This window comes from Cnephaeus nilssonii (genome assembly GCF_951640355.1).
Source record: "Cnephaeus nilssonii genome assembly, chromosome: 18".
NCBI classification, from domain to species: domain Eukaryota; kingdom Metazoa; phylum Chordata; class Mammalia; order Chiroptera; family Vespertilionidae; genus Cnephaeus; species Cnephaeus nilssonii.
The window spans coordinates 5,170,027-5,450,534 of NC_137089.1; the positions used below are offsets into that span (position 1 = coordinate 5,170,027).

General features: G+C 47.0%; 3 protein-coding genes and 1 long non-coding RNA gene across 10 annotated transcripts; all 4 read left to right on the forward strand.

The window, feature by feature from the left end:
• The first annotated feature begins 333 nt into the window (after positions 1–333).
• CYRIB (CYFIP related Rac1 interactor B) lies at positions 334–113,090 on the forward strand. Of its 7 annotated transcripts, none has more exons than XM_079796221.1 (13): positions 334–663; positions 32,867–32,919; positions 69,407–69,445; positions 84,539–84,621; positions 91,663–91,784; positions 94,382–94,487; positions 100,710–100,846; positions 102,078–102,155; positions 104,455–104,571; positions 106,047–106,126; positions 107,254–107,380; positions 108,793–108,863; positions 110,411–113,090. In XM_079796221.1, exons 4-13 carry the CDS (start codon positions 84,549–84,551, stop codon positions 110,472–110,474), a joined length of 975 nt encoding a protein of 324 aa, XP_079652347.1. In that variant the 5' UTR covers positions 334–663; positions 32,867–32,919; positions 69,407–69,445; positions 84,539–84,548; the 3' UTR covers positions 110,475–113,090. The 7 variants fall into 7 exon arrangements, with proteins under 7 accessions (XP_079652347.1, XP_079652348.1, XP_079652345.1 ...); XM_079796219.1 differs by lacking the exon at positions 84,539–84,621 and adding an exon at positions 85,514–85,596 and having other exon boundaries at positions 337–663; XM_079796222.1 differs by lacking the exons at positions 69,407–69,445; positions 84,539–84,621 and adding an exon at positions 85,514–85,596 and having other exon boundaries at positions 336–663.
• Positions 113,091–122,615: 9,525 nt separating this feature from the next.
• Positions 122,616–140,461, forward strand: LOC307114096 (gasdermin-C-like). Its single transcript, XM_079796298.1, has 10 exons — positions 122,616–122,634; positions 125,135–125,352; positions 125,681–125,864; positions 128,015–128,183; positions 131,345–131,456; positions 133,550–133,594; positions 138,190–138,368; positions 138,691–138,820; positions 139,276–139,349; positions 140,009–140,461. The coding sequence occupies exons 2-10, from the start codon at positions 125,139–125,141 to the stop codon at positions 140,246–140,248; spliced, it is 1,347 nt and encodes a 448-aa protein (XP_079652424.1). The 5' UTR covers positions 122,616–122,634; positions 125,135–125,138; the 3' UTR covers positions 140,249–140,461.
• An 86,028-nt stretch (positions 140,462–226,489) lies between these two features.
• Positions 226,490–228,114, forward strand: LOC307113986 (gasdermin-C-like). The gene is made up of 3 exons (XM_079796076.1): positions 226,490–226,615; positions 227,072–227,145; positions 227,801–228,114. Exons 1-3 carry the CDS (start codon positions 226,612–226,614, stop codon positions 228,038–228,040), a joined length of 318 nt encoding a protein of 105 aa, XP_079652202.1. The 5' UTR covers positions 226,490–226,611; the 3' UTR covers positions 228,041–228,114.
• Positions 228,115–247,922: 19,808 nt separating this feature from the next.
• On the forward strand, positions 247,923–254,685 carry LOC307113987. The gene is made up of 3 exons (XR_013814924.1): positions 247,923–248,030; positions 250,622–250,669; positions 254,667–254,685. It is a non-coding gene; the product is annotated as an uncharacterized lncRNA (long non-coding RNA).
• The last annotated feature ends 25,823 nt before the right edge of the window (positions 254,686–280,508 follow it).

Below are 280,508 nucleotides of genomic sequence, written 5' to 3' on the forward strand. Positions count from 1 at the left end.
GCGGACTCTGGCACGGAACGTGCTGGCCCGAAGGTCAGGGGACTCGGGTTCGAGCTGGCGCCCTGCCCGGCACGCTGTGACCTTGGGCCCTCTCTGCGCCTCCCAGAGCTGGGGTGTCCTCCTCCGCGCCAGGAGGGCGGCGGGCCCCCCGCGAAGCCCACGCCGCCGCGGGCTCGCCGGCTGTGACTCGCCCAAGGTCACCCCAGCCCCAGGCCACAGCGCCCGTGCTCGGGGGGCGCCCGAGCCGATCGGAGCCGCATCACCCCCATCCCCGCCGCCGGGTTTTGGGGTGGGGGCCTGCGCGGGGCGGTCCCCGGGCGCCGCGCGCGCTGACGCGGGGCCCGATGCGCGGGGACCGGGCGCGGGGGGAGGCGCCTGGGCGGGCGTCCTCCTTTTGTGCGAGCGCCGGCGGCGGGGCTCCGCGAAGGTAAACAGCGTTTCCTCTTCCTCCTCGCCGCGTCGCTTCCTTTTATAGCGATTTCTCGCCTGGCACCCGCCCGGGCCGCTGCTGCTGCTGCTGCTGCCGCCGCGGCGGGGCCGCTCGCAAACCTGTGGCGGTGACGTGCGACCCGCCAACCCGGAAACGGCGGCGGCGGCACCGAGTCCGGAGGCTCCCGCGCCCCAGCGCCGCGCCGCGCTCCCCTCGCCGCCCGCCCGCACCAGGTACGTGGCCCCGGCCCCGCGGCGCCGCCGCCCGCGCCCTCCGCGCGCGCCCCTGGAGCCGCTGGGTACCGGCGAGGGCGCGGGGTGCAGGGCGCGCGCGCGCTGGGTGCGGGAAGAGGGGGCGGGGGTGCGAGCCGGGCCGCGCCGGGCGCCGCAGGGGTGAGGGCCCGCGGGGGGCACGGGGAGGATGCTCCTGGGCTGGGCAGGGGCGGGAGGACGCGAGGGGCGCACGCCGGGGCCGCCGCCGGATCCATCCAGCTGCGGGGAGCGCGCGGCGGAGTTCCGCGCGGGGATGGAGGGGGCTCCGGCTGGCTGTCCCCGCCCCCCACTCCCCCTTGCTAGCCAGGTGAGGGCGCAGGCTCTGACCCCGGGCGCAGGTCAGCACCCTAGTGAACTTCCATCGGGGGCTTGCAAGGCCAGTCACTTAGAATTGAGGAACTAGAGGGGCGAACAGAGTCTCCATTGGCCTCAAGACTTCCTCCTGGGGTGAACCCCCGCCTTGTTTAAGGAGCACTTCCTCTTTGCCCTTTATCTTGTCATTATCTTTATTTTTAAATGGAAGTTCACTGTCAGCCAACGGGGGCTGCCCTGGTAGCCTGCAGGGCTCTTCTGGGGCTTGAACACGCACCCTGGGTCTCGAACCTGTGTCCTGTGTTGGGGTGGGAGGGAAGAGGAACCGAGGACTTCCCTGGCGAGAGCCCTAGGGGGCGGTCTTGGATCCCCACCCGGTTGCAAGAAATGGAGCCCGCGGGGGAGGGATTGAGGGAAGGTGCTATGAGGAGTGTCAGGTGGACCTTGCACCTCTGGTTTAATTCCTGGTTCTGCCACTGAATAGCTGTGTGGCCTTGGGCAAGTCGCTTGCCCTCTCTGAGCCTCAGGCGCCCCATCTGTTGCCTGGAGTTAGCTCTAGAGAAAGTGAGCATGGACTTCCTGTCCAGGAGGGGCGCAGTCAGGGAAAGTATCCTCAGGCACTGTTCATTTCTGCCTCCCCACCGCCATGCAGGGGTGCCTGGGGCACATGGGAGGTTCCCCACAGATATTTGTGAGATGAATAAGTGGATGTGAATTTCGAGAGGTGAGTGGGTGTGGTTCCACATATTTTGTCTTCCTCGCTCTGTCATCTCCATCCCACAATCCCTGGAGAGCCACGTTTTGCCACCTGGAGTCTGTGTCCTGGCCCCTCCCTGCCCACGGAGGATTGCCTTGAGAAGATAGAGACTCCTTGCGAAAAGGAGCTTACACTGACTTCCAGCCTCCCCCCTCCTTGGGAGATGGCATTGGGTGGAAATGACAGGGAAGCATCGTTTTGATGGCCAGGGCCAGATGCCTGGCCCCGGCCGAGGCTGAGGCGGGCCGCCAGGGCTGACAGCCGGGCTCCGTTCCCAGGCCCAGGGGTTCCTGTAAATGTGGAGGAAGCTGGGCGAGGTGGGTTTTTTCCCTTGGTGGGGCATGCAGAAGTGGTCAGCTGGCCTGGGCTTTCTTCCTGCGAGGGGGGAGGGGGGAGGGGAGGGGGAAGGGGGCAAGGCACATTGTAATTTGCATTTTCTAGATCCTTGGGAGGGGCAGAGTGTATGGGCTGCGGGAGGTTAGGGTGCCTTCATGCACAGCGGCTCCTGGAATGGCCCTCAGATAAAGGCCCGGCATGCCTTTCTGCCTTCACTTGGGAAGGTCTTCAAGGAATTTCGCTTTTTCCGACAGCCGTCCTTTCTTTCTCGGCTCCCAGAGGCTTCTGTGTCCCTTTGGGGTCCCCAGCTGTGTGTTTGTCACCTCTGGAGGGCAGGAGCTGAGCCTGAGGGCCACTCGTGTTGAGAGGCAACGGCCGGCCCCTCTCCCCGGCCAGCTGCGGCTGGAGCAAGTGCAGAATCGTTTTTAAGCTGTGGCGTGGTGCCCGGCCGGTGTGGCTCCGTGGCTGAGCGTCGACTATGCATCAGGAGGTCACGGTTCGATTCCCGGTCAGGGCACATGCCCGGGTTGCGGGCTCCATCCCCAGTGTGGGGCGTGCAGGAGGCAGCTGATCCATAATTCTCTCATCATTGATGTTTCTTTCTCTCTCTCCTTCTCCCTTCCTCTCTGATACCAATAGTTTATATATATATGGCGTGGCCATGGTTACCTGCCTTATTCTCCTTTGCTGAGACAGAGAGAGGGCAGGGTTTGGCCCAGGACCCTCAGCCAGTAGGGGGCAGATTCCTATGGGCTTTGCCACCACCTGAATGGCCTCTGTGTTTCCTGGCGCCTGGCAGGCTGTCTGGCATAGGCTGGACACGCGGTACGTGGTTTCTGGCAGAACGAACAAAAGAGGGTTGGTTTCCCCATTGCTCTCCGTGGAGGTACATTCTGTCTCCACCCCAAGGTCAGCGCACTGGCCTGTAGGTGACCTTGACATTGTTCTCTGGCGGTTCCTCCCAAGTGCGTCTAGATTCCCCCTTGTGCAATCCCAGTCTCTGCCAGCTCTTACCTCAGGGTCCAGCGCTGTGACAGGAGGGACCCCTGGGGGATGCGGGAGCCAGGAGCTGCGGCCTCAGTTTCGGCATTTCCCCTGTCTCCTTGATTGCCTGTGGCTTCGCCGTCTGGGACTCGGCCATCTTCCGCGCAACCGTCTTCCTGCGAGCATCGTGGAGGCAGCGCTGTGTTGGACAGAAGTCAGATTTAAAACTGTTACACTTTAGATGGTAAGGCTGGCCAGGAAGCCTTAAGCAGGTCACCATCCCCTCATAGCCCCTGTCCCCTCCCCTGTACACAGGCAAAGTACTCCCCACCTCACCCCACTGCCTTCTCACTGGTTTCCTTGTAAGAGATGGGACGATGGATCCTGGGGTGGTTTTGCTCATTGGGATAGAGTGAGTGAGGCCCTCAGCACAGGCCCCCATAAATGGTTATCGTCATCATGACTATTATTATCATCAAGAGTAATTATTGCACCCTAGCCGATTTGACTCTTGGAGAGAGCATCGGCCCACAGACTGAAGGGTCCTGGGTTCGATTCCAGTCAAGAGCACTTACCTTGGTTGCAGGCTTGATCCCAGGCCCCCCCCCCCCCCCCATCCCGCCTTCCGGGGCCTCTGTGGGAGGCAACCAATCAATGTGTCTCTCTCACATTGATGCTTCTTTTTCTATCCCTCCCTCTCCCTTCCACTCTCTCTAAGGTGAGGATTAACAACAACAACAAAAAAGAGTAATTTTCGCCGTTTCCTCAACTAGAGCCCAAGCATTGCCAAGGCCAGAACCACCCCTCCCTCCGTAAACTTGAACTGGACCTTCTCCGGGGAAGTAAATGGAGTGGGGGTTGGGGGGCAATGTTATTCTTTTTCTTGTTCCTTTGGGGTGGGGACAGTGCTAAAGGCCTGATGAAGAAGAAGGAGTCATTGCGATCCTGTTCCTCATCCATTTCTGAGGGTAACGGGTCCCTTTTCCTCTCTTTCATAAAGTCAGCTCTTTATGTGTCTGACACTCGCGTCACATCTTCTCACATTCACAGCGACTCCTTCCAGCTGAGGCCTGACGCCCCCAGGTTCTCGCATGGACAAAGTTTCTGTCGCTTCCGTAGAGTTTTGGCAGTTGGCCCTGGCTGGGCTCAGCGGGTTCGATCCCCGGTTGGGGCACATACAGGAAACAAACCAGTGAATGCATAAATAAGTGCAACAACAAATCCATGTTTCTCTCTCCCCTCCCCCTTCCTCTCTTTCTCTCTCTAAATCAATAAATACAAATAAAAAAAGAAAAAGAACTTCGGCAGTGAAGTCTGACAGTCTTTTTTTAAAAATAATATATTTTTATTGATTTCGGAGAGGAAGGGAGAGGGAGATAGAAACATCAATGATGAGAGAAAAAAATCACTGATCGGCTGCCTTCTGCAGGCCCCACACTGGGGATCCAGCCCACAACCTGGGCATGTGCCCTGACTGGGAATTGAACTGTGACCTCCTGGTTCATAGGTCCTCAACCACTGAGCCACGCTGGCTTGGCAAGTCTGGCAGTCTTAAAAGGAAGGGGTGATTGGCCTCAGCAGGTTGGGAGGAAGACGATTTTTTAGCCAAGGACACATGAGGTTAAGGTCCATCTTATTTTCCTCTATCCGCTTCTACCTCTAGAGGCAGCATGCATGTGGACTTGGGGGCCAGACTGCCTGGGTTCCCCATCCTGGTTCTGCTACTTCCTTGCTCTGTGACCTTGGGCAAGATGCTCTCTCTCAGGGCCTCTCACCTCTCAGATGAGGACGAATAATCTCCACCTGCAAGGGTTCAGTGAAGAGCAACCCAGAGGTAGGATGGAGATCCGCCCAGCCCAGTGCATGGCACATAGTAGGTGTTCAGCAAATGTTGGTGACTTTTTAAAAATATATATTTTATTGATTTTTTTTTGTACAGAGAGGAAGGGAGAGGGATAGAGAGTTAGAAACATCCATCAGCTGCCTCCTGCACACCCCCCACTGGGGACGTGCCCGCAACCAAGGTACATGCCCTTGACCAGAATCGAACCCGGGACCCCTCAGTCCACAGGCCAATGCTCTATCCACTGAGCCAAACCAGTCAGGGCAAATGTTGGTGACTTTTCTCCTACCCTCTGGGCTCTTCTGGTCCCTACCCCAGTCCCATTGTCCTGTCCCTCCACCTTTAAAAAATGTTTTTATTCTTTTAAAAAAATTTTATATCTTTATTGATTTCAGAGAGGAAGGAAGAGGGAGAGAGAAACATCAATGATGAGAAGGAATCATTGATCAGCTGCCCCCTGCACGCCCCCTCCTGGGGATTGAATCTGCAACCTGGGCATATTCTCTGACTGGGAATCGAACCCGGATCTCCTGGTTCATAGGTGGATGCTCAACCACTGAGCAACGCCGGCCAGGCTGTCCTTCCACCTACAGGGCTCCAGTCCCCTCTGGGAGTCGAGCCCGTGGCTGTCAGCTTCGTCCCAGACTCCAGTTCCGGCCTCCGAGCTTTCCCAAACCTACTGCTGGCTGCTGGTCCCAGGGCAGCATTCCTGGGACGGAGAGATCCTGGCACAGAGCTCATCAGGTGGAGTCCCCGGGGCGCCCCGAGTCCACGCTCTCTCCCATTGATCTCTCTCCCCTCCTCTTCAAAGACTTCCTAGCTGCCATCTGCTGCAGGGGAGGAGCCGTGGCGCTCAGGAACACATAAATATCCAAGTCGGCGAGGACATTTGTTTAATGAAGCGTTGCTGAGAGTGATTTTTATAAATATTGAAGATCGTCTGAAACCATCAGAGGAATGGCAGGGTTTATTAAAAAGCCGAAACTGGGTTTTGGAAAGGTTCCTTTTCTTTCCCCGAGGAAGGGATGTGGAGGGTGGAGAGTGAGGGAGGGGCGGCTCTGAGCGCGGCCGCAGGCCCAGGGGTGCAGGTGGGGCGGGCTGTTCGTCTCTGCTGTCGGGGTTGGCCGCTGTGCAGTCCCTCGTGTGTGGGGGCTGGAGGGCGGGGAGGCGAGGGCAGCCAAACCCACAGAACCAAGGTGGAAACTGACGTTGGTTGCAAGGTGACATTTTTGAAAGCTGTCTGGGCCCCCTTGAGACTCAGAAGGCCAGGGGGTCACCCGTGCCAGGAATCACCCGGGGCCACACCTTTCAGATCCTGCTTGTGGGTCAGTGGCAGGCTTCTGGAAGGTTCCTGAGCCCTACGATGGCCCAGAAGTGGGGGGCTTTTTTTTTTAAGTTCTTACCCAAGGCCATGTTCTATTAATTTTTAGAGCGAGAGGAAGAGAGGAACATCAGTGTGAGAGAGAAACATCCATCTGTTGCCTCCTGCACCGGCTCTGACTGGGAATCGAACCTGCGACCTTTGGGCGTATGGGACGATGCTCTAACCATTTAGCAACCCGGCCAGGGCGCTGGAAGGCTTTTGGGTTACTCAGTGTGAGGGATGTGGGGGAGGGAGTTTGGAGCAGTGCTTCCCACACTGGAGTGTACCGTCCCCTAAATCTCGGGGATCCCCTTTCGGACTCTGAATCAGAGGCCCGGGGTGGGCCGAGTTCCTGCATTTCTAACCCTTTTCCACGTGATGGCGTTTGCGCTCTTCCCACGCTCTGGTGCGTGGACCACCCTCTGAGTAGGGGGAGCTGGGCGGTCCCCACTCCCGTCCTTCATTCGGGACCCGGACGGACACTGAGGATCCAGATCCGAATATGACACCGGAGGTTCCTGAGGTAGCTGGTGGCTCAGTTAGTGGAGGAGGCAGACATATCCAAGACACGCATGACGGGAAGATGGAGCCTCAGGCTGCGGGAGAACCCGGAGGGCGTAGAGAGGAGCGCCTCCCTGGTCTGCCAGCGCCGCTTCCTTAGCCCCGCAGGCCTCTCCCGGAGCTCGAGGTGGGGAGGAGCCGGCGGGCAAGAAAGGGGAGAGCGTGAGCCTGCCGGGCCTCCCACGTGATTGTGTCTGGACGGACTAAGTGGGACCTTGTGCTCACCATTTCAGGTTGTAGGCATCCAGTATTATTATTTTATTTTAGTTTTAAATACACTTTTATTGATTTCAGAGAGGAAGGGAGAGGAAGAGAGAGAGAGAAACATCAGTGATGAGAGAGCATCATTGATCGGTTGTCTTCTGCACGCCCCACACTGGGGATCGAGCCGGCAATCTAGGCATGTGCCCTGACCTGGAATTGAACCGTGACCTCCTGGTTCAGAGGTCGACGCTCAACCACTGAGCCACGCCGGCCGGGCAGGCATCCAGTGTTTTTAATTTACCCGATGAGAGAACTGGGACCCAGAGGGGGAAGCATCTTGCCCAAGAAGCTGAGTCAGGACTGGAACCCAGGTCTTCTGGCTCCAAGCCAGGCGTCCTCAGGGCTCCATGGTGTCTGCCCATGAGGCTCTGCGGCCGAGGGGATGCTGGGGCTGGACTTCCTTCCCCAGCACAAACGATCCCCCTGCCCCTGCCCTTCCTTTGGCAGGAGCCTAAGCCCTTAAAGCCACGGAGAAAAAAGAGGCCCAACGCGGGATAAGAGAGACACCATGTCAGAGACTAAGGGCCTCCTCTCCCCACCAGCGCCCTCGGACAAGAAGGGGCAGGGCAGCCCTGGCCGGTTTGCTCAGTGGATAGAACATCTGCCTGTGGACTAAAGAGTCCTGGGCTCCATTCCAGTCAAGGGCACATGCCCAGGTTGTAGGCCCGATCCCCAGTAGGCGGCGTGCAGGAGGCAGCTGATCAATGATTCTCTCATCGTTAATGTTTCTATCTCTCTCTCCCTCTCCTTTCCTCTCTGGAATCAATAAAAATATATTTAAAAGAAGAAGAAGAAGAAGAAGAAGAAGAAGAAGGGGGGAGGACAGTGAGGTGCAGTCCTGCCCAGGAGTTAAGGATGGGAAGAGGCAGGGCCGCCAGGGGAAGAACGCTCCACCCTTGACTCATCTGTTTCAGAGAGTCTCTGGCTGGCCAGGGGCTCTCTTCAGAATTTAAACTCAATGCTCGTCCAGCAGACACTGTTGCACTGAGGTGCTGAGGGACCCTAGCCCTGCCCCTCCGTGACTGTGTGACCTTGGACTCAAATCATGGCACCTGGATGAGCCAGAACTGTCACGGGTAAAACTGGGCTGATCTCACCTGCCTCTCGGAGGTTTGGAGGACTAGGTGAGGTAGTATGCGTGAAAGCTCCTAGCACAGCCCCTGGCAAAAACTCTCCAAAAATATATCCCCTCCCCCAAGGCATAGTCACAGGTGGGCGAGGACCGATTGTCCAGTGCTAATTTTGGGCCAGGGCTATCCTTCCGGCAGAGAAATGGGGTATGAACTTGATGGCAGGGTAGGTATTTCTTTAAGATAATTTCAAACTGTGTGGCTTTCTGCAAACCTGAACCCTGGGGCTGGCTCCTCTGGGGTTCTCCTCTGAAAGGGGACTGTGGTGGGGTGAAGAACCATGGGCCTTGGGGCCAGGTATGTCTCTGTTCACATCTGGCTCCCTAACTGGGGAGTCTTTTGCAAATGGCATCCGGGTACCTGTTTTGTGTCTTGTTGTGGCTCTTGACTTAGGAAATGTCTGAATGTGCCTGGCTTAGGGCTGGGATCTTCTAGGGGCCCAGTAACTGGAGTCCCCGGGTCCCTGCAGCCCCGGGGGCTGGGACTTAGGAGAGGAGCCTGAAGACAGGCAGCTCTGTGCACTGGCCCCAGCTTTGCTCAAAACCAGAGTTGAAGTAGAATTCAGAAGTCAATGTGGAAGTGAAACTCGGGCAATAACATCCTAAAATGTCTGCTCTGAACTCTGGTTTTGGGTACTGCTCTGAGCTCCCGGGGCCCCAGGGACCGTGAGGCACTTACAGATCAAAGAGTCCTGCGCGTGAGCACTTAGTGGTCTCTTCCAGTCATTTCTGAACATGCCTTCCTGGCTGTCGAGAGTTCAGTTCATTGTGGAGGAATCAGGCCCACCCTGCTTGTCAGCAACAGTAATTGAATCCCTATTATGTGCGAGGCCCTATTATTTGTACTACGATGTGGTGGGTCCAGGTGGGGAATGACTACTGAGTCCCACTGCTACCCAACACCAGTCCTTAAGGGCCTGAGCAGCTTAGGGGAGGAAGGACTTGGATTTGTTTCCCTGGGCTAAGTCAAGCCCAGCCCCGCCCAGCCCTTCCTCGTCACTCAGGAATGGGAGACACCCTCTGACGAGGACTGGAGATGGCAGGGAGCTTGCTGGACACCAGAGGACAGAGCAGCCGGTGGATGCAGGAGGAGCAGGAACTGTGAGTGAGGCTGCATGTCCGACCCTTTGCACAGGCATTTTCAGCCCAGACCGAAGCCTCCCTAATAACGCAGCTCCCATAAACATCATGTTGTGGGGTTTTGTGATTTGGGGTATTTTTGTTGGTCTTCCCTATAAAAATAACAAGTTTTCCTTATTGAGTATGGGCAATGTTTACTTTGTGTGTGTGTGTGTGTGTGTGTGTGTGTGTGTGTGTGTATATATATATATATATATTTTTTTTTTTTTAAGATTTTTAAATTGACTTTTGGAGAGAAAGGAAGGGAGAAGGAGAGAGAGAGGAATATCGATGTGAGAGCCAAACATTGATTGGCTGCCTCCTGCACGCCCCCTGCCTGGGATCGAGCCTGCAACCCCAGGCATGTGCCCTGACCCACCAGCCAGGACTGTATGTCTTAGTTCTTGCCTTCACAAGACGTCTGTGAGGCAGGTAACCCTATCCCCTTCTTACAGGTGAGGAAGCTGAGGAGGAAACTCAGAGCTGGGAAAATCGCCAGAGAGCATGTGCCACCGAAGAGCAGCTGGGGGTGCCCTGGCTGCAGCTGGAAGAGGGGCTGGCTTTCTGGGTGGGCGTCTGAGCCACCGGCATTGCCAGCCGCCTTCGCAAGCTGGTCAGCCAGGGAGGTTCAGGCTTTGTACGTTACTCTTGCAAGTCGCTTACTTGGGCTAGTTTGAGTGGAGCGTTTTTTGGTAAAGTCAGTGTGTGAAACTGACTCACGCTATGAATATACCTCGATGCATTTGGTGTTGGGACGGGTGGCACCCTGCGCGTTACTCTGTACCCTCACAAGGAAAGATATGGAGGAGAGAGGGGTGCCGTGGGTTCATGCTTTGGGGAGACTGATGTTGAAAGCAGCATCCCCGTGCGTGGATAAGGGTCCCTATAGACTTGAGAAAATAAGGTCGATGCAGGAGTGATAGCTCAGCTAGCAGCGTTCCTCCCATGTGCAGTATCTGAACTTGCCAGAATATTCTGTGCCCGTGTTCCCTCTTCCCGGTATTCCTGCTCAGCTTTCTGGGTGGGAGGGGCAAGAATCCGCCATGCTGGCCAGTGCCCTCACGTGATGCTGACGCAGGGGTACCTGTGCCTGGAACCCACCTAGAGAAGCCACCAGGACAGACGTCCTTGGCCTGTGGACCATCTCCTTCTGACTCTGGGCGGTGGGTCTAGGACGGGAGGGACATTGAGAATCGCCCAGTCCCACCTTCCCGCCTCTTTCTCCCGTGGGCCCGCACGGGAGAGGGAGTTTGGAGGGCGTGGGCTGGAGGATCAGTGGTAAAGGGGAAGCGTCTTCCAGCTGGAGGGGGCTGATCTGGGGGCCCCGCCCCCCGAGTGCTGAGGTGGTCAGTATCTCCACACAGTGTCACCCCTTCTAGGAATCCCACTTGGGGAGCTGATTCTCGTCCAAGGTGGGTACCTGTTGAGGCAGCCAGCAGAGGCCCAGAGGGGTGGTGTGCGTCGCCCAGAGTCACACAGGAGTTGGAAAGGTCGCCTGGGCCACTTGTTGGAAGACTGAGGGGCCAGGAGCGGGCGACGGCATTGCATTGTACGTGGCGGCACGTCGGGGATCTCTTCAGAGTGCGCAGTCGTCCCATCCCAGTGGCAGGTGACAAATAGGACACGTGTGCTGTAGTGATTTCTGGGGTCTCCCCTCCTGAGTGTGATTACTTTGGAGGGGGTTTTGCGGGGGGTTGGGGCGGGGGAGACCCAGCGGACAGGAAGGGCGCAGCCGCCCTTGGCCTAGCGAGGTCTGACTCACTGTTTTTGAGTAAAAGCAGTCTCTCTGGTCCCAAGAGCTTCTAGATTTATTTCGAACCTTTATGCCTGTCCTTGAGCCTCTGGGAGGTGCCCCTTTCTGGGGTTGATCTGAAAGGGGCTCCTGGGCCCACAGGGGGGTTAGGGGGGACCCAGCCTTTGGAGGTGACCCACCTCCCTGAGGCCCTGCCTCCAGGGGACCAGCTCTTTCCTAAGCGCGCGCTTTCTCAACGTCTAGTTTCGGTGGTGAAACTGGTGAAAGGCAGGGGAAGTGTAGAAAGACATTTGCATACTTCTGGCCTGACCTTCGCAGAAGCAAATGCGGAATCAACAAGGTCTGGCCTTCAGAGTGTCCCCCCCCCCCCCCCCCAGGCGCCTGTCCCTGTGATCGTGACTGGAGTGTGGTTGGAAAATGCTTCTCTCCACATAAACATCTTTGTCCCAAGACCTTGGACGCTTAGCCCTGAAAGAAAGGAAACCCGATCTTTTGTTCTGATCCTATTAACCGGCGGTGGGGGCAGGGGGCCGGGCATCTTCGCCCGCAGGGAGCTGGCCCCCTGTGCGTTATGGAGCGGCCCCTCCGTCAGGGAGACTGGGAAACGCTGATGTGCAGAGTCAGGAATGTTCCCTTAGCGCCGCCGGCGCCGGAGAAAACCCAGCGGGGGCTGCTGTGCTCACTGCCTGGCGCCTGGGAAAGGTGTCACCCCGCAGGCACCTGCAGCTCCTTGGGGTCCTCCAAAGAGCAGCCGTCCAATTCATGCCAAGAGCCCAGAGAGCCCGTTTCTGGGAACCTTCCCTGAGGAAGCGACAGACAATTTGGACACAGTGTGGCACCAAGATCTTCACAATATGCCCGGCTGGCGTGGCTCAGTGGTTGAGCATTGACCTATGAACCGGGAGGTCACGGTTCGATTCCCGGTCAGGGCACATGCCCGGGTTGCAGGCTTGATCTCCAGGGAGGGGCGTGCAGGAGGCAGCTCATCCATGATGCTCTCTCATCATTGATGTTTCTCTCTCTCTCTCCCTTCCCTCTCTGACATCAATAAAAATAGATTTTTTAAAAAGATCTTCACAGTAACAAAAGAAATCGGAAACCACCGAAGTGTCTGACAGTAACTGAATTCTTGCACCGGTTATACTGCAGTCACTCAGTGCGAGGGCCGAGGAGGCTGGGAGGGAGCCGAGAAAAGCAGTCATTTTTAGGGAAAAGCTTGGAAGGAAACACACATACACGAAAATGGTGTCGAGGTGGCGGCGGGGAGACGCGAGCGCCGCCGGCTCTCTCTTCCTTTCTCTCTCTGACACGTTTTCTATAATGCGGTTCTGACACTTCACTCCCGTCCCCTCTTCTCTGCTCGGCTCCCGTCTCCTCTGAGAAACCTAGAACTCCACTGTTCCCAGGGGAAGGAAGAAACCAGCGTTTAGATCCCTTCGTAAATGGCCTGCAAAGGAACAGACCAGACTTACCAACACATGCTACCAGGCCGGCCCCAAGGCCACAGGAGAGAGAGCTAGCTATTCTTATTTTTTATTTTTATTTTTGTTAGCAATTCTTAAATACAATAGCTGTCAGGGATCAGACCCTGCTGGGCCTATGAGAAGACATTATTACACACGCTGAGGTTGAGGGAGGTCACGTGCCTCTTCCAGAATCAAACACTCCCTCCTGGTTAGAAGCTGATGGGGCGAAGGGCATCCAGAGGGACCCCAATACCGGCAGCTCTCTTCAGGTCCTATGGACGTTATTCTGGGGGAAGGTAGGGTGAGTGACAGCTACGGACTGGTAGCCATGGCAAGCATAGTAGTTTTCTGTTTGGGTGGCGTTGTCTAGGTAAGGGTCCGAGCAGAGGGGGGCTTCCGGGTCAGTGGTGAGCTGCTGTCTTGTGTGTTCCCAGGGGAGACAGGTAACCTCATGTCCACAGCACTCGGGTCTCCCCGCTCCTACGCTTGACCTCCATGGAGCGGAGGCACAATCTCCCTCTGCCTGCGCTCTGTGCTGGGTCGCAAGGGGCAGAGAGAAATGGGTGCAGACGATTCTGCCTGGGTGGGTGGCTGAGCTCTGACCGTCAAGGGAGCACCAGGCTCCACACAGCCTGTATGGTATTGAAAATGTCGCTTTGGCCCTGCCGGTGTGGCTCAGTGGTTGAGCATCGACCTATGAACTAGGAGGTCAGGGCACATGCCTGGGTTGCGGGCTCGATCCCCAGTGTGGGGCGTGCAGGAGGCAGCCCTTCAGTGATTCTCTCTCATCACTGATGTTTCTCTCTCACTCCCTCTCCCTTCCTCTCTGACATCAATAAAAATGTATTTAAAAATAAAAATAAAAGGTCGCTTTCTGCGGAGGTCTTTGCTCACTCCTCCCCTTTGCCTACTGTTTGGAGAGGTTTGGGCTCAACACTCCTGAGCCACATGTTCAAGAGGCACAGAATCCTGAAAGGCCCCGGGGTGCGTGGGCGCCAAGCGTACCTTTGATGAATAAGGGTATGAATTCATTTTCTGCTTTGGGTGGAAAATGGAAATTGCCATATTTTAAGCTATTTCGGATGCCAAGATTCATAATTTGACTATGTGTATATGTGTGTCCCTATGATTAGATATGAAAGAGGAACCCATTTTTGGCATCTCAAACAGGCGTTCATTGCATGTCCAGAAAATCCCCCTCCTTCCCCATTCCCTCCCCATCTGCTCTCCTGTCCGGTGTCTGGGCGGTGTGCTCCTGAGCGCCCCCAGAGGAAGCGACGTGTACATCGGGCCGTCCTGTGGGTCTGGAGGGAGAAGGGAGGGACCCAGCCTCCCGCTGCTGGCCCAGCGGGTCCTGGGCCGACCCAACTGAGTCAGGCAGGGTCCCCGCCTCCCCCTCGCCGTTTCCGGGGTCAGAGGCGGAACAAGAAGCTGCTGGTGGGAGAGGTCCCCCACCGCGCACATCATCTCATTTAATCCTCCGCATCACCACCTCCCAGCGAGATTAGCTCAGCTCAGCAAATCCTTGCTGGCGGCCCAGCGGGTGTGAAGCAGGGCTGGGAAGAGGCAGCTCGGGGTTTTAATTACCTGCGGGCGTGGGTGTCAGCGGCTCCCGGGGCTGCGGGAACCCACGGGCCGCGCCCCTGCGGTGTGTAACCAGCCCTGCCATTTGCCTTCAGCAAGTCCCTTGGCTTCTCTGAGCCTCCCTTCTGGCAAAGCTGTGTGAACGGCGTGCCTATGTATTTCCGGTCTCCCCTTTCACTCCTCTTCTGTTAAGTAATAACCAGGTTCTTACAAGGCATCCCTTAGGCGTGGGGAGGATGCACTTGGGTGTGTGTGAGGCCCTGGGTAATAGGTCTCTCTCAAATATTTTTTTAAAATATATTTTCTATTGATTTTTTACAGAGAGGAAGGGAGAGGGATAGAGAATTAGAAACATCGATGAGAGAGAAACATCAATCAGCTGCCTCCTGCACACCCCCTACTGGGGATGTGCCCGCAACCAAGGTACATGCCCTTGACCGGAATCAGACCTGGGACCCTTCAGTTTGCAGGCCGACGCTCTATCCACTGAGTCAAACCAGTTAGGGCTCTCAAATATTTTTATTGATTTCAGAGAGGAAGGGAGAGAGAGAAAAATAGAAACATCAATGATGAGAGAGAATCATGGGTCGGCTGCCTCCTGCACGCCCCCCACAGGGGATTGAGCGTGCAACCTGGGCATGTGCCCTGACCAGGAATTGATTGAACCTTGACCTCCTGGTTCATAGGATGATGCTCAACCACTGAGCCACAGCAGCCGGGCTTGCCCTGCATTTCCTGCATGCGTGCATTAAGCATGAGCCGTGTGCCCAGGTCTGGGCTAGGTGCCCTTTGCAGGAAGCCGAGGGGCCTGCACTGTGGAGGAGATGGACATAAAAACAAGCCGTTGTATTAACACGCCAAGTGCTCAGGTGATGAAAATTTTAACATTCGCAAAACAATGATATGCATTCTTTATGGGGGCACAATCAGCTGTAGTAAAATATAAAGAAATGCATGGCACTGCTTACCCCTGGGGAACTGGGGCGAGAGGGGTGGGTGGGGGTGAGGTACCCAGGGGACTTGGGATTCCACTATACTTTATTCCTTAAGCTGGCTGGTGAGATAAGAGGCGGTTTGATGATTCTTTAGATACTTTCTATACATCTTAAATCTTGCACAGTAACGTTTTAAAAATAGTGTTGGGAGCAAGAGGTTATTGGAGACCCTAGCCTGGAGGGTGTCCAGCCAGATTAGGACGTTTCTCCTCAGCGCGTGTAGCCGAGCGCCGGGCTCGGCCAGGCTCATGCACTCAGGACATGTCGAGCTGGACTCTGGAGGGGCCGGTGAAGGCTTGATAGAGAAGGGGACCGTTTCAACTGAATTTGAAGGCCAATGCTGGGAACAGCATTTTAGAGAAAGGGAACAGCATATGCAAAAAAAAAAAAAATAGGTAGTCCAGCATTCAAGGAACTACAAGGAGTGAGGGGGATGGAGTCAGCTTCGGAGCAGGCCTTGGGTGTGTTTTGCTCTTGATCACTCATGCGTAGAACGGCTGCGAATCCAGGCCGGCTGGGAGTTGACCCAGGATGGACTCCACTCTGGTGTGAAAACCCAGTCTGTTTCCAGAGAGCTCTTTGATGTTCACTGGGCCTCAGCCTTGGGCGATGGGCCCCGGGCCGAGGAGACGGCTTTGGCCTCAGGGGCAGAAAGCGCTGGACCTGCCCAGTGTGGACCCGGGTGAGAAAGCCTCCGGGACAGAGAGCCCAGGCTGCCGCCTTGTCTGACATGAACGCGCTGCCTCTCCGAGGAGGGAGGGGGAGGAAGGAGGGCGGCCTCAGCGTGGGGGCTGGGGATCATGTCTATTCAGGATCATTTTCTTCGAAAATGGTGCAGAGCCAGTGAAGGTGCCGGGGGAGCCAGATGGAAGCCGTGATGGGGGTTTCATCAGCGCCTCATCAAAGGCACGGCTGCTCTCTGGGCTCACGGCTCACCCTCCCATTGCGTCCTCCGCTGTGGAAACTGTTCATTAGGGTTCCATTAAGGCTGGCCCGGGGCGTCACCCCTCATTTCCGCTTTGATCTCTGGGAAGTCATTCTTCTCCAGGGAACTCCTGGGGGTTCCTTGGGGCTCCTCGCCCCCGTCTTTGCCACTCATGTTCCAGTTCAGCCCAGACTCCCGCCCGCATTTCAGAAGAGAGGTACTTCTCTACACTCCGCCTTCCTGCCTGGACCGGGGAAGGGCGTGGTTTGAGGGAACAGCCATTGGAGGGGACCTTGGCCAGGATCTAGGGCAGTGGCCCGATGAGGAGACCGCCCTGCAAGGCGAGATGACAGTGAATGTTCTAGAAGTGTCCGTTTCTGACCCTTCGTTAGGGAGGCTCTTTTCATCCGAGCACACAGTCTTCTTGCTCCAAAGGCTGTCTGTCCCCAACTAACCCCCAAGTCCCCGGGACTTTGAAGTGCAGTCTTTCTTTGTTGTTGTTAATCCCCACCCGAGGATACTCTTCCCCACTGATTTTCAGAGAGAGAAAGAGAGAAGCATCTTTGTGAGAGAGACACATCGCTTGGTTGCCTCCCGCATGCTCCCTGACCAGGGCCGGGGGTCTCGAGCCTGCCACCAAGGTATGTGCCCTTGACCAGAATCGAACCCGGGACCCTTCAGTCCTCGGGACTGATGCTCTATCCACTGAGCCAAACCGGCTAGGGCTTCAGGCAGCCTTGAAGCTACGTGACGGCCTCATGGCAGGAGCCGGGAGGGAAGACCCCATGAGCTGCGTGGTCCAGAGGAACTCCGCGGACCTCTCACCGGGGACCAATTAATTCTGCAGGAAGTCCAGGCTTACGCTGTGCCCGGGAAACCCCGCGGCGGCACATTCCTGTGCCCTAGTTCTCTGCACGTTTGTTTAATCGGAGCTAAAATCTCCCAGCCTTTCCCCTGATTTTATGAGCTGGTCCTTACCCACATTTCATCTGCTTTCTCTTAAACACTTTTTTTGCTCCTGTGTTCATAGACGCTGAGTAAACACAAATCCTTGACTTTAATGAGGAAGCCAGCAGTGGCTGCAAAAGGGGGCTCATTCCGTCTGTTTCTCATGCCCCATGGGTGTCGAAAGGAGAATCAGTGAAGGCAGGGATTCCCCAATAGCTAGCAGTGACCTGGGGGTGAAGAGTGGTATGGCCACCCCTCCTCCCAACAGGCCATGTATCCTGTCCATCCATCCATCCATCCATCCACCAAAGGGGTACCATCTTTTCTACAGTTCATTCATCTATCCATCCATGTATTCATTCATTCATTCATTTATTCACCATAGGGACACCATCTTTTCTTTTCTTTTTAAAAAATATTTTTATTGATCTCAGAGAGGAAGGGAGAGGGAGAGAGAGACAGAAGCATCAATGATGAGAGAGAATCATTGATAGGCTGCCCTTTGCACGCCCCTGAGGATTGAGCCCGCAACCGGGGCGTGGGAATCAAACCATGACCTCCTGGTTCATAGGTCGGCGCTCAGCCACTGAGCCACAGCCACCTTTTCTGCACTCCATCCAGCCACCCACCACAAGGACACCGCCTTTTTGTAACACTGTTTCACGGTCAGACCTGAGAGGGCTGTGACTTGGCCTGTGTTCACGCCTGCGTTTCTGCCCTTACATGGAGCAGACCGCCGGTGCTCAGGAAATATTGGTTTAATGAATGAATGACTACCTGGCATTCCATTAGTAGGATTTGCTTAATGGATGAATATCTACCTGGCTTTCCATTATTAGGAACGCATCACAGGCTTAGATCTTCATCAGATCCTACAAATAGTCCCCAGGGGGAGGGGACAGATTACATGAGGTCCCCAACAGTGAGTTGATCACAGGGAGACAGATGGAACTCTGGTCCCTGGGGAGCCAGAAGCTGGCTGGGGTGTCGAGTCGGAATAGAAGTCGGTATGAAGAGAGTGGGAGTAGAGGCCCAGCTAGTCTGATCGGCAAGTCACCTAAGCTCTCTGAGAACTGAGCTGCTGAGGGGGAACGATACTGCTAAATTCTTACCCTAAGAGTCTTACCTGCTCCGTTCCCTTGGCTTTGGTTCCAGATGGGCCCCATCCTCCCAGATGTTTCCATTGGGATTCAAGACATTGGTTCTGCTCCCTCCGTGTGCCAGGCCCTGGGAAGGCGGTGGTGTAGGACAGTTTGCAAAATGAATGGATGCTTGATGGTTCAGTTATCCAGATCCCAGCTGAAGCCTAATGCCTGGACGTGACCTCTGGCTGCTGCTTTAGGTGTTTTGCAATCGCAGAGGCTTGAAATTCTGCTTGGCGCTTGCTCTCCATGGTGAGAGATGGAGAAACACTTCCTTTGTTCGCGCTTGGCTCTGGGGCGGTGCAGACACGCACAGGCCTCCTCATGTCCACCATGGGGAGCCTCTAAGTCCACGGCTTACATACATAGAACATGCCCGTACAGGCTATGCATATACCTGCTTGTGCATATGTTTCCTGGGCACCTACTTTGTGCCCTCACTGGGCGAGGCTCTTGGGAGAACACTGATCCGTAGAAGAGAAGGAGGAGGAGAAACTCCCCCTTCTCATGCTGGGAAGGGCCCTAACCCTGATGAGCGTTGGCACAGGAGTGATGGGTGACAGGGCAGCAGGAGTGAGTCCGAGGTGCTCTCCTCCATTACCTCGCCCAGGACAGTGGCCGTGGTCCTGCTGAGGGAGTGGCTCAGAGTGGCTCCTAACATAGCGATTTAGGTGCTTGCCCAAGTCAGAGATCGTCCGCAGACCATCTTAATTTGGGTTCTTTTAAAATAATCAGTGAGCCCGGCCAGCATGGCTCATTGGTTGACCGTTGACCTATGAACCCGGAGGTTACTGTTCGATTCCCTGGTTATGGACTCAATCCCCAGTAGGGGGTGTGCAGGAGGCAGCTGATCAGTGATTCTTTCTCATCATCAATATTTCTCTCTCTCCCTCTCCCTCCCTCTCTGAAATCAATAAAAATAAAAGAGTAAATTTAATAAAAAAATTAATGAGATGGAAATTTCAGAACATCAAGGGCCTTAGATGTGTGCAGGCAGGAAACTTTTCCCATGGAGTTGACATAGTCAGGGCAGTGAAATGAAAAGCACTTCTCCTCCCCTCCTCCTCCTCCCCCTCCCCTCCCCCTCCCCCTCCCCCTCTCTCATCTTGAACTGGAGTAATTATCCAAGTCTTCTTGCCAGGATCTGTCATTCTCTTACCTCATCCCCTCTTAGGTTTTGAAGCCAAAATGAAGACCCTTTCAGTTCATTGGTGCTGGGTGTGGGGCCCTGGGACGGGGCTCCTGAGGGCTGCTTGAGTGGTGGGGGTTCCAGACAGATCACCCTCATGAACCCTAGGTGCTGGCCACACCCCACACAGGCGATTTCCTGGGTTTGGTAATGGCTTATTGAGGTATCTGGTAGACAGAATAAGGGCCCTCCAAAAATGTCCTTGTCCTAACCTTGGAACCTGTGAATACACTACCTTCCGTGGCAGGAGGGACCTTGCCGACATGGCTTGGTTAAGGATGCTGAGCGGGAGAGAAGTTCCTGGATTATCCACGTGGCCCAATATAATCCCAAGGGTCTTTGTAAAAGGGGGTCGGGAGGGTCACAGTCAGGGAAGGGGGTGCGCTGAGGGACACAGGGGGTCAGAAGCAGAGACCTGAAGATGCTGGCTTTGAAGGTGGAGGAGGCCCGGCCGCCTGGGAATGCCGCAGCCACCAGGAGCTGGAAGAGGGATTCTCCCAGACTCCGCAGTATAAGCCCCGCAGCCAATGCATAAAGAGTCATGGGGGGCCAGAGGCTTGGGCCTCACTCCATCCTTCATTCTCATCACCTGGTGTGTGGGGGGCATTTGCAGGGTGAGACCCGGTGTTGGTACTTGGAATATAAACCACGAGGCAGGAAGCTGGAGCGCTGAGACACGTGGTGAGTCTCGGCTTCCTCCCAGGCCTGTCTTCCCCCAGCAGGTCCGCCACCTCCTTGGCCCAGCTTCTGCTTGGGACTTCCGCTTCCCCCTTGTCTGAGCGAGTCTAGACTCCCCACTGGGTGGGATGGGGGGGGGGGGGGGAGGCTGGAGCAGACACAGAAGGTTTGGTCTGTAGATGGATGCCTACCTGGGGGGCTGGGGAGGTCTCTTCTGACCCTGCCGTGGGGCGTCATTGGCGGGGACAGGGTCCAGATGGAGAGCCTAGTCCAGGGGTCCTCAAACTTTTTAAACAGGGGGCCAGTTAACGGTCCCTCAGACCGTTGGAGGGCCGGACTATAGTTTTAAAAAAACTATGAACAAATTCCTAGGCACACTGCACATATCTTATTTTGAAGTAAAATAACAAAACTGCAAAAACACCCGCATGTGGCCCGCGGGCCATAGTTTGAGGACGCCTGGTAGTCCTTCTACCTGGACAGCAGGCCACTCTGTCCCTCACTGACAACCGTCCATGGGACACAGCGTAATTTTGGACAGAGATCTGACAGTAAAGGAGTCTTGTGGGCCTTACATGATCAACATGAGGGACAGGGCCATAGGGACTTGAGTGCCTTAAAGTCCTGTTGGATCCCCTGAGGAACAGTGGGTCATTTCAAGGTGACTGTCAGAGGTCTGAGGCCTTTGAGGAGAACCTTGACCATGGGGCTCCCAGACCACACCTGATGCACAGGCTGCAGAGCAGGAGCCCGGGGCTGGCGGGGCCTGAGGGCATCTGCCCCAGGGGCTGTCCGTCACCTGGGCAGGCAGGCAGCCACCTAGGACCTGCCCTGCACCAGGGCGGGGGCGGGTGGGTGGGGTGGCGTTGGCGGGGCTGAGCCTGTCTCTGAGGAGCGTGGCTGCGAGTTGAGCCAGAAGGGAAAGGCTCGGTGACTCGGAGGCCATGACCATGGTCAGCAGAGTGGCCGAGCCCTACAGGTGAGCTCGAGGGACCCAGATGCTGATCAGCAGACGGTGTTACTGCCATTTGTGAAGATGAGAAAACGGAGGGTCAGAGAGGCTGAGGGGCTGGGCCAGGGCCACACTGTGAGTGAAAGCTGCAGCCAGAAATCCAGACTCCAGGCTGTTCCTGAAATCGTCCTCCCCTTGCAGGATGCTCTTTCCTTAGAAATGAATGAAATGTAGCCCTAACTGGTTTGGCTCAGTGGATAGAGCGTCGGCCTGCAGACTGAAGGGTCCCAGGTTCGATTCCGGTCAAGGGCATGTACCTTGGTTGCGGGCACATCCCCAGTAGGGGGTGTGCAGGAAGCAACTGATCGATGTTTCTCTCTCATCGATGTTTCTAACTCTTTATCCCTCTCCCTTCCTCTCTGTAAAAAATCAATAAATATGTTTTTTAAAAAAAGAAATGAATGAGATATAAACAAAACAACACGACGCTGCGTGTGAACGCACCTCGGGGCAGCTGGCTGGGCCCGGGGGAGAGCAGGCGTTTTTACACGGAGCCCCTCTGCCCGGGTCCGGGCCGGGAAGGAGGGATGGCCTCCCGTTGCACAAGCAGCAGCTGCCACTGTCTGTGTCGCCAGCCTCGGCCTTGTTGAGGGCGCTGGAGGGGGTGAGAAACCGCACCGCGTCTGAGGCCTGGAAGCTCCCTTCACTCTGCCAGGAAGCGATGCCCCGTTTCAGACACCCCGTGAGCTGCCGCACAGCATGCAGAAAGGACATGCAGAGCTGCTCTGTGGCTGACGGGGCTCAGTGTCTTTTTAAAAATATATTTTTTATTGATTTCAGAGAGGAAGGGAGAGTGGAGAGAGAGAGAAACATCAGTGATGAGAGAGAATCATTGGTTGGCTGCCTCCTGTACGCCCCCTACTGGGGATGGAGCCTGCAACCCAGGCATGTGCCCTGACCGGGAATGGAATGGAGACCTCCTGGTTCATAGGTTGACTCTCAACCACTGAGCCACACTGGCCGAGCCACATGCTCATTCTTGAATCTTAAGAGGACTCTTATTGGCCACCTAGAATCACATGACTGTTCTGGAAGCAACTATTGGTTCTGGAAGATTGGGTGCTGAGTGTCCTCCCCTAGGTAACATGCTGGCCCCTGGAGCACCTGCAGGGAGGGCTGAGGATGCCCCCTAGGAAAACGGGGTGCCTTACTAGAAGGGGCATGGAATCTGGGGGCATTGCAGGGAGCGCAGCCCCGAGTTCCTTTTGTTGCCCAGTTGGGGCTGGGGTGAGAGCTTAGCACTAACTTCCTTTCACCTGGTTGGGGAGGAGCCTGGGGCAGGGTGACCTGAGTGGCCCAGAGGGAGGGACATGCCCTTGGAGCCACTGCCACATGCCTCAGTGTGTCCCCTCCCCTCCCTCTCTCTCCTTCAGCGAACATTGGAGTCCTCGTCCCTCTTCTGAATCCCTCAGGGTTTTGTTTGCATTTTTCATGCCCCTTCCTTCCCCCTGCCCAGGGGTGACGGTCAGCAGGTTTAACCTTGGGCACCCATCAGGGTACTTTCTGGAAGCCTCCACGGTGCCCACGTTAACGCTTCCCTTGCTGGATCCTGGGGGGCGCCTGCCGGAGCTGCAGGAGGGCCGCTGGGGGAGAGGGCTCTGCACCGCAGCTGGTTCCCAATCTGCTTGAGGGTTTCAGGGTTTTACCCTCGGGTGCAGCCTGTCACTTCCTGCTGGCAGGGTGGAGCTGGGGTAGACTGTCACCTCCATCCTTCCCGCCCCGCCTCATACTCACACACACAGGGATGGGCCATTGACTCCCCCCTGCCCCCCCCCCCCCCCCCCCGCTCACCCCTGGTGCTGCGCAAGTTCAAGGTCCTTCCTCCTCCGGGATTTGACGGGGCCCCCTCTGCCCACACTCACTGTCTTTGCATCTAAGTGTGGGGGGTGGTTGTGTTTTGTTTTGTTTCCCCCCTCCCCCGTGAGTAATGCAGGTTTATAGGCCTTAGAGCGTGTGCAAATATTTGATTTTAATTAAGGAAGTCTGGGATGAGGAATAGGAAAGTTACTTCTTGTTAATTATTTCTGGGGGACCCTGGGATGGGTGGGGACTTCATATGGTGCCTCCAGCCGCATCGCAGGTCACCTGGGTGGTGGCCTGTGGGGACAGAAGGGGGCGAGGAAGGCAAGAGGGTGCGCACTTTGGAGGTTTTGGCGGGCCAGAATCTGGCGTGTGGAGTGGGTGATGAGGGCGGTGCCTGCCGCCTGAGTACTAGCTACCACCTGTGAGGACTCCCTGCTGGCTGGCCACGGTGGCCTTCTCAGTATTCCTCACCCTCTTCGTGGTGAACGCGATCATCCCCACTTTACAGCCAAGAAAACTGAGCCCAGACAGGCGTGAAATGTGTCCAAGATCACCCAGCTGTCAGGCGGCAACCTGTGTGCCCCAGACTCCAAAGTGTGCCGAACCCCTCACCCTGTAGGTCCCAGGTGTTCTTAGAAGACCCCCCCGCCCCCCGCCGGGTTGGTTTTGAGCCTCGGTGGGGCCTACAGATGACCGCCCTTAGACGCATTAGAGGAGATTTTCTCCTGACCGCAGAGCCTGCGTGGTGGCTGGAAGAGGAAGAGAAGGTGTGTGTGGGGACGAGGGAGGGGGCAGTGATGGGCAGCGTGGGGAGGAGAAAGGGCCCAGAGCCCCTGGCCCTGCCCTGCCCTGCCTGCAGCGTGGTGGGCCCTGGCTGAGTCATGCCACCGCTCGGAGCTGGTTTCCTGTTCAGAGACCCGGGGGTAACAACCACAACCAGAGGGGGTGGTGGGGGCTTCCTTGGTGCCGGCACCAGCCCGGGGTGACCGGACCCAAAGCGGCGTGGGGTCGGGCTCCTGCCCTCGGGCGCTCAGGGTTTCTGTGGGAGGAAGCCCTCCCCACAGTGTGCACGGAGGCGCTGGGCCGAAGTTGGGGAGCTGCAGGATGCTCTGCCTTTGGGGGCGCAGGGACGGGGGCAGCTGGTGTCCCAGCTGTGGCTGCGGGCCCTGCAGCCATCCGATGGCAGTCCCAGGCTCCAGAGGGAGGGGCGGTTAACCGGGGGACTCCTTCCTCCAGCTGTCCCCGCGCCTCTCTCAGCCGGTGCCCCCCCCCCCCCCCCGCCATTCCCCCCTCGGCTGCTGGTGGGAATCACCTTCCCCGCCGGCAGAGGAGAGAGCCGGCCCCCAGCCGTGCACAGGTCACCTGGGAGCGCTCAGCACACACGGTCGGGGGAAGCTGGTTTTACAAAGCTCCCAGGTGATTCTGAGCCGCAGCTCGCTGCTCCTGGGCCCCAAGGCCCGTTCCTGCCCGGAGATGGATTCATTAGGGCCGCAGAGGCTTGGAGAGGCTCCCCCCACCCCCCACCCCCCCCGCCGCCCCCTGCAGTGGCCGCGCAGCCGCTGCTCCCTCTCCAAGCATCCCTCCCCGGGAGGCAGCCAGGGGCGGAGTCCTGTGCAGATCCGCAGGGCGCGCTCCCGGGTCCCCAGTGCCTCGTGGGCCGCCCCTGGGTGCTGCTGGCCTTCTAGGAGCCCACGTGCACACAGAAGGACCCCACCCTTCCTCTGTGCGGCGCCCCCTCCCGGGATGTGGGGGGCCACGCCCACAGGAGCTGCTGCACTGTATCCCAGTGACCCAGTGCCCACCGCCCCCCAGCAGCTTCTGCTAGGACTCCGGGACAGCCAGTCGCAGGCCGGGGACAGAAACCAAGGCATGGCCAGCCCAGCAGGACGGCCAGGGCAGTTTAGAGTCAGAATTTAAACCTGCCGAGATTGGCGATCGGGTAGAAATGATGTCACGAGGGCACTCTTTTTGGTTCAGGATGAGATTTTGCTAGCATTTTTACAGATTTGGTTTAGCTGCTGCTTCTAAAGAAATTCGATTTCTTTTTTTATGTGTGTGTGTGTGTCTTGTTAATCCTCATCTGAGGATATTTTTCCATTGATTTTTAGAGAGTGTGGAAGGGAGGGGGGGAAGACAGAGAGAAACATCCATGTGAGAGAGACACATCAATTGGTTGCCTCCTGCATGTGCCCCATCAGGACTGGGGCTCGAGCCTGCAACCAAGTTATGTGTCCTTGATCAGAATCAAACCCAGGACCCGTGAGTCTGCAGGCCGATGCTCTAGCCACCGAGCCAAACCGGCTAGGGCAAGAAATCCTATTTCTTGAAGTTTTGCAATGGACCTGCCACTTTTCCGAACGGTCTCGTGGTAAATTGGTGAGGATCACAGCCAAAGTGGAGAGACACAGTAGCAAGCGACTGGGTCAGGACTGGACCAAGCTCTTGAGACGCCAGAGCTCATTCCTGTGCACAGGGATGGAGCCCAGTTCCATGTACGTAAAACCAGACCTGAGCTGTCCAGTACAGGGCCCCTCGCCACCGGGGGCTATTTCAGTCTAAATTTGAATAAAATAAACTCAGTCACACTAGCCGGAGTGGAGGTGCTCAGCAGCCACGTGGGCAGGTGCTACGTAGTGAGCAGTGCAGCTGTTATTTACTTATTTTATTTTTTAAAAAAATATATTATTGATTTCAGAAAGGAGGGGGAGAGAGAGAGATAGAAACATCAATGATGAGAGAGAATCATTGATCGGCTGTCTCCTGCATGCCCCACACTGGGGATTGAGCCTGTACCTGGGCATGTGCCCTGACCAGGAATCAAACTGTGACCTTCTGATTCATAGGTCGATGCTCAACCCCTGAGCCACGCCAGCTGGGTTTGAAATAGCCTATAACATAAAAGGCTAATATGCAAATTGTTCCCTCAACTGGGAGTTCAACCAGGGGGTGGGGCTAGCCAACCCCCCATATCTCCTCCCCCCAGCTGGCCCAGCCCGATTGGCCCTGGGGCAGGCTGGCCGGACCTCCACCCATGCATGAATTCGTGCACTGGGCCTCTAGATTTTAATAGATTTGATTAGCAATGTGGCAGGGTCTATGATGGGCCCCCTGCCCAGACACTCAACAGCACATTGGGGGTCACTATAAGGCACATCGGTTGTAATTAGGGTTATACAAAGTTTGACTAAGATAATTTTCACAAAATTACATTCACAATTTCATAATAATTTATAATACATTTTAATTCCAGAATGAAGTTCTTGTTTTAAAGATCTCCTTTCATAATAGATTAATAGTATGTAGCAGGCAAGCACTGTGACACAATTATTTTCAAGATACGGAAGAGAGAAACAGTGACCCCTCAATTGGTGTGCTTTACAGTCTACCACAAAGTAGGCCAAAGTTCAGTATTAAATAAATAGGAATTCTTTCCTAATAAAAAATTTTACAACAGTTTTCCTAAGGAAATACATTCATAAGGCATTGTTTACATTCTGTTTTACAGCGACAAGTACAGCTAGGAAGCTCATTTATGAAATGTATCCATAGAACTAGGGTTTTAACACTGGGTCCACAGGCAGAGTTGTCTCTCGATCACTGAGATGTGGAGTTTGGGGTTCTGTGAGGTTTCATGTCTGGAACTTCCGTTCCATTATGGCTGTGCTTAGACTGTGCAGCTCAGCAAACAGAACATCTGCCCACGCCCTGCTGGAACACAGGGCGGAAGGGTTCGTCCAGGAGGTGTTTGTCAAACGGATTCACCACCTGTCAGTTGAGTGGGTTGAGTAGGGTGTCCAGGAACTGCCCTGGAGCTGTTTACCCAACTCACCTCTGGGCGGTGCACCTGAATTGAGAGCCAACACCTGGGAAGCAGTGAACCAGGTGAAGGAGTTGGGACGTGGGAGGAAGCGAAATGATCATCCCTGGGTAATTTGGCATCTGGCAGCTTGGTAACTGGTCCTGATTCTGCTGATCTGACGGTCTGACCCCAGGCTGTTCCCTTCGTTCAGCGCTGCAGTTTCACTCACCTGTCAAGTCAGGCAGGTAGACCAGATACCCCGAAGTAATAGTCTATATATACCTCTGCCAATGGCACTTTTTCAAGTAAATGCTCACGTGGCTTTAAAGGCGATACATCCTTACTTGCAAAAAGTGTTTGTTGGATAATCACTTCTCCATTATTTCAGAAATACCATCTTTGCTGTGCTCACCTGTTAATGTGTTTCTCTCCATTTCTCTCTTGAAAAAGAAAGGTAATGGTACACAATGACAGTGCTATTATTTTACAGAGATGGTTGGTTAAAGCTTCAAAATATTTATTTTGAATATTTACCAATATGTTCAACACTCTCCCATGTAGCAATCTTCCTTTCCCCTCAAATCGCTGAGAATTCATAAGGGTAAAGGCAACTTTTTCACTTGGGCGTAGAGCTGCAAGTACTACGGCGTCATGAAAAAAACATTGTCTAAAATGTATAGGCAGCAGATCATGATACTGTGGAATAATGATTATAAATAGCTAACATTTATTGAGTATTTAGTTTATATTAGCCACTGTCCTGGGAGAAAATTGTATTAAAACAGTGATTAAGGATTGTGGGAAATGCTACTGAGTTCTTGTAATTGAATGGGGTTATGGGGATAAGTTTATAATTTTATAAACAGGGATAGAAGGAATTACGGCTAAGAAAACCCAGCAAATAATAAAGAAGCTAATAAAATTAGAAGATGAATTCACTGCGGAGGAGTAATTATTTGATTTGTAACTTTTTGTTTAATTAACACTTACTAAGTGCCTTCTGGGTGGCAGGCACTGTTAGGTAGTTTTGCATCTGCTGTTTTATTTAATTACAACGAGTCCTTCACTTCCAGATAGATTTCCCATGGGCTTCCTTTGACTAATGAGTTATCCCAGCCCAGTGCTCCCCAGTCGCATTTGCTGTTACAATTACCTGGGGAGCCTTGGAAACTGGTGCTGGGGTTCGGTCCTCGGAGAGTCTGTTTAATTGTGCAAGGTCGGGACCCAGCAGCAGTGTCTTTAAAACTCGCCCTCCCTCTAGGAACTGTGGTTAAGCCAGAGCTAGAAACACTCAGACCACGAGAGGGGCTATTTCATGTACAGAAGCATGTCCACCCGAGCTCTAGGACCATAAGCACCTGTTACAGCCCAGCCGGTGTGGCTTAGTGGTTGAGCGACTACCTATGAACCAGGAGGTCACAGTTCGATTCCTGGTCAGGGCACATGATTGTGCAGGAGGCAGCCAATCAATGATTCTCTCTCATCATTGATGTTTCTATCTCCCTCTCTACCTCCTCTCTGAAATCAATTAAAAAAAATATATATATATCCTATATAATAAAGAGATAGTATGCAAATTGACCCTCGCACCCTCACAAGATGGCTGCCTACAACCAGGCCGGCAGGGGGGTTAGTGAGGGACGGCCAAACGACTGAACAAGCAGGCTGCGTGGGGCGACCAGGCTGGCAGTGGGGGCAGTTGGGGCGACCAGGTTGGCGGGGAGGGGGTGCAGTTGGGGGCAACCAGGCCAGCAGGGGGGCAGTTGGGGGCGATTAGGCTGGCGGGCGGGGGGAAGTGAGGAGCAACTAGGCCAGCAGAGGGGGCAGTTGGGGGCGATTAGGCTGGCAGGGGGGGGGGGGCAGTGAGGGGCAACTAGGCCAGCAGAGGGGGCAGTTGGGGACGACCAGGCAAGCAGAGGGGGGCAGTTGGAGGTGACCAGGCTGGCGGGGGGGTGGGGGGAGGCAGTAAAGGGTGACCAGGCAGGCAGACAGTTGAGCGATTAGGAGCCAGTGATCCAGGATTGTGAGAGGGATGTCCCACTGCCGGTTTAGGCCTGATCCTGGGCCTAAACTGTCAGTCAGACATCCCTCAAGGGGTCCCGGATTGGAGAGGGTGCAGGCTGGGCTGAGGGCCCCCCCCCCCACCATGCACGAAATTTGTGCACCGGGCCTCTAGTGTGTGTGTGTGTGTGTGTGTGTGTGTGTGTGTGTGTGTGTGTGTAATGTGTGTGTGTGATTATATATATATATTAACACTGTTGCAGACTTCAGGAGGGCGTTTGCTGGGCCGGGTGGAATACGTAAAACACCTGCTTTCCTTGTCTGTGTCCTGTGAACAGGGATGCGGGAAGTGTAGAATTCTAGAACGAAGCGGGCTAGAAAAGGGTGTCCTACAGGTCTTAGGCCCCACATTTCCAGATGCTCTGAATTTGTCGCCTGGGTTTTGCTGTGATGTTTATCAGAAACATGTCAGTGACTTGCAATATAAGTGTGTGTTGTATTTTCCCAGAAAAAAGAACTCTGTCTGCACTAGAAGTCGTTCCTTTCAATGGAATACACATGCACAGGGTACAGATACCTGCCTGAGAGGGGTTCATATTTAATAGGACACAGGGATCGACGAGGAATTCTTCGGGGGCAGGGGTTACAGGTCGAAATGGCTTCTTTAAAAATCATCTTTGTCATAGTTAGTTGTTTCATATCAAACCATTAAAAAAACCATGAAGGAATTAAATGGTTTGGGGAGCTCAACTTTTCTTTGGAAAATGGTTAGAGCTTTAGATCCCATAGTAGAGAATTAACCTAAAAAAGGTTCCATCCTCAAAAACATACCCAGTCCCTAAAAACACTTCCTGGTCATCTTCCTGAACAGATATGCGTCCGTGGGAATGTTGGGTCCTGCCTGGTGTGGTTGGTGGTAGTGCTGCCTTACACCTGCCAGCACGAGGCATTTCCCCCTGAAAGAAGCAATGTTTCTGAGAGGGTGACTAGAGAGCCTTCCACGGAAGGACGTGACTTCTTAAAAACATTGTATCACATTTGCTGAGAGACCTTTGGCAAGTCATAGCATTCTTTTGGACTTGGGGTTCTTCTTTGGTGTAATGAGGGGGTTGTCTGTTTTCAGGGACACAGAGCCCCGGTGTCACCTGGAGAGCGGTGGGGAGGAGTGTTGGGTTGGCCGGTCTCTGGGTCTCCTGCCCTGGCCTCAGAGCTGCTGTTGGGGGCACGGGGCCGTGGGCCGTCTCTGGTTGGGTGTTCCTTTGCAGAGAGAAGAAATCAATTCAGTTCTGCATGTGTTTTTGAGGACCTACTATGCGTCAGGCATAGTACCAGGTCTGGGGGACACCAGGTTGACCAGAGCACGATGTCGGTCCTCAGGCAGCTTGGTGTCCTGGAGGAGACAGGGACACGGACAGTCCCAGCGTGTCCTCAGCGAGGTCAGGGGCTGGGTGGGAGAAGGGGACAGTCCCGGCAGAAGACCGATGGTGTGTGTGAGCCCTGGGGGTTATTTTTAGAAGCAGATGACCAGCAGGGATAGCTCTCTTGTTGAGTCACAGCCCAGTCCCTCTCGGGGGAAAAGGAAGGAGAAGGCGGAGGGCCCCCGTGGGATGGTTCCGACTTCCCTCCGGCCCTGGAGTGCCAGGGACGTGGGCGACCCGGTGAAAGGGTTGTCAGGGAAAGGGGAGGATCTGGGCTCCCAGAAGACCACAGAGGCAGCCCTTGGGGCGGGGAGGGCCCTTGGGATTCCTCTCATCCAGGCAGGTGACCCCTGCGTAGCCAGCTCTCCGTAGCCTCCATCTCTCCTCCCAGCTCTTGGGCCTGACCCTGGGAGCCAGCAAAGAGCTGTGGGCCTTTGCAGGTTCCCTTGGACCCCGCCTGCCTTGGCTGGCAGATTCGAGCTTGTCTTTGAGAGCTTGGCTGAGAGGTCACCTCCCTAGGGAAGTCTCTTACACCCAGCACTCTCCATTGCCAGCTGAGTGACTGAACACCCTTTCCTGTGACCGCCCAACACCTGTACTCCCCCCCGTTGTATCACTTTTTCATTCTCCGTTGTAATTGCTCGTCTGCCTGTAATTGCCCCACTGATGGGTGAGAGCTCCGGGGTGGCTGGGACGGTTTGATTCCTGGAATTCTCTCCAGGGCCACGCGCTTGGCGCATCACAGGTGCTCCTTGGCACAGGTGCAACTTGACTGTGACCTGGTGTCAGTCATTCTACCCCTGAGTCACTTTCTGCTCTGTAGGTCGTTCTCGAATGAATGAGTATCTTCACTTGCCAGCAGGGGCTGCAGGAGCGCAGAGGGGTGAACTGGCCAAGGTCACAGAGCTCTGAGAGACTGAGCAGGGGTTCAGAGGGGTGAACTGGCCAAGGTCACAGAGCTCTGAGAGACCGAGCAGGGGTGCAGAGGGGTGAACTCGCCCAGGTCACAGAGCTCTGAGAGACCGAGCAGGGGTGCAGAGGGGTGAAATCCCCAAGGTCACAGAGCTCTGAGAGACCGAGCAGGGGTGCAGAGGGGTGAACTGACTAAGGTCACAGAGCTCTGAGAGACCGAGCAGGGGTGCAGAGGGGAGAACTCGCCCAGGTCACAGAGCTCTGAGAGACCGAGCAGGGGTGCAGAGGGGTGAACTCGCCCAGGTCACAGAGCTCTGAGAGACGGAGCAGGGGTGCAGAGGGGTGAACTCGCCAAGGTCACAGAGCTCTGAGAGACCGAGCAGGGGCTGCAGCCCCTGGTGGGAGTGTGAGGAGGAGACCAGATCAGCTCCAGTCTCCGGAGCCGTAGTCCAGGTCTCGCTGCCCATATGGCAGAGTGAAAAAGCCTCGCTTGGTGGGGACGACCACTTTCCTTCTAGGGAGCTCCACGCCGTCTCCTGGGGCTACACCTCTGAGTGATGCCAGCTTCCTCTTCGTGCTCTTAAGAGTTTTGTGAGAGTGAACCGATGCACTTACTCTCATTTCTGGAACTTTGGCCCCAGGCCCTAAAGTTCTTCCTCAGGGAACAACTTTTCTCCGTTTTCAATTTTGTAAATGTGGTCAAAGAATCAGAAAGAAAGAAAGAAAAAAAATCCCTCATAGCAGGAGGAGTCAGGAGAACCGTAACCATGTTTCTGGGCATCTGTGTGTGTGCACATGTACGTGTGTGTGCGTGTACGTATGTGTGCGTGGTGTGCACACCCACATGCAGGGGGCGGGAGTATCGCACACATTGGCTTTGATGATGCTTAAATGAGGTCCCCACTTTCTCTGGCCCCTGAGCCGCGCTGTGATGATGATTTAAAAGGGAATTTTCAACCACAGAAAAGAAAACTGGAAAACAAAGTGTTGGGGCAGAAGCAGCAGAAGTGGCACACGGACAGACAGGGCCGAGGGCTTTTGTGAATAAAATGAGGCAGGTTAAGTGGCTTCCGGCCGTTTCAACACCTCGTGAAAAGCCACGAGAGCACACAGGCAGCTAAAGATCGCATCCGAGGGCAGGCCAGCAAGGTGTCCTGTTTCCCTTCGCTGCAGCAGGCAGCGTCTCTAGACACCGCCGACCTGCCCGTCTCACGCTAAATGCCGGAGCGTGGGTTCGAATGGGATGTTCACTGTGGTTTCCATCAAAGCGCCCTCTGATTCATAAGTTTCTCATCAAAATCTCCCTGTGAGACGGGAGAGTGACAAGGCTGGTGTCAGGTGCGGGTCTGTTTTCCTGCCTCTGCCGTGAAGAAACCCGAACAGGAAGTGATCGGGGGGAGAATGACTGACACCAGTTCACAGTCCAGTGGAGCTGAGCATGTTGCTGGGACCAAATGCTGCTGGAGCCCAGAGTCCCAGCATCCTTTAGCTCAGACTCCGGGCCCCTCCCTCTGTTCCTGGGATAAAGCAGTCCCCCCAAACTGTCCCTCAGGCATAGGAGTTTGGTTTGGGCCTTTACTCTTCACTTACTGTGCAACCTTCAGCCAGTTACTCACCTTCTCTGAGTCTCCAGTGTTTTCTTTGTATTCCATAAGACTGTTGTGCACCTGAAATGGGAAAAAAAAATGTTTGGGGAACATGCTCTGTGAACTCAGGGGTCTGAAGTCTTGGAATTCGGAGTCGGTATTTCTCATTTCCCGGCCGTGGCTTTGGTGTTGGGGAAAATAATGGTGGCTCGGATGGGCCGGGGCTTATAGTGTGCTGGGGTCTGTTGGGACTTCCTTAATCCTTGCTCTGCCTTTGTGTTGCAGGAGAAGAAACCGAAGCCTGGAGTTTGAGTAATTCGTTCAAGGTTACCGAGTTGGTAAGTAACGGAGCCTTCGCTGACCATGGCCGATGGGCTGCCGCCGGTGCCCTTGACCCCTTCCCTGTGAAGAAGAATGAAAGTGGGTGGTAATTTCAGCCAGGACATAGATTTCAGTTTCGTAGAAACGTAGAAACGAGAGCGGCCTCTGTTGAAATCTGAATCCACGTGCATTCTTTCGCCCACTCCATGAATATTTATCGAGACCCCACAAGGTTATCAGGTCCGATGATGAATTTCCATAAGAACTCTACCTCTGGAGGGAGGAAGACACGCCCCGGCTCCTGTCATCACTCATCCTAATAGCTAACATTTATTGAGTACTGTTGAAAGCACACCCCATGCTAAGAGCTTTGTCTGAATGGTCTTGTTTAAATTCACAGCGGCCCTAGGAAGCTGAAATAAGAGAAGGAATTTGCCCAAGTTCACTCTACCAGCAAGCGGGTATCTTAGTCCGTTGGGGCTGCTGTTGCAGAATACCACAGCCTGGGACCTTGTACACAACAGAATGTCATTCTCACGGTTCTGGAGGCTGATGAGTCCAAGAATCAGGGTTCTGGCAGACTTGGTGTCTGGCGAAGGCTCTCTTCCTCGTTCATAGATGGCCATCTTTTTGTTATAACCTCACAGGGCAGAGGGGCCTGGGGGGCTCTCTGGGGTCTCTTTTAAAAAAAATGTATATTTTTATTGATTTCAGAGAGGAAGGGAGAGGGGAGGGAGAGATAGAAACATCAATGATGAGAGAGAATCACTGATCGGCTGCCTCCTGCACAACCCAGGGGGATTGAGCCCGCAACCCAGTCATGTGCCCCCGACCAGAATTGAACCCAGCGCCCTTCAGTCTGCAGGCTGACGCTCTATCCACTGAGCCACACCAGCTAGGGTTCTGGGGTCTCTTTTATAAGGACACTAATCCCATTCATAATGGCTCCACCCTCGTGACCTAATCACCCCCCAGAGTTCCCACCTGCATGTGCCATCCATTGGGGGTTAGGTTTCCCCACGTGCATTTGGCGGGAACACAAACAGTCTATTACAGGCATATAGCCAATCTTTGCCTCCAAGCGGTCTTGCTAGAGGACCAGTGATCTTAACTACTGGAAACATGTCACACTTTTTTTAATTGTCTTCAGAGAGAGGGAGAGAGAGTTAGAAACATCAATGGTGAGAGAGAATCAAACTGGGAATCGAACTGTGACCTCCTAGTTCATAGGTTGACACTCAACCACGGAGCCACGCCGCCGGGCAACATATCACTCTTGTAAGGCTCATGGCAAACCACCTCCAGGAGCCTGGATGTTCTCTGCCCTCAACAGGCCACGTCCCTCTTCTTTCCCTGGACTCCCTGGTCTCCTCACCACCCTCCACTGGGCTGAGTAGCCTCTGGGAGGTTTAGCCATAGAATGGAGATCAATTGATGACGACTGTTCCACAGTAGTCTCTCACGCATACTGCCAACTTTTATTATAATGGAGGTATAACTTAACATGCTATCACATGTACAAATCATATCAATCATACAGCTTGATGAGATTTTTTTAAAGATATATTTTTATTGATTTCAGAGAGGAAGGGAAAGGTAGAGAGATAGAAACAGCAATGATGAGAGAAAATCATTGATCAGCTGCCTCCTGCACACCTCACTGGGGATCGAGGCCCCACCCCAGGCATGTGCCCTGACCAGGAATCGAACCTCGACCTCCTGGTTCGATTCCGAGACTTCCTGGTTCATAGGTCGATGCTCAACCGCTGAGCCACACCAGCTTTTTAATACGTCACACCCATCTCGCCACCCAAAGCAGGGCTTACAATATCCCCATCACTCCAGTAAGTTCCCTCATGCCCCCTTGAGTTCATCCTGCCCCCAGAGCCAGTCAGTGTTGTTGAGACTTAAGGAAGTCATCTCTCTGTCACATCAAAGATTCCTGCTTTTAACTCATCCAGATCCAAATATACTTGCTCAACAAAAACAAAACCCAGTGGGAGATAAAAATAACACGTTCAATAGCGTGGGCGATCCTGTCATTCCACCCAACTGGCGTCTCTGTTGGAGTGAGCGCGAAAGAGAGACACGGGCCTGCTGTTCCTTCTGTCGGTCTTTGTTCCTGTGGCTTTTTAGAACGTGAGCATCTTGTGCCATCGAGTGCCTTTCTCATATTTATAGATTTTAATTATCATGCAACATGGCCCCGGAACCCACGCCAGCGATTTCTCCCGGTGCTCAACCTGAGAAACCACATCGGAGGCTGAAGAAAAATGGGTCTTGTTGGACTTAAATGGGAGATGGGTTTATCAGTCTCCACGGTGAGACCTTATTATGGGATTTTCCGAGGAGAATTTTGACTCCTTTCCATTTTCATGTGACATGCGGACTCTAGAAGGTAACCCTTGAGTAGGAGGCAGCTGCGATGTGGAAAGAACTCAAGTGGGTGAGTGGTTATTGCAGATCGGGTGACTTGGAACACATGACAGCATGGTGGCCAGTGCTGGTTTACGTGAGTCCTTCCTGATACGAACACAGAGTTGACTGGAATATACGAATGATATCCCGGGAGCTTATCGGGAAGGGAAGTCCATGAGTGTCAAAAATGAAGCGAGCCCTAGCTGGTTTGACTCAGTGGGTAGAGCATCGGCCTGGGGACTGAAGGGTCCTGGGTTCGATTTCGGTCAAGGGCACATGCCAGGTTTTGGGCTTGATCCTCAGTAGGGATCAAGTAGGGGGCGTGCAGGAGGGGGCGTGCAGGAGGCAGTGCGCCGGCTGGAACTGGTGAGCCGGCTCCAGCACTCCAGAGGCTGGGTTGTTGGTTCTCGTTTAAACGCTGATCTTTGGATGGTGCATCCAAGCGTGGAGTTTTCAGGAAGTAGGAATGTCACGTGTGATATCACAGGGGCAGGAGAGACAACGGGGCAAGAGTGGAGCTCTGCCCCCTTTCTTCCCTTGTATTGAAATTCATTTTGTGTGTAAATGTGGGTACAGAGACCGTTACACTCTGGGTGACAGTGAAAATGAGTGCAACATCTTCCCAGAGCAATGCCGTGCTGTCTGCCAACATTTCGAGTGCATTATACCTTCTGACCCTGCAATTCCACGTTAAGGATTTTATCTTGTAAGTCCCACCTGCCCTCTAGATGCCCATGTCTGTGCACATGCGTGTTTATTGCAGCACTGTTTGTTAATAGCCAGACCCTGAAGCAGCTGCAATGCATGTTCCTTGGGGACTAATCGACTGAAACGTGGTATCTTCTTACAGTAGAATACTGGGCCACTGTTTAAAATAGTAGGTCATATATGCTCAAGAGGAATGATCTCCAGGTTACTTTTTCAGTTAACAAGAGGGCAGTATGCATATAAGTGTATGTGATATACCCATGTGTGTGAAAAAATAGAGGGAGGTATACATGCTTACACACACACACACACACACACACACACACACAAGCAAGCATACACGTGCTTGGTGATGCATGCTAGAAAGAACCAAGAAGTGGGAATACTGTTTACCTCTTTGGAGGAAGAAAGGATTGTGGGTCTAAGATGGAAGATATCTTACTGTACATCTTTTATATTTTGAATTTTCAAACATTAGCATATAGTATATGAAAAGCATACAGTTGCTTTTTATTGTTAAAAACAAACTAGTGCCCAGCCGGGTGTGGCTCAGCAATTGAGCGTCCACCCAGGAATCAAGAGGGTCACCAGTTGGATTCCCGGTCAGGGCACAAGCCTGAGTTTTAGGCTCGATCCCCAGTGTGGGGCGTGCAGGAGGCAGCCGATCAGTGATTCCCTCTCATCACTGATGTTTCTATCTCTCTCCCCGTCTCCGTTCCTCTCTGAAATCAATAAAAAAAAATATTTAAAAAAACCACACCAAACTAATTACCAAAAAACTGTACTTTGGGAGCTTTCAACATGAAAGCCCTTCTTATTTTTAGAGGAGATTGGCAGGTCTCCATGATATTGCTAAACCACAGCATTTACTGAGCATGTGCCACGCGCCGGGCACTCCGGCCCGGTCTGGTCCTCAGGTGCCCTCTGACTCTCTCCCTCGCTCGGCCCGCCTGGACCCCTGAGCTGCCCGGTCCCTGATGAGAAATGATAACCCCATTTTCAGGAAGAGGGAGAGTCGAGTCTTGCAAAGTCTCATGGCGTGCAAGCAGAGAAGTGGGATTCAACAGCAGTCTTAGAAGTGTTCTAGAAACGGGGCACCGGGGCTGCCTTTTAGACACCCAAGTTACCGGGAAGGCACCTCCCTCCTGCCACTCCTCCCTGCCACCTCTCTTGAGGCCCCACGGACGTGCTCTGTCCACCTTCACCTTTCCGACGGTGCGGTTGTTGGCTCTGGGCAGTTGGAGCTGTGCTTTTGGACCGAATCAATCGCCGGTGTGTTTCTCAACCGCCAAGGCCAGGAGACCTTGTCCGCGGCGGCCTCCTTTCTGCCGGACTTGGCCTGCACAGCTGTCCTGCGGCGTGCGCCATCCAAGGTCCGGGAGACGCGAGCGCTGTTCGCTTGAAAAGACTCACCTTCGGGGCCTTTCTCAGCAAAAGAGAGGCCCCAGGGGGCGGCTGGCGTCGTCATTGTTGTCTTCTGCCATCCGCCGCATGGCTCACCCGCAAAATGTTCCCTGGAACCAGAGGCTCTTCCCCTCCTCTCCCTTTTCATCCTTGGGTAGCAAGTTCAGTAAGTAGGTTATTCATCTTGAAAAGGTGTTGTTATGACTTGACCAACTGTAACCCAAATGGGCGAGAAAAGGGGAGTGAAAATGAAGTTCCTAGAGTCAAAATCACCGAAACTCACCTGAGCATGACTTAAGGGTGTGACATCACCTGTCCCATTGGAACGAAATTCTTTTTTTTTTTTTTTTGTTAACCCTCACCTGAGGATATTCCCCCACCACCATGGATTTTTAGAGAGAGTGGAAGGGAGGGGGAGAGACTGAGAGAGAGAAACATTGAAGTGAGAGCGACACATTGATTGGTTGCCTCCCCCACATGCCCGACCAGGGCCAGGGATCCAGCCTGCAACTGAGGTATGTGCCCTTGACCGGAATCGGACCTGTGAACGTTCAGTCTGAGGGCCAGTGCTCTAACCACTGAGCAACCCAGCTAGGGCACCGGTGACATTCTTCTGCGTGATGGCTCTTTGACCAGGGCATCTGCTGTCTTTCCGACGCTGTTTTGTGGGTTCATTTGGAACGTGTCCTTAAGCACTTTAAGTTCATTGCCCCCAGTGCAGTGCTGCAGTGCGGGATGGGGTGGTTTTAGTTTCCTGTGAGAGGAATGCGCATCGACAGTGTGATCTTGACCCCCCCCAAAACAGTAACTCAACCTTTCCTGCCTGAGTGCCGATACAGAGTTGGCTTAAATGCTCTTTCTGATGGGAGCCCTTCCCTCCCCCCCCCCTCCCCGTGCTCCTGTTGCACTGTGTAGAATTTAATTAAAGCCGTTATCTTACTGGCTTTAAACAACGGCAGTTGTTCCTGGCTATCGCCACAGCAGGCTGAGTGCCAGGGAAGGGGGCACGGATCATCTTGCTTCATCTGTGCATGGCCTGCGGGTGGCATATGTCACAGATCTTCAAGTTTCATTCCTCAGGATTCTCTGGGCCTTGACACAGGACCCCGCCTCAAACTGGCTTCTGCAGGAAGGGGATTTGCTGGCTCAGGTCCTTGAAAAGCCCAGGGATGGAATTTAGGGCTTAAATGGTGTTGCTGAGGCTTCATCGTGTTTCTCCGTCTCTCAGCGCTGCCTACCCTTTCTTTTTGGATTGTGGTGGCAACAGTTCTAGCAGAAGGAAAAAAAAGGCCCTTTTTCCAACAGTTCCACCAAAATCTCAGAATCGAGTTCCAATGTCTTTGATTGGTCGCCTCTGGGTAGCCTGCCCATCCCTGAACTAATCCCTATGGCCAGGCAAATGCAATGCTCTGATTGGCCATTTGGGATCAAATGCCCGCCCCCTCGGGAAGCTGGGGTAGGATCTGCACCTCCCAGAGCCTAAGGATTGAGGATGAGGGAAGAAGACCTTTCCCAAGAAAATCTGAAAACCATTTGTGTACTGGGGCGGGGGGAGGTATGTAAAAGCCAGGATGTCCAACATAGAAGGTTTTTAATCAGCATTTACTCGATGAATGAATGAACAGATGAATGAGCAACCGGGCGCCTGCTGCCGATTCTGCGAGCTGGCTATACAGTACCCTGAGTGGGATTTTAACAGATGGAGCCTTTGCGGAGAGGAGGGATAAGAGAGCCTTGAAATCAAGTCATAGGAGGGCGGCAATGACTGCGCTGAAATATTTAACAGGAGACGGAGACACGGGAGACACACGAGCTGTTTCCAAGTGTCTGAAGGGCATCCCTAGAGATGGAACGCTTGCTGGGTCCCCACTTTAATCATAAGAGCTGGACTGGACACTTGGAGTGATCTTACCCCACTTTTATTTTCATTTTACCAGGCAGCCAATGTATGTTCATTCTAGAAAATGAAAAAATGTACAAAAGAAAGAAAAAGAAAAGTCTTCCCATAATCTTAGCCCCTAGAGCAGTGGTTCTCAACCTTCCTAATGCCGCGACCCTTTAATACAGTTCCTCATGTTGTGGTGACCCCCCAACCATAAAATTATTTTCGTTGCTACTTCATAACTGTAATTTTGCTACTGTTATGAATCGTAATGTAAATATCTGTGTTTTCCGATGGTCTTAGGCAACCCTGCTAGCGGTTCTCAACCTGTGGGTCGAGACAGGGCCTAGAGCAGTGATGGGCAACCTTTTGAGCTAGGTGTGTCAAACTTCGCCAAAAAACTGAGCATAACTCGGGTAGTGTGTCACTTTGAGGAAAAAACTAACTCCAAGACTCTAGTCGCAAATGTTTCATCCTCAGGAGCAGCAAATGTTTCATCCTCGGCATGCGGCCGCGTGTCATCAGAAATGGCTACACGTGTCAGTGCTGACACGCGTGTCATAGGTTCGCCATCACTGGCCTAGAGCAAGCATGTCAAACTCAAAGGCTGACACGGGCCAAATAAACAAGGTTTAAGTTCATGGGGGCCACAAAAAAACACAAAAGCTTCCATTTTCATAGAAACGTAGGTTTATTCCGATAGAGACATGCTGAATACAAAGGGCTGAAATAAGTGAGTCATCGTTAACATAAAATAATAGAACATTTTAATAAAAATGAATATTTTTTCTTGAACATGAACTTACCAGACACTGAATACCTGCACAAATTAAATAAGCGTAACGCAAATAAACCTGTTTTTCTTCTTCTCCGAAAGTGAAATATTTCCTGTTGCCCACACCAAACAAGTCAGTCCAAGACTAATGACGAGGCCATCGGCTTCTAACATATTCGCCGCTAGTATGAGTGGAGAGAAATGGTGCGCCTGCGTGTAAGGCGCGTAAGGGACATGAATGCAACACGATTATAGTAATCATTAGCGAACGTTGTAGTTCGTTATTAAGTTATGAAGTTTTTATTGAAACGTTTCTTACATACCATTATATTGCCTGGGCTGCAAAAATATTTGTTGTGGGCCACAATGCGGCCTGCGGGCCGTGAGTTTGACATGTTTGCCCTGGAGCTCATTGACATTAATATTTTTGTATGTATTCTTTGAGTCATTTCTCCCTATTTATAGCTGCTTACCTCAGTTCGAGCTGATTTGAGTTCAGACCTATCTGGTGGCTCCAGATCCTATGAGCATCCAATGCATGTTCCTCTGGCCCAGACACTTCCGGGTCGTGGGGCTTTAAGAGGTTCTGAAACTCCGGGTGATTTGGTAAGTTTCATTCCATTCACTTCCGTAAAAAGTATTATTGAGGGCCTGTATCCAGAAACCCTTTTAGTCCCTGGGAGACTGGGTGACCAAGATGGATGAGGAGCTTGAGTTCTGAGTTCAGTGGCTGCCAGAGCAATGATGTTTCTGTGCAACCCCTTGCTCGGTGTTTCGGCCACACAGGAGGACGTACCAGTTAGGATGCCCGAGTTGCTAGGAACTGAAAACCCAGTTCAAGTTGGATAATTGATAGAAGCTGGTGAGTGGTTCTCATAACCAGAAAGTGGAGAGGTAGGGTGGGCTTCAAGCACACTGTGATCAGGGCTCCGGCTTCACTTCTTTGAGATTTTGTGGGCTTGGCATTTCTCTGTCTATTGGCTTTGTTCTCAGGTTGACTGTCTTCACAGCAGGGAGATGGCTGCACATAGAATACACCTGCTCTGAGAAGTGCGGAGGAGAGCTGTCCCATGTGGGGGTCTGGGTGGGTAGCTCTTAAATCGCATACTGGTTTGTTCACATCTGGGGAAAGAGCTACTGGGTCTTAGCTTCCCTCTGAGTGGATCATATTAGGGACACAACTCTACCTCTCAGCCAATCATGGTGGCAGAGGAAATGGGATAACATTGATTGTCTTTCGAGGTGGGGAACCTTTTTTCTGCCAAGATCCATTATAATATCACTAGAGGCCTGGTGCATGGATTCGTGCACTGGTGGGGGGGGGCATGGCCTGCAGGGATCGGCTCACTGTGGGAGCGCTGCTTATCCTGGTCAGCCGAGTGGCTGTGGATCTGGCCTCTGAGCAGCTGCTCCCGCTGGGGCGGGGGTGGGAGGGGCACTCATCCTGGTCAGCTGAGCAGTGCTCCCACTGTGGGAGCATACTGACCACCAGGGGGCAGCTCCTGTGTTGAGCATCTGCCCCCTGGTGGTCAGTGCACATCATAGTGACTGGTCGACCGGTCGTTCTGGTCGTTCCGCCGTTTGGTCACTGGGCTTTTATATATATATAGATTCGAGGGTCATACAAAATTATCAACTTAAATATTAGCCTGCTATATTGGGTCAAACATTTAATTAACTCACCGCCGATGCCTTGGCAGGGCCAGACCAAATGATTGCCCAGGCCTTATATGGCCCACGGGCCAGATGTTCCTCACCTCTGGCTTAAACCATTCAGGATCCACTCCTGGAATTGGAGACCGAAGGATACTGCCTGGTGGGAGAGGAATGGAGTCTAAAGGGGCTGTGTGTAGGATTTGAATGTAGAAATTTGAGTAGGCATTGTCCCCGCTCTTCAAAAGCTCACTTCCCGAGATTTTGGCAGTGATTAGAGGAGGGCATTGCCATTTGTTGAATGCTAGGCACTTTACATATGTTTTCTCAGTTCTTATAATGTCTCTCTCTAGCAGATCAGTTTTGTAGGAGACAAGTTCAGAGAGGTCACGTTGTTTGACAGCAGCCGCATGCTGAGATGGACAGCGAGGTGTTCTGAGGCTGTAGGTCACACATTCCTTCCTCTCCTCTGTGTGATGGTCATGGGGAACATAGATCGTCACCAGAGACCCTACAAAGGTTCTCCCAGTGACTTCTCCACCGGAAACAGTTACTGCTTTTCACATCAAGCTTTTTTAAAAAAATATATTTTATTGATTTTTTTACAGAGAGGAAGAGAGAGGGATAGAGAGTTAGAAACATCAATGAGAGAGAAACATCGATCAGCTGCCTCTTGCACACCCCCTACTGGGGATGTGCCCGCAACCGAGGTACGTGCCCTTGACCGGAATCGAACCTGGGACCCTTGAGTCCGCAGGCCGACGCTCTATCCACTGAGCCAAACTGGTTTTGGCCACATCAAGCTTTTATTAGAGAAACCCTGCCTGCTTTTTTCTTCAGACCAATGCTAGATGAGAGGAACACTCCTCTCCCAGGTCTAGATAAGCCACAGATAATTGAATGAGATTCTGAGAGAAGCAGAACCATTGTTAACTCAGTGCATCGGAAGAGATGGTTGCATTCAGATAATTTTACAAAAATTCCTCTCTCCTTTGACATTGCTGCCCGAGGCTGCCATTGAGTTTTAAAGCAACAGAGTGACTATTATATAATCCCACACAATGCTCCTTCCCCTTGGGCTCTAGGGAGCTCACCGGTTTGAAATACAGAAGACATTTTGGGGGGTTAAGAGTTTATGGAAAAGCCAGTATGGTTTCTAGATTAAACGGCCCAAACCAGGTCAAACAAGATGGGTTTTCAGGTTTTCTGCAGACTCTACAGAGACATAATCTTCAACAGAGCAGGAGATGGTTTGCTGGAAATCATTTCTGTGCTGGTGGCAACATATCTGTGTCATGCTGCTCCCTGCACCCACCGTGCGTGCCTTGTGCTTCGCTCCCAGGTGAAAGCATGCGCGTCTGTTCATAGTTCTTCTGACCTCACTCCCTTCCACCCCGGCAGATGTCATTTTATCCTCGGAGAAATGAACAGAAATGGGGAAATCAAAACAGTGGTTGATGACAAGTTGATGCATAAGGTTTTCAATTTAGATGAGGTGCTTCTTTAATTTTTAATCCTCACCCGAGAATATTTTTACATTGATTTTTAGAGAGTGGAAGAGAGAGGGAAAGACAGAGAGAAATATCGATGTGAGAGAAACACATCGTCTGGTTGCATTGTGCAGGCGCCCCGACCAGGGCTTGGGCCGGGTAGGAGCCTGCAACCCAACAGAGGTACATGCCCTGGACCAGAATCGAACCCGGGACCCTTCGGTCCATAGGCTGATGCTCTATCCACTGAGCCAAACCGGCTAGGGCTTAGATGCTGTGCTTTTTGAGTTCCTGTGTCAGTTTTTAATGTTTATTTTTTGAGGTTATTAACTGCTGATAATGACTTTACCTACCCCACGTTCTCTTATGTCGTCTGCTGAGTTTTGGGTCCTGGGGCTGGGAGTTGAACAAAGCACAGTCTTAATGGCTAATAGCCTTCAGTGACCCTCTCCCAGTCTCATACCCTCCGAGTCTGTCCACGCCAGCATCACTTTTTGGTCCTGGTTTACGCTGGGCCAGGCAAACTTGTTCAGCTGGAAAAGGTGTGAAGTAAAAGCAAAGAGGAAAAGAGAAAGGCCTGAGGCTAAAATGCATGGGCATCGGTGTTGGGTCAGGACCAGGACAGCAGGGTTGCTGGGTCATCTTGTTGACTCCAAAGGGTGACCACTGTGGTTGTTATTAGGCCTGAAATGTCGGGCTTCTTTGTTACCACAGCATAACCTAACTCGTCCTGACAGGTGCGACCACCACTGTCATAGAGGTGCTGGATTCATGGAACCTGGGAGCTGGCCAGCTTGCGTGTTTATGCATGTTGGCCTCAAATACATATATGTGCAGATATGAATCTTGCTGCCTCCGTGGCAGTGGCTGCACATTAGAATCACCAGAGGATTTTTAAAATTCCAAAGCTAGGGACTACACACTGAGTGAATTCACCAACTCAGGGGGCGGGGCACAAACACTGGTAGATTTTAAGCTCTCCAGGTGACTCCAGTGTGAGGACAGGTTCAGGAACCACTGGTCTGTGAGACTAATAATAGTGTCATCATTATTACTTGAAGAGGAGTAGAAATAATGGTAATGACATTGGTACTAGACATCATTATTATTTACTGATGGCTATCAGGCAGAATCCTGGTGTTTCTTTATTTTTATTGATTTCAGAGAGGAAGGGAGATAGATGAGAGAGAATCATTGATTGGCATGCCCCACACTGGGGATTGAGCCTGCAACCAGGGCATGTGCTCTAACTGGGAATCGAACTGTGACCTCCTGGTTTCATAGGTCGATGGTTAACCACTGAGCCACGCCAGCCAGGCCGTCCTGGGTGTTTCATACACATTCTAACATCTCATTTGCGGGACAGCTCTCTAGGTGGTTGAAGAAGGAAAAGAGGGGTCATATATTTTAACTCCAGACTTGCTTAAACCAGGTTGTCAGGTGAAGGCCAGAAAGAGGGAGCTGCTGGGCTCATGGTGCTGACCCCAGTGTGGCCACCATGCTCTTCACTGGGGCTGAAATTTCGGGGTTGTTTGTTACCATGGTGTAACCTGGACCCTCCTGATGGATGCAGCTATCCGTTCAGTAACAGCAGTGGATTCAGGAGTCAATATGCAAATGCACATTTAGCAAAGGTGTAAATCGAGGGTGAGTGTATTTTGGCCTGTGGCTTGGAAAGAGAAACGAGTGTAGAAAACCAGGCTATTAATCTTGGGCTGGTTGATTCATCCATCAAAATCACTCTGTGTGTTTCAAGGAGTCAGGGTAAATCAATTAATAAAACATGACCTTGTGTTTCTGTAGCACTTTTCTCAACGGGGAGCCCGGTGCTATGCAAACCTCAGCGCATTGCCAGTCTTTTGCACTCATCCCAGGAGGACTGTCGGGCATGAGTAGGGCTGTGTGGTACCATAAGGTTCAGGCAGGAACGAAGTCATGTGGAAACGTTTATCCAGCGCCCATAGAGGTGCCTGACGGGAGCGTTGGTGGGTAGGTCCGAGTTTGGCCCGAAAGATGGAGAGTGTCGGCAAGGGAGTTCCGAGCAGACAGACCAGGATGGGCAAAAGGCACAAGGGCAGGAAATAGTATTTGCAGGAGCTCTGTAATCAGATTATGATTTCTACCAAGAAAGAAACCATCCCCAAACGCGCATGGATGATTAGGAAGACTCATGAGACCTGCATTCCCACTTGTTGCTGCATCATTTGGTGCACATGCCTCCTAACATTTTTTACTTTGGAAGAGATTGGTGTGTAATGAAGGGCCAGATACTAGTAAGCACATGGCTGTAATCCACCTCCTTCGCCCTGGAAGCGAGCACAGAGACGATGCTAGAGGTTGCACACTACTCGCAGGAGACGTTTCTTACAGGGCCCTGGTGGCGCCTCAATGATCTGGACTAACCTGTGGAAATGAACTTGGTAGTTCCTTGACCGTGTAGACAGGAGCCCCTGTGACCCACACTGGGGACCCTGCCCAGGCCTGGAGATTGTGCTCCTGCGAGCCCCCCTGCGCCCCTCTGCGCCCTCCACGTTCTTAAGCATAAAATGTTGGCTTGAAGGTGAATTCTGAGGTTCCTTTCACGTCTAAAATGAGGTGATTCATTCAGAAACTCATGAACGCAGGTGGCCTGTTCAGTAAAAATGCTACATCAATGCCGAAATGGACACTACGGGTATCTCCTCCGAGCCTGTGGGTTCGGACAAGACCAGAGCTTGAGCAAGGTAGCATCCTCCTCCCTACCGCCCTCTGCTTTAAAACTGGGCAGATCTTTCTCATGGACCCCATACTCTGACATGCGCTCAGCACCGGGATTTTAGAGAGGACGCTAGCGACGCCAGGTAAGCTGCTTCTTCACGTGGACCATGTTGGTTCTCTCTCGGGAAGATGTTTTTTAAACCTTACCCAATATCTTTTCTTCCATGGCCCCCCAACTCAGAGCTCTTCCCCTGCGCTGGGCTCATGATTGATATTCCCATGGTTCTGTCTACAGCTCTGTATTTCGACTATCAGGTCACACGGCTAGTGACCTGAGCATTTGGCTACTTGGGGGAGGACTGAAATCTCACTCGCCTGCTTATCTGATCCCCTGGTCCCAGGGCTGTGGCCACATTGGGGCCTCAGTGTAGGGTTAGGGCCCTAGGCCTGGGTTAACTCAAGCTGGACTGATGCCCTCTCTTTGACCAGCTGCAACTGTTGGGTGGGGGCCTTGTGCCAGGCACGGTGCCAGGCTCTGTGCTAGCCCTGGGGATCCGTGGTGACGAAACAGCATGGCCTCTGCCCTCAGGGAACTCACCGAGCTAAGGAAATACAGACATCACCTTACAATCCTGTTCTCTGCTCTGACCCAGCAAGTCGCACAGGGTCCCCCAGGGGCCAGGACCTCACAGCGGGGGGTCTGACCTGGTGGGCTCAATGCTGCCTCCTTCAGGCGAGGCCCCTGCCTGGCACTCAGGCCTCTCTTGTTCCTGACCCCCTACCCTCCATCTGAAGTGGGGTGGGCAGGTGGGCACAGGCGGCCAGTGCCCTGGGACACGGAGCAGTCCGGCCGGCCTGAGTGGGGTCTGCTCTCACCAGGTGGGTGTGGGGAGGCCCTTCCTTGGAGGGGCGCCACTGTCCCGGCCCACAATGCTCAGGGGGCTGTAATCCTTTGTGTGACTGACCACACAGTGGGCCGGAAGCGCTGCTTGTGCCCGCGTGGCTTCTCCTGCAGCCAGCTCCCCTCTGTGGGGGGCAGTGGGCTTCGGGCTGCAAACTGCTTACAACACAGGTGACCCCCAGCGACCAGCCTCTCGTCCTCCTGGGAAAAACTTGCCTCAGGGCAGGGATTGGGAGGGAAATGGGAAAGATGTAGAATGTCTTTCCTTTCCTCTTTTTTACCATTAAAATCTTGGCAAGGAAACTTGCTCTTTATTTCATTTGCCTGTATCAGCACAGATCCCCAGATTGAACTCCTAGGCATCGTCTTGGCTTCCTTATACTTCAGCCTTTTCGGCTGCAAACCATTTCGCTTCTCTCTCTCTCTCTCTCTCTCTCTCTCTCTCTCTCTCTCTCTCTCTCTCTTTTTTGCTTTTCTTTTGGGACTCTAATAACTCCAGGTGGTGAATGGGTGGAGGGGAGTACAGTTCTGTGGAAATAAGCTCTAAAGCAATACAAACACCAAGAGAAAAAAAATGGGAAGCTTGTCAAGCGGGAAGTGCTGGATTAAAGCCTTTTACTGTTATTGACATTGAAGAAACCTCCCTGTGGCTCAACACGAGGAGGTCTGTTAGATACCTCATGGTGCAGCTACCAGCGGAGGGCTACGCAGCCTTGAACAGCGAGGTAGCCGAAGCACCTTCACTAAGGAAAGGTGATTACGGTAGATGATGAGATGAAACAGTGCAGAGTACAATTCGGCATGTGAGCCAGTTTTATAGAAATATATGCATGATTTTTATACCTTGTATTGACATACAAAACCTTTTGGTATGCATGGCATGGCATGGGAAGTTGGATCAGGAGGGTTTATATTTTCTTCTTTTTGCTTACCTGTGTTTTCAAAATTTTTTTTTCCTGCAATCAACATGTAAAATTCATATAATTGGGTGACAATGGTATCGGGGGGCCAGGGCAGGAACCTCTCTTTTCCACATCGTCATTGTGGGTCTCCCGGGAGCTGGGTGGGCACCGTGACGGGTGTTGGAATGGGCAACTAGCCCTGCCTCTGCCTTCACTGAGCTCATGTTTTAGGGAGAGGCTGCTTTTAGGGACAACATTTTTAAGCTAAAAAAGAAAAATAATTACAGGTTGTGGTAAGTGCTGTGAAGAAGAAGAAGGAAAAAAAAGCCAGTGACATACGAGGGAATGACTGAAGGGAGGTGGGTGGCTTTAGGAAGGCGGCGGGGGAGGGAGGCCCCCTTTCAGGGGGCAGCCCCTGAACGTGGAGGCGGAGACACAGCCACGTGCGCGGGCTGAGGCCGGAAAGCGAGTGGAGCCGCAGGGAAGGGCCCTGTGAGCGGTTTCCTTCCTGCGGGCCACTCGGAGGCCTGGGGAAGCCTCGCTGTCCGCCGTGAGCAGCGTGTCCCGCTCCGAAATGCGGCAGAGGCTCCCAGGGAGATCTGGTACCCGTGGGGAGCTGGGTCCCGAGAGCTTGGTGAATATATTTTGCTAAATGGCCGGAGTGCACTGGGTGCGAACTGCTGGCTCTGTCTGTAGCAGCTCCGATGCCATCTCTCAGGGCGGGATTCCTGGGCCTCCCCCACCCGGCCGCTCCTGCACGCATTGGGCTCACCCACTGGATGCGCATGCAGGAGGCGGGACCCGGGAGTCTTAGTCCTTAACCTTGAACCCCTGGCTGTGGCGGGAATGTGTAAAGGTGCCTTTCTCCTCATGGAGTCAATATTCATTCATTCCATGACGAGGAGGAGGGAAGCAACGGACAGAAGTCCCTAAATGTTAGATTTGAGGACTGAGCCTGGGTACAGAGGCAACCAAAACTATATTCTGGGCGCTTCGACATATTAAATAGTGCATTTGAGTTAACAGTGGCAGCAACTATTCCGAGTTTTCTCCAAGGGCAGTTGGGCAATACAAGGCAAAAACCATAGCAATGTTCAGATCCTTTGACCTAGTAATTACAATCCTGGGAATTTATGCTGAGGTCATCTTTTTTTTTTTTTTTTAAGGAGGAGAAACCAGGAAACCAACGATATCTATAAATAGCAGCAGCAATATGGCCAATTAAAGCATAGTGCTGTGGGGTTTTGAACGTATTTTCCTACACAGTATTTAGGAGAGCTTTTCAGCATTCCTGTGAAGTCGGTTCTTATGCCCATTTCACAGAAGGGAAGTGGGAGGTGAGAGAGATCAAGGGAGGTGGCCGGGTTCACCCTGGCAGATTCAGGATCTGAACTCAAAGCCCAGGGATGGTAGCCTGGTGGGTTTGCTCAGAAACTCAAGAAGATGTTGGGAGTCGAGGAAGCATAAGGAAGGAACCAAGTTGGAAAATGATGATTGGACTTAATGTATGCTTTAGTTCTGTCCACGTATTTTACACGTCTTACCTAAGTTAATCCTTCCAATGAACATGTGGCCAAACTGAGTCCCTGAGCGGTTGGATAACTTGCGTTAGGTTGTCAAACAGGTTTCAACCCTGCAGGTCACTCAGAGGGCTGGGGAAGCCTGCGCAGGGCTCACTCCAGAGGTTTTGAGGTGGTTTGAGCGGTTTTCTGCTGCCCGCTGCTTCACAAGAATTCATTGCTAATGAGAGAATAAGTGAAGGAGTGGATTAGAGGGGTTAGGACTTGACAACCAGCTTCTACGGCGAGTTAGGCATCAGGATCCCATGGTTGTTGGGCTCTTTGCCAGATCTCTGCTGTTTCCACATGCAATGCAGTTGCCCAAGAGTTGCTGATTCGCTGGCCCTCCAGGCTACACTTTTCCACCACCCTTCACCTCAAAGCTCTCTTTCCTCGCTGGACTCATTCATTGCAAAACGCCCAGAGCTGAATAAGTTCAGGGGAAACCAGGCGTGTCGGGTGTGGACCTTCGGCAGCGGAAGGAAACGGAGCTATTTCGACATGATGAAATGTTCTGCAGCCATTAGAATGATAAATGCGGCTGTAGAAATAGGGAAGAGTCTTGAGAAACAAGGGTTGCGCGGATCTGAGGATTCCAGGGGAAGCCATGGGCGGAAAGGCTGGGTGAGAAGGAAGGAGAGCTGTGTAGGGGTCTTGGGATTGGATGGTGGCACCATCCACTTAGGCTGCTGATTGGGGAACCTTAGGGCCATGCCCCACAGCTCCTGCTGCTCCTTCCCCCAGGTTCCACAAGTCAGAAACTCTTTACCGATGCTACGGCGCTAAGTGTCTTAGTTCTGGGGCCCATTCTTCTCCACTGCCGATTTCCAGGCTCTTGCTCTCTCTCTCTCTCTCCTGGGCCCCACAACACCTTCGCTGCTGGCCTCCGTTCTCTCTCCCACCAGAGTCCAAATTGGACACTGTGGTCAGAGTGATCTTGATATTAAAACCCATCTGATCATGTCACCTTGCTCGGAAGCTTCTACTTACTTGTTGCCATCAGGAGGCAAGTTCAAACTCCTTAGCGGGGTGTAGGAGGAGTTCGTTACAATCTCACCGCCCTGGTCTTGCCCCCCGGCACGCCATGAACTCCCCTTCCTCTGCCCTTGTGCCTGTTCTTCTCAGCCCTTCCCTCATCTCTTCAAAACCAAGCTCATCCTCTCCGAGGTCTTCACAGGTGTCCCAGAGAGAGTGGGTCCCTTCACCCTCCTAAATTACAACGAGTCATGCTGTGTTGTCATTGTGAGGTTACAGCTCTTCCTCTCACCAAATTCTGAGCCCCTTCAGGGCAGGGACCACTTGCTTTACTGTCCCTCCATCCCAGACCCTCAACATGGTACGTAGGACGTAGCAAAGGAGCACACATGTGTGTTGATTGAACAAATCAATGACTTGAGTGAAACAACTGGTTCTTTATAATGTTTCCAAGTTGATTTTCGTAATAAATAGAAGTTTCAAGTCAAACAGTATTTAAAGAAAGCATCAGGATCTTCTGAGATTTACAAAAGCCAGACAGAGTCAAGTTAGTGTAGATGGAGAAACAGACAAATTGTGGAGTTGACAGATTGGGATTGAATTCTGGATGTCTCATACCGTGCCTGGGTTTCCTCATTTATGAAATGGACACGATAATAGTACCATATAGGGTGGTTGTAAAAAGCAAAAGAGGAAATATGAGCTGAGGGTTTACTATAATGCCTGGTTCATTGTAAGGGCTCAAAAAGATGCCAGCAAGCTGCAGGGACTAAATCATCACTGAGGGCCTAGTGGTCTTAGCAAACACCCTTTTTTTGCATCCTTCTGCTTGTTTTTTGTTTTTTTCCCAACCCATAACGTTGAAAGCTTTGACCTCAGCTGAAATGTGATTACATTAATGCAGAATGGCGAAGAAAGGATGGAGGAAGAAGAAATTCAGCATTTCTCTTAGGGTCTTGTTTTCTGTGTCTCTTTCAGGACATCTGACATGAGGTAGGGGCAGAACTTACTCATGGGTTCCTGCACGGGCATGGGGCTAGGGCTGATAAGGAGAAAGGTGCCTTTGAAAGGGACTCCTCATAGGACTCAACCTCCTTTACGGTCATTATTCCTCAGTGGACTGTTTTTCTTTGCTGGACTGTAAGTTCCCCAAAGCCTGGCATCAAGTCTCTATTGCTCCCCAGAGATAATGTTCGGACCAATGAATGACAGTTGTTGGGCATCCGATGTCTTCTCCGTGTAAAAGAAGAGGTTCCTCACAATGAAAGGAGGCCGACATTGCAATACTCCCCCTGATTGTAGGCATCTGAGCTAAACTGCATGTTGATGTGTTGAGGATACAATGGAAGAGATTTCTTTCTTGTGGGAGGTTGGGCTAGAGGTGTGTGGTTACTCAGAGCTCACTGGACTGGGCAGGTGTGTGAACTCTTCCTCTGGTTCAAATTGAGGACGGTGGTCCTTATGAACCAGGGTTATTTTTTAAAATATATATTTTTTATTGATTTTAGAGAGGAAGGGAGAGGGATAGAAACATCAATGATGGGAGAGAATCATTGATTGGCTGCCTCCTGCACACCCCCTACTGGGGATTGAGCCCACAATCCGAGCATGTGCCCTTGATCGGAATTGAACCTAGGACTCTTCAGTCCTTAGGCTGATGCTGTATCCACTGAGCCAAACTGGCCAGGGCTGAACCAGGGTTATTTTAAGAGTTTCATTGTGTCAGGCAAATTGGACCAAAGTCCTTGGATTGTGAAGTGTATTCCTTTTTAAAAAAAGACTGTTCTATCAGCACTAATGTTTGCAATATAAATACCAGCTCCCTCAGTTTAATTGAAATTGATGAAGATTATAATATAGTATAGAACCCCCCAGATCATTCTAAAATGATATCCTAAAATATTAGGGTACAAATCTGAGGCCTAGGACTCTTGACTTTAGAGTATGCTTTCAACACATTTCTGTGTAATATGGCCAATACCATTTGGTCTCCATGTAACTCAAGAGGAAGACAAAAGGCTAAATTAGGTAAAAAGCTACCCTTTGGTATATGGGGTAAGGAGTGATTTCTTGGCCACATATGGGAAGGCCCAGATAGTTCCTGGGATTCTGTTTGATTGAAATAAGAGTTCATAATCAGGGTTTCATAGATAGGCCTTCTGGATGCCTAAGTCCTCTGAAATTGTATGCAGATTCGTGTGCATATGTGCATTTTCCTGGGGAGAAAAGACCATGCTTTCAGGGGATTTTCAGTAGGGCTCTTGACCCCCAAATTGTTCAGAAACATTTATCTCCATTTATAGTAATGATCTGTCCAGCAATCAACTGAAAATACTCCCCAGGAGAGGTAACATTGTAGTCATTTACACTTTAGCGTTAATGAAGATATCTGAGTGTTGCAGAACAGCGTTAGGATGAGCTAGCTAAATGGGATGTTCTGGTTTTGTACGTAAAGAGGGAACATTTATATTCTAAGAGTGAAAGGGGAATTAGGGGAAACCGAAGAGGCTGCGCCCCCCCCCCTCCCCTGCCACATCCAAGTTCCCTATCAGACATTTTTGCACAGAGCAGACTCCAGAACGAAGTCTCATTTATCTGAGAGAGCTGTGCGTGGCACGGTGCAAGTCTCAAGTGGCGCCTGATTTCTGTTCTCAGAGCGATCATTTAACACCTCCCAAGGGCGTCTCCAGATACCATCGCAGGGATAACGGCGCACCTCTCCGCTCGGGGAGCCTGCCAAGCGCATCTGCCGCGTCCCCGGAGAGTGAACGAAGCTCAGTACCTGGCGGAGGGGGGAAGGCATGCCCACCACCCCAGCCATTCCAGACTTGGGGGTGGAGATGGGGGGGGGCGGCTGTGGCAACTTCGGTTGGGTTCAGCACTAAGAATCCTGGTCTGCGAGTCCCGAGGTCCAGTGCCTGCCATTTCTGAGCTCGCGGACCTGACGAGGCAGGTCACCGTCCCCTCCGAACCTCAGTTTTCTTTCTGCACAACGAAAAGGCTGCAAGGCTCAGACCCACCCAGATGCTATCTCCGCGCGGAGGTGCTGCTCCTTTAAGGAGGGCGGTGGCCGCGCCCCCTTCCTCTCCTCACCGCGCCGCCCGACCACCTGTCTCCGGCCTGGCCCCGCCCCTTCGCCGGGGCGGGGGGCGGGGGCGGGGCAGGGCTTACCTTACGGGGCGGGCTCGTGGCGCATGCGCACGGCCGGACAGGTCCGCGGCGCCCTCACTTCCTGGCATTCCCCCCTCCCCCTCCTCGCCGTTACCCTGTACATCCGGGTCACTTGCCCTCCCCGCTCGGAGCCGCCGCCGTCGCCGCCGCCGCCGCCTGGCTCGTCGCGGCTCCGCCACAGGGGCAGGTGCGGAGGGGCTCCCGGTCCGGCCGCCGCCGCCGCCGCCCCGCTCCGGGCCCGCGGCTCCCCCTAGCGCCGCTGAGGAGCCGCCGCCGCGCCTCGAGGAGGGCGGAGGAGCGGGGCTGAGCGCCCGGAGGCTCGAGCGCAGGGTGAGTGGTTCCTCTGGACCGTTTCCCCGCTTCCCTCGCACCCGGCGCTGGCCTGCGCCTCGACCCCATTTTGGCGGGGAGGCGGGTGCGGCGGCGCGGGGCTCCCCGGTCCCCCCCGGGGCCCCCGCGTGTTGGGCCCACCTCGGCGCCCACCCCCGGCGCTGCGGCTGCACCTCCGCGGACGCCCCGCCCGCCCGGCGCCCCCCGCACCCATTCATTCGGATCCTCCACGCTTCCGCCCCTTCCTTCCCCTCGCACCTCCGCGCGCGTGCCTGCCGCCCCCTCCCGCCCCCCAGTCCCGCCGCCGCCCCCGAGGTCTGGCTCCCCGGCCCCCCTGCCCTCCGCCCGCGTCGCCCCCCACCTCTCCGTCCTCCTCGCGGCCGCTGGTCCTTCCTCCCTCGCTCCCGGAGCCTGTCCCCGGGTCCACACCCCCTTCTCCCGCGGACTCCGCCACGCCCCACCCGGCACCCGGCACCCAGCCGCCTGCTCACCGCGTCCAAGTTGGTGTCCTGCGGGCCACCCCCTCTTTCCACCTGTGCACCTCCTGTCCTGCGTGCACCTCTGAATTCCCGGCATTTCAAGTCCAGATCCTCAGCCCCAGGGTATGGGCTTGGTGTGTTTCCAAGACACGGTTTCCCCTGTGATGACCCAAATCCACGCCTGTCAGGCGGCAGTGCAAGTGGTAACCTATGTTTGTGTTTTCCTTATGGTGGTTCTGGGCCCTCCCAAATCTCAATCTCTCTCTCCCTCTCTCCCTCTCTCCCTCTCTCCCTCTCTCCCTCTCTCCCTCTCTCCTTTCCTGGAGGAATGTCTATGATGGATTTTCTCTGACTGTAAAAGCTGGCAGATTGTTCCTCTTGCTGCTGCTGCTCCTCGGCTCTGTCCCTGATTGGCAACGTTACCTGTTCAGACTGTTGGGTGAGACTTTTTCTCACCTGTCCACAGCAGTGACTGAGTTTCCCCTTGGCGTGCGGAGCGCAGACGAATGGCCAGAATTCTTGTGGTACCAAAAAGTGCCATTCTGGATAAGGCGGATTTTTGGAATTTGTTGACACGTGTTTTCCCCTCCTGTGAATGCACAGAGTTTGCTGTCTTTTTACTCCCTTAACCCTCACGTGGAAAACGCGTGGCCGTCAATTTTTGTGTTCTGATAGCCCTGCAGGCTTGGCAAACTGACATTCCAGAGGCGGGTGGTATACAAGCTAAAGGAATTTCAGTCACTTGGGGGTTTGGGGAATTACACTGCAAATCACTTTAGACTAATGTACCTCACGGAAAACACACCGGTCCCCTTAGGTCTTTAATTGTATTGAATAGTAAAAACAGAAGTTGGCGTCTAGCACAACTTGATAATTGGGGCGTATTTGATAGCCCGTTTGTAAAATGTTGCAGTTAACTAAAACTGTCTGGTGGACATTTCATAAAGTGAGATGATAGTACTGTGTGTTTTTTTTTGTTAGTTTTTTTTTTTACATTCTTAGTACATAATAATGAACTTGTATGTTAAATAGTGTCACTCTTGAGATGGTTTGGCTCATATTAGAAATAGTCACTTACCTTTACTTAGTAAGTAATTGACTGAGGAGTCTAGAGCTATATTTATTTCATTTTACTCCTCGTCTCCTTGGGGAAAATATTGGACTACCACTTACTATATATGAGGTTACTTAATTCATTAAGCATTGATGCACTCAACTGCTAGAGCCTATAATGTGCTTGTCCACTGTTTAAGGAAAACAAAGTGATAATAGTTGTAAAGGTTAACATTAGTTATATTATGCCCACTATTATTTTTGGTCTCCTTTTCTGTTGCTACACCAGAGTTTAGCACAATGCCTGCCTATTACACAGTGGATACTTAATAAATATTTTGAATAATTGAATGAATGGCAAGGTCAGAGAGTTTTCCACTAATATCGTTTTGTAATTATGTGTTAAAAGTTTTTGGGGAAGATGTTGATTGCTCTCAGCTGCAGTTTTCTCAGTTCGCTGGTATATTTTGTGGATTGCTGTATCTAATTATTTAAATGCTTTGAGACCTTGGGGGAGAAAGGACAGTAGACATGTCATTTTGGGTTATGTGCTAGTGCAGTGAATGGATTTGTTCACTTAGAATGGGTATTTGATATGTGGATCTTGTCAGCATTCCTGAGCAATAGTTAATTCAGATAATTTCTTATGCAATGAAAGTTTCTAAAAGTCAGAATAAAAATTCTTGGATGTGTGTGTTGGTTCTATATTATGATCAGTTCACTCAATTAGGTTAATTTTCAAGGAATATTTCACATAGCAGAAATGGAAGGCATAATGCAATCATGTGGCAATGGTTACTTACCATTTCAGTGGTGGTGATGACGACAATGATGTTAATAGTAACTAACAATTATATAGTGTTTACTTCTTGCCAGGAAGTGTTCTTCGATGGTTAATCTTTATGGTAACCTTGTCAGGTAGGTAACAGTATTCCCAACTCACAGAGATGGAAGCAGGTTAAACTAAAATGACACAGCTACTACGTGATAGAACTGGGACTTGGCTCTTAATCATTGTGCTGTAATAGCGAACACATGACAACCCTGCAAGATGTAGGTTAATTCCTATTAATTCCTAATTAGCATTAGGAAAGAAGGGCTGAGACAGTTTAGGTGACTTGTCCAAGTACACTCCCAAGTAGGATGAGGAAGGCTGTCATTTAAACCCAGAGCTCTATGACTTGTAGTCTTTACTAAAATTCTGTTTCAAACTACTAATTTGAGGTCCTACATTTGATATATATTTAGAAGGCATACTTAAAACAGCAAATCTCAAAGCTTTTTCAGCTGGAACACAGGATGGATAATGTTCGCTTGTTCCCTACTCTCCGGAGCATACAAAGTTTATAATTTCCTGCTCACTAACTATAGCTTCACCCCTTACCCCCACTCATGCAAGCATATTGGAATGCAAATGAGTGACATTTGTAAAACTTTGTAAACAAGGAAACCATTCTTAGAATTTCCATTCCTTAAATATGTACATTTCTTATGATGCATCCTACATCCTGATGGTGGTACCTTGGGTGAGAATGGCTGTTTTCAAAGATATTGGGTGGTTTTTGTTTAAATAGAATACTTAATGTGAAGATATATTTTTGTAGCTATTTAATTTATTTTGAAAAGGTAATGTTCAGTGGTATCATTGTGTGCAACACTGAAGCTTTTAACCCTGTACCGTCATTTTCTGCCACACACATCATCTCCTCTTGGTGTGTTCTAGCTGGTGCGATGTGGCTGGTGTGTATTAAATGTAGACTAACGCAGACACTCACTCTGCCTAGAATATTTCTTCCAGTCGTGAGTTGGCATGTTCTCAGATCACCCAAATTAACCTGAATACTAATTTAGGTCAAATCATTTCAGAAAACACTTGCTAAGAAAAAAATTATGACTGTTCACAGATATTTTTATTTGGGGATTATTTATGTCATTTCTCTGTTCTTAGGGTAATAGTGAATTAAAAGCACAGATTTAAATGAAATCTGAGATTTATTGGGTCTTGAAGTGGACTTTGTAGTTTGTTGACTCGTACTTGGTGAGAGATTCTGCTCATTGTGAAATTGTAGTACGTATGGACAGAAACACTGTACTTAAACCCTGGTTTGCTCTTGTCTGATGGATTCTCAGATTATCTGTAAGAGGGGAATAGTAATGTCTGTGTTATATGCCTCACAACACTCTTGTGAAATTCTATATTTCAGTGCAGTGTAATAGTGCAGAATATACTTTATTAATCTAATGCATTTATAAGTCAAAAGATCAACTTTTTGTTTGTTTTTTATCATCTGGTTGTTGTTTTTTTATATCTGGCACAGTACTTGGTATGTGATTGCCATTAATCACCCAAACAGTTATTGAGCATATAAGCAGGCTTATAAAAGAGTGAATAAAATACTAGTGGTCCCTTCTTACAGTGGAATAGAACAGCGGTCACCAACCTTTCGGACCTCATGGACCACCAGTGTCGACTGCTGGAATAGAAGACAGAATAGATCATGTGAGTTCAGTGCTGGTGTGTCTTCCACAGATACTTAATCTTCTGAGTCAGGATAAAAGTCCATGGTGTGTGTAATGCCATCTAAACTGAGATTGAACCAGTAGCCAGCCAGGCAAAGGGGAGAAGGCATGAGTGTAGGAGGAGGGAGAGGCAAAAGTCTGGAAGTAAGAGAGGTCATGTACATTTTAGAAACGGTTTCTGGTTCTGTATGTCCGTAATGTGGTCTGGGAAAGAGGTAGACAGTAAGCCAACCATAAGGGTGGCCGCTTGAGTCATGTTAACAAGTTCAGGTCAGTTTGACTGAACTCCGTGGGGAAACCATTATAGGATTTTTAAGGCGGGGGATAAAAAGAAATACTCAAGTTTATCTTTTCAAAAGATTGTTCTCTCGCTTTTGGAGAATGGATTGAGGGTGAAGATAGAATTACATGCAGGCAAGTTAAAAGTCTGTTTGTTGTTCACGTCCAGGAAAGAATTAATAGTCTTCCGTACTCGAGTATTGACAATGCAGGGATGAAGTCAAATCTATAAGATTAGATGATTTACTGGATGTTGGCTCCATTGAGCCGCAGCTCTGCTTCTGGTGGTAGAGTAGGGGATACGTTTCCCCAGAGGGCTTGCTACTACTTTTTTCATGTGCAGTTGAGATGCTGCTGGGGCGAAGGCAAAGCCAGTCGTATTCACAAACATGCATTTTACTTGACTCTCCACATTATTAGTCATTGAGAAGGAGTTGACCCACCCCAAAGTGGAAATATCCCTCTGGAGACTCACAAGGCTTCCGTGAGTCAGGCATTCCATTTCCCCGGAGCCCAGGAGCCAGCTAATAGCTGCCTTACACCAGGGATATGCCTGGTGGCTGTGTCAGGGAGGCAGAGGCCAGAACTCAGGGCCACCGCCAGGAGGACACTTCCTCCCTTTGTTAGAGGCTCTGATCAGTCAAGACACAGTCACAGAGACTTGTAACCCAAAATGGTCCTTGGGGTTGTGAGCTCAGGGGTACTAACACTTTACCTGCAGCCCTTCCTGATTGGGAGAATCCCCTGTGAACTTGCAGGAGGAGGAAGTACAGCCCTGTAACACGAATTCCTATTACGCATCAGGATGTAGAGGCAACAAGAGGACATTGAATTGCCCCAAAGAGCCCCATCCATGGGTCACATTAATTTCCCTTTCCTGCTGTAAATCCTGCCCAAATCATATTCGCTGAGTCTGGATGTCCTCTCCCTCCATGGGGTCAGATAGGGTGGTGATCACCTGGGTTCCTTTATCCAAGAGAGCCCTAAAACTTTTAAAAAATATATTTTTACTGATTTTAGAGAGGAAGGGAGAGGGATAGAGAGATAACATCATTGATGAGAACCATTGATCGGCTGCCTCCTGCACGCCCCCTACTGGGGATCGAGCCCACAACCCAGGCATGTGCCCTTGGCCAGAATCGAACCTGGGACCCTTCAGTCTGCAGGCTGATGCTCTATCCACCGAGCCAAACTGGCTAGGGCGAGCCCTAAAACTTTGAGTCCCTCTCTAAGGTTCTCTGAATAGCCTCAGAGGGGTATGTATGGCTTTCAGTCCCTCTCGGGGGTCAAGGAGACCTCAGCCCCATTCCTTCCTGTTTTTCTCTGTAAAGCAGAAGAGTTTGGAGGTGCATGTAGGGAAGGATGGAGTGGGGCACAGAATGAGAGAGGAACTCTGTACCAGTCATCAGTCACTTTTGGTCACTCTCCTGTAGTTCAACCAAAAGACCTTCTAATACTTTTGGTTTATATAAAGCTCTCTCTTGGCAGCAAGGCCATGATTACTTACACAGTCTGTTTTAGCTTTGGGGATTCCTTGGCTCAGCAGTCACAGCCATGCTGCCTTTCACCCCGAATGTGTACACAGGGCTTGCTGCCCCAACGCCATGACACATCCTTCCGTCTGCCAGCCCAGGGGAGAAGGACCACTTGAGTGGCTGGTTTCAGTCCCACTTCTCAATGCTTAGTTAACATTAATTCGACTCCCTGTTCATGAACTGGTAGGACAGTGGGGCTCCTTCTCCCACCCCCACTAGGATGCTCTCTGATCCCAGCTGTCTCCTGTTCCGGAGCTCTGCCCTTGGGCCTTTCTCCTCCTCGCTGGAAAGTCATGGCTCTGTCCGCGTCCTGTCCTTGTTGCCCACACTGTTCAGAACCATGACTGTCTGAGATCTTCTCTACTAACAAGCTAATAAGTTACCCGGCCACATTTTAATGGATATTGGTGAAGACACGAGACTCCTGTGGAAGAGATGAAGGACGATTTATTCCTCTCAGTAAGAGCAGTAGCCAGAGTATCAGCATTTGTGCTGGTTTTCTGACCCTGAGTTTAGACTTGCGCACATAGAGGACTGTTACTGGAGAGAAGCGCTGAGTTTAGGGAACCCAAATCTTTTGTAATGAGCTGTAGTGGGCCTGTCCTTTGCTCAAGGATGCCTTATATTATGATTATAGTGTAGTGTGTTATCATACCAGACAGTAGGCATGCCTGTCCTTTGCTCCAGAGGGAGACACTGTGTCTTACAAGGCTGTTTGCTAAATAGATATCCTTGAGAATGTGTCCAGAGCAAAGGGTAGTCGGCACTCTCAGCTTGCAACACATTCAGAAAAGACAGACTATGGACAATTCCTTCCCAACAGAGGTAAATTATACCTCAATAAATCTGAGTCAAAAAAAGTACCTGGCACGTAGTAAGAATGCAATACACAGTATGATTGCTGTTCATTTCCTTGGTCTGTTGGGGGCTTGGAGGGGGAGGCAAACCTATATGTAGTGATCTTCTTGGGTTGCAAGGTGTGAGATTACTTTGCTTTTGTTTATATCAATCTACCTAAAGTTCTATGCTTAAAATTCTGGCAAATTCTAACACACAAAGCAATGTTAATTAAGCCCAGCATTTTAAAGTTAGGCTTCTTTTCCTTTAGATCTTGGGACAGTAGAGACCTGGGGAGTAAGAGAGGCTGGCATAGTTAGCTGGGAGAGTTTTAAAATTGCAGTTTTCCATGTGTGTGAGTTCATGCGTGCATGTGTTCTTGCGCACGCGTGTGTATATATGTATATGTGTGCATGCTTTAAAGGGTAAGGCTTTATTTTATCAACTAGAGCACGAAATTCATGCACTCTGGCAGGGGGGATCCCTCAGGGATGTCGACTGCTGGCTTAGGCCGGTTCCCCACAGTCGGACAGCATTAGCACTGCCGCCACTATGCTCACCAGCTGTGAGCCCGGCTTCTGGCTGAGCAGCGCTCCCCCTGTGGGAGCGCACTGACCACCAGGGAGCAGCTCCTTCATTGAGTGTCGGCCCCCTGGTGGTCAGTGCGCATCATAGCGACCGGTCATTCCACCGTTCAGTTGATTTGCATATTAGCCTTTTATTATATAGGATAGGATTAGTGCCATTTAATTCCTCCCTTTCAGTTATTTTCTGTAAATAAGCATCTGATATTATTATTTTGAAAGCTAACTTTACTTGCTGAAGATTGTTACATTTGAACCTGTTTTGACTTAAATATTTAATGTGTTCTGGTGTTACATAAAAATATTCACCAAGTTGTTTTTAAAAGTACATAGAAGTCAGCTTCTTCTTTTCCCATTTATTGAGCTAAAATGAACATGAATTTACAGACTTGGAAATGTAAAATAATCTAGCTGTGATGGTGCCAGTTCTGAATTGCTAGTGGGTAAAGGTAGGTTGATGCCTCAGAATCAAGGACTGCAGCATTCTGGAAATAGTCTTTGATAATTAGGACTTACTATATTAAAAATGTGAATATATTAAACTAAAGATTTTCCTTTTTATTTATAGAACAGTATGTTGAAGCAGTAGTCAAACTATGTAGCCTGGGGTTGGCAATGTTTTGAAATGGGTGTGCCAAAGTTCCATTATGGTATGTGTCATGGTGACAACTGGCCAGGGTTCTGTCTTTGGTATGTGTCACTGACCCCTTCTTCGTAGTTTATTAGTTTATTAAATATGTATCTTTAGGGATTTAGTATTAGATAGTATTCCGTGTTCTTTCTGTATAAACAACTTTTTGTTTGCTTGTTTGTTTTTGTTAATCCTCACCCCAGGATATTCTTTTTCCATTGATTGGAATGGGGGAGGGGAGAGAGAGAGGGGGGAGGGAAGGAACATCCATGTGAGAGACATTGATTGGTTGACTCCCACATGCATCTTGACTCAGCTGGGGATCGAACTGCAACCCAGGTATGTGCCCTTGACCAGAAATTAAACCCATGACTCTTTGGGTGTGTGGACTGATGGTGTAATCATTGAATCACACGACCAGGGCTCTTTTTCTTTTCTTTTTTTTAAATATATTTTATTGATTTTTTACAGAGAGGAAGGGAGAGGGATAGAGAGTTAGAAACATCGATGAGAGAGAAACATCGACCAGCTGCCTCCTGCACACCCCCTACCGGGGATGTGCCCGCAACCAATGTACATGCCCTTGACCGAAATCGAACCTGGGACCCTTCAGTCTGCAGACTGACGCTCTATCCACTGAGCCAAACCGGCTTCAGCTCTTTTTATTTTCTTAATGATATCATTTGAGGTGCAAGGATTTTGAATTTTGGTGGAATCCAGTCCTCCCTCCCTCTCTCCCTCCTTCCCTCCCTTCCTCTCCCCTCCCCCCATTCCTTCCTTCTTTCCTTCCTTTTTAAAGGATCATGCTTTTGGTGCTGTGTTTAAGAAATCTTTGCCTAACCCAGGCTCATGAGATTTACTCCCATGTGTTCTTTTAATAGTTTTGTAGTTTTAGCTCTGACATTTACATGTGTGATTTATTTTTAAAAAACTCTATATAGCATGAGGTAAATTTCTAAGTTCATCTTTTTGTGTGTGGATATCCAGTTGTCTCAGCACCATTCATTGAAATGACCCTGTTTCCCATCGAATTGTCTGGTAGCTTGTTAGTCATCAGAGGACTGGAGAGCTGTGCTTATTTCGGGGCTTTCACTCCTGTTTCATTTGTCTACAGTCTGTCCTTCTGCCAGCCCCACATGTCTTTGTCACTGTACATTTTCATGTCATATTTTGATAACACAAATAGCATTCTTCTTTTCTTTTAGAATATGTCCTCATAGTTATAAAAAATTGAAACAATAGAAAAAGTAAAAGCAAAATCATCATCTAAGTTGTTACTATTTTGGGGGACATTTTTCTAGCTTCTCTGCGCACACATGCATGTTGTATGAGCGCATACATCTCCTCACAGTTACACATAAAGACACGTCAGTATTTGCCCACGCTCATTGTTCTTGTGTTCTTTTTGAGTGAATACGTTTATTGTCAACTTTAAGAGAGGACTGATTATTTACTTTCTTCAGGCACTTCTGTAATCCTGTGAGTTTTTACTGACATAAACTTGTGAGAAGAGCAAAATTCTTTGGGTAAGAACTGTGAATGCTTTTTCGTTGCTAGCATGTTAAATGGAATTTAGTTCTCACTTCCTCTGCTGAAAGATAACTTTAAGACAAATTTTTAAATGTGTGCTTTGCGACTGGATGGCAAATTATGTGTGAAACTTTAACAAAATTAATCCCTAAATCCACTTTTAAACATTGAAAGTTTCCATAAATCTGCTCTCGAGTATTAGATTAACTTTTGGCAGTTGGGGTGAGTGTGGAGCCAGTAGATACGTGTGTGGGGTGATAGGGTTTCATTTGCAGTCAGACGGGACTGATCCCACAGGAGCTGGATGTTACCCTGTTCATAAAGTAGGATGACCTTTGCTCTTTTGCACTTTGTGAATTCAGCCTTGTAACCCTGGTGCAGACTGTTCCTGAGATACTCTCAGTGGCCATCATGGGGCTGGGACCAAACATTGAAACACTTCTCCTCTGAGAGCAGGTCAAAACCAGGAACTCCCCTGATATTCACTTTTTCTTATAGTGTGATTTTTACATGATGAACACAAGCTTTAAAATCACATTTAGAGACGCAATAGGTGTAAGAGGTCTTATTTGTAGACTAGGGGCCCGATGCACGAAATTTGTGCAAAGGGCCTCGGCCCTCACAGCCCAGGCTTTGTCCGGAAGGATGTCGGGAAGGTCGTTCGGCAGTCTAATTAGCATATATGCTTTTATTATTACAGATTATACTTAATTTAAAAAGATTGGAGCTTAATCTCCGGCATTGGGGAGCCATTAAAGGCTGTTAGTTTGGGGAGTGATACGAGTCAGGTTTTAGCAAGCCATCCTCTCGTTGGTTTAGTGGAAATTTGGTGTTTGAAAAAGGCATGCTTACATTGTGCGGGAAGCTGATTGCCCAATGAAATTATATAAATGAGGTTTTTTTGTACAAGATTTAAAATATTAAAACTTGAACTAAGAAATTTTCAGATGACAAAGAACTCTTTACAGAAAGGAAAGCAGTAAATACATGTTAATGGTAGCTAACTGGGTGGTGGGGTTTTTTCATGGATTTTTCTTCTGCTTTTTGTGGAAAATTTAGAAAAATGTTAAATAGTATATTATGTAATAAGATGTTAAAAATGAAACTCTCTTATTCTGAGTTTGGCCCTAAGTCAGTAGATGCACATTTCTATAGTGAGTTGTAAGAATACCTTGCAAATCTTGCAAAGAAAGAAGCAGAAAATGGATCTTGTGACTTCTAACACCCCATCTGTTGGTATAAAAAGATTCAGGAAGTTGGAAATTACAAGAGTTTTTGAAGTGATTTGTTGTAAATTGGGAGAGTTTTTGAACCAGTTGTTTGTGTTTCCCCTAACCCCCCTCCCTCCCATTTGAGCGCTCCCCCACAAGTGAGGGGCTCTATGGTAATGACTTGGAGAGCTTGGGGGGCACTGGGTGGATGCTGTCTCCCTCGGCCGGGGTGTAAGAAAGGCTGGCTGTCCTGGCAGCACAGCACAGCGAGGTTACTGTGTGGGGCACTGCCCATCCTCCCGAGGTTCTTTGGGGCAGGAGTACATGTTTCCCGTAGACCGGGTGAGGGCACTCTGAGGGAAGCACACAGGATCAGGGTGGTATGGGCACGGGGATGGGTTGGTGGGATGGTGGCGCTAGAGAAATAAATGACTGGATTCCCAGAGGAGATGCGTCTTTCTGCATCGCGGGAACTGTTGCAGGGAGAGATCCCCAGGGCCAGGAATTGTGGTAGTAAGAGATCCATCCCCAGGGCCGGAGTGGTGAGAGCATGCAAGGAATCCCTGAAAGCATTCCCTGACAGATGAGCTTTACACACTGGGAGCCCAGCCAGGAGAGCGCCTGTGCCCTCTAGGGACACCTGAGGTGGAAGGGGAGGTGAGGCCCCTCCTTGCTCCTAGGCTAGCCTGCCACCGCTGAGCGGGACGGGGAAGCTGGAACCTTGGATGAAAACTTCTGGTGGTTATACTAAACGGGATCTCTTAATTTCTAAACTCAGATCACTTTTATAACTTGAAAACGACCGGTGTCCTAGTCTTGCCTAAATAAAAGTTCAGGGACATTACCGTCGCCACAGAATAACTTTGAAGCACAGTGATAGGACAAAAAGTTGCCTTATGGCTACATCCCACAGATTCTGCTTGTTCAGGGTAATGGTTACAATTGTTTTTCTAATGAGAAAAATATCAATGAAAATTAATTTTTATAAGAAGAATGTGTCCATTGAGGCGTTTTGTCAAGAATAAAGTGTCATCAACTTTGGGACCAGACAGATCTGTGCTCCAGTCAGATCAACCCTTTATTAGCACTGATGTGGGCAAGTAAAGTCATTTTTGACGTTGATTTTCCTCATTTACTCTTTATAAATAGGGTAACACATGTTTTGTGTTTAGAAACATTATGGTCCATAGTAAAATGTGTGATACACAGTAGGTAGTCACAAATATTAATAGCCCTCTTCCCTCCTTATAGCAAGTGTTTTCTATAGTTTTAAATGTGTCTGACTCTCCTTAACATGTGTTTTGCTTCCTCTAAATGTATTCCTTAAAAAAACTGAGTGTTTAATGGATTCAGTATGACTACAGGATACTATCAAGGATGTAAGAAATGGTAGTTTTAGTGTAGCTAAAGATTTCACTTTAGATTTGAAATGTGAAGGATTTTCCGAAATAATGAGAAGTAGTTTAACTTGTGTTGGTGTTTAGTGAGGCGGCATAGGAATTAGCGGTCTGAAGCAAAGGTAGGCCCCCAGAGGAGACGCCTTTCATCGCTGTTCTTGGAGCAGTGTGGAATACATCAGACAAAGGAGGGCGGCATTGCAGAGAGCACGCATTGTAAGAGCGGTGTTTTAGTTCTTTATTTAACTGATAGATTTTATTTGCTTATTTACCCATCCACACTGTGTTTATTGGGATGGTTCCCCACTCATCTTGATTCGAGGTGCTTTTCGTGCTTCCTTCTGAAGGAGCATCCTTCTGTCAGCCTTGCTTTTCCTCCTGTTGGCTGACAGAGAACAGGGGAGCCACCAACACACAACACTAGCGCTTGTGCGCGGCTGAAGAGGGTGGAGGTTTAGAGCACCCTGGGCATTTCCTGTTCTTGGCGCAGGAATTGGGGCTCTGCACCAGGCGCGTCTTTTTGTGTCTTCCTCGCTGGGGGGCGCTGCAGTGTCTGTCCAGGCCTAGGCAGGGTCAGAACCGAGCAGTATGAGAGAAGCCGTGACCCTGCTCCGCAGCCTGGCGTTCCCATACTGTCCACGTAAGCTCTGAGGTGGTTTTTATTTTCAAGTAAAGGAAACTGGTGCTTAGATAATGTACTTTAAATAAGTGGAAATCTCCATTTTACAAATAACAAAACAGAAGCTCAGAGAACTTAGAAAGTGGAAACTCAACCCAGGTCTCTCTCATTCCAGAAACAATGTCAGGTTTCCCATGTATATTTACTGTTTTGCTTTCTCTTACAAACTATCACGATAATCTTTTCCTGTCTAGATGTGATTTTATCTACATTTACATGGACTATTGAAACATTTTGGATTTTCTGTATTTAAAATTTTAATGATTGGTCCTGTCTTTTCTTTTAAAATTTCATAAAATGCTTCAGATAATTCCTCTAAAGATCAGTAAGATAGTATTTTCTATATTTTGCAATTTAGTTTTGAGAAACTACTTCTTTTTTACCTTGAGCATGTTAATTGCCACAGTAAGGCTACATGCTTTTAGAGAGTGCGCTCTTTTCATCACTGCATCTCCTAGGTACCTACTTTGTTATTATATACAGAGTAGACTTTCCGATGAATATTTGGTGGTTATGCTTTTTTTACACTTATACACAGTTGGACCTATTCTGATTTCTCTGTTCTCTTCCCCTTACTATATATGTACACCAATTCCACACAATTTTAATTATTGGTGAGTAGGACTGGTCCTTCTCATTTGCTCTTCTGTTTTTTTTCCCAAAAAAATTTTTCATAGACTTGTATGTTTCCTTTCCTCAAATGGATATAGAATAACCTTTTTAAGGTCTAAAACTAAAACTCAGATACTGTACTTGTTGGAATTATATAAAAATGCACTTTTATAATGTCTGATCTGGTAACATGGTCAATAGGCTCTTTAATTCAAGTGCTTTATTCTGTTTCTAAGATGGTTTTTCAGATTGCTTTGCATATGTCAAGGGGAACTTAAACAAATTGAATTAAATTTTATCATACACCAAAGAAGGAACGGTCTGTGTTGCATAACCAGCTGGCTCTCTATACCATCATTTGAAATGCTGCAGAGCTGTCCACGTGTGACAGAGTGTTCTAAAGTCATAACTGTTACATTTTATGTTTTGCTGGAGACAAAGAATTTTTAACACTTATTTGAAGAACCTCTGGGCTTGTGAATTTTATTTTAGATGCCTGAATTATCTAATTTACATGCTATCGAATAATCCCTACTTATGACCTGACATTTGATTAAGAAGGATGATAATTATAGTGTCTTATTACTTCTTGATTTATTAAGAATTAGGATAAATAGGATTTTTCCTCTACGGTTTTGTGCAAGCGGCACCAGTTTCCCCCTCTGGTTTATGAGAGTATGAAGGTGGCCAGCCAAGCCACTTGTTTTGTTTATTTCTGAGTGGCTGCAGTCAGCCTTCGGGAAGGAAGTTTTCCTTTGGCAGAAAAAGCAAAAAGTGTTTATTCATTCCATTTGTAGTAACGTTGATCCAAGAGGAGCTTTTGAGGAAAACCAGAGTGGTTAGGTCTTGAACATAAACAGCTCCAATTCATCTCCTAACTAGTAGAGAAAAGTAAAAAATTAGGATGGTTAAATATAAATTATAGACAATGCAAAGTTCTAGAGCAGAAGTGGTAAACTGATGGTTCATTAACCAAATATAGCTCTCTGACACTCTTTTGGCTTCCTGAGAATTTAGAACATTCACTTAGTTAATAACATTTAAAAGCTGTTTACAAGTGTACCCAGCAGCAGGGCATGTTAGTGGCAGTGGCACCCTTAGATTAAGTACACACGATTGTTTGCCTTAGTTGGCAACCTGATTCCTGCCGACCCCCTATGCGGTTCACTTTGCAGTTCTTTCTAGAGGCTCTTGAACACAGAATAGGTCTAATGCTGCTAATGCAGCTGACCTTCAACTTTGAGTTAATAGGAGATAGAATAGTAGGCGTGAAGATTCCAGGTACTGAGGGTTTGAGTGGAATGGGATGTGTGAGAAAGAGAAGTTGTAGAGGAATCCAAGAATTTTATCTGAGCAGCTGGAAGGATAGAGGTCCATCAGCTGAGATGGGAGACTGCAGCCATAGGTTTGAGAGGGGAAGGTGAGTTCAGTTTTGGACATGTTAAGTTGGAGGTATCTATTAGAAATCTTAGTGGATGTACTGAGCAGGCAGTGGTATGAGAGGATGACGTTGGAGAAATGTTGAGACGGAATAAATACATTTGAGATATACTGTATATGTGATACGTAAAGCCATGGGATGAAATGAGATCACAGGGATGGGGGGGGACCTGGTCTGAGCCGGGGCATGTCAGCATTCGGGGAGTTTGAGAGGAGTTCTGCAGAGATTTGCCTCTGGCAAATAATAGGTTATTGTCATGGAATACAATCTTAATACCTGTAATAAACCTGATATTTTGCTAGTGCATTGAAACTGAAGGAACTTAAACTGTGATAGAATATAGAAATACTAGAGGCCCGATGCACAAAATTCGTGCAAGGGGCTTGGCCCTTGCAGCCCCGGCTTAGTCTGGAAGGTCGTTCTGCTGTTCGGTCTAATTAGCATGTTACCTCTTTATTATATAGGATGCCTCTTTTAATAGTTTTAAGCCCCTGTTCCAAGAATAAAAAAGAATTACTAATTTTTCCCTTGTTATCTTGTTTCATAAGCTATAATGAGAACAGTGTACTTTTCTTAGTACACTTATTAGTCTTTGAGTGTCTTAGGGTGACAACTATAGTGTTTTATCAACTATTGGTGTTTTCCAGAGTGTAATATAATGCCTTACTCTTAGGAGGTCCTCTGTAAATACTTGCTGAGTTAATCCAAGGACACACACACACACACACACACACACACACACGTAATATGTAGTTGCATTCATGAATTTTATTGTTAGTTTTAATAAAGTAAAGTTGTTTTAAAGTATAGTAATGTTTTAGACTTTCTTCCTTTTTTCTTTCTTTGAACAGGTAGAGGGACGAGGGCAGATTCACCAGCACTGGCTGAAGGTAAATATGTCTTTGGGGGAAATGATTATTCAAGTGCAAACAAACATCATGATTTAAATTAAAAACTACATTGGCTAAACATAATTTAAGAAAATGTTCTGTACATACAGTATATTGAACTGCTAAAAATGTCTTTAGGAAATAATACCCTGCAGTGTTTAGTTTCTGGCTTAGTCTAGGAAGTAGTGGGGAAATGTAAATTTAATTAGAACTTTTTTTTTTACAGCTTTCTTTTCGTAGTAGAGGTATGTGTTTTGTTTTGTAAATTCCATTTTAAGTCGTTTCAGCTATCACCAGTATGGTTGATCAGAAAAGATCTAAGCCGTAATTCTAGTATGTTTATTTACTCATTTATGAATTTATTTGGGAGAAGGGAGGACACTTTTACATACTTCTTAATGGGAATTCTACCAACTATTGGTTTTGGTCCCTTTTAAAATGGATCCTGAGTACTCAGACATTTGTAGTCCTGTAATTGATTTAATTCTAACAAGTCAATGGGTATTTGGAAGTGTAATTTTTCTACAGACTCTTTGCGTTCAAGTGAAAACAACCAGCTTAAATCTCCTCTGGTGCTCCTCCTGGTCAGAGGTAGCGGTACTTCCTTCAGAAGGTGCTGGCCTTCTCTTAGGCCCTGTGGGACTGGAGCCGCGCCTGCGCGTGGGCCGCAGTGCAGGAGCTCTCACGGTTTCTGGAACCATGACCTCTGTGGTCATCAGTGAACCCTGTGGGTCCCTCCTCAGAATAGTGAATCTGACAGTTATTTTATGGAGTAAAATACATAGATTAAAAAAGGAACCAGATAATATTGAAATAGTTAACAAATATTGAAAATACAAAATTTTGATAGATTAATATCTATGCTTCTGACATTAGAAAATAAGCTTAGGCGACAAATCTGCTAAATACTGTACTTTTAAATAGTGATGAGTTTGCAGTAATTGTAATGTAATTTGAAATTACCCTGATTTCTATGGATGACAAGTTCATAGGTATTTCTGATACCTCTTTGGTTTGTTGCCTATAATCTTGCTTGAAGGAATTGCTAACTTCCACCTAGAGGTTAGTGAGAGTTTCCCATCCAGATTCACTGGCACTGAATTCTCTTCCGGGATCCCAAATTAAGAACTCCTGTTAGTGAAAATCAGCCAGACCTTTCTTTGTCATATTTGATAAGTGCAGTTTTTTATGTTCTGTATCACTAATCTTAAAGAAGTAGCACTATACATCCATACATTAAGAAATATCCTGATGGTGTGGGCTAGAAGTTTTTGAAATAGCTTTGAAGAAACTTTTGTTTGTTGATTAATAATCACAGAAACAGCATTCTGTGGAAAATGGTGTAGAAGATGTGTTAAGCCTTGGAATTTGCCTGCTTCCGAAGAACACACATTCTAGTTTCAGGAACATGAGCTACACATGTTAACATAAAATAGTTCAAGATGCCAACAGTTAACCAGAGAAATGCCATCACTCGTTGCCATGGGAGGATGCAGGTGGTAAGTGCTCTGGTGCTTGTGTTGTGCAAATGTTGGCGAGACCGGCACGAGACTGTTAGACCAGTGGAGTCAGACTGGATCTTGGTTCCACAGTCTCAGTGCTTGAGTTCTGGCCAAGAAAGAATTCAGAGCCCAGACTCAAACTATAAGAGCAAGTTCATTTAGGAAGTCACAGAGGTAGAAGTGAGCCGTGGTAGAAATGAGCCCAGGGAACAGGTAACAAAGGCAAAGGAAGGGCCTTGGAGTTTAGGAGAGAGAAAGGTGGAGGTGATGCACCTGGGCGAAGGGGAGAGGGAGAGGGAGAGTGGCTTTTCCCTAAGGCCCGAGAGCTCTTATGGGTGGGGTGTCAGGGGACGTCCCAGGGGAGGATCTTCATCAGCTTCCCAGGTGGCAGGGCTTTCAGGTCTTGGTCTCCACTGATTGGTCTGTGGGGGTCATTAGTCCCAGCACCTGGTCCTGATGTCAGCCACTGTGGGCTTGTCAGGTGTTGCTGCTTCTCTGGGTCTGGAGCTGAAACACAACTGAGGCCTGATGTATTTGATGTGGGTCAGATCCTCATGTCCTGGGAGCTAAATGCTGAAGGGCTATTCTCTGGCCCCTTTTATGGTTCCCCACGACTAGCAAATTGCCAAGGGAGGAAAGGTCAGGGGAGGATCCAAACCTCATGACCAGCTATGATATGAAAGGTCAGGGGGTCTGAATTGCACGACCAGTGATATGCTAGGGGAGGAAAGGTTACCCTGGGGGCAAGGTCCTTTTTTCCTGGTTTTGCCTATTGATAGGCACCCTGACCTTTCCACCCTGGTGACCTTCTGTACCTGGTCCATGGTCCTTGCTCTGCTCCTGTCTGTCTAATTGCCTACCACAGAAACACACACACACACACACACAGTGTTTTTCAGTTACTTCTGCAGTAAGAACTCTACAGTGACGATGTGCCAGCCTAAGTTAGGAAGAGCCCAGAGTAGTGTCACTAAATTTGACTGTGTTCACCATCTTGTAGCTGAAAATGGCAGATCTATTGAAATTTGGTTGCTGGCAAAACAGCACTAATATTTGTTTTGAAGGGAACATTGTGGGTATCCGGCTTTTGGGTGTTTTGGTCCTATCAGTGTGATCCGACCCTGATGCCATATTTTAAAGATGTTCTCAAAAGCTGCTCTGCCAAGGTCAGTGGATTAAGCCCTACTTTCAAAAAATGAATTTGCTGCTTTTGCCCAAGTCACCAAGTTTCTCTAGTCTTCAGTTTCTTTCTTTTATAGAGAACTAGAAGCCCGGTGCACGAAATTCGTGCACGGCGGGGGGGGGGGGGGGTTGTCCCTCAGCCCAGCCTGTACCCTCTCCAATCTGGGACTCCTGCAGGGATGTCCGACTGCCCGTTTAGGCCCGATCCCACCAGGACATCCCTCTCACAATCCAGGACTGCTGGCTCCCAACTGCTTGCCTGCCTGCCTTCCTGATTGCCCCTAACCGCCTCTGCCTGCCAGCCTGATCACCCCCTAACCACTCCGCTGCCAGCCTGGTTGATGCTTAACTGCTCCCCTGCCAGCCTGTTTGCCCCCAACTTCCCTCCTCTGCCAGCCTGGTCACCCCTAACTGCCCTCTCATGCAGGGTTGATCACCTCCAACTGCCTCCCTTGCAAGCCTGGTCCCTCTCAACTGCCCTCCCTTGCAGGCCTGGTCCCTCACAACTGCCCTCCCTTGCAGGCCGGGTGCCTCCCAACTGCCCTCTCCTGCTGGCCATCTTGTAGTGGCCATCTTGTGTCCACATGAGGGCAGGATCTTTGACCACATGGGGGCAGCTATATTGTGTGTTGCAGTGATGATCAATCTGTATATTACTCTTTTATTAGATAGGATAGAGGCCTGGTGCACGGGTGGGAGCCAGCTGGTTTGCCCTGAAGGGTGTCACAGATAAGGGTGGGGGTTCCCTTGGGGTGTGGGGTGGCCTGAGCGAGGGGCCTGTGGTGGTTTGCAGGCCAGCCACGCCCCCTGGCAACCCAAGGGGAGGCCCTGGTATCTGGAATTTATTTTCCTTCTACAATTGAAACTTTGTAGCCTGGGGCGGCAGCCATTTCTGGGGCAGCAGCCATTTCTGTGGCAGTTAATTCACCTTCTACAATTGAAACTTTGTAGCCTGGGGCGGCAGCCATTTCTGGGGCGGCAGCCATTTCTGTGGCAGTTAATTCACCTTCTACAATTGAAACTTTGTAGCCTTAAGCAGGTGAGCCCGGCCAGGGTGTGCGGAAAGCTTTGCTTCCCCTGTTGCCGCCGGCAACCCTGGCCTGCTCTCTCAAGCTCCATTCTGCCGCCATTTGTTTGAATTTGTTTACCTTCTATAATTGAAACTTTGTAGCTTGAGTGGAGGCTTAGGCCTGCAACGGCTATGGAAAGCTGGCTTGCTCTGTTACCTGGGAAACCTTGCTCTCTGTGGCTGTAGCCATCTTGGATTGGGGTTAATTTGCATACTCGCTCTGATTGGCTGGTGGGCATGGCTTGGCTGGTGGGCGTGGCTTATGTAGCAGAGTGATGGTTAATTTGCATATTACCATTTTATTAGAGAGGATTGAGCTACATGCTTTCAAGTCACTTCATGAACCCTATATTCTGGGCTCAAATTTTGTATCCTTTCTCATTCCCTTCACTTCCTTCCTCGTAACTTCAGACATGTGGTGAAAATATTCACAGTAGTTAAGTGAATTGAACTTTGGTTTAAATACTGTCCTTGTGTGGAACTTTTAAAGCTATAGTTATTAGATAGCATTTAGTTCAGAAAACTTTGTGATATATGCATTCTGCATTTATTTTAATGGCTTGAAAAATCCATTTAAAATTAATAAACTCCTCTATAGGAAAACAATGGAATACCTCCTATTTTTTTGTTAATCTTAGTTTTTTTTGCCGGTGGTAAATTGGCTCTTAGTGCTGTTTAGTGAAAGGTATCAGCCTGTCCTTTGAAAATAGTCATGGAGTATGCTTTTTACATTTATGCAGGAAATCTGTCTCCACAGTCTAACTGAAGTAAAATAGTATTTTTAAAAATGATACAATGAAAACATTCAGTTATAATTACCATCTTTTCTGCAATATCAAAATGTAATGACCTCTGTTAGAGTCTTTTAAGCATAATACCAGATACTGATTTATAAATGTAGAGTTATTCAAGAACATATCTTAAAAATTATATGATTACCAAGAAGAGAAAATTTATTTTGCTTTTGTGATCTGTTTGATTATGATGAGCCTGGAGGGGTTATATTTAAGGGAATGGTTTTAATTGCAGTTCAGGAACAAGGGAAACATGTGGCAGTGACTGTATCAATTCCGTTAGGGTGCCAGGCTCAAACAGAAAGACCTGGTAGGGAAACCTTTAAGGACATTTCGTAGTACTATCTGTCATCTTTTCCTAGTCATCATTTTTTTTTCTTCTTAAAATCTCAATTTTATTTCTACTTTAGAAATTTTAATACTAGTGTTGAATTAATTTCTTTTAGGAACAATTGAAATATTATAAAACTCTTTTGGGATGAGTTTTGTGTACTTTCATTTATGACTAGGAAGCAGTATGGCAAAATGGTTAAAAGAATTGTTGGGACCCAGATTTGCCGGAGTGAATTTGAAGCAAGATGTTTAATCCTTTTTACCTTCAGGTTGCTCAGATGTAAAATGAGGATTGTAATGCTAACCAACCTCATAAAATGGTTGAGGATTTTACCAGGTAATCCTGTGTGTATACTATTTAGCATAGTATGTGGCGCACAGTAAGATCTCATTCATTGACTTTTACTTTCATTTAGTGCTTACAGCATCCAAGGCCCTCTGCCAGATGTTTTGGTTACAAAGGTGAAATTATAGTCCAACTCCAGGAAAGCTGGTTCTATGCCCTTAGTTCCTTTAGTCTCTGTTTAAAAAGGTCCTATGGTGAGTATTTCCTAAGTAACTCCTCCTAAACTTTACTCTCTTTGAGAAGCTAATCCTCACAATTTCTAGACAGGAGACAGCTTGCTTGTAATTTTGTGCATGTGTCAGTGTATGTATATAGTCTGATAGATAGATGACTTTCTTTTGACCTCAGTTTAATATATAGTAAGATATTTCAAATATTTAATAGGTTCTCAGGTGGCACAGGTATTGTTTTGTTTGGTTCTAGGAGGCCAGTGAGAACTGGTACCAATGAGGAGAAATTAACAAGTGGGCGAATTTCAGCTTAATACAAGTTTTGTGTGATTCTTGAGGGCAAGATGTATGTTAGATTAATAGTACATCATTTTATTATTGGCTGGTTTCTAAAAATTGACTTAAGTCTAAAATTTAAGTCATTTGAAAGTAGAGCACTTAATGGTGATTGCTTATAATCAAATCATATTATTTTCTAGGGAAACCATAATAAATTCTTGTGAAATGGGTAATGTTGAGTTTTGCTTGTTTTTTCCTCTTTCCGACACTCGCCATTCTGTGCACTTCTAAATTACTTACCTTGGAACTTTGTGCTAGCCCTTCTCATACCCTGCTGGGAGACATAGCAGGAAGCAGTTCTTTGCTTTCTTGTTCTAAATTTGCAACTGAGGCAGTAATTTGCATTGGTGGTTTAATTTTTAATGGCTAGAGGCATGGAAGAGCACTAATATTAGTAATCTCTGAATCATTCAAAGATGTTGCAACAGTCTGATGTAATACTATTTTATTATGGTTCACTTCTATGTAAGGGCCCCCTAGTTTACTATATTTATTGCACATGGCCAGGCATTCTAATGAGTCTTTATTTAAAATAGCTTAAATAAGATTTTTCACTTTAAAATACTAAATCTAAGTATATCCACTAGATGTCAGCATTAGGAAAGACGCAGCGTAGCATGTAGCGTCACAGCCAGCAGCTGGGAGAGATGCAGTCTAACAAGTAAACTGACCTGTGTGAAGTCACATATTTTGTGATACAGTCGGGACTAGAAGTCAAGTCTCCCAATTTCCATTGCACCGTTCATTTAGGTCACATTTCTGTAAGGCAAGTAGCTTAACTCCATATAGCTATACTAGACTAATATGTCGATCTTGACACATGCTAGGGATTCATGGGAAGGTCTTAGTGCTGCTGTGATGCTGTGCAGCTGAGCACCCAGTAATGCCCAATTCCTGCGTCTCTTCCTGTCCGTTTTGCCAAGGAAGGAGAATCAAAGGATCACTTTAATAATAGCTACACTGGTACCTGATGACAGTAGATACTGTTGGTAAGGTTGAAGTTCAGCTGATGTCTAGAATTCTCTGTGTCAGTCATATTTCAGCCAGGAAAGCAGAAACCTTGCTAGGTTTTTACAATTGGGGATTTAACATATGAATTAGTTTACATGAGGGTTGGAAGCCTGAGCAAAAAGAGGATACTGAGGTTCGAGCATGTCAGCACCTCTGACACCAAATATGTGGGATAGTCCCCGAACCCTTCTCCCCCCCCCCCCCCCCCCCCCCAGCCAGTTCTCTAGCTCTCAGGACACTAGCTGACTGTCCAGCAATTCACTCTGACTCTGACTTTGTGGCATTAGTGCTGACCCCACAGGTTCAGGGCTCAGTCCCACAACATTGCCATCCACTCCAGATGCCAATCACAAGTCCTAGACCTATGCACTTTGACCAGACAGTTGTGTATTGGGGGTTCCCGTGATTCCTTCTTAGGTTCAGGAATCTGCTATAATGGCTCCCAGAGCTCACGTCACTTCCTAGTACCGGTTTACTCTAAGGGGTTTTTATAAAGGATGCAAATGCACAGCCAGGTGGAGAAGTCCATCGGGTGAAGTCTGGAAGTGTCCTGAGCAGTTGGGTGTGCCACCCTCCTAGCATGCGGATGTGTTTACCAACCTGGACCATCTTCAAACCCTGTCACTTAGGGGTTGAAAAAATATTTTTATGGAGGTTCCATTGTGTAGGCAGGACTGATTATAAATCATTGGCCATTTGTGATCAGCTCAGTCTTCAGTCCCTCTCCCTTTCCCGGAGGTCAGGAGCTGGGGCTGAAAGCTCCTTCCCTCTAATCATGCGTTTGTCTTTCTGGTAAGGAGCCTCTATCTTGAAGCTATTTAGGGGCCTGCCAAGAGTCACCTCATTAAAACGAGAGCCTCCATCACCCAGGAAATTCCAGGGGATTAGGAGCTCTGTGTTAGGAGCTGGATTAAAGACCAAATACACAGTTCTTTTTTAGTCACTTGAGGTAACTTAGATATTAATGGTAACCACAGGAAGCAAATACCACTTCTAAAGCCAGGGGAACAAAAGGGAGGAGGAGGGTTACCCCATCAGTCTGGAAGCTCAGACCTCTGAAGGGGCTAGGCCCTGCACTGCTGCTCCAGTTCACAGGAAGCCAGAGCCTGGAGCCGTGCCTGTCTTTTGCTGACAGGAAATGCTGACGGATTTGAAAAACAGAGAGAGGGACCTTCTTTGTTCTCACCTGCCAGTCTGCTGTTAGTCCCTCCCATTGAAGGAACTTAATGAGAAGTCAGTGGACAAAGTCTAGGAACTACTCTTTACAGTCTTAGTCCCAACATCACAGAGCAGATTTAGGATAGGCTTGGGGGTGAGAGATAGTAGGAAAGTAAGCGTCACAGTCCACCTCTGACTACTCAGCATTCACTTATACATGTACAACAGTAAGGACATTTTCATGCTGCTTCTCAGAGTTCTGGTTCTTGGGTAGCTCCTGCCCAAATTGTCTAGGGGTACAGGTGGAGGAAAACCCCGGGGAATATGGAGTCCCGGAGGGGATATCACGCCTGCTTACTTTATCACATTCAGTGGAACCATGAGTGGGGAGAGAGTGGAAGTCCTGGGGGGCTCAGATTCTACTCAAGCACGCTTACCACACAAAAGTCAGAAAACAAGAGCAAGAGAAGAAGAGATCTTGGTTATGCCACTTAATGAACAAATACTTGTTGCCTACTGGTCATTGTGTTGGAACAGAAGGTACTGTTTACTTCTCTTGCTGAGAAGAAAGGGGAAAGAAGGAAGTGAAGTGGGTGTGGGAAGAAGGCTAAGGTGTGATGTGCATTGGCGGTGTAGCACTAGAGACAACAGCATATTGTCAGGTAGCTACTGCAAATTCTGTACTGGTAGACTTGCTTGAGTGGTTATCTCCATTATTCTGGTTCTCACCTCTTGGTGGTGTTAAACGTCTTACATGAAGTTAGTCCATTCAGTACCTTCAGCTGCCATGTTCCCAATGTGAGTTGCATCCCACTGTGTACGGGTATGAAGTTAATTCAGTAGGTTTTTGTACTGAATTTTACTCTGCACTCTCTGGAGATTCACTCTGTGTGCTTGTAGCAGAGGTGCACCAAATACACATTGGGCCAGTCAAGTCAATATTCAGCCAAGACCAAGGCCAAAGGCATCATAGAATAAGCTTTTCAAATACATTAATAAACCTGGGAATTTATCAAAATTTAATGACTACAGTGTTAATTTTAATAGTCAGATTTTGGACATAGTAAACATTTTTTGTTTTTACACTCCTGTTCATAGTCACTCTGCTGTTCATATGCAATATTAAATCCACCTTTGCTTTCAGAAGGTGATGTTGCAGTTTCATAGAAGTAGTTCTACAATAAGGCTTTGTTCCATATTTGGGGAAGGAGACTATTTTCAGAAGCAGATGTGCTAATGTGAGATTATTGGTATCATTTGAATTTGTTGGAGGTTTCTACTGTTTCAGCTTGTACCTGCTGCTCTATGCAATCACCTGAGATCTAGAAATGTGGAATTGGAGTTAGGTAAGTGGCTTTCTGGATAGCAAAACTGTGTGAGTTCCCACCTGCCTTTCAACTTTGCATTCACCTCCTTGCATTATTTGCTGTGTAGTGGGTTGATCAGAAGGAGCTTTCTGGCATGTGCCATGTGATATTTCTGTAATTGCTCAATTTGGCTATTTCTTCAGGTTTCAGCAGATGAATTACATTCTCTGAAAGAACCATTGCCTATTAGTAATATTTTTTGTGTTGGCATTGTTATTATCTTCGGAGTACAATATCAATACTTTAAGTGTTAAAGCAGATTTTTAACCTGTAATAGCTGCTTGGCTGACTATATGACAAAGCAATTCCAGCATCTCTTGTTTATCTGGTAGTTTGGAAGAAGAATTATGAAAATGATTCACTATATTTTTGCTCATGCAAAATATATTTTATTATAATACATTGTGTTATAGTTTCTGAAAATACAGCATAAGGGCAGATTTCCCTAATAATCAACACTTTAAAAATTCTTAATAGTTGTACACAAAGCTTATGGCCTTTACAGAAAGGGAGAGAGGGAGAGCGGCTGTCTTCATCTGTTTGGGAAGGCAGTGAGCTCTTTTTAAATTCTAAGGCCTTTTTAAAAAAAGACTTAGTTTTCAGTTGTCAGTATTTATTTTGGTCTTTCCTCTCCCCTCCTTGGAACACTCCTATAACTTTACCAAGTTTTGTTTCTTGGTGGATTTCCAATCATGCAGTTATTCAACCAACATTTGTGGCTTCCTCCAACACCCCAGGCATTGTGCTAGGACGGGGGATGGAGCACTAGACAAAACAAAGCCCCTGCCTTCTTCAGGCTCACCGGCCGGCCGTGGAGGGCGGGTACCCAAAGGAGGGACTGTGTGAGGGTGATGCCCATCCATTTGGGAAGGTGACGGTGATGGGAGAGGGGAAGAGGCAGGTGGATTGGTCAGGGAAGCCTTCCATGCGAGGTCTGGAGGAGCAGTGTGCTGGATGGAGTTCAGTAGCTTGTCATTGATGGCCTGTGGACAAAGCATTTCAAACCAGGAGAGTGGTTGTTTCTTTTTCTTTTTTTCATTGGTAAAAACTGTAATGAAGGCATTTCACACATGTGAGGATAGAGGCTAAATTGTTGGAGGTTTGAGGAGATTTTTAAAAAGCCTGTGGAGTGGTCACCTGGCAGAGTGGGAGAGGAGGTTGACGGGAGGTATGGAGCAGGATCGCTGGCCAAAACAGGATGTTCACTGAAAGTCGTGATTCCTGATGGGTGGGCCCTTTTACCCCCAGGGGATATTGGGCAGTACCTGGTGTTGGAAATGTTACTGGTTGTCACACTGGTGCTGGGGAGATGACCAGGTATCTAGTGGGTAGAATCCTGGTGCTGCTAAACAGCTTACAATTCGCAGGACAGACCCCATAGAAAAGAACTATGTGGTTCAAAGGTTAAATAGCTCCAAGTTTAAGAAATCCTGGTTTAGAATGAAGCTAGTCAATGTTGAGTTTTGCTTCCTCCTCATCCCCCAATTGGAAATATTAAGTTCTTAAACTGAACTGAAGAAAACGGATGCCAAAGGAGTGGTTCTGATTGTGCTGTGGGTGCTGAAAGAGGAATAGGGGGTGTGGCAGGAGCTAACGGGGCAGGGGTGCCACTGCCATTGATAGGTGGACAGCGAGAAGCCTCTCTGAAGAGGGGCACTTGAGAGGAGGCCTGAGGAAGGATGGAGCAGCCTGCCATGGGACTAGCCTCCAGGCAGAGGAGACAGCATTGGAAAGCCCTGGAGGTTAAAGAGGAAAGAAAGCAACCGCACCTGGTAGGAACTTTCTAGAGAGAGAGAACTAGTGTATTAACTGCAGTGCAGAGTTTTATAGTTGTGTTTCTTTTGGCTTCTGTTTTAATTACGAAAACTTCAAGTGCTTTGTGGGGAATGGTCTGCCGTAGTTAGTAAGTGCCTCTGTGAGCCCGGCAGCCGCAGACCGCCGGCCAGGAAGAGCGAGTTCCTTTCCAGATACATCGCCAGCTTTGAAACCAACATGCAGCGTAAGAACTCACTGCCACAAAATTCCACCAGAAACATCACAAACACTGGCAGTAAACTACATTTGGTTTCTGTGTATTAAACTTCTCCTTAGCTTGCTCAATGAATATCTATAATATTTAGTCTGAATCTAAGGATTATAATAAAAAGTAATCTGAAAGAAAATTCTTTAGCTTTTCCTCCTAAATTCTGATTGTAAGACTTGCAGTTTACTCTTCTAAATATATTTATCACTTACTTTGAAATAGTGCCTCTAGAATAAATCAGTAGCATTTTGGACCAAGTTGTATATAATCGGAAAGATCTTTTATATATATTGTTATTCTTTGTATCAGATTTATGTATTCATCTGAAGCTTAGAAGTTTTATTATTCAGAACTCTTTTTAGATGCAAATGACCGGAACCCGGCTCAGCTAAACAGGTAAAGGGGAAGTTGGTTGAAAGAAATGAGGGTATCTTAAAACCTGAGGAAAATCTAGCAGCTAAACAGGGAAATGCAGCTGGCACCTGGGAACTAATGGAATCACAAACCAAGGACTTGAGGACACCTTCTGGGGCTTTCTGCTTGGGGCCTCTGTTGCACTACATCCGCTGGCGTCATTCTTGTGTGACTGCCTGGCTGCTGGGGGGTGGGGTGTGTGTGCAGGAAACAAGCCTGCCGCTCCCTCCGCAGCCGCATTCCGCAGGCTCTGTGTTGGAGCAGATCCCTGGCTCTGCGGTGGCCATTCCGCAGCAGCAAGTAGATGCCAGGCTTCCTGTGCCCACCTGTCAGTTTGTGAAGTCGCTGCAGTGATGTTTACTATTGTGTACATTGTACGGATGAGGCGTGGAGAAGTCAGGAATCCTGACTCAAGTCCCAGAGCTGGGCAGTGGCAGAGTTAGGGTGTGAATCCAGGCTGTCTGACAATGGACCAGAACCAACAATCGGCCACCATATCGTATTCATTGAAATCAGCCACACTGAGGGGATGGAAGGTTTTGTTTTGTTTTTGGCTGAGGAGTTAAACAATGCAAGATTAGGATGTGGTTTTACTTTTCTTTTGTTTTCCCTTATAAAAAAAAATATATTACCGATGATAACATGATGAACTGTTTTCAGATCTTTGGGACCGCTGTTGTACTACATCTGGGGTTCCCAACCAGGGGCGATGTTGCCCCAGGGGCATTTGGCAATATCTGGAGTTATATTCAGTTGTCCCAACCTGTGTGGTGAGTTACTACTGGCCTCTAGTGTCTACAGGCCCAGGATGCTGCTGCTAAGGACCCTACAATGTGAGACAGGCCCCAGTTTTAATAGTGCTGAGGTTGTGAAACTGCTAGATACACTGGGCCATTTCAAACTTAGAGTCTATTAGGGTCGCCAAAGGAGGTATGCATGAGGCCAAAAGTGGTAAATAATTATGAATTTACGAGGTCATCTGGAAACAGATGGGCTGAACCCCAAAAAGGCGCCAGCAGCTTGGTACCAGGGAGTTAGAGATTTTAAAGGACTCTAGGCGGGCTTTTTCGGAGGGGAATTCTCTGGGCAGTCTGGATCCTGGGCAAGTCTGGAGGGGAAAGAGAATGGTCTTAGCAAATGGAATGCGGTCTAAGGAAAGGGAATGTTTGTTGTGAAATGGGCTAAAGGTCAGTTTTCCAGGGGAGAGGGTATCATTCCATTATTTGATGAGATCTACCAGTCTATTTGGATTGAAGAGGTAAGAAATGCTAGATTTTTGAGTACTTGTGGAGAGTGGATAGATCGGATCAAGTATGAAGCCAGGTGAGGGGGTTAGGGTCACATTTGGCTAGGATGCCTCGAAAGAAGGACTAAATGGTGAAGGGGAGGTAGGAAGGTGGAGCAGACGGACTTGGCTAGTTTCAGTGTTTCCCTGAGGATCACCTGTGGCGTACAAGTAAAAAGGTAAGGAAATGAATCTCTCCCTCCTCCCTCCCTCTGGCACCTGTTGATGGTCTCATAGGACTAGGTCAGTGGTCGGCAAACCACGGCTCGCGAACCACATGCGGCTCTTTGGCCCCTTGAGTGTTCTAACGCCACTTCTTCAAAATAGACTTGCCCAGGCCGAAAACCGACTTCTGTGCATGGGCCATGAAGTTTCAATCGCACTGTAGTGCGCGCTCACACGTAGTATTTTGTGGAAGAGCCACACTCAAGGGGCCAAAGAGCCATATGGGGCTTGCGAGCCATGGTTTGCCAACCACTGGACTAGGGTCATCCGTTGTATATTTGGTCTCAGTTCTTGCTAGTGAGAGAGTTTATGTATTTGGAAACAGAAATTCCATATATATTTGAAAGCTTTTAAAAATTAAAGCTGTGAAATAGTCTATTTCTAAATGGTTCCTAAAACTTACTGAATAAATTTAGTAGCCAGTTTAAAGTAATTGTTTGGATATGATTAATGATTTTGGGACAGTGTTTATATTTTCCTTACTGTAAAAGTTTGGTATTATTAAATTTTTTATCATGTATAAGAGAATTAAGATTAAACAGTTTCCTCTTAGTGTTTACCTCAGCTAATCCATTCGTGTAAAACATTGTACAAAAGCTTACCATTGAACGTCTGTGTCATAGGGATTTTGATATAAAAAATAAGACAGATCCCTACCTCCCATTGGGAGAAGATTGTTTTGAAAGAAAGGAAACCATTATTTACCGTATTTGTGAATAAATTAGATTATCATTAAAATTTTCTAAGAAATGTGTGTCAGTCCAACAAATAACTGTTATATAACTGTTATACGTGTACTGTTATATCCTCCTTGTGGGGTTTAAAGTTAGGGACATATGCCATTGTCTGGGAAGTAGGTGGAGGAAGAGGTACCAGGACAGGTGGGCAGAAATACTGACTCTTTTCAAACTTCTTGTATGGGGATAATGATAAGTTGTCTCCTTTCATTGATTAAAAAATATTGTTGCTTTTATGTTTTGTTATATTTATATTTGTCAGCAGTTCCATATTCGGAGAAAAAGTATTGAGATAGGGGCTGGGGGAGTGTCTGTACACTGTAGTCTGACTTCCCAATAGTTGCTGCCACTTCCAGGTTTGAATCTGGCTTCCTGATGGTCCTGACACCGCCCTCCACATCCATCCACACTGAGTCATGGCAAATTCTTGCGCAAGATTTATGCCAATACCTTATTTTTACCGTTTTTCCTCTGCAAACTTACTGAGCTATGGTAATTGCTGGATCCTTTGTACTTGTTTGCTGTGTTAACTTTAGAGTTACATACATTGTATGGTTGTATCTCGTTAATATTGTTGAATAACCAGTCTGAGTTAAATAATAAAACATTTGATTAATCTTTGAAGTATAGAAAATGTAAGAAATGTTGTTTTATGTGTGGTAAAAATTTTTAAGTAGGTTATTGGTAACTGCCTTTAGTCTTTATGATTTGAATACTGTCTTCCTTGTATCCCCAAAGGATATGATCTACAGAAGGAAGCTACCCCTGTTATTTAAAAATATGGTCTCAGTATTTACTTACTTGAGAAATCTATTTTGATGTTTATTTAAACTGAGAATACATGCCTCAATCCTTATAAAGAAGTAACCTAATATGGAATGTAAATATTTCAAGTTATATATAAAAATCTGATCTTTTTCCAGCCTTGCTGTATGTAACTTTTTTTGATCTGTGGGAAAGAGGACAAGAGCTATAAACTCAGAGCCACCTGTGCTTTTGTTGTGCCACATTTTCAGTGCCAGGAGCACATAGACCTGCACCTGTTGGTAATTCCGAGCAAGCCAGCCTTTGCCGAACCCCAGGCCTCTGCTTACACTTTTTGACTGGAACTAAATGATGTTGCCATTTTTATTTTTAGGTTTGCTGGCATGGGTAATCTCATTAAGGTGCTAACCAGGGACATAGACCACAATGCAGCACATTTTTTCTTGGACTTTGAAAGTAAGTCTCTTTAGCCCTTCACAGCTGGTGCATAATGGTAAAGGTGAAAGGTGAATGATCCTCACACCACAGTGAAGGCCAGCCAGAACATTTGTTAATAAAGTATGGGGAATCAAAATTTGCATGATTTTTTCCCTTAATTGTAGGCAAACATCACCATCATACGTATAATTCTTTAGTTTTTCATTTGCTAAAATCATGTTGAGTCTGTAGCCAGTGCTGTCCTTTCATTAGTCCATGAAGCAAGGAGCCTTATGATGAACATTCTACTAGTATGCCGTGGTGACATGCTCACGTTCCTGCCTTCGGTGGCTGGATACCGTCGAAGTGTGCTGCACATCAGAATCAGGAATTAAATAACCGCCACCGGTTACAAATCCAAATTTGGATAGAAATAGCCGCTTTATTTCATGGCATACAGGAAGTAAGTTTAACATTCTACTCTCTTAAGATGAAATGCAAAGGTGAGCTGTGGCCAAAACTCTTGATATTTGGCTTTGAAATAAATTGTTGTTTCGGCGCAATTTTAAACAAGATTACACGTGAATAATTCTTGATCAGAAATTTCTTTCCCAGAATACAAGCACTATTGGAATACTTACAGAATTTTTCATTATAAGGCCACTAATGAGACTTGTCTTGGGAGAATTTTGCGAAGAATTAGAGCAACAGTTGTGCCATTATGTACAGGAAGCCACATTTCACCTCTAGGTCCTCCACATCAACCGTTGCGAGCCCGGTTTGCTGTCGCCCGAGCCCAGTCTCGGTAACCTGAAGGACGAATTCATGGCCTAATGAACATTTTCCCTTTTGCTATTGAAACAAAAAATCCATTTCTGATGTTCTTTTTTATAAAGGGATATTTTCTCTTTTCTCATTCTTGTCTCGACAGGTACCTTAACATGGGGAATCTTCTTAAAGTTTTGACATGCACAGACCTTGAGCAGGGGCCAAATTTTTTCCTTGATTTTGAAAGTGAGAAGATGATTTTATATCTATTTCTCTTTGCCTGCAGTAGACTGCGTTTGTCTTGCACTAAATGAATGTTTCCACTTTGCCATCTGTTTAACTGCTTTGCATGACTGAGCTATGAATTGTTTGAGTAAAATTTCTGGTGCCTTCTAGAACTGAAAATCCTTTTTTTATCGACTAAATTGTAAAATGCTTTTATTTGAATTTTTATAAGAGATATTTCCTTAGTGAGCATTTTTTACAATTTGAGATCTCAAATGAAAACATTTAAGATTCTTATATAAAAACATTTCTATGAAAAAATTTTGGTGAAATTTGTTAATAGAAGCAATTTTTGAGGGGAATTATTGCAGTTGAGAAAAATTAAATATTAACTCTATACCTATTGAAGTATTTTAATACAAATCGGTTCTTGAAGGCCATTCAAAGCTTAGTATTTGGGCATAATATTAAAAGGTAAGTGTGAACCTTAATTATTCAATCTTTGTATATAATTAATTTGAAAAGTTAAGAAACTCATTATATGTACTTATTTCAGGAGTTAATTTTTTTTGACTCTAAATATAAAGAAAATAATGGGTTCACAAACCTTTAAGTAATTTGCCTTCTGTTTGTTTTATGTTGCATGACCTATTGTAATATGGTCTAAGGGTGGCAGGTAAGTGTCATTGACCCCATGCATGTTGAAAAGCTTTTGCTTTTTTGGCTGTTTGTCTGTATTGCTTTAGCTTGTCTGGTTGTCAAATCAAGAACAATGATATTAATTGGTGTTTAAGTGTGAATGTTGCTATTTTAACTGATCATTAGAAAATTGTTAGGAAAGGGTGAAGAGAGCGAGCGCCTTAGATTGTAAATCGTGCGATCTCCTGCATTACTACTAAGGTTAAAACATTTGAACAGATATTTAAGTACTTAAACTTTAAGACCTTTTCTGGCTTTAAAAACAAAATAAACAAGTCCCTGAAAATAAATCCCCAGAGAGTCCCTGCATTTTTCATCAACTTCTGTTTAGTTTATGTGATATTATGCAATTCATTCTACTTTATGAATAATTTAAATATTTTTCTTGAAACCAGGACAGTGCCTATGCACACATTAATTTATTGTTCTACATTTTATGGAATAATTTATGGTCTCTGATATTTTTCTAATTTTATTACATTCCTATCAATGTTCTGTTAATAGTTTGGTAGTGTGTGCAGGCTAGCGAAGGGTAGTAATGCTAATATCAAGACCATAATAAGTTGTGAGTTTTTAGGGGGCCATGTAGTTAAATAAATAGTGGTTTTCTTGACCCTTCTCAACAATTTAACAAGACTATTTTAAGTGCATGTTTAGCATGAATTTTAATCAGCTTGGGGATGTTGAGCAGACTGCTGACTTGAAGGTTATTCTTTCAGATGAGGCAACTTACATTAAAGCTGTATTTTAGTTTATTTGCATCTATTTCAAACTTGGTCTTGTATATTTTTCTGCTATTCTGTCTCCCTTTTACTCTGTCTCAAATTCCTTACATTTGCAGAATCTTGGCTCTGACACAGTCAAGATCTTGTTCAAGACTTGGCACTTGATCTTTTTATAAACCGAGCTTTAGGTTGTGGTCCAGTGAGAGGCATGAGTTTACTGTAGTGTTTAAAATATTATTTGGTCTTGGTTTCCTAATCTGGAATAGGTTTGGGTCATTACCCTTAAATTTAAATAGTTAATTTAGTGCCAGGAAAGGTCGGAATTGCTAACAACAACAATTTCCAATCATGAAGAACTACATGTAAAGTGTTAACTTCTTACGGGCAGCTATAAGTTAAAGAATGATATTGTTGCCTATATCAGCCAATGTAGAACTTTTGGTTTGACACTTACTGCTATACTGTAAGTGAAATTTAGTGAAAACATTCTGTATCCTACGCCAGAGTTTGCCTGTTATTTCTTATTTAGATTTTTAAAGTATGTTTTCTTTTGATTCTTACTTAATCAGTTTTATCTTTTATTCATTAGTCTTTTTTTTTTTTTTAAACAAAACTTTTCTGGTAAAAGTTTACCTTATGATTTGGCTACTAGAGTGACCTTAGCCCATGAGATGGGTCAAAATGGTCAATATATTTAATGTGCCAGTTCCTTATGATTACAGAGAATAAAGCCACACTCTTTTATTGAATAAAATATCAAGTTCTACATTGTTTATTTCTAGATGAACAGTAATATTTAGGTTATCATTGTAATTTAGGTTTATTTTAGCCATGATTTAATGGAGTCCTGTAGGGTACAAAATAAAGACTTTGTCTTAACTTTAGCATGTGCACACATGTGCTGTTTTTCACTTCAGTTCAACATTTATTTATGCCAAGCCTCCTGCCTGCGGACAAGTAGGTGCCAGGGATGCAGAGATACAACTCCTGCCTTTGGAGAGTTCTCAGTCTAGTGGGATAGATAGAAATGCAAATTAATAATAATCTTTGCGTAGTTTACATCCCTGGTATAGCTCAGGAAGGGATTGACTTTACCTTGCAGGGAGTAGACGTTCTGATGGTGATGTTTAGTTGGTTTGGAGGTGCAGTAGAACGTTTCAGACAAATTTAGTGAAGGACATTGTAGAAGGAGTATGTACAAAGTTACTCTATTTTCAGTTAGACCACAGTAGGAGAGTAAAAATAGGTGAATGTTTGTAGATGAGAAATAGAACCTTACTTCCTATGATTCTTTATTTTAGTGCCTTTTCATTTAATCATACATTTCTTCTAATTCTGTGTCTTTTGTGTTACCTGTCCGTCCCCCCCCCATCTTTTACAACTATTGATACCCACTTTTTTAGTCTAACTTTATTTTCCATTTTACCTTTTGTATATTTTCTATTGCTTTTGCTCTGTACTTTGAAATATTTTTATTCTTATGGTTTTTCCTTATATTTTTTTCCCTCTAAAATGATATAGGATTTTATTTGTTCAAAGATGAAAATGCATAATGGTGTCCTTTAACTCATGCTGGAGGCATATTTATATCTACCATCTCGGTACTTTCTCATTCATGCAACAATTTTATTATAGAAAATCTGCTAGGTACTGAGTTTGCATGCCATTCAGTGGTATGTACTGTATATTGAGCTCCCTGCCTTGATGAAATTTATGGAGTTAGAGTATAAATATTTATTGAGCGAATGTATGAATGGATGCCAGATTAAAGCAGATAGACCCTTTATCACAGTTATAATTTTCATGTGATTTCCTTTTTATCTTCCTTCTTTAGTAGCTGATCTTTGCCTCTTTTTGTACCATAACAACTTCAGTTTTTAAAAAATCTTTCTTGTTGAGAGTATTACAGATTTCCCCTTTCCCCACGCCCAGCTTCAATTTTAACATTTATTTTCAGTGACTCTTTTTAGGAAAGTGGGGTGAAATTATTACAATATTTAATTTTACCTTCAAACAGTAAGAGCAACTGAAACATGCTGTAATTGCCCTTGAAGAGCTTTTACAGAAGCCTGATGAGTTACCTCTGTGCTTACTCCAGTAGCAGATACATCCTTTTGCAATCAAATGACTATCCCTTTGTTAGCTGGCTAAGTGGCAGGTTTTTCCTTCAACTAATACAGTTTTTCGTTCTTTGCTCTGAAAAATCAAAGTGACAAGTCTTGGGTGCATTATATGATACCATTTTTTTGAACAAATGCTTTCTTTTACATAGTCTTTCCCCCTCCCTAGTATCTCACCTTTTGCATGACTTGCTGTCGGTAAAGTAGTGCTTACCTGTCTGCTATTTTCTGTTTGTCTTCATTTCTACAGCAGTCTTCAGCAGCTTTCCAAATTATCAATGTGACTCTCCTGTGGCAGTCTAAAACTGTTCAGTCAGTGTGGTGCCGGGCGCTGTCCCACCCTTAGGGGAAACAGACGTCTTTGCCTTTGTTTTTACGTTTCTTGTTATTTATTAAATCTTTTAATAATCATTAATCACTCCCAAGGTCTATTCAAATCTACTTTATAATGTTTCTTTGTCTGTAAGTCTCAGTGTCACATTTTTCTCTTAACAACTAGTCACCACACCAAAAATACATAGTAATTGCAAACTTTACAAATACCTTTTGGTCTACAACAGTCATAATATTGTCCTTTGTCATGAATTCCCTCTTCATGAATTTAAACTATGTGTCTCCTATTGATGTTATGTCTGTAGTTTCACAACCCATGTGAAAAAGTATAAAATTGCTGTTTTTGCATGTAAAGAGTATTTTCTCTGCTGCGCCTAGTGTAAGTATAAAAGTTACAAGATGTACTTTTTAAAAGTGTGTGTCTAACCATGACTTTGGAGAACAAGGTCTGGCTAAATGTGAGAGGATATTACTGCTAAATGACAGACTGATTTTAAAGTCATTTAGCTACAATATCATTATTCGCTCCTAGTAATACCTGTATAACTTTGGACACAGTCTTTTTTTAATTGGCTCCTCTTATGTAATTATTTTGTCATAGAATTTTAATTCAAAAAGTGCATGATTTCTGAAAAGAAATTTGAAAATAAGGGAACAGATATGAGAACACAAATCCCTAAGTTGGCTTTGCATGTAAATGTTACTGTGTTATGTTTTTGTAGTACTGTCTTAGGTATGTTGAAATTAGAATTTGGTACTGTAATTGTTGATTTAAAAAATGTGTGGTATGTTTTTGACTAGTTGGCAGGTTTAATAATTGGGATTGAACTATGACTTGTCCCAAACACAAATAAAGTTATAGTATTTAGGCAACTGGAGTCCTAGTTTCATGTGTCAACTTAGTTTCCTTAAATTTTCCAAGGAAAGGAATAAATATAGATCATTGTGTATTCGTGGGGCGGTGGTGTGGGTACAGAAAACTCTTAGTCACTAGTTTTATATAACAAAGAGATCAGACATGTTCTTAATTCATATTATAAATTAGGTAAGCAAAACAGATCAGACATGTCCTTAATTCACATTATAAATTTGGTTTTCCTCCCCTACCCTCATAAGAGAAAATTTTAGTAGGGAGAAATTCTGCCAGCATAATTCCTCTAAAGCATTATGGTAATTATAATGTTTATCATTTTAAGTGCTTTATGCCTTCTCTGTAGTAACATGGCCTAGTTGAAAAGATGTAAGAAAAATTCAGTTTCCTCACAGAGTGCCCATTCCCCTCCACAAGCACTGTACTAGATGAAAAAGATTTATCCTTAGGAAAAAAATGACCACATCATTAAAAAGAGAATTTCTCTTACCTCGAGTCTAGCAGAGAGAGAGCTAGATTTAGTCCCATTAACATATGTTCTGTGGCTAACACTGCAGGTGGTGGAAATACCCATATGTTTGTGTTCCTTGTCATGCTTTTTGTAACTGTAATTCTTCACTTTTTTCTCACTCATCCTCAAGGATGGAGGAGCTCAGTTTTTGCTTTAGCATTTAAAACGTTCAGTGATAATATTGCAGCTAAAGCATCTAGCTTTCAGCAGCCCAGTGATTCTGGAGCAGTTTCATACTTTGAACTCTTCTGCGCTGGAATATTGACCTTGTGTTCATCGGCAGAGAAGTTCATTTGGTACAGAATTTAAAGTGGTCCCTAGAAAAGGGCAGCATCTAGAAAGGATTCTTTTAAAAGTATTTATATCAATATTCAGTCATTAAATAATGTATAGGAGAGTAAAGTCATTTCAGTCTTAAACATAGATTAGCAAGATATATTAGACCTTTCATTTCTCTAGCATTAAAATAGATCATTACTCATGAATTTACAGTCATTACTGATAGTGACGACTGTAATGAAAAGCCAGTTATTCGTGCCATCACAATTTAAATTCGAATGATAATTCTCAAGTTCACTTAATATACCAAGTCATTATTTGTATCTACAAAAATAATGTTTGGTGTTCCCTTGCTGCTTTGTGATATTTACAAACTTGAGGCTAGTTGTTCAAGTATAGAACTATGGAAAAATTATCAATGTTTTCCAAGAAGTACAAAATTAACATTGAATAAAATGTTAGTCATCTTTAGAAATTTGGATTTAGAGTTATATGTGTACTAAAAAATTCATGTGACTGTGAATTTTCTTGTGCTTTCCTGCTGTTTAGATGCCCAGCCTACAGAGTCCGAGAAGGAAATTTATAATCAGGTGAATGTAGTGTTAAAAGATGCAGAAGGCATCTTGGAAGACTTGCAGTCATATAGAGGAGCTGGCCATGAAATACGAGAGGTAAAGCACGCCATTTTCCAATCAACTAGAATGTACTGTGTCCCTCCCTCTTTTTAATCTCTATCGTTTTCTATACTTTAGAATTCTATTGCATAGTAAAAATTATATTTAAAGGAAGATCACTTGCATTATTTCAAAAGTGGTTGCAAAATATAAGAATAAAAGGAAAACAGTGTTCTATAAATATGTATGTATTTTATGTATATTAAAAAAAATTGTGTGTTACTGGTTGCTGTCACACCTGAAATTTACTGTATCCATGGGGGGCCTATTGGTATTTTTATGGAGGGGAAGAGCAGACACAACTTTTTTTGGCCTTTTGTTCTGTCTTCTATTTTTCCTGCTCCTCCTAAACTTCCTTGGGAAATCTGAAATCATCCTTGTGGTCTGACTCCCCAACTCTGTCTGACTTTTTCCTCAGAGCAAATGTTCAGTGTGGTCTCCCTCAACTTTCTTCTCCCGAACCTCTGACCTGATCCAGGTTTCTTCCCATTCATCTCATTCTCCATTTCTTCTGTTTTTCCGGAGAAACTTAGTCTCTCTCCTTCTTACCAAGACTATGTTCTCTAACATTCTTCTCCATTTTCCTCTGGAATTTCAATTCTTTCTTCTCTTAATTCCACCTGTTTTTTTCTCTTTTACTGACTTTTTCTCCTCAGCATAAACATACTCAGCAGTCCTGTTCTACCCAAAGAAACCTCCTAGCCTCTTTTTCTCATCTAAGATAGAGTCTATTAAATAAACAATGCTTATTCTCTAGGATAAACCACCAGAAATGGAGATAATGTTTTGATATATGTGTTGACGGTTTCAATATTTTTGGAAATGAGAGTGAGAACACCTGCTCCATGACACCCTCACATTGACACTGACCAAGCACCCTTGTGCATGTTGGGCTGTGGTTGGTGCTGTACTGAAACGTTCTCTAGCAGCAGTAACGCTGATGTGAAAGGAGAAGGAACCAGCATTATAAGGAGAACCATGACATTTTGATGTGGCAGGGCAGCCATTGTCTTCAGTTCTGAATCCAGCAAGGCCAGGAAACAGTTAACTGTGCTCGCTTGTGACAGTGGGTGGCATTTGTTGGAGCATTTGATAGTATGAGAATGAGCAGATACTCGAAATATCATTTTTAGGTCCTTGCAAGAAAAGTTGGCTAGGCTTCTCAAGAGAAGAAAGCAAATTTAAAGTTTTTATCTATTTGCTCATTTCCTGAATAATAAATAAAATAAACAAGTTTCTACTTGCTATAAAACATTACTGAGACTGGGCTTGAGGCTAAAAGGATTTTTCATATACAGCAGGATAATATTACAGTTCCTTTGAAATATTCATATTAATATGAAATAAAGATTGTCATATATTTTTAACATTAAAATATTTCTATATCGTCACATAAATGGGATTTACTTTGGACTCCTATAGTGCTTAAGCATCCTTTAAAATTTTTTTATGTTAAACTATCAAGGACATTTGCATATAGTGGCAAGCTTATAAAGCAAATTGCTTAAATAATATATAGCCCATTTATTTAGTTTGTAGCTAATTTATTCAGAGCTTCTTCTAAATTTACCTGGTTTCAATTTTTGTTTGCGTTCCTGTTTTTTGGTTTTGTGTAGACAGAGTTAGCGCCTTGGGAAAATTTAAACATCAGTACCTCCTGATCACGTTTATGAGTAGCCCCACACCCCGCCGTGGGTGTGAGTTTCAGCTTTCAGATGGTGAGTTTAGCTTGTTGGAAGATGTCAGAGAAAGCAAACCAGGTTGTTGAAAAAGACATTAGTTTTCATAAAGGGTTAAGAAAAGCATCTTTAAGCAAAATAAAGATGAAAATAAGAAAATACATTTCTTTGGGAAGAACCCTCTAAATTAATAGAAGATTGCCTAGTGGTTTGAAGGACTGGGCATAGAGAAAAGGCATATGCACGTTATATTAGGGTCTTTAGATTGCGGTTTATTTCCTCTCCTTTCAGATTTGAAACTAGTTTTTACCTTCTTATTCGGGAAAACCCGAGAAAACTTGGATTCCAGAATAATACTTTAGTTATAGGAAATAAGTGTGACAATTTCCGAATCCCATCTTTCAGGTTGATTTGGGTTCTTAATTTGGTAAGTCTCCTAAAACTACTTTGGACCCTGGAATTTGAATTATTCAAAGTTTCTTACCCTGTTCCACAGTTGGCATCTTTTTTCATTGATTGCCTAACTTTTTGGTTTCTTTTTATTTTGCTAAAATAATTTTTTGAAAGAGTACTGCTAAGAAAGCCTATCTGTGATATGCAGAACAATATAAATGGTTTCTTTTTGTGGCTGTAAAAGGTATCAAGGTGTAATACATTTAACCAGCATGTATTGTGTCATCCTGTTCCATTATATCCATGTCCATTGCAAGGATAACTAAAAGTGTGTTATGATAGGGCTAAGTATCCAGGAAGTTGAGAAGGCCCACTCTCAGCATTCCTGTGTCCATTGTTCTGTATTTTGTAGATTGTACCAGGGTTTCCAACATTTGCTAAGACATATATTTTAATGTAAAAAGAATGCTGCTGGACTTTCAGAACTCTTAACTTTTTTTTTCCCCCCTTTCGATTTTGAAGGCCATCCAGCATCCAGCAGATGAGAAGTTACAAGAGAAGGCATGGGGTGCTGTTGTCCCACTAGTAGGCAAATTAAAGAAATTTTATGAATTTTCTCAGAGGTTAGGTAAGTTGAAAGTTTTGTAATTATAACTTCCGTAGTGAAAAATACATTTATTGGTGCCACCAGAAGTAATTTAGAGTATTTTATGTTCACATTGCTATATTAATGTGCAACATATGTGAAGCAAGTTTGTTAGACTGTAGGATATTACAGCATAAACCTAGGTCTTTATTTAGACTGTTGTCCTCGACACATTAGTGCTTCCATAAGGAAAGCTCTGATTTCATTGCAGTCTAAAGGGTCCTAGCGAGAGAAACCACTTGGTAGAAGTTCTCTCCAGCAAACCCTCTCCCACATGCAGGAGCTAATCCATAGGCTCTGGAATATTTAGATTTTGATGTTCTTAAAATCATTGCTGATTAGGATCAGTTAGTTCATGGATCTAAAACTACAGGTTGAGGACTAGGGAGCCAATAGGAAAAGCTACTGTGAGATCCAAATTGTGCCTTCACTACAGCCAGTAAACACAGTTGGAATTCCCTTCCTTGGAGAAGTGGCCAAAGTAAGATCTAGACATCGAGCTGCTGGTGTCATTTGAAAGCTGTACATTGGGAGGACTTTCTGTGTGACATGGTGGACATACGGGAGGAGCAGGATAGGTATATCTGAAATTTGAAAAATTTAAATTGAAGCTCTTGACACATGTTTTATATAGTTTTGAGTTTTGAATCTCATAAACATGTTATGTATTTTAAATGAACTCATGCAATTTGGTAAACTGTGCAGTAAGGTAAGAGTCAACCTGGGGGCTCATGCGCTAAGTTTAGGCCTGAGATGTGATTTCTTGGGGCCATAGTTTAAAAAAATTCCTCATCAGATGCCAGGTTTAAAAGTTGGTAATTGTTTGTGTTTTGGTGTTAAGTCTCCAGTTGTTTGATAAAATCAGTAGTTTAGGTGCCAGTTGGTCAGTTGATCTGCATGTCAGTTGGCCGGAGCTAAGTGACAAGCATCGCTGTTGATTACTGAGAGCATGTGCTTTCTAGTTTAGTAGGTTCCCGGGGCTTCCTAGTTTTTATATCTTGCTTTTCATATTCTTTATGTTAGGTACTTGGCCATTTGTGTTTGCAACTTTTCCTTTAAAGTGGAGGTTCTTTTTTTTAAAAAAACTATGTTTTTTAAAAAATAAGAGAATTGCTATTTTTCTTAGATACAGTATGCACTGTTAAATGTGAAAACAAATAATAGTTGAGATAGAAGTATTTGGTAAATTATTCTTTTCTTACTAAAAATAAGAATTGTAATTTATTTTCTCAAGCACGCAGTCAGCTCTTTGCCTTTCAGTCAAATATCTACATCGTCTGTAGCTTGGTAGCTTCAGACCACTGGCCTTGGCCTTGTAATTGTGGTGGTCATGACTCCTTCATATTTAGAGAATTATCTGTGCTAGTAGTTTCTGGCTGCATTTATAGTTGAATTGCTTTAGATCAGGCGTCCTCAAACTACGACCCGCGGGCCACATGCGGGTGTTTTTGCCGTTTTGTTTTTTTACTTCAAAATAAGATATGTGCAGTGTGCATAGGAATTTGTTCATAGTTTTTTTTAAACTATAGTCCGGCCCTCCAACGGTCTGAGGGACAGTGAACTGGCCCCCTGTTTAAAAAGTTTGAGGACCCCTGCTTTACATGGTGCTCTTGTCTTACTAAGGCTCATTCTAGTCTCAGCATTTACCAACGAAAAAAGAATAATTACAAAATCGGCCAAACCAGTCAGGCTTGCATGCTTTCTTACGTTTTATCTACTGGAATTGAATCGGGCTCCTGGTATGGGTTTCATCGTGGGTGCTGTGTTCCATTTCAGCAGAGGCATTTGGTAACACAGGTGATAAATAGCAAAGAGCATCAGTGTCCATGCTGTCACCTGGAAGCCTTGAGCCTTCATCATGGGATTCTGGGGTCTCTGTAAAGTTACGAGCAAAGTCTACATTTAAGACCTGATGGCTTACTCCTCATGTCTTGTCCAGTAACCTGACTAGTAATGTTTCCAGTTTTCTTGCTTACAGGATGCATATCTTTGCTTGCATGTTATAGGAACTCAGTGTTTGTTGAATGAGTGATGTACTAATGAATATACACATCTGCTATATCAAATGTGTGTTGGGTATTTAGGAGAAGCAATAAATGGATTTTAGGCTTTGGTGGCATAATGGCCTATTTGAATTTTCATTTGCTAGCTGTATGGTCTTGGCCACATCACTTAGATTCTCTGAACTTTAGTATCCTGTCTGGTCCTCCAGTTTGTTGAGTCTTCTGCTTTATGTCCACTAAACCTCTCTAGTCTCTTCTCTTCCTGCCTCACTGTTGAGCCAGAGATGAGGATAAACACCATAGACAACACACAAAGTCCCACACAGGCATCAAATGAGCATGGTCCTTTAGAATCCTGCAATCTCAAGGAGAGGGTGGCTTGGCCTGCGCACTGCAGATAACCACGAGGTGCATTCCAGAAGAGGGACCTCGATCCCTTGTGGCTTATTTATGGAGGGACAGGAAAGGGTCACCGAATAATTTGGAAGATACTGAGCTTTGTCCATAGCCCTTGCTGGCCTGGGAAACACCCTGTTCTTGGTAGTTGGTCTCAGGCCTTCCTGGTTGAGACATAACCTGAGGGAGGTTACGTGATTAGACAGTAGACAAACTGTGTTGTCTTTCCTCAGTCTTTCTTCCTCCTGTTCCAGGGACTTAGTACAGGGACCACCTCCAAGGGTCATAATGAGTGAGTTTATGCAACACGTTGAGTCCTTGTCACTGGGCTAAATGTACCAAAATCTATTAAAAGGGCCCAAAGTGCCCACAATAATTGTGGTCATGTCTGTTGGCTGCCTTAAATCCCCCACAGACCACATCCTTTGGGTTCCCTTCTGAGGATTCAGCGACTGGTCTTTGACAGTAGGTGGATTGCAATTGATGAAAATAAATGGCTCTTGTCTCTCAAGGGGAACTTTCTGCAGGGGCCTCCCCTTCTTGGTCCTGAGCTTCAGCCATTCATAGAAGTTCTCAAGTTCATTGACCATCCCAGCTCAGTAATGCGACTTGAGTCCACCGCTAGGGGGCAATGTCTCCCATCTACCAGAGTGGTAGTGTGCTTTGAATGCTGAACTTAACCCCGAGACTATAAAATCTAGTAAATGCAAAAATTTTTGTATCAGTCCAGTTTTTTTTTAATAATATTGGTGGGTGTGTTTTCTTAAGTGTATTTTCCTGCTCTCATCTCTCTCAAACTTTGCTTTCTACTTACATTAACGCTGGCACACGGAATGAATCTTGGGAGAAATAAACCATTTTTCAGAGTAGCCAAAAATGTTATTCCTCTTAATTGATTTTTCACATCCACATTGCAGCTCTATGAGCCAGCCATAGGCCTATAGTCCATTCTCCACACTGCAGGTCAGGTGCAGAATGTAAATGCTAATCGGTAATGCCCCTGTTTACATAGTTTATCCAGGGATATCGGGATGACAAGGTCAGGATGCTTCATATGGCACACACACTATAATCATAGTAGAGGCCTGGTGCACAAATTGGTGCACATTGAAAGGAAATTAATTAGAAGAAATATTTTAATAGCACTATTAGCCCTTTCTCTATAATAGAAGTGTCAACCAAATTCATGTTCGACAATGACAGATAGAAACACACATGTGCGATTGGCGCCAGCAAGCGCTTTATATATATAAACTTGTTTAATTAGACCTGCTTTCTGATTTAGCTAAACTTTTTCTAGCTCAGTGAAACACCCCAACTTCTCTTTCAGGTAATTTTTAGCAACTCAGCAGTAAATATCAACAGGAAGCAGATTATTATTGTAGATCACGCAGGGAGAACAAAGGGTGAAATATTTGTAGACTACTATATATTTGACTATATTCTGAGCAGTGAGAGAACCTGAAGTCATTTTTAAGGTCCACCATTTCTTCTTTTCAGTCGGGTCAAGTTTCTAAACTTTCAAAACTCCGTTTTCCGGCTAATGAAAAGAAAATAGGATTCTAGCCGAAACCGGTTTGGCTCAGTGGATGGAGCGTCGGCCTTCGGACTGAGGGGTTCCAGGTTCGATTCCGGTCAGGGGCATGTACCTTGGTTGCGGGCACATCCCCAGTGGGGGGTGTGCAGGAGGCAGCTGGTCGATGTTTCTCTCTCATCGATGTTTCTAACTCTCTATCCCTCTCTCTTCCTCACTGTAATAAATCAATAAAATATATACAGAAAAAAAAAAAATAGGATTCTACCGAGTCTCCTATCTACCTACTCCAGGACTTCTGTGAGGATCAAATGAGATGAGGCATGGGAAAACGCTTCACAGACATTTGGTTAAAGTGTGAAATGTTTGCACCTGGCGATAAAGCAAGGCATATTCCTGGGCTGAATAAACTACAAGGAGGCTAGTCACTAGGGAGAGGAAGCCGGGCGTTATCAGGCACCCACAGTGACTGTTTCCGGGCTGGGCTGGGCTGTGGGCCGCATTTTGTGCCATGGGGTCTCAGCAGCACTGGCTGCAATTTGGTGGGGTGTCGCTCTGGGATGGTGGCAGGGCCTGTGTCCCACTTGGGGGAAGCGAGTGTGGCTTTGTAAATGGCCAGTGAGTGTCATGGCAGCTCCTGTGTTGAGCCTCTACCCCATGGTGGTCAGTGCATGTCATAACGACCGGTTGGATTATTGGAGTGACACTTAGCAAATTGGCCTTTTATATAGAGAGAGGTTGTTTTAATCTCCTCAACGCGCTCTATCCACTGGTATTGGTATTGCAGTGTGAGTACTATGTCATGCGCTGGCCCCGGCCCTGTCTGTTTGCACACTCTTCCTCATCCTTAGCAGACAATCCATTCTCAGCTCAGGTGTCACTTACTCAGGGAGGTCTTTTTCTGAACTTCAACTAGGTGAGGTCCTATTTTTATATCTTTCCATTATACCATGTGTTTCTTCTTAACACACATCATAATTTCTTTCTTCTCTGTATAATCAGGCTCCATGTGACCATAGGGAGCTGACTATACCTTCATCTCTGTTTCCCCAGTGCCTGGCACATAGTAGGCAGTCAATATGTTTTTTGACTTAATGTAAAAAGAATACTATCTGCCATTTGGTGTTATTGTGTGGATGACAGATAATGTCTATGTAGTGTGTAGCCCAGTATCTGGCACATAATAGACACATAAGAAATATATACGGCTGGTAGTAATCAGAATAATATTTCATGAGGTTACAGGAGGCCAGGTAGAATGCTGCTTTATTTGAGGAACAGCTTAATATGGTGGAAAGATAGGGCTGTATAGTCAGAAACACCTGGCATTTACTAGCTGCACCCTTGGGGTCTAATCTCTTTGAAACTCAGTTTATCCATGTGATACCCATGTCATAATTGATGCTGAAAGTTAAATGAGAGGTTGGGTTAAGCTCACTATGGGTGTTGGTTCACCATTAAGTCTTCATCAATAGTAGAGCTGATATTTTTTTAAGTTAAGGGTTGATGATCTAACATAAATTCATTATCATTAAGAAATATTTGTTTATTGACCTGACACTTACTCATTAATTTCCGATCACCATCTGACTCTAAGCTGTTTTTTTCTGAATAGAATCTAGCATTGTTTTTTGATTCTGTAATCTGTAACTAAATTAGTGTGATTTCTATAACTTTATTGAATGAAATGCCACTATTTACATTTTTAAACACAGTATTAATTAACTTGGCATTCCAAAAGTAGCACTTATTTTAAAGGGACCATTTTTCTTAAACTCAGAAAGCTAATTATTAAATCAAAGATTTTGTTTCCTTTAGTAACTGAAAGAAAGCAGTTTCTGTTTATAAATAAGCAGCAAACTCAAAGTATGAGAAGTTGGTCCTTCGTTCTTAGCCATGGACAGATTTGACCGTGTGGACATAGGGCCACTGTAGACGTTACTTGGCTGTAGGTAACAATGACCATTTCATAACCGTCAACACTGCAGATTGGTAAATGTAGTATAAAGGGCGCTCTCTGATCCTGGTATTCAGATTACATTTTGCATTACTTTGAATTTGAGTTTATAGATTACAAAACTGAATTAGTCTCTCTAAGGTTTTTATTCTACCAAATAATATCAATTTGCGTGATTGTATTTAGATGATCTGGATTTTAAAGAGAACTTACTTTCATGGGATTTGGAATCATAACATTTATAAATTGTTCACTTTCTAATTAACAAATATCAGGAGATTCAAACAACATTTAAATCTTTTTTTTTCCTTTAGAAGCAGCATTAAGAGGTCTTCTGGGAGCCTTGACAAGTACCCCATACTCTCCCACCCAGCACCTAGAGCGAGAGCAGGCTCTCGCTAAGCAGTTTGCAGAAATCCTTCACTTCACACTCCGGTTTGATGAACTCAAGGTAGGATTCCTGCTGGCCTTGACTATATGAAAGCACGAGTCCCTCATAGAGCACCAGGAGGGACGCGTGGAGACGTAGCTGAAATGTGCTTAGTGATGTCTGGTGTCCTTAGCAAAAATGGAAAACTGGATATAAAAGTCATGGCAGGTCTTTTGATACATGCATAGCAAATTACCCAATATTCAGCCTTCATTTAACTTCATTTAAAAAAGTTCTCTGAAAGAATATTGACCTTTTCTGATATATTTTTTTCCTTTCTGCTCACCTCCAGTTTATCTCAATTTTCTTTTATATAAAAAGGTTAACCCGTCAGTTTACCTATCTTTATGCCTACCTGTCTGCCTACCTCCACTGTTGGAGGAGTGTATGTAGAAGCAAGCACTAGCTCTCCCAGCAGGAGACTGGCTTCCACATCGCGCCCTGCACAGCAGCCAGCTGGGAGCAGGCCCTGTGACATCTCAGGGCCTCGGATGCCTTGCCTGGGAAATGGAAGGGCAGGATTCCTAACTTCAGCCTTTCATGGTTAAATCTCAGACAACTGTTCTCTTTTATTAACACTTTGAGCACAGATGACTTACATACACAATTTTAGTCAGTCTGGAGATTGTCCTGTTGACCATGATGCTTGCTTCTGTTGTAATTCCAAAGCAAGTGCCTGCAGAGTTTTTCTTGTTTTCGTCTTGTGGTGATCCTATGTTTTGGCAAACCACCTTTTAGTATATTATGTGAAATTATCGAGAAAAAGAAGGGAAACTTACTGACCATGATTAAAAAACAATCTGTAGCCAAAACCGGTTTGGCTCAGTGGATAGAGCGTCGGCCTGCGGACTCAGGGGTCCCAGGTTCGATTCCGGTCAAGGGCATGTACCTTGGTTGCAGGCACATCCCCAGTAGTGGGTGTGCAAGAGGCAGCTGATCGATGTTTCTCTCTCATCGATGTTTCTAACTCTCTGTCCCTCTCTCTTCCTCTGTAAAAAATCAATAAAATATATATAAAAAAATAAAAAACAATCTGTACATTTTATATGTTCATTGGGGACTGAGTGCATTGTGAACATGATTTATGTGCAAAAAAGCCATCTTGGTGATACCAGTTTTATTTGTTAAAGTGTTATTACAAATTAGGAATGCTATTTCACTAGTAAAAACTGTATTTAGTAGATTTTCACTTAATTTTTTTCAGTATCATTTAATACCTACTCCATTTTTCTTTCTCAACTGTCTTCTTTAGATGACAAATCCTGCCATACAGAATGATTTCAGCTATTATAGAAGAACATTGAGTCGTATGCGGATTAATAACGTTCCAGTAAGTTAACACTTTGAACTAGGGGTGGTAATAATAACTTATCTCTCAGTTCAAGTTCTTCTTTTATTTGTTCGTTTGCTCATTCATTCTGATAAAATTAAAGCTAGTAGGTAAGCTGTGGGCAACCACAAATGTGGGAAGGGAAGAAAGAGCAAAATGCAGGAAACCATATGGTATTGACCCCCCACACACACTTTTTCCCTTAAATTCCTACGACTACTTCAATAAAATTATTTTTTGTCTGCATGACATTGATACCGGATTTCTCTGTGTAGTCTCATTTTAACGACATAATAATTGTGAGTTGGCGGTTTTGAGTGTTTTGTCCCCATATTCATCGAATGGAAGACTCCAGAGAGGAACCGGTCTGGGAGAAGAGTGGTACTGATGCTGGCAGAGGGGAGAGCGTGGCCGGGGGGTCTGGCTGGCCGAGGGAGTGGCTTCTGCGCCTGCTCCTGCCTAGCGGAGCACCGCTTCTGCTTCTTCGGGCTCGTGAGCCTCTGGACTCCTCCTCCTCTTAGCTGTGTCACACCCTTTCTCCCGCCAAGGAGTCAGATGTCTGTCACCAGTAAAACCTTAAATTTGAAGAAATATTATCTTTTTCTCGATATATTGAGGGCCTACCTTGTGTGGAAAATAGGGAAATTTCTAGGATCAGCCCTAGCCTCTAGTAGATGGTTTAATAAAGAAATACTGCCGAAACCGGTTTGGCTCAGTGGATAGAGCGTCCGCCTGCGGACTCAAGGGTCCCAGGTTCGATTCCGGTCAAGGGCATGTACCTTGGTTGCGGGCACATCCCCAGTGGGGGGTGTGCAAGAGGCAGCTGATCGATGTTTCTCTCTCATCGATGTTTCTAACTCTCTATCCCTCTCTCTTCCTCTCTGTAAAAAATCAATAAAATATATATTAAAAAAAAAAAAGAAATACTGCATAAATGTGTAAAGATGCTGAGTGGCATCAGAGGCTAAAAACACCAAAGGACACCATTTTTTTTTTTCTTCTTCATTGATGAGTGTTTTGTGAGGTGGTTGCTCCTAAGACAGGTCCTGGGTTGGGGGACGATCCCTTTTCCAAGAAGCAGCTGTGCCTTGCATCAGTTAGATTTTGCATAGCCCAGTTCCTGCTGTGAGACTACCGTATCACCTGTAAATAAAGTAAAAGCACCACACTCAGTGCTCTGTGAGAGCCATCACTCAGGGCCAGAGACATCAGTCACCTTGTACTGCCGTTTGCTGTCAATAGTTATAAATCAGTCCGTCAATAGTTATAAGTCAATCCGTCAATAGTTGTAAGTCAATCCGGTCCTTGTTGAGTGAAGCGTCTCTCCAAGCGCTTCCCCTTGTCATCTGCTAACTCTGCATCCCAGGTGGAAGCCCCCTCGCGCTCCTTTCGGCAGTCATTCTGTAGCCGGAGAGCTCATTGTCTGACCTGTGGTCTTTTTATTCTATGGTACACTCTGCCCACGGTCATCGGCTTGCTTTCTTTACAACACGGATGTTGTCATTCCTTTTCTCTAATGTTTTACGTGGTTCACAGTCACAGACAAGATGTTAGGCAGCATTTAACGCCCTCTACATCCCACCCCACCTTCCTCCCCAGCCTGTCTTCCACTAGTTGCTGCCTCTTAGTACCTGGAACACATTGAGTTGCATGGAATTACACATTGAGTTACGTGGAATTCCACTTCCAAGTCATTAGCGAGCATGCTCTTCCCTTCCATCGACTGGGTGAACCTGCCCAGCATCACCTCCAAAGCCCAACACGTCCATTAGTCCATTTTAGTTTCTTCCAGTCTAACTTAGTCTCTCTCACCCTCTCCATTCTATTGTGGATGCTGTGTGTTCCCAGTGGGGCAGGGTGCGATGTCATAGTCACCTTCCTGTCTTCCATAGCATGTAGAGTAATCCCTGGTACCCAGAAGGCAGCTTGTCAATGTCCTATTTCATTGCTTAATATTTAAAATACAGGGTGGGGCAAAGTAGGTTTACATTTGTGAGTATGCAAAACAGAGCTTATTCTTGTATTATTATTAATGTGTTTTTTCTCATATGAACAACTGTAAACCTACTTTTGTCCCACTTCATATTTTTTAAAAGAGGTTATCTTTTATAAAAAATTTCTTGTCCTTTTTAATCTTTATTTTTGAAGACTACTTGAAGGTCTAAAATATAGTTTAAGAGTATTTATTAGACTAATTTAGCAAGCATGAATGAGACAACATTGCCAAAGTCCTTGTACAGATGAGACCCTATGTAATCATCTCTGAGCTGATGGCCAGGTGCTCTTATTTTCCATGCAGGCAGAAGGAGAAAATGAAGTAAACAATGAACTGGCAAATCGAATGTCTTTGTTTTATGCCGAGGCAACCCCGATGCTGAAAACCTTAAGTGATGCCACAACAAAATTTGTATCAGAGGTAAGCATTGCCGGGAAGTTTCTCTGTGGTGCTGCTCTGCCTGTCTGCGGACACGATGACCCAGCACGTTCGAGACTGGGAATACCAGCTCTAAGCTGGGAGACTCCCAGATGTGTGCACCGAGTGCTGCCCCCTGCCCCGAGGCCCACATGTGCACAAGGACCCACCTGTTTGCAGCCTCCCTCAGGGTGTATGGTTGACACCAGAATGGTTTTGTGACCAAACCAAACACTTGATTTTCCCCCAACCTTGCCCTTGGCCTAGTCTCCTGTCTCAGTTGAGAGTACCACTGTAGGCCAGCTGGTGTTGCTCAGTGGTTGAGGACTGACCCACGCACCAAGAGATCAATGGTTTGATTCCCAGTCAGGGCACATGCCCAGGTTGAGGGCTTGATTCCTGCTAGAGGTTGTGCAGGAGGTAACTGATCGATGTTGATTCTCTCCCATTGATGTTTACCTCTCCCTTCTTCTCTCTCTAAAATCAATAAAAACACTTTTTTAAAAAAAAGAGTACCACTGTAAAGGCAGATCTTGTTTTATTATGCTTCACTTTACTGCACTTCACAAATGTTTCATTCTTTACAAATTGAAGGCAAGACCTCCCACCAGCCAAAAGATTATGACTCGCTTTATTGTGGTTGTCTGGAACTGAACCCGCAATATCTCTGAGGTCCGCCTATACAAATAACTATGGGTTATTATCCTAAATTCCTTTATCTTTCCCCCTCTATCCACTCCATCAGACAGTCTTACTGGCTCCAGTATAAATGCTGAGTCTGAAAACTGAACCCCTCTCTTGCTACCTCTCCACATGAGCCCACCTCCCTCTCACCTGGATGACTGCATTCATGTTCTGACTGTTCTTATTCCCCTCTGGCCCATTGTACTCCTTTCTCCAAAGAGCAGCCAAGTCTTCTTAAAACAGAAACCTCATTTCCTTCCTCTGCTCAACATGTTTCCAGTGACTTCCCAGTTCCCTTGAGATGAAATCCACATAGTCCTGGCCTCCAGGCCCCGTCTGCACGCTGCGCTGTTTCCACCAGCCCGAGTGTACGCGCCTCTCAGGAGACAGGCCTCGGCTGCCTAGCTCAGTGGTTGGCAAACTCATTAGTCAACAGAGCCAAATAACAGTACAACGATTGAAATTTCTTTTGAGAGGCAAATTTTTTAAACTTAAACTATATAGGTAGGTACATTGTTATTAACTTAATTAGGGTACTCCTAAGCTGGCTTTTGCTAAAAACTCAAGGGTCCAAAGAGCCGCATGTGGCTCGTGAGCCGCAGTTTGCCGACCACTGGCCTAGCTGGTAGCTGTATCCCCAGAGCTGAGAGCAGTACCTAGGATCTAGTGCATTTTTGACAAAATGAGTAGAAACCAAATATTTAAGTTGCCAATTTTTCATGTTAAGCTAGGTTTTAACTTACACCTGAGTACTAATTCACTTTTACTCTTTTTGTTCTCGTGCACCTTTACAGAATAAGAACTTACCCATAGAAAATACCACGGACTGTCTGAGCACCATGGCCAGCGTGTGCAGAGTCATGCTGGAAACGCCGTGAGTATCGTGTCGGCTGGTCTCTCTATTGCATAGTCCTGTGGGATGGTTGTCCAGATGGGAACATGTCGTAATTGTAAGGTGGAAATTAAGGACATCCCAGGTAACCAGTGTAATATGTGAGCAAAGTTAAAATAACTTGGCAGCTTCATGGAACTTCTGGTTAAGTGTTAGTCCAGCTGCTTTTCAGGTGCCTGAGACCAGCCAGACTAACTCAGACTCTTCCTAATGGAGATTTTGTGGTACTTTGGGGCGAAGGGGAGGAGTTTTAATGGTCTTTCGGTTTTGGTTTTATAAACATTTTCTCTCTATTCTTCTGCTAACCCCTTTTTCTCAGTATGAGTCCTCAGTCTTCATTTTTTCACCACTTGCCTGAGTCCCCTACTGGGTTCTCTCACGCCGTTCAGGATGTCTGCCACATGTTGTCATAGGCAGAAAGTCTCCATCCTGCATTCCTGAATATATGTCTTACTAGATAACTGTTGTTTTTGTGGAGTTTTGCATTTTCCAAAGTACTATTATATATACCGCCTCCCAGGAAATCCTTAGGAAGCAAGAGGGCGTCTGTTCACCCTCCTTCCTCTCCTCCTCCCTTAGGAGAGTGAGGCCTGGGGAGTGAAGGGACTTGTGCACAGTGACTGACCCCACATGTGCCTGGACCCTTCATCCCGGGCCAGAACTCTCTGCTGGGACAGGAGGCCTTTTATATAGACAAATGAGAGAATAATACAGTCAAATTTTAGGGAATTAAAATCCACTAATACAGTAATGTGTTTAGATAAATCAGCCCAGACACACTCGCTCTGTTAAGCTAGTGACTTTTTTCATCACATTGGTGATAGCACTTATTCACAAACTTTTACTTGGGGGCTACTTTGTGTTTCTCAAAAATGGTCTGATCTCTGCTAGCAGAATGGGCAGTGTACTCGGGTGCATAGAGAGACCATGGGAGGTAAGTGCTGACTGCTCTGCACACCTGTCTGGGAGCGCCATTGCAGGGGAGAGGGGCAGCTTCATGTTAGCACCTCTCACAGGTTAACAGTGTGTCTTCCAGCATTAGCACGAGAGTTGAATTAGAACAATCATTTGTGACGAGCCTCATGCATCATGTCCTCTCTGCCCTCCAGGGAATACAGAAGCAGGTTTACAAACGAAGAGACAGTGTCGTTCTGCTTGAGGGTAATGGTGGGCGTCATCATACTCTATGACCATGTACATCCAGTGGGAGCATTTGCTAAAACCTCAAAAATTGATGTAAGTGACCTTGTTTTATGTAATTCCCAAACTTGCCATAATAGAAAGCCTTTTCACATAAAGAGCCGGCAGGCGGCACCGTCACGGAGCCCAGGGTGCCAGTCTGTGATCTGGTGGCCGTTAGCCTCCTCTGGCAGTGTTCCTACAGCCTGTGTACAGGCGGGAGAATGACAGGAGGAGTGTTGTCGTTTAGAGCCTGTCCTTGTAGGGAGACCTCACACTCCTTCTGCATATTGGGCAATATCAATAATCAGACATAAGAAAAAATTGCATTGCGTCCTTTCATTCTCTTGACCAAAGGCCATTTCAAACAAAAGATTTCTATCTAAACATTCAGAGTGGCGTAAAGGTAGACTTAGCTTTATAAGTACGCGAAACAGAGTTTATTCTTGCATTAATTATTAGTTAATTGCATTATTTTCCATGCGGACGATTGTAGGCCTATTTTGCCCACCTGTATGTGAAGCACCAGTAAAGGTGCTCCAGTGAATACAGTGCAGACCACACATCTTCCCACCTCCAGTCCTAGTCATCTGTGGCTCTGGCCTGGGTTCTCTGTTCTGTAACTTCTCGCCCTCTCACCTGTTCATCAGAATTATGACCAGGGCTGGCTGGGAATTGTCTTCCGGGTCCCTTTCCCAGCGGGGCAGGCTCTCAGCACCTCCTGTCTGGATTGCTGACTGCCTGCATTAGTGCCCATCATGTGGAAAGAGAAGTGAGTTCACTTATTGAGTGGTTACGGTGTCCCAGGAAATTTTTCACTTAATCTTTCATTTACCTCTGAAAATACTCCTAAGAGAAAGGAAGTTTAGGGAAATGAAATAATCCAGTTGCTCATGAATAGTGAGCAGGATTTGGGGATTTTGAGCCCACGTCGCCATGGCGTGTCTATCTGGAGAGCTCCTCCTTTCCTTGCCTGTGTGTGTGTGTGTGTGTGTGTGTGTGTGTGTGTGTGTGTGTGTGTGTGTGTGTCAGCCTTTAAAAGGCCACTCAGCACCTTTAGGAAGTCCTTCCCTAGCTCACCCGGGTTTCTCATCAGTGTGGTGGCGCTTCAGGTTAACTGAGTTGGTTCTTAAAAGGTTTTGTTTGAAATGAATTTTTCCTGCTATGTGCTTGAATACAGACTTACAAAATACAAATAACTATGTGGGAAGTTAAAAGGACATTCTGAGTATGATCTTAATCTTAACATATTTTTCTTATTAAATTTATGCTGTTCTACAAAAAAAAAAAAAAAACATTTTGTTTGACAAACAGAAAATAACAAGACTTGGGTAGATTTTTTTTTTCTGTTTGAGTAATTACATTTGTAGTGTGAGTTCTGTGTTTGTGGTGCTAGTGTAAGGATTACTGTTTTGAAAGTCACGTTAGATGGTAAAAAGATGTTTTCACCTTTTCTGTTTTCTCCTTAGATGAAAGGTTGTATCAAAGTTCTTAAGGACCAGCCTCCTAATAGTGTAGAAGGTCTTCTCAATGCTCTCAGGTGGGTATATGTCCCTGCACATGGGGGTCGGAGAAGTGCATGTAAGAACATGTTTCAGAGAGTGAGGAGCACAAGGCTGTGAACGTAAATGTTCAAGCTAGGAATGCAAAGCTCTGCTTCTTATTGGTGATTTTGCTTCAGCTGCCTAGTAAGCATATGTTTGTCTCTACCTCTCTAAGCATTTACTTGAGTGCAGATATGTCTTCAATTTTTAAATTGATTTGAAATAAACCTAACAGGAATAGAGATTAAATTTCTTTAATTCAGAGAGACGGTGTATGTGCCTGCTTAAAATGATATATTCCTATGTGAAATTCTGGTAAGCCAAATTGATAGAGCATTAAGTTCTGCCTGAGCCATCGCCACAACATATCCCACGTTCAAGCCTTGGGAGCCTGTTTCCATTGCTCCTCGTCTGGTCCGAGCTTTGGTCACCTGGACCCCGTAACAGCACCCCGCTTAGTCCCTCTGCTGCTCCTTCTGCTCCCTTAGCGCCAGAGTGACCTTTTCAGAACATCAGTGAGGTCACACATCGCTCCCCCGCTTCGTATCCTGCCCTGGCTCTCACTGCCCTCAGAATAACCTCCACACTCCTCCCTGCGGCCCGCAGCCTCTGGGTGAGCTGGTCGGTCCGGGCTCGGGCTCCTTTGCAGCCAGGTTACCCTTCTGCGGGCAAGTATCTTATCATCGCTCTTCCTCTGCTTGCTTGTAAGCTCCTGGAGCCGCCTGGCACATAGTAGGCTTGCTTATTGGATTTCTGCTCTTACAGGAATCCTGTAGTGAATCTTCTCTTAAAATACGAACCACTTTTAGTGATTCTTTTTTAGATTCTTAATTTGTATTTAGAGCAAAACACCCCTGCCTGGAAATAAGGCGCCTGGAGAACTGAGACGCGGGATGTGGCAGGTAGAACTGGCCTGAGGATGAGTACGTGGCGCAGGGCCGCAGCCCTCTCTGTGAGGGAGCGAGGAAGCGGGGATCCAGGCTCTGTGGGCCACGTGGCCCTGTCCCAGCTCCTCAGCTCTGTGTTCGTAGTGAGAAGGTAGCCATAGGCCATGCTGAAGTGACTCATATGGCTGCGTTCCAGTAAAACTGAAAACTCAGTTCGTATGATTTCCATGTTAACGTGAAGTATTACTTTTATTTTGATCCCCTCCCACCCCAACCATTTAAAAATGTAAGAATATACTCAGCTCACAGGCCATACAAAAATAGGTAGTAGGTTGGATTTGGCTCAGAGGCTACAATTTTTCGACCCCTGAGTTAGAACAACAATAATTTTCCTCTGAGTGAGAAGTTACAGTCAATTGTTTACTGTAGAGTTTAACCAGATCTTCCCAACAGGGCAGTTCTAACCGTTTCCCAGCTGCTGGCTCTGCGTCTGGAAGGCGATGGGAGGACCAGCGCGGAGCCTGAGCCAGCTGACGCTGGAAGGGAAAGGCCTAACAGAGAAGGTGGCCTGGCCAGTCACTCGGCTTGTCATAGAGCTGGATGCCAGCGATGATGTGTGTTTTCTAATTCCCTACAATGGGTGTTTTTCCCGCTAGGTACACAACAAAACATTTGAACGATGAGACTACCTCCAAGCAAATCAAATCCATGCTGCAATGACACTCCGGAGCGAGCGCCTGCGGGGACCGCGGATGCACAGTTTTTAGTGATTGCAGTTACTCTCTCATTTACTCCCGCTTTATTTCTTCCCTCTGTCCCTCTGCCCTCTTTTTTAATCACGTTCTTGTTCTTAAGACTTCTTTTCTGTGCCAAAATCTGTCAAGCTATACCCTGGAGGGGTTGCCTTTCAGACAGGCCGCCTGAGGCAGCTAATCATGCATCGCATTGGGGTCTCCACTGAGAGAAATTCTGTGACTTGAACTAAATATTTTTAAATGTGGATTTTTTTTGAAAACTAATATTTAATATTGCTTCTCCTGCATGGCGAAACTGCCTACTCTGCTATTTAAAACCCTCAATGACTTTATTTTCTACTGCCGCTTTTTCCATGTGCAGCCAAATGAAAATGTTTAAATTAATTGTGTTGTACAGATGGTACCCAACACAAACTTTTTTTAAATTAGTAAGACTTTGGTTGAAAGTTTTAAGTTTGCATTTTGACCTTTTTGTAAGGATGTATGTTGTGTGTTTAACCTTTATTAACTAACGTTAAAACTGTGATGTGTGCGTAGAGTATTACGTATGCATGTTCATGTTTAAAGAATGGCTGTTGATGATAAAATAAAAGTCAGCTTTCATTTTTCTAAGTGTGGCCTGGTTTCCTGAGGTTTGTTTTCAGGCGTCCAGGGCTCTCCCATTGTATAGTTTCACGAAATGCACGTACACATTACACAATCTCCCTTCTTTTAGGAGAGCGCTGGGTCTTTTGAATAGCATTTTTCTTTAACCTTTTGCACTCGGATGTCGAGTTTGACTCGACATGGTTAGCATCGAGATTAAAATTACTCTTTGAATGTATCAATAATTTGAAATATAAAAAAATCCAAATAAATAAGTTTGTATGAAAAGAAACTCCAGTTTTTTATTCTACTGCTGCACTTTGTAAAATCTGGGGTATTTAGAAAATTAAATCCCGAGTAGAATAAAGGAATCGAGAAAAAAGCAAGCGAGTGCAAAGGGTTAATATTGTCTGTGTGTACCCCATTTTCATTGCTTTCCTAAGCTTGCCGAGGGCAGTAAGACCAGCGACGATGGACTGCTACCCTGCTTCCCTCGTGTGGATGGAGTAACTGAAGGACGTCCACTCTTGCGTGGTCTGGTTTCCCAGGAGCGAGGGTGCAGCAGGACGAGAGGGGGAGGAAGAGCCTTCATGCTGGGAAGGGAGTGAGCGTGAGGGGCTTCCCAGGAGGAGCTGAAGGCCCTGATCCCCGGCGTGGGAGAAAACGAGCACGTTTGTCGTTCAAGGCCCTAAAACCTTACTTTGTGAATGTGCGGATGGGAGACGCTGCCTAAAGGCTGTGTAGTCCACGCAGGCCGGTGCTTTAATAACAGAGTCCAAGCTCTGACACCATTAAAAGGGTTACCTGTGGACGCGGCTCCTGGAGGCTCTGGGCAGCCTCACGGCCCAGCACATGCTTGCCCATTCGCAGCCACCTCTGCTCGCTGTTGAGACTGTTGCACGCCATGTCCCACATCATGGCTCTGGTCGGGTGGCCTTGAGCCTGTCATCTTCCTCCCTCACACCCACCTGATCTTTCGAGGACCAGCCCTGGGGAGAGCATCCTCCAGGTCCTTCTGGCCCCTTCTGAGAGTATTGTCCTGGGTTAAATCGTGAACCCCCAAAAGGTATGCTCACCTGCAACCTGCAAATGCGACCTTACTGGGAAAGAGGTTTTGCAGCTGAAACTAAGGTTTGTAGTTCAGACCACCCTGGATTGGAGTGGTCCTAAATCTAACGTCAGCTCTGTAAGAGGAAGGAAGGGGACGGACACAGAGCAGGAGGCCACGGGAAGGTGAAGGCGGAGGCTGCTGCAGTGCAGCTACGAGCCAGGGCACCCAGAATGGCTGGCACCACCCGTCACAGGCCGGATTCTCCCTCAGCCTCAGCACCAAGCCTGCAGACACCTTGATTTCAAACTCTGTCTTCTAGGACTGAGAATAAATTCTGTCGCTTTAAGCCACTCATGGGAATTTGTTATGGCAGCCGGAGCAACTAGGACAGGTATCTCCACCAGCCCCCCCTCAGTAATGTCTTTCAGGGTAATTTTTTTGATCCTCAGAACTCAAGGAGGGCCATGGGTGATGTTCCTTCCGCACCCCGAGGACCTTGTGCCATCCGCAAATGTCAGGCAGGACGAGAACTCCTGAGTGGACACAGATAAGAATGACACAGCCGGGACCAAGGGTCACCCTGCTGCCCTGCCGCTAGCCCAGTGCACGCCTGCGTGTTGGGGAGGACTGGAGAACCCTAACTCTGCACCGGGGTTCCCACCTAGTCTGCGGGCCAGCCTGCCCAAACCGCCTGTGTCTGTGAACTAAAGCGTCTTCACGTTTTTAAAAGGTTGGGGGAAAAACGAACAATATTTCATGGCATGTGTAAAGTATATGCGATTCAAATTCTAATGTCCATAAATAAAACCTTTTTGGAGCACAGCCTCAATGGTTTATCATTTGGGGCTACTTTTGCGTCACGATAGTAGGAAGGAACTCTTGTGATTGGGGCCATGTGGCCATGAGGTGAAAATATTTACGATCTGGCCCTTTACAGAAAGTTTGCTGACCCTCCTCTAATGACAAGAGCAAGTTAATTTGAGAACCAAATGTCAATCTTTTATTCTCACCTCAGGATATTTTTTCTGTTGATATTTTAGAGTGTGAAAGGGAGGGAAAGAGAGAGAGAGTCATTGATTGGTTGCCTTCCACACTCGACCGGGGCCAGGGATTGAACCTGCAACCAAGGTATGTGTAAATTGAACCTGCAATCCTTTGGTGCATGGGCTGATGCTCTAAGCACTGAGCTACACCAGCCAGGGCCCAAATGTCGATCTTAAATGTTATCACCACAGAATAAAGGGTAATTTGTGAGGGATGGAGGTGCTAACCTAATTGCGGTAATCACTTTGTAATATATGTGTGTGTGAGATCACCACATTGTACCCTTAAATTTATGTGTCATATGTCAGTATCTCAATAAAGAGGAAAAATAAAGTAATAAAATTCAGCTTCCAGGTTCCCTTTAGAGACTGATTCAGAAGATATGATTCAGCAGGAATGGAGTGAGGTCAGGACTCTGCGTTTCCACAAATGTCCCAGGTGATTCTGATGCAAGGGGTCCCCACGGCACCCTGAGCACAGCTGGCACACCTGGCCCGGAGGAGGAAGTGTGGGGGCTGCAGGTGCGGGGATGTGAGAGGCTCCAGCAGGGGTACCCTCGGCTCCGCTGACCCTACATTCTTCACTTCGCAGATGGAGAGGAGGAGGCACGCTTTGCAGAAGGTGAGTTCCCGGCTGGGCAGATTCTCTGCCTCGACTTTGGGCCCCGCTGAGCCCTGACCCCCATTTGGGGATTAAATGGAAAGCCTGTGTGTCACCCTAACTCAAACCAAGGAGGCCTGGAAGGAAGGTTAAGATGGGTTATAAATTAATGGGTGATGGCGTGTTTGCAATTTGACAGCAAAAGCCTTAGCGAGAAGTGACCTGTTAAAGTGAAACAAAGGGACGTGAACCCTGTAGCTATTTGGGGTGCAGGTTCCAGGTAGAGGAATTCACTAAAGGAAGAAATTCCTGCCATGTGAACAGCTGGAATGAGAGAGAATTCATCGGAAAGTGAGGTCAAGTGCGTGCAGGCCGTTGTTGTTGATCGTTATCATGACTTTGTTTTTACTTGAAGTGGGATTGGCAGGTAGTACAGAGGTTAGATCCCCAGTGAGGTGTGCGATGCACTTTTGAAAAGATGCTGCGATTGCCCTGTGGACAGTAGACACACAGTAAGGGCAGAAGCAGGAAGTCTGTTAGGGGATTGCCATCATCCAGGTAAGAGTTGATGGTGGATGGGGCAGGACGTTGGCCCTGGAAGTGATGACAAGCGATCAGATAGACCCTGGGATGGAGTGAGGTCAGGACTCTGCGTTTCCACAAATGTCCCAGGTGATTCTGATGCAAGGGGTCCCCAGGGCACCCTGAGCACAGCTGGCCCACCTGGCCCGGAGGAGGAAGTGTGGGGGCTGCAGGTGCGGTATGTGAGAGGCTCCAGCAAGGATACCCTCGGTAATGATAAGGGAATGCTAGTGGACAAGCCCAAACAAGAATGACACAGCCGGGACCAAGGATCACTCTGTGGCCCAGCCGCTAGCCCAGTGCACGCCTGCGTGTTGGGGAGGACAGAGAACCCTAACTCTGCACCGGGGTTCCCAGCTAGTCTGCGGGCCAGCCTGCCCAGAGAATAAATTCGTCATTTAAGCCACTCGTGGGAATTTGTGATGGCAGCCTGGAGCAAGAGCCAACATCTGCAAGAGTGGTGTGACATGGCTTCCTACAGCTCTGACACTCAGGAGTGAGGAAAGTAATTCTGAGACGGGCTGGTTGGTAGGGAGTGAGGTGATGGATGAAGAAGCAAGAGGTGAGAGGGAGGAAGCATGAGTGGTGCAAATCAGGGCAGCTGTTGTGGAGGCCTCCAGGGAAGAAATTCTAGAAACAAGGGTCACCGTGCTCTCAGGGAATGTGTAAGGACAAGCGTACCTTCCATTTTCCTTTAGTTTTCCATTTTCAGGAGGTGTATGGTTGGTGTCCCCACACTAAAACTAATGGTCCGTGGAGTTGGGAACTCTGTCTTACTGACCTTGAAACCCCAACACTGGAATCGAGAAAATGTGTTGAAGGTGTAGACCCCAAACCTAGAAACTAGCTGGCCAACTTGCTGGCTCAGCAAGGGTGGGGCTCTGAGAAGCTTGTATTATTCTGTACTAGAGGCCCAGTGCATGAAATTCATGCACGGGGAAGGGGTTGTCCCTCAGCCCAGCCTGCGCCCTCTCACAATCCAGGACCCCTTGTGTCGGGTCCCTAGGCCTAGCCAGCAATCAGGGCCTATGGAGCTTTCCATCATCTTGCTGCCAGCATTTGGCTCCAGCCCAGCCACTGCCCCTGCTTGCCATTTGTGCACCACCATCGGTTGCCTCCCTCTGCTGGCGATAGGCATGGGGTGGGAGCACTTGGCTGCCCTGTTCCTCCCTCTGCAGGGCAATCACTGGCTGGCCCTGCACACCCGCCACAGTGTTGCTTGCTGATGGCCTGGGCCTCCTCTGTGGGGCGGTCCATCAAGGGTCTTCGTGATCAATCGCCCAGCAGAAGGAGTCCCCACCCACCCAGCTGGGTCTCCGTGATTGTGGAGGTTTCGCTCCTCCCCCAGATTGATTGCCCTGCAGGCCGGTGGCTTGGGCCTCCCTCTTCGGGGCCATTGTGGGGAAATGATGGAGAAACCCCAATGAATTGCATCGCACCAGCCTTGGCTGGCCTGGCACCAGTGTGTCAGTGTAGTCATCTGGAAGGTTGTCAGGACAGTCCTTCTGTTCAGTCATTTTGCATATTATGCTTTTATTTTTATAGACTAGAGGCCCGTTGCACAAAGATTCGTGCAATAGGCCTTCCTTCCCTTGGCTTCCAGCACCAATTTTCCTCCGGCACCGGGGACCCAGGCCTTCTCTCAGGCTGGAGTCTGCCTTCTTCGTCTTTGCTGCAGACCTGGCCAGAGTCCCATCTTCATCTTTGCTGCAGGCTCCAGCTAGAGTCTGTGGTCTTTGTCTTTGCTGCGGCCAGAGTGCCCCTCCCAAAGGTCACTTCAACCCCGCCCTCCCTCTAATAGTAGGTGTCCTTCCCCGCCCACTCTTAACCTGGAGCAATGACTCCTAACCACTCACCTGCCTGCCTGCCTCATCTCCCCTAACCACTCTGCCTGCTGGCCTGCTCGCCCCCAATTGCTCCCCCTCGTGCTGGTCTGCTAGCCCCCAACTGCCTCCCCACTGGCCTGCTCGTCCCAACTGCCCCCATTGCTGGCCTGATCACCCCCAACTGCCCTCCCCTCATGGCCTGATCACCCCTAACCGCCTCTGCCTCAGCTCCGCCACCATGGCTTTGTCTGGAAGGTCTCCTGGTCTACTTAGCATGTTACCCTTTTATTAGTATAGATAAGGAAAAGGAGAGGGTCTGGGGGGTGCAAAGCATAAACCTAGAAGCACATGACTGAAACTTGTAAAGCCTTGGGGGTGGGGAAGGGGAAAGAAAAAAGAGGAAGAGGAGGAGGAGGAGGGGAAGCAGGTGTGAGGCAGGGAGGGGCAGGGAGAAGTCTCCATGAAAGCCTGTGAACAGGGCCAACCTGGAAAGAGAGCGAGTGGAGAATTTACAAGAAAATAACGTGCTGGGCAATGGCCACCCCACCTCAGTCTCCCTTGAACCCTTAAGTAAATTGGCGTCGCTTACTCTTACACAGGGCACCAAGCACTTCCCTGTGCCGAGGGCACAAACAGAAGACTCCTGGTCTTCTAGGTTTGCCAGGAGGGAGGCATGGGTGCTGCCTGCACACTGCAAGGAGGAACTGAAGCTTCTCCTCTTCCAGGACTGCGTCCCCACTGGCGGCTGTTCCCAGGGGAGGACCAGGGATGCCTCGCTGCAGCTACCCACTTGCTTCCCCAGGTTTCCCGTTTATATCCCTCCTCTGGGATGTCGGAGGTGCTTCCCGATGGAGAACAGGGACCTGGGAAAGGAGAGCTAGCGGCTGCTTATGGTCATGTTGTTCTAAACGAAGCCAAATTAAAAAGAAACAAAAAAAACCCCTTCAGGCTTCCTGGACTCACATAACTCACCCCAAACTGTTGTCACATTTCCTTGGCTTCTAGAATGTCCCACAGCAGGGCAAGGCCCTCAGGTGCTGGCCTGTGGCACAGTGGCATATGCACATATACCTTATTGGGAAAAAGGGTTTTTGCATCTGCAACAAAGGTTTGTAGTTCAGACCACCCTGGATTGGAGTGGCCCTAAATCTAACTGTCAGCTCTGTAAGAGGAAGGAAGGGGACGGACACAGAGCAGGAGGCCATGGGAAGGTGAAGGCGGAGGCTGGTGCCGGGCAGCTACGAGCCAGGGCACCCAGAATGGCTGGCACCACCCGTCACAGGCCGGATTCTCCCTCAGCCTCAGCACCAAGCCTGTGGACACCTTGATCTCAAACTCTGCCTTCCAGGACTGAGAGAATAAATTCGTCATTTAAGCCACTCATGGGAATTTGTGATGGCAGCCGGAGCAACTAGGACAGGTATCTCCTCCAGCCCCTCCGATATGTCACTGCCCTTGCAGGCGATTTTTCTGATCCTCTGAGAACTTGAGAAGGGCCATGGGTGATGTTCCTTCGGTGCCCCGAGGACCTTGTGCGGTCCCTGAATTTCAGGCAGGACAAGTGAATGCTAGTGGACAAGCCCAAACAAGAATGACACAGCCGGGACCAAGGATCACTCTGTGGCCCAGCCGCTAGCCCAGTGCACGCCTGCGTGTTGGGGAGGACGGAGAACCCTAACTCTGCATCGGGGTTCCCAGCTAGTCTGCGGGCCAGCCTGCCCAAACCGCCTGTATCTGTGAACTAAAGTATTTTTACGTTTTTAAAAGGTTGGAAGAACCATCAAAAGAACAATATTCTGTGGCATGTGTAAAGTGCATGAGATTCAGATCCTAATGTCCATAAATGAAACCTTATTGGAGCACAGCCTCACTCGTCTGCTTATGTATCATTTGGGGCAACTTTTGCTCCACAATAGTAGAAGGAAATTCTTGTGATTGGGGCCACGTGGCCCTCAGAGGCAAAAATATTTATTACCTGGCCCTTTACAGAAAGTTTGCTGACGCTTTAATGATAAGAGCAAGTAAATTTGAGAACCAAATATCAAGCCTTTCTTTTTTTTTTTTTTATTAATTCTCACCTGAGGATATTTTTTCTATCAATTTTTAGAGAGTGGAAGGAAGGGAAGAAAGAGGAAGAGAGAGAGAGATGGGAACATTGATTGGTTGCTTCCTGCACTTGACCGTGGCCAGGGATCGAACCTGCAACCAAGGCATGTGCCCCCAACTGTGAATTGAACCTGTAACTCTTTGTTGCATGGGCCGGCGCTCTAAGCATTGAGCTACACCAGCCAGGGCCCAAATGTCGATCTTAAATGTTATCACCACAGAATAAAGGGTAATTTGTGAGGTGATGGAGGTGTTAACCTAATTGCGGTAATCACTTTGTAATATATGTGTGTGTGAGATCACCACATTGTTACCCTTAAAATTATGTGTCATATGTCAATATCTCAATAAATAGAAAAACTAAAGTAATAAAATACAGCTTCCAGGTTCCCTTTAGAGACTGATTCAGAAGATATGATACAGAAGGAATGGAGTGAGGTCAGGACTCTGCGTTTCCACAAATGTCCCAGGTGATTCTGATGCAAGGGTTCCCTACGGCACCCTGAGCACAGCTGGCACACCTGGCCCGGAGGAGGAAGTGTGGGGGCTGCAGGTGCGGGATGTGAGAGGCTCCAGCAGGGGTACCCTCGGCTCCGCTGACCCTACATTCTTCACTTCGCAGAAGGTGAGGAGGAGGCACGCTTTGCGGAAGGTGAGTTCCAGGCTGGGCAGATTCTCTGCCTCGACTTTGGGCCCCGCTGAGCCCTGACCCCCATTTGGGGATTAAATGGAAAGCCTGTGTGTCACCCTAACTCAAACCAAGGAGGCCTGGAAGGAAGGTTAAGATGGGTTATAAATTAATGGGTGATGGCGTGTTTGCAATTTGACAGCAGAAGTCTTAGCGACAAGTGACTTATTAAAGTGAAACAAAGGGACGTGACCCCTGTAGCTATTTGGGGTGCAGGTTCCAGGTAGAGAAATAACCAAAGGAAGAAATTCCTGCCATGTGAACAGCTGGAATGAGAGAGAATTCATCGGAAAGTGAGGTCAAGTGCGTGCAGGCCGTTGTTGTTGATCGTTATCATGACTTTGTTTTACTTGAAGTGGGATCGGCAGGTAGTACAGAGGTTAGATTCCCAGTGAGGTGTGCGATGCACTTTTGAAAAGATGCTGTGATTGCCCTGTGGACAGTAGACACACAGTAAGGAAGGGCAGAAGCAGGAAGTCTGTTAGGGGATTGCCATCATCCAGGTAAGAGTTGATGGTGGATGGGGCATGGCGTTGGCCCTGGAAGTGATGAGAAGCGATCAGATAGACCCTGGCAGAGCCAACATCTGCAGGAGTGGTGTGACATGGCTTCCTACAGCTCTGACACTCAGGAGTCATGAATGTAATTCTGAGATGGGCTGGTTGGTAGGGAGTGAGGTGATGGATGAAGAAGCAAGAGGGGAGAGGGAGGAAGCATGAGTGGTGCGAATCAGGGCAGCTGTCGGAGGCCTCCAGGGAAGAAATTCTAGAAACATGGGTCACCGTGCTCTCAGGGAATGTGTAAGGACAAGCTTACCTTCCATTTTTCTTTAGTTTTCCGTTTTCAGGAGGTGTATGGTTGGTGTTGGGGTATCAAGGTCAGTAAGACAAGAGTTCCCAAATCCACGAACTATTAGCTTTAGTGTGTGGACACCAACCATACACCTAGAAGCTAGCTGGCCAACTGGCTGGCTCAGCAAGGGTGGGGCTCTGAGAAGGTTGTATTATTCTGTACTAGAGGCCCGGTGCATGAAATTCATGCACAGGGAAGGAGGTGTCCCTCAGTCTGGCCTGCGCCCTCTTGCAATCCGGGACCCCTTAAGTAGGGTCCCTAGGCCTGGTCGGCCATCAGGGCCTATGGGGGCTTTCCTTTTTCTGGCTAAGGCAGCTTGCCCTGCCCCCACCACTGCCACTCCTTGCTATCTGTGCTATGCTGTCCTCCCTCTCCCACCACCCTTCACCTCCCTCTGCAGACCTCAGGCGTGGGGTGCAATCGCTTGGCTGGCCTGGCCTCCCTCTGCAGGGCAATCACTGGCCGGTCCCACACACCAGCCACAGCATTGCGGGCCGATGGCCTCGGTCTCCCTCTGTAGGGCCATATATCGTGGGGATCCCAGGCTATTCACCTGCAGAGGGAGGCCCTGCCCACCCGCCGCAGTGCCATAAGGCCAGGTAGCTGGGCCTTCCTCTGCAGGGCCATCGTGGGCAATGGCGGCCCCCCCCCTCCCCTGTGACCAATCGCATCACACCCGCCTTGGCTGGCCTGGTGCCAGTGCATGTCATAGGGTAGTCATCTGGAAGGTCATCAGGACGGTTGTTCTGCTGTTCAGTTGTTCAGTCGATTTGCATGTTATGCTTTTATTATTATAGATTATTATTATAGACAAGGAAAGGGAGTGGGAATGTGGGGGGGAGAGCAGAAACCTAGAAGCGCATGACTGAAACTTGTAAGGCCCTGGGGGTGGGGAAGGGGAAAGAAAGAAGAGGAGGGGGAGGAGGAGGGGAAGCAGGTGTGAGGCAGGGAGGGGCGGCGAGAAGTCTCCATGAAAGCCTGTGAACAGGGCCAACCTGGAAAGAGAGCGAGTGGAGAATTTACAAGAAAATAACGTGCTGGGCAATGGCCACCCCACCTCAGTCTCCCTTGAACCCTTAAGTAAATTGGCGTCGCTTACTCTTTTTTTTTTAAATATATTTTATTGATTTTTTTACAGAGAGGAAAGGAGAGAGATAGAGAGTTAGAAACATCGATGAGAGAGAAACATCGATCAGCTGCCTCCTGCACACCCCCCACTGGGGATGTGCCCGCAACCAAGGTACAGGCCCTTGACCGGAACCGAACCCGGGACCCTTCAGCCCACAGGCCGACGCTCTCTCCACTGAGCCAAACCAGTTTAGCCAACGCATCGCTTACTCTTACGCAGGGCACCAAGCACTTCCCTGTGCCCAGGGCACAAACAGAAGACCCCTGGTCTTCTAGGTTTGCCAGGAGGGAGGCATGGGTGCTGCTTGCACACTGCAGGGAGGAACGTGGAGCTTCTCCTCTTCCAGGACTGCGTCCCCACTGGCGGCTGTTCCCAGGGGAGGACCAGGGATGCTTCGCTGCAGCTACCCACTCGCTTCCCCAGGTTTCCCGTTTCTATCCCTCCTCCGGGATGTCGGCGGTGCTTCCCGATGGAGAACAGGGACCTGGGGAAGGAGAGCTAGCGGCTGCTTATGGTCATGTTGTTCTAAACGAAGCCAAAGTAAAAAGAAACCAAAAAAAAACCAACAAAAAACCTTCAGGCTTCCTGGACTCACATAACTCACCCCAAACTGTTGTCACATTTCCTTGGCTTCTAGAATGTCCCACAGCAGGGCAAGGCCCTCAGGTGCTGGCCTGTGGCACAGTGGCATATGCACATACACAATTTTATATTAGAGTCTGTTGTTTTTACAATGTAAATTTGGAGGTAAATCCAGTTTGGGGGAACTCTTTGGTCTGGTGGGTCTTGTGGAAAGCACAGCTGTGAGCCCTCTGGCGCATGGAGTGGGGACCCATTCCCCGGTGGGAAGGGCAGGGGTGGGACTGGCATGACCAGTGGATGGAAGAAGAGGGTAAGTGCCGTGTGCAGCACCCTCAGCTGCCCTTCTGAGCGTCAGTGCGGGATGGCCTGCTCCCACAGGCTCCCTCTGCCAGGCACTTCCCTTCGCCCCATCAGGCCACAGGAGTGATCATGACATAATTAGAAAGTAAATGGGTTTGGGGCAAGTTGTTTTGTCCTTTTAAAAACAATCTCCTTTCTCTTCATTAAAGATTGTTGTAAGATGGATTGCACAGGACACACAGGAGGGGCAGCATTGATTCCAACTGAACCGAGGCTCTGCCCAGGGTCCTGCATGTACCTCTTCTCTCCTGAGCGGATCTGTACCTTTCCTGCTGACACACGGCTACATCTTAGACAGGGCGTTTAAGGTGGCATGTCGCCAAATACGTTGTCCCAGCAATCACTCATCCGTGAATGGAACCTATGAATCATATTTGCTCAGACCGTTCTCCGGGTCAGGAACAGACACACTCTACTCCGGAGATACTATATAAATCCTGCCCGATTTCACTCTGTAGCCTCGGCTGAGAAGGACCTGAGAGGTAAGGCCATGCTCCATAGCTCAGCCCCAGACCTGGTCTGGAGGAGAGGAGGGCCTCATCTGCTTCTTGTTACAGGATATTGCCCTGGAGTCGGGGACCTGCTGGTGGGAAGAAAACACCAAGAGCAGAGTCGCACTTCTCTGTTCTCTGGGTTTTGTCTGACCTCAGGCGGTCTGTGGATTGGAAGGAGCCCTACCCATTGGAGCCTTTCTCTTTAAGACAAGACAATATACAACTGGTAAGTGCTAACCAGGGACCAGGGGGTGAATAAGAAGATATTGTTATCGATGGAAGCGGGGGTTTTTGGGGTGCCCTGAGGAAAAGAATTTCCTGAGGCTCCCACAGGAGGATGGGTTTTCGTGGAGTGGACAGCTTTATTGATAATGTAAATTTAAGGGATTGCCCTCCAAGGTCCCATCTCTGTGCATCTTGCCATAGAAGAAGTCCAATCTTGCCTTCAGCAGGGCTAGGATCAAGGCCACTGCCCAGAAATTTAGTTCCAGGTTAAAGTCCAGTCAGCATCTGGCTAGCTTAGCTGTGTTCCCAGGGGAGTCCATTGCGTGTGGGGTCAGCACAGCATGGACCATGGGGCTGTGTAAGGCCACATGGCTATGGAGAGAGACCAGGGGAGCACACGGCCCAAGTGCGGGTCACAGAGCAAGAGAGACAGAGAGAACAAGAGCCAATAAGAGAGTGGGAACTCTGGGGTTTTAACCAGGAGCTTCTCCAAACTAACCAATTAACTCTTCACGATTTCACATGCTTCTGATGGGGTCACCCCCTAGCCAATCCATTGTTCCCCAGGCTAGACTGACAGGCCTATACACCCCTATACCCCCCATGCTCCCCAACCCCCACTTGCACTGCACATGAGCCCATCTCCCCCTTTGTTCTGTCCCTTCCCCCAGTGCCCTGCAGGGAGTGGACCTGGTTCCCTGGGGAACATGAAGCTGCCCAGATGGCCATGCTTATAGTGTGTGGCCTCCCCTTTGCTTTTTTCCTTTATTAACATTAACCAGCTAACTACGGCAATAACAGTACTACAGTCAGAGAGAGAAATGTTCTTAATAGGGTTGAGAAATGGGTAGAGGTGCTTTTGGTTTATTTTAGTTTAATACCCCTCCCCTCCCAAGTCAGCACTTCTTCCTACAGTTCTCCCTAATGCAGAGAATTCTGGGTAACAACAGGTAAGCAGGTAAGGCTAAGGGATGTGTCTTTGACAGATCTTGTTTTTCACCCATCCTCACCTCTCCCCTTTGGCAACTGTCTGCTTATTCTTTGTACTATGGGTCTGTTTCTGATTTGTGTTGTTTCTTCTTCTTTTTTTTTTTTTTTAAGATTCCACATATAAATGAAATCGTATGATATTTGTCTTTTTCTCTCTGACTTATTTCACTTAGTATAATGGCCTCTAGATCCATTCATGTGTCACAAATGGCAAGATTTCATTCTTTTTATGGCAGTCATATTCCACTGTGTAAATGTACATCTTCTCTACCCACTCATCTATCAGTGACCTCTGCCTGCCCTCAGAGTCTTCAGCCATGCCAACCCGCCTCAGCGCTGTGGGTGGGACGAAAAAGAAGCAGGCCGCTTAGGAGTGTCCTGCACCCTGGGGAGTCAGGCCCACTGTGCTCTCACTCCCCATGGGAGAAGACATGGGCCTCGGGGTTAGTCTTGGTCTGAGTTGTGCTGCCTCGGAGGTGGGGTGACGTGGGGAAGTGAAACTGCTCTGCTTCCACTCTTCAAAGCATTCATTCCGGATGTGCTCCAACTGAGAGTCCAGACCACTTCGCTGGACTCTGCGCTCGCACAGAGGAACTCTGGTCCACGGGTGGTTGTCAGAACTGGCGTTTCCGAGGAGTGCTGAGGGCTGAAAGGTCCTGTTCTGCCATCTACTGACGTCATTCTTTGAAATGGAAAGTGTTTAAAAGCAGAATGAGAGTGTCATCCAGGTTGACGACTACAGGTTTAGGACTACAGGTGGATGAGTACAGGTGGATGAGTACAGACTGATGGGTATAGGTTGACAAGTACAGGTTGACGAGTACAGGTTGACGAGTACAGGTTGACGAGTACAGATTGATGAGAACCCATACAAGGCTCCTGACATTTAGAAATGAGGCACTTCATAATTTTCTAGTGAATCGCGGTCCACTTAGCACAACAATGCAGTTGTCCGGGCTTTTATTTAACCATCTCATGCCCACCTTTGTGACAGCCACACTCTTGTTCTGTTTCAGTCACAGCAAGACTTGGTAAGATCTTAAAAAGCATGGGCTTTGCAGCACTGAACACAGGTAGTTCACACACACACACACACACACACACTCCAGGAGGACTAACCATCATCATACAATGTGGCCAGCTTGATGTGAACGGTGGTGGCATAAGGAAGTGCATACATTTGGTTTGGGAGGGGAACTTACCTCCTCTTTGGCACTTCCTACATGTTAAGCTAATGCTCATTGGTCCCCTGACCAGCAGGGACTCAGGTCTAGGTATCTCATCTGTTCACTAAAGACCATTTTGATGGACAGTTATTTAAGGAAGACCCAGGACCCGTTCCAGGTAACGGGGACCATTTGCACATGTATGTGACTTCACTGTGTAGATACAGCAAAGGCCTATGACACAGTCAAGTCACTGCCAACTCTCTCTGAATGACACCTGAAAACTCATTTAATCTCATCCATGAGACCCACCTCATCTTCATGCTTCCCTCTCTCTGCCCCTAGCAACATGCCCTCCATGTTTGGGAGAAATACCAAGAAATTGGTGAAAGACATCGGACAACAAGAGCTCAGACCTGTCAAATGCTTAGAGAGGGCCACCAAGATACACCCGTTTTCTCTAATTCAGAGGAAGAAGGCTCGCTCTCGGTTTTGGCAACTACCCGATGTCTTTCTTGATGTCTCCCTCATGCACATCCTCGAACCAGGTTCTTCGGTCCCAGGTATTGTCAGCCACGGGCATAGGAGGCAGGGGCTGCAAAACAAGGGTGCAGGGAGAAGGGTGCAGCAGGCAAGACATGCTGAGACACCCACACAGGGGGACCGCATCATTCCTTAGGGTTAGGACAGCATCCCTGTTATCCAGCCCCTGGGTGGATTCAAACGTCCTCAGGAGTAATTTACACTCAAAATGTTGGCTGATGAGTTAGCTTCTCAATTGAGTGGGAGAGCTGGGGCGAGCTAGGGCTCAGTCGCTCCGTTTCCATGCCATTTCCCAGCTGTTCCAGAGGGAATTCTTGGCTGAACCTCAGGTACCTTGTCTGTTTCCAGATGCTGCTGTCAAAGGGCCTTTCGTCCTCAGATACGCCAGGGCCACGAAGCATCACGTGGCTGGGAGCGCAAATGCTGCGGCAGAAGCGGGCTTCTCGGGGGAGACGACTGAGTGCCAAGAGTCTGCCTTCAAGTGCCAGATTGTTAGCACCCCACACGAAACCTGGACAGAGCTTCAGAAGAGGTGAGGGCAGGGGGAGGCACCTGGTCAATGGGCCCCACACAGAACTGTCTTCATGGGCAAGGAGGCATTTGGCAGATTTAGTCCCTGCAGCTCAGAATGAAGAAAATGGCACCCCAGATCACGCTGCCTTTCTTACATGTTCACACATTGATTCATTCAGCGGTGATTAGTTATCTAATAAGTCCTCCTTAAAGCTGCGGTTGTCCATTACTATGCTGTTTTCTGGAGAGAATAGAGTAATGACAAGACAGATAAAAATCCCTGCTCTAAAACGTATTTTCTGGGGCAGGGGACATGCAGTGACTGAGAAAAATAAGCAATAAAAAAGAACTTAACAAGTATTAATTTAAGTGAGATAAAGGATCTGAAACTCTTTGTTTCAACAAAGTATGGCTCAGTGTCCTAGGATTTAATTTACCTCAGTGCCTGGAAGAAAAGATCAATCTTCAATAATCCTAAGGGCTTAATAAAGAACTTAAGTCTTTTTTTTTAAAGACATCTTATGTATTTCTTTTTAAAAAAATATGTTTTTACTGATTTTTAGAGAGGGATAGAGAGATAGAAACATCTATGAGAGAGAAACATCATCCATCGGCTGCCTCCTGCACGCCCCCTACTGGGGATTGAGCCAGCAAACCAGGCATGTGTCCTGACCAGGAATCGAAACCAGTGACCTCTTGGTTCATGGGTCAACGTTCAACCACTGAGCAACACTGGCCGGGCAAGAACTTAAGTCTTTATGCCTTTTAGAAACATGTTTCAATTTAAATAGTATTTCTATCAATGCAAAAAAAAATTACAAAAGTAAGCAATTAGTAAAAATCCCAGGCTGTTGAGAATGAGAGTTACTTTGACAGGGCATGGCACAGTTTCTCCTGGTGTCTTGTAAGACTTATTAGAACTAACATTTACAAAAACGTTATGGTGTAAAAGAGTATTTGGTTTTTAGCTGCAGGAAAATAAAATAAAAATTGTCCTAGAAACTGCTTTAAGCAGTTGAAGAGGCTCCGATTTGAGGGATACTTTTTATTATCCACTAGTAGCACCAAGAAAAACAAGTCTGTCTGAGGTCAAACTTGCAATGTGAAAAGAAAGACAATGAGACACTTTTGGTAAATGGATGTGGGCACGTGACGTGTTTCACCTGAAGGCAGGTGCAGACTGTGGGGGCCTCGGAGGGTAGTGTCAGGAGCAGGTGGAAGAGGGCTGGAGGGAGGGGCCTGTTTAGGACTCTCTGTGGGGCTAACAGTTGAGCTGAGACCTGCAGAATAAAGGGAGCAAAGAGCAGGAGGAAAGTGGTCCAGATGAGGGGTTTGAAGCCTGGGCCAGGACCGGCTTGGCGTTTTCTGGAGCCGCGGGAAGTCAGTGAGGTGGGAGCTTAGCCTACCAGGATGAAGGTGACAGAAGTGAGGTTTGGAGGTGAGTGAATGTCAGATGACACAACATCTCAGAGACACGGTAAGGGCCTTGACTTCCCCCAAAGAGTGACGGGAAGACTGTGACCTCCTCCACTGAGAAGCAAAGGGTCTCAGTATTCCCCTCGGCTCTCTCCTGGGCGCCAACCCGGTGCGGCCTTTAGTGGAACGAGAGTTGAGTCTGAGAACGGAAATGCAGATGAAATCCGTCTTCGGTACTTTCAACCCGTCATGTCCCACCCAGACTGCATCATCACCGCAGCCCTCCCAGCCACCTGCCAAGACAGTGACTCTGTCCACATCCCCATGTGCTTGTCCTGAAAGCTCATCCAGCATCTCCTGCCTCATCCCCTTTATCTGTTTGCCCCCACCTCACCCTGACTGTGCCTCTGGACAATGGTCAGGCTCCCAAGGGACTGTTGTCCACCACGTGGACCTGTCCACGCCTGGCCTCTTCACGGGGGAGGCCCTGGCACTGGACCAATATAATTTTGGAAAATGCCGATGCCTTTCACAAAACAGCCTGCGTACTCTCCTTCCCACGCCCCCATCAGAAAATGGGGCCCCTCCACCCTGCATAGCAAAGAAGGTGTTTCACTTTCCTTGGTAACCTGACCCATGTGCCAGGATCTTACTACCTGCAGCAGGAACACCCCTTCCCGGTTCCGAGGAGCAGGGTGACCCAGGGCGCCCGGGAAGGCATCTCTTCCCACTCTGACCCTCTCCTCCCTGCAGGAAACTGCTGGACCCAGAGCCGGCCTTCCTGAAGCAATGCCGGGAAGCAGGGGTGAACCTGTATGTTGTGACCGACACCGTGGAGCTGCTCAACAGCCCTGTGCTGCAGGATTTTAGGAGCAAGAAGATCTCAGGGAAATTATCCACCCCTCAGGATATTTGGTTCCAGGTACGAGGTGGGGGCACTGATCAATAAAATAGCAAGTAGATTTAATCATGTGGTACTACATTTGCTTTGGTAAGGGATGGATTCTGCCAAATCTTAAGAGGTTTTATGCTGGAAGAAATGAGGGACCCCACTACCAAACCTCAGTGGTTGAAGTTTCCTAAATGCTGTTGACTCCTGAGGAGAATTGATAAGAGGGAGATTTAAATGTCTTCAGGCTCAAAGGATCGATATAACTCACAAAAACCAATGATAGTACTTTCAATTATAAAGTAAATTCATTTATCAAATAGTGTGTGTTATAATGTGCTCATACACATTATATATTTTATATATAATTTGTCCTCACTTAGAAGAATTAGAAACTCAAGTAAAAAAGTGGAATTCTGAACTAATTTCCCCAAGGTCGGTGATTTTGTCTCTGAGGAGGGGAGTTTGAACAAGTGAAACATTGCTCCCGTGTGAAGGGTGTTTGACCTTCAACTTTGGGTTTCCATCCGCTTGGGCTGGGAAACTGGCTTTCTGAGAACAGGGACAATCCTGTCCCCCATTCCCCCTCTTCCCCCACCCCCGACTGTCACAGCTGTTCCCAGGCAGACAGGCGCTAAGTGTGGGCCATGGGCTGTGATGTCATTAAGCAGTTGGTGTATCACCTTGGTCATGGCTGCATCAGCTTTGTGTTGGTCAATCAGACAAAAGATCAACAAGGAAACGGAGGACTTGAGCAGCGCCATGTAGACGAATTGAACTACAGTCCCTAACAGACATAGAACATGCTGCGGAGTAGCACACACGTTCTCCCCCTGCACACCCGGAGTGCGCTCCAGCGCAGCTCACATGCGAGGCCTTTCTAATAGTCTGACCAAGTTTAAGAAGCCTGAAGTTACACCAGATAATCTTTTCTGGCCACAGAGGAAAGAAACTAGAGATCAATAACAAATGGAAAACTAACAAATTCCCAAATATATGGACACTAAGAAATACACTCTTGAATCCCCCTGGGTCAAAGAAGATACCACGAGGGAGATCAGAAAATATCTCTAGACAAATGAATGTGAAAATATAGTACCATATTGTACACCTGAAAATTGGTGAAATACTATATTTTTGGTGGTGTTTTTTATTTTTTTGCCACAATAGAGATTAAATAGAAGAGCTACATAATAACAAAAAAGCTTAACAAAATTCAAATAAATGTATTCTTTTTTTTTAAAAAAATAAAGCTAAAATCCATTTTGCTTTTATAGCAAGATGTGGAGTCTTACTTGTATCCTCAAATACCTTATTGCCATGTTCCTATTGAAAAAGGAATAAAATCATAAAGCCAAAAATATATATAATGGAAACAACAGCAGACAAGAAATATCTGACTTCTTTCAATATCCCCCGACTTTAATATGTTTTCTTTACCTGTCATTTTCTGCAGTTTGAATTCATGGTCCTGGATCTATGGTTTGGTGTCTGACATTGTTTTTGGGGAAATCTTCATTTATTATTGCTTCAAATATTTTTTCTGTTCTTTTCTCATCTCCTTATATTATCATTACATGTATGTTACAACTTTTGTAATTGTCCCACAGTTCTTGGATATTAGGTTTCATTTTTTAGTCATTTCTCTCTCTCTCTCTTTTTTTTTTTAGTCATTTTTCTCTTTGCTTTTCAGTTTTGAGATTTCTGTTGAGATTTCCTCAAGTGCAGAGGTTTTTCTCTCACTTGTGTCCAGTCTACTAATGAACCAAACAAAGGGTTTCTTTATTTTTCTTGTATTTTTATCTCTCTAGCATTTCTCTTTAATTTTTTTCTTAGAATTTCAATCTCTCTGCTTATATTACCTGTCTGCTCTTGCATTTTGTCTGTTTTCCATGAGATCTCTTAGCAAATTATTATTATTATTATTTATTTTTATTTTATTTATTTATTTTTTTTTAGAAATATTTTATTGATTTTTTACAGAGAGGAAGGGAGAGGGATAGAGAGTTAGAAACATCGATGAGAGAGAAACATCGACCAGCTGCCTCCTGCACACCCCCTACTGGGGATGTGCCCACAACCAAGGTACATGCCCTTGGCCAGAATCGAACCTGGGACCTTTCAGTTCCCAGGCCGACGCTCTATCCACTGAGCCACACCGGTCAGGGCAAATTATTATTATTTTTAAATAATTCTTTATTGTTGAAAGTATTACAGATGTCCCTTTCTCCCCCTCCCCCCGCATTGAATCATTGAATCCCTCCAGTCGCCCCTGCCCCCCTCCCTACCCCAGGCCTTCAGCACCCTGTTGTCTGTGTCCATGGGTTATGCATATATGCATACAAGGTCTTTGGTTGATTTCCTCCCACCCACCCTCTCCTGCCTTTCCTCCGAGATTTCTCACTCTGTTCCATGCTTCCATCTACTCCATTCATCAGTGTCTTTTGTTACTTAGATTCCACATATGAGTGAAGATCTCTTAGCAAATTAATCACAGTGGTTTAAAATTCCCGGTCTAAGAATTCCAACATCCAAGTTATAATTGAGTCTGATTCTCAGCTTGTTATGTTTCTTCAGACTGTTGTTTGCCTTTGAATATGCCTTGTAATTTTTGTTTTTATTGAAAGTTGGACATGATACATGTGCTAAAGGAACTCTGGTAAACCGGCCTTTAGTGATATGGTGGTAAGATGAATGAGAAGGGAAGTACTCTGTAGTTCCATGGATGGGTCCCAGTATTTTCCTGTCAGTGAGCCGTGCCCCTGGGCTGTGAACTCATAAGAGCTTCTCAGTGCTCTCCCCTCTTGGATGTGGCAGGAGGGCAGAGGGAACTGGATTTGGACGATGCCCTTGCCCTGCATGGAAGACTAGAAGAGGCTGGAGTTGGTATTAACCTTTTATCAATTGCTTCGGCTCCTATAAAGAGTAGGAGAATGAAACCCTCATCATCAACAAGAGGAAGTGACTAGATGTACTTGAATCTGAAAAAATCAAATCATTGGAGTATCAACATGAAATTGAGGGGTGTGGAGGTAAATATGGGATGAAACAAGGAAAAAGCAGGAACTAGAAACCAGGAGTAGAGAGGGTGAGGGCATGGGGGCTGCTGATCCCTTTTCTCATGAGCTTTCTAGATGTATTTGACTTTAAAACGACATGCATGTACGACAGTGTCACCTGGCTTCTGTTCCCAGGGTGAAGGACAGGCAGGGCATATCGAAGTGAGAGAGAAGCAGCTGACTGTGACGGGGAACTTGGCGGTGGCCTATAAGAGGAAGCAGCTGGTTTTTCACAACAAAGGCTGGGGTAAGCAGAGGCTGGAGGAGGCGGGTGGGGTGTGGGGGCCTGCTCCTCCTGGGAAGAGAAATGAGAAGGGGAGACCATCATCAGGCAACCTTCGCTTCTCTACCTGTTCAGAGAGAAGCAGCATTTCCCAGCTGTCCAGGGCCCACATCACCACTAACCACAGCCACCCCAAGCATGGCCTGACTGAAATGTTGCTCTGGGAGGCAGAGACAGTATCCTACATGGAGAGAGACAGAAGGGTGCCCAATGTGGAGGTGTGCTTAGCACTGGGCGAAGCATGATCCTACAATCACCCATCTCTATTCCAGGTCCCACCACTCTCAGCAAATCACCTGGGGGAGCCACAGAGACCTCCCAGGTTACCCATATTCCCATGGTAAAGGCCGTAACGTATCGGCACAGCCAAGAGCAAAACTACAGAGGCAGTACCCTAACCATAAATGCAGGATTGTGTCTGCATCTCTCCCTCCCTCACCTGCCTCAAGATGCTCCTTTCCCGAACACACACTGGGTTCCAACTTCACACGGGAGAACCATTTGCATCAAATACAACTGCAAACAGGGTTGGATAGTGGGTGTTGTAAACACAGTCAGCTCAGGGTCCTTGGCCTCTCCTTGTCCAAATGTAGAGTCCCAGGGAGAGGTCAGCCTGAGGAGGGTCCAGCTCCTCAGAGACCAGGGGCTGCACTCACCATACAGAACACTTTCCATCTCTCTCTCTCTCTCTCTCTCTCTCTCTCTCTCTCTCTCTCTCTCTCACACACACACACACACACACAGCTATCCACAGAGTCCTCCCTGAACATCTGCTGAAGGGTGAGTACTGCTGTCAGTGACCTCCTGTCAGGGGCAATAGATAGAATGAGTATGAGCTCTCCAGTCTTGTGGGGTCAGTAGCTCAACTCAATCTTCAATATTACGCTTTATAACTGCTGTCAGGTGTGAACTAAATGGAGATGGACTCTGAAGGCTAACTTCTGTGAGTCATGTCCTGCCCACTAGGGAGCCCTTGGGACTTGTCTGTTTCTACAATTCTGGCTTAAGGGTAGCTAGAAGGACCCTTTACAAAGAATGAGCCAGTGCAGTCAACATTGCCCTTTCATGAACTAATTTCATCCTCCTAACACTTCATAGAGTAAACTTATATGAAGAACAGTTCAATAATTTGCCATAACGCTTGCATAATTCATAATCAGAATTCCTCTGTCCCCACCTTTTCTATGAAATGGAAGTGGGACCCTCTCTCTAGAGCTGATGGAGATAAATGTCTGATAAGGTGGCTGAGCCAAATCTATCCTCCCTCTCTCCAGTTCACCTGGACCCTTCCCCTGGTCAGGTCTCTGCCATCTCATAACCCTCACCCATGTCCCCTCTTCCCACCCAGTGTCCCCTCACTGCCAACTTCCTTAAAGAATCTCTGCACCCTGCTCACTCCCTACCTGCTGTCCATGCCTCGCCCCACTGCAGTCTGTCCTCCAGCGAATTTACTCACATCATCATCAACGACCACACACTTGATTATTCCTGCCTTGGACTCTCTTCTCTCTGGATACTGCGTCACCATGGTCTTGGGGTCTCCTATAATGGGACTGCTTTCCCTCTGTCTCCTTCCTTCATGGCTCCTGGCCCTTGTCAAACACTTAAATCTGATCATTAGGAGTTTCAGAAGTATGACCATTTCTCTATGTGCGATGTGAAACCACCCAGGAGGAGGGCAGGAGGGAGTAGCTGTGTGAGGGAGGAGAGTCCTGGGGAGGAAGACAAAGGGCAGTGGGAGGCGATTTCCTTTCTGTGGACAAGGCAGTTCTCCAATGTGAGACCAGAGTGGGTAACCTTCACCCAGGTGCCCATGGGAACCGCAGGTCCTAGCTTCCCTTTTAGAGAGTCTGGTGCAGAGGGTATGGAGTGAGGTCAGGGACTCTAATGAGTTTCCACAGTGTTCCAGGTGATTCTGATGCCAGGGGTCCCCAGGTGACCCTGAGCAAAGCTGCACACCTGGCCCAGAGGAGGACGTGTGGGGGCTGCAGGTGCTGGGATGTGAGAGGCTCCAGCAGGAATACCCTTCTCTGCTGACCTGGCTTCTTCCCACCCAGATATTCTGTACATCGCCAATGATGACAAGCAGGAAACCTTTCCAGGTGAGTTGGGCAGGTTCTCTGCTTGGACCTCAGGCCCCGCTGAGCCCTTGACCCTCTTTGACCCATAAACACACTGCTGGGGCTCAGCCCGACAGACCCTCAGGGAAACCTTCCCCAGCCAGGCTCCTCCACCACCTCCTCATCTCACTGCTGTGACCCACACAGGCCCCTGGCCTCAGGGCGAGCCTGTCTCTTCTGAATACTGGGGTAGGAGTGTGTGTGTTGGGGGAGTGGAGACTAAGCCATTGTGAGTGACCACTTCTGTTTCTCTTCCCAACAGCAAGCACAATCCGTAAGTGGACAGGAGACTGTAGAGACAGGAAAGTGGGATGTGATCCCTTCATGAGGCCCCATTTTACAGCTGAAACCCCACGTGATGGCCTTTGCCATCCTCACCTGGGCCACTGGGCTGTGGTTCCCTGGACAAAGAGTAGGGGTGGATGGAAAAGAGAGGTCAGGGAGTAGGGGGTAGAATGTAGATAAACTGAGAATCTTCAGAGACTGATGTTTGGGTGATATTTTAATTTCTCTTCTATAGAGCAGAGACCCTTCCCGCTTTCAAACAAGTGAGTGTGTGTTTTCTGGGGTTGGGGAGGGTCCTCCTAATACCTATATGATGAGCAGGGCAGGTTACTCCTCCTTTTGCCACCATGGCACTGGGGCCTGGCCATAGTTTCGGTTGGATGGAAAGGTTAAGAAGCGGTTGGGAAGGGTCAAGAAAGATTGGAAAGTTGGAGGGATGGACTGGGATGAAGCAGGAAGAGGTTAAGCAAGAGGGTGGCAGCAGTAGAGTGCTGAACCCTTGGAAGTATCTCTAAAGCAAATTTGGCAGAAAGGGAGAAGACCACTTGCCATTCTTTTTCTAGAAAGAATTACAGGAACCCTTTTGTTTGGGTGTTTACCAAGAGGGAACCTGAAGCCTGCTGGGTAGGGAAGACACAATCTCAGAACCCATATAGGAGGTTTCCAAGCAACTCAGAAAACTGAGTTTTACTTCCAAATTTATACTTTCCTTAGCCCCTTCCTTCCTTCCTTCCTTCCTTCCTTCCTTCCTTCCTTCCTTCCTTCCTTCCTTCCCTCCCTCCCTCCCTCCCTCCCTCCCTCCCTCCCTCCCTCCCTCCCTCCCTCCCTCCTTCCCTCCCTCCCTCCTTTCCTTCCTTCCTTCCTTCCTTCCTTCCTTCCTTCCTTCCTTCCTTCCTTCCTTCCTTCCTTCCTCCCTCCCTTCCTTCCTTCCTTCCTCCCTTCCTCCCTTCCTTCCTTCCTTCCTTTGTGGGTGCATGCAGCAACCAGCTCAGCATCCTTGGTGTCTGTGTCCAAATGTGGAATCCCAGGTAGAGGCCAGCCTGATATGTCTACATGGAGATTGGGGGTTCCCCACACATGTACACACTCTCTGTTCACTATAGAGTCCTCCCTGCAACATCTGGTGAAGGGTGGGTCCTGCTGTTCGTGACCTCCTGTCGGGGGCAGTAGATGCAATGAGTATGAGCTCTCCAATCTTGTGGGGTCAGTGGCTGAACTCAAACTTCAAAATTATGTTTTATGAGTGTTGACAGGTGTGAACTACATGGAGATTGACTTCGAAGGCTGAGCTCACAGCAGTGTCTGCAAGTCATGCCCTGCCCAAACGGGGCGCATGGGGCTTATCTGTTCTCCAGTTCAGGCCTAAGGGTGACTAGAAGGAACCTTTACAAAGAATGGCCCAGTGCAGTGAGCATTGCACTTCCATGAACTAATTTCATCCTCATAACAAATTAGAAAAATAATTTGCTATAGGCCTTTCTGTGTGACTTTGGAGAAAATCAGAATTCCTCTGTCACCCATTTTATTTCTTTTTTTGGGGGGGGGAGTTTTATTTTATTTTATTTTTTTCAATTTTTTTATTAAGGTATTATATGTGTACATATCTTACCATTGCCCTCCCCACACCCCACTCCCATATATGCCCCCACCCCCCAGAGTTTTGCATCCATTGGTTATGCTTATATGCATGCATACAAGTCCTTTGATTGATCTCTTATCTCCCCCACCTCTCCCTAACCTTCCCCTTGTATGGAAGTGGGACCCTCTCTCTAGAGCTGATGGAGATAAATGTCTGATAAGGTGGCTGAGCCAAATCTATCCTCCCTCTCTCCAGTTCACGTGGACCCTTCCCCTGACCTGACCACAACGCCAGGTCTCTGCCATCTCGTAACCCCTCACTCCCGTGTGTCCCCTCTTCCCACCCACTGTCCCCTCACAGACAAATTTCTTAAAGAATCTTGTGCACCCTGCTCACACCCTACCTGCTGTCCATGCCTCGCCCCACTGAGTCTGTCCTCCAGCGAATTTACTCACATCATCATCAACGACCACACACTTGATTATTCCCGCCTTGGACTCTCTTCTCCCTGGATACTGCGTCACCATGGTCTTGGGGTCTCCTATAATGGGACTGCTTTCCCTCTGTCTCCTTCCTTCATGGGCTCCTGTCCCTTGTCAAACACTTAAATCTGATCATTAGGAGTTTCAGAACTATGAACATTTCTCTACGTGAAATGTGAAACCACCCAGGAGGAGGGCAGGAAGGGCCTAGATTCATGGAGAAGAGGAGATATGTCTGGGAGAGGAAGACAAAGGGCAGAAAGGTGATTTCTTTTCCCCAATGTGATGTTAGGATGGATAACCTTCACCCAGGAGCCTAATGAAAAGGCAGGGTCTAGCTTCCCTTTTAGAGAGCCTGATGCAGAAAGTATGGAGTGAGGCAAGGGACTCTGAGTTTCCACAGCGTCCCAGGCGATTCAGATGCAAGGGGTCCCCAGAGTATCCTGAGAAAAGGTGTCACACCTGGCCCAGAGGGGGAAGTGTGGGGGCTGCAGGTGCGGGGAGGTGAGAGGCTCCAGCAGGAATACCCTCAACTCTGCTGACCTGGCTTCTTCCCACCCAGACTGTAAGAGTCTTCTCATCACAGTTGGTGACAAGCAGGAAACCTTTCCAGAAGATGAGTTGGTCAGGTCCTTTGCTTTATCAGGGAGTAGAGGGCAGACTATAGAGAAACCAAGAGACTATCTTCTAGGCAGCAAAGGACCTTCCATCCACCCAGTAGGAGTGTGTGTTTTCTGGGGTTGGGGAGGGTCTTCCTTGTACTCATGTGAGCATGGCAGAGTCTCCTTGCCTTTGCCACCATGGCCCTCGGGGCTGTGGGATTGAAGGGTCGGGAAGGGTCAGGAATGTGGAGGGATGGACTGGAATAGAGCAGAAAGAGGTTAAGAAAGAGGTTTGGCTAGCTGGTTTGGATCAGTGGATAGAGCGTTGTTCTACGGACTAATGGGTCAAGGGCAAATGCCTGGGTTGTGGGCTCGATCCCCAGTAGGGGGGCGTGCAGAAGGCAGCCAGTCAAGGATTCTTTCCCATCAATGATGTTTCTATTTCTCTCTTTCTCTCCCTTCCTCTCTGAAATCAATAAAAAATATATTAAAAAAAAAAAAAAGAAAAGAAAGAGGATGGAAGCAGTAGAGGCCTGAACTCTTGGAAGTGTCTCTAAAGCAAATCTGAGGGATGAGAAAGGGAGATGACCACTTGCCATTCTCTGTCTAGGAACGGTGCAGGAACCCCTTGGGCTGGGTGTTCACTAAGAGGAGACCTAAGGCTGCTGGGTAGGAAACGGCAGAGCTCAGAACCCAAATTGGAAGTTTCCAAACAACTCAGAAAACTGAGCTTTAATTCCAGATTTACACTTTGGTCATGGCTACTTTTCATTCATTCATTCATGCATGCATGCATGCAGCCAACATTTACTGAAGGCTCATTGGGCAGGAGGCATTTTCTGAGCACTGGGATAGGACAGTGAACCAAACAGAAATGCCTGCCTCCCTGGCGCTTCCATTCTAGTGACTTCTCACTCTCACAAGGTCCCCTGGAGGCAGGTGTCCTGGCAGAAGCAGGCAGCCCCAACATCCACTCCTTGGTTAATTCCTTATAGACCCTGAAGACACAGGCACAACTGAATGTAGTACCAAACACTTTAAATCCATAAATTCATATAATGGTCATGGCACCCTCATTTTGAAATCCAGTGCTGGAATCTCTGATGTTTTCATCTCTGGAGTCCAGTCTAGAACCCACATTATTTCTGGTGTCTCAGAAGTGAGCATCTGATCAGTTTCTTCCTCTTTCCGATACCCTTTCCTGGATCCTCTCCTGTCCTCCCTGCATGTACCCCCCACCTCATTTCAGCGGAGAGTCTCCATCTTTCTAGTCTTTTGTGGAATTCCATCCCAGAGCTCAAACATGCCATCTTCAGAGATGCTCTGGGGCAGCAGCTTGAAGGGAAGAGGAATTTTGCTCACGTTGGTGGGAAAGAAATGTTCTAATCTGAGAATTGTCTCTGTTTTCTGGTTGGCATTAATGCCCGAGGACAGATTTCTTTTTTTTTTCCCCCCTAAAAAATGTTTTTAAATTGATTTCAGAGAGGAAGGGAGAGGGAGAGATAAAAACATCAATGATGAGAGAAATCATTGATGGGTTGCCTCCTGCATGCCCCACACTGGGGATTGAGCCCGAAATCTGGGCATGTGCCCTGATCAGTAGTTGAACCGTGACCTCCTGGTTCATAGGTCGACGACTGACAAAGGTATCCGGGCTGGTCCTGAGGGCAGATTTCAAGCTGCTACAAGAGGAGGTTTCCCAGAAGGTAAAAGCGGCCGAGCTCTCGAAGGGCATGTGGGGTGCTGTGTTCTCCAACCTCCTGGCCATGCTTGGGCACCGCGAGGCTCTTCAGGACCTCATGGACACGGTGAGGCCCCGCTGCACCCTAAGGCTGATCCGACTTGTAAATGGGGGATGTTTCAGGGGTACGGCTGCCAAGGCGGGTGGGGAAAGGAAAACGGGGGTAATCTTAGGGGGATGAGAAGGATGTCTGAGGTTGGGGACTATGCCCCTGTGCCCAACGACCAGGGCCAGGGAAGGCAGCCCTCACAGACTGGGGTGCTCCGTATTCCCTGGGGGTACCTAGAGCCATTACCCCCACTCCTTGGTTAATCACTTGTAGACGTAGAATTTACAGGCGAAATCACTGATGTCATTATCACCATCATGAATAGCCCTGTCTCCCACAGCTTGAACTGGAACCCGTCGGGCATTTGGAGGGCCCTGGTGGCGCCATCCTAACTGAACTGCGAAAGGACTCCGGCTATCCAGAGGTTGGCTCAAAGTCCCTCCTTCTTTACCTGCTTGAAGGCTTAATGGGTAAGAGTGGTTTAGAGGAAGAATGGGGGGGTCACAAGGTTGGTCCCCCAGAGCCCCGAACGGGTTGCATTAGGTGTCACCTCTCCAAACCCCTTGGCTGGTTATGATTTCTCACCCTCACCTCACAGGCCCCTCCGCGGTCAGGAGGGCTCAGGGTGATAAGCTTGCCTGTGACAGAGCCTGAGGCCTGCGAGGCCAGCCAGGTTCACACAGCGGGTCAGTGGGGGCGGTGATGCCGGTCTAGCCACAGAAGCCCACCCTGGACCATGTTAGGTAGCTTCCTGGGGACCATCCCACGAGCACGAGCAGAAGGAGGATTTCCCAGGGCAAGGAACTTGACCTTCACGTCCCGCGAGTTTTATTCCTCTGCCTTAGAGTTCGCCTCTAAAGGTCTCTGAGTTCACCGTGGGGAGAGGAGAATCTGACTCTTTCCCCAAATGTCCCTCTGTCCCCAGTGCTGAGTGACAGCCAACATGATCTGCTGGCTCAGTCCATGGAGAAGAGGATCCTCCTTCCGCAGAGGGACCTGGTGAGCAATCCCCAGGGGTTGGCATCCTGGGAATAGAGTGAGGGAAGCAGGATGAGAATGGTTCTGAGAAAAGAGAGATGACTTGGTTGCTGCTGGGAGGGGAGGGTAGGTCCTGGCTTGGGCCAGGGAAATCTGGGCTGCATCTCTGTCTGGGAGACAGGTCCAGTGGGCATGAGTCTACCTGGGGAAGGTCTCAGTTTCCATGGCAACCCTGCAGAGGGCCCTCCCCCCAGTTCTTAAATAGCCATCTAGGAACACAGGTTTGGGGATCTCAGGGCATCTGAGTTATATCCCTGCTGTACTCACATGGTTATCATTTTCAAATTGCACGCTCTCTCTCTGCATGCATCTACATGTAAGTACATATGGGTGTGTAGACATGTACATACACACATTGTACACGCAGGCATACACACACAATTCCAAACCCCACTAATTGCTGAGTAAGTGTCAGTGTCACTATCTAGCAGCTGAGGAGCCAGTGCTCAGTGATTTCCAACAACGTGTCCGTGACCACACTGACCGCAAGATAGGAACAGGTCACGACCCCAGAGCTCCCACCCCCACAGTTACCCTGCATGACCCCTGGCCCTTGACCACAGGTTCTCTCTTCCTGACCTCAGAGGCTGACCTGTAACATCTGATACTGTTTCTTCAAGGTGAGGAGCATCCTGGAGCCCAACTTCAACTGCTTCGAGAACATTCCCTTTACCCTCCAGCCTGAGCTCTTCGCCCCACTCCAGGGAGAGGGCTTGGTCATTACCTATGAGCTGCTGGATGAGTGTGGCCTGAAGATGGAGCTGAACAGCCCCAGGTCAACCTGGATCCCAGAAGCCAAGGAGCCCCTGTCTGCCCTCTATGGGACCCTCTCCGTGCTGACACAGCTGGCTGAGGCCTGAGCCCTCCTGGGGGGCAGGCCAGGGCGTCAGTCCAGTGAGACTAGTCAGTCCTGGTCCTGCCCTTTGCTGCAAACACCCCCAGGCTGTTCTCTGTATCCGTGAGTCTGTATCTATTCCACATATAAGGGATAGACAGTCTCTGTCTTTCTTTGATTTATTTGACCTAGCACAAGGCCCTCAAGGTTTGTCCATGCTGTCATAAATGGCAGGAGACTCTGGCTGCTGAGTGGGGGGGATGGGTTGGAAGGTGGGGGGCATGCATGGATGTAGGGAGAACATTGAAGGATTTTCTGTAATTGCTCAGGCACTCAGTGGTATATTTTAAAAGGTAGGAGCTTGAAAAGTATATATATATTTAATTCTGCTTTAAATAGGTCCCAGGCATACTTTGGGGATATATATGTAAACTCATAGGATCACATCTTCGTGCTTCATCTATTGAATGACTGTGATTGGCGCTATATTCTAATGAATTTATAATTTACACCAGAAGGTGGCAGCATTGCCACAGAGCAGGACTTGGTGATGGCAGACACTTTCCTTGATTTGCTTTGGGACTTCTGAGTTCAAGGCTGGCCCCTCTCTCTGCTCTGCTCTCCCACCTCCCTCCCCCGCTTTCTCCTCCCCCTTTGCTGCCTCCCCACTGCATTGAACATGGAATGGCTTCTTTTTATAGCTTCTAGAATCTTCCTTTTAATAAAACACTGCATTGGTTGTATTGAATAATTCCCATAAAGAGCTCTGGGAGGTACGACATGAGTTATGGGGAACTTAGAGCTGTTTCCAGGGTTTCCAGAAACGCCAGCCCTTCTGTGGGATTACTATGGATTCTGTGGGAAATGTGTTGTCCATGCTGAGCCCAGGCAGGAGCCATGAAGAGTCTGAATGTTGCTCAGTAAGCAGGGCATATAGTTTCTAAATGAATTGAGCCAAGCACGGGAACTTTTCAAAATATTGCAACCTGGTCAACCCATCAGAAAGCAGGGCTGGTGCAAATGATAGGGGGACTTATAATCTGATAGATAGAGCGCCTGAATTAAGCTGAAAAATAATCGTATTATTTTAAATCTTAGAACACATAAACTTTTGTGAATAGGGGGTTAAGTTTCTTCCTAAGTTTCCTTTCCAAGGCCTGTGGGAAGCAATGGAGGAGGTGACTCAGCTGTGAACGCAGCAAGCAAAACCATAGCCTGGTCAGACCGACCCACCAGGAGTCAAAACATCATCTCATCAACATCATTTCCTTACCTGATGACTAAGGACAATGGCTGACATCTGGGGACCCCCAGGGCTGTGCATAGCTGCATTCCCTTCCCAGCCTCACCCTAGTCCTTCCGCTGTATAATCCTGTCCCCCGCTCATTGCTGTCAGACGGGATTTGAATGCTTGAAAGTGCCTTCTCTTCTTGGTTAGCTGACCTTCTCAATAAATGTCTTCTGTGATTCGACCCTGCCTTCATTATTGGACATGGCGACAGGCAGCCCGAGCCCATCTGGGGTTTCCTGGCAACAAAAATGTGGGGATTTGCTGTCTTCTTGGAGAACAAAGCCTGTCCTCAGGAAGACCTGTGGCTGCACAGGTCTCGGCGTGGAGTCTGAGGTCACTGCTGGGCGACCTCTACCGGACAACTCCATCCTCCCCGCTTCCTTTTTCTCGCTTTATTGGTTGTTAGTGAATCAAATTAAATAATGTCTCTGAAGAACCTGTCCCAGTGCCTAACACGAAGGTGACACTCAATAAGCTGTTCTCGAGGGAATTGAATCGAGACAACAGTGAGGGACGCCTTGGAAGCCTGGGTGTCCCTGCTGTGGTCCCACAGGCAGCCCCAGAAGATTGGGTGGGAGGAGGGGTCTGTGGTCTGGGATGCTAAAATCACTCCTCAATTTCTAGAAATCCCCAGGCAGTGGAGCATGTCTCAGGATGCCCCTCCCTCTGGTAGGGACTAGGCACTGCTCTTCTCCCTGCTTCACAGCCTGCAGTAGAGCACACATCATTAGTTGTGTGTTTTTTAAACATCAGGGGTCTTTGCATTTGAACACAGTTAGCCCTGGGTTATCTGATTGGGCTTTAAATCCGCCTCGCCCCAGTTGTCACAGAGGGAACCAGACAGGGGTTATCTGCCCTGACCCACCTTCTCTCCTCTCTGAGGAGGTGGGGAGCCTCTATGCTGACAGTCTCCTAAGATTAGGGAGGAAGGGAGTGCTTGAATGGAGTGTGGGTAAGCTGTGCCAGGCCTTCTTCCTTGGCCTTTTCAGGCCAGCAGGGGGCAGGAGAGTGCTCCCACCTGCCCCAGGTGTGCTGGGAGCAGAGGCAGGAGGTCTCCAGGCAGCTCAAGTCAGAAAGGTGCTGCAGGGGCATGGTGCCCAGCTGGCCTTCACGTGAATGTCTCTGTGGCTTTGCTTCTAGAGGACGTCGAGACAGTCCCCACGTGGGACCGGAGGCTTTCATTCCCCGGGGCTTGGCCTCTCAGGTGTGTCCTTGCTGATTGTTCGTCCCCTGGATACAGGGAGGTCCCGCATTCCCTCTACAGGCAGTTCCCTACCTCCCTCCCTCAATAAGAGGGGCCAATTATGCAAGTTCTAACAGCAGATTTTAGATAATTTCTTACAGTTCCTGTTTAATTAATTATGCTGGCCAATGGTTCTTTGTTAAAAAGTCTCCTTTTTATGGGGGAACGATGCCCCTGTTTCTGGGTGTGAGTCTGTACAGGTGTCCCTAAGAGACTGGGGACGAGCTTGTCATTCCATGAGTTGATCTGCATTGTTTACTGAGTGCACACAGATGCCAGGTGTTGGGGACACAGGAGTGAAATGTCTGTATTTTAATAACTGGCATCTCAAGAAAGGTGAAACAGATCACCCCAAACCTGGCTTAAACCAGCACACATTTGGTTTATGTCGGCCTGTTCCCGTGGGTCGGGATTTGGGAGTGGCCTCAGCTGCTGGTGCAGGCGTGGGCTCTCCTGTGGCTGCATCTGAGGCTGGCAGAGGCCGCAGCCACCTGCAGGCTCACTGAGGCTGGGCACCTGTTTTGAGGAAGGTTTCCCATGTGGCTGTTGGCAGGAGGCCTCAGTTCCTTGCCCACAGGTGGCCTGAGTGTCCTCGTGACATGGCAGGTGGCTTCCCTCAGAGTAGAGGATGAGAGAGAACGGGAGAGAGAGGGAGCGGGAGGAGAAAGTTTGATGCCTTTATGACCTAGTCACACACCCCGAAAACTCTGCGTCTTGTATTTGTTAGAAGTCAGTCGCCAAGGTCAGCTCCCAGGCAAGCTCAGCTCCTGAATGGAGGAAGGATTTGTGGACTTATTTTAAAACTGCCACATAGGCGTGTATATATGTATCTTTAATTTCTTTATTGTTTAATGTGGCGGGCTGGCACGGCCATGGCATCCTCAGCCCCAGGGCGCCTTATGTGCCGCGCCAGCTCAGCCAGGTTCGGTGACCCTGAGAGGGGGCGGCTGAAAGGATTGAGAAAAGACAGACAAGAGGATGACAGCTGGGTCTCGGTGGGACGCTGCTTCTCTGGTGGGGAGACAGCGCCTCGACCACAAGCCGTGTCTCTATTTTACAGCCGATGCCACGAGGCACAGTGAGGGCGGGTCAGATGTTTACAACGTTCTGGTGGGCTTCGATCCCACTCAATCACATGCACCTGATCCAGCTTTGTTTCCTTGCAGCCTCTATCACTCAGGCACGTGGGGCCACGTGTTCAGACCACAGGTTCAAGCTCACAACTCCAGCTGTTGGCTATCATTGTGCTGGGAGGGCTCTGCCCTCCACGCTGGGACTTGCACGTGGCCACGAGAGGACTGTTTCCTCTCATCAGTCCAAGGCTTGAACCTGTCCAAACCCTGTAGCTGCGCCTCACAGTTTAAAGTATTACATATGTCTCCTTTTTCCCCCATTGACCTCTCCCTGGCCGTTCCCACCCCCTAGCACATGCCCTCACCCCCCTACTGTCTGTGTCCATTGGTTATGCTTATATAAATGCATATAAGTCCTTTGGTTGATTTCTTAACCCCCGTCCCTGCTCCCACCCTCCCCTGCCTTCCCTCTGAGGTTTGTTGGTCTGTTTGATGCTTCTATGTCTCTGGCTTTTTTTTTTTTATTGAGGTATTATATGTGTACATATCTTACCATTACCCTCCCCCACCCCACACCCATACATGCACTCACCCCCCAGAGTTTTGCGTCCATTGTTTATGCTTATATGCATGCATACAAGTCCTTCGGTTGATCTCCTATCTCCCCCACCTCTCCCTAACTTTCCCCCTGTAATTTGAAAGTCTGTTTGTTGCTTTACTGTCTCTGTATCTATCTTTTTGTTCATCAGTTTATAATGTTCTTTATTATCCACAAATGAGTGAGATCATGTGGTATTTTTCTTTCATTGACTGGCTTATTTCACTTAGTATAATATTCTCCAATTCCATCCAGTTTGCTGCAAATGATGAGAATTCCTTCTTTTTTATGGCAGCATAGTATTCCATTGTGTAGATGTACCACAGTTTTCTGATCCAGTCATCTGCTGACGGGCACCTAGGCTGTTTCCAAATCTTAGCTATTGTAAATTGTGCTGCTATGAACATAGGGGTGCATATATCCTTTCTGATTGGTGTTTCTAGTTTCTTCGGATATATTCCCAGGAGTGGGATTACTGGGTCAAATGGGAGTTCCATTTTCAGTTTTTTGAGGAAACTCCATACTGTTCTCCACAGTGGCTGCACCAGTCTGCATTCCCACCAGCAGTGCACGAGGGTTCCTTTTTCTCCGCATCCTCGCCAACACTTGTCGTTTGTTGATTTGTTGATGATAGCCATTTTGACAGGTGTGAGATGGTACCTCATTGTTGTTTTGATTTGCATCTCTCGGATAATAAGTGACTTTGAGCATGTTTTCATGTGTCTCTTGGCCTTCCTTCTGTCTTCTTTTGAAAATATTCTGTTTAGGTCCGTTGCCCATTTTTTAATTGGATCATTTATCTTCCTTTTATTAAGTTGCATAAGCTGCCTGTAGATGTTGGAGATTAAACCTTTATTAGTGATGGCATTTGCAAATATGTTCTCCCATGCAGTGGGCTTTCTTGCTGTTTTGTTGATGGTTTCTTTTGCTGTAAAAAAGCTTTTTATTTTGATGTAGTCCCATTTGTTAATTTTCTCTTTAGCTTCCATTGCCCTAGGGGCAGTGTCAGTGAAGAAGTTCTTTTGGCATATGTCTGAGATTTTGTTGCCTGTGGATTCCTCTAGTATTTTTATGGTTTCCCGTCTTATGTTTAAGTCCTTGATCCATTTTGAGTTTATTTTTGTGTATGGTGTAAGTTGGTGATCTAGTTTCATTTTTTTGCATGTGTGTGTCCAATTTTCCCAACACCATTTATTGAAGAGACTGTCTTGACTCCATTGTATGTTCATGCCTCCTTTGTCAAATATTAATTGAGCATAGTGGTTTGGGTCGATATCTGGATTCTCTATTCTGTTCCATTGATCTATATGTCTGTTCTTGTGCCAGTACCAGGCTGTTTTGAGAACAGTGGCTTTGTAATACAGCTTGAAATCTGGTATTGAGATCCCTCCTACTTTATTCTTCTTTCTCAGGATTGCTGCAGCTATTCGGGGTCTTTTTTTATTCCAGATGAATTTTTGGAGAGTTCTTTCTAGGTCTGTGAAATATGCTGTTGGTATTTTGATGGGGAGTGCATTGAGCCTGTAGATTGCTTTGGGTAGTATGGACATTTTAATGATGTTGATTCTACCAATCCATGAACATGGTATGTTCTTCCATCTGTTTACGTCTTCCTCTATCTCTTTTTTCAGTGTCCTGTAGTTTTCCGCGTATAGGTCTTTTACCTCCTTAGTTAAGTTTATTCCTAGGTATCTTAATTTTTTTGGTGCGATGGTAAATGGGATTGCTTTTTTAGTCTCTCTTTCTGTAAGTTCACTATTGGTGTATAGAAATGCCATAGATTTCTTGGCGTTAATTTTGTATCCCGCTACATTGCCGAATTCATTTATTAATTCTGTTAGTTTTTTGATGGAATCTTTTGGGTTTTTTATGTACAATATCATGTCATCTGCAAATAAGGACAGTTTTACTTCTTCTTTTCCAATTTGGATGCCTTTTATTTCTTCTTCTTGCCTAATTGCGATAGCTAATACTTCCAGTACTATGTCAAACAGGAGTGGTGAGAGTGGGCATCCCTGTCTTGTTCCTGTTCTTAGGGGAAATGGTTTTAGTTTTTGCCCATTGAGTATGATGTTTGCTGTGGGTTTATCATATATAGCTTTTATTATGTTGAGATATGATCCTTCTATTCCCACCTTGTTGAGAGTTTTTATCAAGAAAGGGTGTTGGATTTTGTCAAATGCTTTTTCTGCATCTATTGATATGACTATGTGATTTTTATCTCTCAATTTGTTTATGTGATGTATCACATTTATTGATTTGCGGATATTGTACCATCCTTGCATTCCTGGGATAAATCCTACTTGGTCATGATGTATGATCTTTCTGATGTATTGCTGGAGCCGATTTGCTAGGATTTTGTTGAGTATTTTGGCATCTATGTTCATGAGGGATATTGGTCTGTAATTCTCTTTCATTGTGTTGTCTTTATCTGGTTTTGGTATTAGGGTGATGCTGGCTTCATAGAAGGAGCCTGGAAGTGTTTCTTCCTCTTGAATTTTTTGGAATAGTCTGAGGAGGATAGGTTTTAGTTCTTCCTTGAAAGTTTGGTAAAACTCTCCTGTGAAGCCATCTGGCCCGGGCTTTTGTTTGCCAGAAGCTTTTTGATGACTGCTTCAATTTCTCCCATAGTTACTGGCCTGTTGAGCTGTTTAGATTCTTCCTGATTGAGTTTTGGAAGGTTGTATTTGTCTAGGAATATGTCCATTTCCTCCAGGTTGTCCAGTTTGTTGGAATAGAGTTGTTCGTAGTATTTTGTAACAATCCTTTGTATTTCGTCAGGGTCTGTTGTTATTTCACCTCTTTCATTTCTGATTTTGTTTATTTGGGTCCTCTCTCTTTGCTTCTTGGTGAGCCTGGCTAGATGTTCATCAATCTTGTTTATCCTTTCAAAGAACCAGCTCTTGGTTTTGTTGATCTTTTGTATTGTTTCTTTAGTCTCTATGTCGTTTATCTCCGCTCTGATCTTTATGATTTCTTTCCTTCTGCTTACACTGGGCTTTTCTTGTTGCTCTCTCTCTAACTCTTTGAGTTTTTGGGTTAGGTAATTTATTACCATTGTTTATTGTTTTTTGCAGTAGGCTTGTAGAGCTATGAACTTCCCTCTTAGGACTGCTTTCGCTGTGTCCCATAGATTTTGGATTGTTGTGTTTTCATTTTCGTTTGTTGCCATGATGTTTATTATTTCTTCCTTGATGTCTTTGGTAACCCAGTCATGGTTTAATAGCATGCTGTTTAGTCTCCATGTGTTTGATTTCTTTGGGTTGTTTTTATTGTAGTTGATTTCCAGTTTTATGCCACTGTGATCTGAGAAGATACTTGATATGATTTCTATCTTTTTGAATTTGGAGAGACTTTGCCTATGTCCTAACATATGGTCTATCTTTGAAAATGACCCATGTGCATTTGAGAAGAATGTATATTCTGTGGCTTTGGGGTGAAATGTTCTGAAGATGTCGATTAATTCCATCTGGTCTAGTGAGTCATTTAGGATTGATGTTTCTGTGCTGATTTTTTGTTTAGAGGATTTGTCCAATGGTGATAGTGGGGTATTGAAGTCTCCTACTATGATTGTATTGCTGTCAATCTCTCCTTTGATATCTTCCAGGAGTTTTTTAATGTATCTTGGTGCTCCTGTATTGGGTGCATATATGTTTACCAGAGTTATTTCTTCTTGTTGGATTTCTCCCTTTAGTATTATGAAGTGGCCTTCATTATCTCTTGTAATGTCCTTCACTTTGAGATCTAATTTGTCAGATATAAGTATTGCTACCCCAGCTTTTTTTTAATTTACATTCGCCTGGAAAACCTTTTTCCATCCCTTTACTCTCAGTCTGTATGCGTCCTTTTTTTTGAGGTGGGTTTCCTGTAGACAGCAGATATATGGGTTTTGTTTTCTTATCTAATCTGTTACCCTGTGTCTTTTGATTGGGGCATTCAATCCATTTACATTTAAAGTTATTATCGATAGGCACTTATTTGTCGCCATTTTTATTCTATGTCTGGCTTTGTTTTTGCTCATTAGTTTATGTTGTTCATTATATTCTACAGATGAGGGAGATCATGTGGTATTTTTCTTTCTCCGACTGGCTTATTTTCGCTCACCATAATGCTCTCCATGTCCATCCATGTTGTTGCGAATGGTAAGAGTTCTTTCTTTTTTATAGCAGTGTAGTATCCCATTGTGTAGATGTACCCCAGTTTCTTAATCCACTCTTCTGCTTATGGACACTTAGGCTGTTTCCAAATCATATTGCTATGAACATATGGGTACATATATTCTTTCTGATTGGTGTTATATCTTTGTTTAAATATTTACCATCTGGTCCTTTATAGAAAGTTTGTTGACCCCTCCTGTAATGATAAGAGCAAGTTAATTTGAGAACTGAATGTCAGTCTTTTTTTTTTATTTTTTATTCTTACCCAGGATATTTTTCCTATCGATTTTTGAAGAGTGGAAGGGAGGGAAGGAGGTGGGGTTCGGGGAGAGAGAGAAACATTGATTGGTTGCCTCTTGCACTCGACCAGAGCCAGGGATTGAACCTTCAACTAAGGCATGTGCCCTTGACTGCGAATTGAACCAGTAACCCTTTGGTGCATGGGCCGACGCTCTAAGCATTGAGCTACACCAGCCAGGGCCCAAATGTCGATCTTAAATGTTATCACCACAGAATAAAGGGTAATTTATGAGGTGATGGAGGTGTTAACCTAACTGCGGGTCATCACTTTGTAATATATGTGTGTATGAGATCACCACAATGTACCCTTAAATTTATGTGTCATATATCAATATCTCAATAAAGAGGAAAAATAAAGTAAAATTCAGCTTCCAGGTTCCCTTTAGAGACTGATTCAGAAGATATGATTCAGCAGGAATGGAGTGAGGTCAGGACTCTGCGTTTCCACAAATGTCCCAGGTGATTCTGATGCAAGGGGTCCCCATGGCACCCTGAGCACAGCTGGCACACCTGGCCCGGAGGAGGAAGTGTGGGGGCTGCAGGTGCAGGGATGTGAGAGGCTCCAGCAGGGATACCCTCGACTCCGCTGACCTGGCGTCTCCCCACCCTACATTCTTCACTTCGCAGATGGTGAGGAGGAGGCACGCTTTGCAGAAGGTGAGTTCCAGGCTGGGCAGATTCTTTGCCTAGACTTTTGGCCCCGCTGAGCCCTGACCCTCATTTGGGGATTAAATGGAAAGCCTGTGTGTCACCCCAACTCAAACCAAGGAGGCCTGGAAGGAAGGTTAGGATGTGTTATAAATTAATGCTGATGGTGTGTGTGCAGTTTGACAGCGAAAGCCTTAGAAGTGCCTTGAAGTAAGGCTTAAACTGAAACAAAGGGACGTGAACTCTAGCTATTTGGGGGACAGATTCCAGCTAGAGGAATTCACTAAAGGAAGAAATTCCTCGCATGTGAACAGCTGGAATGAGGTTGAGAATTCATTGGAAAGTGAAGTCAAGTGTGTGCAGGCCGTTTTGTTGATCGTTATCATGACTTTGTTTTTACTTGAAGTGGTATCGGCAGGTAGTACAGAGGTTAGATCCCCAGTGAGGTATGTGATGCACTTTTGAAAAGATGCTGCATTTGGCGTGTGGGCAGAAGCAGGAAGCCTAGTTAGGGGATTGCCATCATCCAGGTAAGAGTTGATGGTGGATGGGGCAGGGCGTTGGCCCTGGAAGTGATGAGAAGCGATCACATAAGACCCGGGCAGAGCCAACATCTGCAAGAGTGGTGGGACATGGCTTCCTACAGCTCTGACACTCAGGAGTCAGGAAAGGTATTCTGAGACGGGCTGGTTGGTAGGGAGTGAGGTGATGGATGATGAAGCAAGAGGGGAGAGGGAGGAAGCATGAGTGGTGCGAATCAGGGCAGCTGTCGGAGGCCTCCAGGGAAGAAGTTCTGGAAAGATGGGTCACCGTGCTCTCAGGGAATGTGTAAGGACAAGCTTACCTTCCATTTTTCTTTAGTTTTCCATTTTCAGAAGGTGTATGGTTGGTGTCCCCACACTAAAGCTAATAGTCCATGGAGTTGAGGACTTCGTCTTACTAACCTTGATACCCCAACACTAGAAAATGAGTAGAAGGTGTAGACCCCAAACCTAGAAACTAGCTGGCCAACTGGCCGGCTCAGCGAGGGGTGGAGGACTCTGAGAAGCTTGTATCCTGTACAAGGAGAGGGAGAGGGGATGTGGGGGAGAGCAGAAGAGGAGAAGCTCATGACAGAAACTTGTAAGGCCTTGGGGTGGGGAAGGGGGAAGAAAGAAGAGGAGGGGGAGGAGGGGAAGCAGGTGTGAGGCAGGTGTGAGGGGGGGCGGAGAAGTCTCCATGAAAGCCTGTGAACAGGGCCAACCTGGAAAGAGCCAGTGGAGAATTTACAGGAAAATAACGTGCTGGGCAATGGCCACCCCACCTCAGTCTCCCTTTGTTGTGGAGCGGATGCGAGTGAATGACCACTGGAGCCCAGACCAAATTAAAATTTAGGGAGCCTTTATTAGCCGGGTGGCCAGGCGACCCGGCGACTGCTCTGCCATTCTCCACGCAGGGAGACCAGAGAGCAGCAGCGACCCTTTGTGTAGGACCGCTTTTAAGCACATTAACCACATCCGGTTTTTGCAGAACAAGTAACCCAAGACAAAAGTTTTTCCCAAGCAACGTCAGAATCATGCCAATGACGACCATGTTATTCACAGGGTCATCCTGTTCTTCAGAAAGCTGACAGTGTTCTATGAAATAAAGCCTACGTTCTGGGAAGGGGCCATGAGTCCCTATCTCAAGGCCTGGCCTAGATGTCAGCACTGACATCTCTATCTGGGGCATAGTCCATGGCCTCTCTGGAATGCTCAAAAGTTCCCACTCTCCAACATTCCCCACTGGTTTTATGTACATGAGTCAAATCATTGACTCTTTTGGGTCATTGTTGGCGAGGGAGTTATATTGACCCATGAGGACTATAAGCTTGATAGAGTTAAGCTGGGTGTGATGAAGCCACATCGGGATCCTGTCGACCTTGATTGCTGTGCGGGTGGTCCTTTCCAGGTAGGAGTTAGTCCTTGTGTGGCAAATTTCTTTACCCAAACAGAGTCACCAGGGTGGAAGGATGGACCGGATCAGAGATGCTTCTGGACTGCTTTCTGGGTAGACTGTAAAGCCTGTAAGAACTTGAGTAAAGATTGGTTATGGATTTCAGCTTTTCTAGATTGGGTTTCCATGTAAGCTGGTGAGGTGGTAGGTCAAGGTTTGGAAGAGCCACTAGAATCTGTAGAGGCCCCACTGGTTTTAGGGCAGCCTCCTGGGCTGCTTCATCTGCAGCCTCGCTCCCTCTTGCTTCTGGGGAGTCCCTTTGTCTCATATAGGTAGAGATGGAAAGACTTAATTACATCTGGTAGTGCTAGTTGGCCCATTGTCCTTGCTCTGCTCATATCTGTCTAACTGCCTAATATGTTACCTCCAGGATCCTGGCTCTGAATTCTTTTTTTTTAAAAAAAATATATATTTTATTGATTTTTTACAGAGAGGAAGAGAGAGGGATAGAGAGTTAGAAACATCAATGATAGAGAAACATCGATCAGCTGCCTCTTGCACAACCCCTACTGGGGATGTGCCCGCAACCAAGGTACATGCCCTTGACCGGAATCGAACCTGGGACCTTTCAGTCCGCAGGCCGACGCTCTATCTACTGAGCCAAACCGGTTTCGGCTCTGAATTCTTTTAGGGAAAATGGATGTCGGTGGGCTCTTCTAGCTACTTCCTGCTGAGGTGGGTCAGAAGTTTCTCTCAGAGCCAAGAGATCCTTGCTGTCTGTCAGAGGGACAATGAGGCCTGGGCACAGAAGGAGGTGGGCTTGTGACCTGGTGGAGACAAACTGTAACAAATGGTCTGGTGGAAGGGAAAGAAAACCCTTCAGTTTTAATAACTTCTATTGAAATAGAATTTTTCTCCTTAAAATTACCCCCATGTTTATCAAAAGAGCCAAATCAAGACTAATATATCTAGTGTATTTAATTTGGCCTGATTGTTTGCATAAACATAACAAGAATGGTAATTGACTACCTTTGCCGGAATTTCATGATTGAATCTTAATGTGCCCCGTAGGGCCAGGAAGCCAACCCATCTAGCTGCCGTCAGGCCTGCCTGTAGTATCTGCTAAGTTAGGTGAATCCCTCACCTGCAGTGGCTCTACCCGGGCCCATGCCCTAGGCTTTAGGGCCCATCTCAGCCCTCCTACCCGTCGCGGCTCAGAGTGCATGGGGGTCCCGCAGAGACGCAGAGGCGCCCTTATTGCTCCCCTTCTACTCTGACCAACCGCCAGTGATGGTAGGGTATGGGCCTGATGCTCCAGCACCAGGTATTTTCAGGGCTCCCAAGCAGGATACCAGGCTTTCTCCGTGGCACTCTTATTGGCTTCAAGTCTTCAGAGTTCAGGCAGGGCTCTTTAAAACATGATACTCCAGTCAAAGTTTCTGGTTAATAAAACCACTATTGGAAACCGGTCTTATTGAATTTATGCAAAGAAATGTATTGCCATGATTTATTAAGTATTGCCAAATTTCGGAGGAATTGTATAAGGAGAAAAATATACTGACCTGCTTTAAGATCTGATTTTTCTTGCCAGTCCTTTTTACGGACTTTTCAAATTATAAAAAACAGTAACTGTTAGATTTCTTTTATTAGTCCCTCCCTAAGTACTTTGGCATAAGCTATTTACTCTCTGTTTAGGGAGGCAGAATGCAAATTATTTACTCTTCCTGGATTACTGGCCTGTATAATTTGCCTTCTTTACAACATATCTCTTCTCCTTCTTACACCTACACAACCTTCTATTGAAATAGACACTTCTAAATTAGCCTTTAAACCTTCTTTCTATGTCCTTTAAAAATGCATAACCATGCCTCAGACCTTCTGTGATAAAACTAAGAGCTGGTAAAAATATTTCTTTTTGAGAGACAGAGATTTCTAAAACTTAAACATTAAAGATATTATATCTTAAAGTTCCTTTGCTGAATATTTCAACACCGCCCAAGAAGTACCCAGTAACCCCACCCTGCCAGGCTCAGACAGTGAGAAAATGGGGCAGAGGAAGATCCACTGTGTTTTGCCAGCAGAGTTCAGATAAGCAAGAAACCAAGGACGCCAGCAGAGCTGGTTGTACCCAGCAAAATCAACAAAAACCTATCTCTCCCTGCTCTCTCCGCCGATGCCCCCCTTTTCTGCATTAACCATTTACTCTGTCCTTAGCAGGGGAAACAAGGCAAGCGGTCTGAGATTCTGTATAACCAGGCTTTTTACACTTAAGGAACAGCTGCTCTCCCTCCCAGATTTCACTGCTTTACTCCAAGGCCCCAGAGGATCTCAACCTTCACCACTTCTGATATCTCCAAACATTCTCTGTCCCCCAGCCTAGGGCTTCTCTATCTCAGCAGGCTGAGAGTGAATTCTACCGCCTCTACCCTTCCTACACCTGCTCTGGAGAAATTTCAACCCAACAAGTTCCCTCTTGCTTCTCTGGATTGGCAACCTTTACAAATTAACCCTAGAATTCCAAAATTTTAATTTAATACAGCAAATTCACAAATCAGAGCAAACTGAAACCCTTACTTATACAAACATAGGCAGAAATTTGTATTAGCTAAGTGGGCTGATTCCCTCTCTGACGGAGAACAAAAGACTCTGAGAAAAACGTGTCTCAGCAGCTGCTAAAGACCTTTGTATTCCGTCACAGCAGGTCCGCCCTATCTTTAAACAAATTAAACAACAGAAAGAGATAACAAATACTCTCACACTTACATTTATACACCAGACAGTCTGAGTTTTTGACCTAGGGGAGGTGATCAAGCTCCCCCTTCCACTCACTGGGATATAGGAAAGTTGGCCATTCCCGCTCACAAAATTTCTGTAAATCAAAAGCATTAACGGAAGCTCCGTAATCATCCGCTCACCGCTTGAATTCCTGAAAATTTTTCAAAAAACATTGCAGGGGAGTACAGACAGAAGCAGTCTGACCTATTCTAATGATAGAGACAATTAAGACTACAATTACACAGAATAACAAAGACAAAGACAACCAACAGGATCGCCGGGCACCTTCGTGCACCGGGATCTGGTCTCGGAAGTTGCGCTGCGTCCAGCCTTCCAGAGACCCCAGATGGGCACCCACAGAACAGAACCAGAAATAAGTTTCTTACCGGTAAGAACCAGATCCAGGTGGCTCCAATCAGAGTCAATCAGAAAATTTAGCAGGCGGGGTTTCCGACCTCTACCAGTCCCTGGGCTGAGGAACGTCTCTCAGAGATCTCCCCCTGGGTCAGAGAGTCCGGGGACCCCGTTGGGCTCCGGTCACAGGACCAGGCAAAGGCTGGTGATCTCGCTGGGGCCTCCAAATGTTGTGGAGCGGATGCGAGTGAATGACCACTGGAGCCCAGACCAAATTAAAATTTAGGGAGCCTTTATTAGCCGGGCGGCCAGGTGACCCGGCGACTGCTCTATCATTCTCCACGCAGGGAGACCAGAGAGCAGCAGCGAACCTTTGTGTAGGACCACTTTTAAGCATATTAACCACATCCGTTTTTTTGCAGAACAAGTAACCCAAGACAAAACAGTTTTTCCCAAGCAACGTCAGGATCATGTCAATGACGACCATGTTATTCACAGGGTCATCCTGTTCTTCAGAAAGCTGACAGTGTTCTATGAAATAAAGCCTACGTGCTGGGAAGGGGCCATGAGTCCCTATCTCAAGGCCTGGCCTAGTGTCAGCACTGACATCTCTATCTGGGGCATAGTCCATGGCCTCTCTGGAATGCTCAAAAATTCCCACTCTCCAACACCTTGAACCCTTAAGTAAATTGGCATCTGTACTCTTACGCAGGGCACCAAGCACTTCCCTGTGCCCAGGGCACAAACAGAAGACTCCTGGTCTTCTAGGTTTGCTAGGAGGGAGGCATGGGTGCTGCTTGCACACTGCAGGGAGGAACGTGGAGCTTCCACTTTTCCAAGATCGCTGCCCAAGATCGCTGTCCAAGATCGCTGCTTCCCCATCAGCAGTTCTCATGGGGCAGGATCAGGGATGCTTAACTGCAGCTACACACTTTTCTATCCCTCCTCCGGGATGTTGTAGGGGTTTCGGATGGAGAATAGGGAACTGGGAAAGGAAAGCTAGCGGCTGCTTATGGTCATGTTGGTTTTAAACGAAGCCTGCTAAAACCTGCAGGCTACCCTGGACTCACATAACTCGCCCCAAACAGCTGAGTCATGTTTCCTTGGCTTCTAGAATGTTCCAGAGCAGGGCAGGGCTGTCAGGTGCTGGCCTGTGGCACAGTGGTATATGCGCATACAAAATTGTGTATTATGAGTCTATTGTTTTTTTAAAATATATAGTGATTTAAGAGAGGAAGGGAGAAAGAGAGAGATAGAAACATCAATGATGAGAGAGAATCATTGATTGGCTGCCTCCTGCATGCCCCCTACTTGGTATTGAGCCTGGCAACCCAGGCATGTGGCCTTGGTGGGGATGGATTCAGGGACACCCTTCAGTCTACAGGCTGACGCTCTATCCACTGAGCCAAACCAGCTAAGGCTTCGAGGCTATTGTTTTTACATCAAATTATAGAAAGTAAATTCAGTTTGGGGGAATTCTTTGGTCTGGTGGGTCATGTGGAAAGCACAGCTGTGAGCCCTCTGGCGCATGGAGTGGGGACCCATTTCCCGGTGGGAAGGGCAGGGGTGGGACTGGCATGAGCAGTGGATGGAAGAAGAGGGTAAGTGCCGTGCGCAGCACCCTCAGCTGCCCTTCTGAGCGTCAGTGCCGGGATGGCCTGCTCCCACAGGCTCCCTCTGCCAGGCACTTCCTTTCGCCCCATCAGGCCACAGGAGTGACCATGACGTAATTAGAAAGTAAATGGGTTTGGGGCAAGTTGTTTTGTCCTTTTAAAAAGCAATCTCCTTTCTCTTCATTAAAGATTGTTGTAAGATGGATTGCACAGGACACACAGGAGGGGTAGCATTGATTCCAACTGAACCGAGGCTCTGCCCAGGGTCCTGCATGTACCTCTTCTCTCCTGATCATATCTCTACCTTTCCTGCTGACACATGGCCCCATCTTACACAGGGCGTTTAAGGTGGCATGTCGCCAAATAAGTTGTCCCAGCAATCATTCATCTGTGAATGAACCCACAAATCAGACTTGCTCAGACCGTTCTCTGGGTCAGGAACAGACACGCTCTGCTTCTGGTGATCCTATCTACTGTGCTGTGGGACAGCCTGGCAGGTACAGATATATATAGATATCCTGCCAGATTCCAGTCTCCACTCGGCTGAGAAGGACCTGAGAGGTAAGGCCATGATCCATAGCTCAGCCCCAGACCTGGTCTGGAGGAGGCAAGGGCCTCATCTGCTTCTTGTTACAGGATATTTCCCTGGAACTTGAGACAGGGACCTGCTGGTGGGAAGAAACAAGACAAGCAGAATTGCACTTCTCTGTTCTCTGGATTTTGTCTGACTTTAGGCGGTCTGGAGATTGGAAGGAGCCCTACCCATTGGAGCCTTTCTCTTTAAGACAAAAACAATATACAACTGGTAAGTTCTAACCAGGGACCAGGGGGTGAATAAGAAGATACTGTTATCGGTGGAAGTGGGCTACTTGGAGTGTTGCGAAGAAAAGAATTTCCTGAGTCTCGCACAGGAGGATGGGGTTTCATGGAGAGCTTTATTGACGATGTAAAATTAAGGGGGTTTCACTCCAAGGTCCCATTTCTGTCTCGTCATGGAATAAGTTAAATCTTGCCTTCAGCAGGGTTAGGATCAAGGCCACTGCTGAGAATTTCTGTTCCAAGTTCAAGTCCGGCCCAGTCAGCACCTGGCTAGCTTAGCTGTGTTCCCAGCTGGGTCTATTTCGTGTGGAGTCAGCACAGCATGGACCACGTGGCTGCGTAAGGCCACATGGCTATGGAGAGAGACCAGGGGAGCACACGGCTGAGGGCAAGTCACAGAGCAAGAGAGAGGAGGAGAACAAGAGCAAATGAGAGAGGGAACTCTGGGGTTTTAACCAGGAGCTTCTCCAAACTAACCAATTAACTCCAAGATTTCACATGCTTCTGATGGGGTCACCCCCTAGCCAATCCAACAGGCTAGACTGACAGGCCTACACCCCCCCTACACCCCCGACGCTCCCCAACCCCCACTTCCACTGCACATGTGCCCATCTCCCCCTTTGTTCTGTCCCTTCCCCCAGTGCCCTGCAGGGAGTGGACCTGGTTCCCTGGGGAACATGAAGCTGCCCAGATGGCCATGCTTATAGTGTGTGGCCTCCCCTTTGCTTTTTTCCTTTATTAACATTAACCAGCTAACTACGGCAATAACAATGCTACAGTCAGAGAGAGAGAGAAATGTTCTTAATAGGGTTGAGAAATGGGTAGAGATGTTTTTGGTTTGTTTTAGATTGACAAACACCCCGTTCCACCCTCAACCTCCCCGCCCCCAAATTAGCACTTCTTCCTACAGTTCTCCCTAATGCAAAATAAATCTGGGTAACAACACATGGGCAGGTAAGGCTAAGGGATATATCTTTGACACATCTTGTTTTTCACCCATCCTCACCTTCTTCCCTTTGGCAACTATCAGCTTATTCTCTGTATCTATGGGTCTGTTTTGTGTTGTTTATTCTTTTTTTTTTTTTTAAGATTCCACATATAAATGCAATCGTATGGTATTTGTCTTTCTCTGTCTGATTTATTTCGCTTAGTATAATGTCCTCTAGGTCCATCCAAGTTGTCTCAAATGGCAAGATTTCATTCTTGTTATGGTGGAGTCATATTCTACTGTGTAAATGTACATCTTCTCTACGCACTCATTTATCAATGCCATCTACCTGTCCTCAGAGTCTTCAGCCATGCCAACCCATCTGCGCACTGTGGGTGGGACGAAAAAGAATCAGGCTGCTTAGGAGTGTCCCACAGGGAGGGGAGCCAGGATCACTGTGCTCTACTCCGCCATGGGAGAAGCGTGGGCCATGGGTTAGGAGTGTCCTACAGGGTGGGGAGAAACTCACTGTGCTCTCATTCCCTATGGGAGAAGCGTGGGCCACGGGGTTAGGAGTGTCCTACAGGGTGGGGAGAAACTCACTGTGCTCTCATTCCCTATGGGAGAAGCGTGGGCCACGGGGTTAGGAGTGTCCTACAGGGTGGGGAGAAACTCACTGTGCTCTCATTCCCTATGGGAGAAGCGTGGGCCACGGGGTTAGGAGTGTCCTACAGGGCGGGGAGAAACTCGCTGTGCTCTCACTCCCCCATGGGAGAAGGCATGGGCTTTGGGGTTACTCTTGATTGAATTGTGCTGCCTCGGAGGAGGGGTGATGTGAAACTGCTATGCTTCCATTCCTGGAGGTTTTGATCTGTTGGACTCTGGGCTCCCACAGAGAACATTTTGTCCCCAGATGGTTGTCAGAACTGGTGTTTCTGTGGAGGGCTAAAGGCTGGAAGGTCCTGTTCTGTCATCTTACTGACGTCATTCTTTGAAATGGAAAGTGTTTAAAAGCAGAATGAGAATGTCATCCAGGTTGACGACTACAGGTTTAGGGCTACAGGTGCATAACTACATGTTGACGAGTACAGATTGATGAGTACCCATCCAAGGCTCCTGACACCTGGGAATGAGGCACTTCAGAATTTTCTAGTGAATCATGCTCCACTTAGCACAACAATGCAGGTGTCCGGACTGTTATTTAACCATCTCATGCCCACCTTTGTGACAGCCACACTCTTGTTCTATTTCAGTCACAGCAAGACTCGGTAAGATCTTAAAAAGCATAGACTTTGCAGCACTGAACACAGGTAGTTCATACACACACACACACACACACACACACACACACACACACACTCACACTCCAGGGGGACTAACCATCGTACAATGTGGCCAGCTTGATGTGAACGGTGGTGGCATAAGGAAGTGCGTACATTTGGTTTCGGAGGGGATCTTACCTCCTCTTCGGCACTTCCAACAAGTTAAGCAAGTGCTCATTGGTCCCCTGACCCAGCAGGGACTCAGGTCTAGGTATCTCATCTGTTCACTAAAGACCATCCTGGTGGACAGTTTAAGGAAGACCCAGGGCCCGTTCCAGGTAACAGAGGGGCCATTTGCACATGCATGTGACTTCACTGTGTAGATACAGCAAAGGCCTATGACACAGTCAAGTCACTGCCAACTCTCTCTGAATGACATGTGAAAACTCATTTAATCTTATCTGTAAGGCCCACCTCATCTTCATGTTTCTCTTCTCTCTGCCCCTAGCAACATGCCCTCCATGTTTGAGAGAACTACCAAGAAATTGGTCAAAGAGATCGGAGACCAGGAGCTCAGACCTGTCAAATGCTTGGTGAGCGCCACCAACATATACCCGTTTTCTCTAATACGGAGGAAGAAGGCTCGCTCTCGGTTTTGGCAACTACGTGATATCCCACTTGACATCTCCCTCATGCACATCCTCGAACCAGGTTCTTCGGTCCCAGGTACTGTCAGCCAGGGGCTTAGAAGGCAGGGGCTGCAAAACAAGGGTGCAGGGAGAAGGGTGCAGCAGGCAAGACATGCTGAGACCCCCACATGGGGACCTCATCATTCCTTAGGGTTAGGACAGTATTCCTGTTATCCAGCCCTTGGGTGGGTTCAAAGGTCCCCAGGAGTAATTTACACTCAAAATATTGGCTGATAAGTTAGCTTCTTGGTTGAGAGATTCAGCTGAGTGGGAGAGCTGGGGCGAGCCCATGCCATTTCCCAGCTGTTCCAGAGGGAATTCTTGGCTGAACCTCAGGTACCTTGTCTATTTCCAGATGCTGCTGTGAAAGTGTCTGCCGACTTCAGTGACACCGTGGTCAGGAAGCAGCAGGCGTCTGGGAACGTGAATGCTGGGACAGAAGTGAGCTTCTCAGAGGAGACTACTGTGTGCCGAGGGTCCTTCCTTGAGTACCAGATTGTTAGCACCCCACACGAAACCTGGAAGGAGCTTCAGGAGAGGTGAGGGCAGGGGGAGGAAGGACCTGGTCAATGGGCCCCACGTGGAGCTCTCCTCGTGGGCAAGAAGGTGTCTGAAGCTCAGAATGAAGAAAATGACACCCCAGATCATGCTGCGCTTCTTAGGTATTCATATATTCATTCATTCAGGGAGCAGTGATTAGTTAGTTATCTAATAAGTCTTCATTAAAGCTGTGGTAGTCCATTACTATGCTGTTTTGTGGTGAGAATAGAATAATTATAAGATAGATAAAAATCCCTGCCCTAAAATGTATTTATTGGGCCTGGGGACATGCAGTGAGTGAGAAAAATAAGCAATAAAAAATAAAGTATTAATTTAAGCGAGGCAAAGGCTCTGAATTTCTTTGTTTAAACAAAGTATGGCTCAGTGTCCTAGAATTTAATTTACCTCAGTGCCTGTAGGAAAAGACCTTTTAGAAACAGATTTCAATTTAAAGTGTATTTCTTTCCTTTTTTTAAAAGAAAATGTTTTTATTGATTTCAGAGCGAGGAAGGGAGAGGGAAAGATAGAAACATCAGTGATGAGAGAGAATCATTGATTGGCTGCCTTCTGAAAGCCCCCTATCAGAGATTGAGCCTGCAAACCGGGCATGTGTCCAGACTGGGAGTTGAACCGTGACCTCTTGGTTCAGAGGTCACTGCTCAACCACTGAGCCACACAGGCCAGGCCTAAATAGTATTTCTATCAGTGCAAAGAAGTACTAAAGTAAGCAACTAATACAAATCCCAGGGTATTGAGACTGAAAGTTACTTTGACTGGGTATGGCACAGTTTCTGGATTTTTGGTGTGTTAGACTTTTATTAGAACTAACACAAAGACTTTATGGTGTAAAAGAGTATGTGGTCGGAAAATAAAATAAAATTTGTCCTAGAATTTTTTCAGCAGTTGAAGAGGCTCCAAATTTCAGGGATACTTTTTATTATCTAACACCAAGAAAATAAAGTCTGTCTGAGGTCAAACTTGCAATGTGAAAAGGCAGGGAGACACTTTTGGTAAAAGGATGTGGGCACGTGACATGTTTCACCTGAAGGCAGGTGCAGACTGTGGGGGCCTCTAGGGTAGTGTCAGGAGCCGGTGGAAGAGGGCTGGAGGGAGGGGCCTGTTTAGGTCTCTCTGTGGGGCTAACAGTTGAACTGAGACCTGCAGAATAAAGGGAGCAAAGAGCAGGAGGAAAGTGGTCCAGATGAGGGGTTTGAAGCCTGGGCCAGGACCGGCTTGGCATTTTCCGGAGCCGCGGGAAGTCAGTGAGGTGGGAGCTTAGCCAACCATGATGAAGGTGACAGAAGTGAGGCTTGGAGGTGAGTGAATGTCAGATGACACAACATCTTAGAGACACAGTAAGGGCCTTGACTTCCCCAAAGGGCGTCAGGAAGACCCACACTGCAGGCTGTGACCTCCTCCACTGAGAAGCAAAGGGTCTCAGTATTCCCCTCGGCTCTCTCCAGGGCGCCAACACAGTGGGGCCTTTAGTGGAACAAGAGTTGAGTCTGAGAACGGAAATGCGGATGAAATCCGTCTTCGGTACTTTCAACCCGTCATGTCCCCACCCAGACCTGCATTGTCACCGCAGCCCTCCCAGCCACCTGCCAAGACAGTGACTCTGTCCACATCCCCATGTGCTTGTCCTGGAAACTCATCCAGCATCTCCTGCTTCATCCCCTTTATCCGTTTGCCCCCACCTCACCCTGACTGTGCCTCTGGACAATGGTCAGGCTCCCAAGGGACTGTTGTCAACCACGTGGACCTGTCCACACCCGGCCTCTTCAGGTCGGAGGCCCTGGCACTGGGCATCTATAAACTACCCTCTAACAGGACCAATATAATTTTGGAAAATGCCAATGTCTTTCACAAAACAGCCTGTGTACTCTCCTTCCCATGCCCCCATCAGAAAATGGGGACCCCTCCACCCTGCGTAGCAAAGAAGATGTTTCACTCTCCTTGGTAACCTGACCCATGTGCCAGGATCTTTCTACCTGCAGCAGGAACACCCCTTCCAGGTCCCGAGGAGCAGGGTGACCCAGGGCCTCCGGGAAGGCATCTCTTCCCACTCTGACCCTCTCCTCCCTGCAGGAAACTGCCGGACCCAGAGCCGGCCTTCCTGAAGCAATGCCGGGAAGCAGGGGTGAACCTGTATGTTGTGACCGAGACTGTGGAGCTGCTCAACAGCCCTGTGCTGAAGGATTTTAGCATTATGAACTTCTCGGGGAAATTCTCCACCTCTCTGGATATTTTTGGCAAGGTATGAGGTGGGGACCCCTATCGATAAAATAGCAAGTAGATTTAATTATGTGGTATTACATTTGCTTTGGTAAGGGATGGATTCTGGTAAATCTAAAGGGGTGGCTGCTGTACTATCTACAGGTCCAGTTTTATGCTGGAAGAAATGAGGGACCCCTACAATCAAACCTCAGTGGTTGAAGTGCCCTAAATGCCGTGGCAATCTGAGAAGAATGGATAGCAAGAGGGAGATTTAAATGCCTTCGGGCACATAGGATTGATATAACTCACAAAAACCAACAATAGGGCTTTCAATTATGAAGTAAATTCATTTATCAGATAGTGTGTATTTATAATGTGCTTTTAAACATTATATATGTACTAGAGGCCCGGTGCACGAAATTCGTGCATGGGCGGGGAGGTGAAGGTGCCCCTCAGCCCAGCCTGCATCCTCTCCAATCTGGGAACCCTCGAGGGATGTCCGACTGCCCATTTAGGCCCAATCCGGTGAGACATCCCTCTCACAATCCAGGACTGCTGGTTCCCAACTGCTCGCCTGCCTGCCTTCCTGATTGCCCCTAACCACTTCTGCCTGCCAGCCTGCTCACCCCCTAACCACTCCCCTGCCAGCCTGATTGATGCCTAACTGCTCCCCTGCCAGCCTGTTTGCCCCTGGTCACCCCTAACTGCCCTCCCCTGCAGGCCTGATCCCCCCAACTGCTCTCCCCTGCAGGATTGGGTCCCCCCCCCCCAACTGCCCTTCCCTGTAAGCCCGGTCACCTCAAACTTCCCTCCTCTGCCGGCCTTGTCACCCCTAACTGTCCTTCCCTGCAGGCTTGATCGCCCCCACTGCCCTCCCTTGCAGGCCTGGTCCCTCCCAACTGCCCTCCCCTGCTGGCCATCTTGTGGCAGCCATCTTGTGTTCACATGGGGGCAGCATCTTTGACCACATGGGGGCAGCCATCTTGTGTGTTGGAGTGATGGTCAATCTGCATATTACTCTTTTATTAGATAGTATAGAGGCCTGGTGCATGGGTGGGGGCCAGCTGGTTTGCCCTAAAGGGTGTCCCGGATCAGGGTAGGGGTTCCCTTGCAGCATGGGGTGCCCTGGGCTAGGGGCCTGTGGTGGTTTGCAGGCCAGCCACGTCCCCCTTCCCCCCGGCCCCTCCACCCCACCCCCCCGATGACCAAGGTGGAGGTCCTGGTATCTGGGATTTATTTATCTTCTACAGTTGAACCTTTGTAGCCTTGAGCGAAGCCAAGCCTCCTGCTTGCTCAGTGGCGGCAGCCATTTCTGTTGGGATTTATTTATCTTCTATAATTGGAACTTTGTAACCTTGAGTGGAGGCCTGAGCCCGCCAGGGTGTGTGGAAAGCTTGGCTTCCTCCATCACCAGGGAAACCCAATCCTCCCTCCTGCTCTCTCCAAGGCCGCAGCCATCTTGGTTGGGGTTAATTTGCATGCTCGCTTCTGATTGGCTGGTGGGCGTGGCTGGTGGGTGTAACAGAGTGATGGTTAATTTGCATATTACTCTTTTATTAGATAGGATATATATACTATATATATATATTTAATTCTTTATTGTTGAAAGTATTACATGTCTCCATTTCCCCCCATTGATATCTCTGAGCCAGCCCCCTACTGTCTGTGTCTATGGGTTTTGCTTATAAGCATGCATACATGTTCTTTGGTTGATCTCTTACCACCCCACCCTCCCCTGTCTTCCCTGTGAGGTTTGATGGTCTGTTCGATGCTTCTATGTCTCTGGATGTATTTTTGTTCACCAGTGTATATCGTTCATTATATTCCACAAATAAGTGAGATCATATGATACTTATCTTTCTCTGACTGGCTTATTTCGCTTAGCATAATGCTTTCCAGGTCCATTGATGCTGTTGCAAATGGTAAGAGTTCTAGGAGATGTATCGGTAAAGATACTGCTATGAGATATGTCTGATATTTTGCTGCCTATGGATTCTTCTAAGATTTTTATGGTTTCCCATCTTATATTTAAGTCTTTTATCCATTTTGAGTTTATTTTTGTGTATGGTATAAGTTGGTGATCTAGTTTCATTTTTTTGCAGGTATCTGTCCAATTTTCCCTTCACCATTTATTGAAGGTACTCTCTTGACTCCATTGTATGCTCTTGCCTCCTTTGTCAAATATTAATTGAACATAATGGCTTGGGTCGATTTCTGAGTTCTCTGTTCTGTTCTATTGATCTATATGTCTGTTCTTGTGCCAGTAGTAGGCAGTTTTGAGAACAGTGGATTTGTAATATAACTTGATATCTGGTATTGTGATCCCTCCAACTTTGTTCTTCTTTCTCAGGATTACTGTGGCTATTCAGGGTCTTTTTTTTAATTCCAGATGAATTTTTGGAGAGTTTGTTCTAAGTCTGTGAAATATACCATTGATATTTTAATGGGAATTGCATTGAATGTATAGATTGCTTTGGATAGTATGGACATATTAATGATGTTGATTCTACCAATCCATTAACATGGTATATTCTTCCACTTGTTTATATATTCCTCTATCTCTTTTTTTCAACATCCTGTTGTTTTCCAAGTATAAGTCTTTTACCTCCTTAGTTAAGTTTATTCCTAGATATCTTAAGTTTTTTGTTGCAATGGTAAATGGGATTGTTTTTTTAGTTTCTCTTTCTGTGAGTTCATTAGTGTATAAATATGTCATGTATTTCTGAGTGTTAATTTTGTATCCTACTACATTGCTGAATTCATTTATTAAATCTAGTAGTGTTTTGTTGGAGTCTTTAGGGTTTTCTATGTACAGTATCATGTCATCTACGAATGACAATATTATTTCTTCTTCTCTAATTTGGATAACTTTTCCTTTTTTCTTGTCTGACCACTATGGCTAATACTTCCAAAACTATGGTGAAAGTGGGCATCCCTGTTTTGTTCCTGTTCTTAGAGGAAGTGGTTTTAGTATTTGCCCATTGAGTATGATGTTGCCTGTATGTTTGTCATATAAGGCTTTTATTATATTGAGGTATGATCCCTCTATTCCCACTTTGATGAGAATTTTTATAAAAAAAGGGTGTTGGATTTTGTTTATTGTTTTTTTCTTATCAATTAATATGATCATATGTTTTTTTCTTTCAATTTGTTTATGTGATGTATTATGTTTATTGACTTGCGGATATTGTACCAACTTTGAATCTCCCGAATAGATCCCAATTGGTCATGGTGTGTAATATTTTTAATGTATTGCTGGATGCGATTAGCTAATATTTTGTTGAGGATTTTAGCATGTATGTTCATCAGGGATATTGGCCTGTAATTCTCTTTATTTGTAGTGTCCTTATCTGGTTTTGGGATTAGGGTAATGTTGGCTTCATAGAAAGAGCTTGGAAGTGTTCCTTCCTCTTGAATTTTTTAGAATAGTCTGAGGAGGATTGGTATTAGTTCTTCTTTGAATGTTTGGTAAAATTCTCCTGTGAAGCTGACTGGACCAGGACTTTTGTTTGCTGGAAGTTTTTTGATTACTGCTTCAATTTCATCAGTAGTTATTGGCCTATTCAGGTTTTCTGATTCTTCATGATTAAGTTTATGAAGATTGTATTTTTCTAGGAATATGTCCATTTTGTCTAGGTTATCTAGTTCAGTGGTCGCTGTTGGTCCACAGACCACTGGTGATCTGTGAGGTCCAAAAGGTTGGCGACCACTGGTCTAGTTTGTTGTAATAGAGTTGTTTGTAGTATTTTATTACAATCCTTTATATTTCTGTGGGGTCAATTGTTACTTCACCTCTTTCATTTCTGATTTTGTTTATTTGGGTCCTCTCTCTTTGTTTCTTGGTGAGCCTGGCTAGAGGTTCATAAACCTTGTTTATCCCTTCAAAGAACCAGCTCTTGGTTCTATTGATCTTTTGTATATTTTGGGGGGAGTCTCTATGTCATTTATTTCTGCTCTGATCTTTATTATTTCTTTCCTTCTGCTTCCTCTGGGCTTTTCTTGTTGCTTTCTTTCAAGTTCTTTAAGTTGTAGGGTTAGATAACTTATTACCAGTTTTTCTTGTTTTTTTTTTTTTTTTTTTTTTTTTTTTTGAGGTAGGCCTGTAGTGCTATGAACTTCCCTCTCAGGACTGCTTTCACTGTGTCCCATAGATTTTGGATTGCTGTATTTTCATTGTCATTTGTTTTCAGGGTGTTTTTTTATTTCTTCTTTGATCTTTTTGATAACCCATTCATTCTTTAAAAGCCCGTTACTTAGCCTCCATGTGTTTTATTATTTTAATTTTACTTGATTTATAATTTTATGCCATTGTGATCTGAGAAAATGCTTGATTTGATTTTAATCTTCTTGAATTTGTAGAGACTTAGCCTATGTATTAATATGTGATCTATCTTTGAAATGTCCAATGTGCACTTGAAAAGAATGTATATTCCATAGCTTGGGGGTGAAATATTCTGAAAATGTCAGTCAGTTCCATCTGATATAGTGAGTCATTTAGAATTGTTGGTTTTTTTTTGGACTAGAAGATTTATCCAGTGATATCAATGGGGTATTAAGGTCCCCTACTATGATTGTGTTGCTGTCAATCTCTCCCTTGATATATTCCAGAAGTATATTTGGGTGCTCCTGTACTGGGTGCATATATGTTTATAAGAGTTATATCCTCTTGTTGAATTGCTCTCTTTAGTATTATGAAGTATCCTTCCTTATCTCTTGTTATGGCCTTCACTTTTTTTTAATGTTTTTTAAACATATTTTATTGATTTCTTACAGAGAGGCAGGGAGAGGGATAGAGAGTCAGAAACATCAGTGAGAGAGAAACATCAATCAGCTGCCTCCTGCACACCTCCCACTGGAGATGTGCCTGCAACCAAGGTACATGCCCTTGACCGGAATCGAACCTGGAACTCTTCAGTCCGCAGGCTGATGCTCTATCCACTGAGCCAAACCGGTCAGGGCAATGGCCTTCATTTTGAGGTCAATTTGGTCAGATATAAGTATTGTGACCCCAGTTTTTCTTTTAATTTCCATTTGCCTGAAACATTTTTTCTATCCCTTCACAATCAGTCTGTGTGAGTCATTTGTTCTGAGGTGGGTCTCTTGTAGACAGCAGATATATGGGTCATGTTTTCTTATCCATTCAGCTATCCTGTGTCTTTTGATTGGAGCATTTAATCCATTTACATTTAAGGTTATTATTGAGAGGTACTTGTTTGTTGCCATTTTTATTCTTTATGCCTGTGGTCCTTCTTCCCTTTTTCTTTTTTTCTTTTTACACCAGTCTGTTTAGCATTTCTTGCATTGCTTGCTTGGTGATAATACACTCCCTTAATCTTTGTCTGTGAAGCTCCTGATTTCACCTTCAATTTTAAATGATATCCCTGCTGCATAGAGTATTCTTGGATTTAGTCCCTTGCTTTGCATTACTCTGTATACTTTATTCCATTCCCTTCTGGCCTGATTTATTTCTGTTGAGAAATCAGTTGATAGTCTGATGGGAGATCCTTTGTAGGTAACTTTCTGTCTCTTGCTGACAGCCTTTAAGATTCTTCCTTTGTTGATTACATTTGCTAGTTTAATTACGGTGTTGGTCTTTTTTGGGTTAATCTTGTTTGGGACTTTCTGTGATTCTTGGACTTGAATGACTTTTTCTTCCCAAAGTCAGTGAAGTTTTCTGTCATTATTTCTCCAAACAGGTTTTGTATATCTTGCTCAGCTTCCTCTCCTTCGGGCACCCCTACTATACAGATTTTTTTTGTTTGTTTCATGTTGTCCCAGAGTTCCCTTAGACTCTGCTCTTGCTTTTTAATTTTTTCCAGTTGCTGCTCTGCTTGGGTGTTTGTTTTTTCTACCTTGTCTTCTAACTTGCTGATTTGGTCCTTAGCTTCTTCTAGTCTACTGTTGAAGCCTTCCATTGTAGCTATGTCATTCTTAATTTCCTTTTATTCTTACACATGTTGGTGAATTTCTCACCCAGATGTTTGAGCATCCTTATAACAATTACTCTGAATTCTTTCTCTGAAAAATTGCTTGCTTCGATTTCATTTAGTTCCTTTTCTGGTTCCTTTTCATTTAGTTCTTTTCTTTCATTTAGGGGTTGTTTCTTTGTCATTTTTCCTCACTTTGAAGAATTAGAAACTCAAGAAAAAATGGAACTAATTTTCCCAAGGTCAGTGATTTTTGTCTTGGAGGAGGGAAGTTGGAACAAGTGAAACATTGCTCCAGTGTGAAGGGTATTTGACCTTCAACTTTGGGTTTCCATCTGCTTGGGTTGGAAAACTGGCTTTCTGAGAACAGGGGACAATCCTGTGTCATCCCCTCCACTACATCCCCCCCTCACCACTGTCACAGATCTTCCCAGCCAGCTGGGTGCTAAGTGCTGGGAGCTGAGTGTTGGCATGGGTTGTGATGTCATTAAACAGTTTGCATATCACCTCTGGGTCATGGTGCATCAATTTTATTTTGGTCAATCAGACAAAAGATCATTAAGGAAACGGAGGCCTTGAGCAGCACCATGTAGATTAATTGAGCTACATTCCCTAATAGACAGAACATGCTGTGGAGTAGCATACATGTTCTCCCCATGCACACCCAGAGCATTCTCCAGCCCAGCTCACAGGCAAGGCCTCCCTATCCATCTGACCAAGTTTAAGAAGTCCGAAGTTATACCAGATATATTTTCTGGCCAAAATGGAATGAAAGTAAGAGATCAATAATAAAAGAAAAAGCTAACAAATTCACAAATATATGGACATTAAGAAATACACTCTTGAACCTTCTGTGGGTCAAAGAAGATATGAGGGAGATCAGAAAATAACTCTAGACAAATGAAAATGAAAATAAAGTACCATATTGTACATCTAAAAATGGATGGAATACTACTTTTGTTTTTTTAACCACAATAGATATTAAATGGAAGAGCTACATAATAACAAAAAAAGCTTAACAAAGTTCAACTAAACTAAAATCCATCCTGCTTTTACTAGGTGTACTGGTTAATAATGGCGGATTTTGTAATCAAAGAAAACATGATAATTTCAAGAGAAACATTAGAAGTCCTTTATTCAAAGGAATGTCCATCACTAGCTACACATTTTCTCCATCTTTTAGGTAATTTGTGGATACCATTCCAATAGAACTTTTTTGTTTTGAGGCAAACCATTCAGAGAACCAATTTTCCACTTCTTTGTATGTTTTGAAGTGCTGTTCATAAAGTGCATGTGCCATCAATCAGAACAAGTGGTAATCTGAAGGAGCAAGGTCTGGTGAATACGCCGGGTGGGTTAATATGTCCCAGGCAAGATCTCTTAACGTGTCTTTAACTGGTTTTGAAGTGTGTGATGGTGCATCATCATGAAGCAAAATTACTTTGCTGTGCCTTCTGGCACATTCTGGTTGTTTCAAAATCAAAGCATGGTTAAAATTGATTATTTGTTGTCCGTAGCGATCAGTATTAATGATTTCACCTGGTTTTAGAAGCTCATAATACACCACACCTTTCTGATACCACCAAACGCAGAGCATTTTCTTCTTTCCAAAGCGATTTGGCCTTGCAGTAGATGTTGATGGTTGACCTGGATCAACCCATGATTTTGTGTGTTTGAGATTCTCAAAATAAATCCACTTTTCATCGCCAGTCACATTTCGATGCAAGAAAGACTTTCTTTCATGCCATTGAAGCAACATTTACTGATGACTTTTTGGTTTTCCATTTGTCTTTCGTTCAGTTGTTGTGGCACCCATTTTCCTTCCTTTAAAATCTTTCCCATTGCTTGTAACTGATCGGAAATTGTTTGCTGTGCAACGTTTAATCTTTCTGCAAGTTGTTTTTGAGTTTGACACGCATCTTCATCCAATAATGCTTTTTGGTTGACCTGGACGTTCTTTGTCTTTCACATCTAAATCATCACTTTTAAAGTGTTTAAGCTAGCATTGACAAGTATCTTGAGATGGAGCATGTTCATCATAAGCTTCCTGTAGTATATGATAACTTTTTCTTCAAAATAAAGTAACGAATTAAAACTTCCCACAAATGCTCTTTTTTTTTTGGCACGAAATTTGACATTTAAAAAAAATATATATTCTATTGATCTTTTACAGAGAGGAAGAGAGAGGGATAGAGAGATAGAAACATCGATGAGAGAGAAACATTGATCAGCTGCCTCTTGCACACCCCCCACTGGGGATGTGCCCACAACCAAGGTACATGTCCTTGACCGGAATAGAACCTGGGACCCTTGAGTCCGCAGGCCGATGCTCTATCCACTGAGCCAAACCAGTTTCGGCTAAATTTGACATTTTTAAGTGCAAAAATATCTATGATGTTAACACCTTCAGCTAATTTGACATATGAAATTTTGAACCTTGCTTTCAATGCAACAAAATAGCATACATATCAAATCGCATATATATCAACATATGTGTAACTCCATCTGTTGAAAAAAATCCGCATTTTTAACTAGTATACCTAATATAGCAAGATGTGGAGTCTTACTTGTATCCTCAAATACCTTATTGTCATGTTCCTCTTGAACAAGGTATCCTATCTAATAAAAGAGTAATATGCAAAATAACCATCACTCTGCTACACCCACAAGCCACGCCCACCAGCCACGCCCACCAGCCAATAGGAGCGACTATTCAAATTAACCCAACCAAGATGGCTAAGGCCATAGAGAGAGCAGGAGGGAGGCTTGGGTTTCCCCGGCGATGGATGAAGCCAGGCTTTCCGCACACCCTGGCTGGCCCAGGCCTCCGCTTAAGGCTACAAAGTTTCAATTATGGAAGATAAATAAAACCCAATAGAAATTGCAGCAGCCACGGAGATGGAGAGAGCAGGAGGCTAGGGTTGCCCCCGGTGATGGAGGAAGCCAAGCTTCTGCAGCCCTGGCCTGCTTTGACCTCTGCTTAAGGCTACAAAGTTTCAATTATAGAAGATAAATAAATCCCAACAGAAATGGCTGCCACCATGGAGTGAGCAGAAGGCTTGGCTCCGCTCCAGGCTACAAAGGTTCAATTGTAGAAGATAAATAAATCCCATATACCAGGGCCTCCGCTTGGGTCTCTGGGGGGCATGGCTGGCTTGCAAACCACCACAGGCCCCTCACCCAGTCCGCCCCATGCCCCAAGGGAACCCCCACCCTGATCCAGGACACCCTTCATGGCAAACCAGCTGACCCCACCCATGCACCAGGCCTCTATCCTATTTAATAAAAGAGTAATATGCAGATTGACCAACACACAAGATGGCTGCCCCCATGTGGTCAAAGATGCTGACCCCATGTGGACACAAGATGGCTGCCACAAGATGGCCAGCAGGGGAGGGCAGTTGGGAGGGACCAGGCCTGTAAGGGAGGGCAGTTGGGGACGATCAATGCTGCAGAGGAGGGCAGTTGTGGGTGACCAGGCCAGCAGAGAAGGGAAGTTGGGGGAAAACAGGCTGTCAGGGGAGCAGTTAGACATCAATCAGTCTGGCAGGGGAGTGGTTAGGGGATGATCAGGCTGGCAGGCAGAAGCAGTTAGGGGCAATTAGGAAGGCAGGCAGGCAGGCAAGCAGTTGGGAGCCAGCAGTCCTGGATTGTGAGAGGGATATCCGACTGCCCGTTTAGACCCGATCTCACCGGGATCAGGTCTATTCGGGCAGTTGGACATCTCTTGAGGGGTCCCAGATTGGAGAGGGTACAGGCTGGGCTGAGGGACATCCCCCCCTTCCGTGCACGAATTTCGTGCACCAGGCCTCTAGTAAAATCATAAAGCCACACACACACACACACACACACACACACACACACACACACACACACACACTGTATATATATTATGGCCACCCCATCAGTACTTCTTTGGGCCACCTTTTCCTTTCAATACTGTGGCGATTCTTCTTGGCATTGACTCCACGAAATGTTGAAAGGTAATGTGAGGAATGGGACACCATGCCTGACAAATAGCACTGTCCAGTTCTGTGAGATTTGATGGTTGTGGAACCAGCTGCCTGATGGCTCTTTTAACTTTGTCCCACAAATGCTCAATTGGATTGAGATCTGGTGATTGTGTGGGCCACCTGAACAAGGTAAAGTCTCCCTCATGTTCTTGAAACCACTCCTGCACAATACGAGCACCGTGGCATGGTGCATTGTCTTGTTGGAGGAAGCCATCTCCATTGGGATACACCATCAACATGATAGGATGAACTTGATCAGCAATGACACTTAGGTATGTTGTGCTATTCAGATGTTGTTCCACACGAATTAAAGGGCCCAAATCAGGCCAGAAAAACATGCCCCAAACCATAACCCTGCCCCCACCAGCTTGAAGAGTTGTACTCATGCATGTGGGGTGCATGCTTTCATGCTGTTTTCTGCGAAATTCTCACTCTGCCATCTGCATGATGCAACTGGAAACGTGATTGATCAGACCACATGACTTTTTTCCAATCCTCGTGTTCCTGTGTGAATTGGAGACGTTTTATTTTGGTAACTGCAGACAGCAAAGGTGTTCGAACAGGCCTTCAGCTTCCATATCCCATACAATGCAGTGTACGGCTAATTTGCCTACAAACATCACGTGGTCATAATAATATGGCCATATATAATGGAAACAACAGCAGGCACGAAGTATCTGACTTCTTTCAATATCTCATGACTTCTAATATGTTTTCTTTATCTGTCATTTTCTTTTCTTTAAATTTAAGAAATCTTTATTGTTCACATTATTACAATTGTTTCTCCTTTTTTCCCCCCATAGCTCCACTCCACCTGGTTCCCACCCCACCCTCTTCCCTTACCTCCCCCCCCGCACTGTCCTCATCCATAGGTGTACGATTTTTGTCCAGTCTCTTCCTGCATCCCCCATACTTTTTTCCCCCTGCGAATTATCAGTCCACTCCCTTTCTATGCCCCTGATTCTATTATATTCACCAGTTTATTCTGTTCCTCAGATTTTTAATTCACTTGATTTTTAGGTTCACTTGTTGATAGATAAGTATTTGTTGTTCATAATTTTTATCTTTACTTTTTTCTTCTTCATCTTCTTAAAGAATACCTTTCAGCATTTCATATAATACTGGTTTGGTGGTGATGAACTCCTTTAGCTTTTTCTTATCTGTGAAGCTCTTTATCTGACCTTCCATTCTGAATGATAGCTTTGCTGGGTAGAGTAATCTTGGTTTTAGGTTCTTGCTATTCATCACTTTGAATATTTCTTGCAACTCTCATCTGGCCTGCATAGTTTCTGTTGAGAAATCAGCTGACAATCGTATGAGTGCTCCCTTGTAGGTAATTAACTGTTTTTCTCTTGCTGCTTTTAATATTCTCTCTTTGTCTTTTGCTCTTGGCATTTTAATTACGATGTGTCTTGGTGTGGTCCTCTTTGGATTCCTTTTGTTTGGGGTTCTGTGCACTTCCTGGACTTGTAAGTCTATTTATTTCACCAGGTGGGGGAAGTTTTCTGTCACTATTTCTTCAAATAGGTTTTCAGTATCTTGCTCTCTCTCTTCTTCTGGCACCCCCATAATTCTGATGTTGGTACGCTTGAAGTTATCCCAGAGGCTCCTTACACTATCTTCATATTTTTGGATTCTTTTTTCTTTCTTTCTTTCTTTTTTTAAATTTCTTTATTGATTAAGGTATCACATATTTGTCCTCGTCCCCCCATTCCCATCCCACACCCCTCCCCACACATGCCCCCACCCCCCTGTTGTCCTTAACCACCGGTTAGGCTCATATGCCTGCACACAAGTCCTTTGGTTGATCTCCCCCTTTACCCCCACCCTTCCCTACCCTCCCCCCGAGGCCCGACAGTCTGATCCATGCCTCCTTGTTTCTGGGTCTGTTCTTGTTCATCAGTCTATGTTGTTCATTATTTCCCCTAGATGAGTGAGATCATGTGCTATTAGAAATACACTTATAAGAACCGAAAATGAGACAAGCAATAATGGTTATGGTGACAGGCAAATGAATCAGTGTGCAGTGAGTTTCTTTCTGGGCCAACAATTCTTTTGAGACCCAATTTCAATGTCCAACAGTTCCTTATGTGTACATGTCAGCACTGACATTTCAGTTCTGGATGGTGGACAAATGGTGGTAATGCAGGTCCGACTCTGTCTGGTTTGGTCCTGGGCAATCTGCAGTGATGCACAGCTGCTAACTGCTAGTATGGGAAGGCCACATCAGCGTCTTCCGTCTCTGGACTGCTTCTCTTCTGTCTTCATGGCTGGAGTAGTCCTGTTGATTCCTCTCTTGCTGGAATCCACATGGTCTCGGAGTTGTTTTCTGAAAATATACAAACATATTCTCGACCAAAAGGTAATAAAGGAATATTTTCTATAAATTTGACTAGGGATCTTTTTTCAATTTTTGCCCAAATGATTTTCCTCTGGCTTGTTTTGTCACCTTGTGTGTTTTTCATGGGTGTCTTGCTTTTAGCCTTACAATTAATTTTCTAAAGTATTAATTTTCTAGATGTAATTTACTTACAGGATATTTTTCCTTACATGATATTCCTCTACTATCCCCTCCTTTTTTGATTTAAATGTTAGGAGGCTTTTGAAAATTTTATAATATAGTCTTGATGGCTTTTAAATTTTAATTTTTTGCACTATAATATTACTGTTTTAGGTTCATTATATGGTGCACAATTTTATCATGAGATGAAGTACCAATAAAAATTTTAGTTGACACTTTAGGAACACCTTTTTGTCCAGTACAATTAATTTTTCTAGAATGTTCATTTGTTTCAACTAGCCAATTTAAATTTGCCTGAAAACTTGACTACTATTTTACTGTCAAATTTATTACCCTAACAATAATCTTGTTTTACCCTGTAAATATTGGTGGAAGGGATTATTTGCCTTCTTGAGTAGGTCCTGAGCATTCCTGGTGGTAGGCTGGATTTAGATATCGTAAACCCACTTCCCCACACCATGGGTACAAGACAACTCAAACAATTCTTGTTGGAGTGAGAGGGCAGCTGCTGTCGGCCAAGTCTCTGTCGGTCACCTGGGTCCTGATCTGAGCTGGGCATGGGAAGCACGAAGCAGCCATGGGGGCAGGAGACCTCCCTCAGAAGGAGCTAGGATTCAGGCCCCTGCAATGTTGGGGGGTGAGGGTCTGTGCCCCACCTCTGTTGATCCCCAAATTCTCTCCTGATGGCCCCCCTGCGACTGTGCCTGTCTTAGGTTGTTCCTTCCTTGAGGAATCTTACCCGTCTCTGGCTAACCAGCCATCCTCCGGGGCCAAGCAGGGTGATGTGAGGTTCAGTTTTGTCTCCTTGGTAGCCTATGCCCCCGTGGCCTCCATGCCCAGCACCTGCCTTGGGATCCCCTCGCCTGCTGGCGGGGCCCCAGCACTGATTACATATCTTTTGGAACCCAGGTTTCTTCTCCAAGGAGGGCTCAGTTCGCCCCACTGGGTGAGAGACAGATCCATGGCACCAGTCATCATGAGACTTCAACCTCTACATGAACAGAGAGCTCATGCAACAGCTGTGGGCAATTGAATTGTGAGAAGAGGGTCTCTCTTGGCCTAAAGGGTAAGAGGGACCAATATAGAATGCTCAGGTGCCCTCCCAAGAGGCCCTCTACACAATGAAAAGGGTTAAATCCTTACATGTCCTTTTTAAATTGCTGCCAGACATTCAAAGAATTAGTTGGTACGTTTGCTTGGGATAATTGTATATTATGCTGTAGTAATTCTAAAGTATCAAGAGATGTGTTAAGTTTGTCTCCAAGGACCAAACAGATGACTTTTTTTTCCCCCCCAAGAGTGCGAGGAACTATTATAAGTACTGGGGGTGATCCAAATCTGGGAATAAATTTTAATGATAGTGTAAAATAATATCATGTAAGGATATTCTTTGTTCTAGTCCATGGGAATTCCCTTTCAAACTGGCTCTCCATTTCTTTTTATATAGACAAGGTCTTAGTTACATTTTCTGCACCTCTACCGGGGGCACGTAGTGATAGTAGTGATACCCTTTCTTTGGTGTCCACACAAGCCAGAAACCTCTCTTTAATTGTACACACAAAGGGGCATTGTTTTGATTTCGTGTCATACAAAAGGGAAGCTGGGTGGAGACCCCTGTGTATTTATACTTTCTTGCCCCACCCATGGACCTCCTAGATGTCCAGGGTGTTTGGTATTATTGGTAACTACATTAGTCAGGGGATCAGCCCACGTAAGGGGTCTTACCCATGAAGGGTCAGGAGCATAAGATCAAAATACTTACCCTCTTGTCCCAGGTAAAATTACCGTACATCTGATGATTGCTAGCGTGGCTAGAGAGGCGTTCTCAGGCATTCTTGGGTTTCTGGTTACCTCACAATTTCTTCCCTGAGGTTTGACGTTCTGATTGATGTTTCTCTGTTTCTGGATCTATTTTCCCCCCCATCAGTTTATGTTGTTCATTATATTCCACAAATGAGTGAGATCATGTGATATTTATCTTTCTCTGCCTGGCTTATTTCACTAAGCATAATGTTCTCCATCTCCATCCATATTGTTGCAAATGGTAAGAGCTCCTTCTTTTTTACCGCAGCGTAGTATTCCATTGTGTAGATGTACCACAGTTTTTTAATCCACTCATCTGCTGATGGGCACTTAGGCTGTTTCCAAATCTTAGCTATGGTGAATTGTGCTGCTATGAACAGAGGGGTGCATATATCCTTTCTGATTGATGTTTCCAGTTTCTTGGGATATATTCCAAGAAGTGGGATCACTGGGTCAAATGGGAGTTCTATTTTTAGTTTTTTAAGGAAACTCCATACTGTTCTCCACAGTGGCTGCACCAGTCTGCATTCCCACCAGCAGTGCACGAGGGTTCCTTTTTCTCCACATCCTCTCCAGCACTTGTCATTTGTTGACTTGTTGATAATGGCCATTCTGACAGGTGTGAGATGGTACTGCATTGCTGTTTTGATTTGCATCTCTCTAATGATTAGTGATTTAGATCAGGTTTTCATATGTCTCTTGGCCTTCCTTCTGTCTTCTTTCAAAAAGTGTCTATTTAGATCAGTTGCCCATTTTTTGATTGGGTTGTTTATCTTCTTTTTGTTAAGCTGCATGAGTTCCCTGTAAATGTTGGAGATTAAACCCTTATCGTTGATATCATTGGCAAATATGTTCTCCCATGTAGTGGGCTTTCTTGTTGTTTTATTGATGGTTTCCTTTGCTGTGCAAAAGCTTTTTATTTTGATGTAGTCCCATTTGTTTATTTTCTCTTTAGCTTCCATTGCCCTAGGAGCAGTATCAGCGAAGAAGTTCTTTTGGCATATGTCAGAGATTTTTCTGCCTGTAGATTCCTCTAGTATTTTTATGGTTTCCTGTCTTATGTTTAAGTCCTTGATCCATTTTGAGTTTATTTTTGTGTATGGTGTAAGTTGGTGGTCTAGTTTCATTTTTTTGCATGTATCTGTCCAATTTTCCCAACACCATTTGTTGAAGAGACTGTCTTGACTCCATTGTATGTTCATGCCTCCTTTGTCAAATATTAATTGAGCATAGTGATTTGGATCGATTTCTGGGTTCTCTATTCTGTTCCATTGATCTATATGTCTGTTCTTGTGCCAATACCAGGCAGTTTTGAGAATAGTGGCTTTGTAATACAGCTTGAAATCTGGTATGGACATCCCACCTACTTTATTCTTCTTTCTCAGGATTGCTGTGGCTATTCGGGGTCTTTTTTTATTCCAGATGAATTTTTGGAAAGTTCGTTCTAGGTCTGTGAAGTATGCCGTTGGTATTTTAATGGGAAGTGCATTGAAATTATAGGTTGCTTTGGGTAGTATGGACATTTTGATGATGTTGTTTCTACCAATCCATGAACATGGTATGTTCTTCCATCTGTTTATGTCTTCCTTTATCTCTTTTTTCAGTGTTGTGTAGTTTTCCGCGTATAGGTCTTTTACCTCCTTAGTTAAGTTTATTCCTAGGTATCTTAATTTTTTTGGTGTGATGGTAAATGGGATTGCTTTTTTAGTCTCTCTTTCTGTAAGTTCATTATTGGTGTATAGAAATGCCATAGATTTCTTAGCATTTATTTTGTATCCTGCTACTCTGCCGAATTCATTTATTAAGTCTAGTAATTTTTTGATGGAGTCTTTAGGGTTTTCTATGTACAGTATCATGTCATCTGCAAATAAGGACAGTTTTACTTCTTCTTTTCCAATTTGGATGCCTTTTATTTCTTCTTCTTGTCTGATTGCAATGGCTAGTATTTCCAACACTATGTTGAACAGGAGTGGTGAGAGTGGGCATCCCTGTCTTGTTCCTGTTCTTAGGGGAAATGGTTTTAGTTTTTGCCCATTGAGTATGATGTTGGCTGTGGGTTTGTCATATATGGATTTTATTATGTTGAGGTATGATCCTTCTATTCCCAGCTTGCTGAGAGTTTTTATCAAGAAAGGGTGTTGGATTTTGTCAAATGCTTTTTCTGCATCAATTGATATGACTATATGGTTTTTATCTCTCAATTTGTTTATGTGATGTATCACGTTTATTGATTTGCGAATATTGTACCATCCTTGCATCCCAGGGATAAATCCTACCTGGTCGTGGTGTATGATCTTTCTGATGTATTGCTGGATTCGATTTGGTAGAATTTTGTTGAGGATTTTGGCATCTATGTTCATGAGGGATATTGGCCTGTAATTCTCCTTCATTGTGTTATCTTTACCTGGTTTTGGTATTAGGGTGATGCTGGCTTCATAGAAGGAGCTTGGAAGTGTTCCTTCTTCTTGAATTTTCTGGAATAGTCTGAGGAGGATAGGTTTTAGCTCTTCCTTGAATGTTTTAGAAAAGTCCCCTGTGAAGCCGTCTGGCCCTGGGCTTTTGTTTGCTGGAAGCTTTTTGATAACTGCTTCAATTTCTTCCATAGTTATCAGCCTATTGAGATTTTTAGTCTCTTCCTGAGTAAGTTTTGGAAGGTTGTGTTTTTCTAGGAATGTGTCCATTTCCTCCAGGTTGTCTAGTTTGTTGGAGTAGAGTTGTTCATAGTATTTTTTGACAATCCTTTGTATTTCTGTGGGGTCTGTTGTTATTTCACCTCTTTCATTTCTGATTTTGTTTATTTGGGTCCTCTCTATTTGTTTCTTGGTGAGCCTGGCTAGAGGTTCATCAATCTTGTTTATCCTTTCAAAGAACCAGCTCTTGGTTTTGTTGATCTTGTGTATTGTTTTTTTGGTCTCTATGTTATTCATTTCTGCTCTGATCTTTATTATTTCCTTTCTTCTGCTCACTGTGGGCTTTTCTTGTTGCTCCCTTTCTAATTATTTGAGTTGTTGAGATAGATGATCTATTACCATTTTTTCTTATTTTTTGAGGTAGGCCTGTAGAGCTATACATTTGCCTCTCAGGACTGCTTTCATTGTGTCCCATAGGATTTGCAATGTTGTGTTTTTATTGTCATTAGTCTCCAGGATGTTTTTAATTTCTTCTTTGATCTCATTGATAACCCAATCATTGTTTAGTAGCATGCTATTCAGTTTCCAAGTGTTTGAATTTTTTGGAATGTTTTTATTGTAGTTTATTTCTAATATTATGCCATTGTGGTCTGAGAAAATGCTTGATATGATTTCAATCTTTTTGAATTTGGGGAGACTTTGCTTGTTACCGAATATGTGGTCTATTTTGGAGAATGTCCCATGTGCACTTGAGAAGAACGTATATTCCATGGCTTTGGGGTGAAATACTCTGAAGATGTCAATTAGGTCCATCTGATCTAGTGTTTCTTTGCTGATTTTTTGTCCAGAGGATTTATCCCTAGATGTCAGTGGTGTATTAAAGTCCCCTACTATGATTGTATTGATGTCGATCTCTCCCTTGATATCTTCCAGCAGATTTTTTATGTATTTGGGCGCTCCTGTGTTGGGTGCATATATGTTTACCAGAGTTATATCTTCTTGCTGGATTGCTCCCTTTAGTATTATGTGGTGGCCTTCCTTATCTCTTATTAAAGCCTTTACTTTGAAGTCTATTTTATCTGATATAAGTATCGCAACCCCAGCTTTTTTCTCATTTCCATTTGCCTAAAAAATGTTTTTCCATCCCTTCACTCTCAGTCTGTGTGAGTCTTTTGCTCTAAGGTGGGTCTCTTGTAGACAGCAAATATATGGGTCATGTTTTCTTATCCATTCAGCTACCCTATGTCTTTTGATTGGTGCATTTAATCCATTTACATTTACTGTTATTATTGATAAGTACCTGTTTGTTGACATATTTTTCCTTAGTGTTTGTGTTTCTTCGTGCCTTTCTCTTTCTTCTTTTCACAGCAGCCCCTTTAGCATTTCTTGCATTGCTGGTTTGGTAGTGATGAACTCTCTTAGCCCTTTTTTGTCTGTGAAGCTTCTGATTCCACCTTCAATTTTGAATGATAGCCTTGCTGGGTATAGTATTCTTGGATTCAGTCCCTTGTTTTGCATCACTTTGTATATTTCATTCCATTCCCTTCTGGCCTGGTGTGTTTCTGTTGAGAAATCAGTTGATATTCTGATAGGAGATCCCTTGTAGGTAACTTTCTGTTTCTCTCTGGCAGCCTTTAAGATTCTTGCTTTGTCGTTGGTGTTCGTCAATTTAATTATGATGTGTCTTGGTGTCGGTCTTTTGGGGTTAAATTTTTTGGGACTCTGTGTACTTCTTGGACTTGGATAGTTTTTTTCTTGCCAATATCAGGGAAGTTTTCTGTCATTATTTCTTCTAACAGGTTTTCTATTCCTTGCTTCTCTTCTTCTCCTTCTTTTATTCCTATTATTCGAAGGTTGTTTCGTTTTGTGTTGTCCCGAAGCTCCCTTAGGCTCTCCTCTTGCTTTTTAAGTCTTCTTTCCAGTTGCTGCTGTGTTTGTGTGTTTTTTCCTACCTTGTCTTCTAATTCGCTGATGCGGTCCTCAGCCTCTTCTACTCTACTCTTTAAGCCTTCCATTGTGTTCTTTATTGCAGCTATGTCGTTCTTCATCTCCTCTTGGTTTCTTTTCATGTTGGTGACATTTTCATTCAGCTCCTTATAGCTCTCATTGAGTTGTGTGTATTTGTCATCCATCCGTTTAAACATCCTTATAACGAATACTCTGAATTCTTTCTCTGTTAAGCTGCTAGCCTCAAGTTCATTTAACTCCCTTTCTGGTGATTCTTCCTGTTCCTTCCTTTGAGAATTTCCTTTCAGTCTCCCCATGTTTTCCTGTAATGTTTTAATTGTAGTTCCAATTGCTTTGCTACTCAGGATCTTTTGGTGATGGTGCTACTGGTATAATCTCTCAGTTCTCCTGGGCTTGGTAATCTAGTGTAGCTCCCTACTTGAGCTACTTGGGTTCTCTTGATGTAGGCCTGGAAGCTTGAGAGGCACAACTGTGGTGTCTAAAAGTCAGCAGCTATGGAGTGGAGTGTCCCAGTTTTTGCTGTCTTGCACCCTTAGTTGAAATCGCGCGTGTCTAGTCGGGACTCTCAGTGGCACTCAGGAACCGTCTGTTGGGAGAGCTCCCAGTGGCTCCCACTAGCACCCTGTGTGTAGATGGGCTCAGGGTGCCTTCCTGTTGTAAATTCCCTTCTGTGGAGGTGTGTTTGCAGGCTCACAGCTCTTTGAGGGACTCTGGCCCTGAAGTTAAACAGCTAGGGTGTATGTGGGAAGTTATTCAGGAGAAAGGAGTTCAGAGTTTTTGCTGTGGGGCAGTGCGTCCTAGGCTGTACAGAATCACTCCCAGCAGGGGCTCAAAACAGCTCCCCAGAGAACCCTGTGGATATATGGGCTCAAGGTGCCTTCCCTTGCTGTGGCTGTGAGTTTGCCAGCTCTGGAGTGTGCGCGAACTGGTGGCGCACCTGCGGGCGCACACCTCTGACGCAATTTGAGAGACTCTGGCACTGAAGTTAAACAGCTAGGGTGTATGTGGGAAGTTATTCAGGAGAAAGGAGTTCAGATTTTCTGCTGTGGGGCAGCGCGCCCTTGCCTGTACAGAATCACACCCAGCAGGGGCTCAGAGCAGCTTTCCAGAGGACCCTGTGGATATATGGGCTCAGGGTGCCTTCCCTTGCTGTGGCCGTGAGTTTTCCAGCCCTTGGGTGTGCATGAACTGGTGGCGCACCCGCCGGCGCAAAGCTCTGAAGCCCCCTGGTACTGAAGTTGCACCGCAGGGGTGTCCCTGGGCAGTTATTTAGGGGTGTCCCTGAGGCAGTTCAGAGATTGTACTGTAGGGCCGCGCACCCTTGACTGTACAGAATCACCCCCTCAGGGGCTCTCAGTGGTTCCCAAGCACTGCCTGGGTAGTGGAGTGCCCGGGTGCCTATGGGCTGGGGACGCGGCGAGTCCTGAGTTCAGGCGCTGGGGAGAGGGAGGTTGTACTTACTGCTTTCAGCGGCGCACTTTTGGAGATGGAGGTCTCAGGGTTCGCGCTTCTGCTGCTGGGGTGGCAGGTCTTCTACCAGAGTGGCTATAGTGACCAGGTTTGCTTCCGAGACCAGACTAGGTGGTGGTAAGGTTAGGATTCTAGTCTCTAGCAGTTCCGTTCTTAAAGATGGCGGGGTCTCTGTGCCACTGGTGTCCTCCCTGGAGTGTTTGCAGCGGCCGCAGGGTTTTGCCAACCAAGACTGCCTGGATTGGATGCCCCCTGGAAGAACTGCAGGGTCTAACTGTCCCTATTTCATTCACACACACACCCACACAGGTCCACACACACCTCTGTCACTCCTTCACTCTATCACACGCTAACCCTCCCTACCTAACTGCTGGTCGCCATCTTCTCAGTATTCTTTTTTCTTTTCTGATTGTTTTTTGCTTCTTTGTATTTCAAATCTTTGACTTGATTCTTGCGATCCTCTAGTCTGCTGTTAGATCTCTGTATATTTTTTATTTCAGTCAATGTATGTTTAATTTCTAGTTGGTCCTTTTTCATATCCTTGAGGGTCTCATTAAATTTATCGGCCTTTTCTAGGAAATTCTTGAAAAACCTTATAACTCTGGTTTTGAACTCTATATCCAGTCATTTGCTTTCCTCCATTTCTTTCATTTGTGATCTGTTTCTTTGTCTCCACATTTTGGCTGCTTCCCTGAGTTGATAGAGTGGCTTTGTGTGCTAGGTGTCCTATAGGGCCCAGTGGCTCAGCCTCCCCAGTTACCTGAGGTGGACACTCTTGGTGCACCCCTTTGTGGTCTGTGTGCACAGTCTTGTTGTAGTTAAGCCTTGATTGTTGATGGTATTACTGGGAGGAATCGACCTCCAGGCCAATTGGCTGTGAGGATCAGCTGTGTCTATGCTGGGAGAACTTCTGTGCTGGAGATACCGTTATAGACAAGACTTGCATAAGCCTCTGTGCTCAGCTTAAATGGGGCGGAGTCTCAGGGCAGAGCAGACAGCATTGGCTTCCCCTCAGCCCTGCCCTAATAGACCCCTGGGTCTCAGTGTCCCTCGGTAATTGCTTCAAGCTCCTTGGAGAGAAAGCCCCCCTCGAGTTTCACCTGCTGCCAGACAGTCCAGTTTCTCCCCAAATGAGTCTGGGTCCCCAGAGTCTTGCCCGGAACTGGAGTTCAGCGCAGTCGGGAGCTTTTGTCTTCCTCCCGCTTGAGAAAGACAGCCACGTCCTCAGTTACCAGTCCTCTCCACACACACGCGCCTCCGTACCTTAGCCTTTTGCAGCTCCTCTGAGTCTTAATATGTTTCTCTCTTTACTTCTAGTTGTAGAATTTCCACTCAGCCAGCTTTCCTGTGGTTCTCGATGATGTCCGTTTTGTCTTTTAGTTGTAGTTTTGAAATTGTTGTGCAAGCCAGCAGTTTAGGTGTTTAGCTATGACGCCATCTTGGTTTCTCCTTATCTGTCATTTTCTGTAGTTTGAGTTCATGAGCCCTGGATATGATTTGGTGTCTGACATTAATTTGGAGGAAAATCCTCATTTATTATTGCTTCAAATATTTTTTTTTGTTCATTTCTCACTTTTCCTTATATTCTCATTACATGTATGTTACAGCTTTTCTATCTATCACACAGTCGTTGATATTATGTTTCATTTTTAAGTAATTTTCTCTTTGATTTTTAGTTTTGAGATTGCCTCAAGTGCAGAGGTTTTCCTTTCACTTGTGTCCAGTCTACTAGTAAGACAAACAAAGGATTTCTTTATTTCTGTTGCAGTATTTTTGTCTCTTTAGCATTTCTCTTTTCCTTTTTTTTAGACTTTCAATTTTTCTGCTTACATTAACCATCTGCTCTTGCATTTTGTCTATGTTTTCCATTAGATCTCTTAGCAAATTAATCACAGTAGTTTAAAATTCCCGGTCTAAGAATTCCAACATCCATATTATAGTTGAGTCTGATTTTCAGCTTGCTCTGTCTTCAAACTGTTGTTTGTTACTTTTGAATATGCCTTGTCATTTTTGTTTTTGAAAAGTTGAACATGTTGCATGTGATAAAAGGAACTCTGGCAAATCAGCCTTTAGTGATATGGTGGTAAGATATATGAGAAGAGAAATACTCTATAGTCCTATGAATGGGTCCCAGCATTTGTTTTTTAGTGAGCCTGTGCTCCTGGACTATGAAATCACAAGAGCTTCTCAGTGCTCTCTCACCTCTTGGATATGGCAGGAGGGTAGAGGGAACTAGATTTGGATGATGCCCTTGCCCTGCATGAAAGACTAGAAGAGGATGGAGTTGGGTATTATCCTTTTATCAATTGCTTCAGCTCCTATAAAGAGTAGGAAAATGAAAGCCTCATTATCAACAAGAAGAAGTGACTAGATATACTTGAATATATAAAAATCTAATCAATGCAGTATCAACATGAAATTGAGCATGTGAAGGTAAATATGGATGAAATAAGGAAAAAAGAGCAGGCTCTAGAAACCAGGAGTAGAGACGGTAAGGACAGGGGGCTGCTGATCCCTTTTCTCATGAGCTTTCTAGATGTATTTGACTTTAAAATAACATTCATGTATGACGGTGCTTCCTGGCTTCTCTTCCCAGGGTGAAGGACAGGGAGGGGGTTTCAAAGTGAGAGAGAAGAAGCTGACTGTGCCGAAGGGCTCAGTGCTGGCCTATAAGAGGAAGCAGCTGTTTTTCTACAGCAGAGAATGGGGTAAGCAGAAGCTGAAGGAGGCGGGTGGGGTGTGGTGGCCTGCTTCTCCTGGGAATAGAAATGAGAAGGGGAGACTGTCATCAGGCAACCTTGGCTTCTCTTCTTAGAGAGAGAAGCAGCATTTCCCAGCTGTCCAGGGCACACATCTCCACTAACCACAGCCACCTCCAAGCAAAATCCCACTGAATTGTTCTGGGAGGCAGAGACAGTATCCTACATGGAGAGAGACAGAAGGGGTGTGCTTAGCACTGGGTAAAGCGTTAACCTACTCCCACCCATCTCTATTCAAGGTCCCTCCACTATCAGCAGCTCACGTGGGAGATCACAGAGATCTGCAAGGTTACCCATACCTCCCATGGCAAAGCCTGTAACATATTGGCACAACCAGGAACAAAACTGCAAATGAAGTGTCCTGTAATGCAGAATTGTATCTGCATCTCTCCCTCCCTCACCTGCCTCAAAATGCACAGTTGCCCAATACCCAACTGGGTTGTGACTTCACATGGGAGAACCATTTGCATCAAACACAACTACAAACCAGGGTTCAATATTGGGTGCTATGAACACAATCAGCTCAGGATCCTTGGCCTCTCCCTGCCCAAATGTGGAGTCCCAGGGAGAGGTCAGCCTGATAAAGGTAGGGTCCTGCTCTTCAGAGATCAGGGGCTGAATTCATCATATGGAAAACTTCTCTCTCTCTCTCTCTCTCTCTCTCTCTCTCTCTCTCTCTCTCTCTCACACACACACACACACACACACACACACACACACATGCACACACACAAGCTATCTACAGAGTCCTCCTTGCAACACCTGGTGAGTATAGGTCCTGCAGTCATTGAACTCCTGTCAGTGACAATTGATGGAATGAGTATGAGCTCTCCAGTCTTGTGGGGTCAGTGGCTGAACTCAAACTTCAAAATTATGTTTTAGAAGCATTGACAAGTGTGAACTAAATGGAAATGGACTTTCAAGGCTAGCTCATAGCAGTGTCTGCAAGTCATGTCCTGCTCATGGGGCTTGTCTGTTTCTACAGTTCAGGCCTAAGGGTGGCTACAAGGTACCTTTATAAAGAATGGCCCAGTGCAGTGAGCATTGCACTTCCATGGACTAATTCCATCCTCCTGACACTTCATAGAGTAAACTAACATGAAGAACAGTTCAATAACTTACCATAAAGCTTGCTTTGTGACTTTGGAGAAAACCAGAATTCTTCTGTCCCCCATCTTATCTATGAAATGGAAGTGAGACACTCTCTCTAGAGCTGATGGAGATAAATGTCTGATAAGGTGGCTGAGCCAAATCTATCTTTCCTCTCTCCAATTCACCAGGACCCTTCCCCTGACCTGACCACAAGGCCAGGACTCTGCCATCTCATAACCCCTCTCTCACGCGTGTCCCCTCTTCCCACTCAGTATCCCCTCACAGACAAATTCCTTAAAGAATCTTCTGCACTGGGCTCATTGCCTCCTTGGTGTCCATGCCTCGTCCCACTATAGTCTGTCCTTGAGGGAATTTCCTCACATCATCATCAACGACCACACACTTGATTATTCCCGCCTTGGACTCTCTTCTCCCTGGATACTGCGTCACCATGGTTTATGGGGTCTCCTATAATGGGACTGCTTTCTCTCTGTCTCCTTCCTTCATGGACTCCTGGCCCTTGTCAAAGACTTAAATCTGATCGTTAGGAGTTTCAGAATGTTGAACATTTCTCTAAGTGAAATGTGAAATCACCCAGGAGCCTGGCTGGAAGGGAGTAGATGTGTGAGGGAGGAGCCTCTGGGAGAGGAAGACGAAGAGCAGGAAGGAGGCAATGTCTTTTCCATGGAAAAGGCCGATCTCCAATGTGAGACTAGAGTGGGTAACCATCACCCAGGTGCCTATTGAAAAGGCAGGTTCTAGCTTCCTTTTTTTTTAAAAAAAATATATTTTATTGATTTTTTACCGAGAGGAAGAGAGAGATAGAGAGTTAGAAACATCAATCAGCTGCCTCCTGCACACCCCCTACTGGGGATGTGCCTGCAACCAAAGTATGTGCCCTTGACCAGAATCAAACCTGGGACCTTTCAGTCTGTAGGTTGACGCTCTAGCCACTGAGCCAAACCGGTTTCGGCTCTAGCTTCCTTTTTAGAGAGCCTGATGCAGAAGGTATGGAGTGAGGTGAGGGACTCTGAGTTTCCACAGTGTCCCTGGTGATTCTGATGCAAAGGGTCCCCATGGCACCCTGAGCAAAGCTGCACACCTGGCCCAGAAGAGGAAGTGTGGGGGCTGCAGGTGCAGGGAGGTGAGAGACTCCAGCACGGATACCCTTGGCTCAGCTGACCTGTTTTCTTCCCACCCAGGCATTTACCACATCACAGATGATGACAAGCAGGAAACCTTTCCAGCAGGTGGGTGGTCAGGTTCTTTACTTGGACCTCAGGCCGTGCTGAGCCCTTGACCCTCTTTGGACCCAGAAACACCCTCCTGGGGCTCAGCCCCAACAGACCCACAGGGAAACCTTCCACAGCCAGCTCCTCCTAACACCTCCTTATCTCCCTGCTGTGACCCACACTGGCCCCTTGTCACAGGGAGAGCCACCTGTCTTTTTGAGTACTAGGGTCAGAGTGTGTGTGGGGTTGGGTGGGAGGGAAGGGGATGGAGACTGAGTCTTTTCAATGGAATGGCAGTAGGAATTCCACTTCACAAGTGAGCAGGTGACTTTAGTGCCAGGAACGTGGGATGTGATCCCTCCATGAGGCCCCTTTTTACTACTGAAACCCCACACGATGGCCTTGCTGTCCTCATCTGAGTCCTAGGCTCTGGCTTTCTGGGCAAATGAAAGGGGTGGATGGAAAAGAGGGGTTTGGGGAGTAGGGGGCAGAATGTAGTCAAACGTAAATCTTCAGAGACTAACTTTTGGGTGGTAATTTTATTTCTGTTCTAGGTGACATGGGACCTGGCACCTATCAAAGCGGTGAGTATATGTTTGCTGTGGTGGGGAAGGTACTCACTGTACTCATCTGAGGAGCAGGGCAGATTAGCTCTCCCTTTGGCACCATAGCCCTGGGTCCTGGCCATAGTTCCTGTGGGTTGGAATGGGTAAGGAAGGTTGGGAAAGGTCAGGAAAGGTCGGAAAGTTGGAGGGATGGACTGGCATGAAGCAGAAAGAGGTTAAGCCAGAGAATGGTGGCAGTAGAGGACAGAAGGCTTGGAAATGTCTCTAAAGCAAATATGGTGAATGAGAGAGGGAGATGACCTGTGGGCATTCTCTTTCTACAAAGAATACAGGAACATTTTTGACTAGGTGTATACTAAAGGGAACCTGAAGCCTGCTGGGTAGGAAAGTCTCAATCTCAGAACCCAATTGGAGGTTTCAAAGTAATGCAGAAAACTGAGTTTTATTTCCAAATTTATACTTTCCTTAGCCCCAGTTTCCTTCCTTCTTTCCTTCCTATTTCTCCTTTTTCATTAATTAATTCATTCATTCATTTGAATGCATGCAATAATCAGCTCAAGGTCCTTGGTCTCGAGGCCAACCTCATATGTCTACTTGGAGATTGTGGGTTCCCTCACCACACATAACATACTCTCACTCTCACCCACACTCCAGACACGTGTACACACTCATTATTCACTATAGCAGTGGTTTTCAACCTGTGGATCACGACCCCTTTGGGGGTAAATGACCCTTTCACGGGGGTCGCTTAAGACATCCTGCATATCAGATATTTACATTACGATTCATTAAGAGTAGCAAAATTACAGTTATGAAGTAGCAACGAAAATAATTTTATGGTTGGGGGTCACCAAACATGAGGAACTGTATTTAAGGGTCGTGGCATTAGGAAGGCTGAGAACCACTGCACTGTAGTGTCCTCACTGCAACCTGTGAACTTCTGGTGAGGGGCTTGTCCTGCTCTCAGTGACTTCCTGTCCGTGGTAATAGATGGAATGAATATGTGCGCTCCAATCTTGTGGGGTCAGTAGTTAAACTCAAACTTCAAAATTATGTTTTATGAGTGTTGACAGTGTGAGCTAAATGGAGATGGACTTCAAAGGCAAAGCTCACAGCAGTGCCTACAAGTCATGTCTTACCCAAGGTGGTGTCTGTTTTTACAGTTCAGGCCTCAGGGTTAGGAGTGTGTGTGTTTGCTGATGCATGCACACATGTGTGTGCGTGTATGTTTGTGTGTGTGAGTTTGGGGAGCAGAGACTAAGCTGTTGTGAATGACAACTTCTATTCCTCTTTCCAGCAGCAGGCATATGTCAACCACAGTCCTTAAGTGGACAGAGAGTGTAAAGTGGGATGTGATCCCTCCATGAGGCCCCTTTTTACTACTGAAACCCCACACGATGGCCTTGCTGTCCTCATCTGAGTCCTAGGCTCTGGCTTTCTGGGCAAATGAAAGGGGTGGATGGAAAAGAGGGGTTTGGGGAGTAGGGGGCAGAATGTAGTCAAACGTAAATCTTCAGAGACTAACTTTTGGGTGGTAATTTTATTTCTGTTCTAGGTGACATGGGACCTGGCACCTATCAAAGCGGTGAGTATATGTTTGCTGTGGTGGGGAAGGTACTCACTGAACTCATCTGAGGAGCAGGGCAGATTAGCTCTCCCTTTGGCACCATAGCCCTGGGTCCTGGCCATAGTTCCTGTAGGTTGGAATGGGTAAGGAAGGTTGGGAAAGGTCAGGAAAGGTCGGAAAGTTGGAGGGATGGACTGGCATGAAGCAGAAAGAGGTTAAGCCAGAGAATGGTGGCAGTAGAGGACAGAAGGCTTGGAAATGTCTCTAAAGCAAATATGGTGAATGAGAGAGGGAGATGACCTGTGGGCATTCTCTTTCTACAAAGAATACAGGAACATTTTTGACTAGGTGTTTACTAAAGGGAACCTGAAGCCTGCTGGGTAGGAAAGTCTCAATCTCAGAACCCAATTGGAGGTTTCAAAGCAATGCAGAAAACTGAGTTTTATTTCCAAATTTATACTTTCCTTAGCCCCAGTTTCCTTCCTTCTTTCCTTCCTATTTCTCCTTTTTCATTAATTAATTAATTCATTCATTTGAATGCATGCAATAATCAGCTCAAGGTCCTTGGTCTCAGTGCCCAAATGTTGAATCCTAGGTAGAGGCCAACCTCATATGTCTACTTGGAGATTGTGGGTTCCCTCACCACACATAACATACTCTCACTCTCACCCACACTCCAGACACGTGTACACACTCATTATTCACTATAGCAGTGGTTTTCAACCTGTGGATCACGACCCCTTTGGGGGTAAATGACCCTTTCACGGGGGTCGCTTAAGACATCCTGCATATCAGATATTTACATTACGATTCATTAAGAGTAGCAAAATTACAGTTATGAAGTAGCAACGAAAATAATTTTATGGTTGGGGGTCACCAAACATGAGGAACTGTATTTAAGGGTCGTGGCATTAGGAAGGCTGAGAACCACTGCACTATAGTGTCCTCACTGCAACCTGTGAACTTCTGGTGAGGGGCTGGTCCTGCTCTCAGTGACTTCCTGTCCGTGGTAATAGATGGAATGAATATGTGCGCTCCAATCTTGTGGGGTCAGTAGTTAAACTCAAACTTCAAAATTATGTTTTATGAGTGTTGACAGTGTGAGCTAAATGGAGATGGACTTCAAAGGCAAAGCTCACAGCAGTGCCTACAAGTCATGTCTTACCCAAGGTGGTGTCTGTTTTTACAGTTCAGGCCTCAGGGTTAGGAGTGTGTGTGTTTGCTGATGCATGCACACATGTGTGTGCGTGTATGTTTGTGTGTGTGAGTTTGGGGAGCAGAGACTAAGCTGTTGTGAATGACAACTTCTATTCCTCTTTCCAGCAGCAGGCATATGTCAACCACAGTCCTTAAGTGGACAGAGAGTGTAAAGTGGGATGTGATCCCTCCATGAGGCCCCTTTTTACTACTGAAACCCCACACGATGGCCTTGCTGTCCTCATCTGAGTCCTAGGCTCTGGCTTTCTGGGCAAATGAAAGGGGTGGATGGAAAAGAGGGGTTTGGGGAGTAGGGGGCAGAATGTAGTCAAACGTAAATCTTCAGAGACTAACTTTTGGGTGGTAATTTTATTTCTGTTCTAGGTGACATGGGACCTGGCACCTATCAAAGCGGTGAGTATATGTTTGCTGTGGTGGGGAAGGTACTCACTGAACTCATCTGAGGAGCAGGGCAGATTAGCTCTCCCTTTGGCACCATAGCCCTGGGTCCTGGCCATAGTTCCTGTGGGTTGGAATGGGTAAGGAAGGTTGGGAAAGGTCAGGAAAGGTCGGAAAGTTGGAGGGATGGACTGGCATGAAGCAGAAAGAGGTTAAGCCAGAGAATGGTGGCAGTAGAGGACAGAAAGCTTGGAAATGTCTCTAAAGCAAATATGGTGAATGAGAGAGGGAGATGACCTGTGGGCATTCTCTTTCTACAAAGAATACAGGAACATTTTTGACTAGGTGTTTACTAAAGGGAACCTGAAGCCTGCTGGGTAGGAAAGTCTCAATCTCAGAACCCAATTGGAGGTTTCAAAGCAATGCAGAAAACTGAGTTTTATTTCCAAATTTATACTTTTCTTAGCCCCAGTTTCCTTCCTTCTTTCCTTCCTATTTCTCCTTTTTCATTAATTAATTAATTCATTCATTAGAATGCATGCAATAATCAGCTCAAGGTCCTTGGTCTCAGTGCCCAAATGTTGAATCCTAGGTAGAGGCCAACCTCATATGTCTACTTGGAGATTGTGGGTTCCCTCACCACACATAACATACTCTCACTCTCACCCACACTCCAGACACGTGTACACACTCATTATTCACTATAGCAGTGGTTTTCAACCTGTGGATCACGATCCCTTTGGGGGTAAATGACCCTTTCACGGGGCTCGCTTAAGACATCCTGCATATCAGATATTTACATTACGATTCATTAAGAGTAGCAAAATTACAGTTATGAAGTAGCAACGAAAATAATTTTATGGTTGGGGGTCACCAAACATGAGGAACTGTATTTAAGGGTCGTGGCATTAGGAAGGCTGAGAACCACTGCACTATAGTGTCCTCACTGCAACCTGTGAACTTCTGGTGAGGGGCTGGTCCTGCTCTCAGTGACTTCCTGTCCGTGGTAATAGATGGAATGAATATGTGCGCTCCAATCTTGTGGGGTCAGTAGTTAAACTCAAACTTCAAAATTATGTTTTATGAGTGTTGACAGTGTGAGCTAAATGGAGATGGACTTCAAAGGCAAAGCTCACAGCAGTGCCTACAAGTCATGTCTTACCCAAGGTGGTGTCTGTTTTTACAGTTCAGGCCTCAGGGTTAGGAGTGTGTGTGTTTGCTGATGCATGCACACATGTGTGTGCGTGTATGTTTGTGTGTGTGAGTTTGGGGAGCAGAGACTAAGCTGTTGTGAATGACAACTTCTATTCCTCTTTCCAGCAGCAGGCATATGTCAACCACAGACCTTAAGTGGACAGAGAGTGTAAAGTGGGATGTGATCCCTCCATGAGGCCCCTTTTTACTACTGAAACCCCACACGATGGCCTTGCTGTCCTCATCTGAGTCCTAGGCTCTGGCTTTCTGGGCAAATGAAAGGGGTGGATGGAAAAGAGGGGTTTGGGGAGTAGGGGGCAGAATGTAGTCAAACGTAAATCTTCAGAGACTAACTTTTGGGTGGTAATTTTATTTCTGTTCTAGGTGACATGGGACCTGGCACCTATCAAAGCGGTGAGTATATGTTTGCTGTGGTGGGGAAGGTACTCACTGTACTCATCTGAGGAGCAGGGCAGATTAGCTCTCCCTTTGGCACCATAGCCCTGGGTCCTGGCCATAGTTCCTGTAGGTTGGAATGGGTAAGGAAGGTTGGGAAAGGTCAGGTAAGGTCGGAAAGTTGGAGGGATGGACTGGCATGAAGCAGAAAGAGGTTAAGCCAGAGAATGGTGGCAGTAGAGGACAGAAGGCTTGGAAATGTCTCTAAAGCAAATATGGTGAATGAGAGAGGGAGATGACCTGTGGGCATTCTCTTTCTACAAAGAATACAGGAACATTTTTGACTAGGTGTTTACTAAAGGGAACCTGAAGCCTGCTGGGTAGGAAAGTCTCAATCTCAGAACCCAATTGGAGGTTTCAAAGCAATGCAGAAAACTGAGTTTTATTTCCAAATTTATACTTTCCTTAGCCCCAGTTTCCTTCCTTCTTTCCTTCCTATTTCTCCTTTTTCATTAATTAATTAATTCATTCATTTGAATGCATGCAATAATCAGCTCAAGGTCCTTGGTCTCAGTGCCCAAATGTTGAATCCTAGGTAGAGGCCAACCTCATATGTCTACTTGGAGATTGTGGGTTCCCTCACCACACATAACATACTCTCACTCTCACCCACACTCCAGACACGTGTACACACTCATTATTCACTATAGCAGTGGTTTTCAACCTGTGGATCACGACCCCTTTGGGGGTAAATGACCCTTTCACGGGGGTCGCTTAAGACATCCTGCATATCAGATATTTACATTACGATTCATAAAGAGTAGCAAAATTACAGTTATGAAGTAGCAACGAAAATAATTTTATGGTTGGGGGTCACCAAACATGAGGAACTGTATTTAAGGGTCGTGGCATTAGGAAGGCTGAGAACCACTGCACTGTAGTGTCCTCACTGCAACCTGTGAACTTCTGGTGAGGGGCTGGTCCTGCTCTCAGTGACTTCCTGTCCGTGGTAATAGATGGAATGAATATGTGCGCTCCAATCTTGTGTGGTCAGTAGTTAAACTCAAACTTCAAAATTATGTTTTATGAGTGTTGACAGTGTGAGCTAAATGGAGATGGACTTCAAAGGCAAAGCTCACAGCAGTGCCTACAAGTCATGTCTTACCCAAGGTGGTGTCTGTTTTTACAGTTCAGGCCTCAGGGTTAGGAGTGTGTGTGTTTGCTGATGCATGCACACATGTGTGTGCGTGTATGTTTGTGTGTGTGAGTTTGGGGAGCAGAGACTAAGCTGTTGTGAATGACAACTTCTATTCCTCTTTCCAGCAGCAGGCATATGTCAACCACAGTCCTTAAGTGGACAGAGAGTGTAAAGTGGGATGTGATCCCTCCATGAGGCCCCTTTTTACTACTGAAACCCCACACGATGGCCTTGCTGTCCTCATCTGAGTCCTAGGCTCTGGCTTTCTGGGCAAATGAAAGGGGTGGATGGAAAAGAGGGGTTTGGGGAGTAGGGGGCAGAATGTAGTCAAACGTAAATCTTCAGAGACTAACTTTTGGGTGGTAATTTTATTTCTGTTCTAGGTGACATGGGACCTGGCACCTATCAAAGCGGTGAGTATATGTTTGCTGTGGTGGGGAAGGTACTCACTGTACTCATCTGAGGAGCAGAGCAGATTAGCTCTCCCTTTGGCACCATAGCCCTGGGTCCTGGCCATAGTTCCTGTAGGTTGGAATGGGTAAGGAAGGTTGGGAAAGGTCAGGAAAGGTCGGAAAGTTGGAGGGATGGACTGGCATGAAGCAGAAAGAGGTTAAGCCAGAGAATGGTGGCAGTAGAGGACAGAAGGCTTGGAAATGTCTCTAAAGCAAATATGGTGAATGAGAGAGGGAGATGACCTGTGGGCATTCTCTTTCTACAAAGAATACAGGAACATTTTTGACTAGGTGTTTACTAAAGGGAACCTGAAGCCTGCTGGGTAGGAAAGTCTCAATCTCAGAACCCAATTGGAGGTTTCAAAGCAATGCAGAAAACTGAGTTTTATTTCCAAATTTATACTTTCCTTAGCCCCAGTTTCCTTCCTTCTTTCCTTCCTATTTCTCCTTTTTCATTAATTAATTAATTCATTCATTTGAATGCATGCAATAATCAGCTCAAGGTCCTTGGTCTCAGTGCCCAAATGTTGAATCCTAGGTAGAGGCCAACCTCATATGTCTACTTGGAGATTGTGGGTTCCCTCATCACACATAACATACTCTCACTCTCACCCACACTCCAGACACGTGTACACACTCATTATTCACTATAGCAGTGGTTTTCAACCTGTGGATCACGACCCCTTTGGGGGTAAATGACCCTTTCACGGGGGTCGCTTAAGACATCCTGCATATCAGATATTTACATTACGATTCATTAAGAGTAGCAAAATTACAGTTATGAAGTAGCAACGAAAATAATTTTATGGTTGGGGGTCACCAAACATGAGGAACTGTATTTAAGGGTCGTGGCATTAGGAAGGCTGAGAACCACTGCACTGTAGTGTCCTCACTGCAACCTGTGAACTTCTGGTGAGGGGCTGGTCCTGCTCTCAGTGACTTCCTGTCCGTGGTAATAGATGGAATGAATATGTGCGCTCCAATCTTGTGGGGTCAGTAGTTAAACTCAAACTTCAAAATTATGTTTTATGAGTGTTGACAGTGTGAGCTAAATGGAGATGGACTTCAAAGGCAAAGCTCACAGCAGTGCCTACAAGTCATGTCTTACCCAAGGTGGTGTCTGTTTTTACAGTTCAGGCCTCAGGGTTAGGAGTGTGTGTGTTTGCTGATGCATGCACACATGTGTGTGCGTGTATGTTTGTGTGTGTGAGTTTGGGGAGCAGAGACTAAGCTGTTGTGAATGACAACTTCTATTCCTCTTTCCAGCAGCAGGCATATGTCAACCACAGTCCTTAAGTGGACAGAGAGTGTAAAGTGGGATGTGATCCCTCCATGAGGCCCCTTTTTACTACTGAAACCCCACACGATGGCCTTGCTGTCCTCATCTGAGTCCTAGGCTCTGGCTTTCTGGGCAAATGAAAGGGGTGGATGGAAAAGAGGGGTTTGGGGAGTAGGGGGCAGAATGTAGTCAAACGTAAATCTTCAGAGACTAACTTTTGGGTGGTAATTTTATTTCTGTTCTAGGTGACATGGGACCTGGCACCTATCAAAGCGGTGAGTATATGTTTGCTGTGGTGGGGAAGGTACTCACTGTACTCATCTGAGGAGCAGGGCAGATTAGCTCTCCCTTTGGCACCATAGCCCTGGGTCCTGGCCATAGTTCCTGTAGGTTGGAATGGGTAAGGAAGGTTGGGAAAGGTCAGGTAAGGTCGGAAAGTTGGAGGGATGGACTGGCATGAAGCAGAAAGAGGTTAAGCCAGAGAATGGTGGCAGTAGAGGACAGAAGGCTTGGAAATGTCTCTAAAGCAAATATGGTGAATGAGAGAGGGAGATGACCTGTGGGCATTCTCTTTCTACAAAGAATACAGGAACATTTTTGACTAGGTGTTTACTAAAGGGAACCTGAAGCCTGCTGGGTAGGAAAGTCTCAATCTCAGAACCCAATTGGAGGTTTCAAAGCAATGCAGAAAACTGAGTTTTATTTCCAAATTTATACTTTCCTTAGCCCCAGTTTCCTTCCTTCTTTCCTTCCTATTTCTCTTTTTTCATTAATTAATTAATTCATTCATTTGAATACATGCAATAATCAGCTCAAGGTCCTTGGTCTCAGTGCCCAAATGTTGAATCCTAGGTAGAGGCCAACCTCATATGTCTACTTGGAGATTGTGGGTTCCCTCACCACACATAACATACTCTCACTCTCACCCACACTCCAGACACGTGTACACACTCATTATTCACTATAGCAGTGGTTTTCAACCTGTGGATCACGACCCCTTTGGGGGTAAATGACCCTTTCACGGGGGTCGCTTAAGACATCCTGCATATCAGATATTTACATTACGATTCATAAAGAGTAGCAAAATTACAGTTATGAAGTAGCAACGAAAATAATTTTATGGTTGGGGGTCACCAAACATGAGGAACTGTATTTAAGGGTCGTGGCATTAGGAAGGCTGAGAACCACTGCACTGTAGTGTCCTCACTGCAACCTGTGAACTTCTGGTGAGGGGCTGGTCCTGCTCTCAGTGACTTCCTGTCCGTGGTAATAGATGGAATGAATATGTGCGCTCCAATCTTGTGGGGTCAGTAGTTAAACTCAAACTTCAAAATTATGTTTTATGAGTGTTGACAGTGTGAGCTAAATGGAGATGGACTTCAAAGGCAAAGCTCACAGCAGTGCCTACAAGTCATGTCTTACCCAAGGTGGTGTCTGTTTTTACAGTTCAGGCCTCAGGGTTAGGAGTGTGTGTGTTTGCTGATGCATGCACACATGTGTGTGCGTGTATGTTTGTGTGTGTGAGTTTGGGGAGCAGAGACTAAGCTGTTGTGAATGACAACTTCTATTCCTCTTTCCAGCAGCAGGCATATGTCAACCACAGTCCTTAAGTGGACAGAGAGTGTAAAGTGGGATGTGATCCCTCCATGAGGCCCCTTTTTACTACTGAAACCCCACACGATGGCCTTGCTGTCCTCATCTGAGTCCTAGGCTCTGGCTTTCTGGGCAAATGAAAGGGGTGGATGGAAAAGAGGAGTTTGGGGAGTAGGGGGCAGAATGTAGTCAAACGTAAATCTTCAGAGACTAACTTTTGGGTGGTAATTTTATTTCTGTTCTAGGTGACATGGGACCTGGCACCTATCAAAGCGGTGAGTATATGTTTGCTGTGGTGGGGAAGGTACTCACTGTACTCATCTGAGGAGCAGAGCAGATTAGCTCTCCCTTTGGCACCATAGCCCTGGGTCCTGGCCATAGTTCCTGTAGGTTGGAATGGGTAAGGAAGGTTGGGAAAGGTCAGGAAAGGTCGGAAAGTTGGAGGGATGGACTGGCATGAAGCAGAAAGAGGTTAAGCCAGAGAATGGTGGCAGTAGAGGACAGAAGGCTTGGAAATGTCTCTAAAGCAAATATGGTGAATGAGAGAGGGAGATGACCTGTGGGCATTCTCTTTCTACAAAGAATACAGGAACATTTTTGACTAGGTGTTTACTAAAGGGAACCTGAAGCCTGCTGGGTAGGAAAGTCTCAATCTCAGAACCCAATTGGAGGTTTCAAAGCAATGCAGAAAACTGAGTTTTATTTCCAAATTTATACTTTCCTTAGCCCCAGTTTCCTTCCTTCTTTCCTTCCTATTTCTCCTTTTTCATTAATTAATTAATTCATTCATTTGAATGCATGCAATAATCAGCTCAAGGTCCTTGGTCTCAGTGCCCAAATGTTGAATCCTAGGTAGAGGCCAACCTCATATGTCTACTTGGAGATTGTGGGTTCCCTCACCACACATAACATACTCTCACTCTCACCCACACTCCAGACACGTGTACACACTCATTATTCACTATAGCAGTGGTTTTCAACCTGTGGATCACGACCCCTTTGGGGGTAAATGACCCTTTCACGGGGGTCGCTTAAGACATCCTGCATATCAGATATTTACATTACGATTCATAAAGAGTAGCAAAATTACAGTTATGAAGTAGCAACGAAAATAATTTTATGGTTGGGGGTCACCAAACATGAGGAACTGTATTTAAGGGTCGTGGCATTAGGAAGGCTGAGAACCACTGCACTATAGTGTCCTCACTGCAACCTGTGAACTTCTGGTGAGGGGCTGGTCCTGCTCTCAGTGACTTCCTGTCCGTGGTAATAGATGGAATGAATATGTGCGCTCCAATCTTGTGGGGTCAGTAGTTAAACTCAAACTTCAAAATTATGTTTTATGAGTGTTGACAGTGTGAGCTAAATGGAGATGGACTTCAAAGGCAAAGCTCACAGCAGTGCCTACAAGTCATGTCTTACCCAAGGTGGTGTCTGTTTTTACAGTTCAGGCCTCAGGGTTAGGAGTGTGTGTGTTTGCTGATGCATGCACACATGTGTGTGCGTGTATGTTTGTGTGTGTGAGTTTGGGGAGCAGAGACTAAGCTGTTGTGAATGACAACTTCTATTCCTCTTTCCAGCAGCAGGCATATGTCAACCACAGTCCTTAAGTGGACAGAGAGTGTAAAGTGGGATGTGATCCCTCCATGAGGCCCCTTTTTACTACTGAAACCCCACACGATGGCCTTGCTGTCCTCATCTGAGTCCTAGGCTCTGGCTTTCTGGGCAAATGAAAGGGGTGGATGGAAAAGAGGGGTTTGGGGAGTAGGGGGCAGAATGTAGTCAAACGTAAATCTTCAGAGACTAACTTTTGGGTGGTAATTTTATTTCTGTTCTAGGTGACATGGGACCTGGCACCTATCAAAGCGGTGAGTATATGTTTGCTGTGGTGGGGAAGGTACTCACTGTACTCATCTGAGGAGCAGAGCAGATTAGCTCTCCCTTTGGCACCATAGCCCTGGGTCCTGGCCATAGTTCCTGTAGGTTGGAATGGGTAAGGAAGGTTGGGAAAGGTCAGGAAAGGTCGGAAAGTTGGAGGGATGGACTGGCATGAAGCAGAAAGAGGTTAAGCCAGAGAATGGTGGCAGTAGAGGACAGAAGGCTTGGAAATGTCTCTAAAGCAAATATGGTGAATGAGAGAGGGAGATGACCTGTGGGCATTCTCTTTCTACAAAGAATACAGGAACATTTTTGACTAGGTGTTTACTAAAGGGAACCTGAAGCCTGCTGGGTAGGAAAGTCTCAATCTCAGAACCCAATTGGAGGTTTCAAAGCAATGCAGAAAACTGAGTTTTATTTCCAAATTTATACTTTCCTTAGCCCCAGTTTCCTTCCTTCTTTCCTTCCTATTTCTCCTTTTTCATTAATTAATTAATTCATTCATTTGAATGCATGCAATAATCAGCTCAAGGTCCTTGGTCTCAGTGCCCAAATGTTGAATCCTAGGTAGAGGCCAACCTCATATGTCTACTTGGAGATTGTGGGTTCCCTCACCACACATAACATACTCTCACTCTCACCCACACTCCAGACACGTGTACACACTCATTATTCACTATAGCAGTGGTTTTCAACCTGTGGATCACGACCCCTTTGGGGGTAAATGACCCTTTCACGGGGGTCGCTTAAGACATCCTGCATATCAGATATTTACATTACGATTCATTAAGAGTAGCAAAATTACAGTTATGAAGTAGCAACGAAAATAATTTTATGGTTGGGGGTCACCAAACATGAGGAACTGTATTTAAGGGTCGTGGCATTAGGAAGGCTGAGAACCACTGCACTGTAGTGTCCTCACTGCAACCTGTGAACTTCTGGTGAGGGGCTGGTCCTGCTCTCAGTGACTTCCTGTCCGTGGTAATAGATGGAATGAATATGTGCGCTCCAATCTTGTGGGGTCAGTAGTTAAACTCAAACTTCAAAATTATGTTTTATGAGTGTTGACAGTGTGAGCTAAATGGAGATGGACTTCAAAGGCAAAGCTCACAGCAGTGCCTACAAGTCATGTCTTACCCAAGGTGGTGTCTGTTTTTACAGTTCAGGCCTCAGGGTTAGGAGTGTGTGTGTTTGCTGATGCATGCACACATGTGTGTGCGTGTATGTTTGTGTGTGTGAGTTTGGGGAGCAGAGACTAAGCTGTTGTGAATGACAACTTCTATTCCTCTTTCCAGCAGCAGGCATATGTCAACCACAGTCCTTAAGTGGACAGAGAGTGTAAAGTGGGATGTGATCCCTCCATGAGGCCCCTTTTTACTACTGAAACCCCACACGATGGCCTTGCTGTCCTCATCTGAGTCCTAGGCTCTGGCTTTCTGGGCAAATGAAAGGGGTGGATGGAAAAGAGGGGTTTGGGGAGTAGGGGGCAGAATGTAGTCAAACGTAAATCTTCAGAGACTAACTTTTGGGTGGTAATTTTATTTCTGTTCTAGGTGACATGGGACCTGGCACCTATCAAAGCGGTGAGTATATGTTTGCTGTGGTGGGGAAGGTACTCACTGTACTCATCTGAGGAGCAGAGCAGATTAGCTCTCCCTTTGGCACCATAGCCCTGGGTCCTGGCCATAGTTCCTGTAGGTTGGAATGGGTAAGGAAGGTTGGGAAAGGTCAGGAAAGGTCGGAAAGTTGGAGGGATGGACTGGCATGAAGCAGAAAGAGGTTAAGCCAGAGAATGGTGGCAGTAGAGGACAGAAGGCTTGGAAATGTCTCTAAAGCAAATATGGTGAATGAGAGAGGGAGATGACCTGTGGGCATTCTCTTTCTACAAAGAATACAGGAACATTTTTGACTAGGTGTTTACTAAAGGGAACCTGAAGCCTGCTGGGTAGGAAAGTCTCAATCTCAGAACCCAATTGGAGGTTTCAAAGCAATGCAGAAAACTGAGTTTTATTTCCAAATTTATACTTTCCTTAGCCCCAGTTTCCTTCCTTCTTTCCTTCCTATTTCTCCTTTTTCATTAATTAATTAATTCATTCATTTGAATGCATGCAATAATCAGCTCAAGGTCCTTGGTCTCAGTGCCCAAATGTTGAATCCTAGGTAGAGGCCAACCTCATATGTCTACTTGGAGATTGTGGGTTCCCTCACCACACATAACATACTCTCACTCTCACCCACACTCCAGACACGTGTACACACTCATTATTCACTATAGCAGTGGTTTTCAACCTGTGGATCACGACCCCTTTGGGGGTAAATGACCCTTTCACGGGGGTCGCTTAAGACATCCTGCATATCAGATATTTACATTACGATTCATAAAGAGTAGCAAAATTACAGTTATGAAGTAGCAACGAAAATAATTTTATGGTTGGGGGTCACCAAACATGAGGAACTGTATTTAAGGGTCGTGGCATTAGGAAGGCTGAGAACCACTGCACTATAGTGTCCTCACTGCAACCTGTGAACTTCTGGTGAGGGGCTGGTCCTGCTCTCAGTGACTTCCTGTCCGTGGTAATAGATGGAATGAATATGTGCGCTCCAATCTTGTGGGGTCAGTAGTTAAACTCAAACTTCAAAATTATGTTTTATGAGTGTTGACAGTGTGAGCTAAATGGAGATGGACTTCAAAGGCAAAGCTCACAGCAGTGCCTACAAGTCATGTCTTACCCAAGGTGGTGTCTGTTTTTACAGTTCAGGCCTCAGGGTTAGGAGTGTGTGTGTTTGCTGATGCATGCACACATGTGTGTGCGTGTATGTTTGTGTGTGTGAGTTTGGGGAGCAGAGACTAAGCTGTTGTGAATGACAACTTCTATTCCTCTTTCCAGCAGCAGGCATATGTCAACCACAGTCCTTAAGTGGACAGAGAGTGTAAAGTGGGATGTGATCCCTCCATGAGGCCCCTTTTTACTACTGAAACCCCACACGATGGCCTTGCTGTCCTCATCTGAGTCCTAGGCTCTGGCTTTCTGGGCAAATGAAAGGGGTGGATGGAAAAGAGGGGTTTGGGGAGTAGGGGGCAGAATGTAGTCAAACGTAAATCTTCAGAGACTAACTTTTGGGTGGTAATTTTATTTCTGTTCTAGGTGACATGGGACCTGGCACCTATCAAAGCGGTGAGTATATGTTTGCTGTGGTGGGGAAGGTACTCACTGTACTCATCTGAGGAGCAGGGCAGATTAGCTCTCCCTTTGGCACCATAGCCCTGGGTCCTGGCCATAGTTCCTGTAGGTTGGAATGGGTAAGGAAGGTTGGGAAAGGTCAGGTAAGGTCGGAAAGTTGGAGGGATGGACTGGCATGAAGCAGAAAGAGGTTAAGCCAGAGAATGGTGGCAGTAGAGGACAGAAGGCTTGGAAATGTCTCTAAAGCAAATATGGTGAATGAGAGAGGGAGATGACCTGTGGGCATTCTCTTTCTACAAAGAATACAGGAACATTTTTGACTAGGTGTTTACTAAAGGGAACCTGAAGCCTGCTGGGTAGGAAAGTCTCAATCTCAGAACCCAATTGGAGGTTTCAAAGCAATGCAGAAAACTGAGTTTTATTTCCAAATTTATACTTTCCTTAGCCCCAGTTTCCTTCCTTCTTTCCTTCCTATTTCTCCTATTTCATTAATTACTTAATTCATTCATTAGAATGCATGCAATAATCAGCTCAAGGTCCTTGGTCTCAGTGCCCAAATGTTGAATCCTAGGTAGAGGCCAACCTCATATGTCTACTTGGAGATTGTGGGTTCCCTCATCACACATAACATACTCTCACTCTCACCCACACTCCAGACACGTGTACACACTCATTATTCACTATAGCAGTGGTTTTCAACCTGTGGATCACGACCCCTTTGGGGGTAAATGACCCTTTCACGGGGGTCGCTTAAGACATCCTGCATATCAGATATTTACATTACGATTCATTAAGAGTAGCAAAATTACAGTTATGAAGTAGCAACGAAAATAATTTTATGGTTGGGGGTCACCAAACATGAGGAACTGTATTTAAGGGTCGTGGCATTAGGAAGGCTGAGAACCACTGCACTGTAGTGTCCTCACTGCAACCTGTGAACTTCTGGTGAGGGGCTGGTCCTGCTCTCAGTGACTTCCTGTCCGTGGTAATAGATGGAATGAATATGTGCGCTCCAATCTTGTGGGGTCAGTAGTTAAACTCAAACTTCAAAATTATGTTTTATGAGTGTTGACAGTGTGAGCTAAATGGAGATGGACTTCAAAGGCAAAGCTCACAGCAGTGCCTACAAGTCATGTCTTACCCAAGGTGGTGTCTGTTTTTACAGTTCAGGCCTCAGGGTTAGGAGTGTGTGTGTTTGCTGATGCATGCACACATGTGTGTGCGTGTATGTTTGTGTGTGTGAGTTTGGGGAGCAGAGACTAAGCTGTTGTGAATGACAACTTCTATTCCTCTTTCCAGCAGCAGGCATATGTCAACCACAGTCCTTAAGTGGACAGAGAGTGTAAAGTGGGATGTGATCCCTCCATGAGGCCCCTTTTTACTACTGAAACCCCACACGATGGCCTTGCTGTCCTCATCTGAGTCCTAGGCTCTGGCTTTCTGGGCAAATGAAAGGGGTGGATGGAAAAGAGGGGTTTGGGGAGTAGGGGGCAGAATGTAGTCAAACGTAAATCTTCAGAGACTAACTTTTGGGTGGTAATTTTATTTCTGTTCTAGGTGACATGGGACCTGGCACCTATCAAAGCGGTGAGTATATGTTTGCTGTGGTGGGGAAGGTACTCACTGTACTCATCTGAGGAGCAGGGCAGATTAGCTCTCCCTTTGGCACCATAGCCCTGGGTCCTGGCCATAGTTCCTGTAGGTTGGAATGGGTAAGGAAGGTTGGGAAAGGTCAGGTAAGGTCGGAAAGTTGGAGGGATGGACTGGCATGAAGCAGAAAGAGGTTAAGCCAGAGAATGGTGGCAGTAGAGGACAGAAGGCTTGGAAATGTCTCTAAAGCAAATATGGTGAATGAGAGAGGGAGATGACCTGTGGGCATTCTCTTTCTACAAAGAATACAGGAACATTTTTGACTAGGTGTTTACTAAAGGGAACCTGAAGCCTGCTGGGTAGGAAAGTCTCAATCTCAGAACCCAATTGGAGGTTTCAAAGCACTGCAGAAAACTGAGTTTTATTTCCAAATTTATACTTTCCTTAGCCCCAGTTTCCTTCCTTCTTTCCTTCCTATTTCTCCTATTTCATTAATTCATTCATTCATTCATTAGAATGCATGCAATAATCAGCTCAAGGTCCTTGGTCTCAGTTCCCAAATGTTGAATCCTAGGTAGAGGCCAACCTCATATGTCTACTTGGAGATTGTGGGTTCCCTCACCACACATAACATACTCTCACTCTCACCCACACTCCAGACACGTGTACACACTCATTATTCACTATAGCAGTGGTTTTCAACCTGTGGATCACGACCCCTTTGGGGGTAAATGACCCTTTCACGGGGGTCGCTTAAGACATCCTGCATATCAGATATTTACATTACGATTCATTAAGAGTAGCAAAATTACAGTTATGAAGTAGCAACGAAAATAATTTTATGGTTGGGGGTCACCAAACATGAGGAACTGTATTTAAGGGTCGTGGCATTAGGAAGGCTGAGAACCACTGCACTATAGTGTCCTCACTGCAACCTGTGAACTTCTGGTGAGGGGCTGGTCCTGCTCTCAGTGACTTCCTGTCCGTGGTAATAGATGGAATGAATATGTGTGCTCCAATCTTGTGGGGTCAGTAGTTAAACTCAAACTTCAAAATTATGTTTTATGAGTGTTGACAGTGTGAGCTAAATGGAGATGGACTTCAAAGGCAAAGCTCACAGCAGTGCCTACAAGTCATGTCTTACCCAAGGTGGTGTCTGTTTTTACAGTTCAGGCCTCAGGGTTAGGAGTGTGTGTGTTTGCTGATGCATGCACACATGTGTGTGCGTGTATGTTTGTGTGTGTGAGTTTGGGGAGCAGAGACTAAGCTGTTGTGAATGACAACTTCTATTCCTCTTTCCAGCAGCAGGCATATGTCAACCACAGTCCTTAAGTGGACAGAGAGTGTAAAGTGGGATGTGATCCCTCCATGAGGCCCCTTTTTACTACTGAAACCCCACACGATGGCCTTGCTGTCCTCATCTGAGTCCTAGGCTCTGGCTTTCTGGGCAAATGAAAGGGGTGGATGGAAAAGAGGGGTTTGGGGAGTAGGGGGCAGAATGTAGTCAAACGTAAATCTTCAGAGACTAACTTTTGGGTGGTAATTTTATTTCTGTTCTAGGTGACATGGGACCTGGCACCTATCAAAGCGGTGAGTATATGTTTGCTGTGGTGGGGAAGGTACTCACTGTACTCATCTGAGGAGCAGGGCAGATTAGCTCTCCCTTTGGCACCATAGCCCTGGGTCCTGGCCATAGTTCCTGTAGGTTGGAATGGGTAAGGAAGGTTGGGAAAGGTCAGGTAAGGTCGGAAAGTTGGAGGGATGGACTGGCATGAAGCAGAAAGAGGTTAAGCCAGAGAATGGTGGCAGTAGAGGACAGAAGGCTTGGAAATGTCTCTAAAGCAAATATGGTGAATGAGAGAGGGAGATGACCTGAGGGCATTCTCTTTCTACAAAGAATACAGGAACATTTTTGACTAGGTGTTTACTAAAGGGAACCTGAAGCCTGCTGGGTAGGAAAGTCTCAATCTCAGAACCCAATTGGAGGTTTCAAAGCAATGCAGAAAACTGAGTTTTATTTCCAAATTTATACTTTCCTTAGCCCCAGTTTCCTTCCTTCTTTCCTTCCTATTTCTCCTTTTTCATTAATTAACTAATTCATTCATTAGAATGCATGCAATAATCAGCTCAAGGTCCTTGGTCTCAGTGCCCAAATGTTGAATCCTAGGTAGAGGCCAACCTCATATGTCTACTTGGAGATTGTGGGTTCCCTCACCACACATAACATACTCTCACTCTCACCCACACTCCAGACACGTGTACACACTCATTATTCACTATAGCAGTGGTTTTCAACCTGTGGATCACGACCCCTTTGGGGGTAAATGACCCTTTCACGGGGGTCGCTTAAGACATCCTGCATATCAGATATTTACATTACGATTCATTAAGAGTAGCAAAATTACAGTTATGAAGTAGCAACGAAAATAATTTTATGGTTGGGGGTCACCAAACATGAGGAACTGTATTTAAGGGTCGTGGCATTAGGAAGGCTGAGAACCACTGCACTGTAGTGTCCTCACTGCAACCTGTGAACTTCTGGTGAGGGGCTGGTCCTGCTCTCAGTGACTTCCTGTCCGTGGTAATAGATGGAATGAATATGTGCGCTCCAATCTTGTGGGGTCAGTAGTTAAACTCAAACTTCAAAATTATGTTTTATGAGTGTTGACAGTGTGAGCTAAATGGAGATGGACTTCAAAGGCAAAGCTCACAGCAGTGCCTACAAGTCATGTCTTACCCAAGGTGGTGTCTGTTTTTACAGTTCAGGCCTCAGGGTTAGGAGTGTGTGTGTTTGCTGATGCATGCACACATGTGTGTGCGTGTATGTTTGTGTGTGTGAGTTTGGGGAGCAGAGACTAAGCTGTTGTGAATGACAACTTCTATTCCTCTTTCCAGCAGCAGGCATATGTCAACCACAGTCCTTAAGTGGACAGAGAGTGTAAAGTGGGATGTGATCCCTCCATGAGGCCCCTTTTTACTACTGAAACCCCACACGATGGCCTTGCTGTCCTCATCTGAGTCCTAGGCTCTGGCTTTCTGGGCAAATGAAAGGGGTGGATGGAAAAGAGGGGTTTGGGGAGTAGGGGGCAGAATGTAGTCAAACGTAAATCTTCAGAGACTAACTTTTGGGTGGTAATTTTATTTCTGTTCTAGGTGACATGGGACCTGGCACCTATCAAAGCGGTGAGTATATGTTTGCTGTGGTGGGGAAGGTACTCACTGTACTCATCTGAGGAGCAGGGCAGATTAGCTCTCCCTTTGGCACCATAGCCCTGGGTCCTGGCCATAGTTCCTGTAGGTTGGAATGGGTAAGGAAGGTTGGGAAAGGTCAGGTAAGGTCGGAAAGTTGGAGGGATGGACTGGCATGAAGCAGAAAGAGGTTAAGCCAGAGAATGGTGGCAGTAGAGGACAGAAGGCTTGGAAATGTCTCTAAAGCAAATATGGTGAATGAGAGAGGGAGATGACCTGAGGGCATTCTCTTTCTACAAAGAATACAGGAACATTTTTGACTAGGTGTTTACTAAAGGGAACCTGAAGCCTGCTGGGTAGGAAAGTCTCAATCTCAGAACCCAATTGGAGGTTTCAAAGCAATGCAGAAAACTGAGTTTTATTTCCAAATTTATACTTTCCTTAGCCCCAGTTTCCTTCCTTCTTTCCTTCCTATTTCTCCTTTTTCATTAATTAACTAATTCATTCATTAGAATGCATGCAATAATCAGCTCAAGGTCCTTGGTCTCAGTGCCCAAATGTTGAATCCTAGGTAGAGGCCAACCTCATATGTCTACTTGGAGATTGTGGGTTCCCTCACCACACATAACATACTCTCACTCTCACCCACACTCCAGACACGTGTACACACTCATTATTCACTATAGCAGTGGTTTTCAACCTGTGGATCACGACCCCTTTGGGGGTAAATGACCCTTTCACGGGGGTCGCTTAAGACATCCTGCATATCAGATATTTACATTACGATTCATTAAGAGTAGCAAAATTACAGTTATGAAGTAGCAACGAAAATAATTTTATGGTTGGGGGTCACCAAACATGAGGAACTGTATTTAAGGGTCGTGGCATTAGGAAGGCTGAGAACCACTGCACTGTAGTGTCCTCACTGCAACCTGTGAACTTCTGGTGAGGGGCTGGTCCTGCTCTCAGTGACTTCCTGTCCGTGGTAATAGATGGAATGAATATGTGCGCTCCAATCTTGTGGGGTCAGTAGTTAAACTCAAACTTCAAAATTATGTTTTATGAGTGTTGACAGTGTGAGCTAAATGGAGATGGACTTCAAAGGCAAAGCTCACAGCAGTGCCTACAAGTCATGTCTTACCCAAGGTGGTGTCTGTTTTTACAGTTCAGGCCTCAGGGTTAGGAGTGTGTGTGTTTGCTGATGCATGCACACATGTGTGTGCGTGTATGTTTGTGTGTGTGAGTTTGGGGAGCAGAGACTAAGCTGTTGTGAATGACAACTTCTATTCCTCTTTCCAGCAGCAGGCATATGTCAACCACAGTCCTTAAGTGGACAGAGAGTGTAAAGTGGGATGTGATCCCTCCATGAGGCCCCTTTTTACTACTGAAACCCCACACGATGGCCTTGCTGTCCTCATCTGAGTCCTAGGCTCTGGCTTTCTGGGCAAATGAAAGGGGTGGATGGAAAAGAGGGGTTTGGGGAGTAGGGGGCAGAATGTAGTCAAACGTAAATCTTCAGAGACTAACTTTTGGGTGGTAATTTTATTTCTGTTCTAGGTGACATGGGACCTGGCACCTATCAAAGCGGTGAGTATATGTTTGCTGTGGTGGGGAAGGTACTCACTGTACTCATCTGAGGAGCAGGGCAGATTAGCTCTCCCTTTGGCACCATAGCCCTGGGTCCTGGCCATAGTTCCTGTAGGTTGGAATGGGTAAGGAAGGTTGGGAAAGGTCAGGTAAGGTCGGAAAGTTGGAGGGATGGACTGGCATGAAGCAGAAAGAGGTTAAGCCAGAGAATGGTGGCAGTAGAGGACAGAAGGCTTGGAAATGTCTCTAAAGCAAATATGGTGAATGAGAGAGGGAGATGACCTGTGGGCATTCTCTTTCTACAAAGAATACAGGAACATTTTTGACTAGGTGTTTACTAAAGGGAACCTGAAGCCTGCTGGGTAGGAAAGTCTCAATATCAGAACCCAATTGGAGGTTTCAAAGCAATGCAGAAAACTGAGTTTTATTTCCAAATTTATACTTTCCTTAGCCCCAGTTTCCTTCCTTCTTTCCTTCCTATTTCTCCTTTTTCATTAATTAATTAATTCATTCATTAGAATGCATGCAATAATCAGCTCAAGGTCCTTGGTCTCAGTGCCCAAATGTTGAATCCTAGGTAGAGGCCAACCTCATATGTCTACTTGGAGATTGTGGGTTCCCTCACCACACATAACATACTCTCACTCTCACCCACACTCCAGACACGTGTACACACTCATTATTCACTATAGCAGTGGTTTTCAACCTGTGGATCACGACCCCTTTGGGGGTAAATGACCCTTTCACGGGGGTCGCTTAAGACATCCTGCATATCAGATATTTACATTACGATTCATAAAGAGTAGCAAAATTACAGTTATGAAGTAGCAACGAAAATAATTTTATGGTTGGGGGTCACCAAACATGAGGAACTGTATTTAAGGGTCGTGGCATTAGAAAGGCTGAGAACCACTGCACTGTAGTGTCCTCACTGCAACCTGTGAACTTCTGGTGAGGGGCTGGTCCTGCTCTCAGTGACTTCCTGTCCGTGGTAATAGATGGAATGAATATGTGCGCTCCAATCTTGTGTGGTCAGTAGTTAAACTCAAACTTCAAAATTATGTTTTATGAGTGTTGACAGTGTGAGCTAAATGGAGATGGACTTCAAAGGCAAAGCTCACAGCAGTGCCTACAAGTCATGTCTTACCCAAGGTGGTGTCTGTTTTTACAGTTCAGGCCTCAGGGTTAGGAGTGTGTGTGTTTGCTGATGCATGCACACATGTGTGTGCGTGTATGTTTGTGTGTGTGAGTTTGGGGAGCAGAGACTAAGCTGTTGTGAATGACAACTTCTATTCCTTTTTCCAGCAGCAGGCATATGTCAACCACAGTCCTTAAGTGGACAGAGAGTGTAAAGTGGGATGTGATCCCTCCATGAGGCCCCTTTTTACTACTGAAACCCCACACGATGGCCTTGCTGTCCTCATCTGAGTCCTAGGCTCTGGCTTTCTGGGCAAATGAAAGGGGTGGATGGAAAAGAGGGGTTTGGGGAGTAGGGGGCAGAATGTAGTCAAACGTAAATCTTCAGAGACTAACTTTTGGGTGGTAATTTTATTTCTGTTCTAGGTGACATGGGACCTGGCACCTATCAAAGCGGTGAGTATATGTTTGCTGTGGTGGGGAAGGTACTCACTGTACTCATCTGAGGAGCAGGGCAGATTAGCTCTCCCTTTGGCACCATAGCCCTGGGTCCTGGCCATAGTTCCTGTAGGTTGGAATGGGTAAGGAAGGTTGGGAAAGGTCAGGTAAGGTCGGAAAGTTGGAGGGATGGACTGGCATGAAGCAGAAAGAGGTTAAGCCAGAGAATGGTGGCAGTAGAGGACAGAAGGCTTGGAAATGTCTCTAAAGCAAATATGGTGAATGAGAGAGGGAGATGACCTGTGGGCATTCTCTTTCTACAAAGAATACAGGAACATTTTTGACTAGGTGTTTACTAAAGGGAACCTGAAGCCTGCTGGGTAGGAAAGTCTCAATCTCAGAACCCAATTGGAGGTTTCAAAGCAATGCAGAAAACTGAGTTTTATTTCCAAATTTATACTTTCCTTAGCCCCAGTTTCCTTCCTTCTTTCCTTCCTATTTCTCCTTTTTCATTAATTAATTAATTCATTCATTAGAATGCATGCAATAATCAGCTCAAGGTCCTTGGTCTCAGTGCCCAAATGTTGAATCCTAGGTAGAGGCCAACCTCATATGTCTACTTGGAGATTGTGGGTTCCCTCACCACACATAACATACTCTCACTCTCACCCACACTCCAGACACGTGTACACACTCATTATTCACTATAGCAGTGGTTTTCAACCTGTGGATCACGACCCCTTTGGGGGTAAATGACCCTTTCACGGGGGTCGCTTAAGACATCCTGCATATCAGATATTTACATTACGATTCATTAAGAGTAGCAAAATTACAGTTATGAAGTAGCAACGAAAATAATTTTATGGTTGGGGGTCACCAAACATGAGGAACTGTATTTAAGGGTCGTGGCATTAGGAAGGCTGAGAACCACTGCACTGTAGTGTCCTCACTGCAACCTGTGAACTTCTGGTGAGGGGCTGGTCCTGCTCTCAGTGACTTCCTGTCCATGGTAATAGATGGAATGAATATGTGCGCTCCAATCTTGTGGGGTCAGTAGTTAAACTCAAACTTCAAAATTATGTTTTATGAGTGTTGACAGTGTGAGCTAAATGGAGATGGACTTCAAAGGCAAAGCTCACAGCAGTGCCTACAAGTCATGTCTTACCCAAGGTGGTGTCTGTTTTTACAGTTCAGGCCTCAGGGTTAGGAGTGTGTGTGTTTGCTGATGCATGCATACATGTGTGTGCGTGTATGTTTGTGTGTGTGAGTTTGGGGAGCAGAGACTAAGCTGTTGTGAATGACAACTTCTATTCCTCTTTCCAGCAGCAGGCATATGTCAACCACAGTCCTTAAGTGGACAGAGAGTGTAAAGTGGGATGTGATCCCTCCATGAGGCCCCTTTTTACTACTGAAACCCCACACGATGGCCTTGCTGTCCTCATCTGAGTCCTAGGCTCTGGCTTTCTGGGCAAATGAAAGGGGTGGATGGAAAAGAGGGGTTTGGGGAGTAGGGGGCAGAATGTAGTCAAACGTAAATCTTCAGAGACTAACTTTTGGGTGGTAATTTTATTTCTGTTCTAGGTGACATGGGACCTGGCACCTATCAAAGCGGTGAGTATATGTTTGCTGTGGTGGGGAAGGTACTCACTGTACTCATCTGAGGAGCAGGGCAGATTAGCTCTCCCTTTGGCACCATAGCCCTGGGTCCTGGCCATAGTTCCTGTAGGTTGGAATGGGTAAGGAAGGTTGGGAAAGGTCAGGTAAGGTCGGAAAGTTGGAGGGATGGACTGGCATGAAGCAGAAAGAGGTTAAGCCAGAGAATGGTGGCAGTAGAGGACAGAAGGCTTGGAAATGTCTCTAAAGCAAATATGGTGAATGAGAGAGGGAGATGACCTGTGGGCATTCTCTTTCTACAAAGAATACAGGAACATTTTTGACTAGGTGTTTACTAAAGGGAACCTGAAGCCTGCTGGGTAGGAAAGTCTCAATCTCAGAACCCAATTGGAGGTTTCAAAGCAATGCAGAAAACTGAGTTTTATTTCCAAATTTATACTTTCCTTAGCCCCAGTTTCCTTCCTTCTTTCCTTCCTATTTCTCCTTTTTCATTAATTAATTAATTCATTCATTAGAATGCATGCAATAATCAGCTCAAGGTCCTTGGTCTCAGTGCCCAAATGTTGAATCCTAGGTAGAGGCCAACCTCATATGTCTACTTGGAGATTGTGGGTTCCCTCACCACACATAACATACTCTCACTCTCACCCACACTCCAGACACGTGTACACACTCATTATTCACTATAGCAGTGGTTTTCAACCTGTGGATCACGACCCCTTTGGGGGTAAATGACCCTTTCACGGGGGTCGCTTAAGACATCCTGCATATCAGATATTTACATTACGATTCATTAAGAGTAGCAAAATTACAGTTATGAAGTAGCAACGAAAATAATTTTATGGTTGGGGGTCACCAAACATGAGGAACTGTATTTAAGGGTCGTGGCATTAGGAAGGCTGAGAACCACTGCACTGTAGTGTCCTCACTGCAACCTGTGAACTTCTGGTGAGGGGCTGGTCCTGCTCTCAGTGACTTCCTGTCCATGGTAATAGATGGAATGAATATGTGCGCTCCAATCTTGTGGGGTCAGTAGTTAAACTCAAACTTCAAAATTATGTTTTATGAGTGTTGACAGTGTGAGCTAAATGGAGATGGACTTCAAAGGCAAAGCTCACAGCAGTGCCTACAAGTCATGTCTTACCCAAGGTGGTGTCTGTTTTTACAGTTCAGGCCTCAGGGTTAGGAGTGTGTGTGTTTGCTGATGCATGCACACATGTGTGTGCGTGTATGTTTGTGTGTGTGAGTTTGGGGAGCAGAGACTAAGCTGTTGTGAATGACAACTTCTATTCCTCTTTCCAGCAGCAGGCATATGTCAACCACAGTCCTTAAGTGGACAGAGAGTGTAAAGTGGGATGTGATCCCTCCATGAGGCCCCTTTTTACTACTGAAACCCCACACGATGGCCTTGCTGTCCTCATCTGAGTCCTAGGCTCTGGCTTTCTGGGCAAATGAAAGGGGTGGATGGAAAAGAGGGGTTTGGGGAGTAGCGGGCAGAATGTAGTCAAACGTAAATCTTCAGAGACTAACTTTTGGGTGGTAATTTTATTTCTGTTCTAGGTGACATGGGACCTGGCACCTATCAAAGCGGTGAGTATATGTTTGCTGTGGTGGGGAAGGTACTCACTGTACTCATCTGAGGAGCAGGGCAGATTAGCTCTCCCTTTGGCACCATAGCCCTGGGTCCTGGCCATAGTTCCTGTAGGTTGGAATGGGTAAGGAAGGTTGGGAAAGGTCAGGTAAGGTCGGAAAGTTGGAGGGATGGACTGGCATGAAGCAGAAAGAGGTTAAGCCAGAGAATGGTGGCAGTAGAGGACAGAAGGCTTGGAAATGTCTCTAAAGCAAATATGGTGAATGAGAGAGGGAGATGACCTGTGGGCATTCTCTTTCTACAAAGAATACAGGAACATTTTTGACTAGGTGTTTACTAAAGGGAACCTGAAGCCTGCTGGGTAGGAAAGTCTCAATCTCAGAACCCAATTGGAGGTTTCAAAGCAATGCAGAAAACTGAGTTTTATTTCCAAATTTATACTTTCCTTAGCCCCAGTTTCCTTCCTTCTTTCCTTCCTATTTCTCCTTTTTCATTAATTAATTAATTCATTCATTAGAATGCATGCAATAATCAGCTCAAGGTCCTTGGTCTCAGTGCCCAAATGTTGAATCCTAGGTAGAGGCCAACCTCATATGTCTACTTGGAGATTGTGGGTTCCCTCACCACACATAACATACTCTCACTCTCACCCACACTCCAGACACGTGTACACACTCATTATTCACTATAGCAGTGGTTTTCAACCTGTGGATCACGACCCCTTTGTGGGTAAATGACCCTTTCACGGGGGTCGCTTAAGACATCCTGCATATCAGATATTTACATTACGATTCATTAAGAGTAGCAAAATTACAGTTATGAAGTAGCAACGAAAATAATTTTATGGTTGGGGGTCACCAAACATGAGGAACTGTATTTAAGGGTCGTGGCATTAGGAAGGCTGAGAACCACTGCACTGTAGTGTCCTCACTGCAACCTGTGAACTTCTGGTGAGGGGCTGGTCCTGCTCTCAGTGACTTCCTGTCCGTGGTAATAGATGGAATGAATATGTGCGCTCCAATCTTGTGGGGTCAGTAGTTAAACTCAAACTTCAAAATTATGTTTTATGAGTGTTGACAGTGTGAGCTAAATGGAGATGGACTTCAAAGGCAAAGCTCACAGCAGTGCCTACAAGTCATGTCTTACCCAAGGTGGTGTCTGTTTTTACAGTTCAGGCCTCAGGGTTAGGAGTGTGTGTGTTTGCTGATGCATGCACACATGTGTGTGCGTGTATGTTTGTGTGTGTGAGTTTGGGGAGCAGAGACTAAGCTGTTGTGAATGACAACTTCTATTCCTCTTTCCAGCAGCAGGCATATGTCAACCACAGTCCTTAAGTGGACAGAGAGTGTAAAGTGGGATGTGATCCCTCCATGAGGCCCCTTTTTACTACTGAAACCCCACACGATGGCCTTGCTGTCCTCATCTGAGTCCTAGGCTCTGGCTTTCTGGGCAAATGAAAGGGGTGGATGGAAAAGAGGGGTTTGGGGAGTAGGGGGCAGAATGTAGTCAAACGTAAATCTTCAGAGACTAACTTTTGGGTGGTAATTTTATTTCTGTTCTAGGTGACATGGGACCTGGCACCTATCAAAGCGGTGAGTATATGTTTGCTGTGGTGGGGAAGGTACTCACTGTACTCATCTGAGGAGCAGGGCAGATTAGCTCTCCCTTTGGCACCATAGCCCTGGGTCCTGGCCATAGTTCCTGTGGGTTGGAATGGGTAAGGAAGGTTGGGAAAGGTCAGGAAAGGTCGGAAAGTTGGAGGGATGGACTGGCATGAAGCAGAAAGAGGTTAAGCCAGAGAATGGTGGCAGTAGAGGACAGAAGGCTTGGAAATGTCTCTAAAGCAAATATGGTGAATGAGAGAGGGAGATGACCTGTGGGCATTCTCTTTCTACAAAGAATACAGGAACATTTTTGACTAGGTGTTTACTAAAGGGAACCTGAAGCCTGCTGGGTAGGAAAGTCTCAATCTCAGAACCCAATTGGAGGTTTCAAAGCAATGCAGAAAACTGAGTTTTATTTCCAAATTTATACTTTCCTTAGCCCCAGTTTCCTTCCTTCTTTCCTTCCTATTTCTCCTTTTTCATTAATTAATTAATTCATTCATTTGAATGCATGCAATAATCAGCTCAAGGTACTTGGTCTCAGTGCCCAAATGTTGAATCCTAGGTAGAGGCCAACCTCATATGTCTACTTGGAGATTGTGGGTTCCCTCACCACACATAACATACTCTCACTCTCACCCACACTCCAGACACGTGTACACACTCATTATTCACTATAGCAGTGGTTTTCAACCTGTGGATCACGACCCCTTTGGGGGTAAATGACCCTTTCACGGGGGTCGCTTAAGACATCCTGCATATCAGATATTTACATTACGATTCATTAAGAGTAGCAAAATTACAGTTATGAAGTAGCAACGAAAATAATTTTATGGTTGGGGGTCACCAAACATGAGGAACTGTATTTAAGGGTCGTGGCATTAGGAAGGCTGAGAACCACTGCACTATAGTGTCCTCACTGCAACCTGTGAACTTCTGGTGAGGGGCTGGTCCTGCTCTCAGTGACTTCCTGTCAGTGGTAATAGATGGAATGAATATGTGCGCTCCAATCTTGTGGGGTCAGTAGTTAAACTCAAACTTCAAAATTATGTTTTATGAGTGTTGACAGTGTGAGCTAAATGGAGATGGACTTCAAAGGCAAAGCTCACAGCAGTGCCTACAAGTCATGTCTTACCCAAGGTGGTGTCTGTTTTTACAGTTCAGGCCTCAGGGTTAGGAGTGTGTGTGTTTGCTGATGCATGCACACATGTGTGTGCGTGTATGTTTGTGTGTGTGAGTTTGGGGAGCAGAGACTAAGCTGTTGTGAATGACAACTTCTATTCCTCTTTCCAGCAGCAGGCATATGTCAACCACAGTCCTTAAGTGGACAGAGAGTGTAAAGTGGGATGTGATCCCTCCATGAGGCCCCTTTTTACTACTGAAACCCCACACGATGGCCTTGCTGTCCTCATCTGAGTCCTAGGCTCTGGCTTTCTGGGCAAATGAAAGGGGTGGATGGAAAAGAGGGGTTTGGGGAGTAGGGGGCAGAATGTAGTCAAACGTAAATCTTCAGAGACTAACTTTTGGGTGGTAATTTTATTTCTGTTCTAGGTGACATGGGACCTGGCACCTATCAAAGCGGTGAGTATATGTTTGCTGTGGTGGTGAAGGTACTCACTGTACTCATCTGAGGAGCAGGGCAGATTAGCTCTCCCTTTGGCACCATAGCCCTGGGTCCTGGCCATAATTCCTGTGGGTTGGAATGGGTAAGGAAGGTTGGGAAAGGTCAGGAAAGGTCGGAAAGTTGGAGGGATGGACTGGCATGAAGCAGAAAGAGGTTAAGCCAGAGAATGGTGGCAGTAGAGGACAGAAGGCTTGGAAATGTCTCTAAAGCATATATGGTGAATGAGAGAGGGAGATGACCTGTGGGCATTCTCTTTCTACAAAGAATACAGGAACATTTTTGACTAGGTGTTTACTAAAGGGAACCTGAAGCCTGCTGGGTAGGAAAGTCTCAATCTCAGAACCCAATTGGAGGTTTCAAAGCAATGCAGAAAACTGAGTTTTATTTCCAAATTTATACTTTCCTTAGCCCCAGTTTCCTTCCTTCTTTCCTTCCTATTTCTCCTTTTTCATTAATTAATTAATTCATTCATTTGAATGCATGCAATAATCAGCTCAAGGTCCTTGGTCTCAGTGCCCAAATGTTGAATCCTAGGTAGAGGCCAACCTCATATGTCTACTTGGAGATTGTGGGTTCCCTCACCACACATAACATACTCTCACTCTCACCCACACTCCAGACACGTGTACACACTCATTATTCACTATAGCAGTGGTTTTCAACCTGTGGATCACGACCCCTTTGGGGGTAAATGACCCTTTCACGGGGGTCGCTTAAGACATCCTGCATATCAGATATTTACATTACGATTCATTAAGAGTAGCAAAATTACAGTTATGAAGTAGCAACGAAAATAATTTTATGGTTGGGGGTCACCAAACATGAGGAACTGTATTTAAGGGTCGTGGCATTAGGAAGGCTGAGAACCACTGCACTATAGTGTCCTCACTGCAACCTGTGAACTTCTGGTGAGGGGCTGGTCCTGCTCTCAGTGACTTCCTGTCCGTGGTAATAGATGGAATGAATATGTGCGCTCCAATCTTGTGGGGTCAGTAGTTAAACTCAAACTTCAAAATTATGTTTTATGAGTGTTGACAGTGTGAGCTAAATGGAGATGGACTTCAAAGGCAAAGCTCACAGCAGTGCCTACAAGTCATGTCTTACCCAAGGTGGTGTCTGTTTTTACAGTTCAGGCCTCAGGGTTAGGAGTGTGTGTGTTTGCTGATGCATGCACACATGTGTGTGCGTGTATGTTTGTGTGTGTGAGTTTGGGGAGCAGAGACTAAGCTGTTGTGAATGACAACTTCTATTCCTCTTTCCAGCAGCAGGCATATGTCAACCACAGTCCTTAAGTGGACAGAGAGTGTAAAGTGGGATGTGATCCCTCCATGAGGCCCCTTTTTACTACTGAAACCCCACACGATGGCCTTGCTGTCCTCATCTGAGTCCTAGGCTCTGGCTTTCTGGGCAAATGAAAGGGGTGGATGGAAAAGAGGGGTTTGGGGAGTAGGGGGCAGAATGTAGTCAAACGTAAATCTTCAGAGACTAACTTTTGGGTGGTAATTTTATTTCTGTTCTAGGTGACATGGGACCTGGCACCTATCAAAGCGGTGAGTATATGTTTGCTGTGGTGGGGAAGGTACTCACTGAACTCATCTGAGGAGCAGGGCAGATTAGCTCTCCCTTTGGCACCATAGCCCTGGGTCCTGGCCATAGTTCCTGTAGGTTGGAATGGGTAAGGAAGGTTGGGAAAGGTCAGGTAAGGTCGGAAAGTTGGAGGGATGGACTGGCATGAAGCAGAAAGAGGTTAAGCCAGAGAATGGTGGCAGTAGAGGACAGAAAGCTTGGAAATGTCTCTAAAGCAAATATGGTGAATGAGAGAGGGAGATGACCTGTGGGCATTCTCTTTCTACAAAGAATACAGGAACATTTTTGACTAGGTGTTTACTAAAGGGAACCTGAAGCCTGCTGGGTAGGAAAGTCTCAATCTCAGAACCCAATTGGAGGTTTCAAAGCAATGCAGAAAACTGAGTTTTATTTCCAAATTTATACTTTCCTTAGCCCCAGTTTCCTTCCTTCTTTCCTTCCTATTTCTCCTTTTTCATTAATTAATTAATTCATTCATTTGAATGCATGCAATAATCAGCTCAAGGTCCTTGGTCTCAGTGCCCAAATGTTGAATCCTAGGTAGAGGCCAACCTCATATGTCTACTTGGAGATTGTGGGTTCCCTCACCACACATAACATACTCTCACTCTCACCCACACTCCAGACACGTGTACACACTCATTATTCACTATAGCAGTGGTTTTCAACCTGTGGATCACGACCCCTTTGGGGGTAAATGACCCTTTCACGGGGGTCGCTTAAGACATCCTGCATATCAGATATTTACATTACGATTCATTAAGAGTAGCAAAATTACAGTTATGAAGTAGCAACGAAAATAATTTTATGGTTGGGGGTCACCAAACATGAGGAACTGTATTTAAGGGTCGTGGCATTAGGAAGGCTGAGAACCACTGCACTATAGTGTCCTCACTGCAACCTGTGAACTTCTGGTGAGGGGCTGGTCCTGCTCTCAGTGACTTCCTGTCAGTGGTAATAGATGGAATGAATATGTGCGCTCCAATCTTGTGGGGTCAGTAGTTAAACTCAAACTTCAAAATTATGTTTTATGAGTGTTGACAGTGTGAGCTAAATGGAGATGGACTTCAAAGGCAAAGCTCACAGCAGTGCCTACAAGTCATGTCTTACCCAAGGTGGTGTCTGTTTTTACAGTTCAGGCCTCAGGGTTAGGAGTGTGTGTGTTTGCTGATGCATGCACACATGTGTGTGCGTGTATGTTTGTGTGTGTGAGTTTGGGGAGCAGAGACTAAGCTGTTGTGAATGACAACTTCTATTCCTCTTTCCAGCAGCAGGCATATGTCAACCACAGTCCTTAAGTGGACAGAGAGTGTAAAGTGGGATGTGATCCCTCCATGAGGCCCCTTTTTACTACTGAAACCCCACACGATGGCCTTGCTGTCCTCATCTGAGTCCTAGGCTCTGGCTTTCTGGGCAAATGAAAGGGGTGGATGGAAAAGAGGGGTTTGGGGAGTAGGGGGCAGAATGTAGTCAAACGTAAATCTTCAGAGACTAACTTTTGGGTGGTAATTTTATTTCTGTTCTAGGTGACATGGGACCTGGCACCTATCAAAGCGGTGAGTATATGTTTGCTGTGGTGGGGAAGGTACTCACTGTACTCATCTGAGGAGCAGGGCAGATTAGCTCTCCCTTTGGCACCATAGCCCTGGGTCCTGGCCATAGTTCCTGTGGGTTGGAATGGGTAAGGAAGGTTGGGAAAGGTCAGGAAAGGTCGGATAGTTGGAGGGATGGACTGGCATGATGCAGGAAGAGGTGAAGCAAGAGAATGGTGGCAGTGGAGGACAGAAGCCTAGGAAGTGTCTCTAAAGCAAATTTGGTGGATGAGAGAGGGAGGTGACTAGTGGCCATTCTTTTTCTAGAAAGAATACAGGAACCCTTTTGACTTAGGTCTTTCCTAAGAGTGAACCTGAGGCATGCTGGGTAGGGAAGACCGCATCTCACAACCCAAATTGGAGGTTTCCAAGCAACTTTAAATTTGGAAGTAAAACTCAGTTTTCACACTTTCCTTTAGTCCTAGTTTGCTTCCTTCCCTTCCTTCTTTCATTCCTTCCTTTTTTCCTTCCTTCCTTCCTCCCTCCCTTCCTTCCTTTCTTCCTTCCTCCCTTCCTTCCTTCCTTCCTTCCTTCCTTCCTTCCTTCCTTCCTTCCTTCCTCCCTCCCTCCCTCCCTCCCTCCCTCCCTCCCTCCCTTCCTTCCTTCCTTCCTTCCTTCCTTCCTTCCTTCCTTCCTTCCTTCCTTCCTTCCTCTCTCTTTTATTTATTCATTCCTTCATTTGTTTGCGTGCAATAATTAGCTCAACGTCCTTGGTTTTTGTGCCCAAATGTTGAATCCCAGGTAGAGGCCAGCCTCATATATCTACTTGGAGATTGAGGGTTCCCTCAGCACACAAAATATACTCTCTCTTTCTCTCACCCCCGCCTCCCACCACACACACACATATGTACTCACTATTCACTGAGTGTCCTCACTGCAACATCTGGTGAAGGGCTGGTCCTGCTCTCAGTGACTTCTGTCAGGGGTAATAGATGGAATGAGTATGACCTCTACAGTCATGTAGGGACAGTAGTTAAAATTCAAAATTATCTCTCTATATAAAAGTCTAATATGCTAAGTGTCTGACCTTTCAATGGGTCACTATGATGCTCACTGACCACCAGGGGATAGACGCTCAATGCAGCAGCTGTAGTGATGCGCACAGAGAAATGGCATCTCGGACCTGCTGCCAAAAAGGCAACACTCAGCTTCCCCCAAGTGGGACACAGGCCCCGCCACCACCCCTGAACAACAGTCCACCACATTGCAGCTGATACTGCCAAGACCCCAAGGAACAAAATGCGGCCCACAGCCCAGCCCAACCCCTAAATGGTTGATGTGGGTGCCAGATAATGATGTCATATAGCAATGCCTGGCTTTGTCTCCCTAGTGATGACGAGCCTCCTTACAGTTGCTTCAGCCCAGGAACATGACTTGCTTTGTAGCCAGGTGCAAATATTCACACTTTAACTAAATGTCTGTGAAGCATTTTTTTGTGCCTCATCTCATTTGATCCTAGAGTAGGTAGATAGGAGACTCGGTGGAGTCCTATTTTATTTTCATTAGCTGAAAAATGGAGATTTAGAAAGTTTAGAAACTTGACCTGTCTGAAAGAAGTAGGAAATGGTGGACCTTGAAAATAACTTCAGGTTTTCTCACTGTGCAGAATATAGTCAAACACTGTTGCAGTTAAATATTTTACCCATGTTCTTCCTGTGCGATCCCATACAATAAAGAGGTACTATGCAAATTGGCCATCATTCCAACACACAAGATGGCCATTCCCATGTGGTCAAATATGGCCACCCCCATGTGGACACAAGATGGCCGGCAGGGGAGGGCAGTTGTGTGCAATCAGGCCAGCAGGGGAGGGCATTTGGGAGGGATCAGGCCTGAAAGGGAGGGCAGTTGGGGGTGACCAGGCCTGTAGGGGAGGGCAGTTGGGGGGGGACCAGGCCTGCAGGGGAGGGCAGTTGGGGGTGACCAGGTTGGCAGGAGAGGGCAGTTGGAGGCAATCGGGCCAGGAGGGGAGCAGTTAGGCATTGATCAGGCTGGCAGGGGAGTGGTTAGGGGGTGATCAGATTGGCAGGTAGAAATGGTTAGGGGCAATCAGGCAAGCAGGCAGGCAAGCGGTTCAGAGCCAGCCGTCCTGGATTGTGAGAGGGATGTCTGACATCCCTTGAGGGGTCCCAGGTTGGAGAGTGTGCAGGTTGGGCTGAGGGACACCTCCCCTGCACGAATTTCGTACACCAGGCCTCTAGTCTACAATAATCTGCTTTGTGTTGATATTTACTGCTGTGTTGCTGACAGTTACCTCAAAGAGAAGTTGGGGTGCTTCACTGGCCTGGGAAAAGTTTAAATCAGAAAGCAGGTCTAATTAAGCAAGTTTATTCTGTATATATAAAAGGCTAAGTTGACTCGTGCATGCATGAAACATATGAAGCTCTTGCTGACTCCAATAGCATGCATGCATTTCAAACTGTCATTGTCAATCGTGAATTTGGTTGACACTTCTATTATAAAGAAAGGTCAAATAGCAATATTAAAATATTTCTTCTAATTAATTTCTGTTCAATGTGCACGAATTTGTGCACCGGGCCACTTGTGTTTCATAAGTGTTAACAAGTTTGAACTAAATGGAAATGGACTTTCAAGGCTAAGCTCACAGCAATGTCTGCAAGATATGTCCTTCTCATGGAGCTTGTCTGTTTCTACAGTTCAGGCCTAAGGGTTACTAGAAGGAACCTTTATGAAGAATGGCCCAGTGCCGTGAACGTTGCACTTCCATGAACTAATTCCACCCTCCTAACACTTCATAGAGTAAACTAATATGAAGAACAGTTCAATAATTAGTGATAATGCTTGCTCTGTGACTTTGGAGAAAAGCAGAATTTCCTTACATCATCATCAACAACCACACATTTGATTATTCCTGCCTTGGACTCTCTTCTCCCTGGATACTGCGTCACCATGGTTTATGGGGTCTCCTATAATGGATTTCTTTCTCTCTGTCTCCTTCCTTCATGGACTCCTGTCCCTTCTCAAAGACTTAAATCTGATCGGTAGGAGTTTCAGAACGTTGAACATTTCTCTAAGTGAAATGTGAAATCACCCAGGAGCCTGGCAGGGAGTACACACATGAGGCAGGAGCTTCTGGGAGAAGAAGATAAAGAGCAGAAAGGAGGTGATGTCCTTTCCATGGAAAAGGCCGATCTCCAATGTGAGACTAGAGTGGGTAACCATCACCCAGGTGCCTATTGAAAAGGCAGGTTCTAGCTTCCTTTTTAGAGAGTCTGATGCAGAAGGTATGGACAGTAGTTAAACTCAAAGTTCAAAATTATCTCTATATATAAAAGGTGAGGGACTCTGAGTTTCCACAGTGTCCCAGGTGATTCTGATGCAAAGGGTACCCATGACACCCTGAGCAAAGCTGCCACATCTGGCCCAGAGGAGGAAGTGTGCGGGCTGCAGGTGCAGGGAGGTGAGAGGCTCCAGCAGGGATACTCTCGGCTCAGCTGACCTGGCTTCTTCCCACCCAGGCATTTACCACATCGCAGATGATGATGATGATGAGGAAACCTTTCCAGCAGGTGGGTGGTCAGGTTCTCTGCTTGGACCTCAGGCCGTGCTGAGCCCTTGACCCTCTTTGGACCCAGAAACACCCTCCTGGGGCTCAGCCCCAACAGACCCACAGGGAAACCTTCCACAGCCAGCTCCTCCTAACACCTCCTTATCTCCCTGCTGTGACCCACACTGGCCCCTTGTCACAGGGAGAGCCACCTGTCTTTTTGAGTACTAGGGTCAGAGTGTGTGTGGGGTTGGGTGGGAGGGAAGGGGATGGAGACTGAGACTTTCCAATGGAATGGCAGTAGGAATTCCACTTCACAAGTGAGCAGGTGACTTTAGTGCCAGGAACGTGGGATGTGATCCCTCCACGAGGCCCCATTTTACAGCTGAAATTCCAGGTGATTGTGCCATCCTCACCTGAGCCACTGGGCTCTGGTTCCCTGGGTAAAGGGAAGGGGTGAATGGAAAAGAGAGGGTTGGGGAGAAGGGACAGAATATAGAGAAACCGAGATTCTTCAGAGACTAACTCTTGGATGGTAACTTAATTTCTTTTGTAGGCAGCACAGGACACTCTATCCACTCAGTAGGAGTATATGTTTCCTGGGGTTGGGAAGAGTCTTATTTGTACTCATCTAGTGAACAGGGAAGATTAGCTCTGCCTTTGCCACCATGGCCCGGGGCCTGGCTGTAGTTTCTGTGGGATCGAAGGGCCAGGAAGGGTCAGGAATGTGGAGGGATGGACTGGGATGGAGCAGAAAGAGGTTAAACAAGAGGGTGACAGCAGTAGAGGGCGGAAGCCTAGGAAGTGTCTCCAAAGCAAATTTGGGAGATGAGGAAGGGAGATGACCTCTTCCCATTCTCTTTCTAGGAACGGTGCAGGAACCCCTCGGGCTGGGTGTTCACTAGGAGGGAACCTGAGGCTGCTGGGTAGGAAATGGCAAAGCTCAGAACCCAAATTGGAGGTTTCCAAATGACTCAGAAAACTGAGCTCTAATTCCAGATTTATATTTTGGTCTTGGCTACTTTTCATTCATTCATTCACTCATTCATGCATTAATTTGTGAGTGCATGCAGCAAACATTTAATGAGGGCTCACTGGACAGGAGGCATTTTCTGAACACTGGGATAGGGCAGTGAAACAAACAGAAATGCCTGTCTCCCTGGTGCTTCCATTCTAGTGACTTCTCACTCTCACAAGGTCACCTGGAGGCCACCTCAGGTGTCCTGGCAGAAGCAGGCAGCACCCAACATCCACTCCTTGGTTAATTCCTTATAGACCCTGAAGATACAGGCACAACTGCATGTATTACCAAGCACTTTATATCGACACTAATAAAATAGATATATGCAAATTGACCATACCTCTGCTACGCCCACCAGCCAGTCAGGAATGAGTATGCAAATTAACACAACAAAGATGGTGGGTTTATTTGCATATATAGGCGTGGAGGGGCTGGGTGGGGCAGGATGCCTGCTATGAGGAGGAGGGCAAGGGGCGGAGGGAGCTACAGGAGCCGTGCTTCAACTGGGAGTGAAGACTTGCAGGCTCCCGGGTAGCCGGGAATGAAGCCAGGGGAAGGAAGGCCTATTCTTGCATGAATCTTCATGCAACGGGCCTCTAGTATTCATATAATTGTCAGGACAACCTCATTTTGAAGTCCAATGCTAGAATCTCTGACATTTTCATCTTTGGAGTCCAGTCTAGAATCCACATTATTTCCAACATGTAAGAAGTGAGCACCTGGTCAGTTTCTTCCTTTTCCTGTTACCCTTTCCCAGATCCTCTCCTCATGTCCCTGCAAGTACCGCCCACTGCATTTCAGTGGAGACTCTCCATCTTTCTAGCCTTTTGTGGAATTCCATCCCAGAGCTCAAATATGCCATCTTCAGAGATGCTCTGGGGCAGCAGCTTGAAGGGAAGAGGAATTTTGCTCATGTTGGAGGGAAAGGAATGTTCTAATCTGAGAATTGTCTCCGTTTCTGGTTGGCATTAATGCCCGAGGGCAGATTTCAAGCTGCTAAAAAAGGAGGTTTCCCAGAAGGTAAAAGCGGCCAAGCTCTCAAAGGGCAGGCGGGGTGTTGTGTTCTCCAACCTCCTGGCCATGCTTAGGAACCGCAAGGCTCTTCAGGACCTCATGAACAAGGTGAGGCCCCGCCGCTCTCTAAGGCTGATCCGACTTGTAAATGGGGGATGTTTCAGGGGTACGGCTGCCAAGGCGGGTGGGGAAAGGAAAATGGGGATAATCTTAGTGGGATGAGAAGGATGTCTGAGGTTGGGGACTATGCCCCTGTGCCCAATGAGTAGGGCCAGGGAAGGCAGTCCTCACAGACTGGGGTGCTCCATATTCCCTGGGGGTACCTGGAGCCATTACCCCCACTCCTTGGTTAATCACTGTAGATGCAGAATTTACAGGCGAAATCACTGATGTCATTATCACCATCATGAATAGCCCTGTCTCCCACAGCTTGAACTGGAACCCTTCGGGCATTTGGAGGGCCCTGGTGGCACCATCCTAACTGAACTGCGAAAGGACTCCCGCTATCCAGAGGTTGGCTCAAAGTTCCTCCTCCTTTACCTGCTTGAAGCCTTAATGGGTAAGAGTGGTTTGGAGGAAGAATGGGGGAGTCACAAGGTTGGTCCTCCAGAGCCCCGAACGGGCTGCATTAGGTGTCACCTCTCCAAACCCCTTGGCAGGTTGTGATTTCTCACCCTCACCTCACAGGCCCCTCCGCGGTCAGGAGGGCTCAGTGTGATAAGCTTGCCTGTGACAGAGCCTGAGGCCTGCGAGGCCAGCCAGGTTCACACAGCGGGTCAGGGGGGGTGCTGATGCCAGGTCCAGCCACAGAAGCCCACCCTGGACCATGTTAGGTGGCTTCCTGGGGAACATCCCACGAGCACGAGCAGAAGGAGGACTTCCCAGGGCAGGGAACTTGACCTTCACGTCCCGCGAGTTTTATTCCTCTGCCTTAGAGTTCGCTTATGAAGGTCTCTGAGTTCACCGTGGGGAGAGGAAAATCTGACTCTTTCCCCAAATGTCCCCCTGTCCCCAGTGCTGAGTGACATCCAACTTGATCTGCTGGCTCAGTCCATGGAGAAGAGGATCCTCGTCCCGCAGAGGGACCTGGTGAGCAATCCCCAGGGGCCGGCGTCCTGGGAATAGAGTGAGGGAAGCAGGATGAGAATGGTTCTGAGAAAGGAGAGATGACTCTGGTTGCTGCTGGGAGGGGAGGGGTGAGGAGGCCCTGATGTGGCCCCTGGGAAATGGGGGCGGCATCTCTGTCTGGGGGACAGGCCCAGTGGGCATGAGTCTACCTGGGGAAGGTCTCAGTTTCCATGGCAACCTTGCAGAGGGCCCTCCCCCCAGTTGTAAAATAGCCATCTGTGAATACAGGTTTGGGGAGCTGAAGGGATCTGAGTTATCAAAACCCCTGCTGTACTCACATGGTTACCATTGGCAAATTGTGGGGGCTCTCTCTGAATGTATGTATATGTAAGTACATATGTGTGTATAGACACTCGTTACACATGAAAGCATACACATACAATTCCAAACCCCACTAATTGCTGAGTAAGTGTCAGTGTCACTATCTAGTAGCTGAGGAGCCAGTCTCAGTGATTTCCAACAACGTGTCCGTGGTCACACTGCAATACGGGACCAGGAGCGACCCCAAAGCTCCCGTCCCACAGTCACCCTGCATGACTCCTGGCCCTTGGGAATGAAGGTTCTCTCTTCCTGACCTCAGAGGCTGACCTGTAACATGTGATACTGTTTCTTCAAGGTGAAGAGCATCCTGAAGCCCAACTTCAACTGCTTCCAGAACATTCCCTTTACTTTCCAGCCCAAGCTCCTCGCCCCACTCCAGGAGGAGGGCTTGGTCATTACCTATGGGCTGCTGGATGAGTGTGGCCTGAAGATGGAGCTGAACAGCCCCAGGTCAACCTGGGACCCGGAAGCCAAGGAGCCCCTGTCGGCCCTCTATGGGACCCTCTCCGTGCTGAGGAAGCTGGCTGAGGCCTGAGCCTTCCTGGGGGGCAGGCCAGGGCGTCAGTCCAGTGAGGCTAGTCAGTCCTGGTCCTGTCCTTTGCTGCAAACACCCCCAGGCTGTTCTCTGTATCCGTGAGTCTGTATCTATTCCACATATAAGGGGTAGACAGTCTCTGTCATTGTTTGATTTATTTAACTTAGCACAAGGCCTTCAAGGTTTGTCCATGCTGTCACAAGTGGCAGGAGACTCTGGCTGCTGAGTGGGGGGATCGGTTAGAAGGTGGGGGGCATGCATAGATGTAGGGAGAACATTGAAGGAGTTTCTCTAATTGCTCGGGCACTCGTGGTATTTTTTAAAAGGTAGGAGCTTGAAAAGTATATATACTTAGTTCTGCTTTAAATAGGTCCCAGGCATACTTTGGGGATATATATGTAAACTCATAGGATCACATCTTCGTGCTTCATCTATTGAATGACTGTGATTGGCGCTATTTTCTAATGAATTTATAATTTGCACCAGAAGGTGGCAGCATTGCCACAGAGCAGGACTTGGTGATGGCAGACACTTTCCTTGATTTGCTTTGGGACTTCTGAGTTCAAGGCTGGCCCCTCTCTCTGCTCTGCTCTCCCACCTCCCTCCCCCGCTTTCCCCTCCGCCTTTGCTGCCTCCCCACTGCATTTAACATGGAATGGCTTCTTTTTATAGCTTCTAGAATCTTCCTTTTAATAAAACACTGCATTGGTTGTATTGAATAATTCCCATAAAGAGTTCTGGGAGGTACAACGTGAGTTATGGGGAATTTAGAGCTGTTTCCAGGGTTTCCAGAAACGCCAGCCCTTCTGCGGGATTACTGTGGGTTCTGTGGGAAATGTGTTGTCCATGCTGAGCCCGGGCAGGAGCCGTGAAGAGTCTGAATGTTGCTCAGTAAGCAGGGCATATAGTTTCTAAATGAATTCAGCCAAGCACGGGAACTGTTTCAAAATATTGCAACCTGGTCAACCCATCAGAAAGCAGGGCTGGTGCAAATGATAGGGGGACTTATAATCTGATAGATAGAGCGCCTGAATTAAGCTGAAAAATAATCGTATTATTTTAAATCTTAGAACACATATTCTTATGTGAATAGGGGGTTAAGTTTTTCCTAAGTATCCTTTCCAAGGCCTGTGGGAAGCGATGGAGGAGGTGACTCTGCTGTGAACCCAGCAAGCAGAACTGATAAGCATGGTCAGACCGACCCACCAGGAGTCAAACCATCATCTCATCAACATCATTTCCTTACCTGATGGCTAAGGACAATAGGGACCCCCAGGGCTGTGCATAGCTGCATTCCCTTCCCAGCCTCACCCTAGCACTTCCCCTGTATAATCCTGTCCCCTGCTCATTGCTGTAAGACAGGATTTGAATGCTTGTAAGCGCCCTCTCTTCTTGGTTGGCTGACCTTCTCAATAAATGTCTTCTGTGATTCGACCCTGCCTTCGTTATTGGACATGGCGACAGGCAGCCCGAGCCCATCTGGGGTTTCCTGGCAACAAAAATGTGGGGATTTGCTGTCTTCTTGGAGAACAGAGCCTGTCTTCAGGAAGACTTGCCTCTGCACAGGTCTGGGCGTGGAGTCTGAGGTCACTGCTGGGCGACCTCTACCGGACAACTCCATCCTCCCCGCTTCCTTTTTCTCGCTTTATTGGTTGTTAGTGAATCAAATTAAATAATGTCTCTGAAGAACCTGCCCCAGTGCCTAACGCGTACGTGATACTCAATAAGCTGTTCTCGAGTGAATTGAACCCAGACAACAGTGAGGGACGCCTTGGAAGCCTGGGTGTCCCTGCTGTGGTCCCACAGGCAGCCCCAAAGGCAGGGGGTGGGAGGAGGGGTCTGTGGTCTGGGACGCTGAAATCACTCCTCAATTTCTAGAAATCCCCAGGCAGTGGAGCATGTCTCAGGATGCCCCTCCCTCTGGTAGGGACTGGGCACTGCTCTTCTCCCTGCTTCACAGCCTGCAGTAGAGCACACATCATTAGTTGTGTGTTTTGTAAACATCAGGGGTCTTTGCATTTGAACACAGTTAGCCCTGGGTTATCTGATTTGGCTTTAAATCCGCCTCGCCCTAGTTGTCACTGAGGGAACCAGACAGGGGTTTGCTGCCCTGACCCACCTTCTCTCCTTTCTGAGGAGGTGGGGAGCCTCTATGCTGACAGTCTCCTAAGATTAGGGAGGAAGGGAGTGCTTGAATGGAGTGTGGGTAAGCTGTGCCAGGCCTTCTTCCTTGGCCTTTTCAGGCCAGCAGGGGGCAGGAGAGTGCTCCCACCTGCCCCAGGTGTGCTGGGAGCAGAGCCAGGAGGTCTCCAGGCATCTCAAGTCAGAAAGGTGCTGCAGGGGCATGGTGCCCAGCTGGCCTTCACGTGAATGTCTCTGGCGGCTTTGCTTCTAGAGGACGTCGAGACAGTCCCCACGTGGGACCGGAGGCTTTCATTCCCCGGGGCTTGGCCTCTCAGGCTGTGTCCTTCTGATTGTTCGTCCCGTCCCCTGGATACAGCGAGGCTCTGCATTCCTTCTACAGGCAGTTCCCTACCTCCCTCAATAACAGGGACCAATTATGCAAGTTCTATCAGCACTTTTTAGATAATTTCTTACAGTTCCTGTTTAATTAATTATGCTGGCCAATGGTTCTTTGTTAAAAAGTCTCCTTTTTATTGGGGAACGATGCCCCTGTTTCTGGGTGTGAGTCTGTACAGGTGTCCCTAAGAGACTGGGGACGAGCTTGTCATTCGATGACTTGATCTGCATTGTTCACCGAGTGCACACAGATGCCAGGTGTTGGGGACACAGGAGTGAAATGTCTGTATTTTAATAACTGGCATCTCAAGAAAGGTGAAACAGATCACCCCCAAACCTGGCTTACACCAGCACTCATTTGGTTTACGTCGGCCTGTTCCCGTGGGTCGGGGATTTGGGAGTGGCCTCAGGTGCTGGTGCAGGCGTGGGCTCTCCTGTGACTGCATCTGAGGCTGGCAGAGGCCGCAGCCACCTGCAGGCTCACTGAGGCTGGGCACGTGTTCTTTTTCTTTTTTTAAATAATATATTTTTATTGATTTCAGAGAGGAAGGGAGAGAAAGAGAGAGATAGAAATATCAGTGATGAGAGAGAATCATTGATTGGCTGCATCCTGCACGCCCCCCACTGGGGATCTCGCCCGAAACCCTGGGCATGTGCCCTTGACTGGAATCAAACCCGGGACCCTTTGGTCCACAGGCCGATGCTCTATCCACTGAGCCAAACCAACCAGGGCGGGGCACGTGTTTTGAGGAAGGTTTCCCATGTGGCTGTTGGCAGGAGGCCGCAGTTCCTTGCCCACAGGTGGCCTGAGTGTCCCCATGACATGGCAGGTGGCTTCCCTCAGAGTAAATGACAAGAGAGAACGGGAGAGAGAGGGAGCGGGAGGAGAAAGTTTGATGCCTTTTATGACCTAGTCACACACCCCGAAAACTCTGCGTCTTGTATTTGTTAGAAGTCAGTCGCCAAGCTCAGCTCCCAGGCAAGCTCAGCTCCTGAATGGAGGAAGGATTTGTGGACTTACTTTAAAACTGTCACATAGGCGTGTATATACATATCTTTAATTTCTTTATTGTTTAATGTGGCAGGCTGGCACGGCCATGGCATACTCAGCCCCAGGGCGCCTTATGTGCCGCGCCAGCTCAGCCAGGTTCGGTGACCCTGAGAGGGGGCAGTGAAGCATTGAGAAAAGACAGACAAGAGGATGAAAGCTGGGTCTCGGTGGGATGCTGCTTCTCTGGTGGGGAGACAGCGCCTCGGACTACAAGCCGTGTCTTTATTTTACATCCGATGCCATGAGGCACAGTGAGGGCGGGTCAGATGTTTACAACGTTCTGGTGGGCTTCCATCCCACTCAATCACATGCACCATCTCCAGCTTTGTTTACTTGCAGCCTCTATCACTCAGGCACGTGGGGCCATGTGTTCGGACCACAGGTTCAAGCTCACAACTCCAGCTGTTGGCTATCGTGGTGCTGGGAGGGCTCTGCCCTCCACGCTGGGACTTGCACGTGGCCACGAGAGGACTGTGCCCTCTCATCAGTCCAAGGCTTGAACCTGTTAAATCCTGTAGCTGTGCCTCACAGTTTAAAGTATTACATATGTCTCCTTTTCCCCCATTGACCTCTCCCTGGCTGCTCCCACCCCCAGCACACGCCCTCACCCCCCTACTGTCTGTGTCCATTGGTTATGCTTATATAAATGCATATAAGTCCTTTGGTTGATTTCTTAACCCCCGTCCCTGCTCCCACCCTCCCCTGCCTTCCCTCTGAGGTTTGTTGGGCTGTTTGATGCTTCTATGTCTCTGGCTCTGTTTTTGCTAATTAGTTTATGTTGTTCATTATATTCCACACATGAGGCAGATCATGTGGTATTTATCTTTCTCCGACTGGCTTATTTCGCTCAGCATAATGCTCTCCATGTCCATCCATGTTGTTACGAATGGTAAGAGTTCTTTCTTTTTTACAGCATTGTAGTATTGCATTGTGTAGATGTACCCCAGTTTCTTAATCCATTCCTCTGCTGATGGACACTTAGGCTGTTTCCAAATCATAGCTATGGTAAATTGTGTTGCTATGAACATATGGGTGCATATATTCTTTCTGATTGGTGTTATATCTTTCTTTAAATATTTACCATCTGGCCCTTTATAGAAAGTTTGTTGACCCCTCCTCTAATGACAAGAGCAAGTTAATTTGAGAACTGAATGTCAGTCTTTTTTTAATTTTTTATTCTTACCCAGGATATTTTTCCCATCGACTTTTGGAGAGTGGAAGGGAGGGAAGGAGGTGAGGGTGGGGGAGAGAGAGAAACATTGATTGGTTGCCTCTTGCACTCGACCAGAGCCAGGGATTGAACCTGCAACCAAGGCATGTGCCCTTGACTGCAAATTGAACCCACAACCCTTTGGTGCGTGGGCCGACGCTCTAAGCAGTGAGCTACACCAGCCAGGGCCCAATGTCGATCTTAAATGTTATCACCACAGAATAAAGGGTACTTTTGTGAGGTGATGGAGGTGTTAACCTAATTGCGGTAATCACTTTGTAATATATGTGTGTGTGAGATCACCACATTGTACCCTTAAATTTAGGTCTTATATGTCAATATCTCAATAAATAGGAAAAATAAAGTAATAAAATTCAGCTTCCAGGTTCCCTTTGGAGACTGATTTAGAAGGAATGGAGTGAGGTCAGGACTCTGCGTTTCCACAAATGTCCCAGGTGATTCTGATGCAAGGGGTCCCCATGGCACCCTGAGCACAGCTGGCACACCTGGCCCGGAGGAGGAAGTGTGGGGGCTGCAGGTGCGGGGATGTGAGAGGCTCCAGCAGGGGTACCCTCGGCTCCACTGACCTGGCGTCTCCCCACCCTACACTCTTCACTTCGCAGATAGTGAGCAGACACGCTTTGCAGAAGGTGAGTTCCAGGCTGGGCAGATTCTCTGCTTAGACTTTGGGCCCCACTGAGCCCTGACACCCATTTGGGGATTAAACGGAAAGCCTGTGTGTCACCCCAACTCAAACCAAGGAGACCTGGAAGGAAGGTTAAGATGGGTTATAAATTAATGGGTGATGGTGTGTGTGCAGTTTGACAGCAAAAGCCTTAGAAGTGACTTGAAGTAAGGCTTAAAGTGAAACAAAGGGAGGTGAACTCTGTAGCTATTTGGGGGACAGATTCCAGCTGGAGGAATTAACCAAAGGAAGAAATTCCTGGCATGTGAATAGCTGGAATGAGGGAGAAAATTCATCCGAAAGTGAGGTCAAGTGTGTGCAGGCCGTTGTTGATCGTTCTCATGACTTTGTTTTTACTTGAAGTGGGATTCGCAGGTTGTGAGGTTAGATCCCCAGTGTGGTATGTGATGCACTTTTGAAAAGATGCTGTGTTTGGTTGTGGACAGTAGACAGGGCAGAAGCAGGAAGTCTAGTTAGGGGATTGCCATCATCCAGATAAGAGTTGATGGTGGATGGGGCAGGGTGTTGGCCCTGGAAGTGATGAGAAGCGATCAGATAGACCCTGGCAGAGCCAACATCTGCAAGAGTGGAGTGACATGGCTTCCTTCAGCTCTGACACTCAGGAGTCAGGAAAGTAATTCTGAGACGGGCTGGCTGGTAGGGAGTGAGGTGATGATGAAGGAGCAAGAGTTGAGGGGGCGGAAGCATGAGTGGTGCGAATCAGGGCAGCTGTCGGAGGCCTCCAGGGAAGAAGTTCTGGAAAGATGGGTCACCGTGCTCTCAGGGAAAGTGTAAGGACAAGCGTACCTTCCATTTTCCTTTAGTTTTCCATTTTCAGAAGGTGTATGGTTGCTGTCCCCACACTAAAGCTAATGGTCCGTGGAGGTGAGGACTTCGTCTTACTAACCTTGGTACCCCAACACCAGAAAATGAATAGGTGTAGACCCCAAACCTAGAAACTAGCTGGCCAACTGGCCGGCTCAGCGAGGGCTGGAGGACTCTGAGAAGCTTGTATCCTGTACAAGGAAAGGGAGAGGGGCCCTTTATTCTGTGGGGAAGCGTGGGCCACGGGGTTAGGAGTGTCCCCATGGCGGGGAGTCAGGATCACTGTGCTCTCACTCCCCGATGGGAGAAGGCATGGGCTGTGGGGTTAGTCTTGACTGAATTGTGCTGCCTCAGTGTAGAGGGCCCCCTGGGAAGGCACATGGGCATTTCTTTAATTATTGTCAGCTGAACTCAGGGCGACAGTTAGAGCCACGCCCTGGGAACATGCTTCCCCAGAAAGGCTGGGCATGTTATCAGTACTGACTTTTTACCTTTGTCCAGGTGGTAGTGTGGCTTTGATAGTTAAATCCAGTCAAGCACCAGGAGTACTTGGGCCTAAGCAAGAATGCAAATAAGCTCCTTTGATCCTAAGTTTTGGTGATACTTCCTGGTTTTTGGGGATATAAAATAAACGCACTGCATGGGCTTGGGGTCCCTGACTCTCCATCAGAAGAGGGCAGCGTCCCACCCAGCTTCCAGCTTTATAAATCTATCTCTGCGTCTTCTCTCTTTCTTTTATTTCTCAATCCCTGGCCACCTCCACTTAGAACCGGTTCCTTCATCTCTCTGTGCTGGACATGGAAAAGGGAGATCCCTGCCATATCTGACCCCCGCATCTGGTGCCCAAGGAGAGGCCAAAGGCAACGAGAGGCAAGAGGCAAGGGATCACTCCAAGAATTGTGCGCGCCACAGATTTAAGGAAGTGTAAGGTAGGGGAGCGGATTGTTGTGAATTGAATTGAATTAGTTGGGTGTAAAATATGGGTAATCCTCAAATGCTTAAAACTAATCTCAAAGCTCAAGGATGCTCTGTTAAGCGTAGTCAGATTCTTGATTTATTTCTTAAGTTTTGTTGATGAAACGTGGGAAAAGGTTAGAAAGCAATTGGGTGACCAATACTCAGCAGAAAGTCCAGAGAAGATTCCTATTCCTACCTTAATTGGTGATGGCCTTGATTCAGGACAGGAGAGTTTAAGAATGTCTAAACGAGATGTGGCCACGGCCTTACAGCCACCGCCTCCGCCTGCCCGCTGTTCCTGCAACTGTAGCCAAAAGCCCACCTGATAAAGATTTATCCCGTAATTATGAGCAGGAGTCATAGTTTGAGGAAAAGAGAGGCAAACATCACCATGAGTGGTATGATTCAGAGTATGAGGAAGATCTTGCTCACAGTTTTGCAAAAATGACCCTAGCCACCAGGCCTTTAGGGGTAGAAGCAAGCGCACAGCCGAACGTGAAAGTAACTTCTGCGCCGATACATTCCCCTTTACAGCAGACCTTACGGGAGGCAAGAGGAGCTGGAGAGGAGGAACCGGGGCATATCACAGCCATACCAAGTAGAAAAGGTTAAAGGAATTTCTCAGCAATTGCCAATAATTCTTTATCTTAAAAAATCTTTTTCTTTCCTTAAAAAATAAAAATAAATAAAAACTGAAAAAAATAAATAAAATAAAAACAGTAGACGCCAGACCATTACTGGATTTTCCCCCCAAAAGCAAGAAGGAGGTGGGGGGAAGGGAGACACGTGGCAATCCAATATGGACGCCACTCCCCGAGAAAGCCATTTTAAAAGGCCTCATCTTCTCCATGGTTTTTTCCTGCTGGTGACTTAAAACTTTTACAAATTCATAAATGCATCGGGGATTTCTGTGCACTTGTTAAGGGAAAGGCCAGTTTAAAAACACAATTCGTGCAACTGTCCAGTATTTGGACATTTTAGATAGAGTTTTTGAGCTGAGCTTAACATTTTGCTATGTACAGAAAAAACCCGAGACTGTTTTTAGCCTTAAAGATGGTGGCTATGAACTGGGAAAAAATACAGGCTGGTTTCCCAAGGCAATCTAAAGTATAATACTGAAATGTTGATCTGAGTATGCCTGGTATGAAGTCTAGAAAATAGAATTTGATCTATTAATTGAATATGCCTTATATTTTATTTGAAATGTATCCCTAAAAATGTAAAAGTATTATTGATTTGAGAAATGCTAAGTATTTAGTTTGCTACCTAAAATTTGAAGCTCTGAAAGTTTAAGGTTCAGATTGAATTAGGAGAAATTATATAAATGTGGTAATTAAATGCGTAAAGTATAACTTGTTTTTGAGAAAATAAAATACTGTGTTTTCTCTGATAAGTAAGAATTCAAAATATGTTACTTATTGGTCTGATTTAAAAAGGAGGATTAATTCTGTGATCCAGTTTAAATTTAATTAATATTCTTTAAGATAATTTAAGTATATTGTTGTAGTGTATCCCCATCTTACAAAGGACGCCTCAAAAAGTTGAATTATGGAGTTATTTATTAAAGGCCGGCGGCATACGAGGGGCTAAAGCGCTTCAGACCTCGAAGTCCTGAACAGCTTGCCACATCTGGCTTATATGGGCAGAATATCACAAAGGTATCGATTACATCTTTGGGTCTGGAATGAGGAACTTGTTTTGAGAAAAGCATTTTTTTTTTTTTTCAGAAGCGAAATTGAGCAACTTAGTTATCTAAAGTATCTACGAATCACTGAATCAACAGAAACACATTATCTGGGACCATGGGATAATTTAGAATAATTGTGCTGTCCAGATTCTGGGATCACTGAGTCAATAGGAATGCACTATCTGTAGCTACTGAGACAACTCAGGATAACTGTGCTGTCCTGGTTCCCAAAATAATGAGCTTCAGTAACCAGTGAGATCACAATCAATGGGATATTCAAACCACCATCAATGGATTGGGATAGCATGCATAAGTTCAGAAAATCAAAATAACTTTCTATTGTTTTAGCAAACAAATAAGTACAGAACCCAAACAGCAGTTTCTGCTTGAGTTGATTGCTACCATACTTCATTCCCCACTGGTTTTATGTGCATGAGTCAAATCATGGACTCATCCTTATTACTTATGGGATTGTACTGCCCCCTAACTTCAAGTAGTTTGACTGCATTAATTTTTCTAAACTGCCTGCTTGGCACAATTAGTTTTCTATTTAGTCATCCCACTTCCTTTAAGGGCATTCTCTGTACTGTTCCTGCTCTCCCGTCCCCTGGCACATCTAGCACTTACTTGGCCCTGGACTTTCTCACTGGCTAGCAAAAATGTTCTTACAGTTACCAAGGCCCCTAGTACCACGGTCCCCATTAGTACTGTCCTCACTGAAGTCCAGTTTCCCTCCTGCAGGCATTGAGTCTTCTCCTGGCCTGCGTGGAGCCCAGGCTAGGGATCTCATGGGTGAGGCTGCTGGCTGCCAGGATCCAGGCAGTTTCCTGGTGCAGGTGCTGGGAGTGGTGTAGCCAGGTCTGGACGCCGTCTACTTTAACAGCCGTGGGTGTGCTCAAGATAACAGTCTAGAGTCCCTTTTAGGTTGGGGTGAGTCCTTGGGCAGTGAACTTCTTTACCCACATCGAGTCTCCAGGCTGGAAGGGATGTACAGGGTCCATGGCGGGCACTGGCAGAGCGTTTCGAACAAGCTTATGGGTGGCTCTCTGGGTATACTGCAGAGCCTGTAAGGACTTGAGCAAGGGAATGGTTATGAATTCCAGCTTTCAGTTTCTCCCTGGCCCTGGGAAGGATGGGGGGAGGTCTACTATACATGATCTCAAAAAGGGGGGAACCCCTCCCGGTAGAGGGTACACCTGGCCAATAAGAGGGCGAAGGCAGGAGGTTGGTCCAGTTTTCACCGGTTTCTAGGACAAATTTAGTTAAACTCCTTTTTAGAGTCCTGCTCATGCCTGTCCTGAATTTTGTGGCTGGTATGCACAATGGAGTTTCTAATTTATGCCTGAGGCTTGAGCTATACTTTGAGATACCTTAGCTACAAAGGCGGGGCTGTTATCTGATCCTATGACTACTGGCAGTTTGAATCTAGGTATAATCTCCTGGAGTAATTTCTTGAGAACTATAGAGGCAGTTTCTGTCCTAGTGGGGTATGCTTCAACCCAACCCGAGAAGGTGTCTATGAGAACTAGCAGGTACTTGTACCTGACGTTGGTGGCTTAATCTCTGTGAATCCACCTCCCAATGCTCTCCTAGGGAATTTCCCCGGGGCCCGAATTCCCAGGGGGACCCTCTTACCTTGCTTAGCATTTACCTGTGCACAGACAGTACTTCTAGTGACTATGCTTTTAATTATCTTATCTAAACTCGGTATATAGTACCTGCCTCTCAGAAGTTCAGAAGTCTTGGTGATGCCTAGGTGGGTAGCCTGGTGTAAGTGGGCAACTAACGTCTGACCTAGAGCCTCTGGGACCAACAGTCTGTCATCTGGTAGGGTCCACCAACCAACTGGTCCTTTGATGGCTTGCTTCTGTTCTGCCAATTCCTCCTCTTGTTTGGTGTAGGAGGGTGTCTGTGGTAGGTCGGGGTCCGGCAGGGTTACTAAGACTTTTTTAAAAAATATATATTTTATTGATTTTTACAGGGAGGAAGGGAAAGGGATATAGAGCTAGAAACGTCAATGAGAGAGAAACATCGACCAGCTGCCTCCTGCACACCCCATACTGGGGATGTGCCCACAACCAAGGTATATGCCCTTGACCGGAATCGAACCTGGGACCTTCCAGTCCGCAGGCCGACGCTCTATCCACTGAGCCAAACTGGTTTTGGCGTTACTAAGACTTGTAAAGGCCCCACTGGTTTTTGGGCGGCTTCCTTGGCAGTTTGGTCTGCGGCTCTATTTTCTCTGGCTTCAATTGTCTCTCCTTTCTGATGTCCTTTGCAGTGCGCTATTGCAACTGCCCTTGGGAGCCAGATGACCTCTAATAAGGCTAAAATCTCTTCCTTATTTTTAATGTCCTTTCTGGCTGAAGTTGGTAACCCTCTTTTCCGGTGGATGGCACTGTGTCCCCATCGAAGGGCCTGGGTTAAGGCCAAAAGTTTAGCTTTTTGTACTGATGTCCCCCTGTTCAGAGACTGTGCCCAAATGGTGTGGTCCAGGGTGACTACCGCTGCCCCTGCATATCGGATCCCATCCTGAACATAACTGCTCCCATCCGTGAATAGTACCTCATCTGGTGATGATAGCGAGATATCTGACAGGTCTGGACGAGCTGTTTGTACTGCATCTGTTACCTCTGTGCAGTCATGAATGGGTTCCTCCAGATCATCATCTGGGAGCAGGCTGGCAGGGTTGATGGCCAGTGTCTTATAGAACTGAATACAGGGCTGGTCCAGGAGAAGAGCTTGGCACTGGGTGATCCTGGTGTTTGACATCCATCTCTCTGGAGCACCTCGAAGGAGGGCCTCCACAGCATGGGGTGTTGTCAGGGCTAGTTTCTGGCCCAGAGTCAGCTTATCTGCCTCCTTTACCAGCAATGCTGAGGCGACCACTGCCCGGAGGCACGCTGGACACCCTGCTGCCACGGGGTCTAGTATCTTAGACAGATAGGCTACAGGTCTCTTCCAGGGACCTAGAGTCTGAGTGAGAACCCCTTTGGCAATGCACCTTACCTCACTCATGTAAAGGTGGAAGGGCTTCGTGACGTCTGGCAAGACTAGGGCAGGTGCTGAGACGAGAGCCTTCTTTAGCTCCTCAAAGGCCCGTTGTTCCACTTCGGTCCAGTTCAGCGGCTGAGCTGGAGTGGCAGTGGCTTGCAATTGGACTACTACAGGCGCTTGATGACTTGCCAAACCTGGGGGGTTGTTTTCTGCCCAGACCATGGGATAAAGATGCTGTAATTCCTCTAAGTAGGTGGAGGCTTTACGCTCTTCCTCTGGCACCACTTTTTCCATTTCTTGCAAGAGATGTTCCTCTGAGAGAGGATAGGCTAAAAGAATACAGGCAGGGGAGGATGTAACCCGACCTTGGTTCCTTGGATCCACGGTGAGGTGTGCTCCGTCCCCCTCAAAGGATATGGTGGCTTGTAGTTTCTGCAGGAGGTCACTTCCAAGTAGTTTCTGAAGGAGTTCACGTACAAGTAGGGGGTACGGGCATTCTGGCATGACCAGAAATGAATGTGTTACCGTATTCCTTCTGAGGTCCACAGTCCTTTTTGATGTCCAAGGAAAACAGACAGTTTGTCCAGTGGCCCCCTGGACTGATGTCCTCTTAGAGGTAATGGGTCCCATCGGCTCTGTCAAGCCTGAATAGGCTGCCCCAGTGTCCACCAGGAAACTAACAGGTTTGCCCCCCACTTGTGAGGTTACGCTGGGCTCCTGGGGGCTTAATGGAAAGGAGCCCCAGCCTTGTCAGTCCTCTTCCTCTAAGTTAAAGACCCTTGGAGTCTGAGTCTCCCCTTTTGCTTCCCTAGCTAACTTGTCAAGACATTCTCTCCTGCAATGCCCCTGCTTGCTATAATAGGCATACTAATTTCTTCGTATTTGCTGCTGGCCTTTTCTTTCTTCCAACATTTCTCTGTTCCCCTTCTCATCACATACACAAACCTTCACAAATTTCACAATTTAAAATTAGCCTTCAAACCTTCTTTCTATGTCCATGAAAAATGCATAACCATGTCTCAGACCTTAAAATATTCAGAAAAGATAGGGGGAGGAGGGAGCAGGGCCAGCAGCTGGTTCCCAGGCCTCCAGCCGCTTGAATTTTTAAACTGCCACATTTTTCCTAGAGATAAAGATCTCAGTTTCTGAGAAGCCTGAAAAGGGGAAGGGGGAATTTCTAGCTGCCGCCTTTAAGCCCCCTAACAGAACACGGTGAAAAGTGTCCAAGGAGTCGCCAGGGGTTCTTGGGTCTCACTGGAGTGCAGGGGGTCACAAGGGTATTTCCCTCCTCACAGCAGCCTCCAGCTACTCAAAACCCTGTCAGTTGAGGGCTAGCTGTCAGAGCACTCAGCCTTAAATAAATTAAATGTTTCTTTTTTTTTTCTTCTTCTCATAGACTTCCACACTTACATGAACAAATAATTATACCCAGGCCGAAAAACAAAATATCAAACAAACATCTGTACTTATACCCTTTCAATAAACAAGTACTCTTACAGTCTTGGGATCTGAGCAGATAACAGGAACACTGCCCAAGTCCCCTGATGGGGGCCTAAGAAGAACAGAACGTGGGGGCCTCCCATTTTGCTTCCATTCCTGGAGGTTTTGATCCGTTGGACTCTTGGCTCCCACAGAGAACTTTTTGTCCCCAGGTGGTTGTCAGAACAGGTGTTTCTGTAGAGGGCTGAGGGCTGAAAGGTCCTGTTCTGTCATCTTAATGACGTCATTCTTTGAAATGGAAAGTGTTTAAAAGCAGAATGAGAATGTCATCCAGGTTGACAACTACAGGTTTAGGACTACAGGTGGATGACTACATGTTGACGAGTACAGACTGATGAGTACCCATCCAAGGCTCCTGACACCTGGACATGAGGCACTTCATAATTTTCTAGTGAATCATGGTCCACCTAGCACAATGATGCAGGCGTCCGGATTGTTATTTAACCATCTCATGCCCACCTTTGTGACAGCCTCACTCTTGTTCTGTTTCAGTCACAGCAAGACTCGGTAAGATCTTAAAAAGCAAGGTCTTTGCAGCACTGAACACAGGTAGTTCACATACACACACACACACACTCCAGGAGGACTAACCATCATCATACAATGTGGCCAGCTTGATGTGAACGGTGGTGGCATAAGGAAATGCGTACATTTGGTTTTGGAGGGGAACTTACCTCCTCTTTGGCACTTCCTACAAGTTAAGGAAGTGTTCATTGGTCCCCTGACCCAGCAGGGACTCATGTCTAGGTATCTCATCTGTTCACTAAAGACCATCCTGGTGGACAGTTATTTAAGGAAGACCAAGGGCCCATTCCAGGTAATAGGGGGGCCATTTGCACCTGCATGTGACTTCACTGTGTAGATACAGCAAAGGCCTATGACACAGTCAAGTCACTGCCAACTTCCTCTGAATGACACGTGAAAACTGATTTAATCTCATCTGTAAGGCCCACCTGATCTTTATGCTTCTCTTCTATCTGCCACTAGCAACATGCCCTCCATGTTTGAGAGAACTACCAAGAAATTGGTCAAAGAGATCGGAGATCATAGGCTCAGACCTGTCAAATGCTTGGAGAGGGCCACCAAGATACATCGGTTTTCTCTAATTCAGAGGAAGAAGGCTTGCTCTCGGTTTTGGAAACAACCCGATATCCCACTTGAGGTCTCCCTCATGCACATCCTCGAACCAGGTTCTTCGATCCCAGGTATTGTCAGCCACGGGCATAGGAGGCAGGGGCTGCAAAGCAAGGGTGCAGGGAGAAGGGTGCAGCAGGCAAGACATGCTGAGACACCCACACAGGGGGACCGCATCATTCCTTAGGGTTAGGACAGTATCCCTGTTATCCAGCCCCTGGGTGGGTTCAAATGTCCTCAGGATTCAAACGTCCTCAGGAGTAATTTACACTCAAAATGTTGGCTGATGAGTTAGCTTCTGGGTTTAGAGATGTTGAGTAGGAGAGCTGGGGCGAGCTAGGGCTCAGTCATTCCATTTCCATGCCATTTCCCAGCTGTTCCAGAGGGAATTCTTGGCTGAACCTCAGGTACCTTGTCTATTTCCAGATGCTCCTGTGAAAGTGTCTTCCGACTTCACTGATTCCGTGGTCAGGAAGCAGCAGGCGGCTGGGAACGTGAATGCTGGGGCAGAAGCGGGCTTCTCGGAGGAGACTACTGTGTGCCGAGGGTCCTCCCTGGAGTACCAGATTGTTAGCACCCCACACGAAACCTGGAAGGAGCTTCAGGAGAGGTGAGGGCAGGGGGAGGGACCTGGTCAATGGGTCCCACGCGGAGCTCTCCTCGTGGGCAAGGAGGCTCAGAATGAAGAAAATGACACCCCAGATCATGCTGCTCTTTTTGGATGTCCACCTGTTCATTCCTTCATCAAACAGTGATTAGTTATCTAAGTCTTCATTAAAGCCGGGGTTGTCACCTGGCTGGTGTGGCTCAGTGATTGAGTGTCAATCTATGAACCAGGAGGTCACGGTTCCATTCCCGGTCAGGGCACATGCCCGGGTTGCAGGCTCGATCCCCAGTGTCGGGTGTGCAGGAGGCAGCCAATCAGTGATTTTTCTCATTGATGTTTCTATTTATCTCTCCCTCTCCCTTCCTCTCTGAAATCAATAAAAATATATCAAACAAAGAAAAAGCTGCAGTTGTCCATTACTATGCTGTTTTGTGGTAAGACTAGAATAATAACAAGACAGATAAAAATCCCTGCCCTAAACGTATTTACTGTAGCAGGGGACATGCAGTGAGTGAGAAAAATAAGCAATAAAAAATAAGTTAAAGCATTAATTTAAGCGAGGAAAAGGCTCTGAAACTCTGTTTAAACAAAGTATGGCTCAGAGTCTTAGAATTTAATTTACCTCAGTGCGTGTGGGAAAAGACATTTTAGAAACAGAGATTTCAATTTAAAGAGCATTTCTTTCTTTTAAAAATATATTTTTAATCGTTTCAGAGAGGGAGAGGGAGACAGTGATAGAACATCAATAATGAGAGAGAATCATTGATTGGCTGCCTCCTGAAAACCACTATTTGGGATTGAGCCCGCAACCCAGGCATGTGCCCTGATTGGAATTTGAACCGTGACCTCCTGGTTCATAGGTTGACTCTGAACCACTGAGCAACACAGGCCAGGCCTAAATAGTATTTCTACCAGTGCAAAGGAATACTAAAGTAACTAGTGAAAATCCCAGGGTATTGGAGTCTGAAAGTAACTTTGACCGGGCGTGGCACAATTTCTCCTGGTGTCCTATAAGACTTATTAAAACTAACATTTACAAAGACTTTATGGTATAAAAGAGTATTTGGGTTTTAGCTGCAGGAAAAGAAAATATAATTTGTCCTAGAAAATTTTCAGCAGTTTAAGAGTCTCCAATTTGAGGGATACTTTTTATTATCTAGCACCAAGAAAAAACTTGAGGTCAAACTTGCAATGTGAAAAGAAAGGCAATGAGACATTTTTGGTAAAAGGATGTGGGCACGTGAATGTTTCACCTGAAGGCAGGTGCCGACTATGGGGGCCTCGGAGGGTAGTGTCAGGAGCTTGTGGAAGAGGGCTGGAGGGAGGGGCCTGATTAGGTCTCTCTGTGGGGCTAACAGTTGAACTGAGACCTGCAGAATAAAGGGAGCAAAGAGCAGGAGGAAAGTGGTCCAAATGAGGGGTTTGAAGCCTGGGCCAGGACCAGCTTGGCATTTTCCGGAGCTGCGGGCAGTCAGTGAGGTGGGAGCTTAGCCAACCAGGATGAAGGTGATAGAAGTGAGGCTTGGAGGTGAGAGAATGTCAGATGACACAACATCTTAGAGACATGGTAAGGGCCTTGACTTCCCCCAAAGGGCGATGGGGAAACCCTCACTGGAGGCTGTGACCTCCTCCACTGAGAAGCAAAGGATCTCCCAGTATTCCTCTCGGCTCTCTACAGGGCGCCAACCCGGTGGGGCCTTTAGTGGAACGAGAGTTGAGTCTGAGAACGGAAATGCAGATGAAATCCATCTTCGGTACTTTCAACCCGTCATGTCCCCACCCAGACCTGCACCTTCACCGAAGCCATCCCAGCCACCTGCCAGGGACAGTGACTCTCTCCACATCCCCATGTGCTTGTCCTGGAAACTCATCCAGCAGCGTCTCCTGCTTCATCCCCTTTATCCGTTTGCCCCCACCTCACCCTGACTGTGCCTCTGGACAATGGTCAGGCTCACAAGGGACTGTTGTCCACCATGTGGACCTGTCCACGCCCGGCCTCTTCACGGGGGAGGCCCTGGCACTGGACCAATATAATTTTGGAAAATGCCGATGCCTTTCACAAAACAGCCTGTGGACTCTCCTTCCCACGCCCCATCAGAAAATGGGGGCCCCTCCACCCTGCGTAGCAAAGATGTTTCACTCTCTTTGGTAACCTGACCCATGTGGCAGGATCTTTCTACCTGCAGCAGGAACACCCCTTCCAGGTCCCCAGGAGCAGGGTGACCCAGGACCCCCGGGAAGGCATCTCTTCCCACTCTGACCCTCTCCTCCCTGCAGGAAACTGCTGGACCCAGAGCCGGCCTTCCTGAAGCAATGCCGGGAAGCAGGGGTGAATCTGTATGTTGTGACCGACACCGTGGAGCTGCTCAACAGCGCTGTGTTGCAGGATCTCAGCAGCGCGAATATCAAAGGAAAATTCTCCATCTCTGGGAATATTTGTTTCCAGGTTGAGGTGGGGGCACTGATTGATAAAATAGCAAGTAGATTTAATTATGTGGTATTACATTTGCTTTGGGTAAGGGATGGATTCTGGCAAATCTAAAGGGGTTTTATGCTGGAAGAAATGAGGGACCCCACCACCAAACCTCAGTGGTTGAAGTCCGCTAAATGCCGTGGCCTCCTGAGAAGAATGGGTAGAAGGAGGGAGATTTAAATGCCTTCAGGCTCATAGAAATGATCTAACTCACTCACAAAACCCAACGATAGTCCTTTCAATTATATAAGTAAATTCATTTATCACAATGTGCTCTTACACATTATATATTTTATGTGTAGTTTGTCCTCACTTAGAAGAATTAGAAACTCAAGGAAACAAACGGAATTCTGAACTAATTTCCCAAGGTCGGTGATTTTGTCCCTGAGGAGCGGAGTTTGAACAAGTGAAACATTGCTCCAGTGTGAAGGGTGTTTGACCTTCAACTTTGGGTTTCCATCTGCTTGGGCTGGGAAACTGGCTTTCTGAGAACAGGGACAATCCTGTGTCATTCGGCCCTGCCCCCCACCCCCACTGTCCCAGCTGTTCCCAGGCAGACAGGCGCTAAGTGTGGGCCATGGGCTGTGATGTCATTAAGCAGTTGGTGTATCACCATGGTCATGGCTGCATCAGCTTTGTGTTGGTCAATCAGACAAAAGATCAATAAGGAAATGGAGGACTTGAGCAGCGCCATGTAGATTAATTGAACTACAGTCCCTAACAGATAGAAACAGGACATGCTGCGGAGTAGCACACACGTTCTCCCCATGCACACCCGGAGCATTTTCCAGCCTCCTTATCAGTCTGACCAAGTTTAAGAAGCCTGAAGTTACACCAGATATCTTTTCTGGCCACAGTGGAATGAAACTAGAGATCAATAACAAATGGAAAAGTAACAAATTCACAAAAGTATGGACATAAGAAATACACTCTTGAACCTCCCATGGGTCAAAGAAGATACCATGAGGGAGATAAGAAATAAGAAATATCTGACTTCTTTCAATATCCTCTCACTTTTAATATATTTTCTTTATCTGTCATTTTCTGCAGTTTGAATTCATTGATCTAAGATTTTAAAACTTATTTTTATTGCTTGGAGTTTTCTGAGCTTCCCAGATCTGTGATTTCATGTTTGACATTAATTTGGGGGAAATCCTCAGTTATTATTGCTTCAAATATTTTTTCTGTTCCTTTCTCTTCTCCTTATATTATCATTACATGTATGTTACAGCTTTCGTAGTTGTCCCACAGTTCTTGGATATTATGTTTCATTTTTTAGTCATTTTTCCTTTGCTTTTCAGTTTTGAGATTTCTGTTGAGATTTCCTCAAGTGCAGAGGTTTTTCTCTCACTTGTGTCCAGTCTACTAATGAGCCAAACAAAGCATTTCTTTATTTCTCTTGTAGTATTTTTAATCTCTCTAGCATTTCTCTTTTATTATTTTCTTACAATTTTCATCTCTCTGCTTACATTACCCATCTGCTCTTGCATTTTGTCTGTTTTCTATTAACTCTCTTAGCAAATTAATCACAGTGGTTTAAAATTCCCAGTCTAAGAATTCCAATATCCATGTTATGGTTGAGTCTGATTTCAACTTTATCTTTCTTTTAAAATGTTGTTTATTGCCTTTGAATATGCCTTGTAATTTTTGCTTTTGTTGAAAGTTGGACATGATACATGTGATAAAGGAACTCTGGTAAACCGGCCTTGTGATATGGCGGTAAGATGAATGAGAAGGGAAGCACTGTGTAGTCCTTCAAGGGGTCCCAGTGTTTTCCTGTCAGTGAGCCGTGCCCCTGGGCTGTGAACTCACAAGAGCTTCTCGGTGCTCTCTCCCGTCTTGGATGGGGCAGGAGAGTAGAGGGAACTGGATTTGGATGATGCCTTTGCCCTGCATGGAAGACTAGAAGAGGCTGGAATTGGGTATTGCCCTTTTATCAATTGCTTTGGCTCCTATAAAGAGTAGGAAAATGAAACCCTCATCATCAATAAGAGGAAGTGACTAGATGTACTTGAATCTGAAAAAATCAAATCATTGGAGTATCAACATGAAATTGAGGGACATGAAGGTAAATACGGGATGAAACAAGGAAAAAAGAGCAGGAACTAGAAACCAGGAGTAGAGAGGGTGAGGGCAGGGGGCTGCTGATCCCTTTTCTCATGAGCTTTCTAGATGTATTTGACTTTAAAACGACTTGCATGTATGACAGTGTCACCTGGCTTCTGTTCCCAGGGTGAAGGGCAGGGAGGGGGTCTCAAAGTGAGAGAGAAGAAGCTGACTGTGCCGAAGGGCTCGGTGCTGGCCTATAGGAGGAAGCAGCTGATTTTCTACAGTGGAGAATGGGGTAAGCAGATGCTGAAGGAGGCGGGTGGGGTGTGGGGGCCTGCTTCTCCTGGGAAGAGAAATGAGAAGGGGAGACCGTCATCAGGCAACCTTGGCTGCTCTACCTGTTCAGAGAGAAGCAGCATTTCCCAGCTGTCCAGGGCACACATCACCACTAACCACAGCTACTCCCAAGCATGGCCTGACTGAAATGCTGCTCTGGGAGGCAGAGACAGTATCCTCCATGGAGAGAGACAGAAGGGTACCCAATGTGGAGGTGTGCTTAGCACTGGGCGAAGCATGATCTTACAACCACCCATCTCTACTCAAAGTTCTCCCCACTCTCAGCAGCTCACCTGGGGGAGCCACAGAGACCTCCCAGGTTACCTATACCCCCACAGTAAAGGCTGTAACGTATCAGCACAACCACGAGCAAAACTGCAGAGGCAGTGCCCTAACCATAGATGCAGGATTGTGTCTGCATCTCTCCCTCCCTCACCTGACTCAAGATGCACCTTTCCCCAACACACACTGGTTCCGACTTCACACCAAATACAAGTACAAACAGGGTTGGATAGTGGGTGTTGTAAACACAATCAGCTCAGGGTCCTTGGCTTCTCCCTGCCCAGATGTGGAGTCCCAGGGAGAGGTCAGCCTGAGGAGGGTCCAGCTCCTCAGAGACCAGGGACTGCACTCACCATACAGAACACTTTCCCCTCTCTCTCTCTCTCTCTCTCTCTATTTATATTTATATTTATATTTATATTTATATTTATATTTATATTTATATTTATATTTATATTTATATTTATATTTATATTTATATTTATATTTATATTTATATTTATATTTATATTTATATTTATATTTATATTTATATTTATATACCAGAAGCCTGGTGCCGACATTCGTGCACTCCGGGGGTGGGGGTGAGGGGCCTGGCCTGTGCCGTTTCGAAGTCTAAGAGCCCTCAAGGGTTGTCCAACTGCCTACTGCTGGCTTAGACCCACTCCCCACAGTCGGACATCCTTAGCGCTGCAGTCACTGTGCTCACCAGCTGTGAGGATGAAATTTGGCTGAGCAGCGCTCCCCCTGTGGGAGGGCACTGACCACCAGAAGGCAGTTCCTGCGTTGAACCTCTGCCCCCTGGTGGTCAGTGTGCTTCATAGCGACTGATTGTTCTACTGCTCGGTCCATTGGCATATTACACTTTTTTTATGTAAGATACACGCATTCACACACACACACACACGTGTACACTTTCACTGTGCACTATAGAATCCTCACTGCAACATCTGGTGAAGGGCGGGTCCTGCAGTCAGTGACCTCCTGTCACTGGCAGTAGATGGAATGAGTATGAATTCTCCAATCTTGTGGGGTCAGTGGCTGAACTCAAACTGCAAAAATACGTTTTATAAGTGTTGACAAGTGTGCACTAAATGGAGTTAGACTCCAAAGGCTAACCTCACAGCAGTGTCTGCAAGTCATGTCCTGCCCACTAGGGGCTGCACGAAGCTTGTCTGTTTCTACAGTTCAGGCCCAAGGGTGCCTAGAAGGAACCTTCACAAAGAATGGCCCAGTGCAGTGAGCATTGCACTTCCATGAACTAATTTAATCCTCCTAACACTTTGTAGTGTAAACTAATACAAAGAACAGTTCAATAAGTTGCTCGCTCTGTGGCTTTGGAGAAAATCAGAATTCCTCTGTCCCCCATCTTATCTAGGAAATAGATGTGAGATCTTAGCTCCAGAGCTGATAGAGATTAATGTCTGATAAGGTGGCTGAGGCAAATCTATCTTCCCTCTCTCCAGTTCATCTGGACCCTTCCCCTGACCTGACCACAACTCCAGGGCTCTGCCATCTCATAACCCCTCACTCCCGTGTGTCCCCTCTTCCCACCCAGTGTCCCCTCACTGCCAACTTCCTTAAAGAATCTTCTGCACCCTGCTCACTCACTACCTGCTGTCCATGCCTTGCCCCACTGCAGTCTGTCCTCCAGGGAATTAACTCACATCATCATCAATGACCACACACTTGATTATTCCTGCCTTGGACTCTCTTCTCCCTGGATACTGCATCACCATGGTCTTGGTCCTCTATAATAGACTGATTTTCCTCTGTCTCCTTCCTTCATGGGCTCCTGGCCCTTGTCAAACACATCAATATGATTGTTAGGCAAGTTTCAGAACTATGAACATTTCTCTACGTGAGATGTGAAACCACCCAGGAGGAGGGCAGGAGGGAGTAGCTGTGTGAGGGAGGAGAGTCCTGGGGAGGAAGACAAAGGGCAGTGGGAGGCCATTTCCTTTCTGTGGACAAGGCAGTTCTCCAATGTGAGACCAGAGTGGGTAACCTTCACCCAGGTGCCCATGGGAACCGCAGGTTCTAGCTTCCCTTTTAGAGAGCCTGGTGCAGAGGGTATGGAGTGAGGTCAGGGATGCTAATGAGTTTCCACAGTGTCCCAGGCGATTCTGATGCAAGGGGCCCCCAGGTGACCCTGAGCAAAGCTGCACACCTGGCCCAGAGGAGGAAGTGTGGGGGCTGCAGGTGCTGGGATGTGAGGCTCCTGCAGGAATACCCTCGGCTCTGCTGACCTGGCTTCTTCTCACCCAGATATTCTTCACTTCGCATTTGGTCGTGATCTGGAAACCTTTACAACACGTGAGTTGTCCTTTTGATAATGCTTAGACCTCGGTCCCAGTGAGACCTTGACCCCCTTAAGACACCCATAAACACCCTGCTGGGGCTCAGCCCTGACAAACGCACAGGGAAACATTCCCCAGCCAGACTCCTCCATCACCTCCTCATCTCACTGCTGTGACATAGGCCCCTGGCCCCAGGGAGAGCCACATGTCTCCTTTGAGTACTGGTGTTGGAGTGTGTGTGTGTGTGTGTGTGTGTGTAGGGGGAGCAGAGACTAAGCCTTTGTGAGTGATCACTTGTATTTCTCTTTCCAGTAGCAAGCACAATCTTTAAGTGGACAGGAGACTGTAGAGCCAGGAAAGTGGCATGTGATCCCTCCACGAGGCCCCATGTTACAACTGAAACCCCATGTGATTGCCTTTGCCACCCTCTCCTGGGCCACTGGGCTCTGGTTCCCTGGACAAAGGGCAGGAGTGGATGGAAAAGAGGGGTCAGGGAGTAGGGGGCAGAATGCAGATAAACGGAGAGTCTTCAGGGATTGACTCTTGGATGGTAATTTAATTTCTCTTCTAGGCAGCACAAGACGCTCCATCCACCCACCAGGAGTGTGTGTTTGCTGGGGTTGAGAAGGGGTCCACCTTGTACTCATCTGTGAGCAGGGCAGAGTGTCCCTGTCTTTGCCACCATGGCCCCGGGTCTGGCCATAGTGTCTGTGGAATGGGAAGGGTCAGGAAGGGTCAAGAAAGGTCAGAAAGTTGGGTGGATGGACTGGCATGAAGCAGGATGAGGTTAAGCAAGAGGAGGGTGGCTGTAGAAGGCAGAACCCTTGGAATTATCTCTAAAGCAAATATGGTAGAAGGGAAAGGGAGAAGACCACTTGCTATTCTTTTTCTAGAAAGCACACAGGAACCCTTTTGACTAGGTGTTCACTAAGAGGGAACCTGAAGCCTGCTGGGTAGGGAAGACACAATCTCAGTACCCAAATTGGAGGTTTCCAAGCAACTCAGAAAACTGAGTTTTACTTCTGAATTTACACTTTACTCAGCCCCACTTTTCATTTACTTATTTATTTTTTTCTTCTTTATTTACTTTCTTCTCCCCTTCCCTCCCCTCCCCTCCCCTCCCTTCCCTTCCCTTCATTTAATTGTGGATGCATGCAACAACCAGCTCAGGATCCTTGTTGCCTTTGTGCCCAAATGTTGAATCCCAGGTAGAGGTCAACCTGATATGTCTACTTGGAGATTGGGGGTTCCCTCACCACATATAATATCCTCTCTCTCTCTCTCTCTCTCTCTCTCTCTCTCTCTCTCACACACACACACACACACACACACACACACACACACACACACTGCAACATCTGGTGAAGGGCGGGTCCTGCAGTCAGTGACCTCCTGTCACTGGTGTAGATGGAATGAGTATGAACTCCCCAGTCTTGTGGGATCAGTGGTTGAACTCAAACTTCAAAATTATCATATCTAATAAAAGGGCAATATGCAAATTAACTGTTACTCCGTCACAAAAGATGGTGGCGCCCATACCACAAGATGGTGGTGCCCAGTCCTCTAAGCCCACCAGAGTCCCCCAGTCCAGGGGGGACAGCCAGTGAGAGCAGACAGCGTTATTGGCCTTGCGGAATACTAGCTTTGTCGCCGCGCCTGGTTTGGGCCGGCCCCCTGGAGCCGGAGTGGACACAGTCAGTGACAGGGGGGCTGGCCCGCTGCCTCCGCGGCTGAGCGCAGACCTGGAGAGGAGATGGTGGGCCCACCTCCCGTGGAACCAGCGTGGGTCCCTCCCACCTCCCATGGAATCGGCACAGGGCCCTCCCGGCTCCTGTGGAAGCGGAATGGCTCCTGGCTTATGGCTTAGCAGTGCTCCCCCTGTAAGAGCACACTGACCACAGGGGGCAGTTCCTGCGTTGAGCGTCTGCCTCCTGGTGGGTCAGTGTGTGTCATAGGGACCGGTTGTTCTACTGCTCGGTCAATTTGCATATTACCTTTTTATTATATAGGATATCACACATACACACACACACACTAACACACACGTGTACACATTCACTGTTCACTATAGAATCCTCACTGCAACATCTGGTGAAGGGTGGGTCCTGCAGTCAGTGACCTCCTGTCACTGGCAGTAGATGGAATGAGTATGAATTCTCCAATCATGTGGGGTTAGTGGCTGAACTCAAACTGCAAAAATACGTTGACAAGTGTGAACTAAATGGAGTTAGTCTCCAAAGGCTAACCTCACAGCAGTGTCTGCAAGTCATGTCCTGCCCACTAGGAGGTGCACGAAGCTTGTCTGTTTCTACAGTTCAGGCCTAAGGGTGCTTAGAAGGAACCTTCACAAAGAATGGCCCAGTGCAGTGAGCATTGCCCTTGCATGAACTAATTTCATCCTCCTAACACGTCATAGTGTAAACTAATACGAAGAACAGTTCAATAAGTTGCTCGTTCTGTGGCTTTGGAGAAAATCAGAATTCCTCTGTCCCCCATCTTACTTCTGAAATGGAAGTGAGATCTTAGCTCCAGAGCTGATAGAGATTAATGTCTGATTAGGTGGCTGAGCCAAACCTATCTTCCCTCTCTCCAGTTCACCTGGACCCTTCCCCTGACCTGACCACAACGCCAGGGCTCTGCCATCTCATAACCCCTCACTCTCGCATGTCCCGTCTTCCCACCCAGCATCCCCTCACTGCCCACTTCCTTAAAGAATCTTGTGCACCCTGCTCACTCCTACCTGCTGTCCATGCCTTGCCCCACTGCAGTCTGTCCTCCAGCGAATTTACTCACATCATCATCAACGACCACACACTTGATTATTCCCGCCTTGGACTCTCTTCTCCCTGGATACTGTGTCACCATGGTCTTGGGGTCTCCTATAATGGGACTGCTTTCCCTCTGCCTCCTTCCTGCAAGGGCTCCTGTCCCTTGTCAAACACTAAAATATGATCATTAGGAGTTTCTGAACTTTGAACATTTCTCTATGTGAGATGTGAAACCACCCAGGAGGAGGGCAGGAGGGAGTAGCTGTGTGAGGGAGGAGAGTCCTGGGGAGGAAGACAAAGGGCAGTGGGAGGCCATTTCCTTTCTGTGGACAAGGCAGTTCTCCAATGTGAGACCAGAGTGGGTAACCTTCACCCAGGTGCCCATGGGAACCGCAGGTTCTAGCTTCCCTTTTAGAGAGCCTGGTGCAGATGGTATGGAGTGAAGTCAGGGACTCTAATGAGTTTCCACAGTGTCCCAGACGATTCTGATGCCAGGTGTCCCCAGGGGGCCCTGAGCAAAGAGCACACCTGGCCCAGAGGAGGAATTGTGGGGGCTGCAGGTGCTTGGATGTGAGGCGCCAGCAGGGATACCCTGCTCTGCTGACTCAGCTTCTTCCCACCCAGCCTATTACTCCATCCGAGAGTGTTGATTTTTTAAAACATCTCTAGCAGGTGAGTTCGTCAAGTTCTCTGCTTGGACCTCAGGCCCCGCTGAGCCCTTGACCCTCTCTGACACATAAATACTCTGTTGGGGCTCAGCTCCGACACCCGCTCAGGGAAACCTTCCCCACCCAGCCTCCTCCACCACCTCCTCATCTGACGGCTGTGACCCACACAGGCCCTGGCCTCAGGGAGATCCTGTCTCCTTTGAGTACTGGGGTAGGAGAGAGAGAGAGGAGAGAGAGAGAGAGAGAGAGAGAGAGAGAGAGAGAGAGAGAGAGAGAGAGTGCTTGGGGAGCAGAGACTGAGCTGTTGTGAGTGACCACTTCTGTTCCTCTTTCCAACAGCAGGCACATGTCAACCACAGTCCTTAAGTGGACAGGAGACTGTAGGGTGGGATGTAATCCCTCCATGAGGCCCCATTTTACAGCGGAAAGCCGACATGATTGCCTTTGCTGGGCTCTGATTCCCTGGGCAAAGGGCAGGGGTGGATGGAAAGAGGGGGAGGGGAGTAAGGGGCAGAATATAGACAAACTGAGAATCTTCAGAGACTAACTTTTACGTGTTAATTTGATTTCTCTCTAGGCAGCAAAGAACTTTCCCGCCTTCGAAGAGGTGAGTGTGTGTTTGCTGGGTTTGGGGAGGGTATTGTCCTCACCTGGTGAGCAGGGTAGATTAGCCCTGTCTTTGCCACCATGACCCCAAGCAGTGGCCATAGGTCTGTAGGATGGGAAGGGTACGAAGGGGTTGGGTAGGGTCAGGACAGGTTGGGAAGTTGGAGGGACGGGCTGGCATGAAGCAGGAAGAGGTTAAGCAAGAGGAGGGTGGCAGTAGAGGGCAGAACTCTTGGAGGTATTTCTAAAGCAAATTTGGCATAGGAGAAAGGGAGAAGGCCACTTTTTCTAGAAAGAATACAGGAACCCTTTGGACTAGGTGTTCCCTAAGAGGGAACCTGAAGCCTGCTGGGTAGGGAAGATCCAATCACAGAACCCAAATTGGAGGTTTCCAGCCACTCAGAAAACCGAGATTTATTTTCAAATTTATATTTTCCTTAGCCCCAGTTTTCATTCATTCATTCATTCATTCTTTATTAATTAATTAAATGATTAATTGATTCCTTCATTCGTGGATGCATGTAACAACCAGCTCAGGGTCCTTGGTACCTTTGTGCACAAATGTTGAGTCCCAGGTAGAGGTCAACCTGATATGTCTACTTGGAGATTGGGAGTTCCCTTACCACGTACAGCATTCTCTTTCTCTCTCTCTCTCTCTCTCTCTCTCTCTCTCTCTCTCTCTCTCTCTCTGTCTCTCTCTCTCTCTCTGTCTCTCTCTCTTACACACACACACACACACACACACACACACGTGTACACATTCACTGTTCACTATAGAGTCCTCAATGCAACATCTGGTGAAGTGGTGAAGGGCAGGTCCTGCAGTCAGTGACCTCCTGTCACTGGCAGTAGATGGAATGAGTATGAGCTCTCCAATCTTGTGGTGTCAGTGGCTGAACTCAAAATTTAAAAATATGTTTTGTAAGTTGACAAGTGTGAACTAAATGGAGTTAGATTCCAAAGGCTAACCTCACAGCAGTGTCTGCAAGTCATGTTCTGCCCACTAGGGGGTGCACGAAGCTTGTCTGTTTCTACAGTTCAGGCCCAAGGGTGCCTAGAAGGAACCTTCACAAAGAATGGCCCAGTGCAGTGAGCATTGCACTTCCATGAACTAATTTCATCCTCCTAACACGTCATAGTGTAAATTAATACAAAGAACAGTTCAATAAGTTGCTCACTCTGTGGCTTTGGAGAAAATCAGAATTCCTCTGTCCTCCATCTTACTTCTGAAATGGAAGTGAGATCTTAGCTCCAGAGCTGATGGAGATAAATGTCTGATAAGGTGGCTGAGGCAAACCTATCTTCCCTCTCTCCAGTTCACCTGGACCCTTCCCCTGACCTGACCACAACTCCAGGGCTCTGCCATCTCATAACCCCTCAGTCCCGCGTGTCCCCTCTTCCTACCCAGTGCCCCCTCACTGCCCAATTCCTTAAAGAATCTTCTGCAACCTGCTCACTCCCTACCTGCTGTCCATGCCTCACCCCACTGCAGTCTGTCCTCCAGCGAATTTACTCAAATCATCATCAACGACCACACACTTGATTATTCCTGCCTTGGACTCTCTTCTCCCTGGATACTGCGTCACCACGGTCTTGGGGTCTCCTATAATGGGACTGCTTTCCCTCTGTCTCCTTCCTTCATGGGCTCCTTGCCCTTGTCAAACACATCAATATGATTGTTAGGCAGGTTTCAGAACTATGAACATTTCTCTATGTGAGATGTGAAACCACCCAGGAGGAGGGAGGAGGGAGTAGCTGTGTGAGGGAGGAGAGTCCTGGGGAGGAAGACAAAGGGCAGTGGGAGGCCATTTCCTTTCTGTGGACAAGGCAGTTCTCCAATGTGAGACCAGAGTGGGTAACCTTCACCCAGGTGCCCATGGGAACCGCAGGGTCTAGCTTCCCTTTTAGAGAGCCTGATGCAGAGGGTATGGAGTGAGGTCAGGGACACTAAAGAGTTTCCACAGTGTCCCAGGTGATTCTAATGCAAGAGGTCCCCAGGGGGCCCTGAGCAAAGAGCACACCTGGCCCAGAAGAGGAAGTGTGGGGGCTGCAGGTGCTTGGATGTGAGGCTCCAGCAGGAATACCCTTCTCTGCTGACCTGGCTTCTTCCCACCCAGATATTCGTCGCCTCACAAATGGTGCTGATGAGGAAACCCTTTCAACAAGTGAGTTGGCCTTTTGATAATGCTTACACTTCAGTCCCTTAGAGACCTTGACCCCCATTAGACCAGGGGTCCTCAAACTTTTTAAAAAGGGGGCCAGTTCACTGTCCCTCAGACTATTGGAGGGCCAGACTATAGTTTAAAAAAAAACTATGAACAAATTCCTATGAACACTGCACATATCTTATTTTGAAGTAAAAAGACAAAACAGCAAAAACACCTGCATGTGGCCCGGGGGCCGTAGTTTGAGGACGCCTGCTTCAGACACGCATAAACACCCTCCTGGGGCTCAGCTCCGACAACCCCACAGGGAAACCATCCCCACTCAGGCTCCTCCACCACCTCCTCATCTCACTGCTGTGACCCACACAGGCCCCTGGCCTCAGGGAGATCCTGTCTCCTTTGAGTACTGGGGTAGGAGAGTGTGTGTTTGGGGAGCAGAGACTGAGCTGTTGTGAGTGATCACTTCTGTTCCTCTTTCCAACAGCAGGCATATGTCAACCACAGTCCTTAAGTGGACAGGAGACTGTAGGGTGGGATGTGATCCCTCCATGAGGCCCCGTTTTACAGCTGAAAGCCCATGTGATTGCCTTTGCTGGGCTCTGATTTCCTGGGCAAAGGGCAGGGGTGGATGGAAAGAGGGGGAGGGGAGTAAGGGGCAGAATGTAGATAAACTGAGAGTCTTCAGAGACTAACTTTTACGTGTTAATTTCATTTCACTCTAGGCAGCGAAGAACTTTCCCGCCTTCGAAGAGGTGAGTGTGTGTTTGCTGGGGTTGGGGAGGGTCATTGTACTCATCTGGTGAGCAGGACAGAGTGCCCCTGCCTTTGCCACCATGACCCCGGGGAGTGGCCATAGGTCTGTGGGATGGGAAGGGTAAGAAGGGGTTGGGTAGGGTCAGGACAGGTGGGAAAGTTGGAGGGATGGACTGGCACGAAGCAGGAAGAGGTTAAGCAAGAGGAGGGTGGCAGTAGAGGGCAGAACTCTTGGAAGTGTCTCTAAAACATATTTGGCAGATGAGAAAGGGAGAAGGCCACTTTTTCTAGAAAGAATACAGGAACCCTTTGGACTAGGTGTTTCCTAAGAGGGAACCTGAAGACTGCTGGGTAGGGAAGATCCAATCACAGAACCCAAATTGGAGGTTTTCAGCAACTTAGAAAACCGAGTTTAATTTTCAAATTTATACTTTCCTTAGCCCCAGTTTTCATTCATTCATTCATTCATTCATTCTTAATTAATTAATTAATTAAATGATTAACTGATTCCTTCATTCGTGGATGCATGTAACAACCAGCTCAGGGTCCTTGGTGCCTTTGGCCCAAATGTTGAGTTCCAGGTAGAGGTCAACTTGATATGTCTAATCGGAGATTGGGGCTCCCTCACCACGTACAGCATTCTCTCTCTCTCTCTCTCTCTCTCTCTCTCTCTCCCACTTTCTATCTCTTACACATACACACACACACACACACGCACACACATGTGTACACATTCACTGTTCACTATAGAGTCCTCACTGCAACATCTGGTGAAGGGTGGGTCCTGCAGTCAGTGACCTCCTGTCACTGGCAGTAGATGGAACGAGTATGAATTCTCCAGTCTTGTGGGATCAGTGACTGAACTCAAACTTCAAAAATACGTTTTATAAGTGTTGACAAGTGTGCACTAAATGGAGTTAGATTCCAAAGGCTAACCTCACAGCAGTGTCTGCAAGTCATGTTCTGCCCACTAGGGGGTGCACGAAGCTTGTCTGTTTCTACAGTTCAGGCCTAAGGGTGCCTAGAAGGAACCTTCACAAAGAATGGCCCAGTGCAGTGAGCATTGCACTTCCATGAACTAATTTCATCCTCCTAACACGTCATAGTGTAAACTAATACGAAGAACAGTTCAATAAGTTGCTCGTTCTGTCGCTTTGGAGAAAATCAGAATTCCTCTGTCCTCCATCTTACTTCTGAAATGGAAGTGAGATCTTAGCTCCAGAGCTGATGGAGATAAATGTCTGATGAGGTGGCTGAGGCAAACCTATCTTCCCTCTCTCCAGTTCACCTGGATCCTTCCCCTGACCTGACCACAATGCTAAGGCTCTGCCATCTCATAACCCCTCACCCTCGCGTGTCCCCTGTTCCCACCCAGTGTCCCCTCACTGCCCACTTACCTAAAGAATCTTCTGCACCCTGCTCACTCCCTACCTGCTGTCCATGCCTCGCCCCACTGCAGTCTGTCCTCCAGGGAAATAACTCACATCATCATCAACGACCACACACTTGATTATTCCTGCCTTGGACTCTCTTCTCCCTGGATACTGTGTCACCATGGTCTTGGGGTCTCCTATAATGGGAATGCTTTTTCTCTGTCTCCTTCCTTCATGGGCTCCTATTTCTTGTCAAACACATCAATATGATTCTTAGGCAAGTTTCAGAACTATGACCATTTCTCTACGTGAGATGTGAAACCACCCAGGAGGAGGGCAGGAGGGAGTAGCTGTGTGAGGGAGGAGAGTCCTGGGGAGGAAGACAAAGGGCAGTGGGAGGCCATTTCCTTTCTGTGGACAAGGCAGTTCTCCAATGTGAGACCAGAGTGGGTAACCTTCACCCAGGTGCCCATGGGAACCGCAGGTTCTAGCTTCCCTTTTAGAGAGCCTGATGCAGAGGGTATGGAGTGAGGTCAGGGACTCTAATGAGTTTCCCCAGCGTCCCAGGTGATTCTGTTGCAAGGGGTCCCCAGGGGACCCTGAGCAAAGCTGCACACCTGGCCCAGAGGAGGAGGTGTGAGGGCTGTATTGGCAGATGTGAGGCTCTAGTAGGGGTACCCTGCTCTGCTGACCCGGCTTCTTCTCACCCAGAAATTCTTCACTGCGCGTGTCATGAACCTCAGATACCCTTTCAAGCAGGTGAGTTGGCCTTTTGATAATGCTTAGACCTCAGACCCAGTGAGACCTAGACCCCCTTTAGACACCCATAAACACCCTGCTGGGGCTCAGTTCCGACAATCCCACAGGGAAACCTTCCCAGCCAGGCTCCTCCACCACCTCATGATCTCACTGCTGTGACATAGGCCCCAGGCCCCAGGGAGAGCCACATGTCTCCTTTGAGTACTGGGGTTTGAGTGTGTGTGGGTGGGTGGGTAGAGGGAGCAGAGACTAAGCCTTTGTGAGTGATCACTTGTATTTCTCTTTCCAGTAGCAATCACAATCCTTAAGTGGACAGGAGACTGTAGAGCCAGGAAAGTGGCATGTGATCCCTCCACGAGGCCCCATGTTACAGCTGAAACCCCACGCGATTGCCTTTGCCACCCTCTCCTGGGCCACTGGGCTCTGGTTCCCTGGACAAAGGGGAGGAGTGGATGGAAAAGAGGGGTCAGGGAGTAGGGGGCAGAATGTAGATAAATGGAGAGTCTTCAGGAATTGACTCTTGGATGGTAATTTAATTTCCCTTCTAGGCAGCACAAGACGCTCCATCCACCCAACAGGAGTGTGTGTTTGCTGGGGTTGAGAAGGGGTCCTCCTTGTACTCATCTGTGAGCAGGGCAGAGTGTCCCTGTCTTTGCCAACATGGCCCCGGGTCTGGCCATAGTGTCTGTGGAATGGGAAGGGTCAGGAAGGGTCAAGAAAGGTCAGAAAGTTGGGTGGATGGACTGGCATGAAGCAGGATGAGGTTAAGCAAGAGGAGGGTGGCAGTAGAAGGCAGAACCCTTGGAATTATCTCTAAAGCAAATATGGTAGAAGGGAAAGGGAGAAGACCACTTGCCATTCTTTTTCTAGAAAGCTCACAGGAACCCTTTTGACTAGGTGTTCACTAAGAGGGAACCTGAAGCCTGCTGGGTAGGGAAGACACAATCTCAGTACCCAAATTGGAGGTTTCCAAGCAACTCAGAAAACTGAGTTTTACTTCTGAATTTACACTTTGCTCAGCCCCACTTTTCATTTACTTATTTATTTTTTCTTCTTTATTTACTTTCTTCTCCCTTACTTTCCCTTCCCTTCCCTCCCCTTCCCTTTCCTTCCCTTCCCTTCCCTCTCTTCCCTTCCCTTCCCCTTCCCTCCTTCCCCTTCCCTTCCCCTTCCCTCCTCCCTTCCCTTCCCTTCCCTTCCCTTCCCTTCCCTTCCCTTCCCTTCCCTTCCCTTCCCTTCCCTTCCCTTCCCTTCCCTTCCCTTCCCTTCCCTTCCCTTCATTGTAGATGCATGCAACAACCAGCTTAGGGTTCTTGGTGCCTTTGTGCCTAAGTGTTGAGTCCCAGGTAGAGGTCAACCTGATATGTCTACTTGGAGTTTGGGGGTTCCCTCACCACATATAACATTCTCTCTCTCTCTCTCTCTCTCTCTCTCTCTCTCTCTCTCTCTCTCTCCCTCTCTCTCACAGACACACAGACACACACACACACACACACACACACACACACACACACACTGCAACATCTTATGAAGTGTGGGTCCTGCTGTCAGTGACCTGTCACTGGTGTAGATGGAATGAGTATGAACTCTCCAGTCTTATGGCATCAGTGGTTGAACTCAAAATTATCCTATCTAATAAAAGGGCATAAGCAAATTAACCATTACTTCGTCACAAAGATGGTGGCGCCCATAGCCATAAGATGGCGGCGCCCAGTCCTCTCAGTTCACCAGAGTCCTCCAGTCCTGGGGCACAGCTACTGAGAGCAGGCAGCGTTAGTGGCCTTGTGGAATGCTTGCTTCGTCGCCGCACCCAGCTTGGGCCGGCCCCCCGGAGCCGGAGTGGACAGGGACAGTGATAGGGGGGCTGGAGCACAGCCTTTGAGGCAGAGCGCAGGCCTGGAGAGGAGATGGCTGGCCCACGTCCTGTGAAAGCAGCCTAAGTCCCTCCCACCTTCCCCGTAATCCTCCCTCCTGGCTCCTGTGGAACTGGGGCGGTTCCCTGCTTCTGGCTTAGTGGTGCTCCCCCTGTGGGAGCACACTGGCCACTGGGGGGCAGCTCCTACATTGAGCCTCTGCCCCTGGTGGTCAGTGCGTGTCATAGTGACTGGTAGTTCTACTGTTTGGTCAATTTGCATATTACCCTTCTATTATATAACATATCACACACACAATCACACACACACAAAGACACACAAAGACACACACACATGCACACACACACGTGTACACATTCACTGTTCACTATAGAGTCCTCACTGCAACATCTGGTGAAGGGCGGGTCCTGCAGTCAGTGACCTCCTGTCACTGGCAGTAGATGGAATGAGTATGGATTCTCCAATCTTGTAGGGTCAGTGGCTGAACTCAAACTTCAAAAATACGTTTTATAAGTGTTGACAAGTGTGAACTAAATGGAGTTAGATTCCAAAGGCTAACCTCACAGCAGTGTCTGCAAGTCATGTTCGGCCCACTAGGGGGTGCACGAAGCTTGTCTGTTTCTACAGTTCAGGTCCAAGGGTGCCTAGAAGGAACGTTCACAGAGAATGGCCCAGTGCAGTGAGCATTGCACTTCCATGAACTAATTTCATCCTCCTAACACTTCATAGTGTAAACTAATACAAAGAACAGTTCAATAAGTTGCTCGCTCTTTGGCTTTGGAGAAAATCAGAATTCCTCTGTCCCCCATCTTACTTCTGAAATGTAAGTGAGATCTTAGCTCCAGAGCTGATGGAGATAAATGTCTGATAAGGTGGCTCAGGCAAATCCATCTTCCCTCTCTCCAGTTCACCTGGACCCTTCCCCTGACCTGACCACAACTCCAGGGCTCTGCCATCTCATAACCTCTCACTCTCACGTGTCCTCTGTTCCCACCCAGTGTCCCCTCACTGCCCAATTCCTTAAAGAATCTTGTGCACCCTGCTCACTCCCTACCTGCTGTCCATGCCTCACCCCACTGCAGTCTGTCCTCCAGTGAATTTACTCACATCATCATCAACGACCACACACTTGATTATTCCTGCCTTGGACTCTCTTCTCCCTGGATACTGCGTCACAACGGTCTTGGGGTCTCCTATAATGGGACTTCTTTCCCTCTGTCTCCTTCCTTCATGGGCTCCTGGCCCGTGTCAAACACATCAATATGATTGTTAGGCAAGTTTCAGAACTATGACCATTTCTCTATGTGCGATGTGAAACCACCCAGGAGGAGGGCAGGAGGGAGTAGCTGTGTGAGGGAGGAGAGTCCTGGGGAGGAAGACAAAGGGCAGTGGGAGGCCATTTCCTTTCTGTGGACAAGGCAGTTCTCCAATGTGAGACCAGAGTGGGTAACCTTCACCCAGGTGCCCATGGGAACCGCAGGTTCTAGCTTCCCTTTTAGAGAGCCTGATGCAGAGGGTATGGAGTGAGGTCAGGGACTCTAATGAGTTTTTACAGCATCCCAGGTGATTCTGATGCAAGGGGTCCCCAGGGGACCCTGAGCAAAGCTGCACATCTGGCCCAGAGTAGCAAGTGTGGGGGCGGCAGGTGCTGGGATGTGAGAGGCTCCAGCAGGAATACCCTGCTCTGCTGACCCGGCTTCTTCCCACCCAGGCATTTTTCACATCACAGATGATAATGATGATGATGATGATGATGATGATGATGATGATGATGATACCTTTTCAGCAGGTAAGTTGGCCATAATGCTTAGACCTCAGTCCCGGTGAGACCTTTACCCACACCCCTTTTATTTTAATTTAAATTATTTTTTGTTTAAAGTATTACATTTGTCTCCTTTTCTTTCCATCCACTCCCACTCCTCAGCACGAACCCTCACCCCCTACTGTCTGTGTCCATGGGTACGCTCATATGCATGCGTACAAGTCCTTTGTTGATCTGTTACCTCCACCCCCACTCTCTCCTGCCTTCCCTCTCAGGTTGGATAGTCTGTTTGATGCTCCTATGGCTCTGGGTCTATTTTTGTTAATCAGCTTATGTTGTTCATTATATTCCACCAATGAGTGAGATCATGTGATGTTCATGTTTCTCTGACTGGCTTATTTCGATTAGCATAGTGCTCTCCAGGTCCATCCATGCTGTTGTAAATGGTAAAAGTTCCTTCTTTCTTCAGCAGCATGGTATTCCATTGTGTAAATGTACCACAGTTTCTTAATCCACTCATCTGCTGATGGGCACTTAGGCTGTTTCCAAATCTTAACTCTGGTGAATTGTGCTGCAATGAACATAGGGGTACCTTGACCCCCTTTGGACACCCATAAACACCCTGCTGGGGCTCAGCTCCGACAACCCCACAGGGAAACCTTCCCCACCCAGCCTCCTCCACCACCTCCTGATCTCACTGCTGTGACCCACACAGGCCCCTGGCCTCAGGGAGATCCTGTCTGCTTTGAGTACTGGGGTAGGAGAGTGTGTGTTTGGGGAGCAGAGACTGAGCTGTTGTGAGTGACCACTTCTGTTCCTCTTTCCAACAGCAGGCACATGTCAACCACAGTCCTTAAGTAGACAGGAGACTGTAGGGTGGGATGTGATCCCTCTACCAGTCCCCATTTTACAGCTGAAAGCCCACATGATTGCCTTTGCTGGGCTCTGATTTCCTGGGCAAAGGGCAGAGGTGGATGGAAAGCGGGGGAAGGGAGTAAGGGGCAGAATGTAGACAAACTGAGAATCTTCAGAGACTAACTTTTACGTGTTAATTTCATTTCACTCTAGGCAGCAAAGAAACTCCCAGAGGTGAGTGTGCGTTTGCTGGGGTTGGGGAGGGTCATTGTACTCATTTGGTTAGCAGGGCAGATTAGCCCTGCCTTTGCCACCATGACCCCGGGGAGTGGCCATAGGTCTGTGGGATGGGAAGGGTAAGAAGGGGTTGGGTAGGGTCAGGACAGGTTTGGAAGTTGGAGGGATGGACTGGCTTGAAGCAGGAAGAGGTTAAGCAAGAGGAGGGTGGCAGTAGAGGGCAGAACTCTTGGAAGTGTTTCTAAAGCAGGCGTCCTCAAACTATGGCCCGCGGGCCACTTGCGGGTGTTTTGCCATTTTGTTTTTTTACTTCAAAAGAAGAAATGTGCAGTGTGCAGAGGAATTTGTTCATAGTTTTTTTAAAACTATAGTCCAGCCCTCCAATGGTGTGAGGGACAGTAAACTGGCCCTCTGTTTAAAAAGATTGAGGACCCCCTGTTCTAAAGCATATTTGGCAGAAGAGAAAAGGAGAAGGCCACTTTTTCTAGAAAGAATACAAGGAACCCTTTGGACTAGGTGTTTTCTAAGAGGGAACCTGAAGCCTGCTGCGTAGGGAAGATTCAATCACGGAACCCAAATTGGAGGTTTCACGCAACTCAGAAAACTGAGTTTTATTTTCAAATTTATACTTTCCTTAGCCCCAGTTTTCATTCATTCATTCTTAATTAATTAATTAATTCCTTCACTCGTGGATTCATGTAACAACTAGCTCAGGGTCCTTGGTGCCTTTGGCCCAAATGTTGAGTCACAGGTAGAGGTCAACCTGATATGTCTACTTGGAGATTGGGAGTTCACTCACCATGTACAACTTTCTCTCTCTCTCTCTCTCTCTCTCTCTCTCTCTCTCTCTCTCTCTCACACACACACACACACACACACACACACACACACGTGTACACATTCACTGTTCACTATAGAGTCCTCACTGCAACATCTGGTGAAGGGCAGGTCCTGCAGTCAGTGACCTCCTGTCAGTGGCAGTAGATGGAATGAGTATGAATTCTCTAATCTTGTGGGGTCAGTGGCTGAACTCAAACTGCAAAAATACGTTTTATAAGTGTTGACAAGTGTGAACTAAATGGAGTTAGACTCCAAAGACTAACTTCACAACAGTGTCTGCAAGTCATGTCCTGCCCACAGGGCGGTGCACGAAGCTTGTCTGTTTCTACAGTTCAGGCCTAAGGGTGTCTAGAAGAAACCTTCACAAAGAATGGCCCAGTGCAGTAAGCATTGTACTTCCATGAACTAATTTCATCCTCCTAACACTTCATAGAGTAAACTAATACTAGGAACAGTTCAATAAGTTGCTCACTTTGTGGCTTTGGAGAAAATCAGAATTCCTCTGTCCCCCATCTTACTTCTGAAATGGAAGTGAGATCTTAGCTCCAGAGTTGATGGAGATAAATGTCTGATAAGGTGGCTGAGGCAAACCTATCTTCCCTCTCTCCAGTTCACCTGGATCCTTCCCCTGACTGAACCACAACGCCAGGGCTCTGCCATCTCATAACCCCTCAGTCCCACGTGTCCCCTCCTCCCACCCAGTGCCCCCTCACTGCCCAATTCCTTAAAGAATCTTCTGCACCCTGCTCACTCCCTACCTGCTGTCCATGCCTCGCCCCACTGCAGTCTGTCCTCCAGCGAATTAACTCACATCATCATCAACGACCACACACTTGATTATTCCTGCCTTGGACTCTCTTCTCCCTGGATACTGCGTCACAACGGTCTTGGGGTCTCCTATAATGGGACTGCTTTCCCTCTGTCTCCTTCCGTCAGGGGCTCCTGGCCCTTGTCAAACACATCAATATGATTGTTAGGCAAGTTTCAGAACTATGAACATTTCTCTACGTGAGATGTGAAACCACCCAGGAGGAGGGCAGGAGGGAGTAGCTGTGTGAGGGAGGAGAGTCCTGGGGAGGAAGACAAAGGACAGTGGAAGGCGATTTCCTTTCTGTGGACAAGGCAGTTCTCCAATGTGAGACCAGAGTGGGTAACCTTCACCCAGGTGCCCATGGGAACCGCAGGTTCTAGCTTCCCTTTTAGAGAGCCTGATGCAGAGGGTATGGAGTGAGGTCAGGGACACTAAAGAGTTTCCACAGTGTCCCAGGTGATTCTGATGCAAGGGGTACCCAGGGGACCCTGAGCAAGCTGCACACCTGGCCCAGAGGAGGAAGTGTGGGGGCTGCAGGTGCGGGATGTGAGGCTCCAGCAGGAATACCCTCGGCTCTACTGACCCGGCTTCTTCCCACCCAGGTAGTCTTCACGTCACAAATGGTGATGATGATGACGAGGATGATGAAGATGATGATGATGATGATGATGATGATGATGATGATGATACCTTTTTTGCAGGTAAGTTGGCCATAATGCTTAGACCTCAGTCCCGGTGAGACCTTCACCCTCTCTCATTTTATTTTAATTTAAATCCTTTTTTGTTTAAAGTATTACATTTGTCTCCTTTTCTTTCCATTGACCAATCCCTGTCTGCTCCAACCCTTCAACACAAGCCCTCACCCCCCTACTGTCTGTGTCCATGGGTATGCTCATATGCATGCATACAAGTCCTTTGTTGATCTGTTACCTCCACCCCCCACTCTCTCCTGCCTTCCCTCTAAGGTTGGATAGTCTGTTTGATGCTCCTATGTTTCTGGCTCTATTTTTGTTTATCAGCTTTTGTTGTTCATTATATTCCACCAAGGAGTGAGATCATGTGATGTTTATGTTTCTCTGACTGGCTTATTTCTATTAGCATAATGCTCTCCAGGTCCATCCATGCTGCTGCAAATGGTAAATGTTCCTTCTTTCTTCAGCGTAGTATTCCATTGTGTAAATGTACCACAGTTTCTTAATCCACGCATCAGCTGATGGGCACTTAGAGTGTTTCCAAATCTTAGCTATGGTGAATTGTGCTGTGATGAACATAGGGATACTGTGACCCCCTTTGGACACCCATAAACACCCTGCTGGGGCTCTGTTCCGACAACCCCACAGGGAAAACTTCCCCACCCAGGCTCCTCCACCACCTCCTGATCTCACTGCTGTGACCCACACAGGCCCCTGGCCTCAGGGAGATCCTGTCTCCTTTGAGTACTGGGGTAGGAGAGTGTGTTTTTGGGGAGCAGAGACTGAGCTGTTGTGAGTGACCACTTCTGTTCCTCTTTCCAACAGCAGGCACATGTCAACCACAGTCCTTAAGTAGACAGGAGACTGTAGGGTGGGATGTGATCCCTCTACCAGTCCCCATTTTACAGATGAAAGCCCACATGATTGCCTTTGCTGGGCTCTGATTCCCTGGGCAAAGGGCAGGGGTGGATGGAAAGAGGGGGAGGGGAGTTAAGGGCAGAATGTAGACAAACTGAGAATCTTCAGAGACTAACTTTTACGTGTTAATTTCATTTCACTCTAGGCAGCAAAGAACCTCCCAGAGGTGATTGTGTGTTTGCTGGGGTTGGGGAGGGTCATTATACTCATCTGTTGAGCAGGGCAGATTAGCCCTGCCTTTGCCACCATGACCCCGGGGAGTGGCCATAGGTCTGTGGGATGGGAAGGGTAAGAAGGGGTTGGGTAGGGTGAGGACAGGTTTGGAAGTTGGAGGGATGGACTGGCACGAAGCAGGAAGAGGTTAAGCAAGAGGAGAGTGGCAGTAGAGGGCAGAACTCTTGGAAATGTTTCTAAAGCATATTTGGCAGAAGAGAAAGGGAGAAGGCCACTTTTTCTAGAAAGAATACAGGAACCCTTTGGACTAGGTGTTCCCTAAGAGGGAACCTGAAGCCTGCTGGGTAGGGAAGATCCAATCACAGAACCCAAATTGGAGGTTTCCAGCAACTCAGAAAACTGAGTTTTATTTTCAAATTTATAATTTCCTTAGCCACAGTTTTCATTCATTCATTCTTAATTAATTAATTAATTAATTCCTTCACTCGTGGATTCATGTAACAACTAGCTCAGGGTCCTTGGTGTCTTTGGCCCAAATGTTGAGTCCCAGATAGAGGTCAACCTGATATGTCTACTTGGAGATTGGGAGTTCACTCACCATGTACAACTTTCTCTCTCTCTCTCTCCGTCTCTCTCTCTCTCTCTCTCTCTCTCTCTCTCTCTCTCTCTCTCTCTCTCTCTCTCTCTCTCTCTTCTCTCTTTGTCACACACACACACACACACACACACACACACACACACACACACGTGTACACATTCACTGTGCACTATAGAATCCTCACAGCAACATCTGGTGAAGGGCGGGTCCTGCAGTCAGTGACCTCCTGTCACTGGCAGTAGATGGAATGAGTATGGATTCTCCAATCTTGTGAGGTCAGTGGCTGAACTCAAACTTTAAAAATACGTTTTAGGAGTGTTGACAAGTGTGAACTAAATGGAGTTAGACTCCAAAGGCTAACTTCACAACACTCTCTGCAAGTCATGTCCTGCCCACTAGGGGGTGCACGAAGCTTGTCTGTTTCTACAGTTCAGGCCTAAGGGTGCCTAGAAGGAACTTTCACAAAGAATGGCCCAGTGCAGTGAGCATTGCACTTGCATGAACTAATTTCATCGTCCTAACACTTCAGAGTGTAAACTAATGGGAAGAACAGTTCAATAAGTGGCTCACTTTGTGGCTTTGGAGAAAATCAGAATTCCTCTGTCCCCCATCTTACTTCTGAAATGGAAGTGAGATCTTAGCTCCAGAGCTGATGGAGATAAATGTCTGATAAGGTGGCTCAGGCAAATCTATCTTTCCTCTCTCCAATTCACCTGGACCCTTGCCCTGACTTGACCACAACGCCAGGGCTCTGCCATCTCATAACCCCTCAGTCCCACGTGTTCCCTCTTCCCACCCAGTGCCCCCATCACTGCCCAAATCCTTAAAGAATCTTCTGCACCCTGCTCACTCCCTACCTGCTGTCCATGCCTTGCCCCACTGCAGTCTGTCCTCCAGCGAATTTACTCACATCATCATCAACGACCACACACTTTATTATTCCCGCCTTGGACTCTCTTCTCCCTGGATACTGCGTCACAACGGTCTTTGGGTCTCCTATAATGGGACTGCTTTCCCTCTGTCTCCTTCCGTTATGGGCTCCTGGCCCTTGTCAAACACATCAATATGATTGTTAGGCAAGTTTCAGAACTATGAACATTTCTCTACGTGAGATGTGAAACCCCCAAGGAGGAGGGCAGGAGGGAGTAGCTGTGTGAGGGAGGAGAGTCCTGGGGAGGAAGACAAAGGACAGTGGAAGGCGATTTCCTTTCTGTGGACAAGGCAGTTCTCCAATGTGAGACCAGAGTGGGTAACCTTTACCCAGGTGTCCATGGGAACTGCAGGTTCTAGCTTCCCTTTTAGAGAGCCTGATGCAGAGGGTATGGAGTGAGGTCAGGGACTCATTTAATGAGTTTCCACAGCCTCCCAGGTGATTCTGATGCAAGGGGTCCCCAGGGGACCCTGAGCAAGCTGCACACCTGGCCCAGAGGAGGAAGTGTGGGGGCTGCAGGTGCGGGATGTGAGGCTCCAGCAGGAATACCCTCGGCTCTACTGACCCGGCTTCTTCCCACCCAGGTAGTCTTCATGTCACAAATGGTGATGATGATGAAGATGAAGATGAAGAAGAAGAAGAAGAAGATGATGATGATGATGATGATGATACCTTTTTTGCAGGTAAGTTGGCCATAATGCTTAGACCTCAGTCCCGGTGAGACCTTCACCCTCTCTCATTTTATTTTAATTTAAATCCTTTTTTGTTTAAAGAATTACATTTGTCTCCTTTTCTTTCCATTGACCAATCTTCATCTGCTCCCACCCCTCAACACAAGCCTTCACCCCTCTATTGTCTGTGTCCATGGGTATGCTCATATGCATGCATACAAGTCCTTTGTTGATCTGTTACCTCCACCCCCACTCTCTCCTTCCTTCCCTCTAAGGTTGGATAGTCTGTTTGATTCTCCTATGTTTCTGGCTCTATTTTTGTTTATCAGCTTATGTTGTTCATTATATTCCACCAATGAGTGAGATCATGTGATGTTTATGTTTCTCTGACTGGCTTATTTCGATTAGCATAATGCTCTCCAGGTCCATCCATGCTGCTGCAAATGGTAAATGTTCCTTCTTCAGCAGTGTAGTATTCCATTGTGTAAATGTACCACAGTTTCTTAATCCACTCATCTGCTGATGGGCACTTAGACTGTTTCCAAATCTTAGCTATGGTGAATTGTTCTGCGATGAACATAGGGGTACCTTGACCCCCTTTGGACACCCATAAACACCCTGCTGGGACTCAGCTCTGACAACCCCACAGGGAAACCTTCTCCACCCAGGCTCCTCCACCACCTCCTGATCTCACTGCTGTGACCCACACAGGCCCCTGGCCTCAGGGAGATCCTGTCTCCTTTGAGTACTGGGGTAGGAGAGTGTGTTTTTGGGGAGCAGAGACTGAGCTGTTGTGAGTGACTACTTCTGTTCCTCTTTCCAACAGCAGGCACATGTCAACCACAGTCCTTAAGTGGACAGGAGACTGTAGGGTGGGATGTGATCCCTCTACCAGTCCCCATTTTACAGATGAAAGCCCACATGATTGCCTTTGCTGGGCTCTGATTCCCTGGGCAAAGGGCAGGGGTGGATGGAAAGAGGGGGAGGGGAGTAAGGGGCAGAATGTAGACAAACTTAGAATCTTCAGAGACTAACTTTTACGTGTTAATTTCATTTCACTCTAGGCAGCAAAGAACCTCCCAGAGGTGAGTGTGTGTTTGCTGGGGTTAGGGAGGGTCATTGTACTCATCTGGTGAGCAGGCCAGATTAGCCCTGCCTTTGCCACCATGACCCCGGGGAGTGGCCATAGGTCTGTGGGATGGGAAGGGTAAGAAGGGGTTGGGTAGGGTGAGGACAGGTTTGGAAGTTGGAGGGATGGACTGGCACGAAGCAGGAAGAGGTTAAGCAAGAGGAGGGTGGCAGTAGAGGGCAGAACTCTTGGAAATGTTTCTAAAGCATATTTGGCAGAAGAGAAAGGGAGAAGGCCACTTTTTCTAGAAAGAATACAGGAACCCTTTGGACTAGGTGTTCCCTAAGAGGGAACCTGAAGCCTGCTGGGTAGGGAAGACACAATCTCAGTACCCAAATTGGAGGTTTCCAGCAACTCAGAAAACTGAGTTTTATTTTCAAATTTATAATTTCCTTAGCCACAGTTTTCATTCATTCATTCTTAATTAATTAATTAATTAATTCCTTCACTCGTGGATTCATGTAACAACTAGCTCAGGGTCCTTGGTGCCTTTGGCCCAAATTTTGAGTCCCAGATAGAGGTCAACCTGATATGTCTACTTGGAGATTGGGATTTCCCTCACCATGTACAACTTTCTCTCTCTCTCTCTCCGTCTCTCTCTCTCTCTCTCTCTCTCTCTTTCTCTCTCTCTCTCTCTCTCTCTCTCTCTCTCTCTCTCTCTCTCTCTGTCACACACACACACACACACACGTGTATACATTCACTGTTCACTATAGAGTCCTCACTGCAACATCTGGTGAAGGACGGGTCCTGCAGTCAATGACCTCCTGTCACTGGCAGTAGATGGAACGAGTATGAATTCTCCAGTCTTATGGGTTCAGTGGCTGAACTCAAACTTCAAAAATACGTGTTGTAAGTGTTGACAAGTGTGAACTAAATGGAGTTAGATTCCAAGGCTAACCTCACAGCAGTGTCTGCAAGTCATGTCCTGCCCACTAGGGGGTGCACGAAGCTTGTCTGTTTCTACAGTTTAGGCCCAAGGGTGCCTAGAAGGAACCTTCACAAAGAATGGCCCAGTGCAGTGAGCATTGCACTTCCATGAACTAATTTCATCCTCCTAACACTTCATAGTGTAAACTAATACGAAGAACAGTTCAATAAGCTGCTCATTCTGTGGCTTTGGAGAAAGTCAGAATTCCTCTGTCCCCCATCTTACTTCTGAAATGGAAGTGAGATCTTAGCTCCAGAGCTGATGGAGATAAATGTCTGATAAGGTGGCTGAGCCAAACCTATCTTCCCTCTCTCCAGTTCACCTCGACCCTTCCCCTGACCTGACCACAATGCCAGGGCTCTGCCATCTCATAACCCCTCACTCTCGCGTGTCCCCTCTACCCACCCAGTGTCCCCTCTCTGCCCACTTCCTTTAGAATCTTCTGCACCCTGCTCACTCCCTACCTGCTGTCCATGCCTCGCCCCACTGCAGTCTGTCCTCCAGCGAATTTACTCACATCATCATCAACGACCACACACTTGATTATTCCCGCCTTGGCCTCTCTTCTCTCTGGTTACTGCGTCACCATGGTGTTGGGGTCTCCTATAATGGGACTGCTTTCCCTCTGTCTCCTTCCTTCATGAGCTCCTGGCCCTTGTCAAACACATCAATATGATTGTTAGGCAAGTTTCAGAACTATGACCATTTCTCTACGTGAGATGTGAAACCACCCAGGAGGAGGGCAGGAGGGAGTAGCTGTGTGAGGGAGGTGAGTCCTGGGGAGGAAGACAAACGCAGTGGGAGGCCATTTCCTTTCTGTGGACAAGGCAGTTCTCCAATGTGAGACCAGAGTGGGTAACCTTCACCCAGGTGCCCATGGGAACCACAGGTTCTAGCTTCCCTTTTAGAGAGACTGGTGCAGAGGGTTTGGAATGAGGTCAGGGACTCTAATGAGTTTCCACAGCCTCCCAGGTGATTCTGATGCAAGGTATCCCCCAGGGGACCCTGAGCAAAGGTGCACACCTGGCCCAGAGGAGGAGGTGTGAGGGCTGCAGGTGCTGGGATGTGAGGCTCTAGCTGGTTTACCCTCAGATCTGATGACCCGTCTTCTTCCCACCCAGGCATTTTTCAGATCACAGATGATGTTGTTGATGATGATAATGATGATGATGATGATGATGATTTACCTTTTTTAGCAGGTAAGTTTGCCATAATGCTTAGACCTCAATCCCGGTGAGACCTTCACCCTCTCCTCATTTATTTTAATTTAAATTCTTTTTTGTTTAAAGTATTACATATGTCTCCTTTTTCTCCCATTGACCTCTCCCCGTCCCCTCCCACCCCTCAGCACATGCCCTCACCCCTCTACTGTCTGTGTCCATGGGTATGCTCATATGCTCATACAAGTCATTTGTTCATCTGTTACCTCCACCCCCTCCCACCCCTCCCCCCCGCACTCTCTCCTGCCTTTCCTCTAAGGTTGGATAGTCTGTTCAATGCTCCTATGTCTCTGGGTCTATTTTTGTTATTCAGCTTATGTTGTTCATTATATTCCACAATGAGTGAGATCATGTGATGTTTATGTTTTCTGACTGGCTTATTTCGCTTAGCATAATGCTCTCTAGGTGTATCCATGCTGTTGCAAATGGTAAAAGTTCCTTCTTTCTTCAGCAGCGTAGTATTCCATTGTGTAAATGTACCACAGTTTCTTAATCCACGCATCTGCTGATGGGCACTTAGACTGTTTCCAAATCTTAGCTCTGGTGAATTGTGCTGCTATGAACATAGGGGTACATTGACCCTCTTTGGACACCCATAAACACCCTGCTGGGGCTCAGCTCCGACAACCCCACAGGGAAACCTTCCCCACCCAGGCTCCTCCACCACCTCCTCATCTCACTGCTGTGACCCACACAGGCCCCTGGCCTCAGGGAGATCCTGTCTGCTTTGAGTACTGGGGTAGGAGAGTGTGTGTTTGGGGAGCAGAGACTGAGCTGCTGTGAGTGACCACTTTTGTTCCTCTTTTCAACAGCAGGCACATGTCAACCACAGTCCTTAAGTGGACAGGAGACTGTAGGGTGGGATGTGATCCCTCCATGAGGCCCCGTTACAGCTGAAAGCCCACATGATTGCCTTTTCTGGGCTCTGATTCCCTGGGCAAAGGGCAGGGGTGGATAGAAAGAGGGGGAGGGGAGTAAGGGGCAAAATGTAGACTAACTGAGAGTGTTCAGAGACTAACTTTTGCGTGTTAATTTGATTTCTCTCTAGGCAGCAAAGAACCTTACTGCCTTTGTAGAGATGAGTGTGTGTTTGCTGGGGTGGGAGGGTCCTCCTTGTAGTCATCTGGTGAGCAGGACAGAGTGCCCCTGCCTTGGCCACCATGACCTCAGGGACAGACCATAGTTTCTGTGGGATCAAAGGGCCAGGAAGGGTCAGGAATGTGGAGGGATGGACTGGGATGGAGCAGAAAGAGGTTAAGCAAGAGGGTGACAGCAGTAGAGGGCGGAAGCCTAGGAAGTGTCTCCAAAGCAAATTTGGGAGATGAGGAAGGGAGATGACCTCTTGCCATTCTCTTTCTAGGAACGGTGCAGGAACCCCTCGGGCTGGGTGCTCACTAAGAGGGAAACTGAGGCTGCTGGGTAGGAAATGGCAAAGCTCAGAACCCCAATTGGAGGTTTCCAAATGACTCAGAAAACTGAGCTTTACTTCCAGCTTTACACTTTAGTCATGGCTACTTTTCATTCATTCATTCATTCATTCAAGCATGCATGCAGCAAACATTTATTGAGGGCTCATTGGGCAGGTGCCATTTTCTGAGCACTGGGATAGGACAGTGAACCAAACAGAAATGCCTGCCTCCCTCCTGCTTCCATTCTAGTGACTTCTCACCCTCACAAGGTCCCCTGGAGGCAGGTGTCCTGGCAGAAGCAGGCAGCCCCCAACATCTACTCTTTCGTTAATTCCTTATAGACCCTGAAGATATAGGCACAATTGCATGTATTACCAAATACTTTGTATATTCATATAATGGTCATGACAACCTCATTTTGGAGTCTAATGCTAGAATCTCTGACATTTTCATCTCTGGAGTCCAATGTAGAACCCACATTATTTCCAACGTGTCAGGAGTAAGCGTCTGATCAGTTTCTTCCTTTTCCTGTGATCCTTTCCCGGATCCTCTCCTCTCGTCCCTGCATGTACCCCCCACCTCATTTCAGCGGAGACTCTCCATTTGTGTAGCCTTTTGTGGAATTCCATCCCAGAGCTCAAACATGCCATCTTCAGAAATGCTCTGGGTCAGCAGCTTGAAGGGAAGAGGAATTTTGCTCATGTTGGTGGGAAAGAAATGTTCTAACCTGAGAATTGTCGCTGTTTTCTGGTTGGCATTAATGCCCGAGGACAGATTTCAAGCTGCTGCAAGAGGAGGTTTCCCAGACGGTAAAAGCGGCCGAGCTCTCGAAGGGCATGCGGGGTGCTGTGTTCTCCAACCTCCTGGCCATGCTTGGGCACCGCGAGGCTCTTCAGGACCTCATGAACAAGGTGAGGCCCCGCCGCTCCCTAAGGCTGATCCGACTTGTAAATGGGGGATGTTTCAGGGGTACGGCTGCCAAGGTGTGAGGGGAAAGGAAAACGGGGGTAATCTTAGGGGGATGAGAAGGATGTCTGAGGTTGGGGACTATGCCCCTGTGCCCAATGACCAGGGCCAGGGAAGGCAGCCCTCACAGACTGGGGGTGCTCCGTATTCCCTGGGGGTACCTAGAGCCATTACCCCCACTCCTTGGTTAATCACTTGTAGACACAGAATTTACAGGGAAATCACTGATGTCATTATCACCGTCATGAATAGCCCTGTCTCCCACAGCTTGAACAGGAACCCGTCGGGCATTTGGAGGGCCCTGGTGGCACCATCCTAACTGAACTGCGAAAGGACTCCCGCTATCCAGAGGTTGGCTCAAAGTCCCTCCTCCTTTACCTGCTTGAAGCCTTAATAGGTAAGAGTGGTTTGGAGGAAGAATGGGGGGGTCACAAGGTTGGTCCCCAAGAGCCCTGAACGGGCTGCATTAGGTGTCACCTCTCCAAACCCCTTGGCAGGTTGTGATTTCTCACCCTCACCTCACAGGCCCCTCCGCAGTCAGGAGGGCTCAGGGTGATAAGCTTGCCTGTGACAGAGCCTGAGGCCTGCGAGGCCAGCCAGGTTCACGCAGCGTGTCAGTGGGGGTGGTGATGCCGGTCCAGCCACAGAAGCCCACCCTGGACCATGTTAGGTGGCTTCCTGGGGACCATCCCACGAGCACGAGCAGAAGGAGGACTTCCCAGGACAGGGAACTTGACCTTCACGTCCCGCGAGTTTTATTCCTCTGCCTTAGAGTTCGCCTCTAAAGGTCTCTGAGTTCACCATGGGGAGAGGAAAATCTGACTCTTTCCCCAAACGTCCCCCTGTCCCCAGTGCTGAGTGACATCCAACATGATCTGCTGGCTCAGTCCATGGAGAAGAGGATCCTCATCCCGCAGAGGGACCTGGTGAGCAATCCCCAGGGGTTGGCATCCTGGGATTAGAGTGAGGGAAGCAGGATGAGAATGGTTCTGGGAAAGGAGATATGACTTAGGTTGATGCTGGGAGGGGAGGGGAGGTCCTGGCTTGGGCCAGGGAAATCTGGGCTGCATCTCTGTCTGGGAGACAGGCCCAGTGGGCATGAGTCTACCTGGGGAAAGTCTCAGTTTCCATGGCAACCCTGCAGAGGGCCCTCCCCCCAGTTCTTAAATAGCCATCTAGGAACACAGGTTTGGGGATCTCAGGGCATCTGAGTTATATCCCTGCTGTACTCTCATGGTTACCATTTGCAAATTGCATGCTCTTTCTCTGCATATGTATGTGTAAGTACATGTGTGTGTAGACATGTACATACACACACATTGTACACGCAGGCATACGCACACAATTCCAAACCCCACTATTTGCTGAGTAAGTGTCAGTGTCACTATCTAGCAGCTGAGGAGCCAGTGCTCAGTGATTTCCAACAACGTGTCCGTGACCACACTGACCGCAAGATAGGAACAGGTCACGACCCCAGAGCTCCCGCCCCCACAGTTACCCTGCATGACCCCTGGCCCTTGACCACAGGTTCTCTCTTTCTGACCTCAGAGGTTGACCTGTAACATCTGATACTGTTTCTTCAAGGTGAGGGGCATCCTGGAGCCCAACTTCAAGTGCTTCGAGAACATTCCCTTTACCCTCCAGCCTGAGCTCCTCGCCCCACTCCAGGGAGAGGGCTTGGTCATTACCTATGGGCTGCTGGATGAGTGTGGCCTGAAGATGGAGGTGAACAGCCCCAGGTCAACCTGGGACCCAGAAGCCAAGGAGCCCCTGTCTGCCCTCTATGGGGCCCTCTCCGTGCTGACGCAGCTGGATGAGGCCTGAGCCCTCCTGGGGGGCAGGCCAGGGCGTCAGTCCAGTGAGGCTAGTCAGTCCTGGTCCTGTCCTTTGCTGCAAACACCCCCAGGCTGTTCTCTGTATCTATGAGTCTGTATCTATTCCACATATAAGGGATAGACAGTCTCTGTCTTGTTTGATTTACTTAACTTAGCACAAGGCCCTCAAGGTTTGTCCATGCTGTCACAAATGGCAGGAGACTCTGGCTGCTGAGTGGGGGGGATGGGTTGGAAGGTGGGGGGCATGCATAGATGTAGGGAGAACATTGAAGGAGTTTCTCTAATTGCTCGGGCACTCGTGGTATTTTTTAAAAGGTAGGAGCTTGAAAAGTATATATATTTAGTTCTGCTTTAAATATATCCCAGGAATACTTTGGGGATATATATGTAAACTCATAGGAATACATCTTCTTGCTTCATCTATTGAATGATTGTTTGGCGCTATTTTCTAATGAATTTATAATTTACACCAGAAGGTGGCAGCATTGCCACAGAGCAGGACTTGGTGATGGCAGACACTTTCCTTGATTTGCTTTGGGACTTCTGAGTTCAAGGCTGGCCCCTCTCTCTGCTCTGCTCTCCCACCTCCCTCCCCCGCTTTCCCCTCCCCCTTTGCTGCCTCCCCACTGCATTTAACATGGAATGGCTTCTTTTTATAGCTTCTAGAATCTTCCTTTTAATAAAACACTGCATTGGTTGTATTGAATAATTCCCATAAAGAGTTCTGGGAGGTACAACGTGAGTTTTGGGGAATTTAGAGCTGTTTCCAGGGTTTCCAGAAACGCCAGCCCTTCTTTGGGATTACTGTGGGTTCTGTGGGAAATGTGTTGTCCATGCTGAGCCCAGGCAGGAGCCGTGAAGAGTCTGAATGTTGCTCAGTAAGCAGGGCATATAGTTTCTAAATGAATTCAGCCAAGCACGGGAACTGTTTCAAAATATTGCAACCTGGTCAACCCATTAGAAAGCAGGGCTGGTGCAAATGATAGGGGGACTTATAATCTGATAGATAGAGCTCCTGAATTAATCTGAAAAATAATCACATTATTTTAAATCTTAGAACACATATACTTACGTGAATACGGGGTTAAGTTTTTCCTAAGTTTCCTTTCCAAGGCCTGTGCGAAGCGATGGAGGAGGTGACTCAGCTGTGAACCCAGCAAGCAGAACTGATAAGCATGGTCAGACTGACCCACCAGGAGTCAAACCATCATCTCATCAACATAATTTCCTTACCTGATGACTAAGGACAATAGGGACCCCCTGGGCTGTGCATAGCTGTATTCCCTTCCCAGCCTCACCCTAGCACTTCCCCTGTATAATCCTGTCCCCTGATCATTGCTGTAAGAGAGGATTTGAATGCTTGTAAGCGCCCTTTCTTCTTGGTTGGCTGACCTTCTCAATAAATGTCTTCTTTGATTCGATTCTGCCTTCGTTATTGGACACAGTGACGGGCAGCCCGAGCCCATCTGGGGTTTCCTGGTAACAAAAACGTGGGGATTTGCTGTCTTCTTGGAGAACAGAGCCTGTCTTCAAGAAGACTTGCCTCTGCACAGTTCTGGGCGTGGAGTCTGAGGTCACTGCTGGGCAGCCTCTACCGGACAACTCCATCCTCCTGGCTTCCTTTTTCTCGCTTTATTGGTTGTTAGTGAATCAAATTAAATAATGCCTCTGAAGAACCTGCCCCAGTGCCTAACGCGTACGTGATACTCAATAAGCTGTTCTCCAGTAAATTGAACCCAGACAACAGTGAGGGCCGCCTTGGAAGCCTGGGTGTCCCTGCTGTGGTCCCACAGGCAGCCCCAGAAGATTGGGTGGGAGGAGGGGTCTGTGGTCTGGGACGCTGAAATCACTCCTCAATTTCTAGAAATCCCCAGGCAGTGAAGCATGTCTCAGGATGCCCCTCCCTCTGGTAGGGACTGGGCACTGCTCTTCTCCCTGCTTCACAGCCTGCAGTAGAGCACACATCATTAGTTGTGTGTTTTGTAAACATCAGGGGTCTTTGAATTTGAACACAGTTAGCCCTGGGTTATCTGATTGGGCTTTAAATCCACCTCGCCCTAGTTGTCACAGAGGGAACCAGACAGGGGTTTGCTGCCCTGACCCACCTTCTCTCCTCTCTGAGGAGGTGGGGAGCCTCTATGCTGACAGTCTCTAAGATTAGGGAGGAAGGGAGTGCTTGAATGGAGTGTGGGTAAGCTGTGCCAGGCCTTCTTCCTTGGCCTTTTCAGGCCAGCAGGGGGCAGGAGAGTGCTCCCACCTGCCCCAGGTGTGCTGGGAGCAGAGGCAGGAGGTCTCCAGGCAGCTCAAGTCAGAAAGGTGCTGCAGGGGCATGGTGCCCAGCTGGCCTTCGCGTGAATGTCTCTGTGGCTTTGCTTCTAGAGGACGTCGAGACAGTCCCCACGTGGGACCGGAGGCTTTCACTCCCCGGGGCTTGGCCTCTCAGGTGTGTCCTTGCTGATTGTTCGTCCCCTGGATACAGCGAGGCCCTGCATTCCCTCTACAGGCAGTTCCCTACCTCCCTCCCTCAATAACAGGGGCCAATTATGCAAGTTCTAACAGCAGATTTTAGATAATTTCTTACAGTTCCTGTTTAATTAATTATGCTGGCCAATGGTTCTTTGTTAAAAAGTCTCCTTTTTATTGGGGAACGATGCCCCTGTTTCTGGGTGTGAGTCTGTACAGGTGTCCCTAAGAGCCTGGGGACGAGCTTGTCATTCCATGAGTTGATCTGCATTGTTCACTGAGTGCACACAGATGCCAGGTGTTGGGGACACAGGAGTGAAATGTCTGTATTTTAATAACTGGCATCTCAAGAAAGGTGAAACAGATCACCCCAAACCTGGCTTACACCAGCACACATTTGGTTTACGTCGGCCTGTTCCCGTGGGTCGGGATTTGGGAGTGGCCTCA

Coding starts and splice junctions, on each gene's coding strand:
- CYRIB (XM_079796221.1), top strand. CDS start 84,549: ATGGGTAATCTCATTAAGGTGCTAACCAGGGACATAGACCACAATGCA. Junction 94,488..100,709: donor TGAATTTTCTCAGAGGTTAG/GTAAGTTGAAAG, acceptor TTTTTCCTTTAG/AAGCAGCATTAAGAGGTCTT. Junction 106,127..107,253: donor AGAGTCATGCTGGAAACGCC/GTGAGTATCGTG, acceptor TCTGCCCTCCAG/GGAATACAGAAGCAGGTTTA.
- LOC307114096 (XM_079796298.1), top strand. CDS start 125,139: ATGCCCTCCATGTTTGGGAGAAATACCAAGAAATTGGTGAAAGACATC. Junction 125,865..128,014: donor TGGACAGAGCTTCAGAAGAG/GTGAGGGCAGGG, acceptor TCCTCCCTGCAG/GAAACTGCTGGACCCAGAGC. Junction 131,457..133,549: donor TTTTCACAACAAAGGCTGGG/GTAAGCAGAGGC, acceptor CTTCCCACCCAG/ATATTCTGTACATCGCCAAT.
- LOC307113986 (XM_079796076.1), top strand. Junction 227,146..227,800: donor TCGTCCCGCAGAGGGACCTG/GTGAGCAATCCC, acceptor TGTTTCTTCAAG/GTGAAGAGCATCCTGAAGCC.